Source organism: Oncorhynchus mykiss, chromosome 10 (genome assembly GCF_057628025.1).
Source record: "Oncorhynchus mykiss isolate SJ-2025 chromosome 10, ASM5762802v1, whole genome shotgun sequence".
Lineage (NCBI taxonomy): Eukaryota > Metazoa > Chordata > Actinopteri > Salmoniformes > Salmonidae > Oncorhynchus > Oncorhynchus mykiss.
Genome location: NC_143031.1, coordinates 65,221,678 through 65,425,766, shown reverse-complemented (window position 1 = coordinate 65,425,766; position 204,089 = coordinate 65,221,678). Strand labels below are relative to the sequence as shown.

The window sequence follows — 204,089 nt, the reverse complement described above, 5'->3', positions numbered from 1 at the left end:
ACTAAAAGATCCATTGTTAGATTGCTTTAACTACTCCTATAGAAATGGTAGTCTGTCAGGTACTCAGCAGGAAGGTCTGATTTCTCTATTATTAAAACAAGACCCAGATGTCAAATATGAAGACCCAGTATATCTAAAAAAAAAACTGTAGGCCCCTTACACTTCAATGTTGTTGTCACGACTTCCGCCGAAGTCGTCCCTCTCCTTGTTCGGGCGGCGGTCGACGTCACCGGCCTTCTAGCCATCGCCGATCCACTTTTAATTTTGCATTTGTTTTGTCTTTGTCTTACACACCTGGTTTCAATTCCCCAATTACCTGTTCATTATTTAACCCTCTGTTCCCCCATGTTTGTTTGTTTGAGTGATTGTTTGATGTATTTCGGTCCTGTGTGTGGGCTTAGTATTTACTTAATGTGTTTTGATTATTTGAGTAATATTACTTTTATTACTCATCTCTGCTGTCCTGCGCCTGACTCCTCTGCACCAGCTACACACAGACGCCTTACAGTTGTGATGCAAAAATACTAGTGAGATGCATAGCACTAAGAATTAAAAGGGTTTTACCAGGTATTGTTCATCCTGATTAGACAGGTTTTTTACATGGACGATACATTGGAGATAATATATGACAACTACTAGAAATAATAGAACATCATGAAACATCTAAGAAGCCAGGCCTGGTATTTATAGCAGATTTTGAAAATGTATTTGATAAAGTAAGACTGGATTTAATTCATAAATGCCTGGAATTTTTTTCAATTTCGGTGATTCTCTCATAAAATGGGTAAAAATAATGTACAGCAACCCCAGGTGTAAAATAATAAATAACGGCTACTTCTCAGAGTTTTGAATTGTCAAGAGGAGTTAAACAAGGGTGTCCGCTGTCACAATATCTATTCGTTATGGCCATCGAAATGCTAGCAATTCAAATCAGATCCAATAACAACATTAGAGGATTAGAAATCCAAGGCTTAAAAACAAAGGTGTCCATGTATGCCGATGACTCAAGTTTTATATTAAGTCCGCAAGCTAGATCCCTACAATATCTCATTGAAGCTCTAGATAGGTTTTAGTCCAGAGAGTACAGAAAAGTTCATTATGATAAGTGTACAATAATACATATTGGATCTTTAAAAATACAACTTTTACATTACCCTGCAGTTTACCTATAAAACGGGCTGATGGTGAAGTAGACATACTTGGTATTCATATCACAAAAGATATACATAAGCTCTCCACAATGAATTTCAATAGAAAACTTGCAAAAATAGACAAGAACCTGCAACCATGGAGAGGTAAATACCTGTCTATTTATGGAAAAATTGCCCTGATTAACTCCTTAGTCATATCTGTTTACTCACTTACTTATGGCGCTGCCTACTCCTGATTCGTTTTTCAAATCATATGAGCAAAACATATTTCGCTTTAACGAGGACGCTAAAACCAGACAAAATTAAGCATGCTTATCTATATAATGAATATGAATTGGGTGGATTAATATTATTAAATATAAAAGCACTAAACTTCTCCAAAAGTTTGACTTGAACCCTAAATGGTTCTCAAGTAGATTACTAAGAAAAGCTCATCCATTGTTTAAAATTGGCCTTTTGACCTTTGTGCAGATTGCCATATCTCATTTTCTATTCATTGAAAATATTTGTTTCAAAGTATCTCTCTTTTTCAAACAAGCATCGCAGAGCTGGCTACAATTTCATCCCCTGAAAAGATAGAACAAATACTATGGCTGAACTCAAATGTGCTGGTTGATAAAATACCTGTATTTATGGGAAAGATGTTTTGAAAAGGGTATTTTGTTCTTAAATTATATTGTAAATTGGAATGGTAAAGTTATGTCCTTCATGGAGCTTTCAGAATTGTACGGGAAGGTCTGCTCAATCCAAGAGTACTACCAATTGATTACAGCATTACCCCCAAAATGGAGGAGGCAGGTGGCAGCGGGAGGAGGTAGGGAGCTGGTCTGTCTGCCCAATATAAAGGATCAAAACTGGCAGAAGAATAAAAATAGCATAAATAGGAAAGTATGCCAGTTTCATTTGAGGACCAGGATGTTGACAACTGTGCCATACAGATTGCAAAATAGTTGGGAAGAGATTTTTGATGTACAGATTCCATGAGTTTATACATAAAACACAAGATTCAAGACTTCATGCTTTTCAGCTTAAATATTATATATAATTCTTGCCACCAACAAAATTGAGTATTTTGGGCATAAAATCATCGAAGCTCTGCAAATTTTGTTGTGAGGATGCAGAATCAATAGACTATTTATTTTGGTATTGCCCTCAGGTAGCCTGTTTCTGGTCTCAGGTTCAGGAATGTCTGAAAATGCATAGCATTGATCTAAAATTGACCCTAGAAATAGTACTGTTAGGAGATCTGGAGAGACCGGGTCAGTCAATTACTAATATACAAATACTCTTAGTAAAAGTATTTATCTTCAACTCGCCATCTGAGGATTCTATTAGATTAGATTAAAATGGTACGTTAAACATCACAGCATAGTTGAAAGATATATGTTGCGTAGAAATCCGAAGAGGGTGGCCAGCAGAGATAGGTGGGATGGGCTGAGGGAAGCTGAGGGTCGAGATCTGTCAACGTGCTCTTGAGCAGGGCATTTACCCTAGATGCTTCTGTGTGTCGATCTGAATGGGAGTCTGTTGGATGACTGGTATGGTGTAGTTATTGAGCGGCTTCACTGCAAGTACATTGTAGGTTTCGGGATATTCAATAATAATTTTTAAAAATAAGTAAAAAAAAAAAAAGGATTTGCCAGTAGATTGTCGACTTGATTCATGATGATCAGTCCAATCAAAGCTACTGTAGATAACTTGATTTGACATCATTTTATCTGTGGCCAATGACCTTGAGCCTTCTTGGATGGGCACTTCTAATGTAAGTCTATGGCAGCACCCATAGGGCTAAAATTTTCGAGCTCTACCCTTAGACTTGGCGGTCACTTAGTGTCCCCATGAGTGACAGAACACTGAGCCAATCACGGCGCAATAATCCGTATTTTCTGCTGGCTTGCCCCACCACCACACTGAAACACTTGCATTTTGGAGCTCCCTTGGTTGAGAACACAAAAAAGGGTCCATGTTTGTATGCGGCTTTATTGACTCAATTCTATATATTTTTTGACATTGTTTGCAAACTGATATGTGACCGGTATTAATTCCAAAATAACATGTAAAACAGGCAAGCCCCCCCCCCTTTTTTTTCACTCTAAAGCTATGAGTTCAGTGTACTCATGTTGGTTCAGTATAAATCACAGATCTGCACTATTGTACTGGCACTTTAACTCTCTGCTGACTGACTAATTCATGTCCAAATAACAGAACAATGAATGAACAAATTTAGCTTAGTCTTTGTTTGACACCAGTGTGAAATAAAACACCATTCCATACCAGACTTGTACTCTTGGCTTGCACTATAATTTAGGCGCAGAATTCCTACTAGCATAAGCAGGTGATTTGGTAAGATGCTAACTCCTTCAAATAAACAATAGAAACAATGTGACCAGTAGAAGGGATGTTAATTAACTGACTGGCATACCTGTAAATGACCTACATTCCTCTAATGATGATGAGCAGGCTGCAGACTTTACATTTAAATCAGCCCAAGGCCAGCCTCGTGTCAAAACGTGCATCAGGTCAAGCGTTTTGGCTAGACAACAATTATTTTGTATTTTTTTGAGGCAGTACCCAAGTATGCCGATGCTGCTATAGGTTAGTATAACCCCAATTATGCCTATAGCCTATCAACAGTTATCAGGATCTAGTGAATAGACTGGACCCTGCTTTTATGGGCATTGCTTTTCCTGTACAGTGCAATTTGTTTGTGAAATACAACAGAAATACATGAATACTTTTCTTAAACTCTACATTTCAAAAGTGCACCCTTGAACAATAGCACCAGTAAATTAACAATCATACCAGCAAAATAATTATTTATTTTTCTATATTGTCATTGTATTTTTTACCAGTAGGCTATTATGTTCTTTACATTAATTCACTTAAGCTCCAACTATTTTTCAATGTGCTCGACCTTATAGGATTTTTAAAATCTTAATTAAAGTAGTAATTATCTTTAGTTAAGATTATCCCCTATGTAGTAAACCATTTTCATGCACTATGCAAAGCTGCTGTTGGTGACGCTCAGCAGTCTTGAATAAAATGGGAAAAAGTACTTCCGGGTCACGGAAATTCGGAAAATTGTCAAATAAAAGTCCCCCACGTAATAGAAGTGTAATTACCTTTTATTTATTCATGATATATGAAACATGATTGTCTGAACATTAATGATCCATATTTTTCATATTTAAGTGACATTTGCATTAAATGTTGGTTTCAAAATACGGTCAAATAAATGCCCCCGATACAATATATTGTAAAATACATATGGGCTTATAGAGAACTATTCGAGGTGCTGATGTAAAAGAGGGTTGGGATTACTCAGTAGGGTCTGTAGAATATATATATTTTCTGCAAGAGTAGAATGTGTTGCTGACTATTTAGACCAGAGACCTCCATTAAATAGCACCATATATACACTCAGTGTACATGACATGACTGGGTGTATTTGACATAGAATGACCAGGTGAAAGCTATGATCCCTTGCTGATGTCACTTCTTAAATCCATTTCAATCAGTGTAGATGAAGGCGAGAAGACGGGTAAAAAAATATATTTTTAAGCTTTGAGACAATGTAGACATGGATTGTGTATGTGTGTCATTCAGAGGGTGAATGGGCAAGACAAAATATTTAAGTACCTTTGAACAGGGTATGGTAGTAGGTGCCAGTTTCCCATGTATATCAAGAATAGCGCACCACCCAAAGGACATTCAGCCAACTTAACACAACTGTTAGAAGCATTGAAGTCAACATAGGCCAGCATCCCTGTGGAACACTTTTGACACCTTGTAGATTCCATTGAAACTGTTCTGAAGGCAAAAGGGGGAGGGTGCAACTCAACATTAGGAAGGTGTTCTTAATGTTTTGTAAACTCAGTGTAGATTCTAAAGACTCTACTCTGTACTGGTGGTCATTTCCAGTGGTGGAAAAATTACAGTAAATTATCTCAAATAATTGCTGAGCCGGTTGGCTTAGATTGAAGGAAGCCAAGGAAACTAAGGCCAATTTTAATTAAGCAATAGTGCCCGAGGGGTGTGGTATATGGTAATATACCATGACTAATTCTGTGTTCATAAGTAAGTGGAAGGTGGGAATTTACCAGTTGTGAAGTCGTAAATACCAGTTGGATGCATTCACGTGCTTTGAACTCGTTGAGAAAGGCAGATTGGCTAATGGCCAACAAGTGTAAACTATAAAATACATAAAGTACGGCTTGTAAACAAATTATAGTGTTGAAAACCCATATTAATAGATTGCTTTTTATAAATAATGTTTTGCATTTACCATTTACCTGTTGCATTTACCAGCCCATAATGCTATTACCGAGGTAATTTCCTTTGTAGATGTCAGAGGTCAGCATGTGGGGGAAGTGGGAACTCATGATGATAGACTAGTAATTACCAGTAGTTACCAGCTCAAATTGATTTTCTCCAGTCGTATGTGGTAAATTCCCACTTGGTTACGATCGCAACATAAGGGCTGTTCTTAAGCACGATACAATGAGGAGTGCTGTGGTATATTGGCCGTATACCACAAACTTCCAAGGTGTAATATTGGTATTATAAACTGGTTACCAACGTAATTAGATCAGTAAAAATAAATGTTTTGACATAACTGTGGTATATGGTCTGATATACCACGACTGTCAGCTAAATCAGCATTCAGGGCTCGAACCACCAAGTTTATAATACTATATAACAACCAAGTAAGTAAAAAGTCTATATATATATACTTTTATGTGTGTGTGTGGACACTCCTTCAAATTATCATCTATTTCAGCCACACCCGTTGCTGACAGGTGTATAAAATCGAGCATACAGCCATGCGATCTCCATAGACAAACATTGGCAGTAGAATGGCCTTACTGAAGAGCTCAGTGACTTTCAACGAGGCACCGTCATAGGATGCCACCTTTACAACAAGTCAGTTCATCAAATATCTGCCCTGCTAGTTGCCCCGGTCAACTCTAATTGCAGTTATTGTGAAATGGAGACGTCTAGGAGCAACAACGGCTCAGCCGCGAAGTGGTAGGCCACACAAGCTCACAGAACGGGACCGCTGAGTGCTGAAGCGTGTAAAAATCGTCTGTCCTCAGTTGCAACACTCACTACCGAGTTCCAAACTGCCTCTTGAAGGCCCTTTCCTGTTTCAGCATGACAATGCCCCCGTGGACCAAGCGAGGTCGACACAGAAACGGTTTGTCGAAGAACTTGACTGACCTGCACAGAGCCCTCAAACACCTTTGGGATGAATTGGAACGCCAACTGCGAGTCAGCCCTAATCGTCCAACATCAGTGCTCGACCTCACTAATGGTCTTGCGGCTGAATGGAAGCAAGACCCTGCAGCAATGTTCCAACATCTAGTGGAAAGCCTTCCCAGAACAGTGGAGGCTGTTATAACAGCGAAGGGGGGGATCAACTCCATATTAATGTCCATGATTTTGGAATGAGATGTTGGACGAGCAGGTGTCCACTACTTTTGGTAATGTAGTGTTTCAAAAGGACAACATGGTTCAAAATGTATTAACAGATTTGATCACATTGTTTCAGTACATAAAGGAACAGGTACCACCTGATTATGCCCAATAACATTAGGTGTTATAAATATATTATAAAAAAGAGGGTATAGAATATAGACAAAACCAAATTCAGAGGGGAGATATAGCTACACTTCAATAAAATGACTGTTTTGGCTATGCCTGCACACCAAACAACAAGTCTGTATCAGAGATGGTGAGCATACTCCGATGCTCAACTGAGACACTTCACATGATAATTATAATTCAGTATGTCAGCTTAAGAATAGTTCCCAGATATCCCCTGTGTACATCTCAAGCCACACTGCTACGATTTCTCCCCTTTGTGGACACTCCTATGTCTGATCAGGTTAGTCAGGAAGGAGAAGCTCTTGTAACATAGTTTGCACTTGAAGGGCCTCTCATTGGTGTGAACTGTCTGGTGCCTCTTCACATAGTTTGCCTCAGCGAAGCGCTTTCCACAGGTGGGGCAGGCGTACGGCTTGTCGGCGTCCGACCTAATGCTCGGCCTCCCACGTTGTGACTCAATGACACCAGAGGAGGTAGAAGCAGGAGCCACCACCCTCAAGTGGTTAGAATTTGAGCTCCCTCCTTGACCTCTAGCCATTGTTTGGGTGTTGTTGGGATTGTGTGCTGTGTTATAGGCTAGGTAACTCTCGTGGTGAATGCCAATCCTGACCCGGCCTGTATTGGTGGGGTAACCATGAGGTAGATGAGGAAGGCTATACCCAGGCCCAGGCTTTCTATGAACCCAGTCACCAGGCATTAGACAAGACCCTGAAGGAGAAGACAGACTTCCTGTTAGACTCCCACCAGATGGGTCTCCCACCACTCTCTGTGAAGGCTGAAGCCCAGGGTGACCTGCTCTGTTTATCATGGATACAGTGGTGTTTGTATCATAGGAACAGGAGGGTCTATCTCTTTCAGCCCCAGGCCCTGCTCCATCCCTGCACTGAGAATGTGAAGAGAAGGGTCTGGGCTGCTGGCTGGAGCCTCTGTCTCTCTGATGACCACCAGGACTGAGGTTGTTCAGTCCACCTGTCCAGTGGTTGTGTTCTGCGTGGTGCTGGAGTCGCTGTCCCTCGTGGTTGGGTCCTGGTTCCGACTCGGGAAGGAAGAGCGACGGCTCCTGATCCAGGGTTCTGATCCGGGGCCAGGGTTTGTGACCAGCCGCTTCAGAGGTCCAGTCTCTCCCGTCAGCAACACCGGATATCAGCAGGTCCTCATGGACTGCAGACTGTAAACACACATTGAACAGAAAAGCATAAAGGTTTATAAAATAAACTCTTTGCTGTACACACAGAAACATGACTTTATAAAATGTTAACCACAGTCAAACACATCTCTAACACTGTGATTCAAGTACCTAACAATATGGAGCCATTGGAGTGTATTAGAAAAACCTTTCCATGTGTTGATTCAAGAATTAAATATGTTTTGGTTCGACTGAGAAGGATGATACAATGATACAAAAATGACTGCTGACACCCTTGTTATTTTTATACACTCACATAACCTGAAGTAAAGTACTATTCTTGTGACAAGTACAATACCTTTTCTCACTATGGTAACACTTTACCCTTTCGGTAAATCTGGTACCCCCGATTTGATAAAATGTATTTTAGAATACTTTGGAAAAGGTTCAACATTACACACAGCTTGACTGGTTTATGTGAAGTAAACATGAATTAAGGCGCAATCATTTCATCATTATAAAACACCTGTATCAAACTACAAGACATAGTTGTCACTTCATCAGTGACGCATTTTTACAGACACCATCACACCAACAATCACCATATCATCTACTCTGCCTCATCATACTCATTCTTTCCTCAGTTCACCTCATCCAGTTCCCTAGAACATTCAAAACCAACAGAATTAACATCAAACTAACACTACATTACATGTCACTACACTCTATACATGGGCCCTGTGCGTTTTCTACTGGTGTATCCGGAGGTAGCTCCTCTTGGAGAATCTCTTCTTGCAGTGCGAACAGGCGTACAGGCTCTCTCCCGTGTGGACCTTCAGGTGCATCTTCAGCTGGTCCTGGCATGAGAACCTCTTCTCAAACTGGGGTCAGCTGTAGGATTTCTCCCCTGTGTGGACCCTCTGGTGCCTTTGCAGGTGGTGCTGGTGGGAGAACCTCTTCTCACACGGGTGGCAATCAAAATATTTCTCCCCTGTGTGCATCCTCTGGTGGATCTCCACCTGTTTGAGGTAATTGAAGGCTTTCCCACAGAATGAACACGGGAAGTGCTTCTCTTTGCCACCGGATCTACTGATAGCGTCACTACTGCTATCATTTGTCAATGGGATTGTGTAGCCATTTACTGTTGAGGCACTGGCATTGTGTGAGGTCTTGTTTAACATTAGGATGGTGTGAGGAGGATGAAGGCCAGGGAGTGTTTGTGTTGTCGCAGGGTCCATGTTCCAGGTGTTAGATCCTATAGAAGGCAGGCTGAAGGCAGCACCTGTTAGGAGGTTAACCTGAGGCACCATCAGTCTCTCTGAATCACAACTATAGGAGCAGGACGGATCATCGCTGTCTGTCTGTTCTCTTCAGCCGCATACGGACACCTCCGTTTCCCCGTGGACCGATTCTACACCTTTCCCTGGTCACAGCCAGCCTGTTGTCATGGAGACTAAGTTCAGTTGTTTTGTGTTCGACTGTTTGTTTCTGTTTGTGGTTAACAATGTTGTTCCCCAGCCCATAGTTGAGGAAGATGTCCCATCCACTGACCTCCACTATGTCACCTCTGGTCCTGGCCTGCTCAGTGATGTTGCCCTTGGCTGCACTGGTCTGGGAATCCAAGATGTTCACCCAGTCTCCTCTGTTAGCCTCCAGCCAACCACCTGCAGGAAGAGGTTACAAAATAGACTTTACAAACATCAACTCTACCTATGAATTACCAATTACCTGGTGAAGTTCATACATTATAATGTGTTTTTGTATGTAAATATAAGTTGTATTGATTTCATTTTGTGAATGAAGAAATGATAATAACCAGGTGCATCACTATTCTATTACTGTATGTAGGCTATATGTATTTCTCCATTACCTTGCTCCCCCATCTTTAGTCCACTCAGCAGATCAATGCTGTCTGGTTCATCCTCAATTGTCTCCTCTTTGACTATCAGCAGATCAGGCTTCCCATCCTCCATGTCTACTGACTGTAAGAGATACAGAGTGAGAGGATGTTGGATCAAGAAATCTGATATGAGCACCCTGCTATGGAGCATCTTCTGGTTGGGCAATGAGGGATTGCTATGAGTACTATGCAAACATGTTAGTTGATTTTATACTATGCAAACGTGCTGATCGAATATCTTTCCATATAATCTTATTTATTATGATTTAAAAAGCAAACCTGATCCTAGATCAGCACTCCAACTCTGAGAGGCTTTGTGGATACGGCCCTGAACTAAAACCATTCAGACCGTAGATCACAGTGGGCTCACCTCAGTGAGACTGTATGTGGGCCTGTGCTGCTCAGCTGGTTCCTCTGTGGGTTCAGGAGGTGTAATCTGGTTGTCCTCAATGACCATGGTCCCCTCAGGGTTTCCCAGACCCTCCTCCTTCATCATCAGCACCTCTGGACCCTCCTCCTCCTCCTGGAAGAGACAGGTGATACAGATTACACAGACATACACTCCCTCAGGTACGTACACACAGATAATAAACACGTTCAACATGGAGTGTTTACCCATCCCCACTATGTTTGAGTCCTATACTGTAGTTACAGAATGACTTCAACGTTGTTAAACCCATCATAATGGGCATAAATATGTTGTAGTTCAAATTTGTCTGTTAAAAGTCAAAAGTCATCATCAGTCAGACCCGACTAAACTATTTTGACATGTACAGTAGGTGTTTGTTAGTGTGTGGGTATGTGTAAGTATATTTACTAAGTGTTTATTGGTTATAAAGTGCTGTTTGATGTATACAGAATAGGGTGAGATCAGATGTGATGTATATTAAAGAGAGTCTCAGTGAAAGTCTTAGAATGAAAAGTCCCATTGTGTTTATTAAACATCCATATCAAAATCCCACACATACATGTATGTCTCAAACAATACATCTGCATGAACTTGATAAACTGCATACATTTTCTCATTAAAAGTGTCTTGGGGGAAAAAAAAAAAGAAAGTAGCTGAACGGAAGTAATGAAACAGGCATTTGTGAACATCATTTAGGCAGTACAATACAAACACAATATGTAAGAGACAAAAATTTAAAATGCATCATGCAACTACTTCAATGATTTCACCGAGTTACAGTTCGTATAAGGAAATCAGTCAATTGAAATACATTCATTAGGCCCTAATCTATGGATTTCAAATGAATGGCCTGTCTCAAGACGATCCCGCAGGTGAATTAGCCGGATGTGGAGGTCCTGGGCTGGCGTGGTTACACATGGTCTGCGGGTTGTGAGGCCAGTTGTACTGCCAAATTCTCTAAAAACGACGTTTGAGACAGCTTATGGTAGAGAAATGAACATTCAATTCTCTGGCAACAGTCGGGGTGGACATTCCTGCAATCAGCATGCCAATTGCATGCTACCTCCACGTGGGACATCTGTGGCATTGTGTTGTGTGACAAAACTGCACAGATTAGTTGCCTTTTATTGTCCCCAGCACAAGGTGCACATGTGTAATGATCATGCTGTTTAATCAGCTTCTTGATATGCCACACCTGCCAAGTGGATGGATTATCTTGGCAAAGGAGAAATGCCCACTAACAGGGATGTAAACAAATGTGTGCACAGAATTTCAGCTCATAAAACATAAACCAACATTTTATATGTTGCGTTTATATTTTTGTTCAGTATATATGCCTTGTATCACACAACGTCTGGATAAAATATTTTACCCAGGAATATTAAACACTGAAATCTGTTACTCTCATTATTCCAAATGCATCTGTGGATATTTTCTGCTGACAAAAATGACAATTAATCTCTGTCTTTACTGCAAGGTTTGAACTAAATGTCAAAAGCTATTGAGTGGGATGGTTGCTTTCCATTTTATGGAGTGGAAAGGTTTTTCTGCTGGTGCATCCCGAGGAAGCTCCTCTCTGAGAACCTCTTTCCGCAATGAGTACAGGCAAACAGCCTCTCTCACGTGTGGACCTTTAGGTGCATCTTCAGCTGGTGTTGGCGGGAGAACCTCTTCTCACACTGGGGGCAGCTGTATAATTTCTCCCCTGTGTGGACCCTCTGGTGCCTCTTCAGGTTGCCAGCCTGGGCGAAGCGCATATGACAGTGGGTACAGCTGAATAATTTCTCCCCTGTGTGGACCCTCTGGTGCCTCTTCAGGCTGCCAGCCTCAGCGAAGTGCATGTGACACTGGGTACAGCTGAAGGGCTTCTCTCCTGTGTGAACCCTCTGGTGGATCTTTAGGTTGCCAGCCTGGGCAAAGCGCATGTGACACTGGGTACAGCTGAAGGATTTCTTCCCTGTGTGGACCCTCTGGTGGATCTCCAAATTCTGGGGGCAGCTGAAGCCTTTGTTACAGAACATGCAGAGGAACAGTTTCTCTTTACTATTGCCTGATGTTGCTCCCCCTCCCTGAGGCTGGGCTCTAGCCTCGTCATTTGAGTTCAATACCTGATCTAAAAGTACATCAGAAAATGCCATCGACGTTGACACTGAGTCGCGATCCCAGAACCTGTGTAAAGGGGAGTGGGTCACAAAATTTGTATTTGTCTCTAAGCATCCCCTGTAATCTAAGAAATCTCTGCCCTGGGAGTGTCCATCTCCTAGGTGACGATCTGCATTCAATGTGGGAGGAGCGTCGCCCTCCACTTTCACAGTCACCTCATCCACCACTATAACCTCCCCTTTCTTATCTAGGCACCCTTCAGAGTATACACTACTACTGTACCGGTTCCAGTCCCCTCTAGACAGATCAGTCTGGGTCTCTAAACCAAAGGGCATGTTTCCAGGGTCCATCTCTATAGCGTAAGAACAAGACGGATCATCACTGCCAGTTTCTAACGAATCACCATCTCCATGGGAATGAACCACCCTCTGCCTTTGGTGAAATACCGGTAAGTATTCCGAGGCAGGAGCAGGAGGACAGACCAGTCTCTCTGGGTCTGATCTGTGGTCAGATCCTGTGTGTAAGAGCCTCTGTGTTACAGTTAAAGTCTCTGACTTGATGATGGCGTTTGGAGTTCCACTGACCTCCGTGATGCTGGGTTGAGTCTTGGCCTGGGGCGTGGAGGCAGTTGCGATGTCCTCCTTGGCTACAGGGGGCGCCACTCCAGCCGTTGCTTCAGTCTGGATGTCTCTACTGTGCCGTGGGTCCTCCTCTCCTTCTGTCCTCTCATGCTTGACCCCAGGACCTGGAGCCTCTGCATCTGCTGACTGACACAAAAAGAGAGGAGGTTACTGAATTCAATAACAATGTCGTAGGGAAGTCTCACAAGTTGGGTTGTTGCGGTGACCGTATTACCGCCACACCGGCGGTCACAAGTCACAAAGGCAGTCAAATAGGCTTCTCCAAGCTCTGATGCTGCTGATGGTCTTTAGTAGCCTACTAAACTTGCTAACTGCCTGGTACTCAGCACTCTATTGTCCCTCTAATCACTCTGACATCAATGCAAATGTAATCAAAAATCTAATCAAATACTTCATGAGAACCCATGAGCTCATGTTGTGCAACATTTCCATAAGCTATGAAATTGTGTGAAATAAAACAGAGTGATGGCCTCTTTTTAATAGAGGAGGAGCCCATCAGCTTTCTATAGGCTAGGCCTACAATATTTATTTCTCAACTTTCCTAATATTAGGCACATTGCTTATCTTTACAACAGCCTACCTTGCTAGCATGAAAATTAACCAAGGGAAAAGCACTATTTAAGTGCATAGATGACATGTATTTTTTCAGCTGCCCCTGTTTCGAGACGGGTGCATGATAATGGTCCATTCTAAATCAAAACAAATTTCACACATACAGTGCCTTCAGAAAGTATTCAGACCCCTTGACATTTTCCACATTTTGTTAGGTTACAAGACTTATTCTAAAATGGATTAAATAGTTTCCCCCCCTCATCAATCTATACACAACAGACCCATAATGACAAATCAAAAACAGGTTTAGAATTATTATTATTATTTTTTTTTAAATATCACATTTACATATGTATTCAGACCCTTTACTCTGTACTTTGTTGAAGCACCTTTAGCATCGATTACTGCCTCAAGTCTTCTTGGGTATGAAGCTACAAGCTTGGCACACCTGCATTTGAGTCTCTCCCATTCTTCTCTGCAGATCCTCTAAAGCTCTGTCAGGTTGGATGGGGAGCGTTGCTGGACAGCTATTTTCAGGTCTCTCCAGAGATGTTTGATCGGGTTCAAGTCCGGGCTCTGGCTTGGCCACTCAAGGATATTCAGAGACTTGTCCCGAAGTCACTCCTGTGTTGTCGGTTGGAAGGTGAAACTTCGCCCCAGTCTGAGGTCCTGAGCGCTCTGTAGCAGGTTTTCATTAAGGATCTCTCTGTACTTTGCGCCGTTCATCTTTGCCTTGATCCTGACTAGTCTCTCAGTCCCTGGCGCTGAAACACACCCCATTCTTCACCATAGGGATGGTGCCCGCTTTCTTCCAGATGTGACGCTTGGCATTCAGGCCAACGAGTTCAATCTTGGTTTCATCTGATCAGAAAATCTTGTTTCTCATGGTCTGCGAGTCTTTAGATGCCTTTTGGCAAACTCCAAGCGGGCTGTGAAGAAATACCCTAACAGTTATTCAACATTTTAAGCTAAACGTTCTGATCTGTTGCATCAGCCACATAATGTAAAACCGTTTTTTTTATGCTAGTGGTTGTATTAATTTGGGATCTATCGCTTCCCACAACTGTTCCAGACTATGTTTGGAATATTTATTTCTCGTACAGAATAGAATAGGTCGACTTTTGTACTATTGGTGATAGTAGATTGACACAGGCTAGTGCTTTTGCTGTTCGTTTGGCCTATTTATCTTGTTGGCTGACGAAAAGTAAATGTGGACAGTTCTTCCAAAATCTTTAATATGCACCTCGGAATTGGATAAGAACGCACACAGTTGCGTCCCCGATGTGTGGGTCTTCATTTGTAGTCTGTGACAAAGATACGATCACGTGATGGAGAGCCATGTGAGTGAGAGGTGCTGCGGAGTGAGGCGAAGGGCACAACGCAGCACTTCGGGCCAAGGGGACAACGGCCTCAAAATATATGGATTTTTTTAGGGTGCATTACGGGCACACAAAGGGGATGCCGCCGGGAAATTCGAGGCATTATCAAGTGCTTGTCAAATTGTGAATGAGAGACTGAAAGTGTGTAATGCACAAAAAACTAAGCAGAGCTCATGCCTTTCAAGTGACTTAAAACAACAAAAAAAATAATAGTCACATCATGAAGCCTTACAATGTATTCAAAATCAAAACATATAGCCCAATGTTTGTGGAACAACTAAAGTTACATTAATAACTCTAAATTAAACATATAGGAGTACCTATTTATTTGTTAACGTAAATCGCTGTGAGAGTGACAGTTATTTGCTTGACAATCCCCCGCTGGTGAAATTTCTCCACAGCCCTACTCACAATGCACATAAATAAGGATGTACTTGTAAGCAAAATTAATAGCTGTCGACATGGAGCAGCTGCACTCCCACTTTCAAAATAGGGGTGCAAACTGATGTTTTTGCACACCCACTTTTTTACCAGAAAATGATCATGACCCATTAGGTAATTTGTCATTTTCAATGATTAGTAATGTTTTGAGCTAGTCTGTATTCAAATAGATACACTATATATACAACAGTACGTGGACACCCCTTCAAATTAGTAGATTCGGATAGTTCAGCCACACCCGTTGCTGACAGGTGTATAGAATTGAGCACACAGCCATGCAACCTCCATCAACAAACATTGGCAGTGGAATGGCCTTACTGAAGAGCTCAGTGACCTTAAACGTGACACCGTCATAGGATGCCCCCTTTCCCACAAGTCAGTTTGTCAAATTTCTGCCCTGCTGCCCCAGTCAACTGTAAATCCTGATATTGTGACATGGAAATGTCTAGGAGCAACAACTGCTCAGCCACGAAGTGGTAGGCCACACAAGCTCACAGAACAGGAGTGCTGAAGCTCGTAGCGCATAAAAATCATCTGTCCTCGGTTCCAACACTCACTACTGAGTTCCAAACTGCCTCTGGATGCAACGTGAGCACAATAACTGTTTGTCAGGAGCTTAATGAAATGGGTTTCCATGGCCGAGCAGCTGCACACAAGCCTAAGATCCCCATGCACAATGCCAAGCGTCGGCTGGAGTGGTGTAAAGCTCGCGGCCATTGGACTCTGGAGCAGTGGAAACTCGTTCTCTGGAGTGATGAATCATGCTTCACCATCTGGTGGATGAATCTGTGTTTGGCGGATGCCAGGAGAACAGTGGAGGAGGAATAAAGGGGTGGGGCTGTTTTTCATGGTTCGGGCTAGGCCCCTTAGTTCCAGTGAAGGGAAATCTTAACCCTACAGCATACAATGACATTCTAGATGATTCTGTGCCTCCAGCTTTGTGGCAACAATTTGGGAAATGCCCTTTCCTGTTTCAGCAGGACAATGCCCCCGTGCACAAAGTGAGGTCCATACAGAAATGGTTTGTTGAGATCTGTGTGGAAGAACTTGACTGGCCTGCAGAGAGCCCTAACCTCAACCCCATCTAACACATTTAGGAGGAATTACAACGGCAACTGCGAGCCAGGCCTAATCGCCAAACATCAGTGTCTGATTTTACTAATAATCATGGCTGAATGGAAGCAAGTCACCGTAGCAATGTTCCAACATCTAGTGGAAAGCCTTCCTAGAAGAGTGGAGGCTGTTATAGAAGCAAAGGTGGGGACCAACTCCATATTAATGCCCATGATTTCGGAATGAGATGTTCGACGAGCAGGTGTCCACATACCTTTGGTCATGTAGTTCATGTCCATGTTAAATATGATATAATAGCTAACAGATTGCATTTTGCACCCCCTCCTCCAGTCGCCTCAAGATGAATTGTTTTGACCACTAAAGTTTTGCTTCTGCAGCTATACTTAACCCATCTATAAATAGCCCACCCAATCTACCTACCTCATCCCCATATTGTTTTTATTTACTTTTCTGCTCTTTTGCACACCAGTAATTCTACTTGCACATCAACATCTGCTCATCTATCACTCCAGTGTTAATTTGCTAAACTGTAATTACTTTGCTACTATGGCTTATTTACTGCCTTACCACCTCACGCCATTTGCACACACTGTATATAGACTTTCTTTTTTTTCTCCTATTGTGTTATTGACTGTACACTTGCTTATTCCATGTGTAACTCTGTGTTGTTTGTGTCGTACTGCTTTGCTTTATCTAGGCCTACATAATGACACAATATGCAGGCTGTATATGAGTACATTTCTTTTTGTATGAAGTAGCGTTTATGAAAGAAAAGGTTGGAGACCCTTGCTCTGGGTCAAACTGTTGAAATATGACCCATATTACCGGAGCTACATTTTTCTTTCTATTGCAGATTCAGGGCCGCAATTTATGGACATATAGCTGACTATAATACGTTTCAAATATTTTTTATGTGAAAATAATTAATGACCAAATGTAAACGCAAAACTCTAGTTTGCATTTTCAAGTTGACAGTTCTTGTTCAATGTCCTACCAGATAACACTGCCATATTGAGAAAGAACATTGTTAAAAGAGCACAGTTAACATATGTAATTGTACTACATTATTGTGATCGCATTATTTGTGACAAAAAGAAGATGACAACTTAATGTGCATTTGAACAATGTTTTTTAATTAACCTGTAAATCTTTTCTGAGTAAAACAATATTATTCCTCCCATTTTCGATTTCATTATCAGTTTGGCCTGTCAATCGATCACTGTGGCTGGGATTGTCAGGGGAGGAGCAGAACATGTGAGAGTCACAGGCTTGTTAGGGTTTCAGACCTGTCAATGAATTATTAGGGGTGGGATTTTCAGGGAAGGGAGAAGATTAGTACTCTAGTAATTAAAACACTTTTTCAATTTAATTTATAGTGGGAAAACCTAAGACAAATTGTTGTGTTCTGTTCATAAATATGGATTCCCCCTGTTAAAAAGAGTAGAATTGCAGGAAAATTGTTTTTGGGAGAGGTCCCCCAGACCCGAAAGCTTTTGCACCCCCTCTTTCAGAAAAAGTCAGGTGCCCATGGCTGACAGGAGCCTTTCTGAAATAAACGGGCCACATTTGATGATCTGTCATTTTTTTATGTCACACTATGACACTAACCTCTATCACGATAACCTGCTGGATTAAGGCTCCACTCCCCTCATCTATAGCTAGGGGTTGGTGATCTCTCCACGCTGGCTTCACAAAGCTCCTGTGGCCTCCAGTGAGATGTCCTTCACCTGAGAGAGAGTGATTGAGGAAACAGGGGTGGTTAAGTTAGGTACTGTCAATGCTCAACGTTATATTGCACACTAGCTATAATTGGGAAGAACGTAAGGAAACACCTTGTAACTTTTTGATACACTATTCATTGATTGATTTACTATGTTCCATGCATCACATTATCTTGAGTATAACAATAGCAAATTCTGTAAATCAAGAATCTTGTTAGATTATATTGTCTTTGTGCAAGAATAATTCGTTTTTAATTGACCTGCCTGGTAAAAATGAAGGTCAAATAAAAAAATTGTGTAAGATAGACAATCAGCGGAAGTGACCAAAAACTGACCCGATTCTGGGTAACGCATCTGAACACGTGGTGAGGGTAACACTGCAACAGCCCCCACACTCTACAAAATCTAAATGTACCTCTTGCCATTCCTCTGTATCGGTCGAGGATCTTGACACTACTGGGACGACTAGCGAGGACGCGCTCTCGCATTGTCCTCTCTGCGCGCTCCCGTGCCACCTTGAGTTCCACGAGCTGTAGTTTCCTCCTCAATCCCCTGTTTTCTTTCTGGCTTTGAGTTATTTCCAAACGAAACACTGCATAGTCGTCGTCTACGAGTTTACAGATCTCTGCAACGGCTGAATTCGCTAGCACCTCCATGATGGAGGCAATTTGAGTGTGAAAAACCATACAGTTAGCCATTGTTAGCAGATACTAGCTAGTTTTACTTAAATAACATCTATCAACCCAGTCGAAATCGAATTAAACACTATCTGGGGTAAGTATGTGATGCTGTGCAGTTACATTAGTCATATGATGAGTTCCAGGGGGTTAATAAACGTCTAAATAAAAACGCTAACGTGGAAACTGTTCTTGGTCACAGGTCGCTTCCGTTTACACTGAAGAGAAAGGATATTATTGGTTGGCGTCATGGCTCAAAGGGTGTGGTTAAATAAATAAAAATATGCGTGTTGTAATTTGAAATACGCTACTGCTTGAAATGGTAATTAAGTATGTTAAAAAGCATATTTGGTGTGTTGGAATGGTGTGGGCATATACCGGTCGTTAAACATATATACACAAGTAGCTCATCCTCTATAAGGAAATAGCAAGCATTTTTTTAAACCTTTGAGATAAAGGTTTAAGGTGGGGTTTTGAAGTGTTTCTCCAATTTATGCTTTAGCCACAAATACAGCTATTATGGATGTGCACGGTTATTCGAATATCCATAGTATGCGAATAGTTGTGCGAGTACAATTTTTTTGCAAGAAAAAATACATGAATTAAAACATCTGACAATCATTTGAAACAACCTTTTTAATGTAGTTATGACCTGCGCCACGCAAAGACTAGTATCCTTCACATGTGTAGCTTTATGTTGGAGTGGGCTACAACCAGGAACCAACAGTTGTTTACAGAATGGGGTTGAAGAGAGTGCCTCAATAAGCCTACCCAGTTTAGCTTCTCTAGGATACTCCAGTGAAGACAGGCACTGTTATGTGGGATGATACATACCATTGTGGCTGTAACAAGGTAGCTAGTTTTGGCTGCAGCCAAGCTGTCTTGGCTATTGCTACTGCATCTCTCTCAATTAAATTTAAGGGCTTTATTGGTATGGGAAACATATGTTAACATTGCCAAAGCAAGTGAAGTGGATAAAATACAAAAGTTAAACAATAAATATTTACAGTGAACATTACACTCACAGAAGTTCCAAAATATTAAAGACAATTCAAATGTCATTGTCTATATACAGTGTTGTAACAATGTGCAAATAGGTAAAGTAAAAAAAGGGTTAATTAACATATATGGGTTGTATTTACAATGGTGTTTGTTGTTCACTGGTTGCCCTTTTCTTGTGCCAACAGGTCACAAATCTTGCTCCTGTGATGGCACACTGTGGTATTTCACCCAGTAGATATGGGAGTTTATCAAAATTGGGTTTGTTTTCAAATTCTTTGTGGGTCTGTGTAATCTGAGGGGAAATATGTGTCTCTATGGTCATACATTTGGCAGGAGGTTAGGAAGAGTGCCACTCTGTCATCAAGGCAAAGGGTGGCTACTTTGAAGCATCTCAAACATATTTTGATTTAACACTTTTTGGTTACATGATTCCATATGTGTTATTTAATAGTTTTGTCTTAACTATTATTGTAGAAAATAGTCCAAATAAAACTCTTGAATGAGTAGGTGTTCTAAAACGTTTGACCGGTATTCTCTCTCATATATATATATATATATATATATAGCTCAAAAAAATAAAGGGAACACTAAAATAACACATCCTAGATCTGAATGAATGAAATATTCTTATTAAATACTTTTCTTTACATAGTTGAATGTGCTGACAACAAAATTACACAAATGATCAATGGAAATCAAATGTATCAACCCATGGAGGTCTGGATTTGGAGTCACATTCAAAATTAAAGTGGAAAACCATACTACAGGCTGATCTAACTTTGATGTAATGTCCTTAAAACAAGTCAAAATGAGGCTCAGTAGTGTGTGTGGCCTCCACGTGCCTGTATGACCTCCCTACAACGCCTGGGCATGCTCCTGATGAGGTGGCGGATGGTCTCCTGAGGGATCTCCTCCCAGACCTGGACTAAAGCATCTGCACATGTGGTCACCACCTGCAGAACCACTCCTTTATTGGGGGTGTCTTGCTAATTGCCTATAATTTCCACCTGTTGTCTATTCCATTTGCACAACAGCATGTGAAATTTATTGTCAATCAGTGTTGCTTCCTAAGTGGACAGTTTGATTTCACAGAAGTGTGATTGACTTGGAGTTACATTGTGTTGTTTAAGTGTTCCCTTTATTTTTTTGAGCAGCATATATATATATATATATATATATATATATATATATATATATATATATATTTCTTTGCAAACCTGCCTAGAATGCCAGCATCCCGGGGTCAGCCTCTTCACTGTTGATGTTGAGACTGGTGTTTTGAGTGTACTATTTAATAAAGCTGCCAGTTGAGGACGTGAGAGGCGTCTGTTTCTCAAACTAGACACTGATGTACTTGTCCTCTTGCTCAGTTATGCACTAGGGCCTCCCACTCTTTCTATTCTGGTTAGAGCCTGTTTGCGCTGTTCTGTGAAGGGAGTAGTACGCAGCGTTGTACGAGATCTTCAGTTTTCTGGCATGGAATGGCCTTCATTTCTCAGAACAAGAATAGACTGACGAGTTTCAGAAGAAACTTCGTTTCTGGACATTTTGAGCCTGTAATCAAACCCACAAATGCTGATGCTCCAGATACTCAACTAGTCTAAAGGCCAGTTACATTGCTTCATTAAACCGAACAACAGTTTTCAGCTGTGCTAACATACAGTTGAAGTCAGAAGTTTACATACACCTTAGCCAAAAACATATAAATTCATTTTTTTTTTTTTTACAATTCCTGACATTTAATCCTAGTGAAAATTCCCTGTTGTCCTGTCTTTACTATCATTAAATTGAAGACTTTTATAGTTTTTATCAAAGATTCTCTGTAATTAGTATTACGCAATCAACTGAATAATCATGTAAATGTAATTAACTTGGAAGTAGGGGCACCAAGGAAAAATATTCAGATTACAAAGTTATAATTTCCTAAAATAACTTTTTAGATATTTTATCTGATCAATTAGTCTTCGAATTAATGAATTATTTACTTTACCTCACGTTAGTCTCATTCCAAACATTGTAAATTGTTGGTTATCTGCACGAACCCAGTCTTCACTATGAGTCATCCATACATCAATTGTCTTAAATCATTTATATATTACTAACTACGTAATTCACAGAAATGCATAAACAAACAGTAAATATGGTTACAAGAAATGATAGGAGAATGTGCCCTAGTGGGCTAAACCGGCATGGCGGCTTGTTAGACAAAAGGGAAGTGGGGGTCGACTGTGAAGACACTACAAAGTTGATAATTATAACAATTGAAATGCTAATCCTTTGCACACGAACGCTCAATCATTCAGGAACAATTGCAATCAATATATATATTTTCGCTCAGTGTGTCGTCTTGATCGCTGGTGAAAAGTTTTTCTGTTGGAGAGTTTCGTCCTCTCTCTCTCTCTCTCTCTCTCTCTCTCTCTCTCTGTCTTGGTTAGAGGGGATAGTTCAGAGTGACATTCATTCATGTGTTATAGAATGGATGTTTCGGCGATTGTCGTTCTTCGCGTTCAATGATACCGAATTCCTAGCTGCAGACTAGTTATTAATATCAAAGACTTGTTCTTATTCTGTCGGTATCGATAGTCTAAGAGTTTAACCACGTGGTATGGTTAAAAGATTCAGCAATGGTCTACAACCTTTGTCCCCTCCTAATGGAGAAAAACATGGTCTGGTGATAATTTCTCAATGTTGGGTTTTATTCGGAATTACAGTAAAGGGGCTGTCCCAGGACGCCTGACCCTAACTGGGCTCAGCGGCGGTCCTCTGATTTAGTTAACTCCAATTCCCTTTTTGAATTTTCCTTCATTAAACAGTCCAAAATCACAATGTAAAATTGTGTAAACAGTATCATACTCACTCATTCATCTTATACAACAATTAGATGTAAACGTCATATCTGAGGCTATTATATAAACAGCGTTATGGTAATGTGGCCACACCGTCTCCCATGAGCTTCCCCAAGTTGTAACAAACGGACCAGTTCGTAGCTGGAATCTTCACCGATATTTTATACTTTCTCTGGAACATGAAATTTGTTCGTACCTCAAGTTCTGTGAGGTGGAAGGAATTCCTTTGTTCTCTATGAACATTTACTCTCTCTATACTGTGTGTCCATGAGGAGATCCTCAGGAATTTACCATGTCTCTCTGGCCACAGCAGCCTAGTTGAAGGAGGAAAGGGGGGGCAGGGAGAGGGGGATGGGGCTCGCCACACCCAAAGAGGCAACGTCATGGCACTGTCTTAGGTCAGTTAGGATCACCACTTTATTTTAAGAACGTGAAATGTCAGAATAATAGTAGAGAATTATTTATTAAAGCTTTTATTTCTTTCATCACATTCCCAGTGGGTCAGAAGTTTACATACACTCAATTAGTATTTGGTAGCATTGCCTTTAAATTGTTTAACTTGGAGCCAAAGGTTTCAGGTAGCCTTCCACAAGCTTCCCACATAAGTTGGGTGAATTTTGGCCCATTCCTCCTGACAGAGCTGGTGTAACAGAGTCAGGTTTGTAGGCCTCTTTGCTCGCACACTCTTTTTCAGTTCTGCCCACAATTGTTTTATAGGATTGAGGTCAGGGCTCAAGGATATAGGATTGATGGCCACTCCAATACTTTGATTTTGTTGTCCTTAAGCCATTTTGCCACCAATTTGGAAGTACGCTTGGGGTCATTGTGCATTTGGAAGACTCATTTGCGACCAAGCTTTAACTTCCTGACTGATGTCTTGAGATGTTGCTTCAATATATCCACGTCATTTTCCTACCTCATGATGCCATCTATTTTGTGAAGTGCACCAGTCCCTCCTGCAGCAAAGCACCCCCACAATATGATGCTGCCACCCCCATGCTTCACGGTTGGGATGGTGATCTTCGGCTTGCAAGCATCCCCCTTTTTCTTCCAAACATAACAATGGTCATTATTTTGTTTCATCAGACCAGAGGACATTTCTCCAAAAAGTATGATCTTTGTCCCCATGTGCAGTTGCAAACCATAGTCTGGCTTTTTTATGTTGGTTTTGAAGCAGTGGCTTCTTCCTTGCTGAGTGGCCTTTCAGGTTGACCATATAGGACTTGTTTTACTGTGGATATAGATACTTTTGTACCTGTTTCCTTCAGCATCTTCACAAGGTTCTTTGCTGCTGAGACAGAACGCGTCGCCTTCCTGAGAGGTATGATGGCTGCGTGGTCCCATGGTGTTTGTACAGATGAACGTGGTACCTTCAGGAATTTGGAAATGGCTCCCAATGATTAACCAGACTTGTGGAGGTCCACTATGTTTTTTCTGAGGTCTTGGCTGATTTCTTTTGATTTCCCCATGATGTCAAGCAAAGAGGCACTGAGTTTGAAGGTAGGCCTTGAAATACATCCACAGGTACACCTCCAATTGACTCAAATGATGTCAATTAGCCTATCAGAAGCTTCTAAAGCCATGAAATCATTTTCTGGAATTTTCCAAGCTGTTTAAAGGCACAGTCAACTTACTGTATGTACATTTCTGACCCACTGGAATTGTGATACAGTGAAATAATCTCTCTGTAAACAATTGTTGGAAAAATTACTTGTGTCATGCACAAAGTAGATGTCCTAACCTACTTGCCAAAACTATAGTTTGTTAACAGGACATTTTTGGGGAGTGGTTTAAAAACTAGTTTTAATGACTCCAACCTAAGTGTATGTAAACTTCCAACTTCAACTGTAATTGCAAAAGGGTTTTCTAATGATCAATTAGCCTTTTAAAATTATAAACTTGGATTAGCTAACACAATGTGCCATTGGAACACAGGACTGATGGTTGCTGATAATGGGCCTTTGTAGACATTCCATTTTTAAAAATCAGCTGTTTCCAGCTACAATAGTCATTTACAACATTAACAATGTCTACACTGTATTTCTGATCAATTTGATGTTATTTTAATGGACCAAAAAATTACTTTTCTTTCAAAAACAAGGACATTTCTAAGTGACCCCAAACTTTTGAAAGGTAGTGTATATATTTGGGAGCAGTGTAAAGGTTAGTTGACATTCCCCCTTTCTCTTTTATACTGGATATTTTTCCAGCTCCTGTGAAAAGTTTGGATGCGCGTAAAACCCCCCTTAGTTTTTATAATATTATATGCCCAAGGGGAGCAATTATGGTGCCTGTAACTATTTAAAACAAGTTCCTGTTTTGTCTTATAAAAAATTGATTAGAATTATTCGCTGACTTTTCTGGTCCTGGCCAATCAAAAACAGCACATGTAGAAATGACCTGAATTGCGTGCTGCAGTTGCACACTTCTACAATGTATCTTATTAAAATCTAACATTGACCACTGCTAACCTTATGCCTAACCTTAAAATTAAGACCAAAAAGCAAAACAAGAAAAATTCATGAGTGTTTATGACATGGCCATTTTGACTTTGTGGCTGTGGTAACTATTGACAAACGGGGTCATAGCTTCGACACAACTACAACTTTATTCATCAAAACCCATCCGTTTTGCGCCACCACCGGCTACTGTGCCCATAATTCGGGTTGTAAAAATAACTCTATTTCTGATACACAGTCTTACTGCAAGCACTAAGATTTACCATTGCATTAGGTCTGTAAAAAAATGAAGCCCTGAATCTCAGTATCAGTATATTTTATGCTGAGAACAGACTTATTTTCCCCTGAAAGAACATTGTTGGCAAGAATAAAGTATAAAATAATGAATTACTTTATTCCATTTATATCAATTCGGTAAGGTAATATTCAATTGTCTTTGTTCTAGCATAGGTTTGCTGTCTCTATAAAAACAGGAATTTACACAAGACTGTTTCAAATGACAAGTTAATGAGGGGTAGGTGGTTAATTACCCTCTTAAACTCTTACTACAAGACACTTCACATGATAACTATACTATGTCAGCTAAAGAATGGTTCTCAGACATCCCCTGTATACATCTCAAGCCACACTGCTACGATTTCTCCCCATTGTGGACACTCCTATGTCTGATAAGGTTACTCAGGAAGGAGAAGCTCTTGTAACATAGTTTACACTTGGAAGGGCCTCTCATTGGTGTGAACGGTCTGGTGCTTCTTCACCTAGTCCGCTTCAGTAAAGAGCTTTCCATACGTGGGGCAGGCGTACGGCTTGTCGGCGTCGGAACTAATGCTCGGCCTCCCACGTTGTAACCCAATGACACCAGAGGAGGTAGAAGCAGGAGCCACCCCCCTAAGGTGGTTAGTCTTTGAGCTCCCTCTAGCCATTGTTTGGGTGTTGTTGGGATTGTATGATAGGAATGCCCATACTGACCCTCTGTATTGGTAGGGTAACCATGAGGTAACCGAGGAAGGCTAGAACCAGGTCCAGGCCTTCTATGAACCCAGTCAACAGGCATTAGACAATACTCTGAAGGAAAATACATATTTGCTGACTACCACTCTCTGTGAAGTTTGAAGCCCAGGGCGACCTGCTCTGTTCATCATGGATACTGGGGTTGTTTATCATAGGAACAGAAGGGTCTATCTCCATCAGCCCCAAGCCCTGCTCCATCCCTGCACTGAGACTGGAGCCTCTGTCCACTGGTTGTGTTCCGTGTGGTGGTGGAGTTGTAGGGCAGCTCAGCCACGACGTGACAATTCTTATCAAGTGCATGCAAGAATTTCCTCTGTGTTGATCTCACCAACCACCATTGTCTCACCTCTGAGAAGCAGAGGTTACATCCTGTAGGTCTGATATCTGATTGGAGGTTCAATTTACAGTAATACTATTGGTCAACAACTTCATTTTTGAATCCAAACAAGTCAGAAGCTTATAAAAGGGTCTTAGAACAATGAATCTTTCTCTTATGTTCCTGAATTGCTGTGGTGAGATACCTATACTAATGCGTTGTTTAATGCGTTGTAATGCGTACTAATGCGTTGTTATACTAATGCTTGTTGATGCTTTGTTACTTAAGCTTTATGCCTTGTAGGTGAATCCATTCAAGTGAAGTAATACTTGAATTTAGAACTCCATTCTCATGACCATTCCTTGAGCTTAGTCAGCTAAAGGCATAATACTTGATTGCACATGGTGAACATTTTAAGAGGCTAACTTATTAGTCTTATTACGAGTCGCATGTGAGGTATTTATCATAAATACTCTATATACACGTCAAATATTACTGCCCACTACACAGTCTCTGTCCATCGTGGTTCAGTCCCAGTTACGACCCGGGAAGGAACGGCTCCTGATCCAGGGTCCTGATCTGGGGCCAGGGTTTGTGACCAGCCGCTTCAGAGGTCCAGTCTCTCCTACCAGCAACACCGGATATCAGCAGGTCCTCATGGACTGCAGACTGTAAACACATATTGTACAGAAGAACATAAAGGTTTATATAATAAACTTTACTGTAGACACAAACATAATATTTTAAAATGTTAACCACTGTCAAACCCATCTCTAACACTGTGATTCCTAACAATATGGAGCCATCTGAGTTTATTTATTTTTTAAACAATCCATATGTGTTGATTTGAAGAATTAAGTATAATGTTTTGGTTACACTCATTAGGAAAACCCAGTCATGCAATGATAGAAAAATAACCAAGTCAGTCAGCATGAAGTCAATTTTGTATTTAATTTCAACAAAATGGTCATACACTCACATAACGTGAAGTACAGTACTTTTATTTCACAAAACAATACGTGACAAGTAGAATAACTTCTCACACACTTGACCTGTTCTGTAAATCTGGTACCCTACTTTGATAAAAATTAAGTTTAGAATAGGAAAAGGTTCATCATTACATTACACACACCTTCACTCGTTTATGTCGAGTAAACATGAATTAAGGCACGATCATTTCCTCATTATAAAACACCATCAAACAGGGCAAGGTTGTCACTTCATCAGTGAAGCATTTTTACAGACACCATCACATCAACCATCACCATATCATCTACTCTGCCTCATCATACTCATTCTTTCCTCAGTTCACCTCGCCCAGTTCCCTCTATATCCAAAACCAACAGAACTATAAACAAACTATATAGTTCTACATTACATATACATGGTCCCTGTGCATTTTCTGCTGGTGTATCCTGAGGTAGCTCCTCTCTGAGAACCTCTTCTCGCAGTGTATACAGGCGAATGGCCTCTCTCCCGTGTGGATCTTCAGGTGCATCTTTAGCTGGTGCTGGTGGGAGAACCTCTTCTCACACTGGGGGCAGCTGTAGGGTTTCTCCCCTGTGTGGACTCTCTGGTGCCTCTTCAGGTGGGACGATCGGGAAAAACAGGCCCGGCACAGTTGGCAGCCGAACGGTTTCTCTCCTGTGTGTATCCTCTGGTGGATCTCCACCTGTTGGGGGAAACTAAAGGCTTTCCCACAGAACGAACACCGGAAGCGCTTCTCTTTGGCGCTGCCACCTTTACTGATTCTGTCTCTACTACGGTCATTTGTCAATGGGCTTGTGTAGTCATTTATTGTTGAGGAACTTGCATTGTCTGAGGCATTGTCTGAGGTCTGGTTTAACATTAGGAGAGTGTGAGGAGGATGAAGGCCAGGAAGTGTCTGTGTTGTCGCAGGGTCCATATTCCAGTTGATAGATCCTATAGAAGACAGGCTGAAGGCAGCACCTGTTAGTGGGGTAACCTGAGGCGCCATCAGTCTCTCTGAATCACAACTATAGGAGCAGGACGGATCATTGCTAGCCAAGTCAATGTCTGTTCTCTCTAGCCGCATACGGACACCTCCCCGTCCATGCAGACCAACTCTACGCATTGCCCTGATCTCAGCCAGTCTGTTGTCATGGAGACTAAGTTCAGTTGTTGTTTTGTGTTCGACTGTTTGTTTCTGGTTAACAGTGTTGATCCCCAGCCCAGAGTTGAGGATGCTGTTCCATCCACTGACCTCCACTATGTCACCTCTGGTCCTGGCCTGCTCGGTGGTGATGTCCCCCGGGTCCCTGGCTGCACCGGTCTGGGAATCCAAGATGTCCACCCAGTCTCCTCTGTTAGCCTCCAGCCAACCACCTGCAGGAAGAGTTTACAAAAGACTTTTCAAACATGGCAGAGAAAATGTAACGTTATGACTATAGCTACGGTTCTTGGTAACAGAGCTCAAACACTTGCCACTTATACGCATACAGCCCTCTCGTGGAAGGCTCCCTTGTAAACGATGGCAGCAAAACATTCTGCGGTAAACCTCTAGCCATCAGATTATCCCTCTCAGGGGCCAGGCCCATAGGACCCAAATCTCCGGCCAAACGTGCCTGGTACTTCCCACCAAACCTTGATGTCTTCTGACGCGGGGGTGAACACGGCCACTTCACCTCCAAACGCATAGTCACCTTGCGGCACAGTTCTATGAACAATGCGTTGGATACCAGGGTTTCCCCCGCTACTCCCGTAGCGTGAGGTGGCTGTCCTGGAACTAAGTCCTTTTCGTCACCCGAGAAACCCCCGGAGCTGTCCAGAGACACCAAGTCATCATCCGAACCTGGGCACTGTATGTCACCGTAGTAGACTGAACCAGCTGGCATACCATCTCCCTGCTGGGAGGCTAGTTCCACCTGTTTCCGACAACAGCCTAAAGTGCCTCTCCGCTTCCTGCACCTCGTTTCCAACAGATGCCAGAATCCTGGAAAGGAAAGTTGCCATCAGAAACGCCAAGCTTCCTCAAGAATGCTACACGTCTTTCCAGGGAGTTTGCATGCAGTATGTGGCAATGCGCACACAGACTGTTCCGAGCAAGGGCCGCCAGTTCCATGCCGAGACAAACTATACTATAACCGCATGATCACGACCCCGGCTAAGCCATCGTCATCTTGATCGATTTCTTACTCATTACTCCAGCAAACTGAAGAATAAGGAACTGTTTGATTAGGAAACTTATGATAACAAATAACTTCCGTACACAACGTCCAGGGGGTGAGCACGCTCTGCCACTATGGGACAGTTTAGTTGGCGCAACGTAAGAGTCTCGTTTTCCAATGATTTGTTTTAGTAGCTTGAATCATTCCTGTTCACAAGATGAAGAGCGGGATAGTTGAAGGAATGCCTTGTCAGGGCTGATTGTAGATCCTTCAACCGAAGTCGCAAGAGTGCGACTCCACCATAGTGTGTTGAACCGAAGTTGACTGACTAAGGGGACTCCTTAAATGTTTTGAGTCAATTACCTGGTTAAGGTTATACATTGTGTTTTTGTATGTAAACATAAGTCGAGGACATTATCACATTTATACAACGGGTTACCAACATATTCAAATAACAATTAACATATTTTCATAACTTTTTTTATTTGGATCAATTTATTCATACATTTCATCCTTCCACAAGACATAGTCCCGACACATCTGGGGTTGCTATCCAAGCCGGCTGGTCGTTCGTTCTATTGGTTCGGTTGCTAGAGACGTGACCCACTCGTTTGTTCTAAATGTTCCATTGCCATACTGGCTGGCAACGTTGTTATCCCTTGCTTGCTAGCTAGCCAACTATGGCTAATTTACAGTCAAGTCAAACAGTGCAGGCAGGATAACAACAGTAGTTGTATTTGCATTTGTTTATGCTGTCTTTTAGTGACATTTATTTGGATACATCCATAACAATGAGCTAATGAGGCACGATTTCGCCTGGCATAGAAAATGTGCTCACTCTAGTTTAAAAAAGTATTCATGATTTCGACTAGCTGAGAAACGCTGCCTTGCCTGTCTCTCGTCCCGACTCGTTCATTACTATGGGACAGTTGGTGATAGAATTTGAATATTGAAACAATATTCAAGGTTTATACAAATCTCCGCTGTTGAAAACTAAATGTTAGTCTAAAAGAAATGTGAGATCATGTCTAGATGCTTTTATAGTGGAGATCAACTTTATAACTCCCCTGCCTGGGCTGAGGAGACAATGGATTGGGCAGTCAGATGGAACAGACTAAATAGGCATCTTAATGTCATAGAATTAGCCGGTAGTAACTTGTGGAATGGACACCGGCTAGAAGAAAGAATAATAACCAGGTGCATCACTATTCCCATTGAAGATCTATTACTGTATGTAGGCTATATGTATTTCTCCCTTACCTTGCTCCCCCATCTTTAGTCCACTCAGCAGATCAATACTCTCTGGTCCGTCTTCTATTGTCTCCTCTTTGACTAGCAGCAGATCAGGCTTCCCATCCTCCATGTCAACTGACTGTAAGAGATACAGAGTGAGAGGATGTTGGATCAATAAATCTGATATGAGCACCCTGCTATGGAACATCTACTGATTGGGTAATGAGGGATTGCTATGAGTACTATACAAAAAATGTTAGTTGATTTTATACTAAGCAAATATGTTAATTGATTTGATAACTTGACACTCTTTAAAATGGTTTGATAATTGAATAGGCATGGTCCCAAACCTCAGACAAAATTAACTAAGACCTGGGCATGTATCCACAAAGAGTAGAAGTGTTGATCTAGGATCAGGTCCCGTATCCACAAAGCATCTCAGAACAGGTCCTAGGAATTCTGCTAAAACCAGTTTAAGACAAAAATAACTCCCAGCTCAGAGTAGGTTTTAGGATGATGTTCAGACACTGCCCAGACAAACTGTGAGCCAGGAGTAAAACTCAACTCTGAAAAGTTTCTCAGCTGTTAATCACAACAGTTTGAGGCAGTGATGAGGCCCATTGACATTGGTTATTCCCCATCATTTGCAACAATCACAATGAGGCATCGCCAGCTGTGAACTCTATAGCACGCCTCAGACAACCATGTTGAATGTGACTGTGCATCTTAATGTTGCCATGGTAAAACGTTTGATACTGTATAATTTCGCCTGACACGATCAATTCTCTTAATTAATCGGCATGCATACACTTTTTAAAAAAACCAATTCTGATGGTTGTTAAAGGCAGAATTTTGACATTATTACCGTTATCAACACACTCTTCACTCCCGTTTAACAACTTCAAATCGTTTGAAAGGTCTGTCATTTTCATCAAACACATTCATAGGCAGGTCCAATTTAGGCATCTTTTTGAACAACGAGATATTGCGCTCCAAAGGGATAACTTGAAATGGCATAATGTAGGTCATTAAAAAAAATCGATAGAAAAACATGTTTATTTATTTGCCTATTTGTCATAAGTATTGAGGCATATCATGTGAAATAGGAACTCATGTGAAATCATTGTCAAAGGCACAAGAGATACTGCTGCATGTAGATTTAGATTATTTATGGATCATATAGAATTATCAAAACATTTGAACAAAGCAATTGCATGTGACGCAGGAACCACCGACTCGCTGCATTTTTCTATTATCAAGACAATTGCTGGTAACTCTTAACGGGTTAGGACAGCTCATGAGGTGTTCTAAATATCTGTCTACTAGGTGTGACTAATGAGGCTTCATGCATAGATTTAATTTTTACCCATAAGAGTAGAATGTTTCTATTCTCAGCACTTACGACCAATTTTCTCCTCTGAGACGCTTTGTGAATACGGGCCCAGGTCACCTGTCTACATAGTCCTATTCATTATGATCGAAAACTGATCCTAGATCAGCACTCCTACTCTGAGAGGCTTTGTGGATACGGGCCCTGACCTAATACCATTCAGACAGTAGTTTACAGTGGACTCACCTCAGTGAGACTGTGTGTGTTCCTGTGCTGCTCAGCTGGTGCCTCTTTAGGTGCAGGAGAAGGTGTAGTCTGGTTGTCCATGACCATGTTCCCCTCAGGGTTCCCCAGACTCTCCCCAGACCCCTCCTCCTTCACCAGCAGCACATCTGGACCCTCCTCCTCCTGGAAGTGAGAGGTGATACAGATTACACAGACACACCCCTTCAGGTACGTGCGCACACAGATAATAAACACTTTAAGCAGAGTGTTTACCCCTCCTTATGCTTATAAAGTGCTGTCGGTGTATGCAGAATAGGGTGAGATCAGATGTGATGTATGCTAAAATAATCAATGAAACTCCTAGAATGCCCAAGAACACAAAGGTAACTTGCCTAAATGACTACAGACCCGAAGCACTCACGTCCGTAGCCATGAAGTGCTTTGAAAGGTTGGTAATGGCTCACATCAACACCATTATCCCAGAAACCCTAGACCCACTCCAATTTGCATACCGCCCAAACAGATCCACAGATGATGCAATCTATATTGCACTCCACACTGTCCTTTCCCACCTGGACAAAAGGAACACCTATGTGAGAATGCTATTCATTGACTACAGCTCAGCGTTCAACACCATAGTACCCTCAAAGCTCATCACTAAGCTAAGGAACCTGGGACTAAACACCTCCCTCTGCAACTGGATCCTGGACTTCCTGACGGGCCACCCCCAGGTGGTGAGGGTAGGTAGCAACACATCTGCCACGCTGATCCTCAACACTGGAGCTCCCCAGGGGTGCGTGCTCAGTCCCCTCCTGTACACCCTGTTCAGCCACGACTGCATGGCCAGGCACAACTTCAACACCATCATTAAGTTTGCAGACGACACAACAGTGGTAGGCCTGATTACCGACAACGACGAGACTGCCTAGGGAGGGAGGTCAGACACCTGGCCAGGTGGTGCCATAATAACAACCTATCACTCAACATAACCAAGACTAAGGAGATGATTGTAGTGTAGTGCAGCAGGTTGAGAGCTTCAAGTTCCTTGGTGTCCACATCAAAAACAAACTAGAATGGTCCAAACACACCAAGACAGTTGTGAAGAGGGAACAACAACAAAGCCTATTTTCCCCCTCAGGAAACTAAAAAGATTTGGCATGGGTCCTGAGATCCTCAAAAGGTTCTACAGCTGCAACATCGAGAACATCCTGACTGGTTGCATCACTGCCTGGTACGGAAATTGCTCGGCCTCTGACCGCAAGGCACTACAGAGGGTAGTGCGTACGGCCCAGTACATCACTGGGGCTAAGCTGCCTGCCATCCAGGACCTCTACATCAGGCGGTGTCAGAGGAAGGCCCTAAAAATTGTCAAAGACCCCAGCCACCCCAGTCATGACTGTTCTCTATACTACCACATGACAAGCGGTACCGGAGTGCCAAGTCTAGGACAAAAAGGCTTCTCAACAGTTTTTACCCCCATACCATAAGACTCCTGAACAGGTAATCAAATGGCTACCCGGGCTATCTGCATTGTATCCCACCCGCCAACCCCTCTTACGCTACTGCTACTCTCTGTTCATCATATATGCATAGTCACTTTAACCATATCTACATGTACATACTACCTCAATCAGCCTGACTAACCGGTGTCTGTATGTAGCCTCGCTACTGTATATAGCCTGTCTTTTTACTGTTGTTTTAAATCTTTACCTATTGCTCACCTAACACCTTTTTTGCACTATTGGTTAGAGCCTGTAAGAAAGCATTTCACTGTAAGGTCTACTACACCTGTTGTATTCAGCACACGTGACAAACTTTGATTTGATTTGACAACATTTTGTTGTGTTACAGCCTGAATTCAAAATGGAGTAACTATTTTTTCCCTCAACCATCTACACACAATACCCCATTAGTACTGCACGGTACACTGAAATCTCAGAACTTTTTTGACACACACAAAAAAAATAATAAACAGTCCGGCACTACAATTTGTTACGTCCGGTACTTCTGTCCAATGTGTCTCACGTGATTGAGAGGATCAAGTCAGCACAGCCTCATTATAGCGCAAAGAGCCTCGTCCACTTATTCATTGCTAAAGTGCATTAACCTATGCTGCACAGAAGTTAACACACTTGAATAATGCACCATGGCATGTAGAAATGTTGAAACTGTTCATTACAGTTCACAAAACAATGTCTAAACACGTTTACAATGCAAGACGATACTTACACTTGTTTCTAACATGGAAGTTCAGCATTCCTGAACAGTACCATCACAAAAGTCAGAATAAATGTATATTTAACTTACTTTACCTGTTGTCCTCTGATTTTGTCCTTATGTAGGAGGTAATCTGAGACAAAATATCCACAGGGAAGAGTTATTAGCCCGACTTTCAGTATGCTGGTTTATGGTTGGTATTACCGCTTTTTCATTTCAATACAGATGCAAATTTCACATGACAAACACTTGCACAATATGGCCGAGCATAACCGAACCACATCTGATTGCAAGGAGACTATTCGGTTACATTCAGCTATTGACATATTGTTCATCAGGTGCAATGTGTTAAGAGATTGAAAATACAATTGATTTTATTCAATATTCTGGCTTGTAGAGACTACTGCATCTTTTGTAGGGCGACTTCAGTCAGACTGATAAGCCATGTAGTAACCATGGTAACAACCTGATGTTTAGACAAGGTAGCGTCCAGCTTTAATTAAGCTACATTTCCTTGCTAGCTTACAGCTGAATTCACTACCCTAGTTCTTTGTTTGTGATATGCAAACCATGATGCAAAATATGCTGATTTCAAAGATGATTGTCACCAAAAACGTTATTAAATGCACTTTGTCTCCCTCGCCAACAAAAACAAATTAACTTGTCTTCCATCCTTTGCCTCCCATCTGGTTTTCACTCGATTTCATAGCAACAAACTCAGATTCCAGCCACATTCTGCCTCACGAATTACATTAATTCCTTAGACAGTACACACTTTTATAAAAGAAGAGTGCTTCTTCTATGCAAATGTTGTTAATCAGTACAATAAAATAATTATCTTAGCAGTTGCCAATAAAATAAGTCCTAAATGGAAAGGAAAATACAGGCATTCACCTATATTGTGAATAGACTTAGGCTACATCTTGATTAACCCAGTGTATCAATACAGATTCTCCATTCAAATAAATTATTACCATTATGTTGTTTTCTAGTTAGATTGTTTTTTAAAAATTTTATATTATACAACTTGAATATAATTGTATAATTGATTCAATTAATGCATACATGGCTCTCTCTAAAAACAAATACGTAAAAATGTAATGATATCGAACTCAAAAGATGCCCAAAGATTGAACAGAGCAGTATCTAAATTGATCTGACTGGATCATGTGCCATTCTGTGACTTTGGCAAATACACCTTTTTTTGTGGTATCGTTTTGGTGTCAAGTATCGTGATACTAAACCTGGTATCAATATCAAAGTCAAAATTCAGGTATCGTGACAACACTCTACCCCATAATGACAAAGTGAACACATATTTTTAGACATTTTTGCACATTTATTGAAAATGAAATACAGATATCTAATTTAAATAAGTATGCACATCCCTGAGTCAATACATGTTAAAATAATGTACCGAGTCTCACACCTGGACTGTACAATACTTCCACATTTATTTTAAAATGTCTTCAAGCTCTGTTAAGTTCGTTGTTAATCATTAATCAACAGGTGGGTCTAATCCTGTACGCTGATTGTTTAAAACCGCATTCCAGGCTGTGTCTATTTCACAAATTACCACCAGCTAAAACTATGACGTTTAAAATGCCTATTTACGCTGTTCCATCTCACTGCGCAATCCACTGTCTCATCAGCCCAGCCAGACAATTTAGAAACTTGATCGCCACTGTAAAAAGCATCTAGACATTACCTTCCATTTCTTTTAGACTAGCAATTGGTTTTCAATAGCGGAGATTTTTATAAACCTTGCTGTCTGTCTCTGACATTTGCAACATTGTTTCAGTATTGAAATTCGATCTCCAGCCGTCCCATAGTAATGAACAAGTAGGGATCGGGAGTCAAGATGAGACAGGCAGGGAGCTTTACTCAGCCAGTCGAAATCATGAATCAGCATATTTCTTATGGATATATAGTGTACAAAGAAATGCCAATAGAAAACAGGTAAAACTAAACAAGGTGCAGCTAGTTTGCAGTCTTTCCAGCTTCAGTTTGAAGTGATTATGTTAGCTGTGTTGCTGGCTAGCTCCTCTGAACAAGTGAGCACATTTTCTATGCCAGGTGAAATCGCGCATCATGAGCTCATTGTTATGGATGATTCCAAATGAATGTCACCAAAAGACAGCTTATGCAAATGAAGCTACTTTGTTGTTATGCTGGCTGCATTGTTTGATGTGACTAAGTTAGCCGTAGTTGGCTAGCTAGCAAGCAAGAGATGATAACGTTGAAAATATGAAGAGTGGTAGGATTTGCCACAAACATAACGCTTTGTAGTAAGGGCATAAAGTTTTAAAAAATTGCCACATTTTTTGCAGTTTTAATTTAGTCCCTTATTGGAAACAGGATGCATGTTTTGGAAAATATTTGGATTCTGTACAGGATTTTTTATTTTTACTCTGTCATTTAAGTTAGTATTGTGGAATAACTACTATGTTGTTAATCCATCCTCAGTTCTCCTATCCCAGCCATTAAACTATAACTGTATTAAAGTCACCATTGGCCTCATGATGAAATCCCTAAGAGGTTTCCTTCCTCTCCGGCAACTGAGTTAGGAAGGATGCATGTATCTTTGCAGTGACTGGGTGTATTGATACATCATCCAAACTTCACCACGCTCAAAGGGATATTCAATGTTTTTTACCCTTCTACCAATAGGTGCCCTTCTTTGCGAGGCATGGCAAACCTCCCAGGTTTTTGTGGTTGAATCTGTGTTTGAAGTTCACTGCTCGACTGAGTGACCTTACAGATAATTGTACTGGGTACAGAGAAGAGGTAGTCATTCAAAAACCATGTTAAAATCTATTATTGAGCATAGAGTGAGCATGCAACTTACATGTCTTGTTAAGGTTTACTCCTGAATGTATTTAGGCTTGCCATAAGAAAGGGTTTGAATACTTATTGAATCAAGACATTTCAGCTTTTCATTTTTAATTCATTTGTAAAAATGTCAACATAATTCCACTTTGACATTATGGAGTATTGTGTGTAGGCCAGTGACACAATCTCAATTTAAGCAATTTTAAATTCAGTCTAACACAACAAAATGAGGAAAAAGTGAAGGGGTGAGAATACTTGCTGAAGGCATTGTACCTGTCTCAACAAAAACTCTGCATGAACTTGATAAACTGCATTCATTTTCTCATAAAGTGTTTTGGGAAAAAATTAAGTAGTTGAATGGAAATAATGAAATAGGCATTTGTGAACATCATATAGCCTACACAGTACAAACATTATGTAACAGACTTTTTAGGCTTTTATATATACAGTGCCTTGCGAAAGTATTCGGCCCCCTTGAACTTTGCAACCTTTTGCCAATTTTCAGGCTTCAAACATAAAGATATAAAACTGTATTTTTTTGTGAAGAATCAACAACAAGTGGGACACAATCATGAAGTGGAACGACATTTATTGGATATTTTAAACTTTTTTAACAAATCAAAAACTGAAAAATTGGGCGTGCAAAATTATTCAGCCCCTTTACTTTCAGTGCAGCAAACTCTCTCCAGAAGTTCAGTGAGGATCTCTGAATGATCCAATGTTGACCTAAATGACTAATGATGATAAATACCATCCACCTGTGTGTAATCAAGTCTCCGTATAAATGCACCTGCACTGTGATAGTCTCAGAGGTCCGTTAAAAGCGCAGAGAGCATCATGAAGAACAAGGAACACACCAGGCAGGTCCGAGATACTGTTGTGAAGAAGTTTAAAGCCGGATTTGGATACAAAAAGATTTCCCAAGCTTTAAACATCCCAAGGAGCACTGTGCAAGCGATATTATTGAAATGGAAGGAGTATCAGACCACTGCAAATATACCAAGACCTGGCCGTCCCTCTAAACTTTCAGCTCATACAAGGAGAAGACTGATCAGAGATGCAGCCAAGAGGCCCATGATCACTCTGGATGAACTGCAGAGATCTACAGCTGAGGTGGGAGACTCTGTCCATAGGACAACAATCAGTCGTATATTGCACAAATCTGGCCTTTATGGAAGAGTGGCAAGAAGAAAGCCATTTCTTAAAGATATCCATAAAAAGTGTTGTTTAAAGTTTGCCACAAGCCACCTGGGAGACACACCAAACATGTGGAAGAAGGTGCTCTGGTCAGATGAAACCAACATTGAACTTTTTGGCAACAATGCAAAACGTTATGTTTGGCGTAAAAGCAACACAGCTGAACACACCATCCCCACTGTAAAACATGGTGGTGGCAGCATCATGGTTTGGGCCTGCTTTTCTTCAGCAGGGACAGGGAGGATGGTTAAAATTGATGGGAAGATGGATGGAGCCAAATACAGGACCATTCTGAAAGAAAACCTGATGGAGTCTGCAAAAGACCTGAGACTGGGACGGAGATTTGTCTTCCAACAAGACAATGATCCAAAACATAAAGCAAAATCTACAATGGAATGGTTCAAAAATAAACATATCCAGGTGTTAGAATGGCCAAGTCAAAGTCCAGACCTGAATCCAATCAAGAATCTGTGGAAAGAACTGAAAACTGCTGTTCACAAATGCTCTCCATCCAACCTCACTGAGCTCGAGCTGTTTTGCAAGGAGGAATGGGAAAAAATTTCAGTCTCTCGATGTGCAAAACTGATAGAGACATACCCCAAGCGACTTACAGCTGTAATCGCAGCAAAAGGTGGCGCTACAAAGTATTAACTTAAGGGGGCTGAATAATTTTGCACGCCCAACTTTTCAGTTTTTGCTTTGTTAAAAAAGTTTGAAATATCCAATAAATGTCGTTCCACTTCATGATTGTGTCCCACTTGTTGTTGATTCTTCACAAAAAAAATACAGTTTTATATCTTTATGTTTGAAGCCTGAAATGTGGCAAAAGGTCGCAAAGTTCAAGGGGGCCGAATACTTTCGCAAGGCACTGTATATATATATATATATCTCACACAATGTTTGGATGCAATATTCTACCCAGGAATATTCAACACTGAAATATGTTACCCTTGTTATTACAAATGCACCTGTGGATCTTTTCTGCTGACAACACTGAAAAGTAATCTTTGTGTTTAATGCAGGGTTTGATCTAAAGGTCAGAAGCTTGTGGAACGGTTACTTTCTATGTTATAGAGTGAATGGTTTTTCAACTGGTGTATCCTGAGGTAGCTCCTCTCTGAGAACCTCTTGCTGCCGTGCGTACATGTGAACAACCTTTCTCTCATGTGGACCTTCAGGTGTATCTTCAGCGGGTTCTGGTGGGAGAACCTCTTCTCACACTAGGGCAGCTGTAGAGTTCTTCCCTGTGTGGACCCTCTGGTGCCTCTTCAGGCTATACGAGTGGGAGAAGCGCATATGACACTGGGTACAGCTGAAGGGTTTCACCCCTGTGTGGACCCTCTGGTGGATCTTAAGGTTGCCAGCCTGGGCGAATCGCATGTGACACTGGGTACAGCTGAAGGGTTTCTCCCCTGTATGGACCCTCTGGTGGGTCTCTACGTTCTGGAGGCAGCTGAAGCCTTTGTTACAGGACATGCAGAGGAACCGTTTCTCTTTACCGTTGCCTGATGTTGCTCCCCCTCCCTGAGCCTTGGCTCTTTGGTCCTTTGAGTTCAATACTTGATCGAAAACAAAGTGGCCGTGTGAATCGGAAGGCCCCATCGACGTGGACACTCTGTCACGATCCCTGAGAATGTGTAAAGGGGACTGGGTCGCAACATTTGGATTAGTCTCTAAGCTTTCCCTGTAATCTAAGACATCTCTACCTTGTGAGTGTCCTTCTCCTAATTGAGTCTTGTCTCCATTCAGTGTCAGAGGAACATCGTCCTCCATTTTCACAGTCACTTCGTCTACGACTATAACTACCCCTTTCTTATCTAGGCACCCTTCAGAGTATACACTACTACTGTACTGGTTCCAGTCCCCTTTAGACAGATCAGTCTGTGTCTCTAAACCCAAGTGTATGTTGACAGGTTCCATCTCTGTAGTGTAAAAACAAGACAGATCATCAACACCAGTGTCTAACGTATCACCATCTCCACGGGAATTAACCGTCCTCTGGCTCTGGTGAAATACCGGTAAATACTCAGAGTCATTAGCAGGAGGACTGCCCAGTGTCCCCCGCCCTAGTCTCTCTGGGTCTGATCTGTGGTCAGATCCTGTGTGTAAGAGCCTGTGTGTTAAAGTCTTGGTGTCTGTCTCTGACTTGAGGAATGCGTTCGGCGTTCCACTGACCTCCATGATGCTATGTTGGGTATTGGGCGGTGCTGGGGCGGTGGTGGTAGGGACCTCCGTGGCTACATGTGGCGCTCCAGTCTGGATCTCTCTGCTGTGTCGTGGGTCCTCCTCTCTTTCAGATCTCTCCTGCTTGACCCCAGGACCAGCAGCCTCTGCATCTACAGACTGACACAAGAAGAGAGGTTAATTACCTGTGCATGAGTTCTATTGGATAACAATGTCATAGGGAAGTCTCACAAGCTCTACTTTCGTCCCTTCGCTATATCGGCATTGAACATGTCACCCTCCTTAGGAGAGGGGGTGACCTTGACAATTTATTATTAAAATGAGAGGCCGCCTGGATCGTTTTTGCTATCCATTGTAAATAATGTTTGTAAGCCTATGTCGCCAAATTACACTACATGGTCAAAAGTATGTAAACACCCCATCAAATTTGTGATTTGGCTATTTCAGCCAAACCCGTTGCTGATAGGTGTATAGAATCAAGCACAAGGCCATACAATCTCTATAGGCAAACTTTGGCAGTAGAATGGCCCGTACTGAACTCAGTGACTTTCAACGTGGCACCGTCATAGGATACCACCTTACCAACAAATCAGTTCGTAAACTTTCTGCCCTGCTATAGCTGCCCCGGGTCAACTGTAAGTGCTGTTATTGTGAAGTGGAAATGTCTAGGAGCAACAACGGCTCAGCCGCGAAGTGGTAGGCCACAAAAGCTCACAGAACTGGACCGCCGAGTGCTCAAGCTCGTTGCGCGTAATAATCGTCTGTTCTCGGCTGTAACACTCAATACCAAGTTTCAAACTGCATCTGGAAGCAACATCGGCACAAGAACTGTTTGTCGGGAGCTCCATGAAATGGGTTTCCACACAAGCCTAAGATCACAATGCTGAATGCCAAGCGTCAGCTGGAGTGGTGTAAGGCTCACCACCATTGGACTCTGGAGCAGTAGAAAAGCGTTCTTTGGAGTAATGAATCACGCTTCACCATCTGGCAGTCAAACGGAAGAATCTGGATTTGGCGGATGCCAGCAGAATGCTACCTGCCCGAGTGCATAGTGCCAACTGTAAAGTTTGGTGGAGGAGTAATAATGGTCTGGGGCTGTTTTTCATGGTTCGGGCTAGGCCCCTTAGTTCTGGTGAAGGGAAATCTTAACGCTACAGTATACAATGACATTCTACATTATTCTTTGCTTCCAACTTTTGTGGCAACAGTTTGTGGAAGGCCCTTTCCTGATTCAGCATGACAATGCCCCTGTGCACAAAGCGTAGTCCATGGGGAAATGGTTTGTCGAGATTGGTGTGGAAGAACTCGACTGGCCTGCACAGAGCCCTGACCTCAATACCATTTTACACCTTTGAAATTAACTGGAACGCCGACTGTGAGCCAGGCCTAATCACCCAACATCACTAATGCTCGTGGCTGAATAGAAGTAAGTCCCTGCAGCTATGTTCCAACATCTAGTGGAAAGTCTTCCCGGAAGAGTGGAGGCTGTTATAGCAGCAAAGGGGGGACCAAATCCATATTAATGCCCATGATTTTGGAATGAAATGTTCAACAAGCAGGTGTCCACATACTTTTGTAGTTTATATCTATGATCATATGTAATCCATTCATGCTTTATAAAAATCATGTTTTATTTATATCTGTAAATTAACCAATGAAATCAAACCACAGCCGGCTATGATTACAGACACTTGCGTGTGTCCTTTCAAACTCTAAACTAGTGACCTGCACTGTCATTATGAAGACAGCTTGGCTGTTGAAACGTCACAAAATGATTGCATCTGAGCTCCTAGTGTGTGCGGTAGTCCTTTTCTTTTTCAAGTCTCACAATCTCCCTCCGCTATGACAGATAAATTAAGATGTACATGTGAGTAGTCTTTCTGAAATAAACTGGCTACATTTGTTGGACTGTCATTTTTATGTAACACTATTACACTAACCTCTATCACAATAATGTTCTTGGTTGAGGTTCCACTCCCCTCATCATCAGTGATTGGTTGGTCATCTCGCCATGTATTGTGTCCCACTGGCTTCACAAAGGTCCTGTGGCCTTCAGTGAGATGTCCTTCACCTGAGAGAGTCACTGGGGGAAAAGAGGTGGTTAGGTTAGCTACTGTCAATGCTCAGTGGTATATTGTACACTATTGACACTGTCTAGAATTGACAAGGATGTAAGGTAACACTTTACATAACTTCTTAATATACTATTTATAGATCGATTGATTATGTTCCATGCATCATATTGTTTTCAATTAGTACATAATAGGAAATGCTGTAAATTAAGAATCTGGTTAGAATATGATATTTTATCTTTATGATAGATAGTTAAGAAATCAGGGGAATTATTGCATCCTATGCAAAAACTGACCAAGACCCAATTTTGGTTAACACGTCTAAAGTCACACATGGCAGATGGGAACGGGGCGACAGGCTGCGTCTTCTGCAAAATGTACCTCTTGCCATTCCTTTGTATTGGTCGAGGATCTTGACACTACTGGGACGACTGGCGAGGACGCGCTCTTGCGTTGTCCTCTCTGCGCGCTCCCGTGCCACCTTCAGTTCTTGTAGCTGTAGTTTCCTCCGCAATGCCCTGTTTTCTTTCTGGCTTTGAGTAATTTCCAAACGAAACACTGCATAGTCGTCGTCTACGAGTTTACAGATTTCTGCTACGGCTGCATTCGCTAGCACCTCCATGATGGAGGCTATTTGCGTGTGAAAAACCATACAGTTAGCCATCGTTAGCTAGCAGCTAGCTAACAGTAGATAACATATATCAAACAAGTCCCGTCTCCAACGCGAACTAAACACTGCTTGGGGAAATAATGTGATACTGTGCAGTAAAATTAATCATATTTTGAGTTACATGATGTTAATAAACGTCTAAATAACGACAATAAAACGCTAACGTGGAAATTATTATAGGTCAATGTTCATTTCCGTATAAACTGAAGAGAAAGGATCTTATTTGTTGTCGTCATAGCTCATAGGGTGTGGTTTAATGAAGCATTTGTGTACTGTTTGAATTACGGTACAACTTATATTATATAAATCTCCTATGATCAATATCTTTCAAGATGACCGCAGACTTGTTTAGAAAGAACAGTGTGTTAGCAATAATAGAGTAGAAGAATAAGGTCATTATTTATTTACAACATCTCAGTAAGGTAAATATTCAACTATACTTGTTCTTGCCTAGATCCTTATGGTAATTATTACAATGCAATGCCTTGCATAAGCATTCAACCCCCCTTAAACTTCTACATTTTGTGTTACAACCTGGAATTGAAATCGATTTAATTGTAATTTGTCAACAGTTTATTGAAAATACTCTGTTAAAGTGGAACAAAAATTCTAAAATAGTTTGAAGATGAATGAAAACTAAAACACTAATATACCTTGATTACATAAGTATTCACCCCCCTGAGTAAATACTTGTTAGAAACACCTTTGGTAGTGATTACCGTGTTGAGTCTTCTTGGGCAAGTCTCTTGAGAGCTTTGCACACCTGTAGGCTATTGTGCAATATTTGCCCAATATTCTTTTAAATTCTTCAACCTCTGTCAAAGTGTTGGGGATCATGGCTAGACAGCAATTTACAGATCTTGCCCTCGAATTTTCAAGCTGATTTAAGTAAAAAATGTAACTTGGCCACTCAGGAACGTTCATCTTCTTGATAAGCAACTTAGATTTGGCTTTGTGTCGTATGTTATTATCCTGCTGAAAGGTGAATTCCTCTGAGTGTCTGGTGTAAAGCAGACTGAAGCAGGTTTTCCTCTAGAATTTTGTCTGTGCTAGCTCCATCCTTTTTCTTTTCATCCTGAAAAATCCCAGCGTTTTCCGATGTCAATCATACCTATACCATGATGCAGCCACCACCATGCTTGAAAATAAGGAGGCAGTTACTCAGTCATGTGTTCTGTTGTATTTGCCCCAAACATAAGGCTTTGCATTTAGGCAAAAAAGTTTATTCCTTTGCTGTGTTGTTTTGCATTATTACTTTAGTGCGTTGTTGCATACAAGATGCATGTTTTGGATATTTGTATTCTTTTCATTCTGTCATTTAGGTGGAGTCAGTACAGTGTTGATCCATCCTCAATTCTCCCATCTCAGCCATTAACCTCACCAATGAGTTTTAAAATCACTGATGGCCTCATGGTAACATCCCTGAGCAGTTTCATTCCTGTCCTGCAGTTCAGTTCAGAAGGATGACTATCTTTGATGTGTCTGGGTGGTTTAATACATAAACCACAGCATAATTATTAACTTGACCATGCATAAAGAGACATTCCATTTTGGATATGTTATTGTTACCCATCTACCAATCTCTGCCCTTCTTTGAGTCTTTTCGAAAAGCTCCCTGGTCTTCATAATTTAATCTGTGCTTGAAATGCAATACTTGACTGAGGGACCTTACATATGTTGTATGTATGGGGGACAGGGGAAGGGTACTGGGCAGCGCTGTCAACCCCTATTATTTTACAGAGTGAGTCCTTGTAACTTATGTGATTTGTCTAACGAAATTTTACTCCTGAACTAATTTCGGCTTGCCTAAACAAAAGGTGTGAATAATTATGCAATGATTACTGTATATTTTAGTATCCAATTTTTATATATAAAATTGTATATATAAAATCTATATAAAATCTTCCACGTTGACAGAGTATTTTGATTAGATTGTTGATGAAAAATGATTATTAAATCCATTTAAATTTGTTCGTAAACAAAATTAGGAAAAGCCTAAAGGGGGGTGAATGTTTAGTTGACCCCTTACATCGCTACAAGTTACCACAAAAATATGCAGAACATTTGATGCTATTGTTAAATTCTGATATTAAAATACCAACACAACAGGGTAGAAGGAAGCATAACAGGGTAGAACTAACACCAATAATGAATACATTATATGAAGTAAAAAGTTATTTAATATCTTTACTGAACAAAAATAAATGCAACATGCAACAGTTTCAAAGATTTTACTGAGTTGTAGTTGATATAAGGAAATCATGGATCAGAAAACCAGTCAGTATCTGTTGTGACCACCATTTGCCTCATGCAGCGCAACACATCTCCTTTGCATAGAGTTGTTCAAGCTGTTGATTGTGGCCTGTGGAATGTTGTCCTACTCCTCTTTAATGGCTGTGCGAAGTTGCTAGATATTGGCAGAAACTGGAACACGCTGTCGTACATGTTGATCCTGAGCATCCCAAACATGCTCAATGGGTGATGTCTGGTGAGTATACAGGAAGAACTGGGACATTTTCAGGTTCCAAGAATTGTGTACAGATCCTTACGACATGGGGCCGTGCATTATTATGCTGAAACATAACGTAAAGGCGACAGATGAATGGCACCACAATGGGCCTCAGGATCTCATCCCGGTATCTCTGTGCATTCAAATTGCCACAGATAAAATACAATTGTGTTTGTTGTCCGTAGCATATGCCTACCACCACCATGGGGTACTCTGTTCACAACGTTGACATCAACAAACCACTCATCCACACGATGCCATAAACGTGGTCGGCGGTTGTGAGGCCGGTTGGACGTACTTCCAAATTCTCAGAAACAACGTTGGAAGCGGTTTATGGTAGAGAAATTAACATTCAATTCTATGGCAACAGCTCTGGTGGACATTCCATCAAAAATTGTGACATCTGTGGCATTGTGTTGAGTGACAAAACTGTACATTTCAGAGTGGCCTTTTATTGTCCCCAGCACAAGGTGCAACTGTGTAATGATCATGCTGATTATCTTGGAAAAGGAGAAATGGTCAATAACTGGGATGTAAACATTTGTGCACAACATTTGTGCAAAATAAGCTTTTTGGGTGAATGGAACATTTCTGGGATCTTTTATTTCAGCTGATGAAACATGGGACAAACACTAAATGTTGCATTATATATTTTTGTTCCATGTATGAAATAGTTGAAAAACATAACACCTATAATAAGAATTAATATTGTGCATTAGTTTACTTTCTATTTATTTGATCATAGAAAAAAACGTTTTTTTAAAAAACATTGTCAACCGGAGTTTGTAGTTTGATTTGATTTTAAAACATGAAAATAGATTATATATTGTTGCTAGCCAATTACATTACTAATTACAATTATTTATTCACATTTCATTTCATGACAATTACTTACATGATGCTATGTAACTGTAATTAGTAACAAATGTATCTAAATATACATAAAATATATTCAAAGATAAATAAATATTGACAGTCTTATTTGCCAACTTTTCTAACAACATTTAACAACCATTAGGTGCATAATCCTAACAGGGTGGAACCTTTACACCATTTTTTTCCCCAACAACAAATGATGACACTTCCTGAACGTGGTGTCATTGTGGGAAGGGGCTGTTTTTTTAAAGGGGAATTCAGTGTTTCCTCTATATTCATTTAGCCATCTCCGCAAAAGATATGTACATTTGTTTTTATATTTTTGCAGAGACAAGCTTTTAAATGGATAGTTGTTGGCTCAATGACTGGAAGTTTACGGGAACAGCTAGCATGTATTTGCGCTAACACTTATCGATTCATTCCCCCCATCTAGGTTTACTGTCTCTCTAAAAACAGGCATTTACACAAGCCTGTTTCAAATGACAAGTTAACAAAGGGTTAATGAGGGGTATGTGGTTAATTACTCTCTTACCTCAAGACACGTCACATGATAACTATATTTAATCTAAATAACAGTTTCCAGGCATCCCCTAAGTATCTCAAGTGATACGATTTCTCCCAATTGACAACTTTGTCAGATAAGGCTACTCCTGCTGTGCATACAGGGAAACTGCTTCTCCTGTGTGGACCTTCAGGTGCACCTTCATATTGTGGTGGTGGGAGAACCTCTTTGCACACTGGGGGCAGCTGTAGGGTTTCTCCCCTGTGTGGACCCTCTGGTGCCTCTTCAGGTTGGACGATCGGGAGAAACTGGCTGGGCACAGGTGGCAGCTGAACGCTTTCTCCCCCGTGTGCATCCTCTGGTGGATCTCCACCTGTTTGGGGAAACTGAAGGATATCCCACAGAACGAACACGGGAAGCGCTTCTCTTTGGCGCTGCCACCTTTACTGATTCCATCTCTACTATTTTCATTTGTCAATGAGCTTGTGTAGCCATTTAGTGTTGAGGCACTGACATTGTCTGAGGTCTGGTTTAACATTAGGAGAGTGTGAGGAGGATGAAGGCCAGGAAGTGTCTGTGTTGTCGCAGGGTCCATATTCCAGTTGATAGATCCTATAGAAGGCAGGCTGAAGGAAGCCCCTGTTGGAGGGTTAACCTGAGGCGCCATCAGTCTCTCTGAATCACAACTATAGGAGCAGGATGGAGCATCGCTAGCCGAGTCTGTGTCTGTTCTCTTCAGCCGCATACGGACACCTCCCAGTCCCCGCAGACCAATTCTACGCCTTGCCCTGGTCTCAGCCAGTCCTGGTCTCAGTTCAGTTGTTGTTTTGTGTTCCATTGTCTGTTTCTGGTTGTGATTCCCCAGCCCAGAGTTGAGGACACTGTCCCATCCACAGACCTCCACTATGTCGCCTCTGGTCCTAGCCTGCTCAGTGATGTTGTCCCCTGGGCCCTTGGTGGCACCGGTCTGGGTCTGGGAATCCAAGATGTTCACCCAGTCTCCTCTATTAGCCTCCAGCCAACCTGCAAGAAGTGGTTACAAAATACTTTCCAAACATTGCAGAGAAAACGTAACGTTATAACTAATGTTCCCTGAAGGAGGGAAACAAGGTACAACGTACTATGGGGAGTCACACCCTTGCAACTTCGGTTGATCTACAATCACGCGTGGCAAGGTCAATGAAATCCACGCCTCGCTGGACACGCCGTCTTCCACAGGATTAATTCCTTCAATTTAATACCGCTTTCAGGGCTTGACATTAACTTTTTTAGCCACAAGTAGGACAGATGATTTACTTGGCCGAAAGCGCAAGTAACTTGTCCCCCACCCAGACCAGCGGGAGTTGCCAGGGTCCCCCCCCCTAAAGGGCAAATGATCTCCCCGAACCAAGGCAGCCTGGGCCAACGGAAAGCCCCAAGAATCAATGATAAACCCTCCCAGCGCACCCTCGCCAACGTGGGCTGAATCAGAACCACTGGTGAAAATGCATAAAGGAAGGTCAAAGGCCACTGGTCCGCCAGAGTCCGTTCCCAACGGGGCACTTGGGTCCCTCATGCAGAAAAAAAGACAATTCGCAAAGATCTATGTCGGCATTGCCGAACCGCTCCCATATCTGGGAAACCACCCAGGGGTGTAGCAGTTGAGGTAACCAGGAACATGCTACACCTGAAGTGAGAGCAAATGTGCACTGCTCCACCACAACAGGGAGCGAGCCGAGGTGAGGAGGGTCCGCCCATGCCTGTTGATGTATTATATTTACATTTTTGTCATTTAGAACACGCTCTTATCCAGAGTGACTTACAGGAGTGAAAGCACACATTTGTGTACTGTTTTCGTATTGGTCCCCCTTGGGAATCAAACCAACAACCCTGGCATTGCAAGCACCTTACTCTACCAACTGAGGCACCGTCCTTAGATATGACCAGCACACAGTGGTGTAAAGTACCTAAGTAAAAATACTTTAAAGTACTGCTTAAGTAGTTTTTGGGGGTATCTGTACTTTACTATTTATATTTTGGCCTACTTTTACTTTACTACATTCCTAAAGAGAATAATGTACTTTTTACTCCATACATTTTCCTTGACACACAAAAGAAAAGGAGAATTGTCATTCACACACTTATCAAGAGAACATCCCTGGTCATCCCTACTGAGTCACTAAACACATACTTAGTTTGTAATTTATGTCTGAGTGTTGGAGTGTGCCCTTGGCTATCCGTCAATAAAAATAAAATTGTGCCATTTAATTAATATAAGACATTTGAAATGGTTTATACTTATACTTAAGTATCAAAAGTAAATTTAAAAGTAAATACTCTTTTACTCCAGTAGTATTTTACTGGGTGAGTTTTACTTGAGTAATTTGTATTAAGGTACAGTGGCTTGCGAAAGTATTCACCCCCTTGAGATGTTTCCTATTTTGTTGCCTTACATCCTGGAATTAAATTTGTATCATTGGATTTACACAACATGCTAAATATTTTTGATTGTGAAACAAATAAGACAAAAAACAAAACTTGAGCGTGCATAACTATTCACCCCTCAAAGTCAATGCTTTGTAGAGCCACCTTTTGCAGCAATTACAGTTGCAAGTCTCTTGGGGTATGTCTCTATAAGCTTGGCACATCTAGCCACTGGGATTTTTTCCCCATTCTTCAAGGCAAAACTGTTCCAGCTCCTTCAATTTGAATGGGTTCCGCTGGTGTACAGCAATCTTTAAGTCATACCAGAGATTCTCAATTGGATTGAGGTCTGGGCTATGAGTAGGCCATTCCAAGACAGTTAAATGTTTCGCCTTAAACCACTTGAGCTTTGCATTAGCAGTATGCTTAGGGTCATTGTCCTGCTGGAAGGTGAACCTCCGTCCCAGTCTCAAATCTCTCGAAGACTGAAACAGGTTTCCTTCAAGAATTTCCCTGTATTTAGCGCCATCCATCATTCCTTCAATTCTGACCAGTTTCTCAGTCCCTGCCGGTGCTGCCGCCACCATGCTTCACTCCTGGGATGGTGATGAGAGGTGTTGGGTTTGCGCCAGATATAGTGTTTTCCTTGATGGCCAAAAAGCTCAATTTTAGTCTCATCTGACCAGAGTACCTTCTTCCATATGTTTGGGGAGTCTCCCACATGCCTTTTGGCGAACACCAAACGTGTTTGCTTATTTGTTTCTTTAAGCAATGGCATTTTTTCTGGCCACTCTTCTGTAAAGCCCAGCTCTGTGGAGTTTACGGCTTAAAGTGGTCCTATGGGCAGATACTCCAATCTCCGCTGTGGAGCTTTGCAGCTCCTTCAGGGTTATCTTTGGTCTCTTTTAGCTCTGATTAATGCCCTCCTTGTCTGGTCTGTGAGTTTTGGTGGGCGGCCCTCTCTTGGCAGGTTTGTTGTGGTGCCATATTATTTCAATTTTTAATAATGAATTTAATGGTGCTCCGTGGGATGTTCAAAGTTTCTGATATTTTTTTATAACTCAACCTTGATCTGTACCTCTCCACAACTTTGTCCCTGACCTGTTTGGAGAGCTCCTTGGTCTTCATGGTGCCGCTTGCTTGGTGGTGCCCCTTGCTTTGTGTTGCAGACTCAGGGGCCTTTCAGAACAAGTGTATATATACTGAAATCATGTGACAGATCATGTGACACTTAGATTGCACACAGGTGGACTTTAACTAATTATGTGACTTCTGAAGGTAATTGGTTGCATCAGATTTAGGGGCTTCATAGCAAAGGGGGTTAATACATATGCACGCACCACTCATGTTTTTTTTTTTTTAAAACAAGTTATTTTTTCAATTTCAATTCACCAATTTGGACTATTTTGTGTATGTCCATTACATGAAATCCAAATAATAGTCCATTTAAATTACAGATTGTAATCCAACAAAATAGGAAAAACGCCAAGGGAAAATAATAATTTTGCAAGGCACTGTATCTTTAATTGTACTCAAGTATGACAATTGAGTACTTTTTACACCACTGACAGCACATGCTGGCCCAACAAACACAGGAGGGCCTGAGCGCCAGTACACCATCAGAAGTTCCAGGTAATTGATAAGCCGGGCACTCTGTGACACCATCCATACTCCCCAAATTCAGTAACCCTCACAGTCTGTCGTGATCACCTTGCTGGACAACACCTGGCCCATGAGAACCCTCCACTGGGACAGTGCCTGAAGGCATGTCGGGGACACCTGAATTGACTGGTTTAGGTAACGAAATGCATCCAAGCGTGTTGCTAGCACCCAGCACTGGAACAGCCCCAGGGTACTGACCACCATCATAGAAGCATCATCATCATCCCCAGTAGGCGCAGGAACTGGTGAAAATGTACTGTGTGCCCCAGACGAAAATTGGGCCAAGCAGAGCTGGAAACCTGACAACCTCTGCAGGGGTAGAAAAGTGCAATTTAAGGATGAGTCTAACTCGAGACCCAGGAATGGAATGTGCTGCAATAGACAGCTCCTTTTTCTGGTTTACAATAAAACCTAGAGAAGGAACATGGAGCACTAGCCTCGATGTGGGTAACACTGCTTGATCCTTTGACTGCTATCAGCCAATCGTTCAGATAGGCCAACACCCTCAGCCCCTGGCCCCTCTTGGAGTACCAAAAAATGATGCTACTCTCATTGCGTGAGGAGGTGGCTGTTCCCAAATAAAGTCCTCTTCATCACCCGGGGAAACCCTCTGAGCTGTCCAGGGACACCATGTCGTCATCCGAACATGGGCCCTGTATGTCACCAAACCCACCATCTCCCTGCTGGGAAGCTAGTTCCACCTTTTCCGACAACAGCCTCAAGTCCCTCTCCACTTCCTGTACCTCGGTCCCAGCCAAGTTGCCAAATTCTTGGAAAGGAAAGTCGCAAAGAATGCTACAAGAATGCTACACGTCTTTCCAGGAAGTTTTCACACAGTATGTGGCAATGCCCACACGGTTCGACATAGTATAACCCGCATGACTGGGGGCATGATCGTGACCTCGAACCCGGCTTAGCCATCGTCATCTTGGTCGCTTTCTTAGCCATCTTAACCATTGATCCAGCAAACTGAAGAATAATTAACGATACCAAATACAAACTTCAGCACACAATGTCCAGGGGGTGAGCACGCTCTACCACTATGAGACAGTTTAGTTGGCACAACGTAAGACAGTCACGTTTTCTAATTGCTTGTTTCAGTAGCGTGAATTGTTCCTGTTCACATCCAGGTGAAGAGTGGAATAGTTGAAGGAATGAATCTGAGCCTCATGATTATCACCTGTGGAAGGCGGGGCTTCCAGCAAGGTGCAGATTTCATTTCAGGTGTGATTGTGGATCCTTCAACCGGTCACGAGAGTGCGACTTCGGTATGTTGTACCGAAGTTGAGTGACTGAGGGGGAACTCGTATACATTTTTACGTCAATTACCTGGTGAAGTTCATACATTGTGTTTTTGTATATGTCAACATAAGTTGTATTCATTTAATTTTATGATTTTTTTACTTTATTTAACTAGGCAAGTCAGTTAAGAACAAATTCTTATTTTCAATGACGGCCCAGGAACAGCCTCGTCAGCTCGGGGATTTGAACTTGCGTTTCGGTTACTAGTCCAACACTCTAACCACTAGGCTACCCTGCCGCCCCAACGAATGAAGAAAATAATATCCAAGCACATCACTATTCCCATTGAAGAGGGCTCTATGCTGACTTCTTTTTTTACAAGGAGTAAGTATAAGTAAAATGTAGGCACACAAATAAATTTAGGAACACAATTAAAAATATTTCAGGTATTAAAGCTAGAATCTTTAATTTTTCTAGGCACACTGACGCTCCTACATTAAAATTCCACATTGCACAACAAAATATTTAGATGCATATGTGAGTAAAATGGTCGCACTGTAGAACCCTGTTGAGGATCTATGGGTTATATGTATTTCTCCCTCACCTTGCTCCCCCATCTTTAGTCCACTCAGCAGATCAATGTTCTCTGGTCCGTCTTCTATTGTCTCCTCTTTGACCAGCAGCAGATCAGACTTCCCATCCTCCATGTCTACTGACTGTAAGAGATACAGAGTGAGAGGATGTTGGATCAAGAAATCTCATATGAGCATATTCTGATTGGGCAATGAAGGATTAAGAAGAGTACTATGCAAACATGTTAGTTGATTTGATTACTTGACACTCTTTGAAATGGTTTGATAATTCAAAGACATGGTCCCACCCTTCTGAAAAAATGAATCAAGACCTGGGCCCGTATCCACAAAGAATCTGAGTAGAAGAGCTGATCAATGATCAGGTCCCCTGTCTACATTAGTCTTATTCATTATGATTTAAAAGGCTAAACTTATCGTAGATCAGCACTCCTACTCTGAGACTCTTTGTGGATACCGGACCTAACATAACCATTCAGACAGTAGTTTAGTAGGTTCACCTCAGTGAGACTGTATGTGGCCCTGTGCTGCTCAGCTAATTCCTCTGTGGGTTCAGAAGGAGGTGTAGTCTGGTTGTCCTCCATGACCATGTTCCCCTCAGGGTTCAACAGACCCTCCTCACAGCCCTCCTCCTTCACAAACAGCACCTCTGGACCCTCCTCCTCCTAGAAGAGACAGGTGATACAGATACAGTGGGGCAAAAAAGTATTTAGTCAGCCACCAATTGTGCAAGTTCTCCCACTTAAAAAGATGAGAGAGGCCTGTAATTTTCATCATAGGTACACTTCAACTATGACAGACAAAATGAGAAAAAAAATCCAGAAAATCACATTGTAGGATTTTTTATGAATTTATTAGCAAATTATGGTGGAAAATAAGTATTTGTAATAACAAAAGTTTATCTCAATACTTTGTTATATTCCCTTTGTTGGCAATGACAGAGGTCAAAAGTTTTCTTTAAGTCTTCACAAGGTTTTCACACACTGTTGCTGGTATTTTGGCCCATTCCTCCATGCAGATCTCCTCTAGAGCACTGATGTTTTGGGGCTGTTGCCGGGCAACATGGACTTTCAACTCCCTCCAAAGATTTTATATGGGGTTGAGATCTGGAGACTGGCTAGGCCACTCCAGGACCTTGAAATGCTTCTTACGAAGCCACTCCTTCGTTACCCGGGCGGTGTGTTTGGGATCATTGTCATGCTGAAAGACCCAGCCACGTTTCATCTTCAATGCCCTTGCTGATGGTAGGCTTTGTTACTTTGGTCCCAGCTCTCTGCAGGTCATTCACTAGGTCCCCCCGTGTGGTTCTGAGATTTTTGCTCACCGTTCTTGTGATCATTTTGACCCCACGGGGTGAGATCTTGCGTGGAGCCCCAGATCGAGGGAGATTATCAGTGGTTTTGTATGTCTTCCATTTCCTAATAATTGCTCCCACAGTTGATTTCTTCAAACCAAGCTGCTTACCTATTGCAGATTCAGTCTTCCCAGCCTGGTGCAGGTCTACAATTTTGTTTCTGGTGTCCTTTGACAGCTCTTTGGTCTTGGCCATAGTGGAGTTTGGAGTGTGACTGTTTGAGGTTGTGGACAGGTGTCTTTTATACTGATAACAAGTTCAAACAGGTGCCATTAATACAGGTAACGAGTGGAGGACAGAGGAGCCTCTTAAAGAAGAATTTACAGGTCTGTGAGAGCCAGAAATCTTGCTTGTTTGTAGGTGACCAAGTACTTATTTCCACCATAATTTGCAAATAAATCCTAAAAATCCTCTCATCTTTTTAAGTGGGAGAACTTGCACAATTGGCGGCTGACTAAATACTTTTTTGCCCCACTGTATATACTACCTCAGGTACGTATACACACACAGATAATAAATAGACTTTCAACATGGAGTATTTACCCATCCCCAATACAGTTGAGTGCTATAATGTAGTTACACAATTACTTCATTGTGGTTAAACTCATCATGGAGGACATCAATATGATGTGAGTAAAAATATGTCAGCTATGAAAAGTCATCAGACAAACCTTAAACTATTTTGAAGTGTACAGTAGGTATTTTACCTTTATTTAACTAGGCAAGTCAGTTAAGAACTAATTCTTATTTTCAATGACGGCCTAGGAACAGTGGGTTAACTGCCTGTTCAGGGGCAGAACGACAGATTTGTACCTTGTCAGCTCGGGGATTTGAACTTGCAACCTTACTAGTCCGATGCTCTAACCACTAGGCTACCCTGCTGCCCCAGGTACAGTTGAAGTTGGAAGTTTGCATACACCAAATATATTTTAACTCCGTTTTTCACAACTCCTGACATTTAATCCTAGTAAAAATTGCCTGTTTTAGGTCAGTTAGGATCACCACTTTATTTTAAGAATGTGAAATGTCAGAATAATAGTGGAGAGAATTATTTATTGAAGCTTTTATTTCTTTCATCACATTCCCAGTGAGTCAGAAGTTTACATACACTCAATTAGTATTCGGTAGCATTGCCTTTAAATTGTTTAACTTGGGTCAAACGTTTCGGGTAGCCTTCCACAAGCTTCCCACAATAAGTTGGGTGAATTTTGTCCCATTCCTCCTGACAGAGCTGATTTAACTGACTCAGGTTTGTAGGCCTCCTTGCTCGCACACACATTTTCAGTTTTGCCCACAAATTTTCTATAGGATTGAGGTCAGGGCTTAGTGATGGCCACTCCAATACCTTGACTTCATTGTCCTTAAGCCATTTTGCCACAACTTTGGAAGTATGCTTGGGGGGGGTCATTGTCCATTTGGAAGACCCATTTGCGACCAAGCTTTAACTTCCTGACTGATGTCTTGAGATGTTGCTTCAATATATCAACATAATTTTCATTCCTCATGATGCCATCTATTTTATGAAGTACACCAGTCTCTCCTGCAGCAAAGCACCCCCACAACATGATGCTGCCACCCCTGTGCTTCACGGTTGGAATGGTGTTCTTCGGCTTGCAAGCATCCCCCATTTTCCTCCAAACATAACGATGGTCATTATCGCCAAACAGTTCTATTTTTGTTTCATCAGACCAGAGGACATTTCTCCAAAAAGTAAGATCTTTCTCCCCATATGCAGTTGCAAACTATACTCTGGCTTTTTTATGGCGGATTTGGAGCAGTGGCTTCTTCCTTGCTGAGCGGCCTTTCAGGTTGACCATATAGGACTCATTTTACTGTGGCTATAGATACTTTTGTACCTGTTTCCTCCAGCATCTTCACAAGGTCCATTGCTGTTGTTCTGGGATTATTTTGCACCAAAGTACGTTCATCTCTAGGAGACAGAACACGTATTCTTCCTGAGCGGTATGATGGCTGCATGGTCCCATGGTGTTTATATTTGCATACTTTAGTTTGTACAGATGAACATGGTACCTTTAGGCATTTGGAAATTGCTCCCAAGGATTAACCAGACTTGTGGAGGTCTACATTTTTTTTTCTTTGAGGTCTTGGCTGATTTCTTTTGATTTTCCCATGATGTCAAGCAAAGAGGCACTGAGTTTGAAGGTAGGCCTTGAAATACAGCCACAGGTACACCAACAATTGACTCAAATGATGTAAATTAGCCTATCAGAAGCTTCTAAAGCCATGACATTTTCTGGAATTTTACAAGCTGTTTAGAGGCACAGTCAACTTAGTGTATGTAAACTTCTGACCCACTGGAATTGTGATACAGTGAATTATAAGTGAAATAATCTGTCTGTAAACAATTGTTTGAAAAATTACTTGTATCATGCACAAAGATGTCCTAACCAACTTGCCAAAACTATAGTTTGTTAACAAGAAATTTGTGGAGTGGTTGAAAAATGAGTTTATGATTCCAACCTAAGTGTATGTAAACCTCCAACTTAGTGTGTTTAGTGTGTGTATTGATTATAAAGCACTCGAATACAGTCAATAAAAGTCTTAGAATGAGAAGTCACATTTTGTTTTTATTAAACAGAAACAAGTGTTAAATACACCATATGAAAACCACACATACATGTCTCAACAACAAATCAGCATGAACTTGATAAACTGCATTAATTTTCTAATGAAAAGTGTATTGGGGAAAAAAATTAAGTAGTTGAATGGAGGTAATGAAATAGGCATTTGTGAACATCATCTATATATATCTATATCTATCTATATATATATATATATATATATATATATATATATATATATATATATACTACCGATCAAACGTTTGGGGTCACTTAGAAATGTCCTTGTTTTTTTAAATAAAAGCCCATTTGGCCATTAAAATAACATCAAATTGATCAGAAACACAGTGCTCTTCTTTCAAAAACAAGGACATTTCTAAGTGACCCCAAACTTTTGAAAAGGTAGTGTAGATATTATATATATATAATTTTTTTTTTTAAAAGAAAGAAAAACCCTTGAATGAGTAGGCGTGTCCAAACTTTTGACTGGTATTGTTGTATATATACACACACACACGCACATGTATATGCCTTATATACTGATTCACACAATATCTGGATGCAATATTCTATTCAGGAACATTAAACACTGAAATCTGCGGATATTTTTGCTGAGAATAATGAAAATTAATCTTTGACTTTAATGCAGGGCTTGCTCTAAACCATTCCTGAGTGGATTGGTTACTATCTATGTTATGGAGTGGAATGTTTTTTCAGTTGGTGCATCCTGAGGGAGCTCCTCTCGGAGAACTTCTTCCCGCGAACGGCCTTTCTCCTGTGTGGACCTTCAGGTGCATCTTTAGATGGTTCTGGTGGGAGAATCTCTTCTCACACTGGGGGCAACTGTAGGATTTCTCCTGTGTGGACCCTCTGGTGCCTATTCAGGCTGGACGAGTGGGAGAAGCGCATATGACACTGGCTACAGCTGAAGGGTTTCACTCCTGTGTGGACCCTCTGGTGGATCTTCAGGTTGCCAGCTTGGGCGAAACGCATGTGACACTGGGTACAGCTGAAGGGTTTCACCCCTGTGTGTACCCTCTGGTGGATTTTCAGGTTACCAGCCTGGGCAAAGCGCATGTGACACTGGGTACAGCTGAAGGGTTTCTCCCCTGTATGGACCCTCTGGTGGATCTCCATCTTCTGGAGGCAGCTGAAGCTTTTCTTACAGAACATGCAGAGGAACTGTTTCTCTTTACTATTGCCTGATGTTTCTCCCCCTCCCAGAGCCTTGGCCTTTTGGTCCTTTGAGTTCAATACCTGATTGAAAAGGATGTGTGAATCGGGAGGCCCCATTAACGTGGACACTGGGTCGCGACCCCTGAGCGTGCGTAAAGGGGAGTTGGTCGCGACATTTGGATTTGTCTCTACGCTTTCCCTGTAATCTAAGAAATCTCCACCTTGTAAGTGTCCATCTCTTAGGTGACTATCTGCATTCCATGTGGGAGAAGCGTCGGCCTCCACTTTCACCTCATCTAGAATCAGACCCTCCCCTTTCTTATCTAGGCATCCTTCAGAGTATACACTACTACTGTACCGGTTCCAGTCCCCTCTAGACAGATCAGTCTGGGTCTCTAAACCCAAGGGCATGTTGCCACGGTCCATGTCTGTAGCGTAAGAACAAGACTGATCACCACCAGTGTGTAACGTGTCACCATCTCCACGGTAATGATCCGTTCTTTGGTTTTGGTGACATACCGGAAAGTACTCTGAGCCGGAAGCAGGAGGGCAGCCCAGTAGCCCCAGCCTCTCCGGGTCTAAACTGTGGTCAGATCCTGTATGGAAGAGCCTGTGTGTTACAGTTAAAGTCTCTGTGTCTGTCTCTGACTTGAGGACGGTGTTCGGCGTTCCACTGACCTCCGTGATGCTGCGTTGGGTCCTGGGCGGCACTGGGGCGGTGGTGGAGTCCTCAGTGGCTTCATGGGGCACTCCAGCCACTCCAGTCTGGATGTCACTACTGTGCCGTGGGTCCTCTCCTTCAGACCCCTCCAGCTTCACCCCAGGACCTGCAGCCTCTGCATCTGCAGACTGACACAAGAAGAGAGGAGGTTATTACCGGCACATGAGTCTAATTGGATAACATTGTTGTAGGGTCTCACAAGTTCCCCTATGGCAGCTAAATGAAGATGTACATGTAAGTAAGTGAATAGCTGAGGGGAGCCTTTCTGAAGTAAACTGGACACATTTGACATACTGTATTTTTTATGTAATACTATTACACTAACCTCTATAACAATAACATGCTGGGTTGAGGTTCCACTCCCCTCATCAACAGTGATTGGTTGGTCATCTCGCCATGTATTGTCTCTCGCTGGCTTCACAAAACTCCTGTGGCCTCCAGTGAGATGTCCTTCACCTGAGAGTGATTGGGGGGGAAAGAGGTGGTTAGGTTAGCTACTGTCAATGCTCAATGGTATATTGTACACTATTGTTACTGTCTAGAATTGGCAAGGATGTAAGGTAATCTCATAACTACTTGATGTACTATTTGTTGATTGATGTATTATGTTTAATGCATCACATTGTTTTAATTGAGTAAATAATAGGAAATGCAGTAAATAGAAGAATCTAGTTAGAATACGATAGTCTTATAGAGGTTAAATAAATATAATTATTTTAAATCAGGAGGATTATTGCATAGAATTCAAAAACTGACCAAGACCCAATTATGGTTAAGACAGTTTCCATGACTCGGTCCTCGGGACCCTAAAGTGTGCACTTTTTGTTTTGTTGCCCTAACACTACAAAGCTTGATGATTAGTTGACTTTTTGAATCAGATGTGTAGTGCTAGGGCAAAAAAACAAAACGGTCTGGAGGACCGAGTTTGGGAAATGCTGAGTTAAAACATCTAAAGTCACACATGCGCATAGGAGAACGGGGCGCCTCGGTCTTCTGCAAAATGTACCTCTTGCCATTCCTCTGTTTCGGTCGAGGATCTTGACACTACTGGGACGGCTGGCGAGGACGCGCTCTCGCATTGTCCTTTCTGCGCGCTCCCGTGCCACCTTCAGTTCTTGAAGCTGTAGTTTCCTCCGCAATGAGCCGTTTTCTTTCCGGCTTTGAGTTATTTCCAAACGAAACACTGCATAGTCGTCGTCTACGAGTTTACAGATCTCTGCCACGGCTGCATTCGCTAGCACCTCCATAATGGAGGCTATTTGAGCGTGAAAAACCATACAGTTAGCCATTGTTAGCAGCTAGCTAGCGTTACCTAGATAACATCTATCAACAAAGTCCTGTCTCCAACGAAAATGAAACACTACCTGGGATAATTATGTGACACTATGCATTTAAATGTCATATTTTAAGTTCCATGGTGTTAGTAAACGTCCTAATACAAACGCTAACGTGGAAATTGCTCTTAGTCACTGTTCACTTCCGTTTAAACTGAAGAGAAAGTATCTTATTGGTTGTCGTCATAGCTCAAAGGGTGTGGTTAAATAAAACATTTTGGCGCCCTGTTTCATTAACTGTTTTGACGTTACAAATCAAATCTCATGATAAGTATATTTCAAGCTGAGAGCAGAATTGTTTAGAAAGAAGTGTGTTGGCAAAAATATAGTAGAAAATAATAGAATCACCCCAGTAAGGTAAATATTCTGGGTAAATAGGCTGGATTTGTGTACAGCACTTTGAGATATCAGCTGATGTAAGAAGGGCTATATAAAATACATTTGATTTGATATTCAACTGTCCGAGTTCTAGCCTAGATCCGTCCTAATATCATTGTGTAAAAATGTTTGTTTAGTTGACCGCGTCTATCTCTACAAGTTACCACAAAATATACACAACATTTGGAATTGTTAAATTATGGTTTTGAAATACCTACCCAGGTAGCTAGCTAGCACTCACACATGGCTAACTTTAGTTCTTTCATGAAAAGGGACATGAGGGAAGCCCTACAATATTACTTTTTTCTAGTGTTTGAGAACACTTGGGAGCAGGCAATGTTGAAAAGTCATCTTTAGACATGTATTCTCCGCAAAATGCTCTCATGGTCAACAGAGCTGATCATGGACTGTTGGATATCAGACAAACAGCAGCAATACACAACTGCATATCTATTGTTTTGTAACTTATCACAGAATACAAATCAATGATACACTTCACAAGAATTAGTCAAGCCTGAGTCACCTTAGAAGTTTAGACATAAGAGCTTGTACATGAAAATATCATACAATAAGTATACTGGACAATTTATTGGTTCCCCTGCATTAGCATTGTACATTTTAACATTTTTAATTAAAAATGTATATTTAACTAGGAAAGTCAGTTAAGAGCAAATTCTTATTTACAATGATGGCCTACACCGGCCAAACTCGGGCAACGCTTGGCCAATTGTGCGCCGCCCTATGGGACTCCCGATCATTGACAATGTGTTCAGAATTGTATGTATTGACCATAATATTTTGGGGCGTTGGAATTGCTCCAAATTTGAGAAAAAGTCATTTCTCTCTCATGGCTAACTACCAGAAGGTTTGAAAAGACAAGGCTGGGTGAGTGGGGAGCTTATATTCATGAGCTCGCCTTGACTGACAGTTCTTTGAATGCCTATGCAACTTGGATGCAGTGTTGCAGTAAAATCACCTCAAGCAGATTTAGTGACACACAAAGCAACTCAAACAACATTGAAATTGCATCAATGATGTCCATTTTTTTCACACATGTTCCGTTTGGCATGTCTCTTGTGATTCTCATATCTCAGTCATTACCACGAGCCCATTCTCCCCAATTAAGGTGCCACCAACCTCCTGTGCTATCTAGGTATATAAACCTTGCCCCTCTGCAAAGACGCCTTCTCCAAATCATATCAAATGCTATTGGTCACATACACATATTTAGCAGATGTTATTGCGGGTGTAGTGAAATGCTTGTGTTCCTAGCCCCAGCCGTGCAGTAGTATCTTGAAATTCACAACAATACACAAATCTAAAATTAAAAGAATGGAATTAAGAAATATTAGATTGAGCAATATCGGAGTGGCATTGACTAAAATACAGGAGAATAGAATACAGGGCCTCCCTAGTGGCGCAATGGTCTAAGGCATTAGACCATTGCGTTGCCAGCTGTGCCACTAGAGATTCTGGGTCTGAGTCAAGGCTCTATCACAGCCGGCCGCAACCGGGAGACCCATGGGGCTTAGGGGAGGGCTTGGCCAGCAGGGATGTCCTTGTCCCATCACGCACTAGCGACTCCTGTGGCAGGCCGGGCGCAGTGTACGCTGACTCGGTCGCCCGGTGTTTCCTCCGAAGCGGCTGGCTTCCTGGCTTCCGAGTTAAGTAGGCATTGGGCATTGTGACTCCTATGGTGGGTCGGGTGCAGTGTACGCTGACTCGATCGCCTAGTGTACGGTGTTTCCTCTGAGACATTGGTGCAGCTGGCTTCTGGGTTAAGTGGGCATTGCGGCTTGGTTGGGATGTGTTTCGGAGGACGCACAGCGTTGTTGGCCAAGGTTGTTGGCCAAGTTTGCCTCTCCCGAGTCTGTATGGAAGTTGCAGCAATGAGACAAGACTAACTGCCAATTGGGGAGAAAAAGGGGTAATAGAATATGTGGAACCAACAGTCATTTTTCACACTTTGGTCGTCATCATCATCATCTGGTTTCATCGAAATATCATCCAATTGCATGAAAAACAATGATTTTGACCATTTATGACATGTAAAGCTTTTGACTCTCTCCACCTCAACCTTTGAGGTTGTTCAGTCCAACTGTCCACTGGTTGTGTTCTGTGCAGTGGTGGAGTCTCTGTCCCTCACGGTTCGGTCCCGAATCGGTATAGCGACAGCTATATGTGACCAGCCGCTTAAGAAGCTGGTCTCTCCTGTCAGCAACACTTGGATATCAGCAGGTCCTCATGGACTGCAGACTGTAAACACACATTGTACAGAAAAGCATATAAAGGTTTTGTCTGGCTACCCAGACTCCTTGCTCCAGCCAAACGCTACACCATGCCCAAGGACATTAGTTTCTTCTCAGCAATGAGTTTGGTTCTGAGTACCTCCCCAACCCTTCACCAATACAAACAGATTTGGGATCATCTGATTTGTCCAGAAACCGATGGGTTGGGCCAGAGCCAGAACACACTTGAGTAAAGCCATGGTTTGAAAATGTATCATTGGTGTTGATACTCTGATTATATCCACTCGCTAAGGACTTTTTTGTTTTTGTAAAACATCCCTCATCACCACAAGCAAATGAATTGATGGCAGTCTCAGATGCTGACCACACCGCTCGTGTCGTGTGCACAAGCACTGCAAAGGAAATTTACACATACAGTGGGGAGAACAAGTATTTGATACACTGCCGATTTTGCAGGTTTTCCTACTTACAAAGCATGTAGAGGTCTGTAATTTTTATTATAGGTACACTTCAATTGTGAGAGACGGAATCTAAAACAAAAATCCAGAAAAATCACATTGTATGATTTAAGTAATTCATTTACATTTTATTGCATGACATAAGTATTTGATACATCAGAAAAGCAGAACTTAATATTTGGTACAGAAACCTTTATTTGCAATTACAGAGATCATACGTTTCCTGTAGTTCTTGACCAGGTTTGCACACACTGCAGCAGGGATTTTGGCCCCCTCCTCCATACAGACCTTCTCCAGATCCTTCAGGTTTTGGGGCTGTCGCTGGGCAATATGGACTTTCAGCTCCCTCCAAAGATTTTCTATTGGTTTCAGGTCTGGAGACTGGCTAGGCCACTCCAGGACCTTGAGATGCTCCTTACGGAGCCACTCCTTAGTTGCCCTGGCTGTGTGTTTCGGGTCGTTGTCATGCTGGAAGACCCAGCCACGACCCATCTTCAAATGCTCTTACTGAGGGAAGGAGGTTGTTGGCCAAGATCTCACGATACATGGCCCCATCCATCCTCCCCTCAATATGGTGCAGTCATCCTGTCCCCTTTGCAGAAAAGCATCCCCAAAGAATGATGTTTCCACCTCCATGCTTCACGGTTGTTCTTGGGTTGTAGTCATCCTTCTTCTTCCTCCAAACACGGCGAGTGGAGTTTAGACCAAAAAGCTCTATTTTTGTCTCATCAGACCACATGACCTTCTCCCATTCCTCCTCTGGATCATCCAGATGGTCATTGGCAAACTTCAGATGGGCCTGGACATGCACTGGCTTGAGCAGGGGGACCTTGCGTGCGCTGCAGGATTTTAATCCATGACGGGGTAGTGTGTTACTCATGGTTTCCTTTGAGACTGTGGTCCCAGCTCTCTTCAGGTCATTGACCAGGTCCTGCCGTGTAGTTCTGGGCTGATCCCTCACTTTCCTCATGATCATTGATGCCCCACGAGGTGAGATCTTGCATGGAGCCCCAGACAGAGGGAGATTGACCGTCATCTTGAACTTCTACCCTTTTCTAATAATTGCGCCAACAGTTGTTGCCTTCTCACCAAGCTGCTTGCCTATTGTCCTGTAGCCCATCCCAGCCTTGTGCAGGTCTACAATTTTACCCCTGATGTCCTTACACAGCTCTCTGGTCTTGGCCATTGTGGAGAGGTTGGAGTCTGTTTGATTGAGTGTGTGGACAGGTGTCTTTTATACAGGTAACGAGTTCAATCAGGTGCAGTTAATACAGGTAATGAGTGAAAAACAGGAGAGCTTCTTAAAGAAAAACTAACAGGTGTGTGAGAGCTGGAATTCTTACTGGTTGGTAGGTGATCAAATACTTATTTCATGCAATAAAATGCTAATTAATTACTTAAAAATCATACAATGTGATTTTATGGATTTTTGTTTTAGATTCCGTCTCTCACAGTTGAAGTGTACCTATGATAAAAATTACAGACCTCTACATGCTTTGTAAGTAGGAAACCCTGCAACATTGGCAGTGTATCAAATACTTGTTCTCCCCACTGTACATGTTATTCAATCATTGCACCCACACTGCTCGCGTCTGCGTAGCCAGGTGCTAAAATATAACTTTGTTCTATTTGTGACAATCGATGCGCTGCAAGTCCTGCCTCTCCCATCTCCTAATTGGTTTTTAGGAGCATATACCCACAAGCCATCTTCGTTTAAACTGAAGATAAATTATCTTATTGGTTGTCGTCATAGCTCAAAGGGTGTGGTTAAATAAAACATTTTGGCGCCCTGTTTCAATAACGGTACTGTTTATTACGTTACATATCAAATCTCTAATGATCAGTATCTTTCAAGCTGAGAGCAGAATTGTTTAGAATGTGTGTTAACAAAAATATAGTAGTAAATAATAGAATCACCATGGTAAATTAAATATTCTGGGTAAATAGGCTGGGTTTCTGTACAGCACTTTGCGATATCAGCTGATGTAAGAAGGGCTATATAAATACATTTGATTTGATATTCAACTGTCCGAGTTCTAGCCTAGATCCGTCCTAATATCATTGTGTACAAATGTTTGTTTAGTTGACCGCGTCTATCTCTACAAGTTACCACAAAATATACACAACATTTGGAATTGTTAAATTATGATTTTGAAATACCTACTCAGGTAGCTAGCTAGCCCTCACTCACATGGCTAACGTTAGTGCTGTCATGAAAAGGGGCATGAGGGAAGTCCTACAATATTATTTTTTTCTAGTTTTGGGAACGCTTGGTAGCAGGAACATATACCCACCCACAAGCCATCTTCTCATTGGTTTTTAGGAGCCGATACCCACGTGGGTGATTGAAAGATGAACTGAGGTCCAGACTCCAGTCCAGTTGGTTGTGGTAATGCACCTTAAAGTTGACCGTGTGCATTTAAGGTAAAATAACAACCCAATGTTTATATCCCAGGACAAATTAGGTAGCAACAGCAAGCTAGCTAGCTAAATGCCCATAAATATGTAATGTTTTTCGACCTATCCCCAAATGAATATAGTTGGTTCAGAGTTTGTTTTGGTATTTCAACATGCGTGTCCTGATCGTGTCTGGGGGACATGATATTATAAAATATTAACCACAGCCAAGTCCATCTCTAACACAGCGATTCAAGAACCTAAAAATATGGATCCAGTGTAGTGTATTATAATTAGATTCCATATGTGTTGATTCAAGAAGTGCGGCTGCACTTCCTGATTTGGCCTCGTTTTTCATCAATGTTCATTAAGAAATGCTAGCGGCCATAACTGAAGACAAAACAATAATTTTATTGGGGTGTGACTATTGTCCTTCCTCCGTCTCCTAAGCTAAGGTTAGGCCGTATGAATAACTAGACAGTTTATTAAACTGTTTATGAGAGGCACATGTATTTATTTGATTAGCAATGCATTTTGTTGTTTTGATTGTTGATCACCTAGTATAAAGGGATGCCAGTTGACGTACGACGCCTCCTGCCGGTCATGTTAGAAAACCACCGCATTTATTCTTTCGACAACAACAGCTGAGTGTATACCCCAAGCTGCATGATAACATTGCCTAAAAGTAGTTGATTTATATCACCACGGTCAATTTCTGGTGATGGGAAATCGATGTTTTCTGAAACTTGGGGCTTTCACCAAATTGTACCGGAAAAAGGTTAATTACTCTGAGCTTTTAAGAACAGTGCCCATCAGTGACATCTGCTGGTCAGCATGTTTGATGTTTATATGCAGTATACTTGTTTTCCGATGCCTCCATCAAAACATCGTGGTGCAGCAGATGTGGGCGTTGATTTAATACATTCAATTAGAATGTGGGGTTCACATCCTATTTATCATTTTTTCCACCAGTTTATTAAAAATGGGTATTATTTAGGATCCCGAAGACAAAAGATTATCAATGGTTACACAAAATGTTTTATTTTAACTATAGGAAGAAACTACATTTTCAACCATAGCCAGGATTATATATTGTGCCTATGCTAGTGTCTGATCCCAAATCACTGCCCCTACCTGCACTAGCGTTGATGTATTAGAAGATTTAAAAATCGAAGTAAATTGGTAAATAAGGTGTCCAGTAGAGGTTGGTGTATGACAGAAACATTGTATTGAATAAATTCCGTGGGACCAATAATTTTGCAAATCATGATTCGAAAAAGCACACTAGCTCAGTGTTTGAAACGAACAACTTTACAAAAGATGGTGGTTACATGGCATGATTTAGGATGTTACATTTTAAAAAACTGAGCAGCCTATGCTTATCTAAACTCAGAATGTAAAAGTTAGAAATACAATGTAGCTAGTTTAATCTTGTGCTATTATAAGTCGACTGACTTGCGCTGCTCTACAGGCTGAGCCACCTGTCAGGCGAGAACATAGGCAGAACCTAGGCGCATCAATTTCTTGGATTATCAGCTATAATCAAACACGTGAGTTGGAAAACATTAGTGAATTCTACTAGATCAAATGCCAAAATGAATATGCAGTTTAAGTATGAAGTACGCTAGTATGGGTATTCGGACAATATTCTACACAGGAATATTCAACACTGAAATCTGTTACTCTTCTAATTCTAAATCGGAATGTATCTTTGTCTTCAATGCAAGGTTTGATCTAAACTCAGAAGCTATCAAGTGGAATGGTTACTTTCTACGTTATATAGTGAAATGTTTTTTCTGCTGGTGTATCCTGAGGTAGCTCCTATGAGAACCTCTTCCCGCAGTGCTCACAGGCAAACGGCCTTTCTCCCATGTGAAGCTTCAGGTGCATCTTCAGCTGGTTCTGGTGGGGGAAAAGTATTTCCAAACTAGTGGCAGCTGTACATTTTCTTCCCCGTGTGGACCCTCTGGTGCCTCTTCAGGCTGGACGAGTGGGAGAAGCTCATGTGACACTGGGGACAGCTGAAGGGTTTCTCACCTGAGTGGACCCTCTGGTGGCTCTTCAGGTTCCAAGCCTGGGAGAAGCACATGTGACACTGGGTACAGCTGAAGGGTTTCACCCCTATGTGGACCCTCTGGTGGATCTTCAGATTGCCAGACTGTGTGAAGCGCATGTGACACTGGGTACAGCTGAAGGGTTTCTCCCCTGTGTGGACCCTCTGGTGTCTCTTCAGGGTGCCAGCCTGGGTGAAGCGCATGTGACACTGGGTACAACTGAATAATTTTTCCCCTGTATGGACCCTCTGGTGGATCTCCACCTTCTGGGGGCAGCTGAAGCCTTTCTTACAGAACATGCAGAGGAACCGTTTCTCTTTACTGTTGCCTGATGTTGCTCCCCCTCCTCGAGTCTTGGACCTTACATCCTTTGAATTCAATACCTGATCGAAAAGGACACAGCTGTGTGAATTGGAAGGTGCCATCGATGTGGACTCTGGGTCTGAATCCCTGAACGCGTGTAAAGGGGAGTGGGTTGCGATATTTGGATTTGGCTCTAAGCTTTCCCTGTAGTCTAAGAAGTCACTAGTGTTGCCCTGTGACTGTCCTTCTCCTAAGTGAGTATCGTCTGCATTCCATGTCAGAGGAGGGTCGCCCTCCTCCTTCACAGTCACCTGATCTACAACCAGACCCTCCCCTTTCTTATCTAGGGACCCTTCAGAGTATATACTACTGCTGTACTGGTTCCAGTCCCCTCTCATTGGATTAGTCTGTGTATCTAAGCCCACAGGCATGTCATCAGGTATCGTCTCTGTAGTGTATGAATAGGACGGATCATTGCTATTCTGTAACGTGTCACTTGAGTCCTGATGGGACAGAACCTTCCTCGGGCTCCCGTAAAGTAAATACTCAGAGTGGCGACCAGGAGGACTGCCCAGTCGCTCCAGCACTGTTAAAGTCGTAGTGTCCGTCTCTGACTTTAGGACAGCATTCAGCGTTCCACTGACGTCCGTGATGCTGTGTCGGGTCTTGGGCAGCGCTGGTTTGGTGGTGGGGTCCTCCATGGCTACAGGGGGTGCCACTCCAGACGCTGCACCATCCTGGATGTCTCTGCTGTGCCGTGGGTCCTCTCCTTCAGACCTCTCCAGCTTGACCCCAGGACCTGCAGCCTCTGCAGACTGAGACAAGAAGAGGGGAGGTCATTACCGGTACATGAGTAGAATTGGATAACAATGTCATAGGGAAGTCTCACAAGCTCCCTTATGGCAAATAAATAAGGATGTACATGTAAGCAAGTGAATAGCTGAGGGGAGCCTTTCTGAAATAAACTGTCCACATTTGATGTACTGTAATTTGTTACACTATGACACTAACCTCTTTCACGATAACATGCTGGGGTGAGGTTCCACTCCCCTCATCTATAGCTATGGGTTGGTCATCTCTCCACACGTTGTGTCCCACTGGCTTCATAAAGCTCCTGTGGCCTTCACCTAAAAGAGTGATTGGGGGAAAAGGGATGGTGAAATTAGGTACTGTCAATGCGCAACTCTATATTGTACACTATTGACACTGTCTACATTTGGCAAGGAGGATGTAAGGTAACACTTCTTATTGATATACTATTTATTGGTGGATTGATTATGCTCCTTGCATCACATTCGTTTAATTGAGCATGCCAATAGGAAATTCAGCAAATCAAGAATCTGCTTAGAATATGGTATTGTGTCTTTGTGCAAGAAGAATTTGTTCTTAATTGACTTGCCTGGTAAAATACATAAAAATGAACAAGATAGTTAAGTAATCAAGTGAAGTATTGCATACTATCCAAACACTGACCAAGACCCAATTATGGGTAACACATCTGAACACATGTGCAGAGGGGAACGGGGCGAAATGCGCCACAGCCTCGGCCTTCTGCAAATAAAAATGTACCTCTTGCCATTCCTCTGTATCGGTCGAGGATCTTGACACTACTGGGACAAGTAGCTAGGGCGCGCTCTCGCGCTGTCTTCTCTGCGCGCTCCCGTGCCACTTTCAGTTCTGTCCGCAATGTCCTGTTTTCTTTCTGGCTTTGAGTTATTTCCAAACAAAACACTGCATAGTCATCGTCGACGAGTTTACAGATCTCTGCCACGGCTGCATTCGCTAGCACCTCCATAATGGAGGCTATTTGAGTGTGAAAAACCATACGTTTAGCCATTGTTAGCAGCTACTAGCTAGCTTTACTTAAATAACATCTATCAACCAAATCCCGTCTCCAACGCGAATTAAATACTACCCGGGGTATGTGATTCTTTGCAGATACATTTGTCATATGTTGAGTTCCAGGGTGTTAATAAACGTCTAAATAACAACAATCAAAAACACTAACGTACAAAATTGTTCTTGATTTAATGTTCACTTCCGTTAACACTGACGAAAAAGGATCTAATTGGTTGGCGTCATAGCTCAAATGGTGTGGTTAAATGAAAAAAAAGAATGCGCGCTGTTCTTTGAATTACGGTACTTACTTATCAAATCTCCAATTCATGATCAGTATCTATCTTTCAAGCTTAGAGCCGACTTGTTTCGAAAGAATAGTGTGTTAGCAAGAATACAGTAGAACATATTAGAAATACTTTATTCCATCTACATCACCCCAGTAAGGTAAATATTCAACTGTCCTTGTTCTAGCCTAGGTTTACTGTCTCTCTAAAACAGGTATTTACACAAGCCTGTTTCAAATTACAAGTTAATGAGGGATATGTGGTTAATTACCCTCTTAGCCCTAGTGTTAGATGTACCTTTTGTGGTGAACGCCCATCCTGACCCTGTCTGCATTCATGGGGTAACCATGAGGTAGCTAAGGAAGGCTAGACCCAGGTCCAGGCCTTCTACCAACCCAGTCCCCAGGCATTAAACAAGACCCTGAAGGAGAAGACAGACTTGCTGATAGACTACCACCAGTTGGATCTCCCACCACTATGTGAAGGCTGAAGCCCAGCGTGACCTGCTCTGTTCATCATGGATAGTGTGGTGTTTGTATCATAGAGAGAGACCCTCCTGTTCCTATCAGCCCCAGGTCCTTCTCCATCCCTGCACTGAGACTGTGAAGATAAGGGTCTGGGCTGCAGACTGGATCCCTGACTGGAGCCTCTCTCTCTGATGACCACCAGGACTGAAGTTATTCAGTCCACCTGTCCATTGGTTGTGTTCTGTGTAGTGGTGGAGTCTCTGTCCCTTGTGGTTCGTTCCCGGTTTCTACTCTGGAATAAACAGCGACGTCTCCTGATCTGGGGCCATGGTTGTGACCAGCCGCTTCAGAGGTCCAGTCTCTCCTACCAGCAACACCGGATATCAGCAGGTCCTCATGGACTGCAGACTGTGTAAACACAAATTGTACAGAAGAGCATATAAAGGTTTATATAATAAATTATTTGCTGTACAAACAGAAACATGATATTATAAAATGTTAACCACAGTTAAGCCCGCCTCTAACACCATGATTTGAGTACCTAACAATATGGAGCCATTGGAGTTAATTATTTAAAAAATGTCCTTACGTGAATGAAGTATAATGTTTTGCTCGACTGTGACAAGGGAAACTCAGTCCCTGCAATGATACAAAAATAACCGAGTCAGTCAGCACAGAGTGTGGGAAATGTGGGGGCCAAGCAGGCTACACGTAGCCAGCTACAGTATGTGTGTGGAAAACATTTAATCACAGGTAATGTATTATATGGAGCTATACACCTTTAATGCTAGTCCATAACTCCATTGTGTTTAACAGCCAATCAGTATCACTCTTGAGGTTAAAGGTCAAGGGGATATGTGTGTTAGTGTTATTAATAGTGTTAATAGTTACCATGCTTCAGTCCATGTAATTGCAGCAGCCACCAAAGAAGAGCATGACCACATTCTACAGCAGGTGATGGGCAGAGCTATCCCTCTGAATATGAAGTTCTATGCTGACAAGATGCAATACATGGTGAGTGAAGTGCATGGGACACATCAGCGCAGACAACTCCAAGGTGACAGCAGTCACACAGATGCCCCCACCAGAAGACAGAGTTTGCTGGGTATGACACGTTTCCTAACCCAGTATATCCAAGATGAAGCCACGCTCACTGCACCACTCAGAATGCTCCTCAGGGAGGACATGGCACGGCAGTGGCACACAGAACAACAATCAGCACTGGAGAGTGTTAATCGTTACTATTCTTCAGATATAAAGCTAAAAGTTATAGTACTTCAGTCCCCACTGTCAAGTTTATTTTACAGTGCCACCTAGAGCACGAGTGTTAAGACGTTTAACGTTTGTATAGACCATTTGTTACTCCACTCACTCATTACTTGTATCTGTTAGTTTTGCGTTGTTGGTCTTTGCTAGTTTAATGGTCCAGTCGGTAGGTAGGATTCACTCACTCACATGGCTGGTATCACCGTCATGAAAAGGGGTATGAGGGAATCCCTACATACAATATGATGTTTTTCTAAGTAGTGAGAACACTCTGGAGCAGACAATGTTGAAAAGTAATTTTTAGACGTACTTTTCTTAAATGTGGTTTTGCAATTCACTAAAACCAGCAGACAAGATTTGCATTTGTACCTGGGTAACCACAGGTTGTTTTCCCTACAGGCAGGCATTCTATCTAATACTGACTGGAACTATACGCTATACATGGGCCGAATGGCCTCTCTCCTGTTTGGATCTTCAGGTGCCTCTTCAGCTGGTGCTGGTGGGAGAACCTCTTCTCACACTGGTGGCAGCTGTAGGGTTTCTCCCCTGTGTAAGAAATCCTAATCCTCTTTAGGTTGATCGAATGTGAGAAACTGGCCGGGAACAGGTGGCAGCCAAACACTTGTCTATTAATGTTCTGTGGGGACCCCAGGAAGAGTAACTGCTGATTTTGCAACATGCTAATGGGGATCCTAATAAAATACCAAATACCACAGCTGGTTGTAGAAGTTGTCCAGAGAGAGAGCCTAATGTTGCAGAAACTTGGTTCAGGATCTCTGGAGGTATTTCAGCATTCCCTGGCAAGTTCAATCAAATGTCAAATGTTCTGTTATATAACAATCCTACATTGTAGCCTATACATTGACAATGTACATGTTTTCATTTAGAAATCTACATCATGCATGTTTTTGTTTACATTTACAAAACTCATATCTCCCTCTGATTGTATGATTATCTTTTGTGTTAATGATTTAAAGTAAACATTTCACAAATGTCCCATTTCGAATCAATGATCAACACTGGATGAATTGGATAAATAGCTAGGTTTAGCCTAAAACATTGGAAACATAATATATGTTTAATGACCAGTCTTTTATCAACATTTGTTTTTTCTTGTATTTCCACAAGTGCATTTCTTAGAAAACCACAATGATTGGGTTTAGAACTTCTGTTAAATCTGTGTTTCCATTATTGTGTGAAAATGACTAGAGTAAGCAAGTTCAATGGTAGAAATGATGGCTATGCTTCTTGCTGGACATATGGTTGAAGTGGTCAGTTGGTTTTGAGATCTGATTTGGCCTATTAAATTAACACATTATTGGTGAGTGAAAAGAACAGTTTCCAACAATGGTTTTCACACATACTGTATAGACAGTATGTAGGCCTAATAGTACACAACAATAATACATCACTAATAGTTACTTTCCAGGTAATGACCCGCAGCTAATCAGTGTCTTCCTCCTCTTTAATCAAGCCCACATACACACAGGTGCAACTCAAATCATTAGTATTGTAACATTAGTAAGGCTAAATTATTCATATCCGTCTACTTCAGTGGTCACCAACCAGTCAATCGCCAAACATTTCTGTAAAAAACAACAACGATAAAGGCGATAAAGTTCCTTTAAAAACATTTTTTTTATTAGTCTCGGGCTGTTGTTGGTAGGTGCAGACAATTCAGCTGCCCTGCGCGCTGGGTAGGAAAACTGTTGCCATTTCATGTGTCTGAAGGTACAAACTCTGCCTTCCCCGTGGGCCTGGAGAGGAATTCAAGTGCACTATTTCTTTATATATATTTTTAATTCATTTAACCAGATAGGCTAGTTGAGAACAAGTTCTCATTTACAACTGCGACCTGGCCAAGATAAAGCAAAGCAAACAACAACACAGAGTTACACATGGAATAAACAAACAGTCAATAATACAATAGAAAAAGTCGATAGCCTCGATGAGGTAGGATAAGGGAGGTAAGACAATAAATAGGCCATAGTGGCAAAATAATTACAATAAAGCAATTAAACACTAGAGTGATGAGTGTGCAAGTAGAGATACTGTGGTGCAAAGGAGCAAAATTAATAACAGTATGGGGATGAGGTAGTTGGTCTATTTACAGATGGGCTATGTACAGGTGCAGTGATCTGTGAGCTGCTCTGACAGCTGGTGCTTAAAGTTAGTGAGGGAGACATGAGTCTCCAGCTTCAGTGATTTTTGCAGTTCGTTCCAGTCATTGGCAGCAGAGAACTGGAAGGAAAGGTGGCCAAAGGAGGAATTGGCATTGGACAGTGCTATGCCTCCACTTGTCAATCAGATTGATCAGATGACAGAGTCTGCAGTAACTTAGGAGGCATAAAAGAAAGCTATGGCAAAATTGATGCTGTGAGATTTCAAAACGTTTAAAACCATGACTAGAGAGAGACTGTCAATGAATACAGCAAAGACCTGCTGTTTTTATGAGTGAGTCACGTGCTAATGGCAAAGCCCTGTCTACGGTCATCTCGTCACGCAGACAGCTTTGGCTCTTACAGACAAAGATGTTGGCCTCTGAAGAAACCCTTTATGGAGCTCCCCATCTCACCAGGCCAAGTTTTTTTTTTTTTTTGGGGGGGGGGGGGGGTCCTGGTGTGGAGACCATTTTGGACCAAATGGCGAAGCTGCGGAAAGACAAAGAGACCCTGCAGTCTTTCATGGGTCCCCCCTGCCCCGCGTTACCCTACCCAGAGACCATTGAAGTCTAGACCTCAAGCTCTCCCCTACCTTGTGAGGCCGCTTGGGCCCTCCCCCAAGCCAGCCACACCCTGATCAGCCACGTCAACAGGCTCTGGCTCAGCAGTGGCGCCACCACCAGCACAGGCAGCGGCATAACAAGCACCATCCCTCTGCTCCGAAGAAGGACGTGCCCCCTCAGTCATCCTGATGGGTGTGGCCACGGCATCAGCCGCTTCTCCCATGCCCACGGGGCAAAGTGGGAGCTTGTGAAGTCCTCCTTGGTGCTGGATACAGTACCTAGACGGGTACAAACTGCAGTTCCATTGCCGGCCACCACCTTTCAGAGAAGTTTGGTTAACTACAACAGCCAACCCACTGAAAAGAGAAGCTCTCCAACTGTAGATTACCTCCCTGTTGGTAAAGAATGCAATCAGACAAATCAAAGCATCAGAACACCACAGTGGGTTCTATGGAGTATATTTCCTAGTCACCAAGAGGGATGCCGGCTTTCGCCCCATCCTGGACTTGATGTCTCTCAACCGGTGCTTGAAAACCCTGCCCTTCAAGATGTTATCAGCCCAGGCCAGTGGTTCACCACTGTCAACCTAAAATATGTTTCCTTCCACGTACCGATCCACCCGGCTCACAGGACGTTCCTGCACTTTGCATTCAACGGCATAGCGTACAAGTACCAAGTGTTACCTTTCAGCCTCTCCCTGGCACCAAGAACATTCACAAAATGCATGGATGCCGCTCTAGCACCGCTAACATCACAAGGGATGATTGTACTAAATTACCTAGACGATTGGCTAATCTGTGCTCAGTCACAAGAACAGGCAGCAGCAGTCACGACATCTCTCCTGAAGCACATCTCAGAGCTAGTCCTCAGGTTGAACACACAAAAAAAGCCACCTGGTCCCCATACGCACTGTGACCATCGTGGGCATGAGGATTGACTCGTCTCTAATGAGGGCTCACCTCACTGAAGTGTGAGTCCAGAAAATAGTAGATCAGCTCAATCCTTTTGTCCAAGACCAGAAGGTGACTTCGTCAGTGTCAGAGACTGATGGATCTTTTCTCCGCAACCTCTCTTTTTACCCCACTGGGCCTTCTACACTTGAGAACCCTGCAGAGGTGGTGCAATGCTCAAGGTTTACGTTCCAAGGAACACAGGTATTGTCGCCTGACTGTGTCCAAGGAATGCACGCGAGCACTGGCAAGATGCAGATCCCTGAAATTCCTTTCGGGCGGGATATGCTTGTGCAGAGTCCATTGGAGGGAACTGAGGGGGAGGACAGCCAGCGGGACTTGGAGCCCCAGCTGGTCCAAACTCCACATCAACATGCTGGAGTTGAGAGCAGTCCAACTAGCTCTGCTCAACTTACTCCCACAACTGAGGGACATACGTGCTGGTACAGATTGACAGCACCACAGTGGTAGTGTACATAAACCACCAAGGGGTTCTGGGTTCCATCCGCCTCCACCAGATGGTACATACTCTTCTGCTGTGTTCACAGAAGAATCTGGCCTCACTCTGAGCTGTACACCTCTCAGTGAAGCTGAACATTGTGGTATCCGAATTCTTCCCGCCTGCAGCTGTGGGCCTGGCCACTGGACACCGAATATGGTCTGGTTTAGATCTTGAGCCCTCTGTTGTTAACATCTTACAGAGTGCCAGAGCCCCCTCCACCACGTCAACCTATGACACAAGGTGGCGCGTGTTCTGCCAGTGGTGTGGGGAGCCAGGGGTTGCTCCAGAATCTTGCGGCATAAGAACTGTATTCTTGAGGTGTTTGTTAGATGCTGGCAGGGCTGCATCTACATTTAAGGTATACGCAGCAGCTATTTCAGCATGTCATAATGAAAAGCAGGATGGCCTCTTGGTAGCCACCGGCTCATGACTAAGTTTTTTAAGGGTGTGCTACAGTTTCAGGATACATTCATCTGCCATATAGCTCTACGCCCTGAGCTATCTTTCCACCTACTAAGAATGTGAAATATCTAGACTAAGATTTTTTTTAAGGCTGCCAACAGAGGTCTGCGTTCACATGCTAGTCGGAACTTAGAAACTCGGAAATTGACACGGCACGCATATAACTACAGCCAGTTGGCAAGTCAGAAATGTCAGTTTCCTAGATCTGACTAGCACCTCAACGCGGCACCAGTTCCGACACCTGTCAGATAGTAGTGTGACGTCCGAAGCTTCGATTATCATCATCACGTGGTATTGCCACTTTGATACAAGCATCGATACGTTGTGTCGAATCAGTAGTGCTTTGAAAACTGCAACGGAGTATCAGAGCTTAGTATCAATCATTCCATCTCTACCCTCAGGGTTCCCCAGACCCTCCTCACAGCCCTCCTCCTTCACCAGCAGCACCTCTGGACCCTCCTCCTCCTGGAACAGACAGGTGATACAGATTACACAGACATACACTACCCTAAGGCTAGGCTACCCTGCCCTTGGGGCGGCAGGGTAGCCTAGTGGTTAGAGTGTTGGACTAGTAACCGGAAGGTTGCGAGTTCAAACCCCCGAGCTGACAAGGTACAAATCTGTCGTTCTGCCCCTGAACAGGCAGTTAACCCACTGTTCCCAGGCCGTCATTGAAAATAAGAATTTGTTCTTAACTGACTTGCCTGGTTAAATAAAGGTAAAATAAAAAAAAAATAAAAAAAATAAGGTACGTACACACACACAGATAATAAACACACTTTCAACATAGAGTATTATTAACCCATCCTCACTACATTTGAGTCCTATACTGTAGTTACCGAATTACTTAATGGTGGTTAAACCCATCATGGTGGACATAAATATGTTGTGTGTAAAAATAACAGATAAGTCAAAAGTCATCACACAAACTTGACCAAACTATTTTGATGTGTACGGTTGTTGTTTGTTAGTGTGTGGGTATGTGTAGGTATACAGTGCATTCGGAAAGTATTCAGACACCTTGACTTTTTCCATATTTTGTTGTGTTACAGCTTTATTCTGAAATGTATTAAATACTTTTTTCCCTCATCAATCTACACACAATACACCATAATGGCCAAGCAAAAACTGGTTTAGAAATTTTTGCTAATGTATTAAAATTTTTAAAAATAAATACTTAGTTACATAAGTATTCAGACCGTTTGCAATGAGACTTGAAATTGAGCTTAGGTGCATCCTGCCATAAGTGCTTCAACAAACTACTGAGAAAAGTGTCTGAATACTTATGTAAATGTGTCATTTCCTGTTTTATTTTATTTTTTTAATACTTTTGCAAAAATTTCTAAAAACCTGTTTTTTCTTTGTCATCATGGGGTTTTGTGTGTAGATTGAAGGGTGGGGGGACAATTATCTATTTTAGAATAAGGCTGTAACATAACAAAATATGGAAAAAGTCAAGAGGTCTGAATACTTTCCGAATGCACTGTATTTCGTGTGTACAGTAAACGCAAGCCAAGACTTAAGATGCCAATATTGCGGCTGCCAAGTTCTATGGGCGGCTTGCACCTGCCCAATATCAGGTTCTATCAATGGTGTGCCCACCTTTGTTATATTTCTGACTGGATCACAAATGATGACTCCATTATTTGGTTAGACATTGAGACTTCTCTTTCAAAATACCCCTTACAGGATCTTTTATTTTTCAGAAGTTTCAAGTCTGTAGAAGATCACTGCAATAATCCCGTTACACTTAACACACTCAAAGTATGGAGGTCAGTTCAACGCTTCCTGGGAAGGTCCAAACTAACCTCTGCTCTTACCCCAATTCTTAACAACCCAGATTTCAGTCCAGGATTGCTGGATGCTGGCTTTAACTTTTGGCTTAATAAGGGCATACGCAGGCTAAATGACTTATTTGCTTATAAGATTTTATTGTCATTTGAGCAGATGGTCGAGAAATATCAACTCCCAAAGCAGGACTTTTTCCGCTTCCTACAAGTAAGACATTATATTCTGAAGAGCACCACCGTAATTGGTAACCCTGATGTGTCTGTCATTGAAAGAATGCTTTTTTTCCCACAAAGGAAAATGTCTAAGTCTGTTTTATGATACTTTAAGGTCCTTTTCTGCTGTCAACACACAGAGGGTGAAACAAGTGTGGGAAAAAGAATTGTCTGTTACTATTGACGAAGAGATGTGGGAGGACATTTGGAGATATGCAAAAACAATATCTATATGTAATTGTACTAGAGCAATCCAATTAAGAATAATACACAGATTGCATATATCCCCAAATCGCAGACATGCTTTTAGCCCCACTTCCTCTTCTCCTCAGTGTCTTAAATGCAAAACTGATACAGGCACCCTAACACATTGTTTATGGTCATGTACCAAAATACAAAGATACTGGTCTGGTGTTCTGCAAGAAATTGAAAAGATCCTAGGGGTTGATCTAGAATTGGACCCAGTTTATTTACTGTTGGGTCTCCCTAGTAGGCATGTTACTTCTGTGGGTAAAAGGAGGCTTTACAACATCCTTACCTTCGCAGCGAGGAAAAACATCCTTTTACAGTGGATTAGTGATAAGGTTCCTTCTATTAAAGATTGGCATAAGATACTATTTGAATGGGTGCCTCTGGAATATCTGACATGTACATTGCATTCTAAAACAGACCAGTTCTACAAAGTATGGGAACCTTATCTAAATGACCTAGAACCTGAGGTATCAGCTATTATGCTGCAAGGATTCTCTTAGAATGGTGGGGATCTATGTATTTCAGAACTACACTGTACGTTCCATGTGTTGAACCTAACTTCTTGGTTTAAACTCAGCTTTTTTGTTTAATTTCTGTTTGTAAGTTTGTTTAAAATGTATGTATTGAGAGACGCAACGATGGGGATGGGGTGAGAGAAGCACCGAGCGGGAAGAGGAAAATGGTGTACGTATGTATGGGTGTGTGTGTATGTATGTATGTATGTATGTGTATATATATATATATATATATATATGCGTAGGTATGTGTAAGTGAGTGCTGTTTTTTTTTGTTTTTTTGTGTGCTTTGTCTCTGTTGTTGTATCTCTTAATATGGGTGAGGTGAAATTCCAATAAAAATACTGTTACAAAATGCCGCAGCACACCTGGTGTTCAACCTTCCTAAACTCTGCCATGTCACCCCACTCCTCAGCATACTCCACTGGCTTCCAGTCAAAGCTTGCATCCACTACAAGACCATGGTGCTTGCCTACAGAGCAGCAAGGGGAACTGCCCTTTCCTACCTTCAGGCTATGCTCAAACCCAACACCCAAACCTGAGCATTCTGTTCTGCCTCCTCTTGTCTCTTGGCCGTCCCACCCCTATGAGGGATCAGCCCCCACTCAGATCAGTCAAAGCTCTTCTCTGTCCTGGCACCCCAATGGTGGAACCAGCTTCCCCCTGAAGCTAAGACAAAAGAGTCCCTGCCCGAACGTTGCTGATAAGTACTTTAGTGAGGAAAAATGTACTTGCTATGACTGTGTTGTGGTTGTCTCACCCAGCTTTCTTAAGATGAATGCAAAAATTGTAAGTCGCTCTGGATAACCGCATCTGCTAAAATGACCCCAAAAAGTCTAAAAAAAATCTGCATGAACTTGACAAACTGCATTATTTTTCTCATTGAAAAGTGTCTTGGGGAAAAAAATCAAGTAGTTGAATGGAAGTAATGAAATAGGCATTTGTGAACATCATATAGCCTACACAGTACAAACACGATATGTAACAGACTTTTTAGGCTTATATATGCCTTAAATCACACAATGCCTGTGTCCAAATACCCATAGTAGCCTACTAAATAGTATGCTGAAAAATACAATTCTATAGTATATGAAATGTTGAAAATAGTACACTGAATGCATCTCTATTGTGTGATTACATAGACTCCCGCCATTCGTTCATTTTGGTACAGAGCATTCATTTATCTGATGATCAGCTGTTGTCAAACACGTGAGTGGGAAAAGGTGAGTGAATTCTACTAGATCCAATGCCGAAATTAGTATGCAGTTTAAGTATGTTGTACGCTAGTATGGGTATTTGGACACGACCACTGTCTCAATGCAATATTCTACACAGGAATATTCAACACTGAAATCTGTTACTCTTGTTATTCCAAATGAAAATGTATCTGTCTTTAATGCAGGGTTTGATCTAAATGTCAGAAGCTATCGAGTGGAATGGTTACTTTCTATATTATACAGTCAAATGTTTTTTCTGCTTATTGAGGTAGCTCCTCTCTGAGAACCTCTTCCCGCAGTGCGCACAGGCAGACGACCTTTCTCCAGTGTGAAACTTCAAGTGCATCATCAGCTGATTCTGGTGGGAGAACGTCTTCCCACACTAGGGGCAGCTGAATTGTTTCTTCCCTGTGTGGATCCTCTGGTGCCTCTTCAGGCTGGACGAGTGGGAGAAGAGCATGTGGCACTGGGTACAGCTGTAAGGTTTCTCCCCTGTGTGGACCCTCTGGTGGATCTTCAGGTTCCAAGCCAGGGAGAAGCGCATGTGACACTGGGTACAGCTGAAGGGTTTCACCCCTATGTGGACCCTCTGGTGGATCTCCACCTTCTGAGGGCAGTTGAAGCCTTTGTTACAGAACATGCAGAAGAACCGTTTCTCCTTATTAACGCCTGATGTTGCTCCCCCTCCCTGGGACTGGGCTCTAGTCTTGTCGTTTGAGTTCAATACCTGATCGATAAGGGCATGGTTGTGTGAATCGGAAGGTGCCATAGACGTGGACACTGGGTCGCGTTCCTTGAGCGTGTGTAAAGGGGAGTGGGTTGCAATATTTGGATTTGGCTCTAAGCTTTCCCTGTAGTCTAAGAAGTCACTCTTGTTTTCCTGAGAGTGTCCTTCTCCTAAGTGAGTCTCGTCTGCATTCCATGTCAGAAGAGCATCACCCTCCACTTTCACAGTCACCTCATCTATGACCAGACGCTCCCCTTTCTTATCTAGACACATTTCAGAGTAGACACTACTACTGTACCGGTTCCAGTCCCCTCTCATTGAATTAGTCTGTGTATCTAAGCCCACAGGCATGTCACCAGGTATCATCTCTGTAGCGTATGAACAGGACGGATCATTGCCAGTCTGTAACGCATCACCTGAGTCCTGATGGAACAGAGCCGTCCTCGGGCTCCCGTAAACTAAATACTCTGTGCGGGGAGCAGGAGGACAGCCCAGTCGCTCCAGCACCGTTAAAGTCTCAGTGTCTGTCTCTGACTTGAGGACGGTGTTCAGCGTTCCACTGACCTCCGTGATGCTGCATTGGGCCTTGGGCAGTGCTGGGGCGAGGGTGGGGTCCTCCGTGGCTACAGCAAGCACTCCAGTCTGAATGTCTCTGCTGTGCAGTGGGTCCTCCTTTCCTTCATACATTTCCAGCTTGAACCCAGGACCTGCAGCCTCTGCATCTGCAGACTGACACAAGAAGAGAGATTATTACCGGTACATGAGTAGAATTAGATAACAATGTCATAGGAAAGTCTCACAAGCTCCCTTATGGCAGATAAATCAGGATGTACATGTAAGCAAGTGAATAGCTGAGGGGAGCCTTTAAAACAAACGGGCCACATTTGATTTATTGTCATTTTTTATGTTACACTATTACACTTACCGCTTTCACGATAACATGCTGGGTGGAGGTTCCACTGCCCTCATCTATAGCTGCTATTGGTTGGTCATCTCTCCACACGTTGTGTCCTACTGGCTTCACAAAGCTCCTGTGGCCTCCAGTGAGATGTCCTTCACCTAAGACAGTGATTGGGGGAAAAGAGGTAGTTAAATTAGGTACTGTCCATGCTTAATGCTATATTGTACACTATTGACAATATCTACAATTGGCAAGGAGGATCGAAGGTAACACTTATCATAACATCTAGATATACTATTTATTGATGGATTGATTATGTTCCATGCATCAGATTATTTTAATTTATTATGACAATAGGAAATTCAGTAAATCAAGAATCTGATTTGAATATAGTATTGTGTCTTTGTGCATGAAGAATTTGTTCTTAATTGACCTGCTCGGTAAAATAAAGGTCAAATAAAATAATTATGCAAGATGGGGAAGTATTGCATACTATCCAAAAACTGACCAAGAACCAATTCTGGGTAACACATTTGAACACAAGCACAGAGGGGAACGGGGCGACAGGCCCCACAGCCTCGGCCTTCTGCAAAATCAAAATGTACCTCTTGCCATTCCTCTGTATCGGTCGAGGATTTTGACACTACTGGGACGACTAGCTAGTGCGCGCTCTCGAGTTGTCCTCTCTGCGCGCTCCCGTGCCACCTTCAGTTCAAGTAGCTGTAGTTTCCTCTGCAATGTCCTGTTTTCTTTCTGGCTTTGAGTTATTTCCAAACGAAACACTGCATAGTCGTCGTCGACGAGTTTACAAATCTCTGCCACGGCTGCATTCGCTAGCACCTCCATGATGGAGGCTATTTGAGTGTGAAAAACCATACATTTAGCCATTGTTAGCAGCTAAGTTACCTAGCATTACTATCTACCAACCAAGTTCTGTCTCCAACGCGAATTATACACTACCTGGGTGTACGTATGTGAGGCTATGCAGTTAAATTAGTCATATTCTGAGTTCCATGGTGTTAATAAACGTCTAAATAACAGCAATAAAAACACTAAGGTACGAAATTGTTGTTGGTCAATGTTCACTTCCGTTTACGCTGAAGAGAACGGATCGAATTGGTCGGCGTCATGGCTCAAAATGGCGTCTTTAAATGAAAAACGTATGCGCGCTGTTCTTTGAATTACGTTACTGCTTATTACATGACACATCAAATCTCATATTCATGGTCAGTATCTTTCAAGCTGAGAGCAGACTTGTTTAGAAAGAACAGTGTGTTAACAGGAATAGAGTAGAAAATAATATAATTACTTTATTCCATCTACATCACCTAAGTAAGGTAAATATTAATATTAACACCCACCATCAGCGGTATTTATAGAGCCACTGAACAAGCTGATTGACACGTGTGGTTATCTGTTGTTCATTAAAAAAACGAGATTCCAGTCTTAGAGGTGTGTTTCCTCACCGATTCCGCATTTGGTTAATGATTAGCCCCCATGAAACACTGTAGACGCGGGATCCTATTTCACTTCCTCAAAATCCCCATAATGAATCTAACTAAGATAACTAAAATCTTTAATTCATTTGGATGTTTTTGCCGTTGGGCGTTTTAGTTGCCCAATTTTACATCTAAGGAGCTGATGGGCAGGTCTGTCTCACTGTCTATGCTATTGGATAGAGCGCAGCCACTGCAGATGTTCACCCCATGTTAGTGAGCAAATGGACATTGTCAAATCAAAACCCAACCTTCATTTACCCGTTGTGATGCACGGATGTTCCAAACTCCGTTTTAGAAGAGACTGATTTTATGACCAAAATCATCCTATTTACACTTTGTAGTTTCTGACTGGTTTTCAAAGGGATTCGTTGCTTTTTAAAGGCTGTCGCTATTTAACTTACCCTATGAGGACCCAGAGCCTGCTGGTTTTCTGTTCTACCTGATAATTAATTGCACACACTTGGTGTCCCAGGTCTAAATTTGCCCCTGATTTAGAGGGTAACAATGACAAAGTACATTGGAACTGGTTTCGAGGTCCAGACTTGAGTTTGAAGGCCCTATATTATGTTCTGTATATGTACAGTCACCTCCATAATTATTATCACCCTTGATGAAGATGAACAAAATCATTCATTAATCATTCAAATATTGAGCTACAGAGCCTTCAGAAAGTATTCACACTCCTTGACTTTTTACACATTATGTGTTACAAAGTGGGATTCAAATGGATAATTATCATTATTTGTCAACGATCTCACAAAATACTCGGTCAAAGTGGAATAAAAATGCTAACTTTTTTAATAAATAGAAGATAAACATTAATATATCTTGATTAAATAAGTATTCAACCCCCCCTGAGTCAATACATTGTAGAATCACCTTTGGCAGCGTTTACAGCTGTGAGTCTTTCTGGGTAAGTCTAAGAACTTTGCACACCTGGATTGTACAATATTTGCTCATTATTGTTTTTTAAATTCTTCAAGCTCTGTCAAGTTGGTTGTTGATCATTGCTATATAGCCATTTTCAAGTATTTTCAAGCTGATTTAAGTCAAAACTGTAACTTGGCCACTCAGGAACATTTCATGTCGTCTTGGTAAGCAACTCCAGTGTATTTAGGCAATTGGAGAGTTGAACACGCTTGTCAGAGAGAAAGATGTGATCTCTCAACTTTGTTAACGTGAAAGGCAGGGAAGAGGTTTGGTGTGCGTGTAAACCAAAGAGGAACAGGCGAGAGATTTCACTCTTGCTAAAAACCTGTCCAAAATAAGGCCAATGTGTTTCTATGGGCTTATTTTGGGGTTTGTCGACTGCCTTTGGGACAACGACTCCCATTATTAGGACGGAGACGTGCATCTCGTCATTATATACACATCTCTGGTGTAGGCTAAATGGGAAGGTGCGCACAGCACAGAGGAGCGAAGGCGACGAGACCAAACATACAACATGAGAACAAGCGTACATAAAAAACGTAGAATTAAGTTGATATATCGCTCAGCTCTAAATAGTAGCCTGAACAGCTTCTACCCGCAAACCATAAGACTGCTAAACAAGACTGTTAAATAGCGAATCGAATGGCTAACGTTACCCGCTGCTGCTACTGTTTATTATTTTAGGCTGTTGCCTAGTCAATTTAACCCTTCCTATTTGTACATAGGCACATCGACTAGGTACTCCCTGTATATACTTATGTTTTTTTTATCGTTATTGTTATTCACTGTGTGATATACCTCGTGCCACTATTTCAATGTTTCATTAAATCTTTAACTCTACATTGTTGAACAAGTAAGCATTTCACCCCTCCTCCTTCATCAGCAGCACCTCCTCTTCCTCCTGGAAGAGTGATATAGATTGCACAGACATACACTCCCCCAGGCATGTACAGTCATGGCCAAAAGTTTTGAGAATGACACAAATATACATTTTCACAAAGTCTGCTGCCTCAGTTTATATGATGACAATTTGCATATACTCCAGAATGTTATGAAGAGTGGTCAGATTAATTGCAAAGTCCCTCTGCAATGCAAAGGAACTGAATCCCCCCAAAAACATTTCCACTGCATTTCAGCCCTGCCACAAAAGGACCAGCTGACATCATGTCAGTGATTCTCTCGTTAACACAGGTGTGAGTGTTGACGAGGACAAGGCTGGAGATCACTCTGTCATGCTGATTGAGTTTGAATAACAGACTGGAAGCTTCAAAAGGAGGGTGGTGCTTGGAATCATTGTTCTTCCTCTGTCAACCATGGTTACCTGCAAGGAAACACATGCTATCATAATTGCTTTGCACAAAAAGGGCTTCACAGGCAAGGATATTGCTGCCAGTAAGATTGCACCTAAATCAACCATTTATCGGATCATCAAGAACTTCAAGGAGAGTGGTTCAATTGTTGTGAAGAAGGTTTCAGGGCACCCAAGAAAGTCCAGCAAGCGCCAGGACTGTCTCTTAAAGTTGATTCAGCTGCGGGATCGGTGTACCACCAGTACAGAGCTGGCTCAGGAATGGCAGCAGGCAGGTGTGAGTGCATCTGCACGCACAGTGAGGCAAAGACTTTTGGAGGATGGTCTGGTGTCGAAAAGGGCAGTAAAGAAGCCACTTCTCTCCAGGAAAGACATCCGGGACAGACTGATATTCTGCAAAAGGTACAGGGATTGGACTGCTGAGGACTGGGGTAAAGTCATTTTCTCTGATGAATCCCCTTTCTGATTGTTTGGGGCATCTGGAAAAAGCTTGTCCAGAGAAGACAAGGTGAGCGCTACAATCAGTCCTGTGTCATGCCAACAGTAAAGCATCCTGAGACCATTCATGTGTGGGGTTGCTTCTCAGCCAAGAGACTGGGCTCACTCACAATTTGGCCTAAGAACACAGCCATGAATAAAGAATGGTACCAACACATCCTCCTAGAGCAACTTCTCCCAAACATCCAGGAACAGTGACGAACAATGCCTTTTCCAGCATGATGGAACACCTTGCCAAAGTGATAACTACGTGGCTCGGGGAACAAAACGTAAATATTTTGGGTCCATGGCCAGGAAACTCCCCAGACCTTAATCCCATTGAGAATTTATGGTCAAACTTCATGTAATTGTCAATAAAAGCCTTTGACACTTATAAAATGCTTGTAATTATACTTCAGTATTCCATAGTAACATCTGACAAAAATATCTAAAGACACCGTAGCAGCAAACTTTGTGGAAATTAATATTTGTGTCATTCTCAACTTTTGGCCACGACTGTACACATGCATAACACAGATAACAAACCCATTTTAAACATGGAGTGTTTAACATTTGTGTGGGTATGTGTAAGTATATTTAGTAGGCCAGGGATGGGCTTTGTTTCTTGTCTAGACTGTGTACACTGTTCATTAGTCTCTTATTCTGTGCATTCAAATTGCCATCGATAAAATGCAATTGTGTTCGTAGTTTATGCCTGCCCATACCACAACTACACCACCACCATGAGGCGACGCCATACACACTGTCTACCATCTGCCCAGTACAGTTGAAACTGGGATTCATCTGTGAAGAGCACACTTCTCCAGCATGCCTGCCAGTGGCCATCTAAGGTGAGCATTTGCCCACTGAAGTCGGTTACGACCCTGGTGAAGACGACGAACACACATGAGTTTTCCTGAGACGGTTTCTGTCAGTTTGTTCAGAAGTTCTTTGGTTGTGCAAACCCAGTTTCATCAGCTGTCTGGTCTTAGACGATCCCGCAGGTGAAGAAGCCGGATGTGGAGGTCCTGGGCTGGCGTGGTTACACGTGGTCTGCGCTTGTAAGGCCAGTTGAATGTACTGCCAAATGATTTAAAACAAGTTTAGAGGTTTTATATTTTAAATGTATTTATTTAACTAGGCAAGTCAGTTAAGAACAAATTATTATTTACAATGACAGCCTAAACCGCCAAACCTGGAATAATTGTGGCTGCCCTATGGGACTCCCAATCACTGCCAATTGAGATACAGCCTGGATTCGAACCAGGGCATCTGTAGTGAAATACGCACTGAGATGCAATGCCTTAGATCGCTGTGTCACTCAGGAGCCCATGGTAGAGAAACAAACATTAATTTCTCTTGCAACAGCTCTGGTGGACATGCAACTGCTTGACTAGTTGGGCCCAAGCTTGCTGTACAACATTAAGACCTATTCAGTCTGTCTACAAACAGGCTCTCAAAGTGTTTGATAGGAAGCCCAATAGCCATCATCACTGTTACATCCTCAGAAAGCATGAGCTCCTGAGTTGGGAAAATCTTGTGCAATACACCGACACATGTCTTGTATTCAAGATCCTAAATGGCCTGGCTCCCCCTCCACTCAGTATTTTTGTTAAACAGAAAACCCAAACATATGGCAGCAGATCCACAAGGTCTGCCATGAGAGGTGACTGTATAGTTCCCTTAAGGAAAAGCACCTTTAGTAAATCAGTTTTCTCTGTGAGAGCTTCCCATGTCTGGAATACACTGCCATCAGACACACATAACTGCACCACATATCACACTTTCACAAAATGCTTGAAGACATGGCTAAAGATCAATCAGATTTGTGAACATGGTCCCAAACATAGCTGTGTGTTGCCGCTTTCCATGTTGTCTGTTGTCTGTAGCTTGTGAGGTGTGGAAACACTTTGTTGCTTTTATGAATTGTGTCTTGCTGCTTTTTGTTCTATGTTGCTACGTCTTGCTTGTCCTATGTTGCTCTGTCTGTATGCTATGTCTTGCTTGTCCTATGTTGCTATTGTCTATATTGTAATTGTTTTTAATAACCCGCCCAGGGACTGCGGTTTAAAATTAGCCGGCTAGTTAAAACCGGCACTTTTACTGAAACGTTGATTCATGTGCACTGTCCCTGTAAAAATCAAATAAACTCAACATTCCTGCAGTCAGTATGCCAATTGCACACTCCCTCAAAACTTGAGACATCTGTGGCATTGTGTGTGACAAAACTGCACATTTTAGAGTGCCATTTTATTGTCCCCAGCACAAGGTGCACCTGTGTATTTTTTTTACAGGGACAGAATGGAATGGTCTGCCTACCCATGTGAGAGACGCAAACTCGGTCTCAACCTTTAAGTCTTTACTGAAGACTCATCTCTTCAGTGGGTCCTATGATTGAGTGTAGTCTGGCCCAAGAGTGTGAAGGTGAACGGAAAGGCTGAAAGGTGAACGGAAAGAGCAACGAACCGCCCTTGCTGTCTCTGCTTGGCCGGTTCCCCTCTTTCCACTGGGATTCTCTGCCTCTAACCCTATTACAGGGGCTGAGTCACTGGCTTACTAGGGCTCTTTCATACCGTCCCTAGGAGGGGTGCGTCACTTGAGTGGGTTGAGTCACTGATGTGATCTTCCTGTCTGGGTTGGCGCCCCCCCTTGGGTTGTGCCGTGGCGGAGATCTTTGTGGGCTATACTCGGCCTTGTCTCAGGATGGTAAGTTGGTGGTTGAAGATATCCCTCTAGTAGTGTGGGGGCTGTGCTTTGGCAAAGTGGGTGGGGTTATATCCTTCCTGTTTGGCCCTGTCCGGGGGTGTCCTCGGATGGGGCCACAGTGTCTCCTGACCCCTCCTGTCTCAGCCTCCAGTATTTATGCTGCAGTAGTTTATGTGTCGGGGGGCTAGGGTCAGTTTGTTATATCTGGAGTACTTCTCCTGTCCTATCCGGTGTCCTGTGTGAATTTAAGTATGCTCTCTCTAATTCTCTCTTTCTCTCTTTCTTTCTCTTTCTCTCTCGGAGGACCTGAGCCCTAGGACCATGCCTCAGGACTACCTGACATGAAGACTCCTTGCTGTCCCTAGTCCACCTGGCCGTGCTGCTGCTCCAGTTTCAACTGTTCTACCTGTGATTATTATTATTCGACCATGCTGGTCATTTATGAACATTTGAACATCTTGGCCATGTTCTGTTATAATCTCCACCCGGCACAGCCAGAAGAGGACTGGCCACCCCTCATAGCCTGGTTCCTCTCTAGGTTTCTTCCTAGGTTTTGGCCTTTCTAGGGAGTTTTTCCTAGCCACCGTGCTTCTACACCTGCATTTCTTGCTGTTTGGGGTTTTAGGCTGGGTTTCTGTACAGCACTTTGATATATCAGCTGATGACGAAGGGCTAAATAAATACATTTGATTTGATTTGTAATGATCATGCTGTTTAATCAGCTTCTTGATATGCCACACCTGTCAGGTGGATGGATTATCTTCGCAAAGGATAAAATCTCACTAACAGGGATGTAAACCAATTTGTGCCAGAATGAGAGAAATAAGCTTTTTGTGCTTATGGAACATTTCTGGAATCTTTTATTTCAGCTCATGAAACCTGGGACCAACCCTTTACATGTTTCATTTACGATTTGATTTAATTCTTCATGAATGTAATCACAATATTCAGTTGAAATGACAGATACACTCACCAACACTAGGGACATCTTACTGATAAAATATGGATTTGGGCTAATTCCCCATCTGATGACGTAGAAACTCAATGAGGGCTGATTTAGACTCAGGAAATGTACGCCTTTCCTATGCACTTCTGAAGCCTCAATCAGACCGACAGCTCAGTACATCAATGCTGCGTAACCATTTTCAATATGTTATCCAACATGTTTATATATTTTTTTATTTAACAGACTCATTAGAATATAGCGAGAGAACGGGTTCAGAATATTAGGGATAAATGAAAGAAAGCCATCGATATGTATATATATATTCGCCTCCATTTCAGCACCAATTGGTAGATTAAAAAAATGCTCTGATCTTGTAGATTATTTAGGGTAAGGAAAGTATTTTTGAATCACAAAAAACTGGTTTGGAGAGACTTTACACACAAAATGTTAATGAATCAAAAATAGTGGTTGGATTCATCCTGAAAGTTGCCATATTCAAGTTAAATCGATGAGATATTGGAAGGTGAGAAAATTGTACAATAGGGGTTCAGCAATATTCCTATAAATACGTTATCCCTCACTAATCATGGAATTGTAGCCTAATGACTGGTCCAGTAATCATGAACCGTGCACCAGGTTTAAACTGCTACGTGTGGTCTGAGTTCCATAATGATTCAAATAGGCTACATGTCCCAAATTATTGCACAACGTTAGCCTAATATGATCCACTAATGCTAGCGACTCTCTGGAAGGTAAATAGAATGGCACAATATGAAATGTAGGCTACAAATTGAAAGAAACTAAGACTAAAGTGACAGTTACAGTGGGGCAAAAAAAGTATTCAGTCAGCCACCAATTGTGCAAGTTCTCCCACTTAAAAATATGAGAGGACTGTAATTTTCATCATAGGTACACTTCAACTATGACAGTAGGCCTATTTGCTTTCAAAACTGTCATTTTCCTGCAATTGCAATTTGAAATGTTGCAATCACAATGCATTTTACTCTCCTCTCCCACTCACCCTGAGCCCAGAGAGAGAGAGAGTGTGGTTTGGAGGATGGATGAGACGTTTCGGATAATAAACTCAGCAAAAAAAAAAAACATTCTCTCACTGTCAACTGCATTTATTTTCAGGAAACTTAACATATGTAAATATTTGTATGAACATTACAAGATTCAACAACTGAGACATAAACTTAACAAGTTCCACAGACATGTGACTAAAATAAATGGAATAATGTGTCTCTTAACAAAGGGAGGGTCAAAATCAAAAGTAACAGTCAGTATCTGGTGTGGCCACCAGCTGCATTAAGTACTGCATCTCCTCCTCATGGACTGCACCAGATTTGCCAGTTCTTGCTGTGAGATGTTACCCCACTCTTCCACCAAGGCACCTGCAAGTTCCCAGACATTTCTTGGGGGAATGGCCCTAGCCCTCACCCTCCGATCCAACAAGTCCCAGACGTGCTCAATGGGATTGAGATCCGGGCTCTTCGCTGGCCATGGCAGAAGACTGACTTGCAGGAAATCACGCACAGAACAAGCAGTATGGCTGGTGGCATTGTCATGCTGGAGGGTCATGTCAGGAAGGGTACCACATGAGGGAGGAGGATGTCTTCCCTGTAACGCACAGCATTGAGATTGCCTGCAATGACAACAAGCTCAGTCCGATAATGCTGTGACGCACCGCCCCAGACCATGACGGACCCTCCCCCCCAAATCGATCCCGCTCCAGAGTACAGGCCTCGGTGTAACGCTCATTCCTTCGACGATAAACGCAAATCTGACCATCACCCCTGGTGAGACAAAAGCATGACTCGTCAGTGAAGAGTCCTTTTTGCCAGTCATGTCTGGTCCAACGACGGTGGGTTTGTGCCCATAGGCGAAGTTGTTTCTGGTGAGGACCTGCCTTACAACAGGCCTACAAGCCCTCAGACCAGCCTCTCTCAGCCTATTGTGGACAGTCTGAGCCCTGATGGAGGGATTGTGCTTTCCTGGTGTAACTCGGGCACTTGTTTTTGCCATCCTGTACCTGTCCTGCAGATGTGATGTTGGGATGTACGGATCCTGTGCATGTGTAATCATCTTCAAATAATATTTTTGCAGGAATCTCCTTGCGAATGATTTTGCCGAAGATTGTATCACATGTGGTCTGCCATTGCGAGGATGATCCCTGTCGCGCTGTCTTAGGTATCTCACAGTACGGACATTGCAATTTATTGCCCTGGCCACATCTGCAGTCATCATGCCTCCTTGCAGCATGCCTAAGGCACGTTCACGCAGATGAGCAGGGACCCTGGGCATCTTTCTTTTGGTGTTTTTCAAAGTCTGTAGAAAGGCCTCTTTAGTGTCCTAAGTTTTCAGAAGTGACCTTAATTGCCTACTGTCTGCAAGCTGTTAGTGTCTTAACGACCGTTCCATAGGTGCATGTTCATTAATTGTTTATGGTTCATTGAACAAGCATGGGAAACAGTGTTTATACCCTTTTTTGCTGAGTTTAGCAGTGAGTCTATTTAAATAACAAAAATGTAGAACTTGAAATTGAATGCCATGGTCAATACACCTGCATTTTCAGAATGCAACACTTTATCATGTTAACTAGAGCGCTGAGTATCAGGCTATTAGCGAATTGATGCTGTTAGCAAGTTTGCAGGCTTCTAACGCCCATCAGCGCCATTCATTTACAGAGCGCAGTTTTGGAGTAGCCTAGTTACCGTTAGTCACGTGGAATTAAATTGAGGTCAGGACTCGTTACTACTAGTCTGGGGGTAATACTGGGCCCTCTCTCCCGTGTGGACCTTCAGGTGCATCTTCAGCTGGTGCTGATGGGAGAACCTCTTCTCACACTGGGGGCAGCTGTAGGGTTTCTCCCCTGTGTGGACCCTCTGGTGCCTCTTCAGGTTGCAAGTCTGGGCAAAGCGCATGTGACACTGGCTACAGCTGTAAGGTTTCTCCCCTGTGTGGACCCTCTGGTGGATCTTCAGGTTCCAAGCCTGGGAGAAGCGCATTTGACACTGGCTACAGCTGAAAGGTTTCACTCCTATGTGGACCCTCTGGTGGATCTCCACCTTCTGGGGGCAGTTGAAACCTTTGTTACAGAACATGCAGAAGAACCGTTTCTCTTTACTACCGCTGGATGTTGCTCCCACTTCCCGAGCCTGGACTCTAGTCTTGTCGTTTGAGCTCAATACCTGAGGTGCCATCGACGTGGACACTGGGTCGCGATCCCTGAGCGCGTGTAAAGGGGAGTGGGCTGCGATATTTGGATTTGGCTCTAAGCTTTCCCTGTAGTCTAAGAAGTCCCTAGTGTTGCCCTGAGACTGTCCTCCTAAGTGAGTCTCGTCTTCATTCCATGTCAGAGGAGTGTCTCCCTCCTCTTTCACAGTCACCTCATCTACGACCAGACCCTCCCCTTTCTTATCTAGGAACCCTTCAGAGTATACGCTACTACTGTACTGGTTCCAGTCCCCTCTTATTGGATTAGTCGGTGTATCTAAGCCCACAGGCACGTCACCAGGTATCATCTCTGTAGCGTATGAACAGGTCGGATCATTGCCAGTCTGTAACGCATCACCTGAGTCCCGATGGGACAGAACTGTCCTCTGGCTCGGGTTACCGTAAAGTAAAAACTCTGACCGGGGAGTAGGACAGCCCAGTCTCCTCAGCCTCGTTAAAGTCTCTGTCTCAGACTTGAGGATGGCGTTCGGCGTTCTACTGATGTCCCTGGGCTGCACTGGGGTGGTGTTGGGGTCCTTCTTGACTATATGGGGCGCTCCAGTCTGGATGTTGGTGCTGTGTCGTGGATCCTCCTCTCCTTCAGACATCTCCTGCTTGACTCCAGGACCTGCAGCCTCTGTATCTGCAGACTGACACAAGAGGAAAGAGGTTATTATCGGTACATGAGCTGAATTAGATAAAAGTGTCATAGGTAAGTCTCACAAGCTCTCCTATGGGTGGGGCCATGCAGAGACCCCCCAAAATGCCTCAGTAGCGAAAATAAATAATGAGCATAGGCCTATTTATTTCTGCAACAACTCACTCACTCATCATCACAAAATGTAAGCAAGCTAGTTACTCCTGACTCCTGAAGACATGATTGGCATTGGGAAAAGAGGTTGGGCTTTTGGCTGATCATTGGTGTTGATGAACAAAAAAAATTGGGAGGAAATTATACCACCACCCAAAAGGACACTTTGGAGACTGGAAGGGCAAAGGGGCATGTGCTCTGCACAAGTGGAGCCCTATCTGTGCACGTGCCTGCTTATGGCAGATATATGAGGATGTACATGTAAGCAAGTGAATGGCTGAGGGGAGCCTTTCTGAAATAAACAGCCACATTTGATTTACACTTTCAATTCAACACTATTACACTAACCTCTATCACAATAACGTGCTGGGTTAAGGTTCCATTCCCCTCATCAACAGTGATTGGATGGTCATCTCTCCATGTATTGTGTCCCACTGGCTTCACAAAGCTCCTGTGGCCTCCAGTGAGATTTCCTTCATCTGAGAGAGTGATTGGGGCAAAAGAGGTGGTTCGGTTAGCTACTTTCAATGCTCAACATTATATAGTGGATGTAATGTAACACTTCTCATAAGATATTGATATAGGCCCACTATTTATTGATAAAACTATTGTGTTCCATGCATCATATTGTTTTCATTGAGTAAATAACAGGAAAAAGAGTCAATCAAGAACCTGGTTAGATAAGTAATCAGGGGACTGGGGGAATTATTGCATACTTTCCTAAAACCAATTTTGGCTAACACGTCTGAACACATGTGCATAAGGGAATGTGGTGCCCCTCAGCATCGCCTGTTGCAAAATGTACCTCTTGCCATTCCTCTGTATCGGTTGACAAGCTTGACACTACTGGCGAGGACGCGCTCCCGTGCCACCTTCAGTTCTTGTAGCTGTAATTTCCTCCGCAATACCCTGTTTTCTTTCTGACTTTGAGTTATTTCCAAACGAAACACTGCATAGTCGTCGTCTACTAGTTTACAGATCTCTGTCACGGCTGCATTCGCTAGCATCTCAATAACGGAGGCTATTTGAGTGTGAAAAACCATACAGTTAGCCATTGTTAGCAGCTAGCTAGCGTCACCTATATACTATCTATCAACCAAGTCCTGTTTCCAACGCAAATTAAAGACTACACGGGGTAAGTATGTGATGCTGAGCAGTTAAATGTATCATATTTTAAATTCCATGGTGTTAATAAACGTCTAAATAACAACAAGAAAAACGCTAACTTGGAAATAGTTATTGGTCATGGTTTACTTCCGTTTACACTGAAGAGAAAGGACGTTATTGGTTGGCGTCATAGCTCAAAGGGTGTGGTTGAATGAAAAATGTATGCGTGCTGTTCTTTGAATTACTGTACTTTTATTTACATTACACTTCAAATATCCTATTCGTGATCAGTATATTTCAAGCTCAGAACAGACTTGAAAAAATGGCTAGCTTGGAACTCGTCTGAGCGGTCGGCTATGAATGCCCTCACCCGATAGTACTAAAGTTGTATTGATTTCATTTTATGAATGAAGAAAAGTAAGAAAGAAATATAGGCAGGTGCATCACTACTCCCATTGAAGATCTATTACTGTATGTAGGCTATTTCTACCTTACCTTGCTCCCCCATCTTTAGTCCACTCAGCAGATCAATGCCCTCTGGTCCATCTTCTACTGTCTCTTCTTTGACCAGCAGCAGATCAGGCTTCCCATCCTCCATGTCTACTGACTGTAAGAGACACAGAGTGAGAGGATGTTTGATCAAGAAATCTGATATGAGCACCCTGCTATGGAGCATCTTCTAATTGGGCTATGAGGGATTGCTTTGATTACTATGCAAACATGTTAGTTGATTTGATTACTTGACACCAATAGTTTGATAATTCCAGGGCATGCACAGACTTAAGACACATTTAATCAAGACCTGGGTTTATCCACAAATAATCTCAGAGTAGAAATGCTGATCGATGATCAGGTTTCCATCTGTCTGCATAGTCTTATTTATTATTATCTAATAGGCACTCCTGCTCAGAGTTGTTTCTCTAACACCTCTTATTTATGAAGCATGTGACAAATTACATTTGATTTGATTTTGAGTTCACAGTGGACTCACCTCAGTGAGACTGTATGTGGTCCTGTGATGCTCAGCTGGTTCCTCTGTGGGTTTAGGAGGGGGTATAGTCTGGTTGTCCTCCATGACCATGGTCCCCTCAGGGTTCCCCAGACCCTCCTCACAGCCCTCCTCCTTCACCAGCAGCACCTCTGGACCCTCCTCCTCCTCCTGGAAGAGACAGGTGATCCAGACATACACTCCCTCAGGTACGTACACACAGATAATCAACACACCTTCAACGTGGAGTGTTTACCCATCCCCACTACGTTTGAGTCCTATACAGCAGTTACAGAATGACTTCATTGTTGTTAAACCCATCATGGTGGACATAAATATGATGTTGTGGGAAAAAATAAGTCAGCTATGATAAGTCAAAAGTCAGACAGACCTGACTAAACCATTTTTACATGTACAGTAGGTGTTTGTTAGTGTGTGTGTGCAGGTAGGTATATTTAATGTATATTGGTTATAAAGCATTGTCAGGGTGCAGAATAGGGTGAGATCAGTTACTGTCATACCTCAATTAGCTACGAAATCCCTAGTTTGAAAGCAACAAACAGTTTTCTGGAAGCTGTGCTGCACCATTTTCCGTTTGAGTGATAGCTAGCAAGAATCACACACAACACACAGCAGAGCAAGAGAGAGAGCAATGACGTGAAGTGAACATACTTTTGTATATATAGTGTATGTGGACACCCCTTCAAAATGAGTGGATTTGGTTATTTCAGCCACACCCGTTGCTGACAGGTGTATAAAATTGAGCACGCAGCCATGCAATCTCCATCAACAAACATTGGCAGTAGAATGGACTTACTGAAGAGCTCAGTGACTTTCATTGTGGCACCGTCATAGAATGCCACCTTTCCAACAAATCAGTTCGTCAAATTTCTGCCCTGCTCAAGCTGCCCCGGTCAACAGTAAGTGCTGTTATTGTGAAGTGGAAACGTCTAGGAGCAATAACGGCTCAGCTGCGAAGTGGTAGGCAACACAAGCTCACAGAACGGGACCGCTGAGTGCTGAAGCGCTTAAAAATTGTCTGTACTCGGTTGCAACACTCACTAACGAGTTCCAAATTGCCTCTGGAAGCAACATCAACACAAGAACTGTTCGTCGGGAGCTTCATGAAATGGGTTTCCATGGCCGAGCAGCCACACACAAGCCTAAGATCCCCATGCACTATGCCAAGCATTGGCTGGAGTGGAGTGGTGTAAAGCTCTCTGCCATTGGACTCTGGAGCAGTGGAAACGGGTTCTATGGAGTGATGAATCATGCTTCACCATCTGGCAATCGAACGGAACTAAGCTGTATTTGGCAGATGCCAGGAGAACACTACCTGTCCCATTGCATAGTGCCAACTGTAAAGTTTGGTGGATAAGGAATAATGGTCTGGGGCTGTTTTTCATGCTTCAGTCTAGGCCCTTTAGTTCCGGTGAAGGTAAATCTTAACGCTACAGCACAATGACATTCTAGATTATTCTGTGCTTCCAAATTTCTGACAACAGTTTGGGGAAGGCCCTTTCCTATTTAGGCATGACAATGCCCCCGTGCACAAAGCGAGATCCATACAGAAATGGTTTGTCAAGATCGGTGTGGAAGAACTTGACCTGCCTGCACAGAGCCCTGAACTCAACCCCATCGAACACCTATGGGATGAATTGGAACACAGACTGCGAGCCAGGCCTAATTGCCCAACACCACCATTTTTTTAACGTTTGCAATCGCAACAAATAATCTGCTCAGACCCCAACCAAGGAGCATCAAAAGTTGTGCTATAAATTCTCAGACAACACAAAGATTCCTTCATGCCCTTCCAGACTCCCTCTGCCTACCCAAGGACGTCAGAGGACAAAAATCAGTTAAACAACTAACCGAGGAACTCAATTTAACCTTGCGCAATACCCTAGATGCAGTTGCACCCCTAAAAACTAAAAACATTTGTCATAAGAAACTAGCTCCCTGGTATACAGAAAATAACCGAGATCTGAAGCCAGCTTCCCGAAAATTGGAACGGAAATGGTGCCACACCAAACTGGAAGTCTTCCGACTAGCTTGGAAAGAAAGTACCGTGCAGTATCGAAGAGCCCTCACTGCTGTTCGATCATCCTATTTTTCCAACTTAATTGAGGAAAATAAGAACAATCCAACATTTATTTTTCTACTGTCACAAAGCTAACTAAGAAGCAGCATTCCCCAAGAGAGGATGGATTTCACTTCAGCAGTAATAAATGAATGAACTTCTTTGAGGAAAAGATCATGATCATTAGAAAGCAGATTACGGACTCCTCTTTAAATCTGCCTATTCCTCCAAAGCTCAGTTGTCCTGAGTCTGCACAACTCTGCCAGGTCCTAGGATCAAGAGAGACACTCAAGTGTTTTAGTACTATATCTCTTGACACAGTGCTGAAAATAATCATGGCATCTAAACCTTCAAGCTGCATACTGGACCCTATTCCAACTAAACTACTGAAAGAGCTGCTTCCTGTGCTTTGCCCTCCTATGTTGAACATAGTAAACGGCTCTCTATCCACCGGATGTGTACCAAACTCACTAAAAGTGGCAGTAATAAAGCCTCTCTTGAAAAAGCCAAACCTTGACCCAGAAAATATAAAAAACGAATCGGCCTTCCATTCCTCTCAAACATTTTAGAAAAAGCTGTTGCGCAGCAACTCACTGCCTTCCTGAAGACAAACAATGTATACGAAATGCTTCAGTCTGGTTTTAGACCCCATCATAGCACTGAGACTGCACTTGTGAAGGTGGTAAATTACCTTTTAATGGCGTCAGACTGAGGCTCTCCATCTGTCCTCGTGCTCCTAGACCTTAGTGCTGCTTTTGATGCCATCGATCACCACATTCTTTTGGAGAGATTGGAAAACCAAATTGGTCTACGCGGACAAGTTCTGGCCTGGTTTAGATCTTATCTGTCGGAAAGATATCAGTTTGTCTCTGTGAATGGTTTGTCCTCAGACAAATCAACTGTAAATTTCAGTGTTCCTCAAGGTTCTGTTTTAGGACCACTATTGTTTTCACTACATATTTTACCTCTTGGGGATGTCATTCAAAACATAATGTTAACTTTCACTGCTATGCGGATGACACACAGCTGTACATTTCAATGAAACATGGTGAAGCCACAAAATTACCCTCGCTAAAAGCCTGTGTTTCAGACATAAGGAAGTGGATGGCTACAAACTTTCTACTTTTAAACTCGGACAAAACAGAGATGCTTGTTCTAGGTCCCAAGAAACAAAGAGATCTTCTGTTGAATCTGACAATTAATCTTGATGGTTGTCCAGTCGTCTCAAATAAAACTGTGAAGGACTTCGGCGTTGCTCTGGATCCTGATCTCTCTTTTGACGAACATATCAAGACTGTTTCAAGGACAGCTTTTTTCCATCTACGTAACATTGCAAAAATCAGAAACTTTCTGGCCAAAAATGATGCAGAAAAATTAATCCATGCTTTTGTTACTTCTAGGTTAGAATACTGCAATGCTCTACTTTCCAGCTACCTGGATAAAGCACTAAATAAACTTTAGTTAGTGCTAAATACGTCTGCTAGAATCCTGACTAGAACCAAACAATTTGATCATATTCCTCCAGTGCTAGCCTCCCTACACTGGCTTCCTGTTAAGGCAAGGGCTGATTTCAAGGTTTTACTGCTAACCTACAAAGCATTACATGGGCTTGCTCCTACCTATCTTTACGATTTGGTCCTGCCGTACATACCTACACGTACGCTACGGTCACAAGACGCAGGCCTCCTAATTGTCCCTAGAATTTCTAAGCAAACATTTATGTAATCAATGCATGCACATAAAGGCTTCATAATTCATAAAGGTCATATTAACTGACTGATATTATCTCATAGGGGTCGTTCCATGTCATTTCAGCAAGCCATTTTAGGCTATCCTGAAATCGTTTGTGTGGGTAGAAACATAGGATTACCATTCCTGCAATATTATTTAGATGAAATATATTTTGAAATTAAGGTAATTGATTGCACCCAAATTGGCCATTTTAATTTATAGGACTCATATAATATTAAATAAACATAGTACCTAACATCCGATTTGAACCAAACTTTTTTCTTACTCTAACCACATTTCCATCCACAGTTTTTATGCGAGTAAAATCATACGATATAAAAAAAAATCACAACAGCTGTGACGAAAATAGGGAGTTTCTGTACAATTTTCTAAATGCAGACAGATCATTTGTTTGTTTGACATGGTGGGATCTTTTGTCTCGTTAAACTTAATTATGTGAGTAAATGCGGTGGAAACAACTTTATGCACAAATATTAATATAATAACTATCATATCCAAGTAAACTTGGAGTCACGTGATGATATGGTGTGTGGTCCTCCAATTACGACATGGGAAACCATGCCGTTAATTAAGCTACAAATTAAATAAATTATACTGAATTTCACAGGGTGGTCGAAGTGCACGGTGATACAGTAAGTTTGATGCTCCTTTCCAATAAATATTAAGGGTATTATTCTGGTGACATGTTGATCGATGCTTGACTGCGGTTTGACAAATACATTTTTTATGGATCTTATCCATAATAATCTCATCATGTAAACTCACTAGCCTACCCGCACTGTACGTAAATCTGAGACACTCCATTTAGTATGATATGTTACGTTTCTTATGGTATGTATTCATGTGTGGATTTCCATCACCCATTTCGGATGATACAGTGCCTTGCGAAAGTATTCGGCCCCCTTGAACTTTGCGACCTTTTGCCACATTTCAGGCTTCAAACATAAAGATATAAAACTGTATTTTTTTGTGAAGAATCAACAACAAGTGGGACACAATCATGAAGTGGAACGACATTTATTGGATATTTCAAACTTTTTTAACAAATCAAAAACTGAAAAATTGGGCGTGCAAAATTATTCAGCCCCCTTAAGTTAATACTTTGTAGCGCCACCTTTTGCTGCGATTACAGCTGTAAGTTGCTTGGGGTATGTCTCTATCAGTTTTGCACATCGAGAGACTGACATTTTTTCACATTCCTCCTCGCAAAACAGCTCGAGCTCAGTGAGGTTAGATGGAGAGCATTTGTGAACAGCAGTTTTCAGTTCTTTCCACAGATTCTCGATTGGATTCAGGTCTGGACTTTGACTTGGCCATTCTAACACCTGGATATGTTTATTTTTGAACCATTCCATTGTAGATTTTGCTTTCTGTTTTGGATCATTGTCTTGTTGGAAGACAAATCTCCGTCCCAGTCTCAGGTCTTTTGCAGACTCCATCAGGTTTTCTTCCAGAATGGTGCTGTATTTGGCTCCATCCATCTTCCCATGAATTTTAACCATCTTCCCTGTCCCTGCTGAAGAAAAGCAGGCCCAAACCATGATGCTGCCACCACCATGTTTGACAGTGGGGATGGTGTGTTCAGGGTGATGAGCTGTGTTGCTTTTACGCCAAACACAACGTTTTGCATTGTTGCCAAAAAGTTCAATTTCGGTTTCATCTGACCAGAGCACCTTCTTCCACATGTTTGGTGTGTCTCCCAGGTGGCTTGTGGCAAACTTTAACCGACACTTTTTATGGATATCTTTAAGAAATGGCTTTCTTCTTGCCACTCTTCCATAAAGGCCAGATTTGTGCAATATACGACTGATTGTTGTCCTATGGACAGAGTCTCCCACCTCAGCTGTAGATCTCTGCAGTTCATCCAGAGTGATCATGGGCCTCTTGGCTGCATCTCTGATCAGTCTTCTCCTTGTATGAGCTGAAAGTTTAGAGGGACGGCCAGGTCTTGGTATATTTGCAGTGGTCTGATACTCCTTCCATTTCAATATTATCGCTTGCACAGTGCTCCTTGGGATGTTTAAAGCTTGGGAAATCTTTTTGTATCCAAATCCGGCTTTAAACTTCTTTACAACAGTATCTCGGACCTGCCTGGTGTGTTCCTTGTTCTTCATGATGCTCTCTGCGCTTTTAACGGACCTCTGAGACTATCACAGTGCAGGTGCATTTATACTGAGACTTGATTACACACAGGTGGATTGTATTTATCATCATTAGTCATTTAGGTCAACATTGGATCATTCGGAGATCCTCACTGAACTTCTGGAGAGAGTTTGCTGCACTGAAAGTAAAGGGGCTGAATAATTTTGCACGCCCAATTTTTCAGTTTTTGATTTGTTAAAAAAGTTTGAAATATCCAATAAATGTCGTTCCACTTCATGATTGTGTCCCACTTGTTGTTGATTCTTCACAAAAAAAATACAGTTTTATATCTTTATGTTTGAAGCCTGAAATGTGGCAAAAGGTCGCAAAGTTCAAGGGGGCCGAATACTTTCGCAAGGCACTGTATTTAGCCATGGAGCACATTCTGATTGGCCAGTAAGGGGTCAAGGGTCATCACTACTTACCACAGACCCAAAGTCATAAACCCTTCCTAGTTCTACAATTTGTCTTATTAAAATCTGATTTTAAACCTAACTCTAACCTTAACCACACTGCTAAGCTTTTGCCTAACCTTAAAGCTGCAATATGTATTTTTTTGTGCTACCTCACCAAATTCACATTGAAAGCAAGTCTAAAAAGCTATAGATCTGTTATATGTGCTCTGTTTCTATGCCTCCCATTCTTCAGTTTTGTTTTTGTGTTGCTTTTGGTTTCATACACCAGCTCCCAACAGCTGAAAATACAATATTCTGGGTTATTGAAAATATATTTCACAGCGGTTTTGCTGGTACAGTGATTCTCTACACTGCTTGTTGTGGCACATTAACTGAAATTAGGCAAACTATTATAATTTTTGCCACCCGGAAATGGTGGAGCGATTTTTGCATATTGCACCTTTAAATTAAGACCACAATATAGCCAATTTTGTTGTGGTTGTGGCTTATGTAACTAGTGACATCTGGGGTCAAGCCTCAACACCTACATCTTGTTTATTCATCAAAACCCAGCACTTTCACGGCAGCTACTGTGCCCATAACTCCAATTGTGAAAATAACAAAAATATTTTACACACTCCTGAACGCTACCACCACGGCCTCGCTAAGATTTACCATTAGGTTTGTTAAAATAGAGCCCTAAATCTCCTATGATCAGTATCTTTCAAGCTAAGAGCATACTTGTTAATAAAGAACAGTGTGTTAGCAAGAATAGAGTAGAAAATAATAGAATTACTTCATTCCATCTACATCACCTCAGTAAGGTAAATATTCAACTGTCCTGTTTTAGCCCATGTTGACTTTCTCTCTAAAAACAGGCATTTGTTTATACCTGTTTCAAATGACAAGTTAACGAAGGGTTAATAAGGGGTATGTGGTTAATTACCCTCTTACCCAAGACACTTCACATGATAACTATAATATGTCACCAAAGAATGGTTCCCAGATCTCCCGTGTACATCTCAAGCCACACTAAGATTTCTCCCGGTTGTGGACACTCCTATGTCTGGTAAGGTTAGTCAGGAAGGAGAAGCTCTTGTAACATCATTTGCACTTGAAGGACCTCTCCTTGATGTGAACGGTCTGGTGCTTATTCACAGTTCGCCTCAGTAAAGTGATTCCCAAATGTGGAGGAGGGGTATGACTTGTCGGCGTCCATCCTAATGCTCAACCTCCCACGTTGTGACCCAATGACACTAGAGGACGGAGAAGCAGGAGCCACCACCCTCAGGTAGCTTAGTCTTTGAGCTCCCTCTAGACATTGTTTTGGGTGTTGTTGGGATTGTGTGCTGTGATGTAGGCTAGGTAACTTTCATGTTGAACGCTCATCCTGACCCTGTCTGTATTGGTGAAGTAACACTGAGGTAGCTGAGGAAGGCTAGACCCAGGCTTTCTATGAACCCAGTCACCAGGCATTAGACAAGACCCTGAAGGAGAAGACAGACTTGCTGATAGACTACCACCAGGGGTCTCCCACCACTCTCTGTGAAGGCAGAAGCCCAGGGTGACCTGCTCTGTTCATCATGGATACTGTGGTGTTTGTATCATAGGAACAGGAGGGTCTATCTCTATCAGCCCCAGGTCCTGCTCCATTCCTGCACTGAGACTGTGAAGAGAAGGGTCTGGGCTGCAGACTGGATCCCTGACTGGAGCCTCTGTCTCTCTGATGACCACCAGGACTGAAGTTATTGAATCCACCTGTCCGCAGCTTGTGTTCTGTGTAGTGGTGGAGTCTCTGGCCCTTGTGGTTCGGTACCGGTTTCTACTCAGAAGGAACAGCGACGGCTCCTGATCTTTGGCAATGGTTTATGACCAGCCGCTTCCGAGGTCAAATCTCTCCCACCAGCAACACTGGATATCAGCAGGTCCCCCATGGACTGCAGACAGTAAACACAAATTGAACAGAAGATTTATATAAGAAACTTTACCGTAACACAAACATAATATTATAAAATGTTAACCACAGTCAAGCCCATCTCTAACACTGTGATTCAAGTACCTAACACTATGGAGCCAATGTAGTTTATTATAAAAAATTTCCATATGAGAATTAAGTATAATGTTTGTTTTGACTGAGATAAGGGAAACTCAGTCCCTGCAATGATACAAAAATAACCAAGTCAGTCAGCACAGAGTCAATTTTGTGTTATTTAATTTCAATCAAATAGTCCTACACTCATAACGTGAATTACAGTACTTTTATTGCATAAAATGATACATGACAAGTAGAATAACTTCTCATTATGGTAACACTTGACCTTTTCTGTAAATCTGGTACCCTCACTTTGATCAAATTACATTTAGAATACTTTCGAAAAGGATCAAACTTTACACAGCACACAAACAGGACAAGGTTGTCACTTTACATCAGTGAAGCATTTTTACAGACACCATCTCACCAACCATCACCATATCATCTACTCTGTCTCATCATTCTCTTTCTTTCCCCAGTTCACCTCATCCAGTTCCCTGCTACATCCCAAACTAACAGAATGAACTACAAACTATCTAGTACTAAATCATCAAATCAAATTATATTGGCCACACACACGTTTAGCAGATGTTATTGCGGGTGTAGCAAAATGCTTGTACTATACATTACATGTCACTCACTATACTCTATACATGGGTCGTGTGCATTTTCTGCTGGTGTATCCTGACATATCTCCTCTCTGAGAACCTCTTCCCGATGTGCGTACAGGCGAACGGCCTCTCCCGTGTGGACCTTCAGGTGCACTTTCATATTGTGCTGGTGGGAGAACCTCTTCTCACACTGTGGACAGCTGTAGGGTTTCTCCCCTGTGTGGACCCTCTGGTGCCTCTTCAGGTGGGTCGATCGGGAGAAACGGGCCCGGCACAGGTGGCAGCCGAATGGTTTCTCCCCCGTGTGTATCCTCTGGTGGATCTCCACCTGTTTGGGGAAACTGAAAGCTTTCCCACAGAATGAACACGGGAAGCGCTTCTCTTTACTGATTCCGTCTCTACTACTGTCATTTGTCAGTGGGCTTGTGTAGCCATTTAGTGTTGAAGCATTGTCTGAGGTCTGGTTTAACATTAGGAGAGTGTGAGGAGGATGAAGGCCAGGGAGTGTCTGTGTTGTCACAGCGTCCATGTTCCAGTTGATAGATCCTATAGAAGGCAGGCTGAAGGAAGCACCTGTTGGAGGGTTAACCTGAGGCGCCATCAGTCTCTCTGAATCACAGCTATAGGAGCAGGACGGAGCATCGCTAGCAGAGTCTGTGTCTGTCCTCTCCAGCCGCATACGGACACCTCCTCGTACCCGCAGACCAAATCTACGCCTCGCTGTGGTCTCAGCCAGTCTGTTGTCATAGAGACTAAGTTCAGTTGTTGTTTTGTGTTTGTCTGTCTGTTTCTGGTTGTGGTTAACAGTATTGATCACAGGCCCAGAGTTGAGGACGCTGTCCCACCCACAGACCTCTACTATGTCGCCTCTGGTCCTGGCCTGCTCAGTGACGTTCTCCCCTGGTCCCTTAACTGCATCGGTCTGGGAATCCAAAATGGCCGTCCAGTCTCCTCTGTTAGCCTCCAGCCAACCATCTGAAGGAAGAGGTAACAAAACAGATTTTACAAACATGGCAGAGAAAACATAATGTTGTGACTATAACTACTGTTCCCTGTAGGAGTGAAACTGGATTGATTCCTTCCATTTAATACTGCTTTTCATCGAGCCCAGGAACGGGTGGCGCGGGGCCAAACAAGTGTTGTACCTAATTTCTCTCCATCGGGGAACTGTATTATAGCGATAACATTACGTTCCCTTTCAGTCAGTCCACTTCAGTATAACATACTATGGGGAAATAGAATCACGCCCCATGCAGAACCCAACGGATACTAAATGAAACAGCTCATGGCAGACCACCCAGACCTGGGTATTGTGCACACAGCGCGCTGCCTGGTTACTTCCCGTCACAGCCGTAAGCACACTGTGGGCTACACTGGGAGCTGTGATATCCACGCAATAAAATATCACGTCTGTGGTGATGCCCAACTCACCTCAGCACAAATATCTCCTCTAGTCAGCCTTTTAAACAATGCCCAAGACGCTGCCAGACCTCTTGTGAAGTGGGAGCTGCCACAGCTAGGTAACCCTTGCCGCTATATGCCAGGGCGATAGCCTCCACAACCCAGTGGGATAGACTCTGCTTAGAGACCTCCTTGCCATGAGCTGGATTAGCAACACATACAATAAGCTGGTCACGTAACCGGATATCCCAGGTCAGTTCAAAGTAGGTGCGTAAAGCGCACACCGGACATGTTACCTCTTTTGCTCTTCAGAAGCAAAACGAGGAGGTGAAAAGGGAAATAGCTCTAAAGCTAAAGGACATGACTTTCAGGGAGGCCACATTGTCACCTTAGTCGCCCAGGGCGAACGGAGTCCAGGAAGAGTAACACGTGAAAGTCCAGCAAGTTTAACTGAGGCCAAAGCCATGAGCAGAGACCTTTTCTAGGAGAGGATCTTCAGATCCACTGACTCCAGAGGCTCAAAGAGGGCAGCACATAGTGCCTCTAAAACCAGAGCCAAGTCCCATGTGGGCGCAATAGATTTAGAGACCGGTCTGAGACGATGTACACCTTTCAGGAACCGCACAATCAGGGGGTGGGGCCCTGGTGAGGCTCCGTCAATTCCCAAATGACACGCCGAGATAGCGGTCATGTACACTTTTAAATATTGAGAATGCCCGTCCCTGCTCAAAAACACAAGGATGTCCCTCCAAGAGCACTTATAAGGAACAAGTCCTTTATCTTGGCCCCATAGCTCAAACGCTTACCACTTATACGCATACAGCCCTGTCGTGGAGGGCGCCCTTGCAAACTGAATGGTAGCAATAACATTTGGCCGTAAACCTCTAGCCATCAGATTGGTCCAGGCCCATTGGAACCGAATATGCGGCCTCCCGTGCCAAACCTGCCTGTGCGCCTGGGACAACAATTCCCTGCGCAACGGGAATTGCCACAGGTCCCCACCTAAAAGGCGAATGATGTCCGCAAAACCAAGGCTGCCTGGGCCAACGGGGAGCCACAATAATCAATGGTAAGCCCTCCCGGCACACACTCTCCAACGTGTGCTGAATCAGAACCACTGGCGGAAACGCGTAAAGGAGGGTGAGGCCACTGGTGCACCAGAGCGATCGTTTCCAACTGGGCACTGGTCCCTCAATGAGAACTAGACGACATGGTGCGTTTTCTGGCGATGCATAAAAATCTACAATGGCCCTAGTCTCCACTCCTGAGTGCCAAGTACACTGTCAGAAGTTACAGGTAATAGATATGCCGGGCTCTATAACACCGTCCATACTTTACGAATTGAATAACCCTTCGCACAGCACGCCTCCACCCCTGGGGGGGATGAGTCTTTTGTGACCACCTTGTGGGACAACACCTGGCCCATGAGAACCCCTTGCGACAGTAGCTGGGGATCCCTCCACTGGGCCAGTGCCCGAAGGCATGTCGGGAACACCGGAATTGACTGGCGAGATGTATTAAAGTTACTCGGGAATCAGCACTGGACCAGCTGCATCAATAATAACCCTGAGGGAATGACCATCATAGAAGCCATCATCCCCAGTAGGCAGATGAAACTTGCGAAAATGTACTGTGCATACAAACCAAAATTGGGCCAGGCAGAGCTGGAACCCAAACACCCTCTCTGGGGATAGAAAAAGCACAATTTAAGGATGAGTCTAACTACCCTGCTTGTTCCTTTGACTGCTATCAGCCAATCGTCCAGATAGGCCAACACACTCAGCCTCTGATGGGTACCAGAGCTGCCTCCACCACCTGTGAAAAGACGAGGCGAGAGGGACGAGCCGAACGGGAGTACCAAAAACTTGTAGAATATAGCCTCGAAATGGAACCTCCTGACCTCTGTGACTGGAGTACATGGGCACATGAAAGTACGCATCCTTTAGGCCGATGGTGTACGGACCGTAACAGCCACTAGTCTGTGAGTATTTTGAACTTGTGAACTCTGAAATGCTTGTTCAGGGCACGCATGTCTAGAACAGGGCTTAAACTGCCATCCATTTTTGTAACCAGGAAATAGACTGTACCAGCTGTCCTGAGCTTCCAACAGATAAACCACTCGTTCTGCCTATTCTGGAGCAGGAAGGATATTTCCTCCCTTAATACTGGCACTGAGGCCAGGAGAACAGTTGACGTGATGACGGCGCAAAACGTGGGGGGGAGGATTTGTACAAAGAATTGTAGTCTGTAGTCACTGTTTGCATGACCCAGGGCGACACTGCGACATTGGTCAGAGCAGGCAGCGAGTCTCCTGTAAAGTGCTATCTGAGGGGGCATGATGCCCCCAGTAGTGGCATGGGAAAAATACGTTTCCACCACTCTCAACAAACTTGTCTGATTGTGGAGGGATATATTTTATTGAACTCGCATGTGGAATTCACAACACTCTTGAAACTCACAAACAATGGGATTGAAGCAATGTGTTTAGGTGGAAACGTTTGCCTGAAGTATCCTTCCCCGCGCCGTGGCAGGACCATGTCACCCCTGGCCAGGAAAACTGACGTTGCGTCTGGCAATCAAGCCGGTCCGACCTTGTGCTGGGCCGGGCCCCCGGGACAGCCCACTTAGCAGGCCCAGCATCCCCAAAGGACTTCAAAGGGAGAAAAGTGCACTGCTTGAACTAGACGTACATGGCCTCCAGGGCAGAACCGGACATCCCCGGAGGACATTTGTCGGTCCCTCTCTATCTGAAAACGTCAAAGACGATAGTGTGCCACCACCCTGCTCTTCCCGAGTGCCAGAACGGTGCACCGGGACGTGCACAGAATGAAGTCAGCCGTAACACAAATCTCATCCAGGAGCTCTGCATGGGGCTTTCCTGCAGCCAAATAAGTGCCCAACTCCGGGAGCAACTCTGTCTGGTAGATCTGCAGTACAGCTACAGACGACAGAAATCCGCCACCCCCTCTGCACGATACATCTTATCCAGCTGAAAAACGACAGTGCTTGTTAGGAAGTGTAGGATCTGCATTAGCCACACCCTTGTTATCCAACAGGCTAGGTAGCCAGGTAGCTTGCTATAAACTAGAGGCGTGTGCACCAGCCCAGCCCCGCCCAATCCATCCCCTCCAGATCCATGAAGGGGGCATACCATGCAGCATCAGCTTAGCTGAATGCGGGTTGGACCAGGTTGTCGTAAATTCTTTGAAATACAGAAACAGGGGTAGGTGGTGCTTGACTGTGGCAACCACAGGGGGCAGGTACTTCCCACAGAACCTTGATAACTTCTGCCACTGGTGTGAACATGGCCACTTCAACTCCAAATGTATAGCCACCCTGCAGCACAATTCTATGAACAATGTGTTGGATACCAGGGTTTCCCACACTACCTTACGTAGCGTTAGGGGGTTGCTGTCCCGGAACTAAGTCCTCTTCCGAGAAACTCCTGGAGCATCCAGAACACCAAATTGTCATCCGAACCTGTGCCCTGTATGTCATCATGGGAGACAAACCAGCCAGCTCACTAACTCCTAGCTGGGAGGCTAGTTCCACCAAAGCCCCAAGTCTCTCTCTGCTTCCTGCACCTTAGTCCCAGGCGAGGTACCAGCATCCGGGAAAGGAAAGTCGCCATCGGTAACTCCAAGCTTTTTCAAGAATTCGACATGTCTTTCCAGGGAGTTTGCACGCAGTATGTGGCAATGCGCACACGGACTGGTTCGAGCGAGGAACACCTGAGCATGCTCCAAGCCGAGACAAAATACACATAAATCGTGAGTATCTTTCAGAGAAATAGTATAACCGCATGACTGGGGGAAATGTACACATCGTCGTCTCGGTCTCTTTCTTAACCGTTTTACTCATTTTCTTCTAGCAAATTGAAGCATAACTAATTGTTTGTGATTAGGAAACGTATGATAACAAATACAAACTAAAGCACACAACGTCCAGAGGATGAGCATGCTCTACCACTGTGGGACAGTTTCGTTGGCGCAACGTAAGTCTCGTTTTCCAATTGTTTGTTGTAGTAGTGTGAATCCTTCCTGTTTACACTGAGGTGAAGAGCAGAATAATTGAAGGAAGGAATCTGTGCCTCATGCTTATCACCTGTGGAAGGCGGGGCTTCCAGCGAGGCACGTATTTCATTGGCCTTGTCAGGCGTGATTGTAGATCTTTCAACCGAAGTCGCGAGAGTGCGACTCCCCATAGTATGTTGTACCGAAGTTGACTGACTAAAGGGGACTCATTTAAATGTTCTGAGTCAATTACCTGGTCAAGTTCGTACATTATAATGTGTGTTTTTGTATATAAACATAAGTTGTATTGATTTCATTGTATAAATGAAGAAATAATAATAACCAGGTGCATCACTATTCTATTACAGTATGTAGGCTATATGTATGTCTCTCTTACCTTGCTCCCCCATCTTTAGTCCACTCAGCAGATCAATGCTATCTGGTCCGTCTTCTATTGTCTCCTCTTTGACCAGCAGCAGATCAGGCTTCCCATCCTCCATGTCTACTGACTGTAAGAGATACAGAGTGAGAGGATGTTGGATCAATAAATCTGCTATGAGCATCTTCTGATTGGGCAATGAAGGATTGCTATGAGTACTGTGCAAAATAGTTGATTTGACATGATGCAAATGTATTAGTTGATTTAATTACATGACACTCATTAAAATGGATTGAAAATTCAAAGGCAAAGTCCCACACTTAAGACAAAATGTAATCAAGACCTGGGGCGTCTATCAATTAATATTATGCTCTATCGTTTATTTAGTTGTGTCGCAAATCACACTCTTTACGGCAATTGGACGACGCTTTGCAACACAAACGAACATGGAAGAGAGTGAACGCGACACAAAACACGGAGCTCGTACCTAAATGAGGGGCAACTTCGGTCGCATGGGACGTGGTTTGGGTATGAAAAATCTGACACGGACCAGAAAACCGTCCTCCGCAAAATATGCCGCAGGCCGGTCCCGACAACATGCTCAAACACCATTAACCTCTTTTACCACCTACACAAGAATCCTGTGAAACAGTACGGAGAAAGTCTACGGATGAGACCCCAAAAAATAGTTGAGTGCTCAAAACAAACCCCCGACTCAGACGTTGCAAGAGGCTTTTGCCCACGGCACACCATGTGGCAAAGAACCACGAAGATGGAAGGAGAAAGCAGCTGCCGATACAACTTACATCTGCAAAGAGCCCCAATTTACATGGTGAGAAACGGGGGTTTTGTGAGTTGGTGCTAACACTCGACCCAAGGTACCAACTGCAAATACATTTTATTTGTTGAGTATAATTCAAAATGTAATAAGAAATAGGCCTTTAAATGTGGTCATTTTATATAAACTATTTATTCATTGAATTGACAGAAAATGAGTATATCGTGATATGTATCGTTATCGGGATATGAAATTACGTATATCAGGATATGAGATTTTGGCCATATCGCCCAGCCCTAACCTAAGCCATCTAATCAAATGGCTATCCGGACTATTTGCATTGAACCCCCCCACTTTTACACTGCTGCTACTCTCTGTTAATTATCTATGCAGTCACTTTACCTCTACCTACATGTACATATTACCTCAATTACCTTGACTAACCTGTGGCCCTGTGCATCGACTCTGTACCGTTACCCCCTGTATATAGCCTTGTTATTGTTGCTCTTTAATTATTTGATATTTTTCAATTTTCTTGTTTTTTTCATATTTATTTCTTGTTTACTTCAGTTTATTTAGTAAATACTTACTTTTTATTAAAACTGCATTGTTGGTTAAGGGCTTGTAAGTAAAAATTTCACTGTAAGGTGTTGTATTTGGCGCATGTGACAAATACAATTTGATCTAATACCATTCAGACAGTAGTTTACATTGGGCTCACCTCAGTGAGACTGTGTGTGGTCCTGTGCTGCTTAGCTGGTTCCTCTGTGGGTTCAGGAGGTGTAGTCTGGTTTTCCTCCATGACCATGGTCCCCTCAGGGTTCGCCAGACCCTCCTCACACCCCTCCTCCTTCACCAGCAGCACCTCTGGACCCTCCTCCTCCTGGAAGAGACAGGTGATACAGATCACACAGACATACACTCCCTCAGGTACGTATACACAGATAACACACTTTAATGATGGATGGGCCATACTTGTGAACATTAGAAAGGGTTTAAATTCAAAACAGTTGCTCCGTCACAAAATGTGCATCAGACAATTAAAATCGTCAATTTACTTGCACGTGATAGAACGCACACACAGATAATAAACACATTCAACATGGAGTGTTTACCCATCCCCACTATGTTTGAGTCCTATACTGTAGTTACAGAATGACTTCACTGTTGTTAAACCCATCATGGTGGATATAAAGATGATGTTGTGGGTAAAAATAAGTCAGCTATGATAAGTCAAAATTCATCAGACAAACCTGACTAAACATTTTGAAGTGTACAGTAGGTGTTTCAGACAAATGTATATATATATATATATTTTTAACAAATTACATTTACATAAGTATTCAGACCCTTTACTCAGTACTTTGTTGAAGCCCCTTTGGCAGCGATTACAGCCTCAAGTGTTCTTGGGTATGACGCTACAAACTTGGCACGCCTGTATTTGGGGAGTTTCTTCCATTCTTTTCAGCAGATCCTCTCAAGCTCTGTCAGGTTGGCTGGGGAGCGTCGCTGCACAGCTATTTTCAGGTCTCTCCAGAGATGTTCGATCAGGTTCAAGTCAGGGCCCTGGCTGGGCCAATCAAGGACATTCAGAGACTTGTGCTGAAGTGCATCCTGCGTTGTCTTGGCTGTGTGCATAGGGTTGTTGTCCTGTTGGAAGGTGAACCTTCGCCCCAGTCTGAGGTCCTAAGCACTCTGGAGCAGGTTTTCATCAAGGAGCTTTCTGTACTTTTCTGTACAGTCTCTCAGTTCCTGCCGCTGAAAACCATCCCCACAGCATGATGCTGCCACTACCATGCTTCACCGTAGGGATGGTGACAGGTTTCCTTCAGACGTGACGCTTGGCATTCAGGCCAAGGATATTAAATCTTGGTTTAATCTGACCAGAGAATCTGGTTTCTCATGGTCTGAGAGTCCTTTAGGTGCCTTTTGGCAAACTCCAAGCGGGCTGTCATGTGCCTTTTACTGAGGAGTGGCTTCCATCTGACCACTACCTTAAAGGCCTGAATGGTGGAGGGCTGCAGAGATGGTTGTCCTTCTGGAAGGTTCTCCCATCTCCACAAAGGAACTCTAGAACTCAGTCAGAGTGACCATCAGGTTCTTTCTTGTTCACCTCCCTGACCAAGACCCTTCTCCCCTTATTGCTCAGTTTGGTCGGGCGGCCAGCTCTAGGAAGAGTCTTGGTAGTTCCCAACTTCTTCCATTTAAGAATTATGGAGGCCACTGTGTTCTTGGGGACCTTCAATGCTGCAGACATTTTTTGCCTCGCCACAGTCCTGTCTCGGAGCTCCTGCGTTGTCTTGGCTTGAAGCCCCTTTGGCAGCGATTACAGCCTCAAGTGTTCTTGGGTATGACGCTACAAACGCTATGGTTTGACCTCATAGCTTGATTTTTGCTCTGACATGCACTGTCAACTGTGGGACCTTATATAGACAGCGGAGTGTCTTTCCAAATCATGCCCAATAAATGTAATTTACCACAGGTGGACTCCAATCAAGTTGTAGAAACATCAAGGATGATCACATTGAAAAGGATGCAAATGAGCTCAAATTTCAAGTCTCATAGCAAAGGGTCTGAATACCTACAGAAATAAGGCATTAATGTTTTTCTATTTTTAATACGATGGCAAAAATTTCTGAACCTGCATTCGCTTTGTCATCACGGGCTATTGTGTGTTGATTGATAAGGATTTTGATTTAATCCATTTCAGAATAAAGCTGTAAATAACAAAATGTGGAAAAAAGTCAAGGGGTCTGAATACTTTCCGAATGCCCTGTATATTGTGAACACCTCCCCTCTCCTGGATTTCCTGACGGGCAATCCCCAGGTGGTGAGGGTAGGCAGATCCACCACACTGATCCTCAACACGGGCGCCCCTCAGGGGTGCGTGCTTAGTCCCCTCCTATACTCCCTGTTCACCCACGACTGCGTGGGCGCAAACTACTCCAACACCATTAAGTTTGCTGATGACACAACGGTGGTAGGCCTGATTACAGACGACGATGAGACAGCCTATAGGCAGGAGGTCAGTGACCTGGTAGTGTGGTGCCAGGACAACAACTTTTCCCTCAACGTCAGCAAGACAAAGTAGCTGATCGTGGACTACAGGAAAATGAGGGCCAGCACGCCCCCATCCACATCAACAGGGCTGTAGGGGGGTCGAGAGCTTCAAGTTCCTTAGTGTCCACATCACTAATGAATTAACATGGTCCACACACACCAAAACAGGCATGAAGAGGGCACAACACCATTTCCCCCTCAGGAGGCTGAAAAGATTTGGAATGGGCCCTCAGATCCTCAAAAAGTTATACAGCTGCACCATTGAGCGCATCTTGACTGGCTGCATCACCGCTTGGTTAGGCAACTGCTTGGCAGCAATGAGACTGATATTACCTCATCCCCCTGTACATTGACTCGGTACTTGCACCCCATGTATATAGCAAAGTTATCGCTACTCATCGTGATTTTATTCCTTATGTTCTCTTTATTTGTACATTTTTCTCTCTGCATGGGAAGGGCCCGTAAGTAAACATTTCACTGTTAGTCTACACCTGTTATTTACAAAGCACATTTTATGTGACAAATAACATTTGATTGGTAGGTATATTTAGTAGGCCTTAAATGTAATGGTTATAAAGCGCTGTTGGGTGTATGCAGAATAGGGTGAGGTCAGATGTGATGTATATTAAAGAGAAGTGGTGTAAAGTACTTAAGCAGTACTTTCAAGTATTTTTACTTCAGTGTTTTTTTGGGGTATCTGTACTTTAATATTTATATTTTTGACAACTTTTACTTTTACTCCACTACATTCCTAATAAAAATAAATGTACTTTTTACTCCATACATTTTCTCTTGACACCCAAAAGTACTTGTTACATTTTGAATGCTTAGCAGGACAAGAAAATTGCCTAATTCACACACTTAACAAGAAAACATCCCTGGTGGACTCACTAAACCCATGCTTTGATTGTAAGATACTTAAAGTATACTTAAAGTATATTTAAAACCAAATACTTTTAGACTTTTACTCAAGTAGTATTTTAGTGGGTGACTTTCACTTGATTAATTTTCTGTTAAGGTATCTTTACTTTTACTACAGTATGACCTTGGGTACTTTTTCCACCACTGCTAAAGAGAGCCTCATTCAAGTCCCATTTTGTGTTTATTAAAAAAACATTTTAAATACACCATATGAAAATTGCAATGTGTTGGTCCCATGTTTCATGAGCTGAAATAAAATATCCCAGAAATTGTCCATACGCACAAAAAGCTTATTTGTCAAATGTTGTGCAAATTTGTTTACATCCCTGTTAGTGAGCATTTCTCCTTTGCCAAGATAATCCATCCACCGGACAGGTGTGGCATATTAAGAATCTGATTAAACAGAAGGCTCATTACAAAGGTGCACCTTGTGCTGGGTACAATAAAAGGCCACTAAAATGTACAGTTTTGTCACACCGCCACAGATGTCTAAATTTTTCAGGGAGAGTGCGATTGGCATGCTGACTGCAGAAATGTCCACCAGAGTTGTTGCCAGATAATTTAATGTTAATTTCTCTACCATAAGCCACCTCCAACGTTGTTTTAGAGAATTTAGCAGTACGTCCAACTGGCCTCACAACCACAAACCACATTTAAACATTGCCAGCCCAGGACCTCCGCATCTGGCTTCTTCACATGCAGGATAGTCTGAGAACAGCCAACTGGAAAGCTGATGAAACTGATGAGTGTTTCTGTTTGTAATAAAGCCCTTTTGTGGGGGAAAAACTAATTCTGATTACCTCGGCCTGGCTCCCCAGTGGGTGGGCCTATGCCCTCTCAGGCCCATCCATGGCTGCACCCCTGCCCAGTCATGTGAAATCCACAGGGCCACATTTATTTATTTAAGTTGACATATTTTGGTATATGACCTGTAACTCATTAAAGTCTTTGAAATGGTTGCCTTCATATTTTTGTTCAGTGTAAGTAGTTGAATGGAAGCAAAGAAATAGACATTGGTGAACATCATATAACCTACACAATACAAACACAATATGTAACAGACCTTTTAGGCTTATATATCACACAATATCTGGATGCAATATCTACCCAGGAATATTCAACACTGAAATCTGTTACTCTTGTTATTCCGAAGGCATCTGTGGATCTTTTCTGCTGACAACACTGAAAATGAATCTTTGTATTTAATGTAGGGTTTGATCTAAATGTCAGAAGCTATTGAGTGGAATAGTTACTTTCTATGTTATAGATTATAGAGTGGAATGGTTTTTCTGCTGGTGTATCCTGAGGTAGCTCCTCTCTGAGAACCTCTTCCCGCAGTGCGTACAGGCAAATGGCCTCTCTCCCGTGTGAACATTCAGATGCATCTTCAGATGGTGCTGGTGGGAGAACCTCTTCTCACACTGGGGGCAGCTGTAGGGTTTCTCCCCTGTGTGGACCCTCTGGTGCCTCTTCAGGTTGCAGGCCTGGGCGAAGCGCATGTGACACTGCGTACAATTGAAGGGTTTCACCCCTGTGTGGACCCTCTGGTGGATCTCTACCTTCTGGGGGCAGCTAAAGCCTTTGTTACAGAACATGCAGAGGAACCGTTTCTCTTTACCGTCTGTTGTTGCTCCCCCTCCCTGAGCCTTGGCCCTTTGGACCTTTGAGTTCAATAACTGATCGAAAAGGACGCTGCCGTGTGAATCAGATGGTGCCATCGATGTGGACACTGGGTCGCGATCCCTGAGTTGGTGTAAAGGTGAGTGGGTCGCGACATTAAGATTTGTCTCTAAGTTTTCCCTGTAGTCTAAGAAGTCACTAGTGTTGCCCTGCGACTGTCCTTCTCCTAAATGAGTCTGGTCTTCATTCCATGTCAGAGGAGCGTCACCCTCCACTTTCACAGTCATCTCATCTATGACCAGACCCTCTCCTTTCTTATCTAGGCACCCTTCAGAGTATACACTGCTACTGTACTGGTTCCAGTCTCCTCTCATTGGATTAGTCTGTGTATCTAAGCCCACAGGCATGTCACCAGGTATCATCTCTGTAGCGTATGAACAGGACGGATCATTGCCAGTCTGAAAAGTGTCACCTGAGTCCTGATGGGACAGATCCATCCTCGAGCTGGGGTTACCATAAAGTAAATACTCTGAGCGGGGAGCAGGTGGACAGCCCAGTCGCCCCATTAAAGTCTCTGTATCGGTCTCTGACTTGAGGACGGCGTTCAGCGTTCCACTGACCTCCGTGATGCTACGTCGGGGCCCGGGCAGCTCTGGGGCAGTGATGGGGTCCTCCGTGGCTACAGGGGGGGCTCCTCCAACCACTCCAGTCTGGGTGTCTCTGCTGTGCAGTGGGTCCTCCTCTCCATCAGACCTCTCCAGCTTGACCCCAGGACTTGCATCTTCAGACTGACAAGGAAAAAGGAGGTCATTACCGGTACATGAGTAGAATTGGATAACAATGTCGTAGGGAAGTCTCACAAGCTCCCCTATGGCAGATAAATAAGGATGTACATGTAAGCAAGTAAATAGCTGAGGGGAGCCTTTCTGAAATAAACTGGCCACATTTGACGTACTGTAATTTTGATGTAATCAGGGTCTAAAATGAACACCCACCAATTGTGTGTAGATTTTGACATTGGCAGGTAAGAATGTCTAATTCCCCGGCCGCGTTGGCAGGTGGTCACACTCAGGGCTCTACAGTGCAAGCGTTTCATAAAAATAGTCAAGTAAAGTATGGGCACAAATGCAAGTTGTGATTTATAGCTAAATAAATGCTGCAGTAGCTGTTTAGAAAATATTTCTGCAGTTTTGTTTCATATCTGGTAATGCACAAAAATCTGAATCCAAATGTTATAGCTATCCCACCTTGCAAAGCAACACTGCCTGTCTGGGGGGGGGGCTGTGGGCGAAGTGCTGAAAGATTCATTTTTAGAAGAAATGTGCTCATCCTTAAATGTTAAGACTAATTAACTCAAAAGTCTACTAAAATTAGACTTTGTCCTTGTGTTTCTTGTCTATTTACATCATTTTGTTCACAAGCTAGGTTGCTTTCAATGTTTGAGTTTGCTACCATCTAGCAAAAAGAGACATGATCATCTCTACTAGTGAGAGTGTCTCTGTTACCAAGGTAACCTTAAAGGGGCAGCTAAACATTTTTGCCTCTACTAAGCATGCTCATCTGTATTTTTTATTTTTATAAAATGGTGCAAAAAATATTTTGGCTGGTAGATAAAAAAAATTTGTAAGAAATGTATCTACCTGCCACAGTGCCAAGTATAATTGTTTTGTACGTTTTAGGCCCTGGATGTAATACTATTACACTAACCTCTATCACGATAACGTGCTGGGTTGAGGTTCCGCTCCCCTCATCAACAGTGATTGGTTGGTCTTCTCTCCATGTATTGTGTCCCGCTGGCTTCACAAAGCCCCTGTGGCCTCCAGTGAGATGTCCTTCACCTGAGAGTGATTGGTGGAAAAGAGATGGTTAGGTTAGCTACTGTAAATGCTCAATGCTATATTATACACTGAATGTACAAAACATTAGGAACACCTTCCTAATACTGAGTTGCACGCCCTTTTGCCCTCAGAACAGCCTCAATTCGTCGGGGCATGGACTCTACAAGGTGTCGAAAGCGTACCACAGGGATGCTGGTCCATGTTGACTCCAATCCTTCCCACAATTGTGTCAAGTTGGCTAGATGTCCTTTGGGTGGTGGACCATTCTTGCACAGTGTGTCAATAGACTAAATTATTAATTAGATATTGAATTATCTTAATTTAGGATGAACCTAAATTAAGCAACTCACAGATTTGTAGAATAATCATATATATCACCATTGACAGTTTTGACACTAGAATTAGTAATGATGTAAGGGGGGGCGGGGGGCAGGTATATGCTTATACCCACTTATTTTTACATTGGGCATTGCATATACTCATTTCTAAATCCACACTGATACGTATCAAAGTAGTGTGGTGGAGGTATACGCCGTATCTATGAATAAGGCTGATGGAACAGATGTTTTATTGAACCTTTATCTTAAGATGTTGATAAACTATTATTTCTTAACATTTTAGACGCAGCAATGTACACACGGTGGTAGGACATATGCGTGAACGATCGAAAATGTAATTGCAGGAAAACACTGTTCTAAAAATGTGCACCACATACGTGAGTGGTTTCATGGACAGAGGTAGAAATATCTGTTAGAAATGTTGAAAGAGGGGAGATCTAAAGATGCAACAACTATCATGGATTGCTAATATGACAAGGATAATGCCTTTGGCTGCTAGACAATGAAAGACAGGCAAACCAATATAACAGGATATAAGGAAGTCTTTATAAATCTGTCAGAACATAATTATTTGAATCAAAAACCGGAAGAAAAATAAAATGGGGTGGGGGGGGGGGGGGGGAATCTGAAACCTGGGAATTTCTGACTCCGTTGACTTCCTAATTTATTTCAATAGTAGGCCTACTATTAGCCTACTTGCACAGTAGAGCTAGGGTTGGTCTGATATTGAAAGACCAATATGGGATTCATGATTTTAGGTCTTTCAGAGTGTATGTCACGGTTTCTCATACATTTTCACACTGGGCGCCTTTCCTTCGCCAGGCAGACCGTTTGGAACTGTTTGAGCAAAATGTAAGTATACCCACTTCTCCAAGCACCACTGAAGATACTTTTTATAGATCAAGTGATTATGTTCCATGCATCATATTGTTTTCAATGAGCAAATAATAGGAAATGCAGTAAATATGAGTGTCTTTGTGTAAGATACTGTAGCTAGCTAAGTAATCAGGATAACTATTGCATACTTTCTCAAAACTGACCAAGACCAAATTCTGGTTAACACATCTAAAGTAAATTGGAAACGGTTGACAGAAGACCCCCACCCATGCAAAATGTACCTCTTGTCATTCCTCTGTATCGGTCGAGGATCTTGACACTACTGGGACGACTGGCGAGGACGCGCTCACGCATTGTCTTCTCTGCGCGCTCCCGTGCCACCTTCAGTTCGATTAGCTGAAGTTTCCTCTGCAATGCCCTGTTTTCTTTCTGGCTTTGAGTTATTTCCAAACGAAACACTGCATAGTCGTCGTCTACGAGCTTACAGATCTCTGCCACGGCTGCATTCGCTAGAACCTCCATAATGGAGGCTATTTGAGTGTGAAAACCCGTTGCCATTGTTAACAGCTAGCGTTACTTACTAGATAACGTTAACATCTATCCAAATCCTGTCTCCAACGCGAATTAAATATTATCTGGGGTAAGTATTTAGTGCTGTGCAGTTAAATTCGTCATATTTGGAATTCTATGGTTATTAAAATGTCTAAATGACAAACGCAAAAGTGAAAATTGTTCTTGGCCATATTTACTTCCGTTTAGCCTTTGGAATTTGGTTGGCGGATGGCATCCAAATTTTAGGTGCCTACACCGCCACCTACAGTACTGGAGTGTGAGGTCAGGCCTACCAACATAAAATGCTATCTTTTAATTGAACCTTTATTTAACTAGGCAAGTCAGTTAATTAAGAACAAATTCTTATTTACAATGACGGCCTAGGAACAGTGGGTTAACTGCCTTGTTCAGGGACAGAACAACAGATTTTTACCTTGTCAGTTCGGTGATTCGCCCAACGCTCTAACCACTAGGCTACCTTAATTAATCCTGGTTCTCTAAGAAAGTTACATATAGCCGTAGACACCTACACTCATTAAAAACCCATTACCCCATTCCACTACTTTTATGAAAACTTGAAATCAGCCCTAATTAATCGGCCATTCCGATTAATCAGTCGACCTCTAATTCAGACCACTTGACTTTTTCCATATTTTGTTACATTACACCCTTATTCTAAAATGGATTTAATTATTTTTTCCGTCATCAATCTACACACAATACCCCATAATGACAAAGCAAAAACAGGTTTTTAGACAAAAACAGAAATACCTTATTTACATAAGTATTCAAACTAGAGGTCGACCGATTATGATTTTTCAACGCCGATACCGATTATTGGAGGACCAAAAAAGCCGATACCGATTAATCGGCAGATTTAAAAAAAATGTATTTGTAATAATGACAATCTAATACATCAATAAAAATACATCAATAAAATCAATTTAGCCTCAAGTAGATAATGAAACATGTTCAATTTGGTTTAAATAATGCAAAAACAAAGTGTTGGAGAAGAATGTAAAAGTGCAATATGTGCTATGTAAGAGAGCTAACGTTTCAGTTCCTTGCTCAGAACATGAGAACATAAGAAAGCTGGTGGTTCCTTTTAACATGAGTCTTCAATATTCCCAGGTAAGAAGTTTTAGGTTGTAGTTATTATAGGACTATTTCCCTCTATACCATTTTTATTTCATTAACCTTTGACTATTGCATGTTCTTATAGGCACTTTAGTATTGCCAGTGTAACAGTATAGCTTCCGTCCCGCTCCTCCCTGGGCTCGAACCAGCAACAGCCACCACACCGAAGCAGCGTTACCCATGCAGAGCAAGGGAAACAACCACCCCAAGGCTCAGAGCGAGTGAAGTTTGAAACACTATTAGCGCGCTAACTAGCCAACCAGCCTCATCTCAGGAGTTGATAGGTTTGAAGTCATAAACAGTGCAATGCTTGATGCACAACGAAGAGCTGCTGGCAAAACGCAGGAAAGTGCTGTTTGAATTAATGTTTACGCGCCTGCTTCTGCCTACCACCGCTTAGTCAGATACTTGTATGCTCAGTCAGATTATATGCAACACAGGACACGCTAGATAATATCTAGTAATATCATCAACCATGTGTAGTTAACTAGTGATTATGATTGATTGTTTTTTATAAGATAAGTTTAATGCTAGCTAGCAACTTACCTTGGCTTACCTCATTTGCGTAACAGGCAGTCAGTCTCCTTGTGGAGTGCAACGAGAGAGAGGCAGGTCGTTATTGCGTTGGACTAGTTAACTGTAAGGTTGCAAGATTGATTCCCCGAGCTGACAAGGTTCAAATCGGTCTTTCTTCCCCTGAACTAGGCAGTTAACCCACCGTTCCTAGGCCGTCATTGAAAATAAGAATGTGTTCTTAACTGACTTGCCTTGTTAAATAAAGATTAAATAAAGGTGTAAAAAATAAAAAAATCGGCACCCAAAAATACCGATTTCCGATTGTTATGAAAACTTGAAATCGACCCTAATTCAAACCCTTTTCTATGAGACTCAGAATTGAGCTCAGGTGCATCCTGTTTCCATTGATCATCCTTGAGATTTTTCTACAACTTGGAGTCCACCTGTGGTAAATTCAATTGATTGGACATGATTTGGAAAGGCACACACCTGTCTATATAAGGTCCCACAGTTGGCAGTGCATGTCAGAGAAAAAAACCAAGCCATGAGGTCAAAGGAATTGTCCGAAGACAAAGGTTCACCTTCCAACAGGACAATGACCCGAAGCACACAGCCAAGACAACGCAGGAGTGGCTTCGGGACAAGTCTCTGAATGTCCTTGATGGGCCCAGCCAGAGCCCGGACTTGAACCCGATCGAACATCTCTGGGGAGACCTGAAAATAGCTGTGCAGCGACGCTCCCCATCCAACCTGACAGCGCTTGAGAGGATCTGCAGAGGAGAATGGGAGAAACTCCCCAAATACAGGTGTACCAAGCTTGTAGTGTCATACCCAAGAAGACTCGAGGCTGTAATCGCGGCAAAAGGTGCTTCAACAAAGTACTGACGAAAGGGTCTGAATACTTAAGTAAATGTGATATTTCAAATACATTTGCTAACATTTCTAAAACTGTTTTTCCTTTGACATTATGGGGTATTGGGTGTAGATTGTTTTTTTAAATACATTTCATTCATTTTAGAATAAGGCTGTAACTTAACAAAATGTGGATAAAGTCAAGGGGTCTGAATACTTTCCAAATGCACTTTATTTTGCGGAATTGCCCATTGCTGATGTGTATGTGTGTGAGTGAGATTTAAACATATACACACAATGAAAAGCTATTTGGCTTCAACTTTTCAAACAGCCATGGCAGTGCCACTCATCTATATACCAAGAGCCTTATGAAACCATTTTAAAGACAGAATAATACAATACAAAATAATAAAAGGGCAATTTATATTCAAATGGTATTATGGCAGCCATATTGGATTTTGTACCCATTGGATTTGAGGCAAAATACATGGAGGCCCTAAAGAAAATAATTGGTGGCCTGACTAATTACAAAACTAGGAGCAACAGATACAAAATCTTTCAAGCAACCTCAGAACCAAAAAAATCTAATTTCGATGTCCGAGTCCACTTGTTTAGAGCAGATTACAATAGCCACAACATAAAAAATAAACATGTAACTATGTATTTTTGTCAGGCAGGACCATACAGCACTGAATGAGAGCACATATAGACAACTTTCCAAGTCATTAATCAGCTATCAAAAAGTAAAGCTTACATTCATATCTAGTCATAGTTTATATTTCCAACCTATTGTATCTCTGTGTTTACAGGTCTATATTTCCTAGATGCATTAGGATATCCTAATGCTGTTTGTTTGTGTATGTAGGTGGAACTACTGACTTGTGGGGGAGTTGAATGTGGGGGAGTTGACACTAGCCATTATTCATTATGCGCTAAAAGGCTAAACTGATCCTAGATCAGCACTCCTCTTGAGAGGCTTTGTGGATACGGGACCTGACCTAATATCATTCAGACAGTGGGCTCACCTCAGTGCTGCTCAGCTGGTTCCTCTGTGGGTTCAAGAGGTTGTGTTCCCCAGATCCTCCTCCTTCACCAGCACCACCTCTGGACCCTCCCCCTGGAAGAGACAAGTGATACAGACATACACTCCTTCAGGTACATACACATAGACACACACAGATAATAAAAACCCTTTCAACAAGGAGTGTTTACTCACCCCCACTACATTTGAGTCCTATGCTGTAGTTACAGAATGACTTCATTGTTGTTAAACCCATCATGGTGGACATAAATATGATGTTGTGGGTAAACATGAGTCAGCTATGATAAATCAAAATGAATCAGACAAACCTGACTAAACTATGTTGACGTGTACAGTAGGTGTTTGTTAGTGTGGGGGTATATTTAGTAAGTGTATATTGGTTATAAAGCGCTGTTGGATGTATGCAGAATAGGGTAAGATGTGATGTACACTAAAGAGTGTTTCAATGAAAAGTCAAATTTTTTCTTTATTAATCATAAGTGTTACATACACAATATGAAAACTGCAAATACACGTCTGCCAGGCACGCAGAGGGACATCTCAGGTTAATGTTTGTCCAACACCTCAAGCTCAACAAGAAGGAGCTGCTCTTCCTCCAAGAGAAGCCATGCTCACTCCAAGTCCTCTCCACCACAGTGTCCTCCTCTCAGTGTGCAAAGAACCTTGGTGTGACCATGGACAACAATCTGTCATTCTCTGCAAACCTCAAAGCAGTGATTTGCTCCTGCAGGTTCATTCTCTACAACAGTAGAGTACGACCCTTCCTCCCACAGGAAGCGGCTCAGGTCCTAATCCAGGCTCTTGTCATCTCCAGTCTAGACTACAGCAACTCTGTTGGATGGGCTCCCCGCTTGTGCCATAAAACCCCTGCAACTTATCCAGAACACTGCAGCCTGACTGTGTTCAACCTTCCCAAGTTCTCCATGTCACCCCCGCATCCACTACAAGACCATGGTGCTTGCCTACAAAGCAGCAAGGGGAACTGCTCAACCTGACCATTCTGTTCTGCCACGTCTGGTCTCTTGGCTGTCCCACCCCTACGGAGAATCAGCTCCCACTCATCCCAATCAAAGCTCTTCTCTGTCCTGGCACTCCAGTGATGGAACCAGGTTCCCCCTGAAGCTAGGACAGCAGAGTCCCTGCCCATCTTCTGAAATTTCTGAAACCCCATCTCTTTAAAGAGTATCTTAAATTAATCCCATCTTAAATGAAGTGTTAAAAAATCTAAATATTTTATATTTGAGATTCTTCAAAGTAGCCACCCATCGACAGCTTTGCGCACACTTCATTCTCTCAACCAGCTTCATGAGGTAGTTACCTGGAATGCATTTCAATTAACAGGTGTGCTTTGTTAAAAGTGAACTTGTGGAATTGATTTCCTTCTTAATGTGTTTGAGCCAATCAGTTGTGTTACGACAAGGTAGGGGTGGTATACAGAAGATAGCCCTATTTGGTAAAAGACCATGTCAATATTAAGGCAAAACACAGCTCAAATAAGCAAAGAGAAACGACAGTCCATCATTACTTTAAGACATGAAGGTCAGTCAATACAGGACATTTCAAGAACTTTTAAACTTTCTTTAAAAAAAGAAAAAAAACATCAAGCGCTAAGGTGAAATTGGCTCTCATGAGGACCGTCACAGGAAAGGAAGACCCAGAGTTACATCTGCTGCAGAGGATAAGTTCATTAGAGTTTAGTGAGAGTATAATTTGTTTTTCAACAGAACAATGACCCAACACATTGGGGCAGCAGGTAGCCTAGTGGTTAGAGCGTTGGACTAGTAACCGAAAGGTTGCGAGATGGAATCCCCGAGCTGACAAGGTAAAAAAAAATCTGTCATTCTGCCCCTGAACAAGGTAGTTGTCCCACTGTTCCTAGGCAGTCATTGAAAATAAGAATTTGTTCTCAACTGACTTGCCTACTTAAATAAAGGTCAAATAAAAAACACCTCCAGGCTGTGTAATGGCTATTTGAACAAGGAGAGATGGAGTGCTTCATCAGATGACCTGGCCGCCACAATCACCTGACCTTAACTCAATTGAGATGGTTTGGGATGAGTTGGAGTGAAGGAAAAGCAGCCAACAAATGCTCAGCATATGTGGGAACTCCTTCAAGACTGTTGGAAAAGCATTGCTCATGAAGCTGGTTGAGAGAATGCCAAGCGGGTGCAAAGCTGTCATCAAGGCAATGGGTGGCTACTTTGAAGAATGTAAATTCCATATGTGTTATTTCACAAGTTTGATGTCTTCACTACAATGTTTAGAATGAATAGTACAAAAACTTGAATGAGTAGGTGATCCAACACATACATCCATACAGTTGAAGTCGGAAGTTTACATACACTTAGGTTGGAGTCATTAATACTTGTTTTTCAACCACTTCACAAATTTCTTGTTAAACTATAGTTTTGGCAAGTCGGTTAGGACATCTACTTTGTGCATGACACAAGTAATTTTTCCAACAATTGTTTACATACAGATTATTTCACTGTATCACAATTCCAGTGGGTCAGAAGTTTACATAAAGGCACAGTTGACTGTCGAGTCCTATATCGTCATAACCTGAAAGGTCAGCAAGGAAGAAGCCACTGCTCCAAAACCACCATAAAAAGCCAGACAACGGTTTGCAACTGCAAAGATCGTACTTTTTGGAGAAATGTCCTCAGGTCTGAGGAAACAAAAATACAAGTGCCATAATGACCATTGGAGGAAAAAGGGGGAGGCTTGCAAGCCGAAGAACACCATCCCAACCGTGAAGGACGGGGGTGGCAGCATCATGTTGTGGGGGTGCTTTGCTGCAGGAGTGACTGGTGCACTTCACAAAATAGATGGCATCACGAGGACAATTATGTGGATATTGAAGCAACATCTCAAGACATCAGTCAGGAAGTTAAAGCTTGTTCGCAAATGGGTCTTCCAAATGGACAATGACCCCAAGCATACTTCCAAAGTTGGGGCAAAATGGCTTCAGGACAAAAATGTAAAAGTATTGGAGTGTCCATCATAAAGCCCTGACCTCAATTCCATGGAAAATGTGTGGGCAGAACTGAAAAAGTGTGTGCGAGCAAGGAGGCCTACAAACCTGACTCAATTACACCAGCTCTATCAGGAGGAATGGGCCAAAATTCACCCAACTTATTGTGGGAAGCTTGTGGAAGGCTACCCAAAACATTTGACCCAAGTTAAACAATTTAAAGACAATGCTACCAACTACTAATTGAGTGTATGTAAACTTCTGACCCAATGAGAATGTGATGAAAGCAATAAAAGCTTAAATAAATCACTCTACCATTATTCTGACATTTCACATTCTTATAATAAAGTGGTGATCCTAACTGACCTAAAAAAGGGAATTTTTACTAGGATTAAATGTCAGGAATTGTGAAAAACCGAGTTTAAATATATTTAGTAATGGTGGATAGACTTCAACTGTATAAACAGACTTTGTAGGCTTATATATCTACAAGGTCTGGATGCAATATTCTACCCAGGAATATTCAACACGGAAATCTGTTACTCTAGTTTTTCAATTTAAAGTTTTATTATTATTCTTGTTTTTCAATCATCCAATAAAACACATTCCACATTCACAGATGTGACAGGCTTAAAAAATAAAATAAAAATATAATAATAACTGAAATAAAATAAAAAATAAAACGTTTTTGTTTGGTATATATATATATATTACACACTGCTAAAACAAATAAAGGGGACACTTAAACAACACAATGTAACTCCAAGTCAATCACACTTCTGTGAAATCAAACTGTCCACTTAGGAAGCAACACTGATTGACAATGAATTTCACATGCTGTTGTGCAAATGGAATAGGTGGAAATTATAGGCAATTAGCAAGACACCCCCAATAAAGGAGTGGTTCTGCAGGTGATAACCACAGACCACTTCTCAGTTCCTATGCTTCCTGGCTGATGTTTGGGTCACTTTTGAATGCTGGCGGTGATTTCACTCTAGTGGTAGCATGAGACGGAGTCTACAACCCACACAAGTGGCTCAGGTAGTGCAGCTCATCCAGGATGGCACATCAATGCGGTTTGCTGTGTCTGTCAGCGTAGTGTCCAGAGCATGGAGGCGCTACCAGGAGACAGGCCAGTACATCAGGAGACGTGGAGGAGGCCAACAACCCAGCAGCAGGACCGCTACCTCTGCCTTTGTGCAAGGAGGCGCAGGAGGAGCACTACCAGAGCCCTGTAAAATGACCTCCAGCAGGCCACAAATGTGCATGTGTCTGCTCAAATGGTCAGAAACAGACTCCATGAGGGTGGTATGAGTGCCCGACGTCCACAGCTGGGGGTTGTGCTTATAGCCCAACACCGTGCAGGACGTTTGGCATTTGCCAGAGAACACCAAGATTGGCAAATTCGCCACTGGCGCCCTGTGCTCTTCACAGATGAAAGCAGGTTCACACTGAGCACATGTGACAGACGTGACAGAGTCTGGAGACGCCGTGGAGAACGTTCTGCTGCCTGCAACATCCTCCAGCATGACCGGTTTGGCGGTGGGTCAGTCATGGTGTGGGGGGGGGGGGGGGGGGGGCCGCACAGCCCTCCATGTGCTCGCCAGAGGTAGCCTGACTGCCATTAGGTACCGAGATGAGATCCTCAGACCCCTTGTGAGACCATATGCTGGTGCGGTTGGCCCTGGGTTCCTCCTAATGCAAGACAATGCTAGACCTCATGTGGCTGGAGTGTTTCAGCAGTTCCTGCAAGAGGAAGGCATTGATGCTATGGACTGGCCTGCCCGTTCCCCAGACCTGAATCCAATTGAGCACATCTGGGACATCATGTCTCACTCCATCCATCCATCCATGCTTTAGTCCAGGTCTGGAAGGAAATCCCTCAGGAGACCATCCGCCACCTCATCAGGAGCATGCCCAGGTGTTTTAGGGAGGTCATACAGGCACGTGGAGGCCACACACACTACTGAGCCTCATTTTGACTTGTTTTAAGGACATTACATCAAAGTTGGATCAGCCTGTAGTGTGGTTTTCCACTTTAATTTTGAGTGTGACTCCAAATCCAGACCTTCATGGATTGATAATTTTGATTTCCATTGATAATTTGTGTGATTTTGTTGTCAGCACATTCAACTATGTAAAGACAAGTATTTAGTATTTAATAAGAATATTTCATTCATGCAGATCTAGGATGTGTTATTTTAGTGTTCCCTTTATTTTTTTGAGCAGTGTATATAAAACTTGAAGCAGCACTATCAAGGTTCTTATTAGCTATTTCTAGCCTTCGCTGAGACGACGAGCCAATAATTTGTTTAGATTTTACAGCACCTTACACAACATGTATCTGCACATTTCCCTAGTCACCCCGTTCACTCTGTCCAGTTTGAAATATAGTTGAGTAGTGGAGACCAGAGTCTATCAAACTTGGGCTGTCTCTTGTGGAGGTCATAAGTGAGCTTTTCAAGAGGGAGAAAGTCAACAATCTGGTCAATCCACATTTTAAATGTAGGAGAGGTATTAGAGGCCCACAATAGGAGAATACATTTCTTAGCAAAGTATGTAATAGTCATAAGCAAATTCTCTCTGTCAGGGTCAAGAACAAAGTCCTGCTGGGCATTAAGAAGATAGATACACGGGGTCATATCAAACTGTACATCTAGTATTTTCTGTGCAGCAGTATGTATAGATTGCCAGATTCTGGCAATCTCTCTACAGCTCCAAAATACATGCATATAGGTTCCACTTTCAGATGTACATGGTTTACAGTTAGGATACATATTTGTTTTCATTCTATGGAGTCTCAAAGGAGTGTAATAAAATTTGTACAAAAATGTGTAATTAGATTATTTCATTTTGACATTAGTAGAGGTGCAGTATACCCTGTTGCAAACCTCTGCCCATAACTCATCACTGATAGTCAGACCAAGGTCCTTTTCCCAGATTATTTTCAAAGGAGTAAAGGAGGAGCCTCCTTTCTCAGAAAGATATTTAGCCTTTAATGGATTGTGCTGTGACAAGAAGGGTTTCAACTTCATTCAGCTGAGTTCTAAACCTCCTCTTGGAAGTAAATGAGGAAATTACATGTCTAATTTGAAGATATATATTTTTTTAAATGGGATCTTGGCACATTGAATTCACTGCAGAGCTCTTGAAAGGATTTCAGTGTAGTGGTTTTCTGATGAAATAAGTCTGAAAAGGTCCTGATTCCAAGAGTATGCCAAAGATTAAAGTTGGCATCCCTCAGGGCTTTTGGCAAGTCTGGGTTGCCTACTATAGGCGAGTGAGAACATATTTGGGAGGAAATGCCCAGGTATTTCTTACAGTCCCTCCACGCTAGTAGGGTGCTGTAAATCAAAGGTTTTGGCTATGTTGCCCACTTCACTAAAGTTATTAATGAATATGATTGAGCTTAAGGGCAATGAACCACATGATTGGGCTTCTATCTGAATCCACGTTGACTCTTGTCTGTTTGTGATCCATGTTAGCATGTTGCGGATTTGGGCAGACCAGTAGTAGAATTGAAGGGAGGGAAGGGCAAGACCACCCTTAGATTCAGGTTTCGATAGAGTGGAGAACTTGATCCTAGGTTTTTTATTTCCCCATATAAATTTGGTGATGCTTTGGTTGGTTGTTTTGATAAAGGAAACTGGGAGATAGCATGGGAGCATCTGAAATAAATAGTTCAGTCTAGGGAGGATGTTCATACGGATGACATTAATTCTTCCTACTAAGCTAATTGGGAGGGAGATCCAGGTTTGGAGATCGTTCTTGATTCGATCCAGGAGTGGAAGATAATTTTCCTTGAAAAGGCTATTCAGATCTGGTGTTATGAAGATCCCGAGGTATTGAAACCCCTGTCTTCCATTGGAAAGGACATAGTGTCTTCATAGAGATGGTGAGTGTAATATTGAGAGGGCAGACAGTGGATTTGTTCAAATTGATCTTATAACCTGAAAACTTGCCATACTGAGCAATTGTGTCTAAAATGGGAGGGATTTCTCAGGGTTGGATATGTAGAGCAAGACATCATCCGCGTAAAGCGAAATCTTGTGCTGCAGGCCGCCTGCAGAAACACCCATAATACTTGGATTGCTCCTTATCAGCTTTGCCAGAGGCTCTAAGCTTTTCTAAGACTGAGAACAGAAAGCTCCACTCCATCCTGTCAAACGCCTTCTCAGCATCCAGTGAAGCCAGCAGGACAGGGGTCTTCTGTGCGTTTACTTGATGAATAATATCAAAAAGACGGCGAATGTTATCAGAAGAGTATCGGTCTCTAATAAATCCAGTTTGGTCCGCTTTTATTATTTTGGGAAGAAGAGTGTTTAGTCTTTTGGCAAGCAATTTGGTAATTATTTTGAAGTCGAAATCCAACAAGCTTATGGGCCGGAAGGACGAGCAGGATAGAGGGTCCTTGTCCTTTTTGAGCTCACACTGTAATGCGAGCTGTGCGCATTGAGTCTGGGAGAACTCAGTTTTTGCAAAAATCCTCCAGCATTGGCATGAAGATAGGGCTGAGCTGGGGCCAAAAAGCTTTGTAGAATTCTCTGGGGAATCCATCTGGGTCTGGGGACTTATTAGGTGGCATGGAGGTAATTGCCTCCAGGATCTCCTCAGGAGTGAAGGGGGAGTTGAGATATTCTTGGTCGGTCTCTGATAGTTTAGGTAGCGAGATTCCCTCTAGGAAAGAGTGGAGTTCTGCCTCCGTGTGTTTTCTCTCAGAGGTATATAATTTGCAGTAAAAATCATGAAAAGTTCAATTTATCTTTTTTGGGTCATATGTGACCTCGTCCTCTGCTGTTCGGATAGCCATGATTGTACGCTCTGACTGCTCTTTTTTAATTGGTAAGCAAGCAATCTACTGGGCCTATTGCTATACTCATTGTATTTCTGTTTAGTAAAGAACTTTTTTTATCTCCCGAGTGTAGTCCAAATTCAGTTTGGCTTTGGCTGCTTTAAGTTGACTCCAGGAGGTGCTGTCTGGGGATTGTTTATGTATTTTTTCACAGCATTCCAGCTCCCTTTCAAGATCTAGCCTGTGTGCTTCCATTGCTTTTTTCTTAGAGGAAGCATATGCAATTAGATGACCTCTTAGTGTGGCTTTAGTAGCGTCCCACATTGTGGCCGGAGAAACAGGACAATCTTTGTTGTCTTGTGTGTAGTTGTCTATCCATGTAGTTACCAATGTATGGAACGCTTCGTTTGATAGCATGGAGGTGTTGAATTTCCAGCTTTTTGACCTCGGGATGTTTTTGCAGAGGTCAAAGCGGAGGTGGACAAAGGCGTGGTCTGAAAGTGCTATGGGTCCGATTGTACAAGTGGCTGAATTTATGAAACTCTTTGGGATAAAAATGTAATCTATACGGGAATAGGTGTTATGGACATTAGAGTTGTATGTATAGTCCATAGATGAGCTATTAGTCTCTCTCCAGATATCTATCAGTCCCATCTCTTTAGTAAGAGAGTTCAACATCTTTGCAGATCTAGGATTTGTGGTGGGGACTTGAGAAGATTTGTCTAGGGTTGGGTTAAGGGTACAATTATAATCTCTGGCCCCCACGCCAAAGGAAACACAATGCTCATTGAACAGGGTTATCATTTTTGACATGAAAGCAGGAGTATCTGTGTTAGGGGCTTATATGTTTAAGATAGTAATTGGTTGACCATACAGTGACCCAGTTATCAAAATAAATCTCCCACCCGGATCAGATATATTTTTGTCAATTATGAATGGAACATTTTTATGGATAAGTATGGCTGTGCCTCTACTGTTTGATTTGAAAGATGAGAAATACACCTGTCCCACCCAAGCTCTGCGGAGTTTGGCATGTTTAGCATCACAGAGGTGTGTCTCTTGTAATAGCGCGATGTCTGCTTTTTCCTTTTTTAGAGCACATAGTATCTTTTTCCATTGTATTGCATGCCCTAGACCATGGCAGTTCCATGTCAATAGATTTAAGGTACTAGTCATCGTCATCGAACCGTAATCGAACATTAGTGCAAGTCATCGCTGGGTAAAAGTGGATAATAGTTACAGCTGCGTTCACATAAAAGGAAAATAAATGGTGTGCATAAAAAATAAAAAATGAAAACAAGAACCGGGAACAGTTAGTAACGCACAACGTCTCCCTCTCCCCAACAAAGAAATGCCTCATCCTCTCCGCCCCGCATTGAGTAAATGACAACGTAGCCCCCGTCCAGACCACACTAAAAGAGGGAGAAAATAAAATCAATAGCCCAGCCTACATATACCTCCCCCAAGGGACATAGGGAACAACAAGTTATAATGGCAACAAAAAAACATGGAAATAAAAGTAGGCTGAAACATTAGTAGGCGTAGGTTAGCCTATAGAGCCTATCCCTCTCAGCTAAAGGAAAATAAATATAGATTGGACGGCTATGATGACATATAGCGGGGCGGGTGGGTCTTTGGCTATCGGCTATATGTTGTCTTACCTCCTTTAGTAATAGCATTAATCGCATTTAGTCAATGGTCCGTTTCTCATTGACCAGGATTGTCTTTCAAAAAACGTTTTGCCTCTTCGGGAGTTTTGAAGTGTCGCAAGGCTCCTTGGTGAAGAATCCTGTTTGGGTATTTGAATCGCCTGAAGATGCCTCGGTCAATGGAGTGTTTCTTCACCTCGTCAAACTCTTGGCGTATTCCAGCTGACAGGTCCTGGTGTAAAGCGAGTTTGGCGTTTCCCACTGTGATGGTGTTGTTTTTCGCCGCCTGTAGGACTCGTTCCTTGTCGGTGAATCTCAGGAAACGTATGGTGATTGGGCGCGGTGGTTGTCTGGCTGCTGGTGGGGGCCTCAGTGCTCGGTGAGCTCTCTCGAGTTCTATGGGCCTGTCGGTGGACAGGTGGAGCCACTCGGGAAGTTTGTCTTGCAGGTAGCGGATCAGTGGCATGTTTACCTCTTCTTTTTCGCCCAGATTTAATAGAACACAATTATTCCTTCGCCCCCGGTTTTCCAGGTCCTCTGTTTTCTCTTCCAGATGCTCTATTTTCTTTTTAGCATATGCTATTGTTTCCATGGCATCTGTCAATAAGTTTTCCATGGATTGGATTCGCCCCTCTGCCTTAACCATAAACGTGGGGCGCCTGGACATCTCGTTGTTGATGTCAGGCAAAGCGTTTTCCAGGATTGTCACTATCGCACTGAGCTGAGAATTAATGGCATCTAATTTAGTGTTGAGTTCTGTACGTTTGGATCTCAACTCAGAAAGGATGTATTCGACAGAGTGCGAGGTTGACATTCGTTGGGCCTCGGGGGGAGCGGGTCCTCTTGCTCCTGGCTAATGGCGCTAGCTTTTTCTGAAGCTAGCTTCTTCTTGGAGGCTTTTTCCGTCGCTAATGCTCGAGTCCGGGTAAAAATGTCACCTGTAGTATCGCCTTTTGTAGCCGCCATGACTTGTTTTAACTAAAGCTAAAGGAGTTTGAACTTGGAGTGGTGGTAAGATTAGGAATTGGAAACTACTTGTGCAGAGCTCTTAGTTCATGCCGCCATCTCGTTCAAGGGTCACGTGATCCCCCCCAAAGGTTACTTTCTATGTTATAGAGTGGAATGGTTTTTCTGCTGGTGTATCATGAGGTAGCACCTATCGGAGAACCTCTTCCCGCAGTCCATACAGGCGATCGGCATCTCTCATGTGGACCTTCAGGTGTATCTTCAGGTTGCTAGCCTGGGCGAAGCGCATGTGACACTGGGTACAGCTGTAGGGTTTCTCCCCTGTGTGGACCCTCTGGTGCCTCTTAAGGCTGGACGAGTGTGCAAAGCGCATGTGACACTGGGTACAGCTGAAGGGTTTAATCCCTGTGTGGACCCTCTTGTGGATCTCCAACTTCTGGAGGCAGCTGAAGCCTTTGTTACAGAATACGCAGAGAAACTGTTTCTCATTACTATTGTCTGATGTTGCTCCCACTGCCTGAGCCTTGGCCTTTTGGCCCTTTGAGTTCAATACCTGATCGAAAAGGATGCTGCTGTGTGAATCGGAAGGCCCCATCGTCGTGGACACTGGGTCGCGATCCCTGAACGCGTGTAAAGGGGAGTGGATGGCAACATTTAGATTTGTCCCTAAGCTTCCCCTGTAATCTAACAAATCTCTGCCCTGTGAGTGTCTGTCTCCTAGATGACCATCTACATTCCATGTGGGAGAAGTATCGCCCTCCACTTTCACAGTCTCTACACCTACGACTATAACCCCCCCTTTCTTATCTAGGCACCCTTCAGTGTATACACTACTACTGTACTGGTTCAAGTTCCCTCTAGACAGATCATTCTGTGTCTCTAAACCCAAGGATATGTTGCCAGGCTCGATCTCTGTAGTGTAGGAACAAGACGGATCATTGCCAGTCTCTAATGCGTCCCGTTGGGAATGAACTGTCCTTGGGCTCAGGTTACCGTAAAGTAAATACTCTGAGCCGGGAGCAGGAGGACAGCCCAGTGGCCCCAGCCCCTCTGGGTCTGACCTGAGGACAGATCCTGTATGTAAAAGCCTTTGTGTTACAATTAAAGTCTCTGTGTCTGTCTCTGACTTGAGGACCTCGTTCATTGTTCCACTGTTCTCTGTGATGTTGCGTTTTGCCCTGGGCTGGGGCGAGGAGGTGAGGTCCTTTGTGGCCACAGGGGGCGCTACTCCAGCCGCTACTCCAGTCTGGATGTTTCTGATTTGTTGTGGGTCTCCTTCAGTCCTCTCCTGCTTTACCAGAGACGATCCTCCAGGACCTGCAGCCTCTGTATCTGCAGACTGACTCAAGAAGAACGGAGGTTATTATCAGTACATGAGTTGAATTGGATAACAATGTGAAAGGGAAGTCTCTCTATAAATTAGGATGTACATGTGTAACAGTATAACTTTAGACCGTCCCCTCGCCCATACCCGGGCGCGAACCAGGGACCCTCTGCACACATCAACTACAGTCACCCACGAAGCATTATTACCCATCGCTCCACAAAAGCCACGGCCCTTGCAGAGCAAGGGGATCCACTACTTCAAGGTCTCAGAGCAAGTGAGGTCACCGATTGAAACGCTATTTAGCGCGCACCGCCGCTAACTAGCTAGCCGTTTCACATCCGTTACACTCACCCCCCTTTCGACCTCCTCCTTTTCCGCAGCAACCAGTGATCCGGGTCAACAGCATCAATGTAACAGTATAACTTCATACCGTCCCCTCGCCCATACCCGGGCGCGAACCAGGGACCCTCTGCACACATCAACTACAGTCACCCACGAAGCATCGTTACCCATCGCTCCACAAAAGCCGTTTCACATCCGTTACACATATGAGCAAGTGAATAGCTGAGTGGAGCCTTTCTGATTTTTAAAATGTGTATTTTTAATTGACCTGTTATTTAACTAGGCAAGTCAGTTAAGATCAAATTCTTATTTACTATGACAGCCTACCCCGGCCAAACCCTAACGCCGCTGGGCCAGTCCCTATGGGACTCCCAATCACAGCCGGTTGTGATACAGCCTGGAACCAAACCAGGGTCTGTAGTGACACCTCTAGCACTGAGATGCAGTGCCCTAGGCCACTGCGCCACTCGGGAGCCCCGAAATAATCTAGCCACATTTAATGTACTGTAATTTTTTTATGGTACACTATGACACTAACCTCTATCACCATAATGTGCTGGGTTGAGGTTCCACTCCCCTCATCAACAGTGATTGGTTGGTCGTGTCTCCATGTATTGTCTCTCACTGGCTTCACAAAACTCCTGTGGCCTCCAGTGAGATGTCCTTCACCGGAGAGAGTGATTGGGGGTTAAAGAGGTGGTTAGGTTAACTACTGTCAATGCTCAACACTATATAGTACACTATTGACAGTTTTGACTGTGACTGTGTCCGAATGCCCATACTTGCATCCTAAATAGTATGCTGTTTGAGTATGCGAAAACAAAGTGTAATAGTATGCGACATTTTAAAAATCTAGTGTACCTTAAATACTAATTCCGCCTTTGACAACAGCCAATCAATTAGATAAGGGGATGCGCTACTGAAATCACCGAATAGCGTGAAACAATGCAATCGCGCATTACACATTCCCAGTATGCGATAAAATAGAATGTTCTATATTATGTGAATTTTTGAAAGTTTTGATGGTTTAAATGCCTGGATGTTATACTCTTCTCAGCTCTTTATCTAGTAGAATTAGATGCACACTTTTCCACAATGCATTGGAAGAGGTGGGCTGCGAGTGATGGGCCCTACTTCTCTTTGAGTAGTCAAACAACAAAACTAAGCTACTTAATTGGGAAGATGTAGATTTTGTTCTCCTTAAAATAATTGAGTATTGAATTGTAGGCACTACATAATTGAAACGTGTTTATTGTTCTCTTGGCCATCGTCAGAGCTTTTAAACTAAATACTTCATCTTTTGATTTCTGAACGTGTCGGCACTGGTGACTCGGGATGTGGCTGCGTTATTGATGTCATGTTAATCAGGCCTTTTGATTTTAACATGGATTGTTTTAGTTTTGCAGGCTAGGCTTTACCTATTTAATTATTTAACGTATGGATGAAGCCTTACCAGTAATTCTGATCTCGTTCCCAATGATCAGTGCTTTAGTTTGATGTTGATGTCCAGGGGTTCTGAATTTGCGATGCATCCGACTGTCTGCCTTTTTATTTGAACATTTGAAAAGTTTTGGTGTGTGTACTAGGCTATTTTGATTTAATTTATATACAGTGCATTCGGAAAGTATTCAGACTCCTCAACTTTTTCCACATTTTGTTACGTTACAGCCTTATTCTAAAATGGCAAAATTATTTTTGTTCCCCTCATTCTACACACAATACCCATAATGACAAAGCGAAAACAGATTTTTTGAAATTTCGGCAAATTCGGCAAACTACCAAAGGTGCTTCAACAAAGTACTGAATAAAGGGTCTAAATACTTATGTAAATGTGATATTTCCTTTTTTATATATACATTTCCACACAAAATATATGTTACAGCATTCTGGTTTCACTAATAAATATGTTGAAATGGAACCATATTCTGTTTTTGTCTTCAGTACTTTTTAAATGGGCGGCAGGTAGCCTAGTGGTTAGAGCTTTGGACTTGTAACCGAAAGGTTGCAAGATCAAATCCCCGAGCTGAGGTAAAAATCTGTCGTTCTGCCCCGGAACCCACTGTTCCTAGGCTGTCATTGAATATACCAAACGTTGCGAGGTTGCGAGTCTGAATCTCATGATGGACAGCTTTAGCTAATTGTCACCTTTAACTACTTTTTATGTACTTTGCAACTACATAGCATGTTAGCTAACCCTTCTCCAAAACTTATTCTGTACATAAATCTTCCAGGTCAGTTAAATCCAAACCATGAAGTGCCTGTAGCACTCCAGGGTTGCCTACCCCCTGGAACCTTGTCTCAGAGCATTTCGTATGATTCTGTACATAAATCCGTACACTCTATTTAGTATGATATGTTACATTTTGTATGGTATGTATTATTTTGTGGATGTCCATCACCCATTTTGTGTGATATGTTACGAATTTGCATAACTTACAATATGTTACAAATTTGCAAAATATATGTTACACATTTTAGCTAGAGGGTTAGCTGGCTAAAGTTAGCTAGGCTAGGGGGTCAGGGTTAAATTTAGGAGAAGGGTTAGCTAACATGCTATGTAGTTGCAAAGTACCTAAAAAGTAGTTAAAGGTGTAACCATGCCTAACATGTCATACTAATTTGATCTCCCGGATTTACATTTACAATGTTACGTCTAGTCTATGAGACCAGGCTGACCTCTGGGCTACAGTGTAGGTCTAATGTGGCAAGTTTCCTATAACCAGCCTGAGTAGGCCTAAAGCTCTATTCCTATTCTATTTAGAGTTTAGAGAAATTAATCAAATTGGAAATGAGCCATTATCAGGTTGGTTAACGTAATATCTGTTGAATTTGTAAAAATCCACCCACACTCAGCCCTGCCCCACCTACTCAGCCAGTCAGGAGCAGCTACTGCGTTGCATACTGCATATTTCTTTACTGATGATACTTGCTAAATAGTATGCGACAATGGGTACACAGTATGCAGTTTAAGTATGTAGTATGGGTATTCAGACACATACGCTGTCTAGAATTGGCACGGATTTAAGGTAACAAACACTTAACATAATCAATCTATAAATAGTATGTCAATAAGTTATGTTCCATGCATCATCTTATTTTCATTGAGTAAATAATAAGAAATGCCGTAAAAAATACAAAACTGGTTAGAATATGATAGTGTCTTTGTGCAAGATTGCTAAGTAATCAGAGGAATTATGGCACAATATCCCAAAACTGTCAAAGACCCAATTCTGGATAATTAACTATGTGGTTAATAACGCATCTAAAGTTACACATGCGCAGAGGGGAACGGGGCGACAGGCCCAGAAGCCTCGTCCTTCTGCAAAATGTACCTCTTGCCATCTCTCTGTATTGGTCGAGGATCTTGACACTACTGGGACGACTGGCGACGACGCGCTCTCGGATTGTCCTTTCTGCGCGCTCCCGTGCCACCTTCAGTTCCATTAGCTGTAGTTTCCTCCGCAATGCCCTGTTTTCTTTCTGGCTTTGAGTTATTTCCAATTGTAACACTGCATAGTCGTCGTCTACGAGTTTACAGATCTCTGCCACGGCTGCATTCGCTAGCACCTCCATAACGGAGGCTATTTGAGTGTGAAAAACCACACAGTTAGCCATTGTTAACAGCTAGCTAGCATTACCTAGATAACATCTATCAAACAAGGCCCGTCATATTTTGAGTTCCAGGGTTAATAACGCCTACAACCGTATAAATAACAAAAACGTTGAAATTGTTATTGGCCGCTGGTCGTTCTTGATTCCGTTTACTTCTTCAGTAGATTGGCGGTCTTAAACAAACGTTTAAAGGTGCATGCCGCCACCTATTGTGCTGGAGTGCGTGGTCAATCACGATTCCCAAAGCTCTACTTTGGTAGAAATGAAAAGAAACCCATAAACCTAAATCCTCATACTACTAAGAAAATAAAAAAGAGCCCTACTAACTTCCAACAGACCCTTTCCCATCCCCCAACCTTAAAGACCCTAGACTTAAATCTCTCCCTCTCTTCAACATACCTGCAACAATACAACACATGCTCCACCATTACATCAACCATGCACTCCAGACGCAAAGCATTCATATGCTTACCAAACACCACATCTAACTTCCTAATCTGACCTTTGAATCTTGGTCCACCGACCTTTCTTTAGAGGGCATATAAATCCTGGCCCTTGGGCTCAGAATCCCACCTCTTCTGCAACACATCTATCAAAATGGCTTTGATCTTACATTTGGCCTCTCCTCTACCCAGTGGAACATTAATATCAATTATATCTTGTATCAAAGCTCTTTTGGCTATCTGGTCTACAATTTCATTCCCTTCCACAACCGAATGGGCTGGCACCCAGCAGAATCTCACTACTATACCTAGTGCCTCCAATAGTAGATCACTCCTATTCAATTTGCCAGATGATAAACTATTCAATACAGACAGGGAATCTGAGCATACTATAATTCTGACAGGTTGTACATCCTCCACAGTTCAACTGAGTATATGGAAAGTTCATCTGTTAGTCTTCTACATATCTGCACATCAAATTCAGGAACGTAAACATGTGCGCCTACTATCTGGATCATTAGATCCACCTGTGAAAAGCGGTAAAAATTCATAACTTATACCAAACTCTGGGTTCGCTCCCAGGCTCTGTCGCAACCGACCGCGACCGGGAGGTCCGTGGGGCGACGCACAATTGGCCTAGCGTCGTCCGGGTTAGGGAGGGCTTGGCCGGTAGGGATATCCTTGACTCATCGCGCACCAGCGACTCCTGTGGCGGGCCGGGCGCAGTGCGCGCTAACCAAGGTTGCCAGGTGAACGGTGTTTCCTCCGACACATTGGTGCGGCTGGCTTCCGGGTTGGATGCTCGCTGTGTTAATTAAGAAGCAGTGCGGCTTGGTTGGTTTGTGTATCGGAGGACGCATGACTTTCAACCTTCGTCTCTCCCGAGCCCGTACGGGAGTTGTAGCGATGAGACAAGATAGTAGCTACTAAAAACAATTGGATACCACAAAATTGGGGAGAAAAAGGGGTAAAAAAATAAAATAAACTTATACCAATGTAATTTTCAACCAGTTTCCCTATATTGCTGACTTCTGACCAAACTTTTATTTTCTCTACCGAGGTTAGATCAACAACAGGATCTGGGAGTAAACACAGAGGAACATCCCCTATCACCACAGAAGGGGCAACCTCCAACTCCCTCAAACCACTCTCATCAGCAAGCTTTCCAACTGTCCAACCAAAACCACTGCCTTGTCTACTAGTATATTCCCAAATGTCATCTAGAACAGTAGCAGATGGTCAACCTCACAGCCTTTCAGCCTAACCCAATAAGCAAATGACAATTTTTTACACTGTATACCCAAAGGCATCTCACCTACCTCCACTAATAAGGCACATACATATGTTGATTTAAATGCACTGTGGTAAACCGTGGGGTTTTGGGTTGAGCGTGCAGCGATTGACACAGAGACAGGGAGGCTTTAGTCTGCAAAAACAACTTTACTAAGACAGAAAATAAACATAACAAAGAAAATCACTGAGGATTGGCTCGGTCCTTCTTCTCTCCTTTCGCTTAGTGTCGGTCTCTCCCTGTTCTCTCTCGCGGTGTGCCACCGTGCTCCTTTCATTTGGCCTCCAGGGCTGGTTGGTACTTCCCCTAATTACCTCCACTTAGAGCTGTCTGTATCGGGGTGCCCAGCTCCTGTATTCCCAGCAGACGGGGCCAACTTCGCCTCACGTACCTCCCCTCTATTACCATTCCCCCCGGGGTAGACCTCCTGGGATACCACAGCCTCTGAAGCCAAGCCAAGCCTCTGTTCCATAAACTATACACCCGTAATCAATTGTTGTCTGGATCAGAGCTCTATAAATTCATAAACGATTATCTGTCAGCACCCCATTCATAATCAGAGACCGAGCGCATAACATTCACCACCTTCTAACACTTTATTTCAACATTTATGACAGAGTATATTTCCATGTATATCGCTCATTGAACCATAGACCCAAATATTTGAACTTAGACACCCTCCCCATAGGCTGTCCATACAGAAACAACTGTATATTATCAGCAACTTTCTCCTTAGAGAAGAGTATACAGCAAGACTTTCACCACTAACAATTGAAATCCTCAGTCAATCAACCATCTTTCTGACTGATTTGCATTCGTTTTCCACCTGGGAGGGCCCCTGTCGGCCTTTGGCTGGTGTTCTAATGGACGGTTCCATCAGAAGATGAGAGAAAAAGATGAGAGAGGCCTGTAATTTTCATCATAGGTACACTTCAACTATGACAGACAAAATGAGAAAAAAAATCCAGAAAATCACATTGTAGGATATTTTATTAATTTATTTGCTAATTATGGTGGAAAATAAGTATTCAAAATGATTAGATAAATCAAACCCTCAATCTACAGAAAGTGAAAACACGTTTTTTGACATTTTTGCAAATTATTACAAATAAAAACAGAAATACCTTATTTACATAAGTATTCAGACCCTTTGCTATGAGACTCGAAATTGAGCTCAGGTGCATCCTGCTTCCATTGATCACTCTTGAGATGTTTCTACAACTTGATTGGAGTCCACCTGTGGTAACTTCAATTGTTTGGACATGATTTGGAAAGGCACACACCTGTCTATATAAGGTCCCACAGTTGACAGTGCATGTCAGAGAAAAAACCAAGCCATGCAGTCAAAGGAATTGTCCGTAGAGCTCCAAGACAGGATTGTGTCGAGGTACAGATCTGGGGAAGGGTACCAACAATGTCTGAAGCATTGAAGGTCCCCAGTGGTCTCCATCATTCTTAAATGGAAGAAGTTGGGAACCACCAAGACTCTTCCTAAAGCTGGCCGCCCAGCCAAACTGAGCAATTGGGGAGAAGGGCCTTGGTCAGGGAGGTGACCAAGAACCCGATGGTTACTCTGACAGAGCTTTCGAGTTCCTCTGCGGAGATGGGAGAACCTTCCAGAAGGACAAACATCACTGAAACACTCCACCAATCAGGCCTTTGTGGTAGAGTGGCCAGACGGAAGCCACTCCTCAGTAAAAGGCACATGACAGCCTACTTGGTGTTTGCCAAAAGGCACCTAAAGATTCTCAGACCATGAGAAACAAGATTCTCTGGTCTGATGAAACCAAGATTGAACTATTTTGGCCTGAATGCCAAGCGTCACGTCTGGAGGAAACCTGGCACCATCCCTACGGTGAAGCATGGTGGTGGCAGCATCATACTGTGGGGATATTTTTCAGCAGCAGGGACTGGGAGACTAGTCAGGATCGATGCAAAGATGAACGGATTAAAGTACAGAGAGATCGTTGATGAAAACCTGCTCCAGAGTGCTAAGGACCTCAGACTGGGGCGCAGGTTCACCTTACAACAGGACAAAGACCCTAAGCACACAGGCAAGACAACTCAGGAGTGGCTTTGGGACAAGTCTCTGAATGACCTTGAGTGGCCCGGACTTGAACCCGATCAAACATCTCTGGAGAGACATGAAAATAGCTGTGCGGCAAATCTCCCTATCCAACCTGACAGAGATGGAGAGGATGTGCAGAGAAGAATGGGAGAAACTCCCCAAATACAGGTGTGCCAAGCTTGTAGCGTCATACCCAAGAAGACTCGATGCTGTAATCGCTGCCAAAGATGCTTCAACAAAGTACTGAGTAAAGGATCTGAACAATTTCAATTCTAAATGATAAACAAGCAGAGTCAACATAACAAAAGGACAACAGGTTTGATCACCTTTTTTAAATTTTTTGGTACATAAAGAAACAGGTACCACAAAATGTTGGGGTATATTTGTTATGAACATCTGCAAAACCAAATTGAGGGAAAATATAGTGTTATGCTTCAATGACAGTGTTTCGGTTATGCCAGCACACCAAACAACAAGTCTGTATCATCTGAGAATGTGAAAGGACACAGAAAAAACTCTTACCCCAAGACACTTCACATAACTATAATATGTCAGCTAAAGAATGGTTCTCAGACATCCCCTGCGTACATCTCAAGCCACACTGCTACGATTTCTCCCCTTTGTGGACACTCCTATGTCTGATAAGGTTATTCTAGAAGGAGAAGCTATTGTAACATAGTTTGCACTGAGGAAGGCTAGATCCAGGATCAAGCCTTCTATGAACCCATTCACAAGGCATTAGACAAGACCTTGAAGGAGAAGACAGACTTCTGTTAGACTATCACCAGGGGGGTCTTCCACCATTCTCTTTGAAGGCTGAAGCCCAGTGTGACCTGCTCTGTTCATCATGGATACTGTGGTGTTTGGATCATAGGAACAGGAGGGTATATCTCTATCAGCCCCAGGCCCTACTTTATCCCTGCATTGAGACTGTGAAGATAAGGGTCTGGGCTGCAGACTGGATCCTCTGTCTCTCTGATGACCACCAGGACTGAGGTTGTTCAGTCCACCTGTCCACTGGTTGTGTTCTGTGTGGTGGTGGAGTCTCTGTCCCTTGTGGTTCAGTCCTGACTCGGGAAGGAAGAGTGATTGCTCTTGATACAGGGTGCTGATCCGGGGCCAGGGTTTGTGACCAGCCAATTTCAGAAAAGCATAAAGGTTTATATAAGAAACTCTTTGTTGTACACAGAAACATGACCAGCAGCATACCACCCTGCATCCCACTGCTAGCTTTCTTCTGAAGCTAAGCAGGGTTGGTCCCTGGATGGGAGACCAGATGCTGATAGAAGTGGTGTTGGAGGGCCAGTAGGAGGCACTCTTTCCTCTGATCTAAAAAAATATATTGCAATTCCCCAGGGCAGTGATTGGGGACACTGCTCTGTGTAGGGTGTTGTCTTTCAGATGGGATGTTAAACGGATGTCCTGACTCTCTGTCATTAAAGATCCCATGGCACTTATTGTAAGAGTAGGGGTGTTAACCCTGGTGTCCTGGCTAAATTCCCAAGCTGTCCCTCATACCATCATTGTCACCTAATCATCCCCAGCTTACAATTGGCTCATTCATCCCCCAGGTCATTGCTGTAAATGAGAATGTGTTCTCAGTCAACTTACCTGGTAAAATGTTAACCACAGTCAAGGCCATCTCTATGACTGTGATTCAAGTACCTAACAATATGCAGCCATTAGATTTTATTGTAAAAAATACAACATTACACACATCTTTATGTTCTTTATCTTAACTTCCTGTCAAGTAAACATGAATTAAGGCACTATCATTTCCTCATTATAAATCACCAGCATCAAACAGGACAAAGTTGCCACTTCATCAGGGAAGCATTTTTACAGACACCATCACACCAACTATCCCCATATCATCTACTCTGCCTCATCATACTCATTCTTTCCTCAGTTCACCTCATCCAGTTCCCTACTACATCCAAAACCAACAGAACTAACTAGTACTACATTACATGTCAAATGACTCCCTATACATGGTTTTTGTGCATTTTCTGCTGGTGTATCCTGAGGTAGCTCCTCTCTCCCATGTGGAAATTCAGGTGCATCTTCAGCTGGTCCTGGCGAGAGATCCTCTCCTCACACTGGGGGCAGCTGTAGGGTTCTTCCCATGAGTGGACTCTCTGGTGCCCCTTCAGGTGGTGCTGGTGGGTAGTGCTGAGCGATTACTTACACTTTTATGACTGATGAATACCAAATATCAATCTTAGATAATGTATTTTTTGACTAACAGCCGATCAGGCTTCCCATCCTCCACTGTAAGAGACAGAGTGAGAGGATGTTGGATCAAGAAATCTGATATAGGGATTGCTATGTTTGTTGATTTCATACTATACATTGATTTCATTATTTGAAATTCTTTAATGGTTTGATAATTCAAAGGCATGGTCCCACACTTACAGATCCACAAAAGCAGAAATGCACATTTTTTTTGCTGAAATACGACGGCCAGAGCTTACCATGATGTTGTACAACGATTTTCGAGTATGACATATTTGGGCTTGAAATGGAAAATCCTCAGTGAGACTGTGTGTGGTCTGTGCTGCTCAGCTGGTTCCTCTGTGGGTTCAGGAGATGTAGTCTGGTTGTCCTACATGACCATGGTCTCCTCAGGGTTCCCCAGACCCTCCTTACACCCCTCATCCTTCACCAGCAGCACCTCTGGACCCTCCTCCTGACTAGAAGAGAGAGGTGGTACAAATTACACAGATATACACTCCCTCAGGTATGTACACCAATAAACACACTTTAAACGTAGTGTTTACCCATCCACAATACATTTAAGTCCTATACTGTAGTTATAGAAGGACTTCATTGTTGTTAAAAACCTCTTGAAACTAGGGGGCACAATTTTTATTTTTGGAAAAACAACGTTCCCAAAGTAAACCGCCTATTTCTCAGGACCAGATGCTAGAATATGCATATAATTGACAGCTTTGGATAGAAAACACTAACATTTCCAAAACTGTCAAAATATTGTCGGAGTATAACAGAACTGATATTGCAGGCGAAAGACTAAGAAAAATCCAATCAGGAAGTGACTCATGTTTTGAAACCGTTGTGTTCCTATGCACCCCTATTAGCCACTGAAAGGGATATCAACCAGATTCCTTTTGCTACGTATTCCCTAAGGTGTCTACAGCATTGTGACGTAGTTTCACACCTTTATGTTGAAGAATGAGCGTAAACGACTACATTGCGTAAGTGGCCAGCTGAGGGCTCAGAGTGATTCTTGTGTAAAAGACAGAGGTAGTCATTTTTCCTCTCGCTCCTATCCTACTGAAAGGAGATAAATATGTGGGTAAAAATTGTCAAAAGTCAGACACACCTGACTAAACTATTTTGACATGTACAGTAGGTGTTTGTTAGTGTGTGGGTATGTGTGGGTATATGTACTATGTGTAGGTATATTTAGTAAGTGTATATTGGTTATAAAGTGCTGTTGGGTGTATGCAGAATAGGGTGAGATCAGACGTGATGTATATTAAAGACAGTTCAATGAAAGTCTTAGAATTAAAAGTCCCATTTTGTGTTTATTAAAAATAAACAAGTGTTAAATACACCATATGAAAACCACACATACACGTCTCAACTAAAAATCTGCATAGACTTGAAAAACGTAATTCATTTTCTCATTAAAAGTGTCTTGGGGAAAAAAATTAAGTAGTTTAATTGAAGTAATGAAGTAGGCATTTGTGAACATCATATCGCCTATACAGTACAAACACGATATGTAACAGACTTTTTAGGCTTATATATCACAAAATGTCTGGATGCAGTACTTTACCCAGGAATATTCAACACCGAAACCTGTTACTCTCGTTATTCCAAATTCATCTGTGGATCTTTTCTGCTGACAATACAAATTATTATTTCTCTTTAATGCAGGGTTTGATCTAAACCTCAGAAGCTATAGAATGGAATGGTTTTTCTGCTGGTGTATCCGGAGGTAGCTCCTCTCTGAGAACCTCTTCCTGCAGTGCGTACAGGCAAACGGCTTCTCTCCTGTGTGGATTTTCAGGTGCATCTTCAGCTTGTCCAGGCGGGAGAACCTCTTCTCACACTGGGGGCAGCTGTAGGGTTTCTCCCCTGTGTGGACCCTCTGGTGCCTCTTCAGGTCACCAGCCTGGGCAAAGCACATGTGACACTGGTTACAGCTGAAGGGTTTCACCCCTGTGTGGAATCTCTGGTGAATCTCTACCTTTTGAGGACAGCTGAAGCCTTTGTTACAGAACATGCAGAGGAACCGTTTCTCTTTACTACTGTCTAATGTTGCTCCCCCTCCCTGAGCCTGGGCTCTAGCACTGTCGTTTGAGTTCAATACCGGATCGAAAAGACTGTGTGAATCGGAAGGCCCCATCGATGTGGACACTGGGTCCCGATCCCTGAGAGTGTGTAAAGGGGAGTGGGTCACTTTATTTGGAATTGTCTCTAAGCTTTCCCTGTAATCTAAGAAGTCTCTGCCTTGTGAGTGTCTGTCAACTAGGTGAATATCTGCATTCCATGTGAGAGGAATGTCACCCTCCATTTTCACAGTCACTTCATCAATGACTATAACCTCCCCTTTCTTATCTAGGCACCCTTCAGAGTACACACTACTACTGTACCGGTTCCAGTCCCCTCTAGACAGATTAGTCTGTGTCTCTAATCCCAAGGATATGTTGCCAGGGTCCATCTCTGTAGAGTAAGAACAAGACGGATCATCAACGCCAGTTTCTAACGCATCACCATCTTCACTGGAATGAACCGTCTTCTGGCTCTGGTGAAATACCGGTAAGTTTTCGGAACCGGGAGCAGGAGGACAACCAAGTGGCCCCAGCCCCAGTCTCTCTGGGTCTGATCTGTGGTCAGTTCCTGTGTGTAGTAGCCTGTGTGATTCAGTTAATGTCTTGGTGTCAGTCTCTGACTTGAGGGCGGAGTTCGGAATTCCACTGACCTCCGTGATGCTGTGTCGGATCCTGGACTGGGTAGGGGAGTTAGGGTCCTCCGTGGCTACAGGGGGCACTCCAGATGCTGCTCCAGTCTGGATGTCTCTGCTGTGACATGGGTCCTCTTCTCCTTCAGACCCCTCCTGCTTGACCAGAGACGATTCTCCAGGACCTGCAGCCTCTGCATCTTCAGACTGACACATGAAGAGAGGAGTTTATTACCGGTACATGAGTTGAATTGGATAACAATGTCAAAGGGAATGCGCTCTAACCTCTATCACAATTACGTGCTGGGTTGAGGTTTCACTCCCCTCATCAACAGTGATTGGTTGGTCATCTCTCCATGTATTGTGTCCCGCTTGCTTCACAAAGCTCCTGTGGCCTCCAGTGAGATGTCCTTCACCTGAGAGAGTGATTGGGGAAAAACAGGTGGTTAGGTTAGCTACTGAATTGGCAAGGATGTAAGGTAACACTTCATAACTTATTGATATACTATTTATTGATTGATGTATTATTTTCCATGTGTCACACTGTTTTAGTTGAGTAAATAATAGGAAATGCAGTAAATCAAGAATCTGGTTAGAATATGATAGTGTCTTTGCACAAGATAAGTAATCAGGGGAATTATTTCTTACTATCCCAAAACTGACCAAGACCCAATTCTGGTTAACACATTTGAACACGTGCCGAGAGGATAAAATGTCCTCGCGACATCGTGACGTATTTTATTACACCGTACGTCATCTTCACACAATCTCGTTTGGCTACTGGACGGAGACAACGGCCTTTCTAAATTCGATTTGTTCCCGAGTCCTCTCGCCTCCTTTTGAAACAGGCCAAAGGTAATCGAGGAGAGCCGACGAAGAGATTGAACGTGGACGAAAGTGTGCTTGTATGAAATGAGAAGCTGCTTCTCCACAATTGCCATCAGGCAAATCCCAAAGTAAATGTGTAATGTGATAAAAACAAATTGCGTTAGCTGCGCAAGACATTTAATAGATAAAAGGATACGTAGCATATCAATCTTAATGTGTGCATGTTTTTCTCCTCTGAAAGTACAACAGCTGATTCAAAGGGGGTGTGGCAGATTAAGGCAATGTCCATAGGCAGCCACATAGGAATTGTCTAATTGCACTTCTCTAAGACACTTTAGTCCTCACCTTTGGGCACAAAACATCCATTGAATTATATAAAAATATAATAAAATCACTCACAGCCAAAGATAAACATTTTATATCCACCCAATGTCTGCCATGTTTTGGGATGACATCGTCGCTGCTACCTGTGCCCACTGAGTTCTTGGGCGCATCTGCCGTTAGTCTGCATAAACCAGGATGCAACCCGGATATAGATGGTCCATGAATCGGCGTATGCGAACATGAGTTGATTACCTTAAACTACGGTCAGACATTTTAAATGCAGTCTCCAGTTCTTATTATACGTCAGTGATTGACACGCTCCTCGACCACTTATCGGTTTCCGGATCACGGAAGAAAGACAAAGATTATGGATATACTGACAAGATTACACGTCTCTCCGCCCGAACAATGGGAGTTGTTGTCCACAAAGCGGCATGGAGGGCTGTCTAGCTCCCGACTATCCTTTCTTTGGATTGGTGGATACGTCTCATTATTGTAATCCTTTTTTGAATATTCGATTAGGGTTGTGGACGTCAACCGCCAGTATTCAATGGAGGGAGAAGCTAACAAGACTAACATATGGCGCTCTATCTTGACGGAGATAGACCAGATGCTTTTCAACTTTCTTTGGAGAAACCGTACCCATTACATTAGGAAAACTGTTGTAATGAACACTTATGAGAATGGTGGACTGAATTTCTGGACTTTACTACTTTAAATAATACTTTTAAGATCAATTGGATAAAACAATTCCTCAGAAGATCCACTTCTATCTGGAATTGTATTCCTCATCATGTTCTCTCTACGTTTGGTGGCCTTAACTTTGTTGTTTTGCAATTATAATATTGACAAAGTTCCAGTGAAACTTTCTGCTTTTCATAGGCAGGTTCTCTTATCATGGTCCTTAATTTATAAACACAATTTTTCTCCACACAGATATTATATGGAATAATCGGGATAGATTGTATAAAAATACTTCTTTGTTTTTAGAATACTGTTTCCGAAATAATATCCTATTGGTGAGCCAACTGGTAAATGTAGAGTGTCTTTTACTCAGTTATAAGGAATTCTTATCACTTTACAAGGTCCCTGTAACACCTAAAGATTTTGCAATCGTTTTAGATGCCATTCCCTCAGGTGTGGCTCTGTTATTCAGGAACGTGTCAAGACCTGACCCTCAGAGCCTACCTTCTATTGACCCTGTTGACTCATCAGTAGGAAAGATTTGTTTCTCTTTTGGTCCATTCAACAACAGAGCGATACGATCCTTGTTTCAGCAGGATGTTGTATCTCCTTATGTCATGCCTTATTGGAATGGATTTATTGATAATATCTGTTGGAAAAAAAGTTTGTGTGTTGCCACACACATACCTACTTGTTAACAAAATTAAGGAAGTTTCCTTTAAAATTATTCATAAATATTATCCTGCCAACCACTATATGAAGAAATTGAAGGAAACCGTCAACTCAAATGTCTCCTTTTGTAATGACCACCCAGAAACAGTGTTGCAGCTTTTTTTTGGCATTGTATGCATGTAGGAAAACTTTGGCAAGACATCAGTAGGTTTATAATTGAACACATTTATGAAGATTTTACACTATTGTGGAGAGATGTACTGTTAGGATTCTTAACATACAATAGAAATGAGCTGAAACATTTTTTATGTAATTAATTTCATAATTATTTTGGCCAAATTTCATATACACAAGTGTAAATTTACAAACAGAAAGCCACATTTTCTTTACCCTACAAAAATAAATTTAACTTTATTTTAAGATGATTAAATGCTCTACTAACAAAAAAAGCTGTTAGAATTGTAAGTATATGTATGTCCCTTAAGGTCCTTGTGTAATTGTAATGTGATATTGTACCCCCTAGCTCGATTGTCCATTGTTTATAATCTATGTATGTTTGTGTTCCCTCATGTGCTTTATGTATTGATTTGTTGTTAATAAAAACTACCCAAAAAAAGCTACTCTACTAGCCTCATGACAATAATAGCCAACTCGAGACAATTCCGATGTAAAATGTTTTTTCTCAAAGTTGCCTGTATGTCATGTCGTACTTACACTCGTAACAACTTAAGCATTACGAAGCTCTTATTCGATCAAATAATGCTCACGTAGAAAATAAGCCATAACACAAATAAGCCTTAACACAAAATTCAACACTATCATTGACCTCCCTACCAAAACTCATTGCTTGGTGGGCGAAAATGATCAAACGCCACCTGCTGGAGGGAGACAGATGTTCCCCAGAGTTGGGCTTCTTCCTCTCTGGGTCTGATGCCGAGCAGTTGCCATATCAAAACGGTGATGCAGCCAGTCAAGATGCTCTCAATTGTGCAGCTGTACGATCTGAGGGCCCATGTCAAATCTTTTCAGTCTCCTGAGGGAGAAGAGGCGTTTTCGTACCTTCTTCACAACTGGGTTGGTGTTTGTGTACCATGATAATTCCTTAGTGATGTGGACACTGAGTTACTTGATACTCCAACTACAGCCCCGTCAATAAGGACTGGGGCATCTGGGCCTCGGTTTCCTGTAGTCCACGATCAGGTCCTTTGTCTTGCTGACGTTGAGGGAGAGGTTTCCAGGTCACTGACCTCATCCCTATAAGCTATAGTGTTGTCGCGATACCAACATTTTACAAACGATACCAGGCCAAGTATCGCAATAACACGGCAGAAAAATTCAGTGGCCTAGCGTCCAGTTCGCTCCGTCCCCTCCAACGCGTGTTCCCGTTTTTCTAAACGCTATGCACGTGCTACACAAAAAACCTGTCACTGATATTCCCACTTCAGGAATACACATGCATAATGATCTGCATGTCATTGTGGCAGTAAGGGGAAAACACTGCATAAAACCTTTACTCTTCAGTTGTAACACACTCACACTCTGTCGCTCCCCCACAAACACATACTTCTCCCAACTTTAAAAATGTTAGGCACAAAACAACGTACCGAGCACCAGAAAGATAATCGATTTAAAAAATATATATTTTAGGCTTGCATTAGGCCCATATGAATCCTACCTTTGAAGCAGATCTCATGAGTAGCAGACCATTTTCCCTTCTTCCAGTGCCAATCAAATTTGCCTAGACCTGCTGTCAAGTTACCAGGTTGTTAGCTAGCTAGGTAACATGACTGAACAAACCAGTAATTATCGGCCCAGGATTAGTTTAACACAGCCCACGACATGGTTTGTGAAATTACATCAAATGTGAACGAAATCGCGGGTCATATTTTTAAAATATTTTTTACCATTTGAGCTTAGAGATGAGCAGTTTTAATTGCTGTAAATCTGCACACATGCCTGTTGCAAAGCTGTTTTTCTTCTCTTGGCACTGCTGCGTGACAACGAACTTGCAAAGCCTACCCAGAATGCACTGGTTATACCAAGGATGAAATGATATACATTGTATCAACTTTGCTCACTCTACGAGCTGCTCCAATGTATCAAATGTACAAATGTAACAGATAACTAACTGATCAGGGACTGCATCACAGCTAAATTATACTTTTTTAAATGATGGAGGAATAGATAAGCATGAAGAGCGGACGGAGAGAAGTAGGTAAGTGATGGCTGGAATGGGGTGCGGTTGGCTGATTACAAGAGACTAGTTGCTAAATCCCTCTTGCCACTACACTATATCTGACTGGGTAAATAACTTTTGAGTTAATGTGGACCCAGTGACTCAGACTTGAGCACTTAAAGTGCCAGTGCCCAAGTCCTAGTCCAACTTCAGCCATAGGGACACATGACTTAAGCACAGGGGACTCCAAGTTTAGTGACTCTACTACATCACTGGGCGAAACACTACTCTCTCGCACTGCACTTGTGTGTCTTTTTGTTTTGTATGTAATGTGTATTATCTACGTAGCCTGAATTAGGAATTTACATGGCCAGATAATTCTTACACAATCAGGGGTGAAAGTAGATTTACATTTATTCACGAGCTTAATCATATAATTAAATATAGAAACCCTATTAATTCAACAGGATCTCTGTGGACCTAGTTGTAAAGATTTGCTATTTCAATTTTAAAATGTATTACATTTTATTGTGGTATAAACTCAACCAGTCAAATTTTCATCTGATCGGTGGAGGCTCGTCATGAGGAAGGGGAGGACCTTCCTCCTCAGTGAATTTCATTTTAATTTTTTGTTTGTTTTGTTAAACCTGAAAAAAGTTATCCTTTTAAGATAAAACTATTCTAAATATATTCACATCTTACCAAATAATTGATTATAAAACACTTTTGCAATGAAGGTCTACAGTAGCCTCAACAGAACTCTACAGGGTAGCACCACTAAGTAGCCGGTGAACAGCTAGTTTCTGTCCTCCTCTTGGTACATTGACTTCAATACAAAGCTAGGAAGCTCTTGGTTCTAGCCCTTTCCATAGACTTTCACAATAATTATGACAATTTCTGGAGGCAGTCCTCCAACCTATCAGAGCTCTTGCAGCATTAACTGACATGTCCACCCAATCAAAGGATCAGAGAATGAATCTAGTACTGAAAGCATAAGCTACAGCTTGCTAGCACTGCAGTGCATACAATTAGTTGACTCAGAGAGAAAGACAATAGTTGGACAGTTTTGAACAAATTCATTTCTTCAAAAATGGAGAAGCAATTAAGAGATTTCTTTTTTTTCTTCTCAATTTCACTTAGCTAGCGAATGCAGCTAGCTAGTTTAGCCTACTCAAAACACCCATCTCAAACAGAGTGGGATGCCATGTAACTAGCTGGCTATGGCTAGCCAACACTAACTTTCCCAAGTCAAGGTAAGCTTTTGGTTTTAATTTAATGCCGCCGGGGACCACCTGTGTAACTGCTAAACTGCTTGCTAACTGTACTGCATGATTGTAGTGGGTTTACTAACGTGATAGATCTAGTAGCTAAGTTGACAATGATGTAGGCTGTGTGTAGCGATTATGATATGAACGTTTGGCTTGGAAATGTTTTGTCGCCTGGTCACACAGCCTGGGTCAGACAGCTGATGTGTTGTGCACTAAAGCCCACAACCGAAGCGCATAGATGCGAGAAGAAATTATGCTGTTTATATGGCTGCTATGAAAGTGAACTGTGTTTGCGTGTGATCAGGGATGTATTCATTCCACCGATTCTGTTAACTTTTCTGAAATGGAAGAAAACAGAACAAGGATAAAAATACCAGAATTTGTACAATAGAAACTCTTGTTTGCGACTGTTGGATTACACCCTAGATCAGCTAGATGCAGGCAAGCGTGTACAAGGCGGTATTGAATGTGTCACGGTCTGTCACCTTGATTACTCAAATGTTTCTCTCGACCTGTGGACCTACATTGAAAACTTTCATTCTTAGGCTAGGTTGTAGCAACCTCATGATGGGTATAGGGCAAATTTGAGAATCATGTAGTAACCGAAACCTATCAAAGTTACATTGAGCTGGGTGAAAGGCATATGAATGACTGTCACCCAATATGCTGTAAAATAAATAAGGCAATGCGCAACAGTTTCCTGTGTGTATCAAGAATGGTCCACCACCCAAAGGACATCCAGCCAACTTGACAACTGTGGGAGGCATTGGAGTCAACATGGGCCAACATCCCAGGGGAAAGCTTGGCACCTTGAGTCCATGCACCAACAAATTGAGGCTGTTTTAAGGGCAAACATTTTGAAGGTGTTCCTAATGTTTTGTACACTGTATGTTTGTCATTCCTGCTGTTGGGAAGAAAATAGGATGTTGTGCAGAAAAATATGTTGGTAGGACAAGGCTATGTATGTGTACATGGAAGTCAGTGATTTGTTTACTATAGTAACTATAGGTTAATGAGGTAATACAAATGTGATCTGACTAATGAAAGGGCATTTAGTTGACAATAACTAGACTAAATCATTCAAACGACAAAAATGTGGCTTAGTTATATTTTACAAGACCAAATTATGTTTGTCAAAATGACTAGACCAAATCTAAAATTAACACTGCTCAGCCTGCAAAATGTACCTCTTGCCATTCCTCTGCATCGGTCAAGGATCTTGACACCACTGGGACTGGCGAGGACGCGCTCCCGTGCCACCTTCATTTCCAGTAGCTGTAGTTTCCTTCGCAATCCCCTGTTTTCTTTCTGGCTTTGAGTTATTTCCAAACGAAACACTGCATAGTCGTCGTCTACGAGTTTACAGATCTCTGCCACGGCTGCATTTGCTAGCACCTCCATGATGGATGCTATTTGAGTGTGAAAAACCATACAGTTAGCCATTGTTAGCTATTCAATTTAGTAAGTAACGCTTACTAGCTATCAACCAACTCCTGCCTCCAACGCGAATTAAACACTCCCTGAGGTAACTAATGTAATGCTGTGCAGTTCAATTAGTCATATTTTAAGGTCCATGGTGTTAATAAACGTGTAAATAACAAAAACGCTTTCGTGGAAAATGTTCTTGGTCACTGTTCACTTCCGTTTACACTGAAGTGAAAGGATCTTATGGGTTGGGGTCATAGTGCAAAGGGTGTGGTTAATTGAAAAAGGTATGCGCCCTGTTCTTTGAAATACGGTACTGCTTATTACAAATCTAATCTCCTACTCATGACCACTATCTTTCAAAGTCAGACCAGACTTGTTTAGAAAGAATATAGTAGAAAATAATGACTTTATTACATCTAAGTAAGCTTACTATTCAGTTGTTTGAACAGCTCTCTAAAAACAGGTATTTACACAAGCCTGTTTCAAATGACAAGTTAACAAAAGGTTATTGAGGGGTATATGATTAATTACCATCTTACCCCAAGACACTAGACATGATAACTATAATGTTTTAGCTAAAGAATGGTTCACAGAAATCCACTAAGTACATCTCAAGCCACACTGCTACAATTTCTCCCCATTGTGGACACTCCTATGTCTGATCAGGCTAGTCAGGAAGGCGAAGCTCTTGTAACATAGTTTGCACTTGAAGGGCTTGTCCTTGGTGTGAACAGTTTGATGCGTCTTCACATAGTTTGCATGGGCAAAGCACTTCCCACATGTGGGGCACGCGTACGGCTTGTCTGAGTCAGTTCTAATGCTCAACTTCCCACATTGTGACACAACGACACCGGGGGTGGTAGAAGCAGGAGCCACCACACTCAGGTGGTTAGACTTTGAGCTCCCTCCTTGACCTCTAGCCATTGTTTGGGTGTTGTTGGGATTGTGTGCTGTGTTATACGTTAAGTACCTCTCGTGGTGAACACCCATCGTGACCCTGTCTGTATTTGTGGGGTAACCATGAGATGACCCGGGTCTAGCGTTTCTCAGTTTTCTATGAACCCAGTCACTAGACATTAGATGAGACCCTGAAGGAAAAGACAGATTTGTTGATAGACTACCACCAGGGGGGTCTCCCACCACGCTCTGTGAAGGCTGAAGCCCAGGGTGACTTGCTCTGTTCATCATGGATACTGTGGTGTTTGTACCATAAGAACAAGAGGGTCTATCTCTATCAGCCGCAGGCCCTGCTCCATCTCTGCACTGAGACTGTGAAGAGAAGGGTCTGGGCTGCAGACTGGATCCCTGACTGGAGCCTCTGTCTCTCTGATGACCACCAGGACTGAGGTTGTTCAGTCCACCTGTCCACTGGTTGTGTTCTGTGTGGTGGTGGAGTCTCTGTCCCTCGCGGTTCAGTCCTGGTTCTGACTCGGAAAGGAAGAGTGACGGCTCCTGATCCATGGTCGTGATCCGGCGCCAGGGTTTGTGACCAGCCGCTTCATTTGTCCAGTCTCTCCCGCCAGTAACACCGGATATCAGCAGGTTTTCATGGACTGCAGACTGCAAACAAAGATTGTTCAGAAGAGCATATAAAGGTTTATAAAATAAACTCTTTGTTGTTCACGCAGAAACATGACATATTATGAATTGTTAACCACAGTGAAGCGTAACTAACACTGTGATAAAAGTACCTAACAATATAGAGGTATTGGAGTTAATGAATAATATATACACACTACCGGTCAAAAGCTTTATAACACCTAATCATTCAAGTGTTTTTATTTTTACTATTTTCTACATTGTAGAATAATAGTGAAGACATCATCAAAACTATGGAATAACACATATGGAATCATGAAGTAACCAAAAAAAAGTGTTGAACAAATCTAAATATATTTTATATTTGAGATTCTTCAAATAGCCACCCTTTGCCTTGATGACAGCGTTGCACACTCTTGGCAGTTTCTTAACCAGCTTCACCTGGAATGCTTTTCCAACAGTCTTGAAGGAGTTCCCACATATGCGGAGCACTTGTTGGCTGCTTTTCCTTCCCTCTGTGGTCCGACTCATCCCAAACCATCTCAATTTGGTTGAGGTCATGGGATTGTGGAGGCCAGGTCATCTGATGCAGCACTCCATCTCTCTCCTTCTTGGGGAGATAGCCCTTACACAGCCTGGAGGTGTGTTGGGTCATTGTCCTGTTGAAAAACAAATGATAGTCCCACTAAGCGCAAACCAGATGGGATGGCATATCGCTGCAGAATGCTGTGGTAGCCATGCTGGTTACGTGTGCCTTGAATTCTAAATAAATCACAGACCGTGTCACCAGCAAAGCACCCCAGCACCATCACACCTTCTCCTCCATGCTTCACAGTGGGAAATACACATGCAGAGATCATCCGCTCACCTACTCTGCGTCCCACAAAGACACGGCGGTTTGAACCAATTTGGACTCCAGACCAAAGGACAAATTTCCCCCGGTCGAATGTCCATTGCTCGTGTTTCTTGGGCCAAGCAAGTCTCTTCTTATTATTGATGTCCTTTAGTAGTGGTTTCTTTGCAGCAATTCGACCATGAAGGCCTGATTCGCACAGTCTCCTCTGAACAGTTGATGTTGAGATGTGTCTGTTACTTGAACTCTGTGAAGCATTTATTTGGGCTGCAATTTCTGAGGCTGGTAACTCTAATGAACTTATCCTATGCAGCAGAGGTAACTCTGGGTTTTCCATTCCTGTGGCGGTCCTCATGGGAGCCAGTTTCAATCATAGCGCTTGATGGTTTTTGCGACTGCACTTAAAGAAACTTTCAAAGTGTGCAAAGCTGTGGCTATTTGAAGAATTTCAAATCTATAATATATTTTCATTTGTTTAACACTTTTTTGGTTCCTACATGATTCCATATGTGTTATTTCATCCATATGGTGTTATACAATGTAGTTAAATAGTAAAAATAAATAAAAATCCTTGACTGAGTAGGTGTTCTAAAACTTTTGACCGATAGTGTATAAAAAAAAAACTCCAAACAGTCTCTGCAATGGTACAAAATAACCAAGTTAGTCAGAATCAATGTAGTTTATAATTTAAACAAAATGCCATTAGAATCATTTTTATTGTTCAAAACGATACGTGACAAGTAGAATAACTTCTCACTATGGTAACACTTGACCATTTCTGTAAATCTGGTACCCTCGCTTTGATCAAATTCATTTTAGAATACTTAGTTAAAGGTTAAACATTACCTTACACAGCTTCATGTCAAGTAAACATGAATTAAGGCACTATCATTTCCTCACTATAAAACACCAGTATAAACCTAAAGGCCCAGTTTCACTATTCATCAGTGGAGCATTTTTACAGACACCATCACCATATCATCCACTCTGCCTCATCATACTCATTCTTTCCTTAGTTCACCTCATCCAGTTCCCAGCTACATCCAATGCCAACAGAATGAACTACAAACAAACTAACTAGTACTATATTACACTTCACGACCCACTGGGCACAAACTGGTTAAATCAACGTTGTTTCAACGTCAATTGTCAACGTATTGTGAAGTGGAATCTATGTGGAAAATACTTTGCACTTGGAAAAAAGGTAGAATCTTTTCCTTTTTTTTTTACCTTTGAAACAACGTCACCTTAAAAGTAATATCCACTTTAAGAAAAGAAAAAAAACAATAGGCTAGAGAGCTGATCTATCTACAAGCCCTGCTTAGCTTTGATATTCGTCATTGACTATTACCAATGTGCTATCGCTAGAATGATTGTTGAGAAATGTCCACTTAATAGATTCACTGTTGCTATGGAAGTCATTCTAAAGGGTAGGTTTAACAGAGCAAATGAAATGGAACCATACTTCATCAATCATATCATCAATGATGCTATTTACTGTGGGCCTCTAATATAGCATTTGGAAAGTCATCAACGGCTATTGTTTCAATTCAGCCCAGTTTTAAACTAAAAATAGACAATACATATAGGCCTAGAGTTTTCCAGCTTCGGTTGGTTTGAAATGGAATCTATAAATTCATAATAAATGTTGGATTCATATCAACCAAAAATACAAGTTTAAGAATCAGATTAAATCAAACAATTTTAAAATGCATTATTTGATTTAGATCTATTTACAAAAGATATACATATGTTGGCAAATGTTTTATTAAAGAAATAAGGCATGAGAACCCGGGAATTATTGTGTGATAACTCCCTCCTAAGGGCTGCTTCCCCGGCCATTGGCTTCGTCTTGGGCATAAGAATAGCCCAATAGTCGGGAGTTATCACACGATAATCCCGGGGTTCTCATGCCTTATTGCTGAAACAACATCTAGGTTGCTAAGAGCGATATCCAAATAGTCAACACCAATTTCAAGTTAAGATAATTGTTTTATGAGATCGCCAGTGTCTCAAGTATGAAGGCAATTGCACCACTATAGTGCACCACTACAGGACAGTCAGCCTATAGTGGCCGCTAGATCTGCACTATCATCTAGGATTGATGTGCATTCCCAATAATACACTAGTTTCCCCGTGGACCAGCTTGTACATAAAACATCCTCTATTCAGGCTGCAAAGGCATCATTTTCCTCCTTAACTAGATTTAAATGTTCAACATTTTCCACCACTATTTTCCGACACCGTAGGATGTTGCACACACTTGGCTGAACGCGGTGGGCAACATCTTAAGTTATCAGACACTCCGGGTCATTTGGTTGTGCTATTAGATCAATCACAGTCATAACACATTAAGTTATTGTATAAATAAACAAAATATCTGACAATGTATTCCCATTTTAACTGTAGTGTGATTTTCAAAGGTTGAAAGTGCAGTGTTAACACAGGTGAAAACTCAACATAGAATTTGGTTTTACTTTTAGATGGTTGAAAGCATAGTGATAACATTGGGAATTCAACAAACTTTTAGCAGTCATTTTGAGTGGGTGAAAATAGGTTGGAATCTCATTGATCAACGTATCTACCAAATATTACCCAATTATCCATGTTGAAATGACGTGGTGTACCCAGTGGGTATACAGTATTTGTGGGCCATGTGCATTTTCTGCTGGTGTATCCTGAGGTAGCTCCTCTGAGAACCTTTCCCCACAGTGTGTACAGGTGAACGGCCTCTCTCAAGTGTGGACCTTCAGGTGCATCTTCAGATCGTGCTGGCGTGAGAACCTCTTCTCACACTGGGGACAGCTGTAGGGTTTCTCCCCTGTGTGGACTCTCTGGTGCCTCTTCAGGTTGGACGATTGGGAGAAACTTGCCCGGCACAGGTGGCAGCCGAATGGTTTCTCCCCTGTGTGCATCCTCTGGTGGATCTCCATCTGTTTGGGGAAACTGAAGGCTTTCCCACAGAATGAACATGGGAAGCGCTTCTCTCTGCCACCGGATCTACTGATAGCATCTCTACTACTGTCATTTGTCAATGGGCTTGTGTAGCCATTTAGTGTTGAGGCACTGACATTGTCTGAGGTCTGGTTTAACATTAGAGTGTGAGGAGGATGACGGCCAGGGAGTGTCTGTGTTGTCGCAGGGTCCATGTTCCAGTTGATAGATCCTATAGAAGGCAGGCTGAAGGCAGCACCTGTTAGGGGGTTAACCTGAGGCACCATCAGTCTCTCTGAATCACAACTATAGGAGCAGGACGGAGCATTGATAGCCGAGTCAGTGTCTGTTCTCATACGGACACCTCCCCGTCCCCGCAGACCAAATCTACACCTCGCCCTGGTCTCAGCCAGTCTGTTGTCATGGAGACTAAGTTCAGTTGTTGTTTTGTGTTCGACTGTTTGTTTCTGGTTAACAGTGTTGTTCCCCAGCCCATAGTTGAGGACGCTGTCCCATCCACTGACCTCCACTATGTCGCCTCTAGTCCTGGCCTGCTCAGTGATGTTGTCCCCTGGGCCCTTGGTTGCACCCGTCTGGGTCTGGGAATCCAAGATGGCCACCCAGTCTCCTCTGTTAGCCTCCAGCCAACCACCTGCAGAATGAGGTTAGAAAATATACTTTTTTTTGTCAAGTTTGTACATTATAATGTGTGGTTTTGTATGTAAACATAAGTTCTATTGATTTAAGAAAAAACTATCTAGGCAAATTTCTAATCCCATTGAAGATCTTTTACTGAATGTAGGCTATATGTATTTCTCCCTTACCTTGCTCCCCCATCTTTAGTCCACTCAGCAGGTCAATACTCTCTGGTCCATCTTCTACTGTTTCCTCTTTGACCAGCAGCAGATCAGGCTTCCCATCCTCCATGTCTACTGACTGTAAGAGATACAGAGTGAGAGGATGTTGGATCAAGAAATCTGATATGAGCACTCTGCTATGGAGCATCTTCTAATTGGGCAATAAGGGATTGCTGTGAATACTATGCAAACGTGTTACTTACTTGACATTCTTTAATGGCTTCATCATTTGAAGACATGGTCCCACACGTAAGACAAAAATGTATCGACCTGGGCCCGTATCCACAGAAGAGTCTGAGTAGGATTGCTGATCTAGGATATTTCCATATAGTCTTATTTGTTATGATCTAAAAAGGCCAAACTGATCCTAGATCAGCACTCCTACTCTGAGAGGCTTTGTGGATACGTCCCGACCTAATTCCATTCAGACAGTAGTTCACAGTGGGCTCACCTCAGTGAGATTGTGTGTGGTCCTGTGCTGCTCAGCTGGTTCTTCTGTGGGTTCAGCAGGTGGTGTAGTCGGATTGTCCTCCATTACCATGGTCCCCTCAGGGTTTGCCAGATCCTCCTCACACCCCTCCTCCTTCACCAGCAGCACCTCTGGACCCTCCTCCTCCTGGAAGAGACAGGTGATACAGATCACACAGACATACACTCCCTCAGGTACGTATACACAGATAACACACTTTAATGATGGATGGGCCATACTTGTGAACATTAGAAAGGGTTTAAATTCAAAACAGTTGCTCCGTCACAAAATGTGCATCAGACAATTAAAATCGTCAATTTACTTGCACGTGATAGACCGCTGCATTGTAGCTGGTCCCATCAGATAACCTGGTAGACGTTAGCCCTATGCTAACCTCACCAGATGACTGATTATTTCCTGGAACAAAATTCCACATCAGCCTATCAAAAGATCTTAGACTTTATTTCCACCAGCAAATGGTATTTCTTAAAATAGGTCAACCCTGGCCACCAGTGGGATATTTTAAACCTACATATTCAAGGCTGCCTTTTGTTCTGTTGGTCTGACAAAATGTTGTGTGCCAATATTGCATTGATGCATCCTTGACAAGGCTACTAGCTAATAGTATTAACGTTAGACAATGTTCAGCAATAAAGATGTAGGAGGATTATACAACATGTAAAGTTTCAATTCAAAGTCTTGTGGTCTTGTCAAATAGTTATAATGTACCCTTATTGACATCACCAATTGGTGGTGTGATCCACTAAGGCAGTAAGCTCAGAGACGGCAAGGTACGATGGCAGCGAGTTTGAATTCCCCTCGAGGCAAGGATTTCATTTTGAGGAAAAAGCGATCCACTGTGTGCCCTCGACTCAAATAACGCAATGTGTAAAAGTAGCTGATTATAAAAATGCATCTAAAACATTGTACATGGAAATGTAGCCTACAATTCTATGTAATATAGCCTATAGTAGCAACAGGCTTTATGTAGCAGTGCCAGTAAGCCTGTGTGTCGGTCAGCAAGAGGGACTCCAACAAGAAGCTACTCATAAAATGTTTTGCCTGCACTTCTCTTCTCACAATTAGTGTAGGCCTAAAATCTAGCTTCTTACTTTCAGTTGTCTCTATGACTATGGACACCCTGAAACCACTGAATGGTCTTGTGTTACCACCTTATTAATAGGCCTACGGCGTGCAGTAGGATGCGCTGATCAGTTGATTGACAGGTGTATTGTAGAACCGCGCCGGTCCAAGGCACAAGCGGCATACACCCCACGGCAAAATGTGTAGAATTGCAGGAACTTTAAAACTGAAATTCTCTCCCTGCCGCCAAAGACCACTAAAATGTTTTGCCGTGAGATGGTGGGCACCCCCAACCAAATCTCGCTTAGGGCCCCCAAAAGCTAGGACCGGCCCTGCTTTAGAAGACACACTATAAACTTTCCTCTCGTGTGGATACTCGCCAACGTGTGTTTGAGTCCGGACTCGTGATCACATTTTTTTAAAATGAACTAAATACTGTTACTGCAATACTGCCATCTGTTGGAGGATAATGAGAGTGCCTGACTTTAAAGTCACTCTTATGATTTATTATTATTATCTTATGTTTGTTCACCTCAACCTACGTCAACATTTAGAATTGGCTGATGCAGAACTTGTTCCAGGAAATAATGACTGTCATCTGGTGAGGTTGGCATAGGACTAACGTGCAGGCAGGTTATCTGATGGGACCAGTTACAATTTTGGGCTCCCGAGTGGAGCAGTGGTCTAAGGCACTGCATCTCAGTGCTAGAGGAGTCACTACAGACCCTGGTTCAATCCTGGGCTGTATCACAACCAGCCGTGATCGGGAGTACCATAGGGCGGCGCACAATTGGCCCAGTGTCGTCCTGGTTAGGGGAGGGTTTGGCCGGGGTAGGCCATTGTTGTAAAATAAGAATTTGTTCTTAACTGACTTGCCTAGTTAAATAACTGTTAAATAAATAACCCATACAAGTAAATCAATTATTTTAATTGGCTAATGCGCAGAAACAGAAAATGTTCGCAAGTATGGCCCCGGGGTGTTTACCCATCCCCACTATGTTTGAGTCCTATACTGTAGTTACAGAATGACTTCATCGTTAAACCCATCATGGTGAACATAAAAATGTTGTGGGTAAATATAAGTCAGCTATGATAAGTCAAGTAATCATCAAACCTGACTAAAGTATTTTGACGTGTACAGTAGGTGTTTGTTAGTATGTGTAGGTATATTTAGTACGTCTATAATGGTTATAAAGTGCTGTTGGGTATATGCAGAACAGGGTGAGATCAGATGTGATATATACTAAAGAGAGTCTCAATGAATGTCTTAGAATGAAAAGTCCCATTGTGTTTATTAAACATAAACAAGTGTTAAATACACCATGTGAAAACCACACATACACGTCTCTCTGCATACCTGGCAGACATCTCAGCTTGGATGTCTGCCCACCACCTCAAGCTCCACAAGCCGGAACAGCTCTTCCTTCCAGGGAAGCCCTGTTCCACTCCAAGGTTCATCCTCTACAACATCCGTAGAGTACGACCCTTCCTCACACAGGAAGTGGTGCCGGTCCTAATCCAGGCTCTTGTCATCTCCAGTCTAGACTACTGCAACTCTCTGTTGGCTGGGCTCCCTGCTTGTGCCATCAAACCCCTGCAACTTTTCCAGAATGCCACACCCCGCCTGGTGTTCAACCTTCTTAAATTCTCCCAGGTCACCCCACTCCTCAGCCCACTCCACTGGCTTTAAGTCAAAGTTCGCATCCACTACAAGACCATAACGGTTGCCTACAGAGCAGCAAGGGGAACTACCCCTCCCTACCTTCAGGCTATGCTCAAATCCTACAGCCAAATCCGAGCACTCCATTCTGCAACCTCTGTTCTCCTCGCCGTCCCACCCCTACGAGGGATCAGCTCCCGCTCAGTCGAGTCAAAACTCTTTCTGTCCTGGCACCCCAATGATGGAACCAGCTTGCCCCTGAAGCTAGGACAGCAGAGATCCTGACAAAAAAAATAAGGCTTCTTCCTACTAGCACTGATTTCATTTAGGGAAAATGTACTTGCTACGACTGTGTTGTGGTTGTTTAACCCAGCTTTCTTAAAATGAACGTATTAACTGTAATTCACTCTGGACAAGAGTGCCTGCTAAATTACTCAAATGTAAATATAAAATGTACTGTCTCAATCTGTATGAACATAGCCTACACCGCACAAACACAATATGAAACAGACTTTTTTAGGCATATATATATATATATATATATATATATATCTCACACCTCTGGATGCAGTGTTCTACCCAGGAATATTCCAACACTGAAAAATGTTAGTCTTACTATTCTAAATGCATCTGTGGATATTTTCTGCTGACAATGAAAATGTATCTGTCCTTAATTCAGGATTTGATCTAAACTTCAGAAGCTATAGAGTGGAATGGTTACTTTCCATGTTATAGAGTGGGATGGTTTTTCTGCTGGTGTATCCTGAGGTAGCTCCTCTCTGAGAACCTCTTCCCGCAGCGAGTACAGGCGAACAGCCTTTTTCCCGTGTGGACCATCAGATACACCTTTAGCTGGTTCTAGTGGGTGAACCTTTTCTGACACGGAGCTTTAGGGTTTTCCCGTGTGGACCCTCTGGTGCCTCTTCAGGCTGGACGAGTGGGAGAAGCGCATCTGACACTGGGTACAGCTGAAGGGTTTCTCTCCTGTGTGGACCCTCTGGTGCCTCTTCAAGTCACCAGCCTGGGTGAAGCGCATATGACACTGGGTACAGCTGAAAGGTTTCTCCCCTGTGTGGACCCTCTGGTGGATCTCCACCTTCTGGATGCAGCTGAAGCCTTTGTTACAGAACATGCAGAGGAACCGTTTCTCTTTAATATTACCTGATGTTGCGCCCCCTCCCTGAGTCTGGGCTCTAGCCCTGTCGTTTGAGTTCAAAACCTGATCGAAAAGGACACAGCCTTGTGAATTGGAAGGTCCCATCAACGTGGATAAAGGGGAGTGGGTCACGACATTTAAATTTGTTTCTAAGCTTTCCCTGTAGTCTAAGAAATCTCTGCCTTCTGAGTGTCCTTCTCCTAAGTGAGTCTCATCCACATTCCATGTGTGAGGAGTGTCACCCTCCACTTTCACAGTCACTTCATCAATGACTATAACCTCCCCTTTCTTATCTAGGCACCCTTCAGAGTACACACTACTACTGTAATGGTTCCAGTCCCCTCTGGACAGATCAGCCTGTGTCTCTAAACTCAAGGATCCAGGGTCCATTTCTGTAGCATAAGAACAAGACAGCTCACTGCAAGCCTCTAACACGTCACCTGAATCTCGATGGGAATAAACTTTTGAGCTCAGGTTACCGTAAAGTAAATACTCTGAGCCAGAAGCAGGAGGACAGCCCAGTCTCCTCAGCCCCTCTGGTTCTGACCTGTGGTCAGATCCTGTGTGTAAAAGCCTTTGTGTTACAGTTAAAGTCTCTGTGTCAGTCTCTGACTTGAGGACGGCGTTCGGCGTTCCACTGACCTCCGTGATGCTGCGTTGGCTCCTGGGCTGGGGTGCAGTGAGGTCCTCTGTGGCTACAGGGGATGCCACTCCAGCCGCTTCTCCAGACTGGATGTCTCTGCTGTGCTGTGGGTCCTCCTCTCCTTCAGACCTCTCCAGCTTGACACCAGGACCTGCAGCCTCTGCATCTGCAGACTGACACAAGAAGAGGAGGTTATTACCGGTAAATTAGTTTAATTGGATAACAATATCTCAGGGAAGTTTCACAAGCTCTGATATGTTAGATATATAAGGATGTACATGTAAGCAAATGAATAGCCGAGCGAGCCTTTCTGAAAGAAACAGGTCACATTTGATGTACTGTACATTTGATTTCTAATGTTACACTGTGACACAAACCTCTATCACGATAACATGCTGGGTTGAGGTTCCTCTCCCCTCATCAACAGTGATTGGTTGGTCATCTCTACCCATGTTGTGTCCCACTGGCTTCACAAAGCCCCTGTGACCTCGAGTGAGATGTCCTTCACCTGAGAGAGTGATTGGGGGAAATCGGTTGTTAAATGAGGTACTGACAATGGTCAATGCTATATTGTACACTATTGAAACTGTCTTGTTATAACTTTTTGATATACTATTTATTGTTCCATGCATCATATTATTTTAATTGAGTTTGACAACAGGACATTCATTAAATCAAGTATCTGGTAAGAATATGATATTTTGTCTTCGTGCAAGAAGCCTGGTTAAATAAATAAAAAAACATTTTCAAGATGGCTAAGTATTGGTAATCAGTGTAAGTATTGCATACTATCCAAACACTGACCAAGATCCAATACTGGGTCTCACATCTGAACATATGAGCAGAGAGGAACCGGGCGGCAGCCTCGGCCTTCTGCAAAATCAAAGTGTACCTCTTGCCATTCCTCTGTATCGGTCGAGGATCTTGACACTACTGGGACGACTGGCGAGGACGCGCTCTCGCGCTGTCTTCTCTGCGCGCTCCCGTGACACCTTCAGTTCATGTAGCTGTAGTTTCCTCCGCAATACCCTGTTTTCTTTCTGGCTTTGAGTTATTTCCAAACGAAACACTGCATAGTCGTCGTCTACGAGTTTACAGATCTCTGCCACGGCGGCATTCGCTAGCATCTCCATAATGGAGGCTATTTGAGTGTGAAAAACCATACAGTTAGCCATTGTTAGCTAACGTTAGTAGCTAGCTAGCTAGCTAGCTAGATAACATTAATCGTCCTGTCTACAACGCGAATTAAAGACTACATGGGGTTAAGTATGTGATGCTGTGCAATCAAATTATTCATATTGAATTCCAGGGTGTTAATAAACGTCTAAATAACAATAAAAACGCTACCGTAAGAAATTGTTCTTGGTCAACGTTAACTTCCGTTTACACTGACGAAAAGGGGGCTCTTCCTCTTCTTTGGTTTAATGGCTTCCGCAACAATTGTATGTGCATGTCGCCACCTACTGTATGGGTGGATAAGTCAAACGATCAAAAATAATATTCAACTGTTCAAAATCAACTTGCTTTTCTGTTCAAATCAAACATTAGAATCAGAAAAGATCCTCGAAGGTCGTGCCATCTTCCAACGACAGTATCCTTGCCGTGCTTCTGCTTTGAAATATTGATGCCCCTAATACTTATCAGCCAGAGACACAATAATTTATTGGACACTTGAACAGTACAATTAATAACTGTGGCAATAAGCGTTACAAAATCCACCTTCACAATGACTGTATCCAGATCTCTTGACTGATGAGGAACATTTACAACGTGCTGTTGTGCATCCACCACCATTTCTTCAGCGCTGTGGCCATGTACACCTTTGACTCTCTCCCCAGCTCCACAGGAGATCTGCTGGACAATCCTGATCCTTGACACATCAACCTGTTTCACCCTAACAGGGCACTCAGGGAAGTCGGGAATATGATGCCCACCACAGTTGCAACATTTTACATTCAGACTCAATAACATACACTTCCCGGTTTTACACAAGCGTTCTCATGGCATATCTTTTATTTATCCTAAGGGACTAAACTCCACGGTGAAGTTTGTTTCTGATGAACAGTGCTGTAAAGTACTTAAGTGAAAATACTTTAAAGTACTACTTAAGTGTTTTTTTGGGGGGGGTATCTGTACTTAACTATTTAGATTTGACAACTTTTACTTCATTACATTCCTAAAGAAAAGAATGTACTTTCTACTCCATTGATTTTCCGTGACAGTCGAAAGTACTCGTTACATTTTGAATGGCTAGCATGACAGGAAAATTGTCAAATTCATGCACTTACCAAGAAGAACATCCCCTATTGCCTCTGATCTGGACTCACAAAACACATACTTTGTTTGTAAATTAAGTCAGTGTTGGAGTGTGCCCCTGGTTATCCCCCCCCCAACAAAATGGTGCCATTACTTTTGATACTTAAATATATTTAAAACCAAATACTTTCTTTTACTCAAGTAGTATTTTACTGTGTGACTTTCACTTTTTGAGGAATTTTCTATCAAGGCATCTTTACTTTTACTGAAGTATGAGAATCGCATACTTTCTCCACCTCTGCTGATGAACTTCACCAACGCCTTCGAGCCGAGACCAGCACCGACTACATCGATTTGCCCAAGGTCAATACTTTCAATAAAATATTCAACGCCCACCTAAGTATGTTTGTCCTCTGTAGTTGCGTGACTTACTGTGATTTGGTGAAATCAATACTTTTTCAATAAATGTTAATCAAATACTGCTCATTGCTGTTGCTCTAATATGGCAACTAGTGGTTGAGTTCATTACAAAACTTCCTTCACCGTGGAGTGGTGTTTAGTCCGCTAATAAACTCAGTAAAAAAAGAAATGTCCTCTCACTGTCAACTGCGTTTATTTTCAGCAAACTTAACATGTGTAAATATTTGTATGAACATAACAAGATTCAACAACTGAGACAAACTGAACAAGTTCCACAGACATGTGACTAACAGAAATGGAATAATCTGTCCCTGAACAAAGGGGGTGGGGTCAAAATCCAATGTAAGTCAGTATCTGGTGTGGCAACCAGCTGCATGTTTTGGTCCGACTGAGCTAAGGAAAACCCAGTCCCTGCAATGACCAAAAAATAACCAAGTCAGTCAGCACAGAGTCAATTTTGTATTTAATTTCAACAAAATGGTCATACACTCGCACACGTGAAGATCAGTACTATTATTGTAAAAAACGATACGTGACAAGTAGAAACCATAGTGAGAAAAGTAAACAGTACCTTTTCTGTAAATCTGGAAACCTCGCTTTGATGAAATACATTTTAGAATGCTTTGGAAAAAGTTCAACATTACACAGCTTCACTTTCAAAACAGGACAAAATTGTTAGTCTTAATCAGTGAAACATTTTTACAGACACCATCACACATTATACTCATTCTTTCCTCAGTTCACCTCATCCAGTTCCCTACTACATCCAAAACCAACAGAATTAACTAAACAAACAAACTAACTAGTACTACATACATGTCACTGTACTCTATACATGGGCTATGTGCATTTGCTGCTGGTGTATCCTGAGATATCTCCTCTCTGAGAACCTCTTCCCGCAGTGCGTACAGGCGAATGGCCTCTCTCCCGTGTGGATCTTCAGGTGCACCTTCAAATGGTGCTGGTGGGAGAACCTCTTCTCACACTGGGGACAGCTGTAGGGTTTCTCCCCTGTGTGGACTCTCTGGTGCCTCTTCAGGCTGAATGATTGTGAAAAACTGGCCCGACAAAGGTGGCAGCCGAACGGTTTCTCCCCTGTGTGCATCCTCTGGTGGATCTCCACCTGTTTGCGGAAACTGAAGGCTTTCCCACAGAACGAACACGGGAAGCGCTTCTCTTTGCCACCAGATCTACTGATAGCATTGCTACTACTGTCATTTGTCAATGGGCTTGTGTACCCATTTAGTGTTGAGGCACTGGCATTGTCTGAGGTCTGGTTGAACAGGAGAGTGTGAGGAGAATGAAGGCCAGGGAGTGACTGTGTTGTTGCAGGGTCCATGTTCCAGTTGATAGATCCTATAGAAGGCAGGCTGAAGGCAGCACCTGTTAGGGGGTTAACCTGAGGCGTCATCAGTCTCTCTGAATCACAACTATAGGAGCAGGACGGAGCATCGCTAGCCGAGTCAGTGTCTGTTCCCATACGGACACCACCTCGTACCTGCAGACCAAATCTACGCCTCGCCCTAGTCTCAGCCATTCTGTTGTCATGGAGACTATGTTCAGTTGTTTTGTGTTCCACTGTCTGTTTCTGGTTGTGGTTAACAGTGTTGTTCCCCAGCCCAGAGTTGAGGATGCTGTCCCATCCACTGACCTCCACTATGCCACCTCTGGTCATGGCCTGCTCAGTGATATTGTTCCCTAGAGCCTTGGCTGCACCTGTCTGGGTCTGGGAATCCAAGACGGCCACCCAGTCTCCTCTGTTAGCCTCCTGCCAACCACCTGCAGGAAGAGGTTAGAAAATAGATTTTCCTGATTTTTTTGTTGTTGTCAAGTTCATACATTATAATGTGTGGTTTTGTATGTAAACATGCATTGTGTTTTCATTTTATGAAGGAAGGAAAAAAAATAGCCAGGCGCATCACTATTCCCATTGAAGATATATTACTGTATGTAGGCTATATGTATTACTATTCCCATTGAAGATCTATTACTGTATGTAGGTTATATGTATTTCTCCCTTACCTTGCTCCCCCATCTTTAGTCCACTCAGCAGATCAATGCTCTCTGGTCCGTCTTCTATTGCCTCCTCTTTGACTAGCAGTAGATCAGGCTTCCCATCCTCCATGTCTACTGGCTGTAAGAGATACAGAGTGAGAGGATGTTGGATCAAGAAATCTGATATGAGCACCCTGCTATGGAATATATTTTTGATTGGGTAATGAGGGATTGCTATGAGTACTATGCAAAGTTGATTTGATTACTTGATGTGCTGAGAATAGAGACAGTTTACCCCTACTCAAGGGTAAAAATAAAAGCTATGCAAGACGCGTCTTTAGTCATAAGAGTCCCACCTTGTCAACAAATATATTTAAGAGACCTCATGTGCTGTCCTAACCAGTTCAGAGTTACCAGCTGGGGTGTCTTGATAATAGAAAAACGAAGCGAGTCAGTGGTTCCTGTGCCACATGCAATTGCTTTCGAGTTGGTAGAAGAATGTGTTGATATTGCTATATCATCTGAACCTAGAGACTATAGTATATTTCTGATTGTTTTCCACATACCTATCAGGAACGGGCCGGAGTGGTGTCACACTGTTTCCTCATCCCTAGCAAACAGCCGATTCAACTAATTGCATTCTAAACTGAAGATCATGATTAGTTGATTATTGGAGTCAGGTGTGTTAGCTGAGGCAAAAGTATGACACCAATCAGGCCCGAGGACTGGAGATGCACATCCCTGCCTTATATGAACTTGTGAACTTATATGAACTTTCCCTTTGTGTGATTATTCTGATGAAGGTCATTGAATGCCGAAACCTTAATCTTCTAACTTTGCTTAAATAAAACAATTGAATGTTTAAAATGGTGAGCGAGTATTGCCCCTTTTCCGTTTCAATATATAATCAATCCATAAATAATCTCGACCTACATGGAACACTTTAAAAGGTTTCACGAGGCCTATTTCACATAAAATTCCCAAATACTTAGCCACTAGGCTAATGAATAACAGGGTTGGGGGTCAATTCAATTTCAGTCAATTCAGAAAGTAAACCAAATTCCAAATCCACATTTTTCTCATTGAAAAGCAGTGAAGAGAATTGGAATTTGAGTGTACTTCCTGAATTGACCCCAACCCTGATACACATTTTTCATTTGATTATTTAATTACCTACTGTACATATTATTTTAAGTAATTCCTAAAATAAGTTAAAAAAGCCTAAATTGGGCGTGCCTATACATTTGGCAATTGAAGGCATTTAGAGCTTATGTTAACTTGAATTGTGTTCAACGAAAATTATAAACCTTTCAAACATTGTATGCAACATTATCAGCGGCAGGTGACTTGATGCATAGGCTACTGTGCCATAGCGATTTAGAGTTGTTAAACGGGAGTGACGAGTGTGTTGATATAACGGTAATATTGTAGAAATTCCACTTTCAACAACCATCAAAATTTGTAAAAAAAATAATAAGTTAGGCTATGCATGCAAACATATTGGGCCTAAGTATTGTTGTCCATTAGTTTACTCCAATTAGGGGAGGGGGGTTGTGGTCAAATAAAAAGCACTTTAAAAAAATATATATATACGGGGTATGACGCAGACACTTACGTTGATAGAACCCACAATCTGCAATATTAAAGCTGGTCTACGGTACCATTTATGTTTACTCAGTCTGTCCAATAGAGATTACGCAAAGGAAAGATAGTGATGACGCTCATTGAAAACGTTGCAAATTATGTGGAATAACCAATCGCGATGAGGTATCGCCAGCTTTGAACTCTATAGAGCTCACCAGTTTGTAATCCTAAAAAACAGAAATTAGTTACCTTTGGTTCGTTTAGCAATTGTTATGGGTGAAATTAATGGGGAAAGATTGGGTTTTATGATTAACCTCAGATGTTATTTTTGGCGTTTTATCACCCCCTAGAGAAGGGATGGGCAACCGCCGACCAACCCCGCTTTAATATGCCCGCAAAAAATATTTGAAAAAATGTAGGGACTCAGTCTGGGTCTTAAAATACTGTTGAGAGTTATTCTAATTAATAAAATATAAAATTCCATCAATTTAAACTAGAGATATCAGTGTCTCAATCCACTGCATGCGCTTGTCGCAGGACTGGTTTTAAGGTAATATACAGTGCCTTGCGAAAGTATTCGGCCCCCTTGAACTTTGCGACCTTTTGCCACATTTCAGGCTTCAAACATAAAGATATAAAACTGTATTTTTTTTGTGAAGAATCAACAACAAGTGGGAAACAATCATGAAGTGGAACGACATTTATTGGATATTTCAAACTTTTTTAACAAATCAAAAACTGAAAAATTGGGCGTGCAAAATTATTCAGCCCCTTTACTTTCAGTGCAGCAAACTCTCTCCAGAAGTTCAGTGAGGATCTCTGAATGATCCAATGTTGACCTAAATGACTAATGATGATAAATACAATCCACCTGTGTGTAATCAAGTCTCCGTATAAATGCACCTGCACTGTGATGGTCTCAGAGGTCCGTTAAAAGCGCAGAGAGCATCATGAAGAACAAGGAACACACCGGGCAGGTCAGAGATACTGTTGTGAAGAAGTTTAAAGCCGGATTTGGATACAAAAAGATTTCCCAAGCTTTAAACATCCCAAGGAGCACTGTGCAAGCGATAATATTGAAATGGAAGGAGTATCAGACCACTGCAAATCTACCAAGACCTGGCCGTCCCTCTAAACTTTCAGCTCATACAAGGAGAAGACTGATCAGAGATGCAGCCAAGAGGCCCATGATCACTCTGGATGAACTGCAGAGATCTACAGCTGAGGTGGGAGACTCTGTCCATAGGACAACAATCAGTCATATATTGCACAAATCTGACCTTTATGGAAGAGTGGCAAGAAGAAAGCCATTTCTTAAAGTTATCCATAAAAAGTGTCATTTAAAGTTTGCCACAAGCCACCTGGGAGACACACCAAACATGTGGAAGAAGGTGCTCTGGTCAGATGAAACCAAAATTGAATTTTTTGGCAACAATGCAAAACGTTATGTTTGGCGTAAAAGCAACACAGCTCATCACCCTGAACACATCATCCCCACTGTCAAACATGGTGGTGGCAGCATCATGGTTTGGGCCTGCTTTTCTTCAGCAGGGACAGGGAAGATGGTTAAAATTGATGGGAAGATGGCTGGAGCCAAATACAGGACCATTCTGGAAGAAAACCTGATGGAGTCTGCAAAAGACCTGAGACTGGGACGGAGATTTGTCTTCCAACAAGACAATGATCCAAAACATAAAGCAAAATATACAATGGAATGGTTCAAAAATAAACATATCCAGGTGTTAGAATGGCCAAGTCAAAGTCCAGACCTGAATCCAATCGAGAATCTGTGGAAAGAACTGAAAACTGCTGTTCACAAATGCTCTCCATCCAACCTCACTGAGCTCGTGCTGTTTTTCAAGGAGGAATGGGAAAAAATGTCAGTCTCTCGATGTGCAAAACTGATAGAGACATACCCCAAGCGACTTACAGCTGTAATCGCAGCAAAAGGTGGCGCTACAAAGTATTAACTTAAGGGGGCTGAATAATTTTGCACGCCCAATTTTTCAGTTTATGATTTGTTAAAAAAGTTTGAAATTTCCAATAAATGTCGTTCCACTTCATGATTGTGTCCCACTTGTTGTTGATTCTTCACAAAAAAAATACAGTTTTATATCTTTATGTTTGAAGCCTGAAATGTGGCAAAAGGTCGCAAAGTTCAAGGGGGCCGAATACTTTCGCAAGGCACTGTATATATAAATGAATGGAAGTATGGAGGTAGTGTTGTGCCAACAAAAATATGGGGTTAAATATGTGTCATATATATATATATACATACATACACACACACACACACACACACTTACATGCATACATTACGACCAATTTTCTACGTTGAGAAGCTTAGTGGAATACGGCCCAACCTAATACCATTCAGACAGTAGTTTACAGTGGGCTCACCTCAGTGAGACTGTATGTGGTCCTGTGCTCTTCAGCTGGTTCCTCTGTGGGTTCTGGACGAGTTTTTGTCTGGTTGTCCTCCATGACCATGGTCGCCTCAGGGTTCGCCAGACCCTCCTCACACCCCTCCTCCTTCACCAGCAGCACCTCCAGACCCTCCTCCTCCTGGAAGAGACAAGTGATACAGATTACACAGACACACACTCCCTCAGGTATGTACACACAGATAATAAACACACATTCAACATGGAGTGTTTACCCATCCCCACTAAGTTTGAGTCCTATACTGTAGTTACAGAATGACTTCATTGTTGATAAACCCATCATGGTGAACATAAATATGATGTTGGTAAATACAAGTCAGCTATGATAAGTCAAGTCATTAAGATAAACCTGACTAAACTATTTTGACGTGTACATTAGGTGTTTGTGTGTAATACACCATATCAAAACCACACATGTACAGTTGAAGTCGGAAGTTAATATTCACTTAGGTTGGAGTCATTAAAACTTTCAATCACTCAACAAATTTCTTGTTAAACTATAGTTTTGGCAAGTCGGTTATGACATCTACTTTGTGCATGACTAGTAATTTTTCCAACAATTGTTTACAGACAGATTATTTCACTTATAATTCACTGTAACACAATTCCAGTGGGTCAGAAATCATGTACATACACTAAGTTGACTGTGCCTTTAAACAACTTGGAAAATTCCAGAAAATCAATTCCAATAAATCAGCCAAGACCTCAGAAAAAAAAATTGTAGACCTCTACAAGTCTGGTTTCATCCTTGGGGGCAATATCCAAACACCTGAAGGTACCACGTTCATCTGTACAAACAATAGTACGCAGGTATAAACACCATGGGACCAAGCATCTGTCATACCGCTCAGGAAGGAGACGTGTTCTGTCTACTAGAGATGAACGTACTGTGGTGCGAAAAGTGCAAATCAATCCCAGAACAACAGCAAAGGACCTTGTGAAGATGCTGGAGGAAACAGGTACAAAAGTATCAATATCCACAGTAAAACGAGTCCTATATCGACATAACCTGAAAGGCCGCTCAGCAAGGAAGAAGCCACTGCTCCAAAGCCGCACAGCCCTCCATGTGCTCGCCAGAGGTAGCCTGACTGCCATTAGGTACAGAGATGAGATCCTCAGACCCCTTGTGAGACCATATGCTGGTGCGATTGGCCCTGGGTTCCTCCTAATGCAAGACAATGCTAGACCTCATGTGGCTGGAGTGTGTCAGCAGTTCCTGCAAGAGGAAGGCATTGATGAATCCAATTGAGCACATCTGGGACATCATGTCTCGCTCCATCCACCAACGCCACGTTGCACCACAGACTGTCCAGGAGTTGGCTTTAAGGAGGATGCTTTAGTCCAGATGTAGGAGGAGATCCCTCAGGAGACCATCCGCCACCTCATCAAGAGCATGCCCAGGCGTTGTAGGGAGGTCATACAGGCACGTGGAGGCCACACACACTACTGAGCCTCATTTTGACTTGTTTTAAGGACATTACATCAAAGTTGGATCAGCCTGTAGTGTGGTTTTCCACTTTAATTTTGAGTGTGACTCCAAATCCAGACTTCCATGGGTTGATATTTGATTTCCAATTATAATTTTTGTGTGATTTTTGTTGTCAGCACATTCAACTATGTAAAGAAAAAAGTATTTAATAAGAATATTTCAATCATTCAGATCTAGGATGTGTTATTTTAGTGTTCCCTTTATTTTTTTGAGCAGTATATTTATACAGTGCCTTTGCGAAAGTATTCGGCCCCCTTGAACTTTGTGACCTTTTGCCACATTTCAGGCTTCAAACATAAAGATATAAAACGGTATTTTTTTGTGAAGAATCAACAACAAGTGGGACACAATCATGAAGTGGAACGACATTTATTGGATATTTAAAACTTTTTTAACAAATCAAAAACTGAAAAATTGGGCGTGCAAAATTATTCAGCCCCTTTACTTTCAGTGCAGCAAACTCTCTCCAGAAGTTCAGTGAGGATCTCTGAATGATCCAATGTTGACCTAAATGACTAATGATGATAAATACAATCCACCTGTGTGTAATCAAGTCTCCGTATAAATGCACCTGCACTGTGATAGTCTCAGAGGTCCGTTAAAAGCGCAGAGAGCATCATGAAGAACAAGGAACACACCAGGCAGGTCCGAGATACTGTTGTGAAGAAGTTTAAAGCCGGATTTGGATACAAAAATATTTCCCAAGCTTTAAACATCCCAAGGAGCACTGTGCAAGCGATAATATTGAAATGGAAGGAGTATCAGACCACTGCAAATCTACCAAGACCTGGCCGTCCCTCTAAACTTTCAGCTCATACAAGGAGAAGACTGATCAGAGATGCAGCCAAGAGGCCCATGATCACTCTGGATGAACTGCAGAGATCTACAGCTGACGTGGGAGACTCTGTCCATAGGACAACAATCGGCGTAAAAGCAACACAGCTCATCACCCTGAACACACCATACCCACTGTCAAACATGGTGGTGGCAGCATCATGGTTTGGGCCTGCTTTTCTTCAGCAGGGACAGGGAAGATGGTTAAAATTGATGGGAAGATGGATGGAGCCAAATACAGGACCATTCTGGAAGAAAACCTGATGGAGTCTGCAAAAGACCTGAGACTGGGACGGAGATTTGTCTTCCAACAAGACAATGATCCAAAACATAAAGCAAAATCTACAATGGAATGGTTCAAAAATAAACATATCCAGGTGTTAGAATGGCCAAGTCAAAGTCCAGACCTGAATCCAATCGAGAATCTGTGGAAAGAACTGAAAACTGCTGTTCACAAATGCTCTCCATCCAACCTCACTGAGCTCGAGCTGTTTTGCAAGGAGGAATGGGAAAAAATGTCAGTCTCTCGATGTGCAAAACTGATAGACATACCCCAAGCGACTTACAGCTGTAATCGCAGCAAAAGGTGGCGCTACAAAGTATTAACTTAAGGGGGCTGAATAATTTTGCACGCCCAATTTTTCAGTTTTTGATGTGTTAAAAAAGTTTGAAATATCCAATAAATGTAGTTCCACTTCATGATTGTGTCCCACTTGTTGTTGATTCTTCACAAAAAAATACAGTTTTATATCTTTATGTTTGAAGCCTGAAATGTGGCAAAAGGTCGCAAAGTTCAAGGGGGCCGAATACTTTCGCAAGGCACTATATCTGTAAGATTTCTCAATCGAGTAGTGAATTTAAGCACAGATTGAACCACAAAGACCAGGGAGGTTTTTCAATACCTCGCAAAGAACGGCAACGATTGGTAGATGTGTACAAATAAATTAAAAATGACTCAACATCCGTTTGAGCATGGTGAAGTTATGAATTAGGCTTTGGATGGTGTACAAATCCCAGTCACTACAAAGATACAGGCGTCAGATAGGAAGGAAACTGCTCAGGGATTTCACCATGAGGCCAATGGTGATTTTAAAACAGTTACAGAGTTTAATGGTTGTGATATGAGAGAACTGAGGATGGATCAACAACATTGTAAATTACTCCACAATAATAATCTAAATGACAAATTGAAAAGAAGGAAACCTGAACAGAATAAAAATATTCCAAAACATGAATCCTGTTTGCAACAAGGCAAACAATGTGTATATATATATATATATATATATATATATATATATATATATATATATATATATATATATATATATATATATATATATACAAATATTTTTTATAAATACAAATAAATCACTTCATATACATAACAACTTACAAACAATAACTACATTTTCATGTGCCCAGACCCGCATGCTCACACCCCCATCCCAAGTGCCTGCATTATTGTTTGTCACTTGGCCTTGAATTGTATCAATTTGTTTTTCTCATTCGCCCATGCTATTTCAATAATAAATCATTACATTTTTCCATTGTGTTAATGATGGCGGATAGAAATCAATGTTTTTATTATACATTTTTTCAAGATGAGTTGACAATCACCTAGCCCGTTGGGCATCTCACTACACCCCCATATGCCATGTATTGAAATATGCAGACAGACAGATTAAAATTAAGTTTACATTGTAATAATTCTGACAGCCAACTTTCTAGCTCAGCCCCCACAACTTTTGGACATTATAGCATTCCCAGAAAGCTTGGATTGAGTGATTATTTGTTTTATACTTAAGACATGACTCTGCTGTTGTTCTTTAGAATTTGTGTATTTTGACTCTTGTATAATCAATTCTATACATTAGTTTATACTATATTAAGCATATATTTTAATTAACTGCAATTTCATTAGTTATGCTGCAACTTTCCCTCCATCTTATGCCAACAGTTATTTTTAGTCTTTGTTCCAATGGTTTATATAAGAGATTTTCAGATGGATATAGTTTCTGCAAGGTTTTGTATATCTTCCCTATCATGTGAACATCCTTTTCTGACTCAAATAATTCCCTCAAGGCTGCTCTGATTTCCAAAAGATTTCAAAATCAATATTGTGACATTAACTTTTTTTCAGTCCAGAATATCTTTTAATTCTGTCATGGACATACATTTATTTCCTGTTACCAAGTCATGTACGGTTTCTATACCTTTTGTTTTCCATGTGGTCCAATTTATCTATGAATTATGAAAAGCTATCCAAGGATTGTTCCATAGGGTTGTGTTAGTGAGTGATATTGGCTCTTGTAGATTATGTTTAATTTTCTTCCATATAGTTATAGTGTTCTTAACTATGAAGTTGTTCATGTTGTTAGCTTTATCCGTTGAAAATAGACACGTAAAAAGATTCTGGGGGTGAGCATGTCTGGTCACTGTTTTAAATGATAACTTTTTAGCATTTCTGGCACAAATTCAATGCAAGTCAATGCTTACTAGATTAGCATTTTGTGCTTCATATCCAAATCCTCTATAAGTAACGTTAACCTCTGAGTTATACAATCCATTTTTGTAAACTTCATGATTATTTGGAAATTAAGCGGGAAAATGCTAATATAGGTACCACTGACTTGCATTGGATTTGTGCCACAAATGCTAAAAAGTTAGCATTTGAAACAGTGGCCAACAAAACCAAAGCATGGGTTGCTTTCATACCTTGTCCATATGCTGCTTACAGGGTAAGGAAAACTATTATTAATTTAAAATGTTCGATTTTGTCATTTAGGTGAACAATACCTTTAACACCTTTTCACATAAAAGCAGGAACAGCATCATTTAGGAGGTCAGAACCTGGTACTATCAGGATGTAGGATGGGACAAAAACCTAACAACTTCGATGACTAATTTCTCTGAACAAGGGGAAACAAAACCAACCAAATTCACTGAAATTACATTGGACGATGAAACAATACTCCAAGCCGCAGCACCATACAATTTGTCAGACAGAGAACTGATACTATATACTCGTTGTTGGGGTGGGATTGGTGTGGGGGGGGGGGGGGGGGGGGGTCCGTGGGTGGTTTTAGACAATTTCTTTGGATTTCTCATGTCTAACTCATTGTTAGAAAAAAGTTTGTTCTGAATCAGATGTTAGGTACTATATTTATTAAATATATGAATCCTATAAATTAAAATGGCCAATTTGGGTGCAATCAATTAGTTGAATTTCTCAGAGATCTAATTGTATTTCAACAAAATAATTTTGCAGGAATGCTAATATCTGTTTCTAACAGAAACGACTTTGGAACAATTGAGATGGTGGGTGTCAAGCCTCTTTCTTGTTCTTTTTGAAGTGGAACGACCCCCATGTCACCCCGCTCCTCCGCACACTCCACTGACTTCCAGTCAAAGCTCCCATCCACTACATGACCATGGTGCTTGCCGACAGAGCAGCAAGGGGAACTGCCCCTCCCTACCTTCAGGCCATGCTCAAACCCAACACTCCACCTGAGCACTCAAGTTCTGCCACTGGTCTCTTGGCCGTCCCACCACAATGGGGGATCAGATCCCGCTCAGCCCAGTCAACGCTCTTCTCTGTCCTGACACCCCAATGGTGGTACCAGCTTCCCCCTGAGTCCCTGCTCAGCTTACAAAAACGTCTAAAACCCTACCACTCAAAAGAGCATCTTAAATGAATCCCATTAAATAAACACATTGTCTTCCTACCAATGTTATAGTTGTGCTTTTATATTACTTTATATTTCTATTCATTAAGATTTTTATTTGAAATTGTTTTTAAGGTCTGATTTACTGTTTTTTACATAATTAAGTTTCAGTTTTAGTTCTAGCGACAGAAAGTAACCTGTGCGTGGGAGGCTAACAGCTATTTATGTGTTGTATAGTTGTGTTTGTCACACAATTCATAAGGTGATGGGTCAGGTCATAAATTAGGTTTAAAGGGATAGTTCACCCAAATTACAAAATTAAAAACATTGCTTACAGGGCAAGGAAACCAGTCTATGGAAAAGGTATGACAGCAATCTATGTATCTCAATGGCTGCGTTCTCTGCTCATAGGTTGCTGACACCTTACAACACCTGGATAGGCATTTGATGTATCAGCTAACCACATCGCGTTCCGCTGCTCAGACGTTGCAAGTGTCGATCAATGGTTGCACGGAGGGCTAACTATTATCCTTCGTTTGCACTTATGGACTGCCCTCTTCAATTCAAACCACAGGTATTCAGTGAGACTTGAGTTCGGAGACAGATTCTGTGGTCAATCTTTGTGGATTTTGGTGTGCTTGGGGTTATTGTCTTTCTGGAAGATCCATTTGAAGTATCAGCTTCCTTGCAAAGGCAACCAGGTTTTTGGCTAAAATGTCCTGGTACTGGGTCATGTTCATAATGCCGTTGACCTTAACCAGGGCCCCAGGACCAGTGGAAGCAAAACAGCCCCATAACGTCCACCGTATATTACAGTGGGCATGGGGTTCTTATCTGCTTATGCATTCTCATTTCAACACCAAACCCACCACTGGTGTGCAAGGCCAAAGAGCTCAGTTCTTATCTCAGTTCTTCATCAATGAAGACTTCTCCGAAAGATACGCCTCAAAAGAAAGGACCCGCTGCTATGACTCATTGAACAGCAAAAGAGAGGCAACATCGCATACCTGAAGTACGACCAGCTGGTCTTTCACCCCTTCTGCCCTAGTAGGAATACTGCAGGCGACTGTAGCCCACTGAGAGAATGCCAAGGGTGTGCAACAAAGCTGTCATCAAGGCAAAGGGTGGCTACTTTGAAGAATTTAAAATATATTGATTTGTTTAACATTTTTTTGGTTACTACATGATTCCATGTGTTATTTCATAGTGAAGATGTCAAAACTATTATTCTACAAAGTAGAAAATAGTTAAAAATAAAGAAAAACCCTTGAATGAGTAGGTGTGTCCAAACTTTGGACTGGTACTGTATATTTCTTCCCAACCCACCATGGACAGCTCCAACACAATTTTACGGAAGGTTTAAAACAAATTAATTGAAAACGATGTGCCTATGTCTTATCAGTATTCATAGCATTCTTAGTGCTTGTTAGAGCATTGTGACCTGCTGTAGCACAGCGGTCTAAGTAGCGTGCTCCGGTTGTAGACACTGATCGATTCCTTGAATTAATTAGACTTTTTTTCCCCTCCCTTGATTTAAAAAATATTTCTCCCCAACCTACCATGGACAGCTCCAATACAATTTTACCCGTTGAACATGGAGCACCACTTGCCCTTCGTTGAAACGTACTGTGATACTACAGATGTCAGATCTTGGGGCCTCCCGAGTGGCGCAGCGGGCTAAGGCACTGCAGTGCTTGAGTCGTCACTACAGATCCTGACGCACAATTGGCCCAGCATCGTCCGGGTTAGGGGAGGGTTTGGCCGACAGGGGTGTCCTTGTCCCATCGCCCTCTAGAGACTCCTGTGGTGGGCCGGGCGCGTGCACAGTGTTTCCTCTGACACATTGGTGAGGCTGGCTTCAGTGTTAAGCGAGCAGTGTGTCAAGAAGCAGTGCGGCTTGGCAGGGACGTGTTTTGGAGGAGGTATGGTTCTCGACCTTGGACTCTCCTGAGTCCGTACAGGAGTTGCAGCGATGGGACAAGACTAATTACCAATTAGATATCATGAAAATGGGAAGAAAAAGGGCTAAAAAGTACCCCAAAAAATACCAATATTTTGTCGCAGGAGGAAATCCATCCTGCACCAGGAGGATCTAAATAAATATTTAGATAGCCGGGGGCAGCTGGAATCCGTTTGTATATACAATGCCGTATCGTACCTTAAGCTACGTGCAGGCTATAGCTCGTCTTGTGAATTCTTATGTGGATTATAATAAAAAGGACAAGTACAGTGTAGATGGTTTGTTCGTCAAGGATTTTTTTTTTATGTTGAAGGCAAGCAATAGGCAGAATACATAATTGATTACCTCAGTGCGATCCAATGATTTATACATACACTCCATCTTGGAACTCCCTCACCATTGTAAAGAATATTTTGGAAGCTATGTAAATGCATTCATTTGTTTTTTTTTCACACATTTATTCTATTACAAATACATTAATGCATAATATAATAAATTATGTGAGCTAAATAAAATATGTAAAAACATTTTCCTTAAAGTATACTTTGAGATCACTAATGTTACTGTCCCTACTACAACAACAACAAAATAATCAATACATGTAATTTTGTCCTTTATTGAAATACAGTAGAATTCCATTCAATCCTATGGAGGACTGCTCCTACTGGGGAGTGAGTATCCATAGCATTCTTAATGCTTACTAGAGCATTGTGACCTGCCGTAGCGCAGTGGTCTAAGCAGCGCTCCCGCTCCAAGCCTCACGAGTTGCATTTATTTCAATGGTTTTCAAGAAGTAAAACGAACAGTCTGATAATTTACACATCAGAGAAGTGTCTCAGCTCAACTAAATCGTCTTTGGATAGGCTCGAATGCATAAACATCGACAGATTTACAAAATGAAATATTACCCACACCAAAGACCATAGCTAAGTTGACAAATTATACATAGCCCAACTATAAAACGTGGGTCAGCATCCACACTGGAGGAAAGTTTATTGTTCAAGTTTCTGTCAATCAACTGATGGCCCAAATCAGCTCATCTCAGCCAGGGACACAAACAAAATCAAATCTTAGTTGTCACATGCGCCAAATACAACAGGAGTAGACCTTATAATGAAATGCTTACTTACAAGCCCTTAACCAACAATGCAGTTTTAAGAAAATCCCTAAAAAAGTAAGAGATAAGAATAACAAATAAATAAAGCGCGGCAGTAAATAACAATAGCGGGGCTATATACAGGGGGTACCGGTACAGAGTCAATGTGTCAATGTGCGGGGGACACCGGTGTCAAGGTAATTATGTACGTGTAGGTAAAGTTATTAAAGTGACTATGCATAGATAATAACAGAGTAGCAGCAGCGTAGAAGATGGTGGGGTGCAACACAAATAGTCTGGGTAGCCATTTGATTAGCTGTTCAGAAGTCTTATGGTTTGGGGCTAGAAGCTGTTTAGAAGCCTCTTGGACCTAGACCCACCGGTACCGCTTGCCGTGCGGTAGCAGAGAGAACAGTCCATGACTTTTAGGGCTTAACCTCTGACACCGCCTGGTATAGAGGTCCTGGATGGCAGGAAGCTTGGCCCTGGTGATGTACTGGGCCATACGCACTACCCTCTGTAGTGCCTTGCGGTTGGAGGCCGAGCAGTTGCCATACCAGGAAGTGATGCAACCTGTTAGGATGCTCTCGATGGTGCAGCTGTATAACCTTTTGAGAATCTGAGGACCCATGCCAAATATTTTCAGTCTCCTGAGGGGGAATAGATTTTGTTGTGCCCTCTTCACGACTGTCTCGGCTCACTTGGACCATGTTAGTTTGTTGGTGATGTGGACGCCAAGGAACTTGAAGCTCTCAACCTACTCCACTACAGCACCGTCGATGAGAATGGGGGCGTGCTCGGTCCTCCTTTTCCTGTAGTCCACAATCATCATCGGTTTTCACACCTTTCATAATGTGACAATGGATAGGCTAACGTGTAGGCTACAGAATGTAGCCTATTGGAATATAATCGAATGGCCTATTGCAACCATCGCCAGCTGATGTCTCATTAAAGCATCAATACGTGCTAAATTCACCCGCACTGATGATCTCAATATAGTGGTGAGGAGGAGGAGTCTACCGTATCCGGAAGCAAATTCACCATTAATTTTCACTCAAACATTGTTTTAAACTTTGTTCTACTGTTGACAGTAAGCTGACTTCGGGATTGTATTTCCATTTGCTCTCCTTAAATAAACCACATGACCAAAAGTATGTGGCACCTGCTTGTCGAACATCTCATTCCAAAATCATGGGCATCAACATGGAGTTGGTCCCCCCTTTGCTGCTATAACAGCCTCCAGTCTTCTGGGAAGGCTTTCCACTAGATGTTGGAACATTTCAGCAGGGACTTGCTTCCATATAGCCACAAGAGAATTAGTGAGGTCGGGCGATTAGGCCTGGCTCGCAGTCGGCATTCAAATTCATCCCAAAGGTGTTCGATGGGGTTGAGGTCAGGGCTCTGTGCAGGCCAGTCAAGTTCTTCCACATTGATCTTGACAAACCATTTCTGTATGGACCTCGCTTTGAGCACAGGGGCATTGTCATGCTGAAACATGAAAATGCACCCATCACTAATCTCAACTAAAAATCTGTATTAACTCTATAAACTGCATTAATTTCCTCATTAAAAGTGCCTTGGGGAAAAAAATTGAGTAGTTGAACGGAAGTAATGAAACAGCCATTTGTGAACATCATATAGCCTACACAGTACAAACACAATATGTAACAGATTTTTTGGCTTATATATATCACACAATGTCTGGATGCAATATTCTACCAAGGAATGTTCAACACTGTTAGTCTTAATCTCATTATTCCAAATGCATCTGTGGATGTTTTCTGCTGACAACAATGAAAATTAATCTTTGTATTTAATGCAAGGACTGATCTATACATCAGAAGCTATTGAGTGAAATGATTACTTTCAACTTTATAGAGTGGAATGGTTTTTCTGCTGGTGTCCTGAGGTAGCTCCTCTCTGAGAATCTCTTCCATCAGTGAGTACAGGCAAACAGCCTCTATACCATGTGGACCTTCAGGTGCATCTTCAGCTGTTCCTGGCGGGAGAACCTCTTCTCACACTGGGGGCAGCTGTAGGGTTTCTCCCCTGTGTGGACCATCTGGTGCCTCTTCAGGCTGCCAGACTGGGCAAAGCGCATATGACACTGGGTACAGCTGTAGGGTTTCTCCCCTGTGTGGACCCTCTGATGGACCTCCACCTTCTGGGGGCTGCTGAAGCCTTTGTTACAGAACATGCAGAGGAACCGTTTCTCTTTACTATTGCCTGATGTTGCTCCCCCTCCCCAAGCCTTGGCTCTTTGGTCGTTTGAGTTCAATACCTGATCGAAAAGGACGTAGCCGAGTGATTTGGAAGGTGCCATCGTCGTGGACACTGGGCCGCGATCCCTGAACTCGTGTAAAGGGGAGTGGGTGACAATATTTGTATTTGTCTCTAAGCTTTCTCTGTAATGTAAGACATCTCTGCCCTGTGAGTGACTGTCGCCTAGGTGACTGTCTGCATTCCATGTGGGAGGAGCATCACCCTCCACTTTCACAGTCACCTCATCTACCACTATAACCTCCCCATTCTTATCTATGCACCCTTCAGAGTATACACTACTACTGTACCGGTTCCAGTCCCCTCTAGACAAATCAGTCTGTGTCTCTAAACCCAAGGATATGTTGCCAGGGTCCATCTCTGTTGTGTAAGAACAAGACGGATCATCACCACTAGTGTCTAACGTGTCACCATCATCATCTCCACAGGACTTAACCATCATCTGGCTCTGGTGAAATACCGGTAAGGACTCTGAGTCAGGAGCAGGAGGAGAGCCCGGTGTCCCAAGCCCCAGTCTGTCTGGGTCTGATTTGTGGTCAGTTGCTGTGTGTAAGAGCCTGTGTGTTACAGTTAAAGTCTCTGTCTCTGACTTGAGGACGACGTTCAGTGTTCCACTGACCTCCGTGATGCTTCGTCGAGCGACGGGGGTGGGGTCCTCCGTGGCTACAGGGGGTGCTCCAGTCACTCCAGTCTGGATGTCTCTGCTGTGTTGAGGGTCCTCTTCTTCAGTCCTACCCTGCTTGACACCAGGACCTGCAGCCTCTGCAGACTGCCACATGAAGAGTGGAGGTTATTACCGATACATGACTGGAATTGGATAATGTCATAGGGAAGTCTCACAAGCTCCCCTACGGCAGATAAATAAGGATGTATATGTAAGCAAGTGAATACCTGAGGGGAGCCTTTCTGAAATTAACTGGCCACATTTGACGTACTGTAATTTTGATGTAATAATATTACAAATCAAATCAAATTTTCTTTGGTTAGCAGATGTTAATGCGAGTGTAGCGAAATGCTTGTGCTTCTAGTTCCGACAATGCAGTAATAACCAACAAGTAATGTAACTAACAATTCCAAAACTACTACCTTATACACAGTGTAAGGGGATAAAGAATATGTACATAAATATATATGGATGAGTGATGGTACAGAGCAGCATAGGCAAGATACAGTAGATGGTATCGAGTACAGTATATACATATGAGATGAGTATGTAAACAAAGTGGCATAGTTAAAGTGGCTAGTGATACATGTATTACATAAGGATGCAGTAGATGATATAGAGTACAGTATAATAGGTATACATATGAGATGAATAATGTAAGGTATGTAAACATTATATTAGGTAGCATTGTTTAAAGTGGCTAGTGATATATTTTACATAATTTCCCATCAATTCCCATTATTAAAGTGGCTGGAGTTGAGTCAGTGTGTTGGCAGCAGCCACTCAGTGTTAGTGATGGCTGTTTAACAGTCTGATGGCCTTGAGATAGAAGCTGTTTTTCAGTCTCTCGGTCCCAGCTTTGATGCACCTGTACTGACCTCGCCTTCTGGATGATAGCGGGGTGAACAGGCAGTGGCTCGGGTGGTTGTTGTCCTTGATGATCTTTATGGCCTTCCTGTAACATCGGGTGGTGTAGGTGTCCTGGAGGGCAGGTAGTTTGCCCCCGGTGATGCGTTGTGCAGACCTCACTACCCTCTGGAGAGCCTTACGGTTGTGGGCGGAGCAGTTGCCGTACCAGGCGGTGATACAGCCCGCCAGGATGCTCTTGATTGTGCATCTGTAGAAGTTTGTGAGTGCTTTTGGTGACAAGCCGAATTTCTTCAGCCTCTTGAGGTTGAAGAGGCGCTGCTGCGCCTTCTTCACGATGCTGTCTGTGTGAGTGGACCAATTCAGTTTGTCTGTGATGTGTATGCCGAGGAACTTAAAACTTACTACCCTCTCCACTACTGTTCCATCGATGTGGATATGGGGGTGTTCCCTCTGCTGTTTCCTGAAGTCCACAATCATCTCCTTAGTTTTGTTGACGTTGAGTGTGAGGTTATTTTCCTGGCACCACACTCCGAGGGCCCTCAACTCCTCCCTGTAGGCCGTCTCGTCGTTGTTGGTAATCAAGCCTACCACTGTTGTGTCGTCCGCAAACTTGATGATTGAGTTGGAGTCGTGCGTGGCCACGCAGTCGTGGGTGAACAGGGAGTACAGGAGAGGGCTCAGAACGCACCCTTGTGGGGACCCAGTGTTGAGGATCAGCGGGGTGGAGATGTTGTTGCCTACCCTCACCACCTGGGGGCGGCCCGTCAGGAAGTCCAGTACCCAGTTGCACAGGGCGGGGTCGAGACCCAGGGTCTCGAGCTTGATGATGAGCTTGGAGGGTACTATGGTGTTGAATGCCGAGCTGTAGTCGATGAACAGCATTCTCACATAGGTATTCCTCTTGTCCAGATGGGTTAGGGCAGTGTGCAGTGTGGTTGAGATTGCATCGTCTGTGGACCTATTTGGGCGGTAAGCAAATTGGAGTGGGTCTAGGGTGTCAGGTAGGGTGGAGGGTACACTAACCTCTATCATGATAATGTGCTGGGTTGAGGTTCCACTCCCCTCATCAACAGTGATTGGTTGGTCATCGCTCCATGTATGGTGTCCCACTGGATTCACAAAGCTCCTGTAGCCTCCAGTAAAATGTCCTTCACCTAAGAGAGTGTTTGAGGGAAAAGAGGTGGTTAGGTTAGGTACTGTCAATGCTGAACGCTATATTGTACAACATTGACAGTTTTGACACCGTCTAGAATTGTCCAGGATGACTTCTTGATATACGATTTATAGATTGATTGATTATGTTCCTTGCATAATTTTTTTAAATTAATAAATAGGAAATTCAGTAAATCAATAATCTAGTTAGAATAGGATAGTGTCTTTGTGCAAGAAAGCTAAGTAATCAGGGGAATTATTGCATACTATCCAAAAACTGACCAAGCCCAATCATGGACGGATTAATGCAGGGGCTTACCGAGGATGAAGCCCCTGGGCCTAGGCCGGGGAGGACCAACAGACAGCAAAAAACATTTTTAAATTTAAAAAATATATATACAGTATATATTATACAGTATTAGATATGTAGTATATATTATCTTTTTTTTTTAAATAATGTTTTACTGCAACTGCCAACTACAGGAGGATTCAGGAGCCCACTCGCAATGAGTGTAGAGAGCCTGCTGCTCTGCTAATGATCAGATAGAGGGAGGAGAGGAGGTAGGGGGCCCACGTGGGTAACTGGGGGGGCTCTGCCTTGATTTGGTAACTGATTGATAAAATAAAATAAACTGCATAATAAATAAATAAAGAAATATTACTGGCCAATTGTGTGAGTCAGTGACTGGGCCCAAGTGGCAAATGTATTTATTTTTCATCCAACCACAGAAGCCCAATCTCAATTTTCAGAATACAACAGAGAGCATAATTTAGCTATAGAGGCTCAATAGTTTCTAAAAAAATATGGTGGATAAAATTTGATCACAAGCACATACAGGTAAACTGCCAAAACAAAGGAAACACCAACCTAAAGTGTCTTAAAAAGGGTGTTTGGCCAACACGATCCACCAGAACAGCTTCAATGCACCTCGGCATAGATTCAACAAGTAGATTTAAACCATTCATGACTTGAATGGGAACTGCCATCTATGGATTATATTTCTATGGTTGGTTGAGGTGGTCTTTTGGCCTTTTGCTAATTTCAAAAAACAATCGTGGGATAAAAAACAAGGAAAGCAAACACCTACTACTGTAGAACCAATATTTTACAAAAATTCCCCTCAACAACAGCACTGTTTTTCAAAGTAGATCATCTTGAGATAGGCTATTGCCAAGAGGAGCGCATCGACCATTACTGTGAGTAGTAACCTATGGCTTCATCTTCATCATTAGGTGAGACTGGGCAATTTTTTGGTTTGAATTCAAGACCAGATTTATCTCAGGTTTAGCAAATGTATTATTTAATGTAAATGAGGTAGAATTGTATGATAGGAGTTTTTAAAAGGCAAAAAAAAGTTCCCCATGTGTAGAAATGCCAAAAACGCCTCTGCTCAACTGTAGCCTATCCCACGCCGCAAATTATATTATGGCTTTATTATAATGGGGCTATAACTTCAAAATAAAATGTAACACGTGTCGTATTGCATCTTGGTGCACGGATCTGTTTAAAAAATAAAAAATATGGTGTGCCGAAGGGTGGAGTGACTATAACAATAAAACATGTTTTTTTAAATCATTCTAAATCTGTCCCTGAGACCAATTCTAGGTAACATGTGCAGACAGGAACTGGCGAAAGCCCCCCCAATTGTACCTCTTGGCATTCCTGCTCTGTATCGGTCGAGGATCTTGACCCTATTGGTTCTCTCTGCGCGTTCCCGTGCCACCTTCAATTCCAGCAGCTGTAGTTTCCTCCGTAATCCCCTGTTTTCTTTCTGGCTTTGAGTTATTTCCAAACGAAACACTGCATAGTCGTCATCTACGAGTTTACAGATTTCTGCCACGGCTGCATTTGCTAGCACCTCCATGACGGAGGCTATTTGAGTGTGAAAAACCATACAGTTTGACATTGTTAGCAGCTAGCTAGCGTTACCTAGATAACATATATCAACCAAGTCCTGTCTCCAACGCGAATTAAACAGTACCATGTATGTGATGCTGTGCAGCTAAAGGAGTCATATGTTGAGTTCCAGGGTGTTATTAATACACGTCTAAATAACAATAAAAAACGCTAACGTGGAACTTGTTCTCAGTCACTGCTCACTTCCGTTTACTTCTTCTTTGTGTGAACTTCCGGAAGATTAGACAGCGTCGCGTATTGCTGCCCTTCGCAGGTCGGAGAGCGGATTACACATTGGTCACAAGAACAAAGTGTTTCCACTCCTCACAAGCTACAGACAACATGGAAAACGGCAATAAACAACTAGGGATTATGTTCACATGTCTGATTGGCCTTGAGCCATGTCTTCATGTTTTTTTGTGAAAGTGTGACAGGTGGTGCAGTTGTGTGTGTCTGATGGCAGTGTATTTCAAACATGGGAAGCTCTCACAGAGAAAGCAGATTGACTAAATGTGCTTTTCCTTAAGGGAACTATACAGTCACCTCTCATGGCAGACCGTGTGGGACTGATGCCATATGTTTGAGTTTTCTGTGGAGGGAAGGGAGGGGAGGGGGAGCCAGGAAGGAGAGTGATGGAGTGTTGCTTTAGTCTCCGGAACACAGCGCCATTGAAAGGAGTGATAACTGGGGTGGGGTTGAGTGTTAAGGTGGATCAACTGAAGTCGGGGATCCCTGTTGTCTGTGATGCATGCCGTTTGGTGGTGCACAGACCCGGTGGTGAGCGCGAGACTGAGGAGACCCTGTCTGTTGTTCAGAGTTTTGATTATGTGTGTTTTCCAGTTTTGAGAGATGAAATTCCAGCCTCCCAGACCGACGGCCTGGTGTAGGATCTATTGGGGCCAAAGTAGTGGGAAGGTGTGTTGGGGATAGTGGTATATATACAGAACCAGTCAAAAGTTTGGACACACCTACTCATTTAAGGGTTTTCTTTATTTTTACTATTTTCTACATTGTAGAATAATAGTGAAGACATCAAAACTATGAAATAACACACAGAATCATGTACAGTGCCTTGCGAAAGTATTCGGCCCCCTTGAGCTTTGCGACCTTTTGCCACATTTCAGGCTTCAAACATAAAGATGTAAAACTGTATTTTTTTGTGAAGAATCAACAACAAGTGGGACACAATCATGAAGTGGAACGACATTTATTGGATATTTCAAACTTTTTTAACAAATCAAAAACTTAAAAATTGGGCGTGCAAAATTATTCAGCCCCTTTACTTTCAGTGCAGCAAACTCTCTCCAGAAGTTCAGTGAGGATCTCTGAATGATCCAATGTTGACCTAAATGACTAATGATGATAAATACAATCCACCTGTGTGTAATCAAGTCTCCGTATAAATGCACCTGCACTGTGATAGTCTCAGAGGTCCGTCAAAAGCGCAGAGAGCATCATGAAGAACAAGGAACACACCAGGCAGGTCCGAGATACTGTTGTGAAGAAGTTTAAAGCCGGATTTGGATACAAAAATATTTCCCAAGCTTTAAACATCCCAAGGAGCACTGTGCAAGCGATAATATTGAAATGGAAGGAGTATCAGACCACTGCAAATCTACCAAGACCTGGCCGTCCCTCTAAACTTTCAGCTCATACAAGGAGAAGACTGATCAGAGATGCAGCCAAGAGGCCCATGATCACTCTGGATGAACTGCAGAGATCTACAGCTGAGGTGGGAGACTCTGTCCATAGGGCAACAATCAGTCGTATATTGCACAAATCTGGCCTTTATGGAAGAGTGGCAAGAAGAAAGCCATTTCTTAAAGATATCCATAAAAAGTGTCATTTAAAGTTTGCCACAAGCCACCTGGGAGACACACCAAACATGTGGAAGAAGGTGCTCTGGTCAGATGAAACCAAAATAAAAAAAAATGAAAACAAAAAAACAAAAATTGAACTTTTTGGCAACAATGCAAAACGTTATGTTTGGCGTAAAAGCAACACAGCTGAACACACCATCCCCACTGTCAAACATGGTGGTGGCAGCATCATGGTTTGGGCCTGCTTTTCTTCAGCAGGGACAGGGAAGATGGTTAAAATTGATGGGAAGATGGATGGAGCCAAATAAAGGACCATTCTGGAAGAAAACCTGATGGAGTCTGCAAAAGACCTGAGACTGGGACGGAGATTTGTCTTCCAACAAGACAATGATCCAAAACATAAAGCAAAATCTACAATGGAATGGTTCAAAAATAAACATATCCAGGTGTTAGAATGGCCAAGTCAAAGTCCTGACCTGAATCCAATCGAGAATCTGTGGAAAGAACTGAAAACTGCTGTTCACAAATGCTCTCCATCCAACCTCACTGAGCTCGAGCTGTTTTGCAAGGAGGAATGGGAAAAAATTTCAGTCTCTCGATGTGCAAAACTGATAGAGACATACCCCAAGCGACTTACAGCTGTAATCGCAGCAAAAGGTGGCGCTACAAAGTATTAACTTAAGGGGCTGAATAATTTTGCACGCCCAATTTTTCAGTTTTTGATTTGTTAAAAAAGTTTGAAATATCCAATAAATGTCGTTCCACTTCATGATTGTGTCCCACTTGTTGTTGATTCTTCACAAAAAAATACAGTTTTATATCTTTATGTTTGAAGCCTAAAATGTGGCAAAAGGTCGCAAAGTTCAAGGGGGCCGAATACTTTCGCAAGGCACTGTAGTAACCAAAAAAGTGTTGAACAAATCTAAATATATTTTATATTTGAGATTCTTCAAAGTAGCCACCCTTTGCCTCGATGACAGCTTTGCACACTCTTGGCATTCTCTCAACCAGCTTCATGAGGAATGTTTTTCCAACAGTTTTGAAGGAGTTCCCATATATGCTGAGCACTGCTTTTCCTTCACTCTGAGGTCCAACTCATCCCAAACCATCTCAATTGGGTTGAGGTTGGGTGATTGTGGAGGCCAGGTCATCTGATGCAGCACTCCATCACTCTCATTCTTGGTCAAATAGCCGTTACACAGCCTGGAGGTGTGTTGGGTCATTGTCCTGTTGAAAAACAAAAGATAGTCCCACTAAGCTTAAACCAGATGGGATGGCGTATCGCTGCAGAATGCTGTGGTAGCCACGCTGGTTAAGTGTGCCTTGAATTCTAAATAGATCACAGACAGTGTCAACAGCAAAGCACCATCACACCCCCTCCTCCATGCTTCACGGTGGGAACCACATGAGGAGATCCGTTCAAATATTTATCTGCTGCTGCAACCACTAAATCTACAGTGTCTTCAGGAAGTATTCATACCGCTATAATTTTTCCACATTTTGTTGTGTTAGAGTGAGATTAACATGGATTTTTTTTTTGTTTTTTTTTGGTCTAAATCACAAAAAAATGAGAAATTAATAAAAAATGTAACAATAATCTATATCTTTATTAGATAAGTTTTCACCCCCCTGAGTTAAAAACACATTTGTCAGTGATTAAAGCTGTGAGTCACACCTGAACTGTACAATATTGGCCCATTATTCTTTTTAAAATTCTTCAATCTCTGTCAAGTTTGTTGTTGATCATTGTTAGACAGCCATTTAAGTCTTCCTATAGATTCTCAAGACGATTTAAGTCAAAACTGTAACTAAGCCACTCAGGAACATTTAATGTTGTCTTGGTAAGCAACTCCAGTGTAGATTTGGCCTTGTGTTTGAAGTAATTGTCCTGCTGAAAGGTGAATTTGTCTCCCAGTGTATGTTGGAAAGCAGACTGAACTGGGTGTTCCTCTAGGATTTTGCCTGTGCTTAGCTGAATTCTGTTTCTGTTTAACCTAAAAATAAAATCCCTAGTCCTTGCTGATGACAAGCATACTCATAACATGATGCAGCCACCACCATGCTTGAACAGTGGTACTCAGTGATGTGTAATGTTGGATTTTCCCAAAACATAACACTTTGTATTCAGGATATTAAGTTAATTTCTTTGCCACATTGTTTGTCTTGTTGCAAACAGGATTCATGTTTTGGAATATTTTTATTCTGTTCAGGTTTCCTTCTTTTCAATTTCTCATTTAGGTTATTTTTGTGGAGTAATTTACAATGTTGTTGATCCATCCTCAGTTCTCTCATATCACAACCATTAAACTCTGTAACTGTTTTAAAATCACCATTGGCCTCATGGTGAAATCCCTGAGCAGTTTCCTTCCTCTCTGACGCCTGTATCTTTGTAGTGACTGGGATTTGTACACCATCCAAAGCCTAATTCATAACTTCACCATGCTCAAACGGATGTTGAGTAATTTTTAATTTATTTGTACACATCTACCAATCGTTGCCGTTCTTTGCGAGGTATTGAAAAACCTCCCTGGTCTTTGTGGTTCAATCTGTGCTTAAATTCACTACTCGATTGAGAAATCTTACAGATAATTGTATGTTTGGAGTACAGAGATGGGGTAGTCATTGAAAAATCATGTTAACCATTATTATTGAACACGGAATGAATCCATGCAACTTATGTGATCTGTTAAACACAGTTTTATTCCTGAACTTATTTAGGCTTGTATACATCATTCCTCACTGAGTTCCCTGAATTCCTATTGGGCCTTGTAGTCATGGCAGATAATATTCACATTTTTGGTGACTTTAATATTCACATGGAATAGTCCACAGACTCACTCCAAAAGGCTTTCGGAGCCATCATCGACTCAGTTGGGTTTGTCCAACATATCTCTGAACTTACTCACTGCCACAGTCACTCTGGACCTAGTTTTGTCCCGTGGAATAAATATTGTGGATCTTAATGTTTTTCATCATAATCCTGGACTATTAGACCACCCTTTTATTACATTTGCAATCACAACAAATAATCTGCTCAGACCCCAACCAAGGACCATCAAAAGTCGTACTTTAACTTCTCGGACAACCCAAAGATTCCTATATGCCCTTCCAGACCCCCTCCGCCTACCCAAGGACGTCAGAGTACAAAAATCGTTTAACCACCTAACCGAGGAACTAAATTTAACCTTGCATAATACTATAGATGCAGTCACACCGCTAAAAACAAAAAACATTTGTCGAAAGAAACTAGCTCAATGGTATACAGAAAATACCCGAGCCCTGAAGCAAGCTCCCAGAAAATTGGAACAGATATGGCTCTACACCAAACTGAAAGTCTTCTGACTAGTGTAACAGGGTTATAATTGGATGGCTTTCACTTCAGTAGTGATAAATTCATTAACTTCTTTGACGAAAAGATCATGATCATTAGAAATCAAATTACGGACTCATCTTTAAATCTGCGTATTTCTCCAAAGCTCAGTTGTCATAAGTCTGCACAACACTGCCAGGACCTAGGATCAAGGGAGACACTCAAGTTGTTTAATGCTATATCTCTTGACACATTGATGAAAATAGTCATGGCCTCTAAACCTTCAAGATGCATACTGGACCATATTCCAACTAAACTACTGAAAGAGCTGCTTCCTGTGCTTGGCCCTCCTATGTTGAACATAATAAACGGCTCCCAACCCACCGAATGTGTACCAAACTCACTTAAAGTGGCAGTAATCTGGCCTCTCTTGAAAAAGCCAAACTTTGACCCAGAAAATATAAACTATCGGCCTATATTGAATCTCCCATTCCTCTCAAAGAAATTCAAAAAAAGCTGTTGCGCAGCAACTCATTGCCTTTCTGAAGACAAACAATACGAAACATTTCAGTCTGGTTTGAGACCCCATCATAACACTGAGACTGCACTTGTGAAGTTGGTAAATTACCTTTTAATGGCGTCAGACCAAGGCTCTGCATCTGTCCTCGTGCTCCTAGACCTTAGTGCTGCTTTTGATACCATCGATCAGCATGTTCTTTTGAAGAGATTGGAAACTAAAATTGGTCTAGACGGACAAGTTCTGGCCTGGTTTAGATCTTATCTGTCGGAAAGATATTAGTTTGTCTCTGTGAATGGTTTGTCCTCTGAGAAATCAAATGTACATTTTGGTGTTCCTCAAGGTTCTGTTTTGGGATCCCTATTGTTTTCACTATATATTTTACCTCTTGGTGATGTCATTCGGAAACATAATGCTAACTTTCACAGCTATGCGGACACTACACAGCTGTACATTTCGATGAAAAATGGTGAAGCCCCAAAATTGCCCTCCCTGGAAGCCTGTGTTTCAGAAGTTGATGGCGGCAAATTTTTTACTTTTAAACTTGGACAAAACAGAGATGATAGTTCTAGGTCCCAAGAAACAAAGAGATCTTCTGTTGGATCTGACAATGAATCTTGATGGTTGTAGAGTCATCTCAAATAAAACTGTGAAGGACCTCGGCGTTACTTTGGACCCTGATCTCTCTTTTGACGAACATATCAAGACTGCTTCAAGGATGTCTTTTTTCCATCTACGTAACATTGCAAAAATCCGAATCTTTCTGTCCAAAAATGATGCAGAAAAATGTATCCATGCTTTTGTCACTTCTAGATTAGACTACTGCAATGCTCTACTTTCCAGCTACCCAGATAAAGCATTAAATAAACCTCAGTTAGTGCTAAACATGGCTGCTAAAAACCCAACATTTGATCATATTACTCCAGTGCTAGCCTCTCTACACTGGCTTCCTGATAAGGCAAGAGCTGATTTCAAGGTTTTACTGCTAATCTACAAAGCATTACATGGGCTAGCTCCTACCTATCTTTCCAATTTGGTCCTGCCGTACATACCTACACATACGCTACGGTCACAAGACGCAGGCCTAATTATTGTCCCTAGAATTTCTAAGCAAACAGCTGGAGGCACGGCATTCTCCTATAGAGCTCAATTTTTATGGAATGGTCTGCCTGTCCATGTGAGAGACGCAGACTCTGCCTCGACCTTTAAGTCTTTATTTAAGACTCATCTCTTCATTAGGTCCTATGATTGAGTGTAGTCACTTGAGCGTGCTGATTCACTGATGTGATCTTCATGTCCGGGTTGACGCCCCCCACGGGTTCATGCCATAGGGGAGATCTTTGTGGGCTATACTCGGCCTTGTCTCAGGGTAGTTAGTTGGTGGTTTGAAGATATCCCTCTAGTGGTGTGGAGGCTGTGCTTTGGTAAAGTGGATGGGGATATATTCTACCTGGTTGGCCCTGTCCGGGGGGTATCGTTGAACGGGGCCACAGTGTCTCCCGACCCCTCCTGTCTCAGCCTACAGTATTTATGCTGGAGTTTATGTGTTGGGGGGCTTGGTCAGTCTGTTATATCTGGAGTATTTCTCCTGTCTTATCTAGTGTCCTGTGTGAATTTAAGAATGCTCCCGCTAATTCTCTCTCTCTTTCTCTCTTCTCTCAGAGGACCTGAGCCCTAAGACCATGCCTCAACACTACCTGGCATGATGACTCCTTGTTTACCCCAGTCCATCTGGTCGTGCTGCTGCTCCAGTTTCAACTGTTCTGCCTGCGGCTATGGAACCCTGATCTGTTCACCAGATGTGCTACCTTGTCCCGTACCTGCTGTTTTCAACTCTCTCTCAACCGTACCTGCTGTCTAGCTTTGAATGATCGGCTATGAAAAGCCAACTGACATTTACTCCTGAGGTGCTGACCTGTTGCACCCTCCACAACCACTGTGATTATTATTATTTGACCCAGCTGGTCATCTGTCAACGTTTGAACATCTTCACCATGTACTGTTATAATCTCCACCCGGCACAGCCAGAAGAGGACTGGCCACCTTTCAGAGCCTGGTTCCTCTCTAGGTTTCTTCCTAGGTTCCCACCTTTCTAAGGAGTTTTTCCTTGCCATCATGCTTCTACATCTGCATTGCTCACTGTTTGGGGTTTTAAGCTGGGTTTCTGTATAAGCACTTTGTGACATCGGCTGATGTAAAAAGGGCTTTATAAATACATTTGATTGATTGATTACATTTGCACTGATGTCAGAATGAGTAGAGGGACAATAGAGTGCTGAGTACCAGGCAGGTAGCAAGTTTGGTAGGCTACTAACCAGCAGCCGCATCATAAGGGCTTTATAAATACAATTTGATTGATTGACACACAGCAATTGTATTAGTTGATTTTTTCTTATGATCCCTGGAGACAAATGTGAAACCAGCAATATGGAAGCAAACTGAAAATCATAACACCACGTATTGCAGGACCCTAGTGTCCTGCTATCCAGGCGCTGGATTTCTCCCTTACCTTGCTCCCCCATCTTCAGTCCACTCAGCAGATCAATGCTCTCTCGTCCATCTTCTATTGACTCCTCATTGACTCCTCTTTGACTAGCAGAAGATCAGGCTTCCCATCCTCCATGTCTCCATGTCTGACTGTAAGAGATACAGAGGGAGAGGATGTTGGACTTAGAAGTCTGATTTCAGCATCTTCTGGGCAATGTTAGTTGATATGATACTATACAAACGTGTTTATTTCCCGTGTGGCTCAATTCGTAGAGCATGGTGCTTGCAACTCCAGGGTTGGGGGACCAGTATAGGGAAAAAATGTATGAAAATGTAGGCACGTACGTCCTCTGGATAAGAGTGTCTGCTAATTTACTAAAATCTAAATGTAAAAATGTAATTTGATACTATGCAAACATGTTAGTTGATTTGATTACTTGCCACTCTTTAATGGTTTGATAATTCAAAGACATGGTCTAACACGTAAGACAAAATTAATCAAGACCTGGGCCCATATCCACAAAGAGTCTCAGAGTAGGGGTCCTGATCTAGGATCAGGTCCCCACCTGTCTATATAGAGTTATTCATTATGATCTAAAAGGTACAACTCTAGGCACTGTGGATAAGGGCCCTGAACAAATACCATTCAGACAGTAGTTTACATTGGGCTCACCTCAGTGAGACTGTATGTGGTCCTGTGCTGCTCAGCTGGTTCCTCTGTGGGTTCAGGAGGAGGTGTAGTCTGGTTGTCCTCCATGACCATGGTCACCTCAGGGTCCCCCAAATCCTCCCCACACCCCTCCTCCTTCACCAAAAGCACCTCTGGACCCTCCTCCTCCTAGAGGAGAGAGGTGATACAGATTACACAGACATACACTCCCTCAGGTACGTACACATCAGAGGCGGCTGGTGGCACCTGAATTGAGGAGGCCTATAGTAATGGCTGCAATGGAGTAAATGGAATGGAATCAAACACATGGGTGTGGTTGATACCATTCCATTGACTCCATTCCAGCCATTATAAGCCGTCCTCTCACCAGCCTCCTGTGTTACACACGCACACACAGATAAAACACTTTCAACATTTACCCATCCCACTACGTTTGAGTCCTATACTGTAGTTACAGAATGACTTCATTGTTGTTAAACCCATCATGGTGGACATAAATATGATGTTGTGGATAAATATAAGTCAGCTATGATAAGACAAAAGTCATCAAAAGACAAACATGACTAAACTATTATGACATGTACAGTAGAGGTTTGTTAGCATGTGGGTATGTGTAGGTATATTTAGAATAGGGTGAGATCAGAAATGATGTATACTAAAGAGAGTCAAGGCAAATTCCCATGTGTTTATTAAACATAAAGAAGTATTAAATACACTATGTAAACCACACATACACGCATCAACAAAAAATCTGCATGAACTCAAACTGAAATTATATTCTCATTGAAAAGTGTATTGGAAAAAAAGAGTAGTCAAATGGAAGTAATGAAATAGGCATTTGTGAACATCATATATCCTACACAGTACAAACACAATATGTAACAGACTTTTTAGGCTTATATATCACACAATGTCTGGATGTAATATTCTACCCAGGAATATTCTAAACTGAGATCTGTTACTCTTGTTATTCAAAATTGTCTTTAATGCAGGGTTTGATGTAAATGTCAGAAGCTATCGAGTAGAATGGATACTATCTATGTTATCGAGTGAATGCTTTTTATGCTGGTGTATCCTGAGGTAGCACTTCTCTGAGAACCTCTTTCCGCAGTGTATACAGCCTCTCTCCTGTGTGGACCTTCAGGTGCCTCTTCAGGTTGGACGAGTGTGAGAAACTGGCCCGGCACAGGTGGCAGACGAAGAGTTTCTCCCCTGTGTGGACCCTCTGGTGCCTCATCAGGTCACCAGCCTGGGCAAAGCGCATGTGACAAACCCTCAAACCCTCTGATCCAAAATATCTCAGATGTGCTCAATGGGATTGAGATCCGGCCTCTTCACTGGCCATGGCAGAACACTGACAATCCTGTCTTGCAGGAAATCACGCACAGAACGAGCAGTATGGCTGGTGGCATTGTCATGCTGGAGGGTCATGTCAGGATGAGCCTGCAGGAAGGGTACCACGAGGGAGGATGTCGTCTTCCTTGTCACGCACAGCGTTGAGATTGCCTGCAATGACAACAAGCTTAGTCCGATGATGCTGTGACATACCGCCCCAGACCATGACGGACCCTCCACCTCCAAATCGATCCCGCTCCAGAGTACAGGCCGAAGTAACGCTCATTCCTTCGACGATAAACGCGAATCCGACCATCACCCCTGGTGAGACAAAACCGTGACTCGTCAGTGAAGTGCACTTTTTGCCAGTCCTGTCTGGTCCAGCGACGGTGGGTTTGTACCCATAGACAACGTTGTTGCCGGTGATGTCTGGTGAGGACCTGCTTTTCAACAGGCCTACAAGCTCTCTGCCGAGGCTCTCTCAGCCTATTGCGGACAGTCTGAGCACTGATGGAGGGATTGTGCATTCCTGGTGTAACTCGGGCAGCTGTTGTTGCCATAATGTACCTGTCCCGCAGGTGTGATGTTCGGATGTACCGATCCTGTGCAGGTGTTGTTACACGTGGTCTGCCATTGCGAGGACGATCAACTGTCCGTCCTGTCTCCCTGTAGCGCTGTCTTGGTTGTCTCGCAGTACGGACAATGCAATTTATTGCCCTGGCCACATCTGCAGTCCCCATGCCTCCTTGCAGCATGCCTAAGGCACGTTCATGCAGATGAGCAGGGACCCTGAGCATCATTCTTTTGTTTTTCAGTGTCAGTAGAAAGGCCTCTTTAGTGTCCTCAGTTTTCATAACTGACCTTAATTGCCTACCGTCTGCAAGCTGTTACTGTCTTAACGACCGTTCAACATGAGCATGTTCATTCATTAATGGTTCATTGAACAAGCATGGGAAACAGTGTTTAAACCCTTCACAATGAAGATCTGTTGCTGAGTTTATGTACACTGAACAAAAATAAATGCGAAGTGTTGGTCCCATCTTTCATGAGTTGAAATAAAAGATTCCAAAGATTTTCCATACACACAAAAAGCTTATTTCTCTCATTCTGTGCATACATTAGTTTACATCCCTGTTAGTGAGCATTTCGCCATAGCCAAGATAATCAATCCACCTGACAAGTGTGGCATATCAAGAAACTGATTAAACAGTATGGTCATTACACAGGTGCACCTTGTGCTGGGGCCCAATAAAAGGACACTTTAAAATTTGCAGTTTTGTCACACAACACTTGCACAGATGTCTCAAGATGAGGGAGCGTGCAATTGGCATGCAGACTGCAGAAATATCCACCAGAGCTGTTGCCAGGCAATTGAATGTTCATTTCGTTTTAGATGATTTGGCAGTACGTCCAACCGGCCTCACAACCACAGACCACGTGTAGCCATGCCAGCCCAGGACCTGGGCACCCGGCTTCTTTGCCTGCAGGATAGTCTGAGGGGGTGCTGAGGAGTATTTTCTGTATGTAATAAAGCCCTTTTGTGTGGATAAACTCATTCTGACTGGCTGGGCCTATGCCCTCCAAGGTCCACCCATGGCTGCACCCCTGCCCAGTCATGTGAATCCATAGATTAGGGCCTAATTCATTTATTTCAATTGACTGATTTCTATAACTCAGTAAAATATTTT

The 204,089-nt window shown here is 42.5% G+C and overlaps 9 protein-coding genes and 1 long non-coding RNA gene across 21 annotated transcripts; 1 reads left to right on the top strand and 9 right to left on the bottom strand.

Moving 5' to 3' along the window:
- Positions 1 to 4,260: 4,260 nt before the first annotated feature.
- On the bottom strand, positions 4,261 to 19,001 carry LOC110534702 (uncharacterized). 2 transcript variants are annotated; one of them, XM_090187563.1, is made up of 7 exons: positions 18,520 to 18,807; positions 17,992 to 18,110; positions 12,881 to 13,063; positions 10,155 to 10,304; positions 9,755 to 9,866; positions 9,436 to 9,548; positions 4,261 to 7,926 (listed from the first exon to the last, which is right to left on the bottom strand). In XM_090187563.1, exons 1-7 carry the CDS (start codon positions 18,800 to 18,802, stop codon positions 6,997 to 6,999), a joined length of 1,890 nt encoding a protein of 629 aa, XP_090043689.1. In that variant the 5' UTR covers positions 18,803 to 18,807; the 3' UTR covers positions 4,261 to 6,996. The 2 variants fall into 2 exon arrangements, with proteins under 2 accessions (XP_090043689.1, XP_090043688.1); XM_090187562.1 differs by lacking the exons at positions 4,261 to 7,926; positions 9,436 to 9,548; positions 9,755 to 9,866; positions 10,155 to 10,304 and having other exon boundaries at positions 10,695 to 13,063; positions 18,440 to 19,001.
- Positions 19,002 to 25,456: 6,455 nt separating this feature from the next.
- Positions 25,457 to 44,609, bottom strand: LOC110534615 (uncharacterized). 4 transcript variants are annotated; one of them, XR_016483888.1, is made up of 7 exons: positions 43,215 to 44,609; positions 42,702 to 42,844; positions 40,753 to 40,920; positions 32,353 to 32,514; positions 30,804 to 30,915; positions 28,640 to 29,368; positions 25,457 to 27,084 (listed from the first exon to the last, which is right to left on the bottom strand). XR_016483888.1 is itself a non-coding variant. In XM_090187558.1 (7 exons), the coding sequence occupies exons 1-7, from the start codon at positions 43,495 to 43,497 to the stop codon at positions 26,953 to 26,955; spliced, it is 1,122 nt and encodes a 373-aa protein (XP_090043684.1). In that variant the 5' UTR covers positions 43,498 to 44,609; the 3' UTR covers positions 25,457 to 26,952. The 4 variants fall into 4 exon arrangements, 3 of the variants coding, with proteins under 3 accessions (XP_090043684.1, XP_090043683.1, XP_090043682.1); XM_090187558.1 differs by having other exon boundaries at positions 28,640 to 28,761; XM_090187557.1 differs by lacking the exon at positions 25,457 to 27,084 and having other exon boundaries at positions 27,348 to 29,368.
- Positions 44,610 to 45,665: 1,056 nt separating this feature from the next.
- On the bottom strand, positions 45,666 to 84,145 carry LOC110534667 (uncharacterized). Of its 3 annotated transcripts, none has more exons than XM_090187560.1 (6): positions 83,009 to 84,145; positions 59,446 to 59,576; positions 59,078 to 59,248; positions 53,788 to 53,952; positions 53,302 to 53,413; positions 45,666 to 48,413 (listed from the first exon to the last, which is right to left on the bottom strand). In XM_090187560.1, exons 1-6 carry the CDS (start codon positions 83,289 to 83,291, stop codon positions 47,533 to 47,535), a joined length of 1,743 nt encoding a protein of 580 aa, XP_090043686.1. In that variant the 5' UTR covers positions 83,292 to 84,145; the 3' UTR covers positions 45,666 to 47,532. The 3 variants fall into 3 exon arrangements, with proteins under 3 accessions (XP_090043686.1, XP_090043685.1, XP_021475268.2); XM_090187559.1 differs by lacking the exon at positions 83,009 to 84,145 and adding an exon at positions 60,127 to 60,641; XM_021619593.3 differs by lacking the exons at positions 45,666 to 48,413; positions 53,302 to 53,413; positions 53,788 to 53,952; positions 59,078 to 59,248; positions 59,446 to 59,576 and adding exons at positions 78,434 to 82,231; positions 82,428 to 82,561.
- LOC110534641 (uncharacterized) lies at positions 66,960 to 72,417 on the bottom strand. The gene is made up of 3 exons (XM_021619564.3): positions 69,863 to 72,417; positions 69,305 to 69,420; positions 66,960 to 69,108 (listed from the first exon to the last, which is right to left on the bottom strand). The coding sequence occupies exons 1-3, from the start codon at positions 70,128 to 70,130 to the stop codon at positions 67,864 to 67,866; spliced, it is 1,629 nt and encodes a 542-aa protein (XP_021475239.3). The 5' UTR covers positions 70,131 to 72,417; the 3' UTR covers positions 66,960 to 67,863.
- A 7,233-nt stretch (positions 84,146 to 91,378) lies between the features above and the next one.
- LOC110534663 (uncharacterized) lies at positions 91,379 to 95,587 on the bottom strand. Its single transcript, XM_021619589.3, has 3 exons — positions 95,103 to 95,587; positions 94,646 to 94,776; positions 91,379 to 94,136 (listed from the first exon to the last, which is right to left on the bottom strand). Exons 1-3 carry the CDS (start codon positions 95,350 to 95,352, stop codon positions 93,012 to 93,014), a joined length of 1,506 nt encoding a protein of 501 aa, XP_021475264.3. The 5' UTR covers positions 95,353 to 95,587; the 3' UTR covers positions 91,379 to 93,011.
- LOC149980168 (uncharacterized) lies at positions 95,143 to 98,327 on the top strand. The gene is made up of 2 exons (XR_016483885.1): positions 95,143 to 95,432; positions 96,452 to 98,327. It is a non-coding gene; the product is annotated as an uncharacterized LOC149980168 (long non-coding RNA).
- A 6,629-nt stretch (positions 98,328 to 104,956) lies between these two features.
- Positions 104,957 to 124,776, bottom strand: LOC110534708 (uncharacterized). Of its 2 annotated transcripts, none has more exons than XM_090187495.1 (6): positions 124,672 to 124,776; positions 119,284 to 119,414; positions 118,197 to 118,364; positions 112,697 to 112,858; positions 111,216 to 111,327; positions 104,957 to 106,379 (listed from the first exon to the last, which is right to left on the bottom strand). In XM_090187495.1, exons 4-6 carry the CDS (start codon positions 112,781 to 112,783, stop codon positions 105,427 to 105,429), a joined length of 1,152 nt encoding a protein of 383 aa, XP_090043621.1. In that variant the 5' UTR covers positions 112,784 to 112,858; positions 118,197 to 118,364; positions 119,284 to 119,414; positions 124,672 to 124,776; the 3' UTR covers positions 104,957 to 105,426. The 2 variants fall into 2 exon arrangements, with proteins under 2 accessions (XP_090043621.1, XP_036790413.2); XM_036934518.2 differs by lacking the exon at positions 124,672 to 124,776 and adding an exon at positions 120,871 to 123,082.
- Positions 124,777 to 129,849: 5,073 nt separating this feature from the next.
- On the bottom strand, positions 129,850 to 140,534 carry LOC110534657 (uncharacterized). The gene is made up of 3 exons (XM_021619582.3): positions 140,071 to 140,534; positions 137,277 to 137,401; positions 129,850 to 136,408 (listed from the first exon to the last, which is right to left on the bottom strand). The coding sequence occupies exons 1-3, from the start codon at positions 140,351 to 140,353 to the stop codon at positions 135,260 to 135,262; spliced, it is 1,557 nt and encodes a 518-aa protein (XP_021475257.3). The 5' UTR covers positions 140,354 to 140,534; the 3' UTR covers positions 129,850 to 135,259.
- A 5,292-nt stretch (positions 140,535 to 145,826) lies between these two features.
- LOC110534646 (uncharacterized) lies at positions 145,827 to 156,715 on the bottom strand. 5 transcript variants are annotated; one of them, XR_016483871.1, is made up of 5 exons: positions 156,222 to 156,715; positions 149,368 to 149,498; positions 149,104 to 149,289; positions 146,627 to 146,845; positions 145,827 to 146,311 (listed from the first exon to the last, which is right to left on the bottom strand). XR_016483871.1 is itself a non-coding variant. In XM_090187518.1 (4 exons), the coding sequence occupies exons 1-4, from the start codon at positions 156,475 to 156,477 to the stop codon at positions 146,807 to 146,809; spliced, it is 612 nt and encodes a 203-aa protein (XP_090043644.1). In that variant the 5' UTR covers positions 156,478 to 156,715; the 3' UTR covers positions 145,827 to 146,806. The 5 variants fall into 5 exon arrangements, 4 of the variants coding, with proteins under 4 accessions (XP_090043644.1, XP_090043645.1, XP_021475243.3 ...); XM_090187518.1 differs by having other exon boundaries at positions 145,827 to 146,845; XM_090187519.1 differs by lacking the exon at positions 156,222 to 156,715 and adding an exon at positions 150,310 to 150,417 and having other exon boundaries at positions 145,827 to 146,845.
- Positions 156,716 to 160,327: 3,612 nt separating this feature from the next.
- LOC110533184 (uncharacterized) lies at positions 160,328 to 192,505 on the bottom strand. Its single transcript, XM_090188553.1, has 12 exons — positions 192,017 to 192,505; positions 190,237 to 190,367; positions 188,299 to 188,448; positions 176,312 to 176,476; positions 172,355 to 172,466; positions 171,168 to 172,111; positions 168,549 to 168,831; positions 168,034 to 168,164; positions 167,656 to 167,829; positions 163,097 to 163,261; positions 162,613 to 162,724; positions 160,328 to 162,440 (listed from the first exon to the last, which is right to left on the bottom strand). The coding sequence occupies exons 1-12, from the start codon at positions 192,270 to 192,272 to the stop codon at positions 161,590 to 161,592; spliced, it is 3,474 nt and encodes a 1,157-aa protein (XP_090044679.1). The 5' UTR covers positions 192,273 to 192,505; the 3' UTR covers positions 160,328 to 161,589.
- Positions 192,506 to 204,089: the final 11,584 nt, after the last annotated feature.

Bases quoted from the DNA above. Each gene is read 5' to 3' on its own strand.
- LOC110533184 (XM_090188553.1), bottom strand. From the start codon at position 192,272: ATGTCAAACTGTATGGTTTTTCACACTCAAATAGCCTCCGTCATGGAG. The intron at 176,477-188,298 runs GTCAGTGGAACA...TGTCTCTTCCAG, and splicing joins CTCGACGAAGCATCACGGAG to GAGGAGGAGGGTCTGGAGGT. The intron at 168,832-171,167 runs GTATAGAGTACA...CGTTAGCTAACA, and splicing joins AGCAAATGCACATAGCCCAT to ATGGCTAACTGTATGGTTTT.
- LOC110534667 (XM_090187560.1), bottom strand. From the start codon at position 83,291: ATGGCTAAATGTATGGTTTTTCACACTCAAATAGCCTCCATCATGGAG. The intron at 59,577-83,008 runs GTACATTTTGAT...AATCACTCTCAG, and splicing joins ATACAGAGGAATGGCAAGAG to GTGAAGGACATCTCACTGGA. The intron at 53,953-59,077 runs GTCAGTGGAACG...TGTCTCTTCTAG, and splicing joins CCCAACGCAGCATCACGGAG to GAGGAGGAGGGTCCAGAGGT.
- LOC110534663 (XM_021619589.3), bottom strand. From the start codon at position 95,352: ATGGCTAACTGTATGGTTTTTCACACTCAAATAGCCTCCGTTATTGAG. The intron at 94,777-95,102 runs GTACATTTTGCA...TCACTCTCTCAG, and splicing joins ATACAGAGGAATGGCAAGAG to ATGAAGGAAATCTCACTGGA. The intron at 94,137-94,645 runs GTTAGTGTAATA...CTCTTGTGTCAG, and splicing joins AGCACGTTATTGTGATAGAG to TCTGCAGATACAGAGGCTGC.
- LOC110534646 (XM_021619568.3), bottom strand. From the start codon at position 156,477: ATGGCTAACTGTATGGTTTTTCACACTCAAATAGCATCCATCATGGAG. The intron at 149,499-156,221 runs GTACATTTTGCA...TCACTCTCTCAG, and splicing joins ATGCAGAGGAATGGCAAGAG to GTGAAGGACATCTCACTGGA. The intron at 149,290-149,367 runs GTTAGAGCGCAT...TTCATGTGTCAG, and splicing joins AGCACGTAATTGTGATAGAG to TCTGAAGATGCAGAGGCTGC.
- LOC110534641 (XM_021619564.3), bottom strand. From the start codon at position 70,130: ATGGCTAAACGTATGGTTTTTCACACTCAAATAGCCTCCATTATGGAG. The intron at 69,421-69,862 runs GTACATTTTTAT...TCACTCTTTTAG, and splicing joins ATACAGAGGAATGGCAAGAG to GTGAAGGCCACAGGAGCTTT. The intron at 69,109-69,304 runs GTTAGTGTCATA...TTCTTGTCTCAG, and splicing joins AGCATGTTATCGTGAAAGAG to TCTGCAGAGGCTGCAGGTCC.
- LOC110534657 (XM_021619582.3), bottom strand. From the start codon at position 140,353: ATGGCTAACTGTGTGGTTTTTCACACTCAAATAGCCTCCGTTATGGAG. The intron at 137,402-140,070 runs GTACATTTTGCA...TCTCCGGTGAAG, and splicing joins ATACAGAGAGATGGCAAGAG to GACATCTCACTGGAGGCCAC. The intron at 136,409-137,276 runs GTTAGTGTCATA...TTCTTGAGTCAG, and splicing joins AGCACATTATGGTGATAGAG to TCTGCAGATACAGAGGCTGC.
- LOC110534708 (XM_036934518.2), bottom strand. From the start codon at position 121,147: ATGGCAACGGGTTTTCACACTCAAATAGCCTCCATTATGGAGGTTCTA. The intron at 112,859-118,196 runs GTCAGTGGAACG...TGTCTCTTCCAG, and splicing joins CCCGACGTAGCATCACGGAG to GAGGAGGAGGGTCCAGAGGT. The intron at 106,380-111,215 runs GTAAGAGAGACA...CTCTTCCTTCAG, and splicing joins ACTAAAGATGGGGGAGCAAG to ATGGTTGGCTGGAGGCTAAC.
- LOC110534615 (XM_090187556.1), bottom strand. From the start codon at position 43,497: ATGGCTAACTGTATGGTTTTTCACACGCAAATAGCCTCCATCATGGAG. The intron at 32,515-40,752 runs GTCAGTGGAACG...TCTCACTTCCAG, and splicing joins CCCAACATAGCATCATGGAG to GAGGAGGAGGGTCCAGATGT. The intron at 28,762-30,803 runs GTAAGGGAGAAA...CTCTTCCTGCAG, and splicing joins ACTAAAGATGGGGGAGCAAG to GTGGTTGGCTGGAGGCTAAC.
- LOC110534702 (XM_090187563.1), bottom strand. From the start codon at position 18,802: ATGGCTAACTGTATGGTTTTTCACACTCAAATTGCCTCCATCATGGAG. The intron at 18,111-18,519 runs GTACATTTAGAT...ACTCTCTCTCAG, and splicing joins ATACAGAGGAATGGCAAGAG to GTGAAGGACATCTCACTGGA. The intron at 7,927-9,435 runs GTCAGTGGATGG...GTGTGTTTACAG, and splicing joins CCAGAGGTGACATAGTGGAG to TCTGCAGTCCATGAGGACCT.